The 238,071-nt window shown below is 39.2% G+C and overlaps 1 protein-coding gene across 2 annotated transcripts; it reads right to left on the bottom strand.

Annotated features, from left to right (window-relative positions):
• Positions 1-31,259: 31,259 nt before the first annotated feature.
• On the bottom strand, positions 31,260-233,214 carry LOC122830339 (voltage-dependent T-type calcium channel subunit alpha-1I-like). Of its 2 annotated transcripts, XM_044115612.1 has the most exons (38): positions 232,288-233,214; positions 183,310-183,712; positions 159,141-159,252; positions 153,136-153,269; positions 134,597-134,694; positions 124,892-125,051; positions 118,953-119,295; positions 117,257-117,349; positions 111,116-111,455; positions 110,625-111,031; positions 105,241-105,392; positions 103,731-103,916; positions 102,134-102,251; positions 100,700-100,855; positions 98,200-98,287; positions 95,867-96,033; positions 94,190-94,260; positions 93,471-93,963; positions 92,825-92,925; positions 87,769-87,892; positions 86,515-86,583; positions 74,681-74,859; positions 72,762-72,888; positions 71,984-72,109; positions 71,445-71,534; positions 65,363-65,555; positions 64,302-64,453; positions 62,459-62,568; positions 59,484-59,617; positions 55,532-55,602; positions 50,376-50,454; positions 50,107-50,228; positions 48,990-49,409; positions 41,976-42,116; positions 39,181-39,315; positions 36,656-36,806; positions 35,097-35,311; positions 31,260-34,027 (listed from the first exon to the last, which is right to left on the bottom strand). In XM_044115612.1, the coding sequence occupies exons 2-38, from the start codon at positions 183,696-183,698 to the stop codon at positions 33,389-33,391; spliced, it is 6,885 nt and encodes a 2,294-aa protein (XP_043971547.1). In that variant the 5' UTR covers positions 183,699-183,712; positions 232,288-233,214; the 3' UTR covers positions 31,260-33,388. The 2 variants fall into 2 exon arrangements, with proteins under 2 accessions (XP_043971547.1, XP_043971548.1); XM_044115613.1 differs by lacking the exons at positions 124,892-125,051; positions 134,597-134,694; positions 153,136-153,269; ... (1 more) ...; positions 183,310-183,712; positions 232,288-233,214 and adding an exon at positions 118,836-118,846 and having other exon boundaries at positions 118,953-119,017.
• Positions 233,215-238,071: the final 4,857 nt, after the last annotated feature.

The following is a 238,071-nucleotide window of genomic DNA, read 5'->3' as shown; positions in this document are numbered from 1 at the left end:
GTCAGTGACTAGGCTAAATGTGCCCCGGTCATCGCATCACACTTAATATTTAATCAAAGAAAGACGACTATAGGCAGATTTGTTCAATTATCCTGATGTTAGACGATCAAACAGCACATGGTATTTCTGTTCTGTCTCTTCATCTGATGATTTATGTGCACGCAGTTTGAGCCTCGGCAGGAATGACAGGGACTAAATGGCAGCTGGTGGAGGCCATTATTATGTGTCTTGCTGGGTGCTTCTGACATATCATTCCTTGTATTTGGTCCTGCCTTTGAGGTTGGGCTCTTTGTCCGTTCTGTGACAGATAGCTGTAAACGAAGCAACAACAGCTCTCCAGCAATGTTTAAATCAACCCTGTAGGCTGGACACAAGAGGCATACGAAATTTCTCCATTAAAGCATTTCATGAGCTTAAAAAGACTTTACAGCGATGAAATCCAACACTGACAGACTTTATTGGCAGGCCAGGCGTTAAGAGTAAAAGCACATTCCAGGGTTTCTGAGAGTCACACACTATGACTGTCGTTTCACTGAGTCAGTAAATCCTAACCACATATTACCAGGAAGTGAAACATAGGTTTGTATTTTCTGTGTTTATCTTTTTGTTTTTTTACTTTCAAATATTAGACGATGCTTGATTTTTCTGGGTCCAACAACGCAGAATCCTTAATGTCATTAGATTACCACAAAACTACTCTAAAAGGGTTGAGTGAGGACTTTTTATATGGGTCAATATGGCTCACCACGCAGGGCACCATTTTGTGGGGGTGGTGGCACAAACATATGCCAAATACCTACATATAAACAAAAAGAAGAATTAAAATGTGTGCAAAACATCAGCGATCAGCTAGCTTAAATTTTAACTTGCTGCACTGGTCATAGATCAACTGACCTCACTAAATTATTGACCTTGCAGCATTTATAATTAGTTAAAAACATGGTTCAAAGTAGGTGTGAGTCATGCATATGGACTTAAATTTCATCAAGGTATTTTGTGGCGCTATTGTGATAAAGATAAAAGTGATGATAAGAACTATTTATCACGTCTTTTGTAGCGAACCGTGACTGTGTGTCACAGCAATTATGGCCCCACAAACACAATTAATGCTCTTGAAAAACGTTCCCATTTGTAGCACACCTCTTTAGGAAAACCAGTCACACAAAGAAGTGTGATTTGTATGACTAAACTGCACATAGTAAATGTATTTTTAAAAATTGATTGGTATTTATTAATGCTTCCACAATTAATCCAATTAATCCATCAGTGCTTCCACTGAAAATAGTAAAATTAATAATTGCAACAGTACAGACAGTTTTGTGAGTATTTAAGCATCATTATTCTTTATCATGAGAGGAAATTTATCATGGTATATGATAAACTGTGAATCCCTGCTCCTAGTTCAAAGTATTGATTTCTACAGAGTTCATATTAAATAATTATACTTGTGAGAACCAGTGTGCAGAAGTCAAAGATAGAATATGAAAAATCTCATTAAATGTACTTTTATGTGTCTTTGTTGACATCTAATATTCTCCATGTCTCTCCACACAGATAAATAATAATACCTCACATTACATACACTGCAATCTGCTCAAATGGTCATGAAAACAACTAAGATTTAGTTCGTCGTAGCATGCACATGGTAATATAAGTGCACTTTAAAAATGTAAGAAATAAATTGTATTTACAGACAGAGGACAGAATAAGTTAACAAAAAAAAAAAAACTTCAGCAGAAATCAGATTGGAAAATATTAAAGAGGTAAGGTAGACTCTGGAGAAAAAGAAGAGAAACATAAATGGGGGAGATAAAGGCTAAAAAAAAAAATAAAAAAAAAAATTCAGAAGAAAAACAGCTATGGACGAATAAAACGATCCCAAGGAAAAGAGTGGAATGCGAAGGAGGAGTGAGGGATGATGGGAGGCCACTAAGTGACAAACACCCAAAGCAGGAAAAAGAAAGAAACAAAAAGACAAGAAAAAGGGGAAATAAAGCTTACTACTTGTGGCAGACTCTGTCAAGGAGTTAATGGGGTTTTGCCACTTTCTTTCGTCTCACTGCCTCCTGAACCATGAACCCTGCATGCAGAAAGATCATTAACTCCCCGCTCTGCCTCCCTCCAGGGGCCTCATCTTCTTTTCCTTCTGCAGGACAACTCGTCAGCCAGAGCCTGGTCCCTGTCTCCTTTCTTCTGCCTAAATATGCATTCCATGTAATCTAATCTAAAATATCACCTTCTTTACCTTAGCTGAAATGTTGTTGTTACATATTGAATAAATAACCTGAGAATAAAGAACAAAAGGCAAAAAAGCAAAATACTTTGTTTTCCGTGACAGAAAAAAAAAAAAGAACAAACATGTCATTTCACAAGCAAAATTGCATGTTGGTGTTAATATTTTCATATAAACAAATGTGACTAACTAGTTCTCAGTTGATTTGAATTATTATTTTACATTTGTAAAAGAGCATAGTGTTGGATCATTTATTTTTCTGCTAAGTATAGACGATGAGAATGATGCTAATTTTCTTTGTCGACATATCTGCAAGGAAATTTGCAAAAGTGAGTGCATTTATTTTTCTTCCATTTTTTATAATGGGGCCACATTTCTTTTTTAAAGTAGTAAAAACTGGGTTAATTTCTCATAATAGTCACAGAACAATGTGTAATTTTTTAAAAAGCTTTTTCACTATTAAGTTAACAAAATTAGAAGCAAAAAACATGAATGAAAATGAGCTCCAAGAGCCACAAACAAACCTTTTTGTAACTGTGTAAACCAGAGCATATCAGTTTCTTTAGATAATTCTGTATTTTGAAATTGCTCAAACCTCCTACTTAATTTAATGGTATAAAATGTTCTTTAATTTTAGCATTTTAGTCCCTTCTTGAGAAGAAGTGTGTCTTGCTGGGGTTTTTTTTTTGTTTATTTATTTTGTTCTCTGACGCTGAAAATAAATTGCAACTTATTTCTCTCACAACTTAAATTTTTGTTTTGTCATTTCCAAAACAATACGTTAAGCTTGTAACAAACTAAAGTGGGGGTTTGTCCGGGAAATTACTTTTCTGACATGTTGTTCTAGTGCTCTGTTTTGTGACTCATTTCGGTGCTGGGTGTGGTCTGGAGAATGAGCCAATCAGCAACCAGATCTGTATTAACAGATAGGAAAAAAAAAAACCTCAGAAACAAAATAAAAACTACAAGAGGAAGACAGCACAGGCCAGAAACCACAACACTTGTCAAACCGAAATAACTGAACGACCTCGTGACGGCAGATAACATTTACTGAACTCGCAGAGCAATGTTTCCTGATGGCAGACAAAAAGTTGTTTTTAGGAAATAACTCAAATTACCAGTTGTAAATCTAGTTTGAAGCTCGATGCCAAAGCGCAGCTTTATTTCTCTTTTTTTTGAGAAGGTTATTCATGCTTTTATCACCTGTCTGCTGGACAGATGTAATTCTTTGTGTCGGGCTCGATCAATCATCCCCGTGCCATTTATAAATAGTACATCTCATGTTTTAACTGAGACAAAAAAGCATGAACACATAACTCCAGTCTTAAAATCTCTTTATTGGCTTCTTGTCTGTCATTGTATTGGTTTTATTACATTTTATTGCTCACTCTTAAAGTTTTAAAGTGCTCTGGTACCGTCCTATCCACATGATCTCCTCAATATTAATACACTGTGAAGAGCAAGCTTCTTTCTTCTTGATGTGCCGAGATCAAAGTTATTAATGACAAGAATATACTAGACTGATTATATCCTCTAAAAATATATTTTTTTAAATCTAGCTCAAGTCATATTCAATAAGTCCATATTTCTGTATCACAAATGTTTTTAAAAAAATTAGTCTGATGTAATATTCTGATCTCAAACGTTGCATTAATGAGCCGTAAGCCCAACATTTTCCTAGTTAACTCAAATAAAGTCTTTTAAAAATAATGTGTTTCCCTTAGTGAACCAAGTTACCACAATAAATGAGCTTTTCAATAATATTCTAATTGACTGGATATGGTTGTGTAGTTGTAACCAGATGTGTGTATGAAAGACAACAAATTCAGACTATTGGAGGTCAGTTAGCAGGTTATTTCTAGTTGCTAAATGCCAAAAGTGGGAAAGTTTGAGTGAGGGGTAAAACGTAACATGGTGAGTGAAAAAAATCTGGCTTCAGCTGATTTTCCAGACACGCTGACAAATAAATACCTTTAGATATATATTTTTTTTCAGTTGCATCTAGATCACATCAAGCATTTTCTGACACTTTTAATCTGAAATTAAAAATTAATGAATTGTATCAATTTCACACTGTGGTGAGTTAATGGCATTAAATGCACAGGGCATATTCCTGCAGAGATAACAAAAGTCAAGGTTACATTGTGACAGGTAGTCATGAGATAAATAGTGGATGAATAGATTCATTCCTCTACAACCAAACACTGAATGTCAAAGTTATTTTTATACGTTACACAAGAGGAACAGAGGTCGCTACTGGAAGGGGTGAACTGGTCAGGGCCTTTTTTTGCACCCACTCACAGTCAGAGATTCTCACAACAATAAATTCTTCAGAGGTTCCTGGGTGGAACTCACAGAAGAGAGGAAGTGATGCAACAAGGATACTGAAGATGCTGCAATGTTTCCTTAGCAGCATTTTGAGAATGGTGGATGTGACTACATTCATAATACATGTGTGTGTGTGTGTGTGTGTGTGTGTGTGTGTTGATAACAGGAGAACATTTCTATATGTAGTTCTTTCTGCCAGTTAAGCCTTTCCTTCACACAGAAATTATTTCTGGTCATTTTTGGAATTATGGTCTACAGCTGATAAAAACCCAAACTTCTGTTTTTGTGTTTTTCTTTCTCTCCAGAAAATGTGAATATTCAGAAACGGCTATGTTCACATAATGATCTGCACAGTCCTGGGAAAACCGCTGACATGAAACCCAGGCGTAAATTCAAACCGGAAGACTCTCCAGCCTCACCTGCATCATCCAGTCGCCGTCAGCCTGTCAGCATCAGACCATGGCCCGTCTTCACCAATCACCCATCTCCTGCTTACGAGGACCTTCATCCACGGCGGCACCCAATCTTCAGCCGTGCTCTCCTCCACTTCTCCACCTCCACGGTCTCCGATCTCCAGGCCTCCATCTTTCTCCCCCAACCTCCACCAGCGGTGAAGGGTGGCAGTATTCACCCTTCAGCATTTCCGATGCCCCAAGTTCTTTGGGGTCCGAGCACCAAAGAACTTTAATTCATTCATGTCAAGAAACCTTTTTAATCGTGGCTTTTTCTCCGTCTGAGTCTCTCCAGATTGAATTGACAAATGATCATCAGATAATCATTGACATCCTCTGCAAGGCAAGTCAACTTTACTCACCTCGCACCATTCAGCAAACTTCCAGAAATCCAAAAAACAGCCAAAACACTGACTTCCTATAAATCAGGGCCAAAACCCCACCGGCCTAGAGTTGTCTTTGATTAATAACTGGAACATTGATTAATATGTTAGGTGATGAATATTCTTGATGATTTTGATGACAGCATTTGACAAAACGTAACGCCACTGCTAGTTTCATAAACTGGTACTTTGAACTGCCTCTTTGTTGGGATGTGCTATACAAATAAAGTTGACTTCATACACAAAGTTACCCAAAGTTTTCACAGGAGATCCAAGGCAAGCCAGAAAGAAAAGGCTAAATGTTAAAATACAGATATTTAAGACATAAAACAAATGTTTCATACAGTTCCTTGAGCAAAAGCCGTAAACAAAAATGTTTTCAGTCCTGATTTGAAGGAACCAGCCGTTTGTCCAGATCTCGATTATTTAGAGTTTGTTCCATATCCAAGGAGCATGGGAACTAAAATCTGTCTCTGTGTTTAGTTCTTTAGTCCTGGACAAAAAAAATCACTGACCACACAAAGTGTTTCTTGGGGATTTTTAGGTTTACACACAGAAAATGAGTTTGAACGACGTAAACAAATCTTTTCGACACACCTCTACCTGCGACCCGCCTGGAGCGTCTTTACATTATGGCTGCCAGCGCAGTTTCAACTCAGAGCCAGATCAGTATGATGGATGAACATTACAGAAATAATTCAGAATGAGACGGGATGTTTCCCAGCTAATGTTTACTCCACCATAACAAATTTTGCTGTGCGATAAATCATTCCAGAAGTTATTGCGATATACGATATATACACTGTTTTGAGACCGTTTTGTAAGTAATGTCATGGTAATGATAGAATAATAATGCAAGAACACATTCTCAAAGATCAGCAAACTTTAAATTCTAATGAACATTTAACACTGGAAGACATTTTAAATGTCCCAAATAAATAAATAAATAAAATGACAAATAAAATGAATTTTTGAAGTCTTTGTAAACAAAATTGCCCTTCAACAAAAGGGATAGTTGAGATCAAACCACCACACTGACAACTTTTATCATCTAATTTTTGGTAGAAAGAGAGAAAAAAAGAGGTAAGTGATAAATCAGGCCAATGGAAATTACTGAGTTTGTTTCAATTTATCATGTGATTAATTGATTTATTGCGACCGCCCTAGATATGATTTCAATAAACACTTGATCATCAGTTAGACATGTAACTGGATAATATAACAATGTTCAGGTTTGGACTAATTGCTAGGAATATGAAATGACAGATTCTGAAATTTTGTTAAATTTGTTAGATGAAGATAATATGTAAATTATTTTTTGTAATAAACACAAAGTAAATGAAAAAAGAAAAATACACGTTTTGCCTCCAGTTGAATTTATGGAAATGTTTTTTCATTAAACCTAAGAAATAATTGAAAAAAGAAAATACTTACATACCTTTTTTTGAAATGGGATTCTCTCTTACGGTCTCATGTCGTGGTCTGGCTGGTGACGTGTGTAGTCCAGATTATTTGTATCTTCCCATTACGCTGACCACTGGTGACCCCCGCCTTCCTGCAACTGTGTGGGAACTATAGAAACAGTGGGATGGATTACATGTTGTGTATATAAAAAAAACATAACAACCAAAAACAAATCACAGCCGTGTAAAACGGGAGAAATGTAATTTACCTCGCTCTATATAGAGAGTTTTTCCAGGCTATTTAGTATCACTTCTACCGGACAGCCAGAGGTCTTAAGGTCAGCAAAGAGTGTCTCTGTCTCACAGTGTGCATGTATTTGTATTCAGATATGAATCTATTTAAAGCAAAATAAATAAATATATCGTTTTGGCCATGAATAGGAGAGAAGAATACGATATCTTGTTGCTAAGCAATTTGTAACAATTTCTTCTCACCTTTCCTGCAGAAGGCTCTTATTTATATCATGGCTATAATACACTGCTCTGCGCACGAGTAATCATGGATGTCATTGTTACATGTTGTTGATATATTCTACGAATTTACCAGATAAATCCCTGCAGACTTACGCTACTGAGATCTGTTATTTATTTTTTTTTAATACCAAGGGATAAAGTGTTGCATTCAGAAGATTCTCTGGATAAGAACAAAAATGTTTAAATGGTTAACGTAGGGATGCTACAGCACATTTTAAACATTGAAAACCAGATATGGATGTTATCTAAGTTCATTGTTTAGTTGGAGAAATTTAATGGCACTATCCCATACAAAATAAGTTAAACATTAAATGGGAGTTATAGCTTTCTTTCAACAACAGTTTTACAGTTTTCTAGAGAACTCTGGCACAGTCTGAATCCCAAATGCTTCCCCTGAAAGCAGGACGTAGACTACAGAGCAGGGCATTCTGGGTAAATACAACCAAAACTGAAAGGGAAGTCTAACGCTAGCTTGAGAAATTTTCTACAACTGCTAAAATCTGATCCTACTCCATATTTGTTTGCATTTTATGAAGAAGGAAGTTTTCCTCAGTATCTTTTGAGAGGTTTTTGTGTCGTTTCCTTCAGTGGTTCTTTGTGCAGCGCCCCCACAGGCGAGGAGGGGGAAATACGTTTTTCAAACGGTTTGGATCGTTTGACGAGACAGTGTGAAAGAGAACCACATCAGCTGAAAATGCAACAAGTGTTGCAATCTTGGTCCCCAGTCAAACCGAGTCTACCGGACTACTAGGAGTGAAAACTCCTCGAAAGTACGAGAGGGAGAAATAGGTTGTGATCTTTTTACAAATACAAAAGAGAAATCCTGACACAGCTAAAATCTGTCACCAGTCCTTCAATGTCTATATTTCGTGAAGAAGAAAGTTGCACTCAATGTCTTCTTCAGAGGGTTTTATGTCGTTTCCTTAAGTGGTTCTTGGTGTAGCACCACCACACATTAAAGGGTAAATAAGTTTTTCAAAGGGTTTGGTTTTGATTTGTTTGACACAGTGGCAGTGTGAAAGCGAACCACACCAGTTGAAAATGTAACAAATGTTGCAAACTTTACGGAAACTAGACCAGTAGGTGTGAGAACACCCTAAAGCTCACATGAATACCACACCAACACATATGCAGTATAGGTTTGCTTGGATTCCTTTTTGTAGATTGTTACTATAATACATCAGAGAGCTTCATTTGAAAATGACAAGAGTTTAAAACACATAATCAGCCGTAGCAGTATATTCAGCCGTAGAATATCGTACAGGATGTGAGTTGTGTCCTTGCACATAAGAGCAACCAAAGACTGCCAACAGACATTAATGGGTTTCAGATCAAAGATGAACTAAAGATTAAGTCAACAGCCTGGGTCCTGACTATTTTCTTTGAGTTATTACTGAGGAGTTCAGAAGCGATGTGAGGTAATGCCGCGGAGGAACGCTTGTTGACTTGGAGAACATCCATACGGCCAGGCTCGGCAGCAAGACGTCGCCTTTATCTGAGGAGCAGCATAATTTACTTCACCTATTAGCCGTTTTAATGTGGTGCCTCATCAGTGAAGTTTACAAGAGCATAAATGATTAAGAGGATTTAAGAAGGATTTGATAATTGGGCTCAGTATCCCATTCAGGGAAGGGTTACTGAGCTGCGGCTCATTACCCTAATAGCGACCAAGAGATTTTGCGTCGTCAGGTTGCTGAAACTGAATCGACATTTCTTCTACAGTTCACGTGGTTCAGTATCAGGATTTTTAATTGAGCTTGAATTCTCCCAGCCCTCTCCATGTTTCTTGCTTTTTGATAATACAGTCCCACTGGAGTCCTTGGAGATGCATCTCTTCTCATCAGCTAAATGATTGCGTCGCCCTTACCTGACCCGTTTATCATCGCTAGGACCTCGCTTTCTTCCATCTTGCTCTTCATTGACAAGCCTTTCATTGTGGCTGCGATGGCGTTCATTATTAATGACAGAAAAGATCGCCGGCCGAGCGATGGCAAACTAAATCATCAGGCACTCATCTGTTTGTATGGAAGCGTGTAATGACATGCGGACAATGTGCATCCTGAGGCTGCCGCTAAAAAGATCAGACCAAACTGACCTGGTGTGATTACTTACTGAGAAAATGCTGGTTGTCAATTATCAGCCTTTCACTTACAGCGGAAAGGACTGGAAATGCCGTTCGAGGAATCTGATTTGCTTTTACTGTTATTTACTTATTGTTCATTAACATGAAGGTCACATCACCAAAATGTGTGTACAGTTTTCATATCCTTGGAACATTTTTGCGTTTCGTCTGTCATATTGCCATGATATGATATTAAACTCATATTGTTAGTTTAATATGAGAAAATGTGGAAACGTTTGCTGGTTATGAATATACAAAGCTGGGCATGTTTGTGAACTGGTGGGTTAAAAATAAGAGATTTTTAGATTTAAAAAAAAAAAAAAAAAAGTGGGGTTACCCTGCATCAATACTCCCCAGAAAGTCTTTCAGTATTTGTCTGTACTGGCTATGCATGTCTACAGACTGAAATATTTGCCCATTCTTCGACACAATACAGCTTAAAGAGGGTATTTTACATCTTTCAGGCACATAGGGCCATATTATAGCACAATAAAGTAACTCTGTTATCTTCAGCTGTCTCTTTAAGAAGACAAAGGCCTAATTTCAAGGCGTCAAATTGCAAAGTTAAATTTCTTTTCAGTCCCGTTAAAAATATGTAGCATTTTTTTCTCAAGGTAACAATTACTTGATTGTGTCACAAAATGACACTTTGTGCCTGGATAAAAGGGTAATACTTACCCTTTTAGTATATTTGTTCAAAATGTTTTCATTACCACATATTTGTCTTTACTACTTCACGTGAATGCTTTGTGTTGGTGCGTCGCATGAAATGTCAAAGCAGTAAACTTTGCGTTGCAATTTTACCCTTTCATACAGTTTCAGTAACTTTCTACTGGTATAACACTGATGGAAATAGATAACCATAACAACTCTGGATAATAAGACAAAAAAAAATCGAAACCGTCAGTGACGAGTATGTTAGACTTTTTAAAAACGCTTCATCAACATAAATTGTCACCAGGTAGCGACACGCGCGAGCTAACCTCGTCCGAAGTTGGGCAAAAGACGGCAGTCATGGTGCCGCTGTGTGAAGCGCGAGGCCAGGCAGGAAAAAACCCGCATTATGAATGCGGCACTCAGAGGCACAGCGGGGATCCGAGCGTCCGCAGCAAGTTTAACGCTCAAACGTGAACAGTTACTGAAAAAAAAAAAAAACAAAAAAAAGAGAAACGGCCAACGTCAGACCGAGCAGCCATCTGCGGTTTTCACATTGAGAACCATGGCGACGTTAAAAGGTTTATCTGACTTGTATAAAGTGGAGGAAAAGTTATTGCCCGTCAACCCGACTGGATGAGACACGGAGACGACCAGCATCTTTTTTCTTTTTCTTTCCCCCCCAGACAGAAGCTGTCATTTACACCAATGTGGGTTTTCTAAGATGAGGACTAGAGTTGAATGTGAAGTTTGGCTCGGCTTTAAGCTCTCTGCATGATACGCTGAATATTACGCAGAAGGGGAAAAAAAGAAATAGCTACGGCCGACTGGCGTGTGTGTGATCTACGGTAGCTGTGTGCGTACTGTACATGTGGGCGTCCTTGAATTTCTGCCATTGCAATTATAATCCTACTCTAAAAGTATGGAAGCATGAGTCTTGGAAAACTGCATATTCAAAAATAAGTAAATAAATTGCTGTTAAAAAAAAAAGCAAGTAAGGGAAGAAAACAAATACACAGCTAAGTGTACTCTAAGCTAAGAACATATTTTAAGATAAATAGGTAAATGAATAACAGTAAAAATGCAATTAAGATGATTAAACATGATGGACTGTCTGATAAGTGACAATCCACATGCAGCACAAAATCTTTAAAAAAGGAGCACAAGGAGGTAAATAACCGAAAAGTAAATAATAAAACAATATGAAGAATAAATTTGTCAGTAGGACAGTAAATAAAGAGTAAATAAATAACTAAATTAAAAAAAGAGGTAAGTAAGTAGGCAAGTAAATGTCTAAAAAGTAAACAAACAAGTTTATTAATGAGTCATAAGACAAGTGAAAGGGAGAACTAACATTTAGGAGAGTTAATAATAGGTAAATTAGAAATGAATAAGAAAAAAAATTATTTAGATGAGTAAATATCTATGCTAAGTCACACGAAAGTTAATTACTTAGTAAATATGTATGAAAAAAAAGTTTATAATAAGCAGGTGAAAAGGTAATTTAACCAATATATGAAATGGTAAGCTTAATAAATTGATTTATTAATTTAAACTGATGATTGATGACATAATTCTGTAACTAACAACCTTTAGAAAAATAAGTAAAACGCAAATTTTTAACCTTCTAAATAAGTGAACATAAGCAAGTACATTCACAGCATGAGAGGAGAAACGTCTAAAAGAAATAAGAAAATAAGTCCTGTTGCCGACTACTGGAGTATTTCAGATTGTCATGTCCTGATTGGCTGAGGATCTGCACCAGAATATTGTATTTTATTTCATATTAAAGACAAAAGAGGCCAAAATAAAGTGATGTCCACGTTTAAAAGACTGTGAAAATCCACTGCAAGGTATTTTAACACATAAAACTAAACATACAGCAAAAGTTGTTGTCCTGAATCCAACATTTCAGCAAAAAAAAAAAAAAAAAAAAATCCTTTGTTTGAAAAAAATGCAAAAATGAAAGCAAGGAAGCACAAATGGCCAGAGCAGCGAGTTACAGTCGGTCCTAAAATGGTTTAAAATTGCTTAAAGGAAATATTGAACGTGTTTGAGTTCGGTGCCAGTTGCTGGGCAACCAAAAAAAGATGGAGCAGGAACTTAGCTCGTTTTTCCAGTGGCAGATTTAGATGCAGAATGTTTCTGTCAACTGTCAGAGCGAAACTGTAGCAACACTTTTACTGTTGAGTGGGAGGAGGAAAGAATCCAGCAGCAGCCGGTGCAGGTTTGAATATTTTCAGTTTGGAGTTTAGCCTTCTTGGGAAGTTCCAGCCATACAAGGCAAATTCCACATCTGCGTCCGTCTGCAGGGACAGACGTGATAGCAAAAGTCACTATATATATATATATATATATATATATATATATATATATATATATATATATATATATATATATATATATATATATATATATATATATATATATATATATATATATATATATATATATATATATATATATATATATATATATATATATATATATGTATAGTTATGGAGTTCAGAATTATGTCCATGTAAATTACATAAATGAATGCTAATGCAAGAATTTGCATTAAATATTATTATTAAGCAGTGCAGCTAATGCTCTCACTGTTGGACTGAAATATAAATAAACAGTTCTTACATAATCTCTTTGTATCAATGGATAACATGAACAGATGACTGGTCATATGTTTTAAAAAGTGTGTTTTTTTGTTTGTTTTGTTTTTACTGTGAAATCATTAAAGAACTTTTCTAAAGAAAAAAAATGTAAACATTTAAAGAACAAATAATATTTGGTCATCTTCAAGATGTATTTTCATTAAACCAAAGAAGAAGTAATGAAGACCTTGTGGAGTCGAACAGGAACAGACTGTCTCATTTCCTCCCAGTGTTTTGTGCTAAAGCGCAGTTCTGACCTCATTATTTCCTAATTGTCTGCACTGATTGTCACAATTGTACAAAAATTACCAGCTCAAATTTTATTAAAAGGCGCAGGGAGAAAGAAAAGTGGAGCCGCGTTTATGTAAATCACCTTTGTTTGAGCTCCGAGAGAGGGCAGGCGACTTGCTCCGAGTTCACCCTGTGAGTGCTCTCCTAATGCCGCCGGTTCTTCCACGCCGTCTCCATCAGGTCTCTAATCAGGATTTCTCTCTCTCCGTTCAGGAAGGTGACAGGCGTTTTAATTGGAGCAGCACCAACCCATTAACATTCATTAAGTATATTTTCCTCAAGCTCGGATTCACAACAACAGACACGACAGCTGAGAAAAGTAAAATATGCAAACTTAAAATGAAAAACAAAAAAATATTTAAAAATCAATTGAATTGAGAGAGAAGAACGTTAAAAAAAACGCAGCAATGGATTTAGGGTGTTTTCACACCTGATAGTCCAGCAGACTCTGTTTGATTGGGGACGAAAATTGTAACATTTGTTACATTTTCAGCTGGTGCAGTTTGTTTTCCCACTCCGCTGTATCAAGAGACCCAAACTAATTGAAAAACCTGTTCCCCTCATCGCCTGTGGTGGCGCTGCAACAACAAGGACTGAAAAACCTCATCAGACATTGAGCAAACCTTCCTTCTTCGCAAAACGTAAACAAAAATAGAGTAGCATCAGATTTTAGCAGATTTTGTCTTTGGTAAAAAAAAAAAAAATATATATATATATATATATATAAAATAAAAACACAAGTAATTTGTGTAAGCCTTAGACTCGAGTGTTTAAAATCAATTGATCCTGCCGTCAGGATCGAGACCATGCTGTTATTTATTACTCATTCTGCTGCATAATGACACGCAAGACGTAACCGACAGCTTCAGGTTTGGTATTTTCAAAATAAAAGCTCTTCCAGACTCAATACATAGAGCGGACATATTTAATTATTTCTTGCGCGGCCCGGTACCAATTGGTCCACGGACTGGTGGTTGGGGTCCACTGACCTAAAGGACATTCCCAAAGGAACTGAAACCACAAACCCACAGTTTCGTGGTTCGTCAACAAACTAAACGATCTTACCTGCAAATCAAGTAAGATCAGTCTAATTTCTCTGAAGTCTCTGTTTACTGATTTTCCCCAAACTCACCGTCTTCCTTTGCTGCTCTTCAGTGTGCCGACGATCCCGTGTGCCCTCCCATGGACCAGACCCTTTCACCAACCTTTCCATTTTGTTCAGTAAACTTTATCTGATTTTCTGTTCTCCTAGTGTTCTGCATGTGGGTTAAGGAACTGGAACCCATCATGACATTGAGCTTGAAACACAATATAGAGTGTATGTAATTATGAAGGTCTGATCCAATTAAGCATGAGAACATCATGGTAGTTTTTTCTAGAGAAAATGGGCACATTTTCCTCAAAATAGATTCAAACATTTACAACAAGGCCCTTAAAACAAACCAAACTGAGCCAAGCCACTTTTATTCTTGGCTCTCTGACTTTAACATCAGTAATACCTAATTTGTGTTGACGGGTTTCATTGCGTCCGTCTTCATGTAGTGTTTTATAAATAAAGTTGGTGAGTTATTCTAAATATGCACAGACCAAATTAAATGGGGAAAAACATATTCAACATTGTTTCTGCATTCAATAGGAAGAACATTTTTCTAGAATCCCTGTAAACCACATTTCATGTTTTCCTATTTGCCAAGTGAGTCTATGAAATGACAGGAGTTGTGAAAGAAGAAAACTGACAAAATCTGATTGGCTGTTGGCAGCCAGTGACAGAAACAAGTTCAGCCTCTGTCAGAGTGATGAGCTCATTCAGCGTCAGAGCATCATCTGAAACACTATTGATGTCACCACCACTTGTATGACTTGGTAGAAACTGATGGTTAGTTTTCATCGTGACACTGAGACAAGAAAAGCATTTTTTATAACAGCTGCAAAACAAGATAAAAATAGATAAAAACAAAAGCTCCAAGTAAGGAAAAAGGACAATGTAAGAAAAACATGTACAAATATCCAGGCGTTTCTTTTGCTTTTAAAAACTTTTCCCCACTCCCCTGAGGTTACTTTGATAATCTGTCCACTAAGGAAACAACATGGTAGATTTCAAGAAGGTGGAATCTGACATCCTCAGACAACTCGAGTTTCTGCTTCAGCCTAATGTTTTGAACAACATATCTGTCCCAACGCCAACAGATACAGACTTTAATAAAATGAGGGACAAGGTTATAACATTAGCATGTTATAACTTGTTAATTCAAAGCTTGAAGCGTGTGAGATTCCATTTCAAGCACATGCAGGGAAAACGTCAAATAAATGTGTTTTTAGCTTCATGGACACAGGGCTTTGTGTTCAACGTGGTTACATTTTCAGCTGAATTACAACCTTTATAGTTTAAACTACATGTCCTGCAGTTTTCTTTTGCCTAGCTTTGTCTCCATCGACCATAACGTCGTGCAAATTGGAATTACAAAAACTGCGTTTGCTTAAGGCCAATTTTCAAAAAAGCCAATATTTTTCGATTAATTTTTCAGCTGTATTGAAATTTTGCAAAACTTGCAATGGAAGCAATTTTTTTCACTCCACGCCAGTTAGCATACAGCAGCAATGCGCTTATTTGCAGCCATCGGCATTCTTGGGAGATGCAGCTGGTTCTACCATCGAATCCACAGCTGTTCTGTAAAACAACACTACCGCCCCCTGGGGGGCGTTCAGAGGAGAGCAGGGGGCGCTGGCGGATATTTTTACAAACGGGGGGGAGGGAGGGGGGACTCTGGGATTCCTTTGGGGGGCGTTTGCTCGAAGGTAAACTTTACACCTTAAATGCACAACAATACCAGTTTAGACTTTGAGCAACTTGCTAATACAGTTTATTGTGCAACATTAAAACATGCCTGGCTGCAACTGTATCGATGGCAGTTCTTCTCTTCAGTGTTTGTTAGCTTCTCCTGCTAATGGTAGCGTCACCGCATCAGTTCAGCGTTACACCGGCTGATGACGGTGCTCTGATTCACTTGTCTGGTGTCTGATTTCCAAATATTTTATTGAGGATTTTTGTACATATGTTTTGGCAGTGCTGTGATCATATCAAAGCAGAAACTTATATTAAAACGTGTTTTATTGTCTGGATGCTGTACGCTTCCGTACATGGACAACGAAATATCGCTCTTATGCAACTAAAATCACGATACACTCACTGTGTATCCCTCAGAAAAATTAACTACAATTTCCCCAAAACGCAGCGTACGTAGCCACTCCCAAGTAGGCGGGGCTTGTTGCTCCAGCGCCTGAATAAGACGCCAACGTTTCCTCTGATGGGCTGATGGATGTTTAGCATAGCACCATGGCTGAATTCAAATATGTCTCATGTAACTGTTTACATCCATAATATTTAATGACTTATTGACATTTGATTATAATTGCGTTTCTTATTTAATGGAAACACCGCAATTGGGAAAATCTGTTTTTCCGATTTTAGAAGAATATAGATTAAAATTTGCACACATTTGTGATAGAAGCATAGCTACTGACACGAAAGGAAAAGGAGTATTTTAATGTTGGACCTGTTTTCAGATGGCGTTCCTTAGACAAAGTTACAATCGAAAAAGATATGTGATGTTTGGATTCCGCAAACAAAGTGACAAAGCATCGGGGTTGAGTTTCTGCACCAGATTTGGTTGCAGCACCGCACAGTGAGAAACTTTTGGCCTACCCATCGGTCTGCAGGTTGTGGGGGGCGGTCAGAGAATGGGGGGGGCCGAGTTCTGGGTCAGTTTCCTCATTCTTTGGCTGAGCAGCTCCACAGCCTTCTCTCTGCTACACCAGCAGATGCTCTCTGTTAATTAACAAGCTGACACAGCATATGTAGAGGTTGAAATTTGGATGTCACAAAACTCTCTGCCGTCTCCGGGTCTGTGGAAGTAGTACGTCTCTGAGGTGTTGGGCCTTAGGGGATAGAGCAAAGGAAATTCACCTGTTAGTTTGCTGCCAGAAACAGCGACGTTCTGGCAAATTATTACGTCCAATTAGAGCCTTAACAAGAGTCACAAAGCTATGCCTGCTACGCTGACTTCAGAACGCTTGACAAAGAGCTAAAATGTATTTATTTTTAATCCGCAAATGAAATGAGAAGCTGGACTGTTTTTCCAAAGTTTTAAAAGAGAAATTGAGAGACAGGGATTCAGTTCTAACGAGCACCTCATGCTCTTGCTGCTAACATTTGTCCAATTAATGAGGACAAGGCTGTTGTCACCAACTCAGCATAGGCTCTGAACGAGGCAGTGTCACTGCTGCTGCTGCTCACCCTGCACAGCCATGTTAGGTTGCAGGGTTCAAAGTCCTTCAAATGTCCAAGGGATTGTTCTGTTCCCTTTAAATTTCATATATTTTGATCTGTTAATAAGTAATCTGGCTGCAGCTGCCTGTTTCCATTACAAATCTGCGCAAAACTTTATTGGCGGTCCGCTAATGTCGAAAAAAAAATCCACAATTCTGCAACTGCTGTTTCCATTAAATAAGAAATGCAATTAAACTCACACAGTCATAGTTTGCTTGACGAGACAGATCAGACAAAGAACACAGGTGGGATTAAATACACAGTGGGTAATCAGAGAAACGAGACACAGCTGGGAACAATCAAGGGGAGACAGGACAACACAGAGACTCAAAAGACACAGAAACCTAAATGAATACACAGAAAAAAAACGAAGATCCTTACAGATGTCTATCAAAGGCTCAGCCGTACGCAAGTTGCTGGTAAAACTCAATGCACATTTGGCATTTTAGGATGTTTTCACTCCTGGCCGTCTGGTAGACTCTGTTCTATTGGAGACCAAGATTGCAACATTTGGTGCATTTTCACTTGGTGTGGTTTGCTTTCAAAGTGCACTGTGTAAAACGATCCAAACTAATCCAAAAGCCTGTTCTCTTCCTCTCCTGTGGTGGCGCTGCAACAAGAACCACTGAAGGAAATGACACATAAACCTTCGAAGTAGACATGAGCACAACTTCCTTCTTCATAAAATGTCAGCAAAAATGCAGTAGCATCAGATTTGAGCAGTTTCTGTCTTTGGTAAATGACCGCGAATCATTTTTCTTGCTAGTGTTAGACTTGTGTGTTTGTTCCGGCTGTTTTTTCCCCAGAATCTAGAGTCTGCTTCCTGCTTCTGAAGCAGTCTCTGCACATATCCTCTAATATGTTCACTTCATCCGAACCGAAACTTGGATTTTTATCCGGACCAAGTTCCTTCTTTAGGTCTGCACCGGAGTTTGATTGTGAACCTCATGTCTCCGCAAAGGACCGAACTTTCTAGACAAACGAAAAAGAGTTGCATTGAAGCAAAAATAAACTGGACTGGTGTGAATGCAAAAAATTACCAACAAAAGTGGACAACAGTTCCCAAAGTCATGAAATGAATTGTCTAGTTCTCTTTGCTGGTGAAACTTTTAGTTCACAACTTGTGACACAGTTGGGTTATTCATTTGCACTCTTTTCCATTCAGTTTCTATAACTGGTCTAAATTCTCAGTTTGTGTGGTTAAATGGTTCCACACAAGCTGTACTCCCATAAATACACCAGTCACTGCACCAAACCCTGCCAGCCCTGATTCAGAGGCTGCTACTCGCCCATTGTCCCTCCAACCATTTTGGCTGAAAAAGGATGAAACTGCACATGCTTGGCACTGCGCAGCTAATTATCCACAACCTTAAACCATTGTCACTTGTTTTGCTTGGGCTGAGTGTAGTAGTCTGAGATTTTACATGTTTTGTATATCGTAGAGATATTAAGGTAACGATTTGTAATTGTCGATAATTTTTTTTCACACCTTGGACTATTTTCCCTCTAGATACAGGAACTTAGCAAATATAAAGGCATCACTGATTTCATGTGTTTGGAATAAATATCTCAGTAGGCTGTTTTTAAACATCAATGTGCCATAAGGCTGAGTGGCAATACAGTACTGAGGTATGGGTCCTGTTCTTATAGTATGTATTACTGTATATATTTGTGTAAAACTGGATATTCCTTCCTTTTTTCAATCTACTTGAAGGTATAATATGGCTTTTTTTCCATTTATATGGCTCAAAATAATATTTTGTTTGTGACATAACTGCAATATACAAAACCTTTTGACTTTACTGCTTATCTTTTTACAATGTAGTCACCCCCATGGATGTTTTTCTCCTTTCGTTGCTTTTACAAATAAGCCATGATAAACAAAAATTGGCTTTTTCAACAAAATAAAATTACAAAATGAATCCCTTCAATCACAAAGTGAATAATGATGCCCACAAAAATATGACATATACAGCTATTTAACATAAATAAGTAATTTTCTAAATACTTTTATTTTGCCGAGTTTACCACATAACAAAAACCTTTTGCACTCAATCAATTTAGCAAAATTTCTGTTTTTTTTTTTTTTCTTAACTAATTATCTCTGTCCAGACAAGATCTTACTTGAACTGCTTTTATGAATAGGAAACTGTCCAAAATTTAACTTATAATTATATAAGTTTAACTTAATAGTTACATAATACTTTTAACTGTTTGAGTGGTATTTCATGTTCTTCTGCAATAGTAAATTCAAAACGTTAAAATTGCAACAAATAGACGGTCCCATCTCAAACTGAAGATCCATTTTTACCACAAACAATATACAAAAAAAAAAAAGAAACAAGTCTACACACCTTCTGCTCTGCAGCCTCTTCACTTGATCCAGTCCTCATTACAGGTTGCTAAATTAGGCTGGATTACCTGTGAGCCAGCTGTTCGTTTACATACCAGCTTTGATGAAGCATCGACACCACCAGAGATAACCAGGTGTCGGCACAAGAGGGGGCCTCAGCTGTGAAATTTGCTTAGTGCCAGTTCTGTGCAGGAATGTAGCTCTGAGAAGTGAGACGATTTGGAGGAAACCCAAACGGGACGCGTGTGAATCTGGGAAAAGTTTGCTTTCCACGTGAATGGAGGTAGAGCAGTGAACAGTTTATCAAAATTAGCTCTTAGGTTTTAGCCTGTTCTACATCCGCAGCGATGATTTTTGCAGAGATGTTGTCACCTGCCTGAATGAAAGAAGAAAGGGAAAAGTAAAAACAAAAAGCTTTATGAACAGCTAGGATTAAAAAGGGTTAGAATTAAAAACTGTTATTTATAACTCTGAATAATCATTCCACTGGAATAATAGTGCATTTTCCTTGAACTCGAAGGTCAGATTTTTCAAGTTCCTTATTGGAAATGGAAACACTCTCTGAAGTCAGAATTCCATCTGGAAAAGTTGGAGAAGCACCAAATTTAGTATGTGTATGCTATCTATTACCTCTTCTAACATTTTGCATCACAATTCAACAGTGGCACGCACAGTGCTGTAAAACATCCATTTGTGAAGATATTCCTTTTTAATTGAACGCATAAAGTGAACATTATGGGGGAAATTTTCTGCCATAATTTGTTCTGTTTTGTTCCTTTGCTTTTTTAGGAAGTCATTATGAGACAACACAAACTCAATGCACTGCGGAGGGAAGAGGAACCTATAGAGCTGACCACGATATATGGAAAACATATGTTGATATACGATTTCCATTTATAACACACGCAGTTTTCATATGATCCTTGTGAAATTCATTCTATTATATTGTATGAAATAAATGACAAAGTGTCCACTTTAAAGAGTAAATCATATATGCCTTATATGTTGTACAATATACAAAACACATATGTTAGATCAGCGGTGCCCAAAGCGGGCCCTTGAGGGCCGGCATCCTGAATTTTTTAGCTCCCTTCCTGGTTTTAACACACCTGGATACAATGATGGCTCATTAGAAATCCAAAGAAGAACATTGACCTGCTGAAAAGGTTGTTACTACCACAAGGGACCAGGGGCACAACTACATATTTTTGAGGTGGATGCGAACACATCATCCATGTCAGAGTTTTAACATTTATGACATTTAAAACTCTTACATCAAGTGACTTTGCACTTGCCCATTTGTCAAGTATAGCTTCAAATGAAACACTGTTTTCAATAGAGATCAATGCTAACTGGAACAAGCGACCATTGCTCATATTTGAGCGACGGTATGTTTTGATGAGCGTCAGCTTGCGAAATGATCTCTCTGCAGATGCAATTGTCAGAGGCATGGTTAAAAATACTTTGAGGGCTACTGTCAAATTTAGAAATACCAAATCAAGGTTCTCTTGAATGAGGAAACTGAACTTTTCTAGAGCCTTGTCACCCTTCAGTAGACGGCTTGCTGGGTCTATTTCTTGAACGATATCTCTTGAAACATCACAGGTGCTCAGGGCATATATGGTCACTGATTCCTCCAGCTCATTTTTTGTCATGAGCTCCATTTTAGTGATGAATTTCAATCTCACAACCACAAGTTGAAAATTGGGGCGTGCTGTGGTGGCGTAGGGAATATCGTGACCCATGTTTGGAGGCTTTGAGTCCTCAACGCAGCCGCCACGGGTTCGATTCCCGGACACTTGCCGCATGTCTTCCCCACTTTCCTGTCAGCCTACTTTCATATAAGGGACACTAGAGTCCACAAAAGACCCCCTGGAGGGGGAAAAAAAAAAAGTTGAAAATTGGAAAACCTTTCAAATAGCTCCTGCGGGAGTGTGTCAACAATAACATTGAAAACCATCCACCTGACGTGCCTTGCTGGTTCCTTTTCATGATGACCAGTGCATTATTGTCATCTGGGAACTTCTTTTGCGTCCTAAGTCGTTTCTCTTTGAATTCAGGAGAAGCATCCATTTTGATGGCTGTCTTGCCTGCAATGTCAAGTGGCTTCTGGAAGCTCTCTTCTCTATATTAGAGCAAAAACTCTTTCAGAGACTCGATTAGCCTTATGGCTGTGTCCATTGACACATCTGCTGCTTGTAGTGCCTTGCTTGCAAAGTTGATCTCACATAATAAGTCATACCAAACTATGAGGCACACAAGGAACTCCATACTAGCAATCTCATCAGATAGTGACTTTGCCTCTGAGACAGTTTTGCTGTCTCCTGCCACTTCTCCAAGCTTTTGTAGTGCATCTAAAATCCCCCCCCCATCTGGAAACGTACAGCTTTGACAGCTTTGCTTCCCACTGGGTGTCACTCAGAGGCTTCAGTGTGATGTCAACAAACTCTGTGAGAATGTCCCACCTCTTCGCAGAAGACGAAAAGATTGTGCACAATCTTTGAACAGTGCCAAAGAAAGCTAGACACTCTCTAGCTGCATCACGAGGCTGCATCACATAACAAAAGGTTCAGGCTGTGGCTACAGCAGGCGATGAATAGAGCCTCTGGGCATCTCTGTTGTATTAAAGCTTGAATACTCTTGTTTATTCCCCTCATGTTAGAGCCATTGTCGTAACTTTGCCCTCTACCATTATCCAAATCCGACCCCACGTTCTCCCGTTGGTGTATGTGTGAGGCCTTTCCCAGTTGTGTCCTTCACAGCAGCGAAACCCACAGAAGACTTTTTTCTTCTGATCTGTATCAAGACATCGAATGATGACTGAGGCCTGCTCTGGCTTTGAAATATCAAGTGTGAAGTCCAGTTCCACCGCAAAGTACTTAGAGGCTTTGATCTGGGCGGATATTTTACCCAAAACACATTCTGATGTTGAATCTAAAAATTCATTGAATGCACCATGTCAGATATCCAGTGGTTTGTTTGGAGGCAGCCTTTCTAATTTGTTCTGCCGGTGTGACATCATATCGTGCTATGAGCTCAAGGATTCCCAGAAAATTTCCATTTTTAGGATTTCCTAACTGAGAATTTTTTCCCCCTTTAGTGGCAAGTTTCTCTCTGCAAGGAAGAGTATGCAGTCAATAACTCGAGTCAACACACTTCTCCAGTGTGCTTTTTCAGCTGCCGTGGTTCTCTGCAGTTCACTATCAACAGTCTTACCCAGGCGTAAGCGACAGGCCATTTCTTTCCACATCAGATAAGCGTTTATGTGAGAACTACTTGTTTCATGGCGCTTCAGTGTTTTTGAAAGACAGGTATTATACCCCGCCACAAGGCATGTGTCAGGAACTTCAGCTTCACCAAAAAGCTTACATGCAAAACAATAGACTCTGTTAGTATTTTTGGAATACAGTAACCAATCTCGTTCAACTTTCTCTCCACAAGGCAGAAAACGAAAACGGTACGCTTTGGAAAAACACCTCTTACTCTTCTCTGATCTTGGACAGGGGCCATCAGAAACTTTCTGTGGGCCATTTTCAACCATGCACTGCCTAAATGTGTCCCCTGCTTTGTGTGGTAAAGGCCATTCAGATGGATCTTCTGAATAAAGCCTTGCCTCAGCACTCTCCCTCTCCCTCATCTGCACCTTTCTGTCCCACATTCTCCTTTGTGGTGATTGACTCATCATGTCTGCATGCACTAATTTTCCCAAAAAAGAACACAATGGCAGATGGTCATCAGCAATTCAAACCATCATGGTATGTAGGTTTTTGTTGCCTCCATAATGTAATTATTCCTACCTGATGTCACCACTGTGTCTTCTATCACTGACCTCATGTCTGCCTCTTTCACCTCTTGTCTGTGGCATTCTCCACTAAGTCATATGGTAAAAAAAAAAGCATTATATTTTCGTTGTAAAAATTACAGATCTTAATACAATTTAAAAAAATAATGTTTAAACATTATTGCCTGGGATTAAGTAGCTGTTCCCCTCACTTCTACCTAATACTAGACCAGTGTTTCTCAATTCCAGTCCTCACGCCCCCCTGCCCTGCATGTTTTAGGTGTTTCCCTTCTGCCACACACCTGGATTGAATATGTGGGTGATTAACAGGCTTCTGCAGCACTTGATGGTCATGCAATCATTTGAATCAGCTGCTCTGGAGTAGAGGTACATCTAAAACATGCAGAGCAGGGGGGGCCTGAGGACTTGAATTGAGAAGCGCTGCACTAGACCAACCTGTCGCCTTCCCCTGTCTGTCCTGATTCTTCCTCTGTCATCTTCTCTTCTTTCTCTCCATCCTCACAGCTGAGTGACATCAATTTTGTGTTAACTAGGTTTTTAAAAAATACAGCAGTCAAACCACAATAAAAATGAATCTTTAAATTGAAATGATCTCCTTGTTGGATAACAGTTACTGACTGGACATTGCGTCTGATCTGACTGATCAGATGCATCACAACACCACTGTAGTGATACTGAATAAGACATTTAAACTCAAGTGTCCCACTGCCAACAACCTTTTTGAGTCTAAGGGCCATAGTGACACTGAGGACTGATTTGTCTGATACACATAAATTTGTACAACTCATCTTTAATTAAAAAAATCAATAATAATAAATGTACATATGAGTGAATAAACTGCAGCTTAGAGGGTTGGCCCATAGCTGCCGCCACGACAATTTAGCTTTCCTGTGTTTTATTTCGGTCATTCTTACACTTAGTGAGTGGATATGTGTGTGTGACAGGCATATGTATCAGATCCCTTACGAAAAAATCCCATGACTTTCACATGTGGGATCACATGTGGAAGCACATGTGGGATCACATGTGGAAGCACATGTGGGATCACATGTGGAAGCACATGTGGGATCACATGTGGGATCACATGTGGAAGCACATGTGGGATCACATGTGGGATCACATGTGGGATCACATGTGGGATCACATGTGGGATCACATGTGGAAGCACATGTGGGATCACCTGTGGAAGCACATGTGGGATCACATGTGGAAGCACATGTGGGATCACATGTGGAAGCACATGTGGGATCACATGTGGAAGCACATGTGGGATCACATGTGGAAGCACATGTGGGATCACATGTGGAAGCACATGTGGGATCACATGTGGAAGCACATGGGGGATCACAAGTGGAAGCACATGGGATCACATGTGGAAGCACATGTGGGATCACATGTGGAAGCACATGTGGGATCACATGTGGAAGCACATGTGGGATCACATGTGGAAGCACATGTGGGATCACATGTGGAAGCACATGTGGGATCACATGTGGAAGCACATGTGGGATCACATGTGGAAGCACATGTGGGATCACATGTGGAAGCACAGGTGGGATCACATGTGGAAGCACAGGTGGGATCACATGTGAAGCACATGTGGATCACATGTGGAAGCACATGTGGGATCACATGTGGAAGCACATGTGGGATCACATGTGGAAGCATATGGGATCACATGTGAAGCACATGTGGGATCACATGTGGAAGCACATGTGGATCACATGTGGAAGCACATGTGGATCACATGTGGAAGCACATGTGGGATCACATGTGGAAGCACATGGGATCACATGTGGAAGCACATGTGGGATCACATGTGGAAGCACATGTGGGATCACATGTGGAAGCACATGTGGGATCACATGTGGAAGCACATGTGGGATCACATGTGGAAGCACATGTGTGATTTTGGAACGTTTCATGGTAAAATCACGTGTGAATCATGGGATTTTTTTTGTAAGGGATATTCCTAGAAATACAGATCAAATCGCGTCCCTTAACGGTTCAATAGGTGAGGCAACATTTAACAGCCAGCTATGGGCCGATTCCATGTTAGGCTAGCTTGAGCTAACCTGAATATTCACAACCCTCCTGTCCTGTTGTCGATACACTGATGGTACTTACCTGCTATCCTTCAACCACATTGAAAGGCATTTTTTTTTTTATCCAGCCAACATCTTTGTCCTTCTCCCATTTTCTTTTTCTGTGTTGCTCCCCGGATAGCTTTTTTTTCTGCCGCTCCATCTTGTTGTCAAGTGCAGTATGAGTGGTAGCCTAAGACTTCAAAAAAAAAAGAAAAGAAAAGAAACACGCCTGAGTGCGTTCCCTTAGGGGAGTGTGCCCAAGCCACCTGGTGAAGTGAAGGGAGAGCATTTGAAATGCTGGTTTTGATCATTTTATGCTGCTGAATTTAGAAAATGCCAACTAGAAAAACATTTTTTCTAGAGGGGGTTTTGACGCCTCCTCTAGTGCAGCGCCCCTGTGCGTTGCATACAGTGCATACCCACTTTTTGCGCCACTGCCAGAGAGAAAACTAAAACGTGCAAAATGCCGGCCATCGAGGATCGACCTTGTGCACCAGTCTGAGGCAGCTTCGGAGAAAACTGTTCAGAAATATTCTTTGGAGACTGATTTCTAAGTCTAGTTAAAGATCTTTCTATGGCCGTTACAAAAAGAAAGACACTGAACTTGTCTTCAAAAGGCTTCATCCAATACTCTGGGAAGAAGTAAAAGAGGCAAGTTTTGTCATTTTTGACGGGATGGAAAGAAAACTCAGCCGAGACAATGAGGATGCGATTAGAGGAAGCTTGTTTTAAACGATAATCCAATAGTTGATTACAAGCTTGCACAGTGTTTCTGAAGAACCCTGGCACATCCTAGGACAACTAATGTTCAAAAGAACTATCTTATAAAGGCATGAAACTAGATTCAAAACGCTGTCTGTTGTGGAGGCGATTCAAACGTTGCTCAGAGCCCAGAACTAACCTCTACGACTCCAGCAAACCTTGAGCCTGGCTCATCCTCTGAGTAAGAACCAACCTGAGTTAGGACCAACACAATCTGAAAGCCAGGACACAAGTGAAGCCCCTACAGATGTGGTTCCTTGTAATCCTGTTTTGGAGTCAGTCATCCCTGAAGACCAGGACAAAACTCAACCTCCTAACAGTCAAGATGAAGCCCAGAGTCATTACAGAAAGATTTCCCAGCACCTGAGAACTCAGCCTATGACACCAGTGGAGTGTCCTGGACAATCGCCTGTAGAAAGTACAGAGAACATTTGTTGGACTTTCTACAAAGTGAGTTCTGACCGTATTCCATTAAGAGATGAGTGTTGTCCAATCTTCATACAGGAGGGTCCTTGTAATTCTATTGTGGGAAAGCCTGGAGGTCAAAAGAACACCAATGAAGATCCTACTCATGTGAACTCCTGTGAAATCGTTGGAAGATCCTGAATTAGTAGACTTTGAGGACCAGGACATAAACAAAGACTATTCATGAGTGAACATCTATGATTTAGTTCCATTTAGAAGATCGATGATCTCCAGGCTGTGCTTCTGTGACAGACTTTCCAGCGCCGTCTCCTCATGCTGGCTCTCTCAGACTTCGTCTGCTTGTTGCTGCAGGTAAATGTTTTTCCCCAGATTTTTTTTGTGGCTTGTGCTGAAGAGGAACACCTAGGAGGTGCGCTGCCAGCTCCTCCTGGAAACTCTGTTGGGTCTTTTGCTTTCTCCTCATTGTGACACATTGATCCTTGTGAATCACAAACAAGTCTGTAACATCAATATCAACTAAACGCTGGAACATAGACGTTGACCACCTCTTTGTTTTGAGGTGGAGTGAATGTGTTCCAATCATTTGGTCTGATGTGTCCACCCCTCCCATGTATTTATTGTACTCTGTCACCACAGTGGGCCTGGGGACAGCAACCTTTTTAACTTTCCCATCAGCGGACTTCTGCCAGCGCTGAACAGAGTCTCTGGTGTACACTGGGTGGAATGGTGGAGCACATCGAGACCTCCCTGGAGTCCATCCACTTGACAAAGAGAAGAATTTTAGATTTTCCAGTGTACAGCTGGAAGTGTAACCATTTACATCAGCCAATACAAAAACATTCCGGCCCCACTTTGTTGGCTTGTCTTTCATGTACTATTTTATGCCAAGCCTGGCCTTGGTTGGAACCATCCGCTCGTCCTTGCCCCAATCATTTCCATCAGCGGCCTGACCCGGTGGAGGGGGTCATGTGCGTCTGTGCATCATTTCGCTGATCCTCCTCTGGGATGTTGGCCACAATGACTAAGAACCGGTTCCTGGACTCGATGGCAGCTGGTGTTTGATGACTGAAAATATTTCCAGTACGCCAAAACTGATTTTTGGCTGTCATTCTATGCTCCTCCCGTCTGTACACCACCAATAAAATGGTTAAAAAACATTTAATGTATGAACTGATTTTCCATAATCTAGCTTATTTATATAATCTACAATGTTTTTTGTCACCAACTGTGTGTGTAACGTGTTTACAGAAAGTTATACAGGCATACATGAAGAGTGTGGTACTGTACTGGCAGGTGTGATATATAGTGCGCTAAAGTGCACTTTTACACATACAAAGTACAACTTGATGAATATTATAATAACTTATAGACTTAATAAACTATTCCAAAAACCAATATATATGCACACAAAAAACACCTAGAGTAATAAGCCAAAAATATTAATTATATTAATTGTGATTTCTTTAGGACTTTGTTTAAGAACTGAGTTCGTCCTACAATGATTTTTAATCTCTTGTGGAGGCCGGCTGCCAATGCAATATATGATAATTTACAAATGTTAAAGTGATATTTTGAGGTATCATATCCCTAAACTTGCCAAATTATTCTTTTGGTTAAAAGTCCTTTCACTTGGTGAAGGTACAAATTTTTCTTTAATATTTTCATCCCTTTTAGGCTTATGAAAAAATGAATTGTCACATGCCACATGAGTGACATAACTACTTCCATAACTGGCCCTTTTTTGAATGGACATATCTGGCTCAGGTGTGGCATGCCTCATGTGAACCATTGCCATCGTTGCCAGACCTGGCCTGGGTCTGGTTGACATCCAATTTGCCGTGCCAGAGATTTTTCCAGATGTGCCAGCAGAATGCCAGACCCAGTCCAGGTCAGTCTGCTATGTGGGCCCGACCCACCTACCAATCCTGTAGCTGGGTGTGCTTAGTAATTTCCTCAGAGCGTCCGTCCAGGATGGAGGCAGATGATATTTCCTTTTGAAAGGAAAAAAGCATAACATGCAGCCGCAGTAGAGAGACTACTGGATGTTCTCAACATGACAAAATGTTTAGCTGAAATTAGGGAGGTACTAAAATAAAAGAGCTTGCATCACACTTATTACGGTTAACCAGCAGGTACAGTATATACAATAGCATTATTTGGCAACTTTGCCTAAATTTAAATAAGCTAGTCTAAGAAAATCATACCAACATCATAAAACATAGGCAGCCCTGCAACATATTCTACAGTAAATACTCATAAATAAGCTAGCAAAGTAGATGTTTGTGCCAAACATGTAGAGTACCTCTGTGCCTCACCAGCCTTAAACACATGAATCAAAAATTTAACTGGCAACTATTTTCTTTAAAAAATTTTAAATAGGATAAAAGATGTTGCACACTATGTATATAAATAATGAATATACTTGACAGCTGTTTCAAGTAGAAAGCACTACAACAGTGATTTTAATTTTTGCTTTCAGAAGCTATGTTTTTTAAGCTAACTTGAGCTAACAACAACATAGCTCACCTGCTAAGTTAAGCTGTAACTTAAAGAACATTTTAGGAAGGTTGGTAACAATTTTATTTTACTGCATCACTGAAGTTATGCAAGCTAGCAGCTAGCATGATGTACACCATGTGCTTTTGAAATGCTAGCATTTTTAAACAGTGAAAACAGAACGTGTCTATCAGTGAGATACCACTCTATGTTAGTGGATAACATTCTACAGTTTCACAACACACTATTGATAAGTGCTGTTGTCTTCAGCTAACCATTGTCCGTGTTCCTTTGCAGAGTTACCTTGGTTGAGTATCTGTACCAATCTTCCTGATCAGCTGTTTTTCTCCAGTCTGTTGCAGCTCCTTTAAAACCAGAGTAAACCTTTAGTTTTTGTTGTGGAGCAGTGTCAGAGCTGCTTTAGTGCTTTCCAGGTCTCGGATTTTTATTTGAAGCATTCCAGCAGAATTACAATTAGATGATAGGGCCCATTGTTGCTTTTGCTCTGCTGTCATCTCTTTTAAGGATATGTATGTTATGCTGTTGGTATCCGGTTGTATATTCCTCGTCTTCCTAATGAGGTTTCAAAACAGCACATTTTAGTAAAATGTCACGCTTTCAACTAAAAGCCAACACATCTCTTCAGGTAAGTAGAGAAAAAAAACTATTAAATTTGTTTGCACCACAAAAAAAACAAAACAAACTAAAGCTAAAGGAGATCCTTAGACTTCTTGGCGTTTTTAGCTAAATCTACTGTTAGAAACCTTGAGATAACCTTTGACTAAAGTTTTATGCTTTGAAATTTATATCAATTATCTGGTTTGATCCAGTTTGTATGATTTGAGCAATAATGCCAAATTGAGCTCCATTGATTCTTTTCCTAAAATAGAATATTTTCTTCAAGCTTTTTTGTCTGATTTGTATTACTATAATGCACTCTACACGCATCTGCGCAAAACTTTCGTGGACCAGTTGCAGTCTGTACAAAATGTTGCTGCCATGATCCTGACCAAATAGTCATTTTTGGTTTTCTATGTGACTCTACTGCTAAACCAACTCCACTGGCTCCCAGTAGATCAGGGGTGTCAAACGCCAGTCCTGGAGGGCCGCTGTCCTGCAGTTTTTAGATGTGCCACAGGTACAAAACGCTGGAATGAAATGGCTTAATTACCTCCTCCTTGTGTAGATCAGTTCTCCAGAGCCTTGCTAATGACCTAATTACTCTATTCAGGTGTGGTGCAGCGGAGGCACATCTAAAAGTTGCAGGACAGCGGCCCTCGAGGACTGGAGTTTGACACCCCTGCAGTAGATCTTCCATTGAATATCCAGTTTGTGGTTCAGAGCAGACAGGACTAACGCATCCTTACGCCCCACATGAGGTATCCCACACAACTAAGTTTATCTCGAAAGATTTACTTACTGACTTACTAAAACAACATTACGAAAGAACGTCAAGAGTCAAACACGGTTGAAAAGCTATTCCATTTTTTTATGACACAAGTTTGACATTTAAGAACACTAAAAGAAAAGGAAAGAAAGAAAAAAAACCCCATGCATTTTGGTAAACTAATATTGGGTTGAGATGACGGCGAAAGGCAACACAATTCAGAGTACATGAATACACAATCCTCCTTTTGGTGACCTTTTTGAATGATGGTGACATTTTATTCCAATACATAAATTACAATCTCCTCTCTTTAGATTGCCTGTCTCTATGAGTCTCACACATCTGGCTGTGCATCATCACATCACAGCATATATTGCATATCTCAAATAGAGGTGGGGTAGTCATTTAATACGCAGACGTCCTCGCAGAAGGGAGGGAATGCAATTGGGTTAGTTTAACGAAGGGGATGAAGACAAAGCAGCGATCATTAACACCGAGGTTTCCTCTCTCTTGTCTGAAACAAGCACAAAGAAATCCTGCATAGTGTTGACATCAACATCTTGGTATGAAGGTGTTTGTATGATATTTGTGATGGTATGTATGATTTTTTTTTTTTCGTGTGTGTGTGCATTTGTCCACCTGAGGTCTATCTGGTTGGATATTTATGGACTGTGACATGTATGAAACGATTTGTAATCACTTTTAGTCAACACAAGTGCACAAAGATAAACATACAACACCAATTTAACCAACATTGCTTGCTATGCTGTTTTCTAAAGTCGTGCTACACTCAAGCAGACCTGGGTCAAATAAGTTTTGGGCTCACTTTTAAAAAACTGACTCGACCACATAGATTTTAAAGGAAATCTATGTGGTCGATGGCGTAAAGAAGCTGCGGTTTTTGATCCTTTTAAGAACCGTTACCGTTTGAAGAGATGTGCTGCTCTGGGTCAAAAACAACCAATCAGAGTGAAGGGAAGGGTCTTAGTGCTGTCAGCCATCCTCATTCACGTGCTGTTAAATGTGCTAATGGCGGAGAAACAAGTTACCGTTCTATTCAGAAATTTGTTAGATATGTGTCTTTGCAACTCAAAGAATCAATAGTGTTTCCAAGGCAATAAGCTAGATATTAGCCCTGCTAAAAAACAAAAAGACAAACAACAAAAAACACTTTGGATCAGTTTGCCTCTATGGCAATTCGTTCTCTCAGTTGAAATCACAACTTCTTTCCTTTGTGGTAGACTATGAATAGATGTTAACAAAAATTATTTGGACTCCCTTCTTACCAATGCGGGTATGAAAATTCCCTACGGCTGCTATGAACTGACGGACAGTCGGGTACCAACAACGTGTCCAAAGCGACGTATGAAACAAACTGAACTGCAGAAGTGCGAAAGAGCAAAGGCGCAAACTGTGGAGCACCCTGCCAATTAAGACGCTCAAGAAAACCCACTAAGAAAATCCCCAAAAGCAAAGAAAACTGTGTTAATGAAGGCTGTGCTTTAGCTAAACTGGTCAGACTGGCTTAAACCAGATCCCTCTAAGCCCATCCAAAGACTCGCCCCAACAGCTAACAAGGACCTGCTGTCTTCTCGCAGAGACTGCAAAAGTATTCATTATTCTGATATAAAAGTGATTATCTCACCTCTAAGGTTGCTTACTCTTTTGAAATATATTTTGGAGGTTTAAAATATTTAGTATGGAAACAACTATTGCCTACATTTTCCATGTCTAAAGTCGTGAGGTCTTTCAGGTCAATGGAGGTGCCCTGATACTATTTTCTAATAAAACTGAATAATAGCCATAGTATTTAGCCCAGGTTTGCCCTCAGTACATTATAGCCCTTCATATGCACTTGAAAAGTAAAAATGGTTCCCTTTGTTAAAGTGAACAATGCTCCGACCTACTCCTCACTTTAATTCTCAGCAGCATTCATGGATTCTTTTCAACAAGAGTCCCTTTGTCAAGTCAGAGACTCCTTGATATTTCTGTCCTCTCCCTGGTTCCCACAAACGGAGGCTGATGGGTGAGTCTTCCAAATTAACAAATGAACTAATGATAATAATAATAATAATAATAATAATAATAATAATAATAATAATAATAATAATAGTCTAAAAAATAAAAATACAAAGTCTGTTTTAATCTATGAAATTCACCAAAGATTGGAAAAAAAGGGGATGCTACTGTTATCCATGGATATATAAAAAAAACAAAAAACTAAAGGACTAGCTGTACAAAGTTCAGTGTTTCTTCAAAAAGGAGCTTCAGAGGTCGTCTGCAGTCACGTAAGACTGTTTTGTTTTTGCACAAAGGCTGTGGGCACACAGGGTCAGTGGGTCCCCGTCTCCTGTAATTGAACGTCATCAGAGTAATCACTGCAAACTTCAGACCTGTGCTCTCTAAATGCTTCTTCCATAAAAACCCCAAGACTGGCAAAGTTCAAAGCCAAATCATGGTTATGACAAAAAAAAAGACAAAGTGAGTCAACTTGTAATTACTGCTAAAACCTGTCACAAAGTAACCATCTCCTGTGCAAAAAGGAAAGAATTAAGCATCTTTTAAAGAAATGACTGATCCCAACAGAGTACAACAGAGCACTGAACAAAGGACACGTGTTGAGAAGTCTCCTCCTGCTACGTTCAAACACCACAAACGCAGAGGATTTCACTGTTCGGCGACAGAAGACCAACATGCGTTTCATCTTGTTTTCCTGCTGCTTGTGTTGACGTGCCGAGCGCTGCTCTCCATCGCGTTACTGTCCTCCAGCGGCGCTTTTCCCCTCCCCTCCATCCAAGGACTGGACGAGAACCCGGGTGGATCTACGGCGCACGTGTGCCGGCCGTCTTTGCCTCGGGCGGACGGGTTTGAGCGGACTATCGATCCCGTGCTGTTGCATTTCTTCATCGCCGTGGGCGCCAGAGAGCCCGGGGCGAGCAGCGACGTGAGGGACAGACTGTTGAGCGTTTCTGAGAAGTGTTTGCTGCAGAGGGCCTGGTGGCAGCCGTCCCTTCCAGTCCCTGTGCCCGCCTCTTCATCTGAAGGGTCCATGCAGTCCTGTTGGGGGCAGCCGGGGCCGCTGCTTCCACCGCCGCTGCTGTGGCTTCTCTGTTTCCTCCGAGTGGCAGAACTCCGTCCGCTCTGCGGTGGCTGCTCCCGGTCCGCCGTGGGATGTTCTTTAGGGGGCAACGCAACGGCGGGGACCGGGCGGAGGACGGGCACGGGGAGATGCAGATGTCGAGGTGGGCACACGTCAAAGCCGAGCCCTTCATCCGGCGCGGCCTGCAGGCTGCCATCTGAACTGCCCGTGGCCAAGGACGAGTCGCTATGCGATGGATGCTGCACAAAGAGAATGATTACTGAGTTTTTGAAAAGCTAATGCGTTTCATTGCACAGAGTGATATTTTTCTTTTCCTGTTGATAATTGTGCAGCCACTGAAAACCCAAAGTTATGGTGGTCTGGATGCTGCAAAAACAGAAAAATAAAGAGTTTTATAAAACCGAATGTTGGTAGACCTGTCACAATTGTCCCAGAAATGATTGCTATAAATGATAATATTGTCATTTTGGGTCTGTTTTCAACAACTACAATAATATTGGCATATTAAAGAACGTACACTCAAAGATTAAAAATCAGTCCATCCAGCCAGCTATCCATCTACCTTTCTACCCATCTCTCATGTATGCATCTTGAACCAAAGTGAGACTGACATGAGTGTATCCAAAAGACTAATAAGGCTCATAAGGGACACGCCAAGAGAAAGAGCACCAGGGAAGGAGAAATGCAAGAAACAGAATAAAAAGGCAACATGGGAGACAGTAAGGGACCTGAGCCAGGGGGGAAAACAGTCTGCAGCGCGTCAGTATCAGGCTCAGGGCTGGCTAGGCTAATTAGCCGAGCGCCCCAGAGCATTACTGTAGCAGCTGAGGATCACAGAGCCACTCAGGCACGAGGTAAACAAACCGAGCAGGTACACAAGCAGAGGGGTGGGGGAGAATCTGTTTCCATGGTTACAAAAAGAGCAAGAACTAAAAAAAGCTCCTTTTTTTTTTTTATTCTGAGTTTTTTCATGCAGAAGCCAACAAAAGGCGGTGTGTTAGTTTCACTGTGGAGTTGGATTCTCATTAAACAGGGATACGAAATGTTCAGCTTGCAGAAAACAAAAAAACACAGTTACTGTCTGAAAGAAAGGCCAGGCTGTTTGAAAACTCTCACTTCACTCAGTTAAGTGTTGATTTAAAGGCAAAACCAACAGATTTATGTTACTGGGAGTCCAAAAAAACCTGGGATTTAAGATCCTTGGATTCAAGGACATTAAAGCGTCAAGACTCTCTCTAAAGTAGGCATGTGGAAAACATAACTAGATGGGTTTTCCATGTTTAAAAGAGAAAAGCGTTGCGTTTTTACCTGAGAGCTCAGAGGCCTGCCGTTGGCTCCGGGGGAGCGTAGAGAGGCCCAGGAGGCGGGGGACGCCAGCCGGGACGGGTCCACGTCCCTCGGCTTCATGCTGTCCCCGTGACCGTCTGAATGCGCTGCGGCGGCTGGGTGGAAAAAGTCTGCTGGGAGCTGAAACACGGGCGAAGCCACATCAGCAGCTGCGCTGTGTGTGTTTTCAACGCCTCCTGAGGAAGGAAGACGACAATTTAGTAAAGATTGGCTTTTATAAATACATCAGAATGAATCGGGCGATCTGTATTCTGGATGCAGTGAAGGGTCTAAAGTGCAAAGAGGTAAAATATATATATATAACGTAAAAAGAGATCGACGTTGATGCGTTCCAAAATCGCAGTGAGAGATAATCTACTCATGAGCTTCCTGAGCACTGCAGGGCACGGGGGAACAAAAACATCCACAAACAGATGGCTAGCATTACTGCATGTGGCACGTCGAGTTGTAGCCTCCTACCATTAATGTACGCCGGATAAAGTTTCTGCGTGCTGCTTCCTGTGCGCCGCCGTCGCCACAGATGGGCCGTTTACGAAAGGCTTTAAAAAGAGCTATTTTCAAACAACTTGAGCACTCAGCCGAATTTCCTGATCAGCATCATACCGTGTGCATGCATCATACTGTACTGCCTACAAGTGTCACCAGATGGGTCATCGTTTATGTAAAGTAAGCATTTAACCTCACGTTGAGACAAGGAGAAATCAGGAAGTATCTGATTCTTACCTGCCTCACTTCTAACAATCATATTTGTTCTCATTTTTGGCATTTTTCTTAAAGCTGCACTACAGAACTTTTATAAAATAAAAATGTTTTTTCTTTTTACATATTTATTAAAATTATCATTATTTTGTGACATATGAGACAGAAAATCGGTCTGCTACCTTCTCCCACTGCTCCCAGTAGAGACTGCAGAAATACATCACTCAGAAACGACCAATCAGAGCCAGGAGGAGGGTCCTAGCGCTGTCAATTACTCTAGTTTACGCACCACTCTCCCTCCCCCCTCCAACAATAACTCCCCTCCTCTTCCTCCGTGCTACGCTACAGCTAGTTCACCACAACACAGCTAGCCACAAATGCTAAGGCCAGCTAGCATGGCCACCGTTAACAGCGGATAAATGTTTCTCCAGAAAAAGTTACATAAGGAAATGTTGTGGCAAAATGATTATAAGTTCACATCTGCTAATCATGTTATGTTAAACGCTTGTGAACTCTCACCAAAGGAACCTGCTTGAGCTACACACACACACACACACCCCACACACACACAAGGTTGTAAGTTGTTTTCCTTCAGCTGTCTCCCATGTTTTGGATTCTTATCCTTGGTATACAACTCGTGTTGTCTTCTTCATCATTCACTGTCTTACAAGCCCTCTGTATTGTGCACAATATACAAATAAACCTGATTGAGTGATTACATCCAACAGTGTTTGGAAATGATTTTTTTTCCACAACAGGGCAAAAGGACATTTAAAAAAGAAGCTTTTTTTTTTTTCTTTTTAATAAATCCTCTGCAGTACCTTTTTCATGTGCTGAGGTTTGCTGCTCCAGAGAAGAAGGATTAAGAGGTGGATGGAGGAACTCTTCGCTTCGTGAACTAGAGGGGTAAGGTCTCCTCCAGCCTCCCTGCATGAGCAACTCCTCTGAGCTGTGGGAGTCACTGCTGCCCCTCTGGAAGAAATCCCCCCCAGCCCCCCAAAAAACAACAAAAAAACAGGAGAAATTCTTAAAAAGCTGGGTCAGTCAATAAGGAAAACTATGCAGAGAGTTGGCGCTACGCCCAAAAGACACTGAAGTTTCACTGAAGCTTCACTGAAGCCTTTCATTTTCTCGCGCCGTGTTGGAAACCAATTTGTTTCCACTTTCAGAACGCTTGCTCATCATCCCCCCACCTTTGTGCACTCATGCAAGTCTGATTTGAAATTTCTAGCGCTAGCAGGTGTATAACAACAACCGCCTTCAAAGCATCAAATTGCTTAGTTGTTGTCGTCGTGGTCGCTGCTGTTGTCGTCGACTGCACCGCGGGATCAAATGAACTGAGCAGAGATGAAACAGGCCAGGTGGGCTGCGAGCGAAAGGGCAAGACTGAGGATGGAAATATGAAAGACACATTCGGTGTTACACCGCGCACACACACACACACACGCACACACACGCACCCACACACACACACACACTACAGCTCAGCCAAGTCCAAACACAATGGGAGACATGTTTTAGTCACTCGCTGAAGCATAAATGGTAATTAAAGGTGATTAGCAAGTTAGCCTGTCAGGATGATTTGTAACTGTGTAAAGCCCAAATGACAGTATCTTTTGAAGTAATACCAAAGTATTCACACCACTTGAATTTTTCAAATTTTTTTTATTAAAATTTTTTTTTGTCTCATTACGTCAGCAAATCTACAAATGTTTTGTTGGGAATTGGTGTGGAACAACAGTACAAAATGGTGCATGACTGTAAAGTGGTAGGAAAGCACACATAGGAAAAACTCTGAAGAGTGTGGCATGGATTTGTATTCAATACCTTTTATACCGAAACCTGTAAATGAAGAGCGGACAGTCGCTGTTAGAAGAAGCAACCAGTCAATCTGTGTGTAATTAAATGTGAGCAAAATGCAGATTTTCAGTGAAGGACTACAGAAAACAAACGGATGAAAACCAAACTACACCAGACCAGCTGGGGATGAAGCTACAAAGATATTTAAAGCTGCAGTATGTAACTTTAACAAAAAAATTTATTTTTACACGTTTAGTGAAACTATCAATATGTCGTGACAGTATACAATATGACAGATAATCTATGAAGAATTTGAGCTCCTCTGCCTTCTGCCCCGAAAACAACCAATCAGAGCCAGGAGGCGGGTCTTAGGGCTGCCAATCACAATCCTGTGAGGCTCAACCTCACTCTGTCTCATTCTCCGATAAGCTGCAGCTAGCATAGCATGTCTGCGACAGACTGGCGACCTGTCCAGGGTGAACCCCGCCTCTCGCCCGGAACGCAGCTGGAGATAGGCACCAGCAACCCTCCTGACCCCATTTAGGGAAGAAGGGTGTAAAGAAAATGGATGGATGGATGGATAGCATAGCATGTTGTGGTAGCTCAGGCTAGTTAGCATGAACACAGATGATAGCTGAGAATCAGTTTTCCTGTAACATCAAGTTGTTTCTCCACCATCAGGACTTTGAGCAGCCTTGATTGACAGCATTAAGACCCTCCTCCTAGCTCTGATTGGTTGTTTTTGGTGCATTCCTTCAAATGGAAATAGCAGGGGAAAGGTGGAGGATTTGACTGATTACCTGTCTCACATTATACTGTCATGACAACATAGTGACAGTTTTAGCGAATAAGTGAAAACATATTTCTGTAGAAGTTACGTACTGCACCTTTACTGTAGCGTTACAGTTTAAACCAAACCTTCTTAACCACACTATCTGAAAATGGAAAGAATATGGGATATGCAAAGTCCACGCTTAAAATTTGAATTCAGAGACACGATCCGTACAATCAGACTGAGTTCAACCTATTTCACAAAGTAGAATGGACATTAGTTTCAGTGCCTAAATCACAAAGCTTGTAAGAGAATGTTCCTAAATATTTGGAGTGGTCTACAATGTGGTTCTCCAGAGTATTGACCCAGGGAGATTGAACAAATACAAGACTCACTTTTTAGATTTTTCTTTTGTCTGAAACATAAAAATTATAAACCATATTCCTCCCCATTCACAATCACGCACCACACTGTGTTGGTCTATCATATAAAAACCTCCTAAAATACTCTCAACTTTGCTTTCTAGAATGAAAAAGTGGAAATATTCCAGAGGTATGAATGGTTTTTCAATTATTACTCTGTTCCTTAAAGTTTGACGTCAAAAAAAAAGTCCCTTAGATGCTATAAATTGTTTTTTTTAAAAAGCGTGAAATTCCATATAACAATATCTCGTCCATGGAGAGAATTATGGGTAACCAGTGTGAAACAACGCAAGTGTGACAAGCGAGTTGGGAAGGTCTTGTTAAGCATGAGCGAGCGAGTCGAGACACACACCTGACTGTCTCTGACAAGCAGCTGGTAGCTGCTGTGTTCATCCAGGCTGAGGTCATCGGGTAACGCTGGAGATGAGGATTTGTCTGACAGCTGTTCTGACATCAGCGATGCCTGCTCCACCTCTGCCAGTCGGATCTGCATCGCAAACACGCAACAGTCAGTCAGAAATCAGGAAACAAAATGTGACACACAGGTTAGGAACACCAACTGATTTAAAGTGAAGGAGTATTTTTCTAACTAAAACAGGACAAGATTTTGACTTGTTTCTTAGTGTAAACAGTTAATCTTTAAAATCCTGTAGTTTACAGCATTAAAACACATGTTGGGTGTTTATAAACTCTCAGTAACAGTTTGGAAAGACATTTCCTAGTCTGATACGTCTCTGTTTCGGCTGTGCCGTTCAGATGGTAGAGACAGAATTTAATGCAAACATGACAGTATGAATTCACCAGTTCATGCTGGTGGGTAGAGTGATGTGTGCTGAGGGTATTCCCTTGAAAAACTTTGGTTCTAAAGTTTTACATAAATGTCCCTTGAAAATAACTACATAATAATCCTTTAGGATATTTAAAACTGGTACAAAGTTGGTACAAAGTTGGTACAAGCCACTTTGTACCAACATAGCTGATTGGTCCTTGGAATAGAACAAACTTTATTGTCCCATAGTGGAATTTTGTAATGGACTCAAAAGTGTATATTGCATAGAAACAGCCACCCAGACAAAGAATAAATACAAATACAATTCATAGAAATAGCTAGAAATGTAGTTTCAGTAAAGAAACATCAACTTCAAAACCCTAAAGGTACTGCGCGCCTTCCGGCCTCAACGTTTTGTCTATTTACAAGACAATGAGTTCAATGGATTCATTGACCACCAACTCTACATCCAATGCAGTCTCTTTGGGATATGAAGGAACATGGATGGATCATGAATACAGAGCCAACTTTATGGCATAAAGTACTAAAATCTGTAATGCTTCACTTCCACTGAGCGGTTGGTGTAGTTCAGTATGCAGTTTTGTCTGTTTCCATTGTAAAAGCAGACCATACACTCGATGTGTACCGCAACATTCCTGGGCACCCTTCAGTCCATAGGACAATGGTATGGTGCAGTTTCTGGGATCACAAAACAAAGCCCATTGATTGAGAAACAGGTCGACTTTACTGCTCACAACAAACACAAGATATGAGTTCTGTTCTGATACTAGTTAACTCATGAAACCCCAAAGCAGTTTTGATGGGGGTTTTTTAAGCATCTGTTGTCAGACATGTTATTGTTATTGTAAAGAGAAAATAAACCTGACTGAGTTGCGTTAGAAAGGTTGGCTGTATTAACTGTAAATGACTCTTTATAGCAGTCCAAGGTAACTTTGCCAGATTATGCGTAGAAGACACGTTAGTTCAAAACTGTTGAATACAATCTCTCATGTAAAGCCCTTTTACAGCAAATGTACTTGACTCATAAAATAAAACACGTTTCCACACAAATGTTTCAGTAATTATGTAGATAGCATAAGCAAAATGGGGATATTGAACTTTCAATTGCAAGGAAGCTAGTTTACTGAAGCAACACATTAGCTCATGACACTAGCATAAGTCAAACCTTTGTCACTGAAAAACTGGACATTTCATGATTGTATTAGACAGAAAATGTCACAAAACTCCCACAGGTGACTGAATAAATCAGCTATGAGGTCTGTCCTCCAGGATGTGAGAAGGAAAATCTTTTGAAAGAAAAAAGGAAAAATTTGACGAATAATGGATGGAAGTCTATACATCATGTGACCGTAATGAACATAAAAACTGATTTTTTATGGTGGAAATGAACATATTTAACAAAAAGAGCTTAAATTATTAACCTAAGAAAGACAACATTACCATGGAAAACTATCTTAAGAGTATTTTTGACTGGATTACAAGGTGGTTTCTTTATTTCTTAAATGAATGAAAGTAAGATTATTGAACATAAAAATACCTCATAATGAACTAAATGTTTACTATACTGTAAAAATTACTACTTGATATTAGGTTATAGAGTTTCATTGAATATATTTGTCTCCACAGATGAAAAAAAAAAAAAAGAATTACATAAATATTCAACACTTTTGTTGCTTTTTGTGTAAACCGTCTGTCTTGATTCGTCTATTCATGAATCACTGATATTTCTTTAGAGAATAGACGCACTTGGACACGGCCTTTAGAAGTTGAGCATGTGGTGGATCAACAGTGATGCTTGGTCTTGTGTTGACCTGCAGGTACAGATGTATCTCAGGGGGACGAGATGCACTAATACGCCTGACACTCAAAGTGTCTCTAATGCTTTGGTGGTTTACGTCTGGCTTGAAAAGATCCACGTTATTCAAATGAGAATGTTGATGGAGCTAGGATTAGCATTCATGAAGCAAAGACACACATTTTGCAGTGCGCAGGCGTCAAACTGGCAAGTAAAACTGGAAACATTAATAGGTTATATTTATACGCAGCTTAGAAAATGTACATTGAACAGGTCACCGTCTTTCTCAGTAAATATGTTTCTTTTAGGGTAATTGACATGAAATGTGCAACAAATGTTCACAACGACCAACGCAAAGAACTCAGAAGCTGCAAAAATGTCAATATTATCAATGTATATTTTCAATGCTGTACTTCACAGCGTTAAAAAAAAGCAACAACACATTGACATGTAATTCATAAGACAATAAATCTATCGTCCCCGTCTTCCTCAGGGTCAGCTAAATGAATTGGTTTGTAACAGGCAGGGAGAGATTGTGTGTGTTTGCGTTTCCCACACTCACCTCTTGCGGGTGACTCTTGCAGTCCTTGCAGACGGGAGAAGAGCAGTAGTGGTGAAAAACGGACCCAGAGAGGTTGTCGATCATGTCCCCTTCCAAAGAGTCCTTAATCAGCAGAGACACACTGTCCAGCCACTGGCTCTCCTGCAGCACACATCAACAAACACGCCGTTTACCTCACTGGGAACATGAACAAAAACATGCTATCTTGGTGCTACTGTAACCTCATAAGATGAAGAGTGAATATAGCTTTCATTTTCAGAAGCAACAAAAAGAAAATCAAATCCCTATTCTCTAGATGTCAATAAAAGTCAACTTAGCCAACATCTGATCACCCGTGTCGGGTTTCTCCGATGCCGTTTGCAACTCAGACTAAACTAAAGCGTCAGCTATTCTTTTCCGCCGCTCTCCTTTCATTCCTTCGTGGTTTCTCTTTCATTATTGCCTCCTCTGTAGAACATGCCGAGTGCATCGTGGGAAGTGCTGTTTAATTAAGTGCAATACGTTGGAGCCGATGTTATTTTCAGCTCCGACTGGCAGCTGCAAGACGGTTACCACTGACTTTTGCACTTGTACCTCCTTCCGACGGGGCCGGAGTCGGAGACAAATGTCAACCCCGCAAGTTTAATTGCAATTTTTTTTTTCCATCTTGTCTCTGTCACCTAGTCAAAATCTATTCATCTCCTAAGAGTTTGCCTCCTGGTATCTTGTTATTTTTATGGAGCAGTTTGGTTACAAAGCTCTTTCAAAACCACTGCACACTTAATTAACAGGTAATTATTTTTTGTCTTACTTGCTCTTTTCTCTCTCTTCATCTCCTGCTAAAGTTTTTATGCTTGTTCCTCCAGTGGTTAGCCTTTCCTCTTATTTTTTTTTCCTTTCCCATCCAGATGCCATTAAAAAAGACTTGCTAAAGGGTGGAAGGTGAAGAGGGCAACAGACAATAGCAAGTCCTTGGCAGCGCCCAAGTATTCACTGAGCGTACACATCGCTTCACATGCTGGCAGGGCACGCAGTGGGGGCCGAGGCAGCTTGATTGATTGATTGTGTCAGGCAGTGAGTGTGGTAAACTTTGCCCATGACCCCGTTTGATTCACTGCTACCTGGGTCCTTCACACTCTGAAGCCCCTATTGTGCAATACGCCCATCTTCCTCAAAATACGCTTTATATTCCTTCAAAACATTCAGACGGTGCCACAGAGAGATGTGCCGTGTGGCTCAACTACTTATGAAGACTTGCGCTTCTTTGGTGAAGCTGTCACAATGAAGGTAGTGCTTGGCTGTATTTAGGGAAAACGGCACGCAGGGACTTTAGTTTCAGACGTTACGAGCTCGTCTTCCGTCCGTTTCCGTCGATGTGTCCTTGGGCGAGACACTTGACCGGCCTTGACGGATGGTGTTGGTCAAAGGGTCCGGCGGCGCAGATTGATTGAATGGCAGCCTCATTTCTGTCAATCTGCCCCAGAGCACTTGTGGCTACAATGTAGCTTAGCATAATCAGTGTGTGAATATGTTTATGAATGATTGATAGTAGTTCAAAGCAGGGGTTCCCGAACTTTTCCATGCCATGACCCCCTGTAGAGCATTGACCTCTGGTTGTGGTCCCCTCTTCAAGCTAACAGACAATGCTAAAAAAAAAAAAATATGTAAAGAAACATGAACTTTTAATGTTTTTTTTTATTTAATATTGCATAATTATTACATTTATTTAGCATAAATGCTTCCTCATGCCTCCTGATTTCAGATGGTCAGGAGTTCTGTTGTGGAACGATTTTACCTTCAGAAAATATGACTTTATTACCACATAATACAAATTTTCAACACAATCCTCTCTTTTGATAAGAAAATATGTAATGTTTTATATTAATAGAATCAAATTTTATTTTCTCACAGTTCTTGTGGTTTTTTAAAAAAAAACAACACCTCCAATCTTTCTCTTGTCAGAAACGTTTCCATTTCTTCTTGCTACGATAGTTCGTATAGCAAAGCAGCTTCAGAAATTTAACTGAGCTTCAGAAATGACATTTAATTCAATTATGTTAAATTATATTTTGTTAAAATTAATTGGAAAGCCAAAGTTATGAGGAAAAACCTTAAGAAATCAATTAAGTTTGTCATTGGTTTTCATTGCACCTTAATAATCTACATTATTAGAAATAAGTGCTTAAAACACATCACTGTGTGTAACAAAACTACATAACAGCAGTTCTGAAAATAATTTTTTCTTTTCAAAAACATTCTTTTTTTTGAAAAGAATTGCTGAAACGCCCCATTAATCTGCTTACCATTTCCTTGGCCAATAAACTACTATTGATAGGATATACTCATAATATTTTTTGGACTAGCCCTTTATGAGTTTCACTTTTTCCCTCCATTTCTGTTTCTCTTAGTGTACAAGAAAGAGAGAAACAAGAGGAGAGAGACTGGAAAACATTTTAATTACACAAATAAAGGTGGCAAGGCAGTTCTTATTAACATATTAATGCGTCACTGTTGCTCGTTTTCACTTTTCAAGGTCTTACAAATCTTAATTCACACTGTGTCTACTTAGTGGTAATTGGTCACTGTTCTTTTGTTTGTTTTCTTTTTTTTGAAACAACCCTGTCACAGATTCCTCATGCTGGAGTCATTAGTAAGTGAAATTATTCAGACAACATGAATTATTTAACAGGCACAATGTTAAAATAATATCGTTCTGGCTTCTGTATGCGTTTGCTTGGAAATAAGCTATATCAAATGGTGGACTATGATGTTATTTTAAGGCCAGATTTAGATGGAGAGCTGGGATTCCACATGTCAAGATCTCAAGTCTTTAATCTGACACAGCAAAGACGAAAGGTGGGAATTCTTATTTTGATAATGTAATTGATAGTCCGGTAGATCCGGTTCGTTTGAGGACCAATCCAACTTCCATTTTCTTCTGGTGAGGTTCGCTTCCAGACTGCACTATCAAACAAGCCAAGCACTTTGAAAAACTTGTGCACCTCCTCACCTGTGGTGGCGCTGCAGCAAGAACTATTGACAGGGACATCAGAAGAAATCACTGAGCTCAACTTCCTTGTACACAAAATGTAAAGAAAACTGACTTAGCGTCAGATTTTTGCGGTTGCAGCATTTCTCTTTTATCTTTAATTAAAGACGACAAGCCATTTCTCCCGCTAACGCTAGACCTATGCATTTGTGTTTGAAGTATTTACCCAGAATGCACTGCACCAGAATACGCTTGGGATTCACATACACATTCGAAATGCACCATAGTTCACTTCAAACCGAACTTAGACCTAGGTTTTTCAGCCGGCCAGAGTTAGCTTGTGCATTCATGCCTCCCCAAACAGAATTAACTTTCTAGACAAATGAACTAGAGTTCACTTGAAGCAGACTAATCAGAGCTTGTGTGAATGTCCCCTAAAACTAAATTTCAACTTTTTTTTTTGACAAAAGCTATATCATCTTCTTAAATTTACCAGACGCAGACCATTAACAGTCCATGAATTTTTGGTATGAGCCGCAAGGTAAAAAAACCCCCAAAAAACAATAAAGAATAATTTGTAATTTCCTAGCGCCAATAAGCCTATCAGGACACAACACAACTTCACCCTTCTCTTTGTTATGGACAACGTTCAGTCAAGTCTACCCCTTGTTCTGAAAAACCTCTTACTGTCAGCATAAAGACATATGCAAGCTGTATATCTGAAATGGCTGTTTGCTGACCAATCATAATATTACTTGAAATAAACAAATTCTAAAGAAAAAGGTGCACAAAGAGAGGTCTTTCCTTCCCTCTCCTTTTCCATTACCATTCTCTTTTCAATCTTGCAAAGTTAAAGATATCAGTGAGCTGACAAAGAGCTCTAAACACAATGAGCCTGCCACCCACTCACAGTTCGCTGTTTTCCCTCCTCTGAGAGCATCTATTGCTGTTTTCTCTTCCCTTCCCGCTCCGCCATTGATTCAATGCTATTCCATCTGATGGGTGACAAAGGTAATTTCTTGCTAGTGATCTATGCTATGAAAGGTTACAGAGCATTTTTGCTGATAGGGTTTCCATAAAGAGTCTAAATCAGAGTTGCTGTGAAGACGACTAATAAGAGGACATCGCGTCTTTTCAAGTTGGGAACAAAACAAGTGCTTAAAAAAAAAAAAGAAGAAAGAAAAGCATTATAGATAGTAAACGGAGCAATACAGCAAAACAGAACAATATGCTGGGCAGTAACTTTGTACAATTCAGTAGGTTAAAACGTCTGATCCGGGATTACTTAAAGCAGGAAGGACGAGCATTTCAATTTAAATAAGCAGATAAAGTCAAACTCTGTTGTAAAGCCACAAAACGAATCCCAACCTCTGCAGATGATGTCACAGATCTCAACTCTGATTTTGTTCATTAATATTTTTTTTCATTATCTTTCATTCACGTTGACAGCTCTCATTAAAATGATCTTCACCTGCTGGTTTTAACAACAAAAAAAACAAAAAAACAACAACTCCAGAGTCATTGTTCTGGTCCTGTCCATCATCAAACAAGACAATCAAACAAAAGATAGGAGCAGCTAGCAGTTAAAGCGTTTCATCCAGACAATGTGCTGACGAAATTAAAGTTCCTGTGAGATTAACAAAAGTACTTTTGAAAAAGAAGATACGTTTTTTTTTTATTATCATTTTCAGTGTGAGTTTAAGCCACTTAAATAACAAGATGCACAAAGATATCGGTCCATATTTCAATGTCAGGTCAAATGATTGGTTACTTAATACAACTATGAAATAATTGGATCCCTGTTGCTTACAGAAGAACTGAGTGGAATCAGACAACTTTCCCCTTCCCAGACAACTTTGATCTGAACAGCTGACAAAAATGTGAATGTAGGAATTACAGGCGGAGTCTGATTCCTATTTCTTTTTTAGAAATGTGGGAGGAAATTAGTCAGGAATTGAAAGCTGACAGTTCACAGCTTGGTGTCTGAGCAATCCCAGAATCAAAATCTAACCTCCCTTCAGCCAGCGAACGCACCTTAAATGAGAACTATCAGTTTGAGGTCTCAACACTTTCCAGTGTTGACGCTGTTAGTAAGTGGAGAAACGTAATCTTCACAATTATCTATTCTTATTATCAGGACGGTGTCCAAAAATTCATCGCCACTTACTTGACTTTCAGCACACACCAACATTGTCTCTTTATAACAAAAACACAGTTTTCTCTCACACATAGCCAGAAACCACCTCCATTTCTAACATGAATAATTAATTATGATCTGTCACAGAAGTAAGGTCTGGGAAAAAAAATCAATCATTACTTTATATCTTCCTATAATAAAGCTCTTAAAGAGACATTATATTAAACAAAAACTGAAATAGACGGTTTTATCCAGGGATAAAAAATCTACCACAAAATTCAGATAATTTAATCTCTGATTTAAACACAGATCTCTTTCGGTACATTCTGAACCTTTATGCACCCTTTTCTTTTCCTACTCATCTACTTCAACAATCCCTTCATCCCCCTTTTTTTTCCTCCGCGAATGCAAAGCATTGCTTCCTTCCCAATGTTGCTTCTTTCTTTCTCCAGTTTTCACTCCTTCCCATTTATTTCCACACTGACTTTTTCAGTTCATTTATTTCCTTTATTTTGAATTTGCTCACAACCTTCTCAAAGCGCCTCTTCCCATTTTCCAGAGAGCTTATAATTTTATACCACTGCGATTATGATAGCATGAATCAGGCGGCTGAGGAATGAAAGTCAACATAGGCGGAGCGTCCGCTGGTGGTATTTTTAGAACAACGGAGACAGCCGCTATTTAATATCATGGTAAATCTGTGAGCTGGGGTCCTCTGTGTGGCTTCCAGCATCGCCTTGTGTCTTCATATCGTATTTGCCCAAGTAGGTCATATGCGTTTCATATCAATAAAAGCAACTCCGGCTGCATTATTATCAAAAAGCCTGTCAGGTTGGACAACAACTTGTGTTGTGGGAGAAGTTAATAAAGTCTAGAAATGATCAGAACAGAATAATCCAATCAGAAATTGCACAGTTAATAACCTATATAAAGTTGCAGTATGTAACTTTTACAAAACATGTTTATTTTATATATTTGTCCAAACTGTGACCGTGTCGTGACAGTACGCTTTGAGTCGGATAATCTGTGAGAAGCTCAATCCTCCTCCCTGTGTTGGTATTGCCATCTGAAGAACTACAGCGCTCCCCACCAAACACGACCAATCACAGCCAGGAGGAGTGGCTTAACGCTGCCAATCATGGTCGTATACGGGCTGCTAAATGCTAAATGTGCAAATGGGGCAAATTACCAACCTGGAAAGACTGTTTATCCACTGTCAGCAGTAGACATGCTAACTAGGGTTAGCACTCATGTCAGACTTTGCTGTGGCGAACCAGCTGTAGCGTAGGGAAAGGTTGTGAGCAGTGCAGGCACTAGGATGATTGACAGCGCTATGACCCTCCTCCTGGCTCTTATTGGTTGTTTCTATTTAGCACTGGGAGAAGGCAGAGGAGCTTGAATATGTTCACAGACCATCTGTCTCATATTTTACTGTCATGACTTTGTAACAAGTCTAACAAATGTGTAAATATATATACTTTTATGAAAAAACTTGTTATTTTTTCATAAAAGTAACGCATGGCAGGTTTAAGCACTACTTCACCAACCAAAAACACCATTTTCTACTGTTTTACTCGATTGCATCCTATGAAGTATTTATTCTATTAAAATTGAACAAAAATGCAACTTTACTACTATCATGACCAAGGAATTCCATAAAAACAGAACACAAACACATCCGGACGGATTCTATGAGCCACATGTTGAAGACAAACTGAAAAAGTTCCATATGTTTTCCTCTGATCATCTGAATGCAGATGTTAAGTAGAGATGTTAATGTAAGTTAATGTATTCTGAACTGCATGATTGCAAAGTGATTAAGCTGAGCTTCTCCTTAAAGAGCTCCAATCAGCATGCTTAAAGTAAAAGTGTAGCCATCGTTTTCTTGATTGCCTGATATTCCACTTACTTGGGACGGCGAGTAGAGCCGACATCGCGGGTGGGCGTGTCCGTCGTGAGCCGAGCCGCCTCCTCCTCCTCCTGCTCCGTCTTGAAGTGGCGCCGTTATTCCGCCGCCTTGACTCCCGACAGCCACCCCCATGCCTGCCCCGCCTGTTGCCCCGGCGATGGCGCCGATGTTTCCCATCATGCAGCAGAGGCCCCCCTGAGCCAGCTCCAGTTCAATTTCCGCGTCCATCTCCGCGTCCTCCTGCGCCTCCTTGTTGGAGTCGTCCAAGTGCTTCATGAGCACGGCGACGACCACGTTTATCAGGACGAACTGAGCCGTGAGCACGAACGACACGAAGTACAGCGGGGAGATGAACTGCAGCCCGGCGTGGCAGCCGTAGTCGGTGCCGGGGAGATGTTGTGGGCACTCCCTCAGAGTGTCCTAACAGCGAGAGAGAAATGAAGAAACCATCAGGACATGAGGAACATTGCTTTGGACACCTAATCATTTACAAAGAATGATGGCAGAACTGGAAATACTTAAAACTTAGAATACAATTTTATGATTTTATGTAAATTTTAAGTACTTGCGTGGATTGGCAATTTTAGTTCTACTTGCTTCTGCCTTACTAAATGCTTCTTAAAGGAGCAGTATTATATACATTCCAAGCACATAGAGCCATTTTCATCACAATTAAGTAACCATGCTACCTTCACTTATAATAAAAATGCCATATGTGTCTAATACAATATTTAAAAAATTTACTTTGCAACTTAAGGCTGTGAAACTGGGCCTCTGTCTCTTCAAGAAGCTTTTGCTCTTTCTGATACTTCAGTACCTCATCATAATATTCCTCTATTACGTGTTTAACTTCTATTTTTTACCAGTGTTTCATTGAGAAGTAGCTCATATAACAAGCTCAGTTCCACCAGGTGTTTGCTAATTGCTGCTGACTAGTCTGAAGGAACTGAGAGGAGGAGATTAAGAGATTCCCCATAAATGGATGTAACAATCAAAGCAATACACCAGGTATGTTTTTGTTCACATAAAACTGCCACTTTAAGAAAATATTCAGAATTTCACTCATCTTTTCCTTAAAATTTTGAGGTTTTAACTAAACTTTTAACAAAACTCATACCTTCATGATGCCATTCCAGTTGTCACCTGTTGATACTTGGAAGAGTGTAAGAAAAGCCATTCCAAAGTTTTCAAATGTGGCGTGGCGGCTCATTCCCTCACAAGGGTAGTCGGCGTTACACACTAGAAGAGAGACATGATGAGAAGAAAAGACAAAAAGAAAAGATCAATGCTAGGTTTGGGCTCTCATAAGATCAATAATAACAAGAACTCCAACATAAAAAGTACTTTTTTTGCATTTTGTGCATAAATATTAACTCAAACACATACCGAGCTCGCCAAAAAGCTCCACTCCAAGAGCAGCGTAGATGAAAAACAGCAACATGAAGAGCAAGCCTAGATTTCCCACCTGAAGCACAAAACGTATCACATTTCATATTGTCATCTCAGCTAAGCCAGGCTGAACTTTAAATAATAGACTGAGTGCCAAAGTTTGATATAAGTATTTTCTTACCAGTCATACAGAAACATCTTACTTTATTTCAGTGTTTGCTTAAACATTTTATGCTAAAAGGGCTGCATTTTCCAGTCACATGCTATCATTTTATAGTACAATCAAGTAACTATGTTACCTTCAGAATACTACATATGTCAGACATGACTAAAAACAAATTAGACTTTGCAATTTAATGCCTAGAAATTGGGCCCTGTCTCTTTAAGAAACTCCTGCTCTTTCTGAAACTGCGCCTTCAGGAAGTCATCACAACATTGTTGCTCTATTAGCCCTTTAATATTGTTTTTCGCAGCAATGCACTGAGACGTAGCTCATATAACGAGCTCAGCTGATGCGCTCTTCCACCTGGTGTTTGCTGTTTACTGCTGGCTAGTCTGAAGGAGCAGGGTGGGGGAGGGCTGCTCTGTGAGGCAGAAGCTTAGAAGCTTGGAAACTGCAGCTCTGAGGAGGAGCTTTCTCTTTAAGGCGGGGCTAGGTCCACCCACGTGTTTTGCACCGCTGAATTGTTGCCATGGAGATTAAAGGATTTCTCAAACATGCATGAAAGAATGAGGACAACAATCCAGGTATGTTTTTGATGAGGGAATGGCATTATAACACAACGTGAAGTTTTAAAAAAGTCATTTTTACATAATACTGCCACTTTAACACTCTTTACATGTTTTTAAGTCATTGTTATAATTACTATAATCATAATTATTTTTTTATCCGCATGGGTAAAGCACCGCCACTGGATATATAGACAAACTAAACTTTATTTGCTTCAATTTATTCACTATTAAGCTTATTATTATACTCCTAAATAATAATAAAAAAATAAGCATGTTTCATAAGATCCAAAGTAAATGCTAACAATCTAAGTACAGGCTTATTATGTAGGCAGTCACACACTGGTGTGTCAAGGCAAATCACTTTACTTCACAGAGAAATAAATTGCCTAGAAATTCATCTTTGTAAGGTTACTTAGCATTTCCAAGGGGAGATATGCAAAGCAAATGGATAAAGAAACCCCCTGGAGTGCGATAGCAGGCGCTAGCAGCACACCATTAGCTAAGTCGCTTCACAGAGAAGCCGGTGGGGTGCTTCTGAATAATATGTAACTGTGCTAATCTTTGAGGCAGGAATATAAAGTGATTGTCAATGAGGAAACAATAACATCTACAGTCGTCACTCAAGGAAAGGATGAAAGAGAACCGTGGCAGGAAGTGAAGATGAAAGTAGCGCTAAGCTACTGGGAGAGGTAAACACGGAAAGCCCTTAGCAGTTTGAGGCAAGTACGTAACTCAAACCAATGTGATCCCTTTTGTTCCTTTGGGAAGAGAATGAAAATAAACCACAGTGCTGTAAAACTGCTTAACACCGATAATGCATAAAAGCTAGTGAGTGAGTAGCTTAAGGTACAAAAGCAAACAGCTGGTTTCTGTTGCTAGCATGCCTACACTGGTCAGCTTTTTCTTTGAGCATACTTTTTTAATTGTGTGGTTACAGTGTCCCAACTGCTCAGATATCTAAGCAAAACAAAAATAAGACTCTTGCATTTATAATGGCAACATGGTTTAACACATTATTATAATGTTTTCAACTAAAATTTACTTTAAAATTGGGGAAGAAAATGTAGTAACAGCTACAAAGTAGTTGATTTTCTATGGCTCACAGTTAAAAGTTTACGTCTGTTTGATATTTATTACTAAAATATCACATAATCTGGCATCTCACAAATCAAGATGATACTTTACTATATGTGCCTGGAAAATACATGGTACCGCCTCTTTAAAAACTACAAGTAAAGTTAGTGTGTGTTTCTGATTAGGTCTATCAAAATACAGGTAATAGATTTCAGAACTGATAATTATTGTTGATTTCTGCTGCAATTGATGCTTTTTGATAAGAAATACAAACAACAAGGTCATGTTACATAAACACAATTAATACATTTGAACGTTGATGCTTGTTTATTTCAGCAACTCAATTTACTGAGTTAAACATTATGTAGATTAATTACACACAGATTGAGGTTTTCCAGCCTTTATTTCTGTTAAATATTATATCTGTATGTTGTGATGTTTTTAAGGAAAATAACAATGGGAACATGTAATTTATCCTTTTTGAAGAATACTGTGTTAACTGACTTTAAGTGAATATTGGAGATATGGCTTCTGTTATTATACTTAATTTCAGTTGGTAGGTCAGCTAAATAAAAGGTAAATCTCAGTGATTTATTTTTTTTACCTTAATTTTTAATTTTTGCAATGCCCTGTGTTTGTAATTCCTTATGGTTCAATCTTCTGTCACACAAAATGAGGTACATAATGACAGGAGAGCAAGCTAACACGTTGGACAAAAAGTATTTTTGTGGAAATTTACCTTAATCCATTAGAGAAAGGCTGCTGTTAAAATGATATACTAACAAGAAGAAAAAAAAAAACTTTGAAAGAGAAAATTTGGTGAATACCTGAGTACATTAGTGGCATCTTCCACAAAGAGCTGTTTCAATGAGAAACAACTCCAGTTCCATTAAGCATTTTTAATGCATTCAAAAACAACAAAAAAGCACAAACACATGGCTCCACAATGTTTGAGAGAGGAGACAAAGGACCAAATGTAAGTTTTATGTTCTCTGCAGAAAAGCTGATCACACTTCAGAGAGACACAGAGGAAGAATAATGACATGTCCTCCAATTTTGCCACTATTAGAAGAAAAGAAGTCATTATTTTAAACATTTGGTTTTGGGAGTTTATATTCCCATTTTGAAAATTTGATGTAATTTATCTCTGCAGGCATCTTTTTTAACATCACTAGTCCCTCATTACCACGAAGAAAAAGAAAACCATTTTGATCGGCAGCTATGATGGAGCACCTGCTGTTTTTTGTCTTCATCACCTTCTACACTCCAAGGGTATCAGTGGCACCTCTTGGGAAGCAATTTTAATAAATAGACATCTGTTTTTCCTAATTATCACAACAGTGTTGTATCCAGGCAAGATCTCATTACAAAACTACTTGGATTAAAAAAAAACCATAGTGCCAGTTTGAAAGGCAAGGAATAACTATGAATCACTTATTTTCTACTAATAATCCAAACTCTTGATATCTATCAGTTTGTTCGATTGTAAAGTGGAGAAGCATAGTGTCACATATTGACAATTACCCATCTGCTATACTATTGTTGTGTTTCTTTATTTTTTTTTTATTTGCAGATGATAGCAAATATAGGTTTAAAATAAACTTAACTTCATTGTACCAACATGTATTGTATTGTGTTGTATTATGAACGTTTAGGGATTCCAAACCTCCCGAGTTACGTTGATTATCTTTTGAGAGATACATACTTATATAATTTCCTATCAGAAACACATCTCTAGGTCTTTGCAAATTCTGGGAAGGACTTGGAATTTCTAAAATATACATGATGTATGTTCAGATCCCTTCCCCTAAAACACTGACATATTAACCAGGGCGTTAGACCACTGAGGCTCCATTCAGGAGTCAGTTCTTCAGACGCACCATCCACCTTTTCATATAGGACTCACATTTCTGTACGCACTGTTACATTTGAAGATACTCGACAAACACACAGCTGAATCCAGGGTGATTTCTCACTATTAGATGTAAAGTGAGACCAAGCACATCACTCTGTTATTAGTCAATCTGTTGTGAAAGACGATGATGCTAAGAGCGCTTGATAAATTGATGACTTGGAAACGGAATGAAGCTTTTCCCGATACACAGAGAAACGCCCTAGAGACAGCAGAGAACACAGATGGTGTGAAGGATTAATGCAAATGAAAAAGATTAAATGATTCAAATAAATAAAAAAGGAAGATCTGTTGAAAAAGACTTTATATATATATATTTTTTTTAAAAATAACCTATTTAAAGGGGCAGCATTATGTGTTTTCAGCTACACAGAATCACTTTATAGCACAAATAAGTAACTATGTTGTCTTAAGTTGTTATAAAAATGCTATATTTAAATCAGACATTACTTCAAAGAAATTTGACTTTGTAATTTAACGCATTGAAATTAGGCCTCTATTAGCCTTAGTGTGCATCACTGAGGATGTTTCTTTAAGAAAGTCCTGCTCTTTCCAACACTCCACCTTCACAACTTGGCTCCTCTATTAACCCTTTAACAACGTTCTTACCAGTGTTGCACAGAATAGCAGCTTGTATATTGAGTTCAGTAGATGCACAGTGTTTCCTAATTGCTGCTGGCTAGTCTGAAGGAGCTGGAGCTGCATTTTCAAGATGACAGCAATGAAATAAAGGTCAATTTAGCATAACAGTGCCCCTTTAAACAGGCATGTTTGCTCTTTCGCCAGCTGTGGTTCTGTGATTCTTCCACCTTTTTTCATATTTTATGTGAAACCAACCAACCAACCAACCATCCATCCATCCATTTTCTGTTCACCCCTTGTCCCTAATGGGGTCAGGAGGGTTGCTGGTTCCTCTCCAGCTACGTTCCGGGCGAGAAGCGGGGTCATCCTGGACAGGTCGCCAGTCTGACGCAGGGCGCACTGGTAACCAAAGTTCAATAAAATTCTAACCTTACACGTCTCAGTGACGCCAACAGGACTAAAATCCAGCTATTGTTCACATACTTTCATACTTAACAGCACATGAAAATGAAGGAAATGCTTGAGTGCAGAGTCTTTGTGTATTGAAGGAGCACAAAATCTTCAGCTGCTCTTGTCTTATTAATAGCTGTGGGAATAAAACCCTTAACTTTGTGCGACTCGAGTTCCTTTATTTCCCCAAAAATTCAGATAAAAAGGCCTGAGACAGATTTTCATGGCATTAGGGAGAAGAACTTTTCCATAACCTGACTTCCTGAAAGTCAGTAATTCTCTGGGACCAGTCACAGTTTCTGGTCGTTTATCATTTAGCAAATGTTAATTAACTCCTAGGTGTCCTCGCAATAAGCTAAGGGAAGATACAGTGAGTGGTGTGTGTGTGTGTGATGAGACATACCTGAGGAAGAGCCTGGACCACTGTGTCCAGCAGGGCCCTCATGCCGGTTGCCATTTTCAGTAATTTCAGCACTGGGAAGAAATGGCAGACGATAAGAGAAGTTTGGCCGCAGGACAAATCATCCAATTTTAACAGATATTCGATATTCGCTTGAAAGCTTTCCGTAGCGGACAAACTCCATCCAACGAAGGAGTTCAGGTATTGAAAGAAAAAAAAACAGAAAACTAGGAAAAAAAATGTCCTGCCTGAGATAGAGGTGAGTAATCAAGATACAGTAGGGATAGACATGATCAATAGAGGGGGAATGTGCAGGAGACCCTCCGCTGCTCCCAGGCGTCCAGTTTCTGAAGAAACACGAACGCTGGCGGGGAGAAATCCACATGTGCATCACTGGGGATGTGTACTGGTTCACAGGTAGCAGGAACATGGATGCATGTTTACAAAGATAGATATTCTATTGCTAAAGTTTTTATAGAAATGGAAATTGTTTTATGATTCTGATTCAAACATAAAGAGATTTTTTTTATTTTTGAAAAATGCATATCTTTTTACAAAGGCTGTAGTCATGAAGTGCAGTATTCTAAAATATTTTACTTTTACAAAAGATTTCATGCTGCTCTTTGGAACTAACGAACGAAAATAATAGATGTACACGGTAGCACTTTACTTTATATCCATTAAACAGCCGCTGTATAGCATAAGCATTCATTAAACACAAATTACTCAATAATAAACTCATTTTTTAAATTAATTACTTCAAAGTGAAACGTATTAGCACTAGATGTCAATAAGATATCACTTGTTATCACGCTTACATTAGTGGTTTTATATTACTAGTTTGTTTTTCATTTAAAGGTTTTAGTTCTCAACCTAGAGAGAAAGAACTTGATAAACTGAGTGTAAAGACATAACTAGCCTTTCCCTTAACCTGGAGCATGTTTTTGCAGGTGGGGTCTTATCTTCTTGGAATTCTCCTTAGTTGTTGTAAAACTGTGTGCAGAATTTAGTTTCTGTGTTCCCCCTTCTTCGCTGTCAAGATAAAATGTTGCTTTCACTCTCCCACATTCCATTCATTCCCTTCCTTGCTGATAAAAGACAAGCTTCTGCAGAAGGATGGCAGAACGCACGGCGGACGGCTGTCAGAAGCCAGTCTGGCAGAAATGCCAGGTTTACTGTGCCTTCTCCTTTTGCAAAAGCTTGGTTGAAAAACTATAACGTTGTCTGTGGTTCTTATTATAAAAGTTGAGAAAATACCTATCATTAGGATTCGGAAAAGCTAAGCTATGTGGATTGATGCTAGCCTGGTGAAACACAGCTCCCTTGTTCTACGTCCCCTTGGACCCTCCAACATTGAGAAACTTTGGCTTCCTGCTGGCGTGGACTCTGTTGAAGTTTTAAATTTTACCCAGTCGCTAAAGTTTTGGACGTGTTGGCGGTATGCTAGTTTGACGCGGATATAGCCTGCGTTGTAAACAACCGTCCTCCACAGCGAAGAGAGAAATGGTGAGCCGAACCAAGCAGCTGCTAATATTAATTCTTCTGGAGAAATCCAGCTCAATGGCAGACCTGTCGACATTCAAAGACCTTTTCCAAATGCTAGCAGACCCAAACGCACTTAGAAAAATGTTCTATGGGGCAACATGTGTGTGGTAAATATGTGGAGACTCAATACAAACTGTTCTTTGGATAAATATTAACACGCAGCACCGTCAATTTGTGACACTAAAATAGACTGCTCCTATAAAAGGTATTTAACAGGAGCTCATTCTGATCAGATTTAATATGTAATAACATCCACGCTTACAGTTTATTTAAAGTACGTACAGTAGTTGGGTACTGAAAAATATTCATGGCAGAATTCGGTCATTAAAAAAACCCAATTGTTTCTTAATAATAAGGTTAATATGCCACTAGATAACAGTAAATAACAACTAAAGGCAGTTTAGTTGTTATTGGCGTGCAGTAATATACATTTTATTTTGTTGTTGCCCCACAGTAATCTTCAGTTAAAAGCCCTGAAGGAGAGATTCAACTTTAGTCTAAATAATGTGCAAATTAAAACGTTTACATCTCAGACAGAGGAGAAACTACAAAGGTATCATCACATTTATGTTTACATAAAATATCTGGTTGCTTTCCCTCTTTCCTTGGCTCGTATTGTTGCGATCAGATTAAAAATGCCGCTGACAGTCCATGTAAGACCTTAATGTAAGCAGCTCAAATCCTAAAATCCAAACATCACTGCTTCTATTCCAGAGAAGGGATTCCAAATCTGAAGTTTTGTGTTTGCTCTCAGATTGGTGAAGCCTGTGTGAACGGCTTGCTGCAGAGGATTTCAATATTAGGTCTGTAAATGATGACTTCAATATTAGTCTTAGTTCCCTGGCAGGGGCAGCTGGGTTTGGCAGAGCTATAATGTCAAGGCTCTGTATTTGCTTGGCTGTGTGCTCGACGGCCGGAAATATGGGAGCTTTAGTCAGCTGTGCTCTGCTTACATAAGACAAAACTGTGTGAGATGATTGTGATGTTTGATGAGTCCAGAGATAGAAAAAAAAAAAAATCTAACTGAATCACCGTAGCAAAAACTACACGGAAAAATAATGCCAGAATTAATAATTCACAGAAAGAAAAAATATTTTGCAGAACAGGTTTTTTAAAATTGTTACAGGGTGTTTCCACATCCAGTAGACTCAATGTGATTGAAGACCAAACATGTTTTGTTGCATTTTCACTTTCTGCTGTGGTTCGCTTTCACACCACAATGCATCCAACGAACCGAGTCCTATGAGCAACCTGTTCCCCTCCTTGCCTGTGGTGGCGCTGCATCAAGAACCACTGAAGAAAACAACATGGAGAGGACATGAGCGCATCTTTCTGCTTCACAAAATGTAGACAAAAGTCGAGTGGCATCATATTTTAGCGGTTGTAGGAGTTTACTTCTGTCAAAAGACATTCCTCCCACTAGCGCTAGTCTAGCACGTTCGTTTTGGTTGTATTTACCTAGAATACCTTGTGCTACAGTCCACTTCCTGCTTTTGGAGCGATCTCTGGTCACATATGGATTCGAAATGCACAGGAGTTCATCTTACCCGAACAGAGTCGGACAAGAGTTCAATCTCTTGTCCGTATCGAAGTTTGATTGCGCATTCTCACCTCCTCTAACAAACTCGACTTTCCAAGCAAACAACCTAGAATTTGATTAAAGCAGATTACACTGGGCTGGTATGAATACGTCCGTAAAGTTCAAAAGGCACCAAGGTATCAATTTATAATAGTTCTTATAGATTTTTTACATTGCGGAGTGCATTTTCAAACCCTTCAACCATTCCCTTCAACAAAATGTGTAATATTTACACTTTCTATAAACAGGCAGAAACACAAAGAGGTGGTAAATGACAGAATAATAATAGTTTAGTCATTATACATAAAATACATCAACATCAACTTTAAATATTTTCTGTGTTGTTTTCAGAAGTCAAGGAAAGTTTTTCCAGGGGTCAAACAATGTGGCAAGTATAACGAGATTATAAAAAACCCCGACTGAAAGTGACTTGTAGTCCTCGCACGGTCAAATGCCCCTCATGCTTCCAAATTACAGCTAGCTGTTGCAAAGTAATTAGCATAGCACCCGTGGGTCCTCTCAGCAGTCCCTCAGCAACCCAGCGGAGGGCAAAGGGTGAACGTAAACGGGTGAGGATTATACAAGATTGATGTAATTAGACTTTATCCTCTTCAGTGTGAAGTTAAAGTACACTGTAAGCCCCGACGGGGGTCTGCTTTAATTTCCTCTAAATATGAGGAAGCAAAGTGCCAAACGGGAGACATTTAAAACCGCTAATCAATTGGCTTTATTTAGCAGCAATAAAGGCAGCTACACAAGTGATGCAGCTGCTTGAGGCATGAAGTGTTTGTTGTCTCTGCGCTTCTTTTTTTGTTGTTTAGGGGGAATTACCTCGCGCTATCCGGAGCACCCTCATGATCCTGATGATGGTGGGGTTGATGGGAAGGGAGGCATTGATCTCGATCTCCTCCAGAGTGATGCCCATCACCGACAGCAGAACAATAGCCAAGTCCAGCTGATTCCACCTGCACACACACACACAGGTTGGTGTGGCTATCTTTGTGGGGACTTCCCATGGACTTCCATTAATTTCTACAGCCTAAACCTAACCCTAACCCTTACATAACTATCCCTGAGCAAAACTCAATTCACACTTTAGTCCTAAATCTGACCCCTGACCCAAAAACAGTGTTTCCCCTTGTGGGGACCCACTGCTCCTTGTGGGGACCGACCAGACTTTGGTCCCTGCAAGGAGTAGTGGGTCTCCACAACATTGTATGTGTCAGCAATACAACGTTGTGGAGACGTTGTAATACCTTGTCCACACAAGGTATTACAAACAAACGCATGCACACACACACAACGAAATCTCTAATATCTGAGATGTTAAATTAAACATTAATTAGGCAAAAAAGGAGCAGAGATTTGTCTAATTAAGTGTGTAGCTCTGAAATTTAGGAATTTACATACAAAAAGCCTAAATTATACTAATTTTGCAATGAATATTAATGCTTTGTATAAACTGAGTGCGCAATTTGCTTGACTTTCCAACCTGGCAGATGAATTGCTACCATTTGACCATAACTTGAAAGGCTGGTGCTGTCATTAATATTAATAACAATAATGGAATGGAGATGCTAACAGCTAATTGAAAGTATAGTCTCAAATAATTTGGCCCCAAATTTACTTCACTTTATTTGCATTTTCTTAAGATGAGTAACTAATGTAAGCAATGCTAGTTATAACATATTTACATACACTAACTAAAAAGACACAAACCCATTTTCTTTCTAATCATCTGACGTTAAACCAGACTAAACTTTTCTTGTTTGCTCAGTTATAATGACCAAACTTATTTACTCAGTGGTTTCAACTGTGCATAAAGATTCCCAACTTCTGAGTGCAAAGAAACCAGGGTACAGATGGGAGCAGTATTTAAAAAAAAAAAATGTTACTGATAAACTGAATCCGTAATATTTGCTACAGAGAAATATAAAATATAAAATGGCACTTGGTTCGTCATGCAAGGGTAAAATGCCAGATTAAAATGGACAAATCCTCTCAGGGACAAAGATCTCAGAGCTGGGAAATATTTCCTAATGACCGTTTGTACATTTGGAGAAGAAACGGAGAAGCTTGGACAAGCCCAAGAATATTATTCCAACTGTGAAGGCTGGCAGCATTGTAACTATTCTGCTGCTGGACGTCTACAGACAAGAAATGAAATTTAGGATTTAGCATCAGGCTGCTTGTCAAAACGAGACAAAAATCAACACATTAAGAAGCTGCCCACCAGTTTATGATCACATCAGTGATGCTTTCAGGCATTCAAACGCAGAGTTGGATAGTAACTAGTTACATTTACTTGAGTAACAATTTGGAAAAAATTTAATTTAAGGAGCATTTTTACTAAGCTGTACTTTGAGTCATTTTATTATGAAGTATTTCAACTCTTGAGTAATATTTCTGGATTCTCTGCCCACTGAATGAACAACAAACATGTTTTAACCAAAAACTCATCAGACACAAACACACACCTGCAGTTTTTGTTAACGTTTCATCAGTTTTTTTATTGAAAGAAACTGATTTGGAAAAACTTTCTTTTCCCAAATTTGGTTATTTTTTGTTACGTACAAGGATTATTGTCATTTTGATTCTTAAAATACCAAAATTTCCACTTAACTTTTTATTTTGGTCCATCTGATTACATAATTTTTAACCCTCCTGTTTATGTTTGTTTCTGAGGCGCAGCAATAATGTTCGTGGGTCAATTTGTCCCAGGGAGTGTTTAATCATGCAATAGTGTCAGCAACCAAGAAATTCCTCCAAAACATTTTTTTATCTGATTATTAACTCCAATACTAACCAGTTCAATCAATGTTTGTGCCTTGATGGTTTTTTTTATTTCTCACAAATAAATAATCAATGATGACAACCTGCTTATTTAATCATTTACTAAAAAAACCTAGACACAAAAAAAACTATAATTATTCTGGAATTTGCTCTTTTGTAAAAAATGTTATATTACATTTTTAATTTTTTTTTTCAATGGGTGATCTTTATAACTGAACTTGACACACGTATTCTGTTGCGGGTCAAATTGACCCGCTGATTAAAATCAAGATAAATGAGTCATGCAGAGAGTATTTATGTTTCCCTCCACTTCTGCTGAGTGTCACTCAGTGTGGGTGAAGTTTGTCCACGGGAACAGAAAAGGTTCCCTTCAAAAGTTGCTTTCTCGCAGTTTCCTAGTGAAGTAAAGAGAGTAGCGAGGAAGTGGGATTGTGAGTGTCCAGGTGTGCATGTATGTGTGTGGCGAAATATGGTTCATAGTTTAAAGGAAACAAATACAATTGGACATTTTTTGACCCTTTTGAACCTTCAACTTGACTGCCGAGTCAAATTGACCAGAACAGTGTCTAGTGTGGGTTGCAAATGTGTAAAATGAACCATTTTCAATTTATACGTAGAGTGCACCTCTTAAGACAAATAGAAAAGGTTTCATGAAGAACTAATTTTTTTAAACATTTAAACTTTAAAACGCGTCAATTTGACCTGCAACATAACAGGAGGGTTAAATATTACTCAGTACTTCAGTAGACTTTTTACCAAATACTTTTTTACTCTTAAGTAATTTCTTGGCTGGAGACTTTTTACTTTTACTTTTAGATAGAAAGGAGTAGAAATATGTTGAAGTAGTGCTACTCCTACTTGAGTATCATTTTTGGCTACTGGCTGATAAATGCAAAAATTTTAGCATGCTAATTCACATATTTCAAAGCAGAATGCCATTAAAAAGAAGCACATCAATGAACAATAAAGTTGAAATGAGAAAGTAGGCATCTGTTAAAAAGCCAGAGGTCTACCTGTCCTTGAAGAAGCGGCGGAAGCCGAAGGCCACTAGCTTGAGAGACGCCTCGATGACAAAGGTGGAGGTGAAGAAGTAGTTGCAATACTTCAGAGCGGTCTCAAGCGACTGAAAGCAGACAAGTTCAAAGAGAAAAAAAAAATTAAAGTTTGAAAGCAAAAACGGCAGCAGGAATGCAAACTTTAACATGCCTTCTGTCTGGACGTTTTTTATTTGTTCGTTTCATTTGATTCTGCTGCTCATTTATCGATCGCTTCAATTTGAGAACTCAGAAGAACATAATCTCAACTGGTTATGAGGATTGTTGCTCTGTGAGTGTGTTTTGACAGAAGGAGCAAATGATCTCGCCAACAAATCTCTCTTAACAGAGGCTAGTTTAATTGAGACAGACAAGTAAATTATATGTGACTCTGGAGAGGAAATGCGCAGCATTTGTTTTTGTTTGTTCGTAGCTACTACTCTGCAATTAATGAGGTATTGAAAATATATGATGATTAAATCTTATTTGCATGTAGATGGAGAGGAGAAGCACAAGCTAAAGAAGCTTTGGTAATTTATATCACATACTACAAACAATTTCAGTTTCGTGATGCTTCATAATAAAGGAGCAGTGAACTCCTCGCAAGTCACCATGTAAACTAATAGAAACGCCATGCAGTGAACTGCTGCCTCTTTGTAGTTCAGCATTTGTGAATTCACATGCTTGCTGATTTTCCTGTGATGCTTACCAGCATATTAACTAATTTATATGCTAGTAATAAATCAGTTACTAGCCAATACAACTTGGGATCATAAAAATACAAATGTGCATTACTGCTTGGCACGCTATTGGCTGCGGTTTACAAAGCAGCCAATCCAGAAGCACCATTTGCTTTCCTTGCTGCTGATTGGCTGTACGCCTAATAAGGACAGATATGAAGATAATCTTGGATGTTAGCTACTGTGGTAATAAACACGGATGGTATCCACTGTCCATGTTTATTAATGAATATTAAAATCTATGCTTACGTAAATTTTTTAGTTTAAGCTATTAATATAGTTCTAAGTATTTTCAGATTTCAGGTTTTCACGAGGGGTTTCGGGCTCTAACCTCCATGAGTACCCCAGGTCTACTGCTAGTACTATTTTCCATCACTTTGGCAGAAATATGATTTTTATTGTTTGTTTTAAGTAAAAGTAATGTCCTGATTCTATCTAGGACTGTGACATTTTGGTGTGTTTGTTCAAGATTACTATAAGTATTGCCCTGATCCGATCTTGATACTGGATATCGGTTGGATATTAGCCAAGAAAATAAAAAGAGTATGAGATTATATTAGCCCCCGTCTAACATCTCCGATATTAGAAGGCCAACAGAAGCAGTCCTCTCCAGCATTTAGTCCAACCCAGCATTTCTATTCAGCAGCAGTTGTAATCTGCATGCAAACCCACTGGATAATAACACACGGGTCGGTTGTTCTCATAACTATTGCTATTGACTATTGTTCTCTCTCAGATATCTTCTAACGTTCTCTATAAATAATCAAAGTCTGCATTATTTGTGCTGGTATCGTATCGGTATCAGCCAATACTCAAAGCTGCAATATCGGTATCGTACTGGATGTGAAAAACTTCTAATTACTGCGCAGTGAAAATTTCATACGGATTTACGTGTAGTCTGCTTTGTTTGGTATGGAAGAGCAGAAAACTCTATTGAGATAACAAAAAATTAAGGAAAAACAAACAGCAGTCAGAAATCAGCAGCAGGCGTTTGCAAGAGACAACAACAGCCAATCATCACCAGACGTCCTGACGCCCTAAACGAGTCCAGAAAATCCCTCTGAATCAAGACGTGTGTTCACCTGTGGCTGGCTGTAGTGCTCCAGGGACATGGTGATGACGTTAATGCATATGATGAAGGTGATCACGAGGTCCAGGTAGTGGCTAGTACACAGAGCATGGATGGCCAGCCTGGTACGGCCGTAGGAAGAATAGTAAGGCAGTTTCTGGGCTTCTGCACCACAAGATGGCAAAAAGTCAGATTAAGGATTTAAAAAAAAAAAAAAATGGAAAGATCAAAATAAACAGGACGAGGTTTTGAGACATTAAAAAAAATAAAAGAACACCAATTATACAATGTGAAGGAGGTTGGCTAGTAAAAACACATGTGAAAACCCCACCCAAAAAACAAAGGAGAAACTGTGTGTTTTTTTAAAACAAGGCAAATAGAAAATGTCGATGTCAAATTTGTTTGTATAGCGCATTTAAGACAATTTACACCAACGATTAAAACAATTAAGTCAAACAGAGATATTAAACAAACAGAAAACAAAAAGAGAATAATGTAGAAATACGAAGCACAAACAAGGTTTAACAACTGTTTAAGTAAAAATGAGGAGCAGAGGAAATTATGCAAAGAAAGATACTGTAGACATAAAAATAAGAGCTCATATTAAGGAAGAAGTTTCATAATTGTGAGCCGAAGGTAAAATAGTTTTAAAGGAGTTCAAATAAAGACTCATTCTCATTTATGTTACAGGAAGAGTTTAGCATGTTATCCATCTTCTTTAAAAGTAGGAGCTTATTTTAAAGTTTTCAGCCCAATATAACTGTATGTTACATAACTTTCTTCTTACACTACATTTTGTTCTCAAACACTCCCAAGATTTAAGAGTAGACATCAGTCTTCTACGTTATCAATTCTTCAACTGATGTTTGTCTGGTTTTAGCTTCTTCTGTGCTCCATTTCATGCCATTTTAATTTTGTTACCTTAGAAGATTATAATTTCTAGTTCAGTCCCCATGCCATCTATTTCCCCCCGCTCAGATCTTCACCTTCCCCGATTCATAAACTCATCACTTCTTAAAAATCGTACCTAATTTACTACCTCTACACGTCAATCCACAACTTTCTCTTTCTTACTTCTCCTCTTCTTTTCCATGCGACGCTGGCGCTTCTCCTCCCTGCGCCTCGCCTCCTCCACTTCCTGGTGCTGCCGACACTTGTGGAAGTTCTCCACCACCACGCCCACGAACATATTGAGGACGAAGAAGCTGACGATCAGGAGGAACGAGATGAAGTAGAGCAGCATCCACGGATTGTTGTTGGTCAACGGCTGGAGAGAGGACAGGGAGAGAAACAAATGAGATGATAAATGACTGGGAGGGAAAGAAAGTGATTCTTATGGAATAAGAAACTACAAGCATGGACAGATTGGAATTTAAAAACAAGACAAAAAACAGACGCAGTGTAGCTGAAGTGTAACTGAAAATAAAATAATCTGTAATAAATGAAAAGTAGTGAACTGTGAAATAAGAAAACAAGGTTTTCAGTTATTTCAAAAATAACAAGATAACAGTTCTACACCCCAAAAAACAGAGGATCATCTGCATATAAATGTCAATATCAAAACCTCATATATACTGGAAAAACACAAAATCTTTCCAAGTATTTTTGTCTATTTATTTTTAATTAATATTAAGGAATTATTGACTTAAACAACCTTCTGTATGCAGCTAAAAAGTAACTTATAAGCTGGTTTTGTTCTACTTCGAGTGTATGAAGATATTTCCACAAGAAACTAAAACCAAAACACTTGGTAAGATTTTGTGTTTTTGCAAAGTAACAGGTGTTCGTATTTAGATGTCATTGGGACAAGTTAGGAATCTGAATTTGAAAAACAAAATAGAGAGAAAGGAAACAAAAGAAAAAACAGTTGACAAAATGTTTTAGAGTTAAAGATGCTAATTTATTGATAAAAGTGCAAAAAAAAAAAAAAATGGAACTAAAAAAAAAAAACAGGCTCAGAAGTGAGTAGCTCCACTATTTGTGTTGATAACTTATATATATACAAATATCTCCATTCTGGATGTGTTTTCATGAGGCTTGTGAGAATGTTGCTCCATGTGGTAAAGAATGACAACAAAGTGAACGAACCTTTAGAGCTGTGGTGCCCAAAGTTGGTCCATGAGGGCCGACATCCTGCATGTTCTAGTTCTCTCCCTCTTTTAACGCACCTGGATCACATGATGGCTCATTAGAAGGCCTAAGAAGAACATTGACTGGATGAAAAGGTTGTTGGTGCCACCAGGGAGAGAAATAAAACGTGCTGGATGCCGACCCTCCAGGACCCACTTTGGGCACCCGTGTTGTTTTTCAGTAACAGTGTAACATTGAAGAAGGCCTTAAATGACTTTATGCTCCAGGAAGAAGTCCTTTCTGCCATTGTTAACCGTTGCATTGATTGTCCTGTTGACAGTGTAAAGACGGATGACAATTGCAATGTTTCTGTTGAAGGGAAAAACTCATTTAGTTGGATATCCTTGTGATGCTAATGACATGGAAGCCATCGTGTTCAGAGTAAACATTTTTTCATTAAAAGAAACAACTTTCCTCTATATATTTGTTTTCTATCTCTAGTGCTGCTTGCAAAGTCAAAACAGAGCTGATATTTTATTTTTTTGCCTTTGAAGATATAGTTTTGTAACTTAGGCTGTTCTCTGATTCTGACTGAAGTATCACTTTTTTTTTATAAAAGGAAAAAAAAATCGAATTTAATTTAAAATGTCTCACTGTCTTCAACCTTGACAGTGATGGAGAAAGGTCTTTGCTAGTGAAGCTCAGAGATGTTCAAAGACGTAAAGTGTCTTTGCCTTTGACGGTGACATGTAAACACCTAACTGAAAACAACATGAAAGCCAGTTTTACTGGCATATTGACTTTTTTGAGACTGCAGTGTTTAAAGTTTTGAGCAGCTGATTTAGTATTTTGAAGTGATTTACAACACGGTCACCATCACACTGAAAAGCACAAAATCTTTACCAAGTATTTTGGTCTTGAGCTTTCTATAGAAACCTGAGACTCAAAATTGATCTGTCAATAGAACAAGTACTTTTTCATGGATATTAAGGAATTACGTACTTAAAACAAGCTACTATGTCTTGCTGAAACATTAACTGTAAGTTAATTTGTATCATGTTAAGTGTAACAAGATATTTGCACTAGAAACTAGACCAAAAATACTTGGAAAGATTTTGGTAATCATTTCTTTTCCCCTCCGGTCTTAAGAGTTTGTTCAGGATTGTAGAGGAATCATCACACCACCATCATCATAAACGTGAAGTTGTTGAATTTCTTGTTTATCCAACATGATTGTATCACGTTTTTGTTTGAAACATGAAATTATTTAGTTAAGTACTGCATGTGTGTGTGTGTTTGAGTGTGGTCACTACCATTTGCCAGGGGTTTTGAAGTGGTGTGCAAAAAAAAAAAACCCCAAAAAAAGCCATCTGCCATTGGACGTTTTTGTGCTTACCGTGTATCAATTGCGATCTCTTTGGCAACAAAATGATGCAATTTTCATCAGTAAGAGCCGAGTTCAGCAGTTCAGACGATTTTAGTGTCTTTCTAAGTCCTGCCCTCACTTTGTCTCAGGTTTACACCTTTGCTAGCTTACAAATCCATCATTTGGCATTGTGCTTAAAGAAAATATTGAGTTTCTTTCAACCCTCAGTAGACTTTGATCAGGTCCGAACCCAAAACTGTGCTCCAGTGAGAGATGTTAAGAAGTTTCCTTAAAATATTTGCACTTGTTAATGTTTAGAAGGCTTGGGCTAAATCTAGAAGAATCAAGCTGTGCCTGTGTTTAATTACAGCCTTCTGAATCTCCACAGGTCAGCATGTTTGTGACTCAGAGTTTCTATAGGTGACTCCTGACAGATAAAACAAGCTCTTGTTTGTTTAAGTCGGCGACGTTACCGAGCCTCCGCCACATAAACGGCCACTCCCATTGGTCGTCAAGCCTCTAAACACAAAAGAGAGACAAAAATCGAAGCACAGGGTAGAATCAGGGAGACAATGTGGGAAGGAGGAAGTAAAAAAAACAAAAAAACTGGAGTGATTTAGAGAAGAGGAGATAATCATCAGGAAAAAAAAATCTATTTCAGGTGCATTAAAGTCAGAGATGAGAGAGACACATTTTCAATCTAAGTGCTGAAAGCTCAGCATGAAGTGTAAATGAAATTAGTCAGGCTGTGCAAAGTTGGAGAGCGGTGAGGTATTCCCTGACGTGCAGACTGACTCATCCAGCATGACGCCCGCTCTTAGCGATGGAGATGTTTCTTTGAAGAGATGATTCATTTGCATTGTATCCTCTAGCTTTATGGTCACTCCTGTGGAAAACACTGCATTGTAAACACTTCTAACCCAAAGCTGAGGTGGAAAGGACAACAGCTCTGATGCCACGGTTACTAAAGAGAGCTCCAGCAGTGAGAGAGGAGTCAGACCGCAGAGGCGACCGTGGGCGGTGTTTGCAGAGATGAAGTTTCTCAGAGAAGAGAATGCTTTCTTTTACTTTCTTCTTCACTTTTTAAAGAGGCAGAACGAGGTAAAAATCAACTTCTTTGAGATTCACATCATGTTGTAATGTTATTCTCTCATCAAAAACATACCTGGAGTGTTGATTTAATTCTTTCATGCATGTTTGAGAAATCCTTCAGTCTCCCATGGCAAACACACAGCTGTGCAAAACGCCTGTGTAGACATTGCCCCGCCTTTAAGGACGAAGCTCCTCCTCAAAGCTTCCACCTCACAGAGAAACCCTTCCCCACTCTGCTCCTTCAGACTAGCCAGCATCAATTAGAAACAGCTGGTGGATCTGTGGATCTGCTGAGCTCATTATAGGAGCTTCTTCTCTGCTAAAAACATCGTTAAAGGATTAATAGAGGAGCCATCTTGCGATTGCTTGCCGAAAGAGAAGTTTCAGAAAGAAAAATCGTCTCTTTTAAAGAGACGGACGCCCAATTTCAAGGTGTTAAATTAAAGTAAAACTTATTTTAAGTCCAATTTGGGATTTGCAGCAATCTGAAGGTCACAAAGTTATTTAATCATGCTATAAATTGGGACTATGTGCCTGGGAAACACAATACTGCCCATTTAAGTGTCCTATGTTTATATACATACTGATGTCATTGGATCTGTCTAATAACACAATAACCACGTTCTCCAAACGTTCCTCCTGCATGTCTACCTGCAATAATTACCTGCAGCTGCATTGTTATTTTCTTGAAGCTGAATAACAGAGAGAACATTTTGTCTGAAGACGCCGTGTGAGTTATTTTAACTTCCCCTCCGCCCACCGGATGTGCTCTGTTAAGGCCCCATTTATGCTCCGTTTATGTATATAAATAGGGCCGTTGTCAAGTGTCACTCCCCTCGACTTTAAAAGCTGTTTATTAAGTTGCCATGGTTGATGGGCAACCGAGTCACTAGAGGGCGTTTTTCAATTAGCTTCCAAATTTAGAGGAGCGTCTCAGACGACAACAAACATGGCGACAGCGAAGGGGATCTTGATGGTGTGTAGTCTCAGTCTCAGAGAAATGAAAAGAGGCACCGCAGTAGTTCATTAAATGAGTTGCAGAATGTGAACTGAGAAGTTCTGGCAGGACCAGAATCTTCGTCTTTTTCTTCTTTCTTTTTGCTGATCTTGCATGAGCTACGCTACCCAACACTGCCTCTAGGGGAAGTGGTGGGATTGTTCAGTTGATGATGGACTAAAACAAACATGAAACATCCATCCATCCATTTTCTGTTCATCCTTGTCCCCTAGAGGGGTCAGGAGGGTTGCTGGTTCCTCTCCAGCTACGTCCCGGGCGAGAGGCGGGTTCACCCTGGACAGGTCGCAAGTCTGTCGCAGGGCAACACAGAGACACACAGGACACACAACAATTCACACATTCACTCACACCTAGGGAGAATTTAGGGAGACCAATTAACCTGACAGTCATGTTTTTGGACTGTGGGAGGAAGCCGGAGAACCCGGAGAGAACCCACCATGCACAGGGAGAACATGCAAACTCCATGCAGAAAGACCCCGGGCCGGGAATCGAACCCAGGACCTTCTTGCTGCAAGGCAACAGCTCTACCAACTGCGCCACTGTGCAGCCCACACATGAAACAATTCAGGTCAATTCAGTTTACAAGACTGACGTCGTCAACTTTCGAAGAGAATGGCCTCAGTCACTTTTTGCCAAAAGAGATTTTGGCAATAAATAAATAATAAAAAATCAAAGCCTCTTTTGTTCCAAAAGACATTTTAGGCATTAAAAACAAGTCACTTTTGGCAAAAAATGACTAAGGTCATTATATTAGGAAGGTGACCAAGAGTAATGTTGTGCTTTTCCAGACCAAAAATAACTGTAGATAAACCTATATATACGTGGAATGGCGTTAAAAAGGGCATCTTTGAAACAAAGTTTTAATAACTATGTTACTGCAATGTGACCAAACGGTTACAAGCAAAACATAAAGTCCTCATGTTAAGAAACGTGTTGGAAGCCTCATATTGACTGTATTAGAAATAAAACTGCAAAAACTACTGGAACATTGTTTAAAATAAATGACTTAATAAATGTAAAAGGCTTGCGTATTATATAATTCCTCCTCGGTTATTTGTCATATCGGCTCAGAAAAATGGGGGAATGATTAGGAGTACATCGTTGTTTTCCCATCAGCTTTGTTGATTTTCTTTTCTCTTTTTTTTTTTACCACAAAGGCAAACATAAAATAATTCCACAAAGAAAGATTAGCGTAGCTGTATTATCGACAACATAAAGCTGGAGTCAATTAGCGAGTGACTGTAGACGACTGGAACTCATCCTCCTCCAGCTCAGCACCAAAGATCATTCGGAAAAGTTTTTTAAAAGCTGGAGTTTTAAAAACATTCAGATTAACAGGAGCTGTTTGACGTTTGGTAGCAGTTTTTATAACGATGCCTCCACGTGTGCCTCGATGTTGTAGAACATTAGGGAATATTAAGGAGCTCCAACTGGCTGAGGAATCACAGGACCAGAAGGATTGCATTCATACCGTCCAACTAAAAAGACAGTATGCCACAAAAATCTGATGACGCACTCTGTGCATAAACCCAATGGACTGCAACACCGAGGGGTTAAGAACGGTTAGACTGAGCGTGAAAAATGGGTCACTGAAGGCCGCGTGTGTTTACCTGCTGGTCAATCCCCACTGCGTCCAGTCCGTGGTACATGATGTTAACCCAGCCGTCTTTTGATGCTAGAACAAACAGCGACATGAGAGCCTACGGGAACACAGACAAAACACACGCTTAGGTAAAAATCTTACCTGTCTATTAGGGAATTTGTACTTTTACTTCATTTGTTATCTACGGTGGCCCCTAGGGGACATGGGTGACTTTTTTTATTTATTTAGTTTTTTTAACTTTGGCATTCCCTCACAATAATATACTAGTTGATTCATGCTGCATCTTCCGTAATTATCTAAACTCAATAATTAATTCTTAATGCTTTCTTCTTAAAAACAGGAGCTATAAAAAAAAAACATATTTTATTATGCCAAACCATGAGAAACATTTTCATTATTAAAAAGAATTTTCTAGCAAAATACCTTCTGAATTATCTCCCACGTTTTGAGAACGACCTTCTGTGGACAGCTCTCCGCTTACAGGTTCAAAAATAATACAGACGTGACAAAAAGGAATATCGTTTTGGTAATGTTTTTGTCCCGTACCTGTCCAAGGTTGTCAAAGTTGTACTTGTGGTGAACCCATCGGTAACTGGCTCTGATGCAGTCCGTTTTATTCGTGATGTTCTTCACGTCTGAACCCACGCAGTAGTAAAACTTGCCTTTGAAGAGCTTTTGAGGCAAAACACGCAAACGGAGAGGGAGAGATGAGCGAACGAGGCGAACAAAGACACATTCTGACGACGGCATGACGACACTCGTAAGCGCAGCCAGACGCCGCCTTTTACGCAGCTTTTGAAGCAATCTCATATTTAGCGGCTGTAAATATTTTCCTTGGTTCTCAAATAAAGCTTCAAAATGCAACATGATGGCAACGGTCAGGTGGTCTTCTGCCTCGTTCCTATCAAACAGGTCATAGACGGAGAGTGTGGAAAGCAACGTATGCAGACGGGGGATATTGAAATGAACACCAGTTGAGCTTTGGGGAGGAACGGGCCTGCAGGTTCTCATTCATTCAAGTTTCCGCCATTAGTTCAGATGATTGTCTTTGTCTACAGAGGCTGTCACTACTTGACACAATCAACAAATAGAATAATAATCCTCAGCTCCGATTTTCTACATTTTGGAAGCTCGACCATCGGCCAATACTTAAAACTGTACTTATCCATCGGTCAAAATTTGTCACCCCACTGTTGCCAACTTAATCAGCAGGTCAGGCTTTTACAAAGATCGATCAGCGGCCAGAAAACTGCAATCGGTGCAACCCTTGCAAATTTTCATTGGGCAAGAGGGAAGGTACTCTTCTGAAGATGCTTTCATGTACCTGAACTCCGAGAATGCCAAAGATGATGAAAAAGGCACAGCAGATGAGAACAATGTTTCCGATGGGTTTGAGGGAAGTAATTAGCGTCTCCACCACCAGCTTCAGCCCTGGAGCCCTGCTGATAACCCTGTGGCCCCCACGAAGGCAGACAGAGAGAAAACAAGTGAGACAAAGACTCACATATAGAGAGAAAGACAGAAAGCAAGAAAGCTGATTTTCAATGTAAAGCTGTTAAATAGGAACTGAGTTTGAACTGAGTCATTATCATCAAAGTAGCAAATGAAAAATATGTGTTTTTACTGTCATATGCGAAGAACAGATGTATACTAAATTGGTCATAGATGGATTGACTAGGATCTTTTTAATTGGTGTTTATGACAAAATAAAGCATCCGATACACTTGGTGGCTTTTCTCATAAGGATGGAGAAAAGAAAAAAGCTGCAGTGACATTTTATAAGTAGAAAAATTCAACATTTTACCTAAAATTATTTCTCTAAAGGTAAAAAAAACAACTTTCTGCTATGAAATATTTTGTTTTTGTGCACTAAACGCATTGAATGTAAACTGAAGTCAACAAAAACCTTTAAGATGCATATCTTGAGGTTGATTAAAGTGTCTTAAAACCTTCAAATAGGAACCCAGGATGTCTTGTTTCTATGGAGTACAACTGTAGCGTGACAAAAAGGAGCTTTCTGCTTCAAAATTTCAAAGAAATAAATAAGGTATGTTTGTAAGACGAATGTGTGTTGGTCTTCAATCATCAGCAAATTGCTCCAAGAAAATGGACGCTAGTCTGAAGAGTTAGAGCAGTAATTAAAACAAACAAACAAAAAAGAACGACTGGAATTTGGGGAACAAGCCTGAGTGACGAACCAAGTTTATTTTTCCACCGTGGACGATGAGAAGGAGAGTAAAGACAGTAAGATAAGCTCCAGGGTCATTATTAGAGAGGTCAAAACAAAGAGTGGGATCTCGAGAGTCACAAAGTCTCCAAGATTTAGGTTTTTTATTCTTAGATAGAGCAATATTTCTATTTCATTAGTCTGTTTGTTAGATCGTTAGTTGTAGCTCATGAGTTGAAACAAGCGCTGTGATGGCATTTTCTTTTTTATTTACATGACTGCACACAGAATAAGAGCGTGACAGACCTAGAAATAAAATAAAATAAAAAAACTTGCACTACTAAGGAGACTTTGAGCTCAGTAACAAAGAGGCAGTGAAGGGGAGGAGGAAGCAGTTAACTCACTGACTTTTACCCGCTCCGAGTCAGACCGCTCTCTCTGTGTTGGACCTGTGATGGACTGTCCAGATTGAACCCTGACTCTTGTCTAGTGTCAGCCCGTCAGACTCCAGGCCCTGCATGACCCCGGAGAGGATTAACCGAGTAAAGATAATAGATGGACGGACAGATAGCGCCATGTCTGGCAGACGAGTCGGGTCCCAGACTATTTTTTGCATGGCTGGGAACAGTAGTTGGAGGTGGTGGTGGGCAGGAGAGGGAGGAGGGGGGGTTCCCGCATGTTGCCTGGCAACTATTCAGAGATGTGTTGCTATTTTTCTATGTAAGACTTTCGACAGACTTTGTAGTATTTAGGTAACAACGAGCTTATATTGGACAGTTGAAGTGCTACACTGCAAAAACGCCAAATGTCAGCATTCTTAGTCGTTTTTTTTTCTAATGCAAATGTCTTATTACACTCGAAATAAGATGAAACTATCACTATCGGAGCTTGTTTTAAATAAACAATTCCTTAATATTGCTGAAAAAGTATTGGCAGATAAACCTACTTACAACAAGACATTTTCCCGATGTCACAGGGGAAATAATATTTTTTCATCAATATCAGTTTAACAAAAAAAAAAAAAAGAAAGGATCTGATTATGGTGACGGGTTAAATTCTGTCCGTTTGTCACTAACCTGAGAGGCCGTAACGTCCTGAGCAACCGGAGAACGCGCAGGACTCCCAGGATCTTAGCGCCTCCTGCCATTGACACGACAATATCAATGAGAGACACAAAGACCAGGAAACCGTCCAGGATGTTCCAGCTGCTCCTCAGATACGCCGTCTCTCCCAGGTACAGGCCCATGGACACAACCTGGGGGAAATCCAACGGAGACATGACCCACATGAATAGACGACTCATCAGATTCATGTGATCTTGTCGTGTTTAATGTGCTGTAAAAATGTATGAGCTAATTTACAGATTTCTTCTGTTTTTGGTTTTGGCACACTTCAATGTCACACAGAGATAACCAAAGCAAATGCATAGAGATGGTCTAAAAATACTACCTTAAGTGTTTTCACAACAATTAAAGTAGTGTTTCTGTCTAATAATTTGTGTTAGCCAGAAACTGTTAGCCAACGTCTGGCTAACATGGTAAAATGACATTGTTCTTAAAAACATTAACTAACTATAATTAACTGATGAAAATAAGTTATTTATACCAAGTTGGGCCTGTGATAAAAAGTAATTTAGGTTGTGAAATCTTAAATTAACTGTAATCTAGTTTTTTTTTTTGTAAAGCTCAGTTAAATTTAAGCCATTTTTTTTGCTCGACTGCCAAGAGGACACTACTCAGCTTTTGTTTACAAAAGCTTCTGTTACGGAGTGAAGCTTCTTCTCAAACAACACGGAGTCTCGTATTTCTTTTACTGAACCTTTCTGTTCAGTGTTTATTGAAGAGAAAAAGAACGGCTTCAGCAGAAAAGCGATAAAACAACAAACGGACAACCAACCGTTCGTAACCAATAGCAATCAGAAGTCAACAAAACAAGATAGTGACAAAACAGTAACAGATCCTTAAGCATTTTTCAAATTAAAGGACTTCCTCTATTCAAATAAATCATGTCTTGCACTTAAATATATTTCACTTCACCTTTGTAATTATATACAATCATGTTCAAAACAATTAATAATAATCATCATGTAAATTATGCTTAACATATAAGTGTAAAAAAGTCACATCTTCTTTAAAAGGGGCAACATTATGTGTTTTTCTGTCACAGTGTCATTTTATACTGCAGTCAAGTAACTATGGTAACCTTCAGTCGTTATACAAATGCTGTTCATATGAAATATAACTTAAATGATATCTAATTTCATAATTTAACGCCTTGAAATTGGGCCTCTGTCTCTTTAAGAAAATCTTACACTTTCTGAAACTACGCTTTCAGGAAGTCGTCACAACACGCCTCCTCTATTGACCCTTTAACAACACTGTTTTCAGCATTTCAATGAGAAGTAGCTCCAACAATTAGGTCAGCAGATGACGTTCCAACTAGGGGTTGAACCAATTAGTCGACTAGTCGACTAGTCGACTCTAGGACGTCTCGCGAGTTTTTACATTTCATGTCGACTAGTCGCAGTCATGTGATTGCCGGTGGTGACAGCCTGTGCTGATCTGACAGCACAGTAGGCTATACGTCACAAGACACAAGAAAAATAAGTTAATACATTAGTTTAAATGATATGTAGATGGATGCATATTTGTGGTTTTACAGTGTTTTTAAAAGGAGATGGAGTTGCAGCTGCAGTCAACTACAAAACACCAGCCGTCTAAAACTCGCCCCCTTCCCGCTAAGGATGTCACTTAGCCGGCTCGCGAGTGTCTTTGTCACTACGATCTAACTAATACATTATTATGTTATGTTGCTGATTAAATAAAGATCTGTGGTAATGCCATCTAAAAGATGTGCGTTTCCTTTTGAATGTTGGTTTCCCAGCAACTTATTATTTATCATAAACTATCCCGATGTTTTGTTGTTTCACTTGTTGCTGTTCTGTGTAAATGCCGTATTTTTCCGTGAAAACGGGTAATAAAGCCTGTACGTTACTCCAAAGCTTTGCGTCTTGCGTTGCTATGACGTCACAACGACTAGTAAACTCGACATCGACTTGACTTTTATCATGTTGACGTTGACTAGAAAATATGTTAAATCGTTCAATCTGCTGAGTCAGCAGAGCTTCCTGCCGCGCATCGGGCGGAGGAGAAGCAGGTGGTTTCGTTGAATTCAGCTGTAACCAAACGGGATCCGTTCATAACAAGTTTGGCTTGTGATGTTCCAAAAGCACCATGTAGTCAGTGTGATAATTTGACTCCTATAGTAACTATCCAGAGATCATCAGCATCAGCCGGTGTTTAGAAAAAAAAAGTCAGACCCGACTTTGTGCAACAAACTTTTCCCCGCTGCTCACGAAGAATGATCTGTTTATTGCTCTTTTAATTCTCCATAATAGACTTAGTAAAAGCAGGAGAAGGGGAGTGTGTGTGTGTGGGGGAGGAGGGGGGTCAATATTTGCCGTGAAAATAGCTAATAAAGCCTCCAAGTAGTTGTGAAGGGTTTTTGCGCTTACGTCACTATGACGTCACCGCGACTAGTCGACATCGACTCGACTATTATCATGATGTAGTCGACCTTAAAAAATATGTAGTCGTTCAACCCCTAGTTCCAACAGGTGTTTGCTAATTGCTGCTGGCTAGTCTGAAGGAGCTGAGTGGGGAAGTCCTGAGGAAGGACTGCTGCAATGTTCTATAGTGTACCATAATAACATTATAACATGAAGTAAGACTCAAAAAAGTAGATTTTACATAATACTGCCCCTTTAATCAAACTCCTCGATACTCAAAGGCAATAATATCAAAGATGTGGCTGAACTGCTAAATGTTGCATATTATCTCATTGCTCTGATTTAATATAACAAACTCTTGTTCCAGCAGGAACTGAAAGAAAACAAAAACATTTCAGTGCAGAGTCTTCAGAGAAAAACAGAAAGACGCTACGTTGAGGAACGTGTGAGACAGCTATCAGTCAGTGAATTGAAAGGCAGAAGTCAGGTATGGTGAAGAAAGGTACAGAGAATCAGTGGCGCAAAAGGTGGCTATGCAGCGTATGCAACGCATAGGGGCGCTGCACTATATGGGGCGCAAAACGATGAGGGGGATTTTTTTCTAGTCAGCATTTTAAGTACTTAACAGCTGTTTGTGTATGAAATGATCAATAACAGAGGAACAGCACTGATTAGTCGCCCCTCTCCTCCTGTCACCTGCTCTCCCCTCCCATACAGGTAGCTTGGGCAGCGTCCCTTCGAGAACACGCTGAGGCGCGTTTTTTTCTTTTAAATTTGTAGCAGTGCCTTGACAACAGGGAGCTAAAGATGAGGCGCAGAAAAACCTCCGGGGCACAAAACAGAAAACGGAAGAGGGGGAAAGATAAAGATGTAGGAGAGACGAAGAAAAGATTTTCAAAGTGGTTGAAAGACAGAAGGTAAGTAATGTCAGTGTATCAACAAGAGAGTGGTAAATATTCACGTTAGCTTAAGCTAGCCTAAAATAACAGTTGGTTGTTGTTTCCACCCAATACTGGACGTGATTTATTCCGTATTGCTATAAATGTCTGACAGACACACCGATCACACACATCTCAACAATAAGTGTAATAATAATGACCAAAACAAAACACGGGAAATATTAGGGTCAGCTAAATTGTCGTTGCGGGACCTAAATAGGACTCCACTAACTGACGCTGTTGTCATGGTTACCTAGCGGACACTACACAGCCGCAGTGAGCTGCTATCAACCAGTGTCTTTTTAAAATGTCCACCCGATATTACACCGTCCTTAAAGTAAAACCTCTGGCAAAAATACAGATGGTAGTGGGAAAACACGGGCTAAACAATCACAGTGAAGTTTAATAGGGGCATTAAAATAAACATGTCGGCGATATTCAGTGGCACCCAGTGGGTTTGATATCAGACAGAATGGATCAGGAGAGGAACCGCATACCCGTCAGAACCTAAAGAACCAGACATCAGACGCTTCATCCCTCAGTCATTTCCTGAGACCAAAAAATAATATAGATGGCAATTTAATGAACAAATTATACAAATAGATTAATAGTAAATAAATAAATATTGTGAAGACAACATCAATAACGTTTGTTAGGATTGTGTAAAAAAAAAGGTTGATATCTTTTGTGGTCAATATTATTTCACCATTTTATTAATGTGGGTTGCCAGTTTGGATCAGGCTTCCTATCAAGCTATAAGAATGATAGAAAACATGCTAACAAAAAGCCTCAGACCTGCAGCTCATAGGAGGTTCTAGACACAGGATAACAGGCTCTTTGGCTCACTTCTACAAGTTTATGTCCTGGGAGGGTGGGGGGGCGCCGGTGAGATGTTTGTATCCACCTAAAAAATATGTAGTTGTGCCCCTGGCTGTGGTAACAGAAGAAAACTATAAATATATGGCTACACTTAACTTTACTGGATGGCTAGCTCGCTGTTACTGTCTCTTACTCTGCGCCCCCTAGAGACCGTTGTTGGAAATGTTGGTTTTTGGAAGGCTGCGACAAAACTTATGCATCCCATTTAAAGAGTGTATCGTAGAAAGAAACAATGTTCAGTACAGGTAAGGATGCAAGTTATTAATTAATGAGTTAATCTAAAGTTGATTAGATTAAAACACAAAATTATGGCTAGTGCAAGAATAAATACACTGAAAAAAATACCTCTTTGGATGAGCATAAAAAAATCATGGAAAGGTTTTCCACCTGATTACTTTGCTTTATTTCAGCACCATGTAATTCTGTTACTCCTATTTACAGCAAATCTGTTAGGTCAACTTAATTTATTAAGGTTATTCTCATTTTATTTAAATTAGAATAACCTTAATAAATTAAGTTGACCTAATTTATTAAGGTTATTCTAATTTAAATAAAATGTGTTGGCTCAATTTAATTTATTAAGGTTGAGTTGAATCAACCTGTCAATAAAAGAGCCAGCCCAACTAATTTGCAATGCTTTGGATGAAATAATTTACTTAACCAAGATTAACGGCGATTTAGTTGAGACCAACTTTTTTTTTCTCCGAAGTGTTTTTGTGGCGCTAGTGGCTTGTATTTTTTTGAGACAGTAGGCTGACAGGGTGAGGACATGGCAAAGGTCGCCAGGACCTGGAGTCGAACCAGCAACGTCTGTGTCGAGGACTAAGGCCTCCAAACGTGCAATGTGCTAAACCCCTGCGCCACCACAACACGCTGGAGAAACCAGCTTATGTTACAGTGATTCCTTCACACTAATTATTAAGTTGATCCAACTCATGAAAATTAAATTAGCTCAACAAACATGCTTCATGTTGAAAGAAAACTATTTAATCGTGTGAAAATCCTTTCCATGATTTAATTACGTTAATTCAAAGACTATTTTTTTTTAAAAAAGTCCAAAACATTTTTGACTTTTTAAAAAAAAATGTCTTTGAGAACTTTTTTTACAGTCTTAAATTTTTACAGTTCTTAAATGCACTGTATCAGTGCATTTAATCCATCCATCCATCCATCCATCTTCTTTTGCTTCAGATCACATAAGTTAATAAATTCATATTCTTTCTCTCTGTAACAGTCAGTGAGCGAGAAACCAAGATAAATTTAAAAGACACCAATTAGCCTAATCACTTTTTTCCCGAAGGTAGGAAAAACCGGAGCACCCAGAGAAAACCTATGAATTGAGTTTAATGAGTATTTTGCATTCCTCCCTGTCTGGGACAGGGAGGAATGCAAATACAAATTATTAATTAATGAGTTAATCTAAAGATGATTAGATTAACACAGAAAATTATGGCTATGGCCAAACTGCAAGAATAAATAAAAGTCTAAACGTTATTAGTTAATACAAGAGGCGTATACGAACTGTCCATCCATCCATCCATCATCCACTTCAGATCACAGGGGTAGCAGCCTATGTAAGGAGGTCCAGATTCCCTCTCCAAAGCCACTTGGTCCAGGAGTTCCCAGATCAGCTGAGAAACCTCCATAGTGTCCTGGGTCTTCCCCTTGGCCTTCTCCCGGTGGGATGTGCCTGAAACACCTCACCAGGGAGGCGTCCAGGAGGCATCCTGACCATGGCCTCGGATTTGGAGGCACTGATCCTCATCCCGGCTGCTTCACACTCGGCTGCGAATCGTTCCAGTGAAAGCTGCAGATCACGACCTGATGAAGGCAGTAGGACCACATCTTCTGCAAAAAGCAGAGATGCGATCCTAAGGCCACCAGATCGGATCCCCTCAATGCCTTGGCTGTGCCTACAAATTCTGTCAATAAAAGTATTGAATAGAATTAGTGACAAACAGCCTTGGCGGAGTCCAGCTCTCACTGGAAACGAGCCCGAGTTGCTGCCAGCAATGAGGACCAGACTCTGGAAGTACAGGGAGCATCTGTAGCCCAGGATCAGATCACCAAGGTCTCCACCTTCTGCCGCCCCAAGGTGTATACGCCTCTTGTATGCGATGTTCACAAACATCATATTATGTTGCCTTCAACCTCTGACTTTACCGTTCTCCTCAGATTTTTTTCTCCCCTCAGATTTTCCAGGGCTTCCTGTCTTCCACTACAACTGGAGGTCTTCCAGGCTTTCTTTGGCTTGGGGGCTGTGGCTTAAACTGTGATGTTAAATTGCCTTTAAAATCTGGCATTAACTTTCCCTCACCCAAACTCAAAGTTCTTTGATTGGAAGACAACTTTGGTTTGGGTGGCTGGGGGTTTGAAACAATTGATGGTAGACATCTAATTTTTTGATTTTTAGGTAGTGGCTTTATATTGCTTTCATCATCTGGCCTCACCACAGCAATGTCATGTTTATTATTTAGGGATTCCTTCGAATCCTCTTGGTCAACTCTCTCAATGAGCACCTCTCTTTTGATCTTTAACAATTGCTTGGTTAGTTCTTTTATTTGATTCTGGTCTTTCCGTCTGAGCTCCGTTAGTACTTCTATCTCAGCATTTAAAGCCATATTGTTTATTTTAAGCTGTTTCCAATCCGGCGCAGTAGGATTTTTCCCTTTCCCAGCCTCTCTCTTTACTTTTGACGGCGAGGGTCGCCTCTTTGCCTGCTCATATAGGAGTTCATTAAGCTGCCGATCTTTTATCATTAGGCATTCTTGCAAAACCCTGCTTCTGTGTTTTTCCTGAGCCAGTGCATCAACATCTAGCTTGGCTTCAAACGCGATCCTTGTCTCTTCGACGGCTTCCTCCGTTGGCATTCTTGAAAGTTTCTTGATCAGATCTTTGTTTACATTTTCTGCCTCCATGAGCTTCTTTTCCAGATCTTTTACAGTGCTCTCCAGAAGTTTGGTCTTCTCTTTCTCTTGCAGAATTTCCTTGTCTTTCAAGCTGATGTCATTCAACAATTCAATCTCAAGTTTTTTTATTTCATGTTCTTTCTTTTCAGTCTTCAGTATGTATGCTGCAAATTCTGATGTCACTTGCCTTTTTTCCTCTACGGTCCTTTCAATCCGAAGTTTGTATTCCCTCTCCAGGATTTTGAAAGAGTTGTGCAGGTCTTTAAGTTTACTTTCGTGTGACTTCACTTCAGCCAGCAGCTGATTTCTGTGTGAACTCCCGGTCTCTATCTCTAATTTTAGCTTCGGTATTTTTTCACAGTTCAGATATTTGTTGTCCTTGAGTGAAGTCTTCAGCTCTTGGTTTAATGAGTCAATTTTCTAATTTAAAGCTCAATTTGCTCATGAGCTTTCACCAGGTCCTGCTCCAGTGTTTTGTCCTTTATCAGCATTGCAGATCTCCAGATAATAGAACATATGGTTCAACAAGATAAGAACCATCCAAAGTATTCTAAAAATTATTTTCCAAAAAAAAAAACCCTCAATCTTTCCACACTGATCCAAACTGTACAGCAGTGGGCCTAAGCCACATGCCATAAATCAGGTTTTTACTTATGTTTTGACAGCGTACATATGGAGCTATAACATGTCTGTTCTGTTATTAATAGCAGCCTGGTTATCCTGAGGTTCCTCTGCTACTACTGGAATGCCTCTGGATATAAATAAAGCAGATTAAACATCACCCTGGTAACATGATTCATTGGACGTCTGGCGCTTCAATGCCAACAGTGACAAAGGTTACCTCGCGCTTTTCTTACTCTGTCAGCGGTGTGACACGCAGACTGTGTCACAATGAATTCACTTTTAAACTGCAGTCAAACTCCATTTACAGTCTGATATTTCAGTCATCCCTGCTATTATTGGACTTGCTCTTCAAGTGGTTTTTCAGTTTAAAATGGGATTACTTGCGCCGGCGATGCTAAACGGTGACTTCAAAGTGATTCTACTAGACTGATGAGAACGGCATATAATTTCACAGATTGCCTATTGATATTTCAGAGGTGGTTTGAATATAAAACAAACCTTATATCATAAGTACTGTCAACACACACCCTCCATAGAGCCAGAGCCCCCCCACAACACCATCATCATTTGTCACCCGATAAGAATAATCAGCTTTTGACAATGGATGGATGAATAGCTCAAGTCGGAACTGGAGACTTTCTCGCTATCACGATGAACTTATTCATTTGAACCTGGCTGAACTGAATTTAAAACCAATACTTGTTAAGGGTGAACTGGAACGACATTGAAACGAAGTTTCTGAAGAGCTCTTTGGGAAATAGCAATCATTGTGTTCGCCGTATCCGGCTCAGTGACTGTAGCACGGCTGAAAAGCAAGACACCAGGCCGTCTTTTTGATCTAATTTCTTTCAGCCTAATTTATTCAGCTTCTAAGGAAATCTAATGATGCAGATCTGAAGGAAACCCAGACACGAAATGGCATTCATCAGAAATCACAGCCTTAGCCCTGGAACTCAAAGAAATAGTTGGAAGGAAGCTGAAGTTACTCACGATGCCTTTAAATGGAGTCTAATGCCCGACACCAGCAAACATATTCTAAACAGCGAGGGTCTTTAAAGATCCTAAGACAGTTACATTTGCTTTAGTAATGAAGGAGACAAATATATATCTTGGAGTTTTAATAAATAATCACTTGAAACAGGGAATTTAGAAAACCGATATGCTCAAAAAAAGAAGAAGAGAGAGACACTTTGTCCCACTGCTACACTGGGCATTGAAATTCTCCTTTATTAACATCTCTCTTCATATCTCCATCTGGGTTTTCTGCCATTTACCTATATTCCTCTGGTAGAATTTCAACAGTGCCGATTAGTGAACAGAAGAAATTGTGCCTGAAGATGTCTATTTTCTGCACTGGATTAGAGTTGTAGTCTGCCTGTAGTTTTGGGAAAGGCAGCAGAGGAAGTGAGCAGAGCTGTTCAGTCCGTGTTGGCCACGCCTCCAAATGCTGAATTACCATCAACAATCATCTTGTTCGGCGCGGCGCTAGAAGACAGTTATTTACAGCACAGGTAGCTTCCGGTAAGCTTCATAGCATCAATCTGGTGCATTGCATAAGTCACAGCCAAATGTTAACAATTAGGTAAAATTTGAAACTTCAAATGGAGTTCATGCCTCCAGAAAGCAATTATTCCCAATAGTTGAGGGGCCAGACCATAGCAAAGCACAAAACAAAGGGCAGGTTTTTACCAGCCTACCTCACTGACACGTTCATAAATCTTTTTTACAAGCTTCTTCCAATAGGTTGCTAGAATTTTTGCCCATTCCTCCTTATTGATCTGGCAGAATTAGGACCTATTTGTGGGCACTAATATAAAATACCTTTCTAGCTCTGCCCACCAATTTTCAATGACAGACTTTTTTATGGTCACTCCAAGAAACTGGCTTTGTTGTCCAACAGCCACTTTTCAACTCAAGTAGTGAGCTCAGGGTCACAGGTTTGCTTGTTCCCACCTTTTGTTCCCCTGCAAACGTAGCAAATGGTCGTTATGGTGAAACACCTTACAAATTCAATTTCAACAGATCACACCACATGTCTCAGAAGTTATTTTTCTCCAAGTTCATTTGTAAACTGCAAATGAAAACAAGTAATATGAGCATTTTACGTTGTTTTAATATATTTTGAGAGACGACTCAGTAGTTATTTCTGCTAACAACTTCACGTTTTATCAGTGTTTTTTTCCACAGAGGATACAGTTACCACAATAACTATTTCTCTATCCTGGTTTAATAATAATAATGTTTCTTAGACCGAGCCACTAAGTGAGCAGCTGATGACTTTAACTCTACATACTCAGATTTTCTATGCCATGCAGAGCGATTCAGGACCATTATTGTTTTCTCATACTTTTAATCAAGTGTCGCACTAAACCTGGTAAAGCTGGAGGGTTTTTGATTTCTTTGAACTGTCACCACCTGCTTGGCCCACCAGAGGTATTGCTGTGAAATCAATAATGTAATGCTACTAACTGGACTTTTTTACATAGAGCAATTTTCATAGTAAATGAAATCTGTCTGGCTTGTATTAAAGCTTTGACTTTGTGTCATTGTGTCAGTGTGATTTTTATTTTTTGTGCATTTCTGTATAATCCAGGGGTGTCAAACTCCAGTCCTCAAGGGCCGGTGTCCTGCAACCTTTAGATGTGCCTCTGCTGCACCACACCTGACTAGAATAATTAGGTCATTAGCAAGACTCTGGAGAACTGATCTATACAAGGAGGAGGTAATTAAGCCATTTCATTCCAGTGTTTTGTACCTGTGGCACATCTAAAAACTGCAGGACACCGGCCCTCGAGGACTGGACTTTGTCACCTGTGGTATAATCCATCGGATTGGACCAGTTTTCTGAGTTGGTGCTTTAAGACAAAACTAAACTGAATTAAACTGAATCTGAAGAAGGTCACAAGTTAGACGGATGGCACAGCAACGTAAATGTATGATGCAAGAAAGGTAGTAGAAAGAGACTCGAAACCAGATCTGAGAGTGCAAATGGAGCAGCAAATTGAAAGATAATAATGGAGCTACTTTCATTAAATTACAAACTGGGAAAAATAAAAAAAGGGATACAACCAGCTACATCCAGCAATACCAGTGAACCATACACCGTCACATTGTAGATAACAATCTGCTACACATGCCTTCATTATCCACAATCATAAAAAATAAATTGTAGGATTTCTACTGGTGCAGAGAAGGCCTGAAGACTGAAAGATCTTAATAATGGACGGTTTAATGTCTTCTACAAGGCAAAATGGATAAAGCAGAAAGCATCTGAGTTTTTGATGGGAGGTTCAGGAGTGCCTGAAGGCCAGCTGAAGAATGATAGTCTTCTAATTAAATTCATTATCTAGATGCCCATCAGTAATGATACAAGTGCAACTGATTAAAACACCAAGACGGAGCGTTATCAGTAAAACCGACATGAGGAGCTAAATAGGAAGCTAAATAGGAAGCTAGAGGATAAACAGTTAGGAAAGGATCCACCTTTTCCGATGGATAGGTGACTGGACAGATGGAAGAAAAAAAAGTGTTGGCAATCAGATGATACAGTAAAAGAATGCCCAGAAAATCCAAGTTCCAGAGCAAAATTAAAAGGGTAACGCTAGCTAAGTTTCCAGTGTGAGTGAGTATTTGTCTATATTCTACCAATGTGGAAAAAACACAATTTTGCAATTGCGGTGTTTCCATGAAATTAAAATCACATGTGAATAAGTTTGTTAATGCGATAAGTCAATGAAGGTCATGGCAGCGTTAGATGCAAACAGTTACATGAGACATATTCATAACTCAGCCGTGGCGCTCATCACCTATCAGCCAATCAGAGAAGATGTCAGCATCTTATTCAGGCGTTGGGGCGACAAGGCCTCCAAACGTGGGGCGCGCTAACCTCTACGCCACCGGAGCATGCCCCAACTATTGTTTTTTTTAAGACAAAAGGAAATGTCTAATGGATTTAAGATAATGTGTTAAGAAAGAGACGACTACAATGACAGCAAACCAGGCAGAACTACAGCAAAAACAAAGTAAGAAAAAAAGAGCTGGAAGCATTTTACCTTGAGCGTCATCTCTGCGACAAAGATGGCCGTAAAGATGTAGTTTGAAAGGGTGAGTAACAGTCTTTCCTACAGTGCAAACAGACAATAGAAATAGTTTGATGGATATATTAAAAAAATGGAAAATCATTTTTATTCTAATTGTTTGATACAGTTTAATAATTGTTTGACCCACCTAGAAGGTTCAAAGCAAAAAATATTGTACACACTGTAAATGTTACCCCTCTGCTGTGCTCTGAAGCCTCACTGACAGCAGATGTCAGAGAATTGGATCTTAAACTTGCCAGAAGTGTTCAGATTCAATTTAATTGCATCACTTGCTTGAACGAACTGCTTAGCATCAAATCAAAATACACCCAGATGTCAGAACATAGTGAACTGCTGAAAACCGTAGGATTGTTGAGGAACTCTCTTAAATAAGAGAATTTGTGAATTAGATTATTGTTTACATTAATAAGGTCAATTAAACTGGATTACATCAGGATCAGGACCGAAAACACGACTCCAGTTAAGGCCTGAAATCAATGGTAATTAAAAAATACTAAAATAAAAGCATAAATAGTCCGTGCTTTGGATATATGTTGTGCTAAATGATTGAAACAATAATTTTGTCTTTTTTAGAGTTATTTTATGTACAAGTCAATAGTTGGGTTGACTTTCCTTCTTCCAACTTTTACTATTGAAACTTTTACTGAGTTTGAACTTCAAAATCACATGTATTTTAAAAACTTTAAAATACAAGTAACTATTTGTAGCTAGAAGCTCCCGTTGCTAACAGCTACTGTATCTAGTAGCTTCTGTTGTAGCTAATGTATCTAGTAGCTACCTGTATTTAAAAGCTTTTAAAATAGAAGTGATTTTAAAGTTCAATCGAACGTATCAATAGCAATGCTATTTTGTAGAATGAAAGTCTACCCAACTTTCCTTCTAAATTTGTGCACAGCTAACTAGTGCATAAACTAGCAGGCTAGCTAGTTTAGCTAGCTAATTTGTGCATTAGTCGTGCTAGTTTGTGAAGAATGAGTTAATAGCTAGTTTTTGCTTAAAAAGTCAATCAGTTAAACACTTAAAGAGTTAATTTTATCATGAGTCTATTTTGTCTTTATCAAATTGGTATCAATTTAATGCTTTTATTTTACTCAATCTGTTGTTCAGCTCTGAAAGAGTCAATAAAATATGGCACTGCATATTTAACACTGCAAAATGTACTGCGTGTAGAGAATAATAAGTAACGGAGACAATTATTGTTCTTACCAGGCTTCCTTGAAGTATCTTAGGCCTCTCCAGAGCCACTGTGATGCAGTTGAGGAAGATAAAAACCAGGACCACGTAATCAAAGAGCTTATGAGCAATGATGGACTGACAGAGAATCCTGAATCTGAGAGGACAGAGATACAACAATAGTATATTAGTGCTTCACATAGATTTTCAAAAATACTCTTCAGTTTCCAAATTCCAACACATGGCTATGTTTCAGTCTAAATATTTCCAAAACATCTCATCATGATATATTGTATTATATGTTCTGTACTTATGTTTCAGGTGACAAACTGGTGTTTAGTCTTCTGTTGTTGACGTTCTCACCATTGCCCGGAGGTTTTATTTTGAAAAATAAGATTTCTTCTACTCTGTTCACTTCCCGTTTTCTCTGTCTCCTATTGTTTTTGGGTCACTCGTGTTGAGTTGTGTTCTGTTTTCTGTGTGTGTGCGTAGTTTCTGATCAAACTTTCATTCCATTACATCAGCGGTCTGTACCTCCAGTAGCTGAATTACCTCCCTGGTATTGTCAGCAGTTTTCGGAAAAGCCTGGTTATCACCTATTTATCTGATTCAGGCGTGTTGGAGCAGGTTTGCAAACAAAAGTTGCAGAACAGTGACACTCAGACAACTGGAGTTGCTGACCCCTGCATTGGATTTTTGCTCTCAGATTTCTGACTCAGCTGCTTCTGCACCACCATTCAGTCTCTTGTCTGTGCCTCGTCACAACAATCATCTTTCCTGGTTTTTTTTTTTTTGTCATTTGTTGGATTCATGTTCCAACTTCCAGCTCTAGTTTTACTAAAAGTTAAGTCTATCATTAAATTTATTCATTTTGGATCTATTCCTCATCTTGCCTGCATTTTACATCGAAAACGCATTGAGACCTATGAGGCCTTCGCAGAGTGGTTGAGGTTAAGTTACGCACACGAGAATAATTATTCCAATCAGGTGACTATCAAAGTTGACTGCATAGCATTTTTATCAGAAATATAGGAATGATGTAGGTTAAATACCAGTAAAACCTTTCAAATCATATTTGTAGAAAATTAAAGAAAAACATTTACTTCTTAATTATGTAGTTTTGTTCTACTCCATTCATTTCATAGCTCTTAAACAGTAAATATCTTATTTTTCTTTCTTTTTCTTCAGAATCCATGAACAGCTCAAGAGTATAGGAAATTACCAAGCATCTGTCCAATTACTGTACAAAGTATTGCTTTGGCAAGCTTGGCTTCATTTTACTCTGAGCAATTAATTTGATCTTTTGGGTAAAACAAATAATAAAATAAAATAAAATAAAAGGCAAAAGTTTTTGAAAGGAAGGGAAAATCTTAGGATGATATAAACAAAAAACAAAGCACTGCACTCAGAGTTGTGCTTCTCTCTTTCTAGAAAATTAGACACGGATCGTGTCCACCGTAAGTATAAGCTGAGAACTATATTAACTTTATGCACCACGAGAAAGCCAGGAGGCGCTGCTTTGTGGACGTAAACGGCAAACGACTTGAGGAACCTCGTGATACCTGCTGCTGCACTTCGGCTGAGGAAATCAATTAGCTAATCTGACTGCCTTTCATGCAGACCAGGATACGCTGTCTGTTCATCTATCGACCTGAAAGAAGCTACCCTGTCCACAACGGCACTGATAACAACCATCCAACCCACCTGGGTGGCTCATTCCTCCATTAGGATGGATTCACACCAGCCCTGTTTAGTCTGTTTAACCAAACTTTAGCAGGTTTGCCTGGGAAGTCCGGTTTACTTGGCGAGGCGTAACAGAACTCTTTTTTTTTTTTTTTTGTAAATATGTTTATTAATTTTTTTCTTTACTATTATCAGAACTCTTGTTTCGGACCAAAAAAGCGAGCTCTGGTCCGCCTACAAGCCTCGGTTCAGCTGAAGTGAACTCCTCTTCTTTTTATTATGGCGGTTGGAAGGCAAGGTATTGGTGTACATTACCGCCATCTACTGGAGTGGAGTGTGGACCGGGATGCTAAATGTATATTACCCCCTGCCCAAAACAAACAAGCAAACAACACAAACAAACAAAAACGAAGTGAATAAGTTTTGAATGGATACGACAGGAGACCTCTCCATAAACAGGAAGTGAGCTATAGTGCAGGGCATTCTGGGTAAATACAACCAAAGCAAATCGTTGAGTCTAATGCTAAAGGGAAAAATGGGTTGCTGTGTTTTGTCAAAAATAAAGAACACATTCTACAGTCGCCAAAATCCAACGCCACGGCATTTTGTTTTTTACATATTGCAAAGAAGAAAGTGGGCGGAGGTTTTCATGTCGTTTTCTTCAGTGGTTTTTGAAGCAGGGCCACCACAGGTGAGAAGGTGGAAAAGTTTTCCAAAGAGTTTGGTTTGTTTGACAGTGCAGTGTGAAAGCAAACCGCAGCAGCTGAAAATCTAAGCGAATGTCACAGGGTCAGTCCCCAATCGAACCGAGTCTACCGGACTATCCGATGTGAAATCGCCACAAGTTTGTCTTCATTCCCTGTTTCTAGCTTCACCCGGGTCGACTTTTAACACAAACATACGCAAATGCCTACACACACAAACCCAAGCGTGCAAAGTGGAATGAGGCAGAAACAAGGCAAAGACGTACATATGCTCACACACTCCCACACGCGCATATGTGGAGCCCTTCTGAACAAATGTACCAACAGGCAGCAAGAGATGCGGCTGAACACGAGCGCAGAACACAAAATGGATGCTTGACAGATGGCACCTGTCGGCGTGCCAACACACCGTCCTGGGGCCTGGCTTCCCTTAAGTGGTCATCAGCACGCTGGGAGTCGGGTGAGTGAGTGGAGGACAGTGATTTTTCGTTCTTGCAGTGTTCGTGGGGAGTTTTCTGTGGCCTCTGGAAAAGCAACAGCTCAGCCACTGAAGAAACATGCTGCATTACTTTTTTCTTTATTAAGCCATTTGTGGAACCAGAGAGCCTTTTTCTCCTTTGGAACTGAAATTTATTTGAAAATTGGCTGCTTGCTCTTTCCTCAATATTCCAGGAAGGCCTTAAACATTTCCAAACCTCAGTGTTTTTTGAAGGCGTCTGTAACTTATAAAAGGATATACGTTTTTATACATTTATTGAAAATGTCACTATGTCGTCCCAGTACGGCATGAGACAGAAAATCTGTGAAAAAATTAAGTTCCTCTGTGTTTTTCCAGTGCTAACTTGAAACAACCAATCAGAGCCAGGAGGCGGGTCTTACTGCTGTTAATCACCTCTTGTAAATTCTCAGGCTAGTTAGCATAGCCGCCATAAAAGAAATATAAAGGGTTTTGAGCTTAACTGAGAGCGCTTAGCCCCTCCCCCTGGCTCTGATAGGTTGTTTTTGGTCAGGAGGAGTTTCCTCAGATGGCAATTGTAGCTCAGGCTGTTGCCATTATAACAAACAGTCACAACATGGTGACAGTTTTAAGAAATATTTTAGAAATAAAACATTATTTCTAAAAGTTTCACACTGCAGCTTTCAGGCTCTTTAAGTCGTACTGAGAAAGTCGTACTAGATTAGCCTAATCTAGAACGTCTCCGTTCTAGATTAGGCTAATTCTGTTTATCTGGCACTAAACAGAATTAGCCGAACCGTTTTGCCAAAGCGCATCTCAACACAATGAGGACACGTGGCCGCCACATTGTTCTCCCCTCTGACAAGTTACATCTGTGGCATTTACATCCCAAGCTCAAGCCACTGCCAATCCTGCACTGGCTTGAATAAAGGTCAGCGGATGTTTTTTGTTTTAATCACAATTATTGGAGAAATATCCCAATCGATTAGAATTTGGGACTGAAAAAATGATGTCCTGGCAGCAGACTACTTTATCGAAACACTCCATAAGGCTGCAGAAACCACTGGATGCGTTCAACGTTTTATTTTTATTCTACTTTCTTTGTCCCTCAGTCGTTTGCCTACCTACAGACTGAAATTTGCCCAGTCATCTTCTGAAAACGGGTTAAGGTGAGTCAGAATGGAGTTTTTTTTTTTTGACAGTTTCTCTGGTGTCTTTGAGTGAAGACTGAAACTCTGCCAGCTTAGAGCTTCCAGTGTAGCTTTGCTGAGGCGTAACTTCAGTTATGTTTCTTGAGATTTTTTATTGGAGATCATGTCTAGTGTTATTCATACAGTTCTGAAGTGCATAACTAATAGTTGCTCTGCCAACAACTTCACCCACCTGTGCAGCACGTTTGTCATAATTTATTTTCATTTCCCAAACCCCCATCACTGATGACTACGTCTCCGTTCTAGATTAGGTTTTTAATTAAGCCCTGCCTACGAAGATTGCTTTGCAGATTGATTTGCTGTGTTTGTTTCTGCTCTGTCAATAAACAGTTTTCCTCTCAGTCTCACTTGGCATTTCTGTGTTTAAGCTTTGTTTAATAATAAATTAACACAATTGACTACAAAACTAAATATTTAATATATATTCATATAAGTATATACACAACAGTGTATTGGGGTCATTGTAGATAGAAAAAAAAGAAGTAATTTTCTCTGAAAATAAATCTCAGAAATTTTTTGATTCCTTCTAGAAATTTTCTTAAAAAAAAAAAAAAAAACGTGAACATTTTCTGAGTTTTTAAAGTAAAATATTTTTGACTTTGGAAACTCAGAAAATGTCCACATTTCTAAAAGTTGAAAATTTATGATGTTTGGGAAATTTCAGAAGCTTTTTTCTGAGATTAATCTCAAAATTTCAAAGTTCTTTGCACATTTTCAACTTTTATAGAAAGTGTATGGGATTCATTTAAAATGGGTTTTTTTGTAGTGGAAATTACTTTTTTTTCTCTTTTTTTTTTTTTTTTTTTGGTCTGAATTGGGCCTAATACTTTGCCATACATGTACTTTTACGAAAAGCCAAAATATTTTTTCTTAACCTTTACATTAGTATCTCACAGTTGATTTACATGTTGTGGATTTGTAAAACTTTTTGATAACTTTTTGTGTTTGACTTAAACATCAACCTCTTAAAGAAATTTGGTATTTTACCCAAATTATCTTTGATTTTTATAAGTTAAAAGCTTGTTTGTACTCACTTGTTTTGAGGAGAGAACATGTAGACAGACCAGTCCTCTCTAGTCTCACACCAGTCTGGCTTGTAAACCTCCATCATCTTCTGGATACGGAAGCACCAACTCTTTAATGAAAACAGAGAAAGGAGTTAATAAAAATATTGGTATAATGGTGGAAATAAAGGGTGTGCAAAGTTTTGAGTTTCCTGACAGCAAATAAATAAAAAATGACAACATTGTATTGTTTTATATACTGTTTAGTTATTTACACATAGACAATGTACAACATTTCTTTAACCTTTTCAGAAAAGAGAGATTACGGGAAGAAAATGCTAACTTCCACCTGCAGTTTTTGGACAGGTTGATGTAATCAAGTATGATTTAACAGATTATGAACCGGTGAAAATCCATCTAGTAATCACTTACAGACATGTCATTATTCAGATCTCACTAAAAACCAGGCAAACCAAATAACAAACCAACAGAAAAAAACCCAAACAATTTCTTTGCCTTTGTCAATAACGAGAACAAATCTGCTTATTTAACAGCTATATTATTGTCAAACGTGCAAACATGAACAACTAGAAATGTAAAATTCAAATTTAGGTAGCAATGTAAAAGGGTATTTATTGAACTGTTCAGAATGTAATAATGGAGCTTGTCCACTCACATAGTCTATTTCTTCGTCTAGATCTGCTCTGTCCTTGCGCGCATTGACTTGAGGGAAGACATCGGTCATCAGATGGTTGTGGTGACCCGAAGCCTTGCCGTTGCAGTCACGGTGGTCCGCTCCCAGACCGCTGCCGGGTCCCGAGCCCCCGGTGAGCGAGCCCGCCGTCCCGGACCCATTCTTTCTCCCGTGGTCGGGGATGTGAACGGGCGGCGGTGCCGGAGCTTGTCCGCCCGTCCGGAGCAGTTCCGGGAGTTCCAGGGAAAGAGCCCGCCGATCCCGTCTTCCTCCGAAATGTCTGGAGAGGAACATCGGGGGCGGCAGGGGATGATGGGAGTGATGCGAGTGGAGAGGGTGCGAGAGAAGGGACTCCTGCTCCGAAGAGTGGTGGTAGGAGTAGGGGGAACGGGTGCTGTGCACACGCAGGCTCCCGCCAACAGGGGGCGCCCCACTGAAACCATATGTCCGCCTACCAAGGCTGTTGGAGCTGGACCTGAAGAGCAGAAGATGAAAAGCAGAAATAAAAACCAACAAGTATTCATGGCCAACTTATGAAATGTTAATGTAAAAGAAATCGACAATCTTCTGTGCATTTGCTGCAGTAATGGCTAACTGCAAACACGACGGCAGAGACATGAATCACGTTTATGGACAGTTCAGGTTTCATATTAAGAATTTATTAAGACAAAATGTTAAATAAACAGCTAAGAATTGTCTACCTGCGACTCCATCCAGACTGTGGAGGAAAAGGTCGCCCCCAGTTGTGGTAGTTGGAACTGCGACCATGGCGCTGAAACATAAACACAAATAGTAAAACGTAGTTATCTAAACAGAGTCAAGACTAAGCACTTGATTTAAGTAGGTTATGGGCATTTTAAAAATTACATTACTTCAAAAAAATTAACTAAGTTAATAAAGAAAGAAGCTTTCGTTTTTTTTTTTACAAGGATTTGGGATTTATTCACATATGCTACAAAATTAAGCTTTCGGTGCCTTTAAAGTAATTACAGCACATAATTGATACTCAGATTTATTAAGTTAGCTTAATGAGTTAGTGCAGTAAAACTAACAACTTAATGTTATGTTTTAACACTGCATTAACGGAGCCTATTTTATCCACTACATACTATTCAGTATATGGCACGATGTGCTTCCATCATCCATCATTTAATAAATAACAGTTATTTTACACATAAGACCAGGTTGGATTTTTTTCACCTATCTAAATAAAATGACAAATTAAAAACTGCTTTTTTAATTTACTTGTGCTATGTTTAAATAATTTTACCATTTGTTCGATGATCTAAAATAAGAGCAACAGAAAAAAGAAAAATGAAGCTGAAACATTTCTGTAATCTTGAATAGTAAGTCAAGGTATCTCCACCTCTAATTTGCACCAGATTTCAGTTTCCTATCAACAAAAACAAAAAAAAACAAAAACATTTTGATTCAGAATCCATCAAACACAGAAGCAACCCGTTAAAAAGAGTGACACCGATCGTATCACAGCGCCGCATCAAAACCAGACCTATCAACACCCAAACTGATAAGCAGCGCAACAACAACAACAAAGCAGAGCAGAGCAGAGCAGCACTAAATGGATCTGATTCACACACCCCGGAGTGTGTTATCATCAAAGTACTGACTAAATGAGCGCTGACAAAACCAGAACAAGAAATAAAAGTTCTTCATGAACACCTCTCTTGAATGCCTGTCATCCAATTGTTATCAGCACCAGGTTCTACAAATGGTCCCCTGTTAGAGAAAGAAACTCAAACGTATCAAAGTGAGGAGCACCTCATGCACACATTGAGTTTAGCATCATAACCTCTGAGGTACGAGCGCCACCGCACTCCATTATCTCACAGATTACTTTGTTTTCACTTCTCTACATCTCCCTCCTGGAGTTGCCATCATATATTTATATGTGTGTATATATTTTATAAGGCTTCAGTTCAGTTTACAAAAGGAAACAAAATAAAGAATGTATTTTGTGCATGTACATTAAGCACTGGGTGCGTGTGGCTTCCCTGAGGCAATTATGTGATTTTAATGAGGAGACAGAAACCGTACCAGAGCTGTAATGAATAGAATATACATCAAAGCGCATCAAACTCGATTCACTTGATCAAATCCAAAATCCCTCCCACACAGACATAGATGGCAGTGTTAGAAAACTAATCATACAACAATGTGCACCTGTTACAAAATCAGGGATTTCTTGTGCGCTGATATAGCAACAAATTCCTCCTCCTGTATTCCATCGTCGCAGCGGTGTCATAGCAACAGCAAACACACGCCTCAGTGAAGTTATGACACGGAGTTTAAAAACAGCTAATGTGACATAAACTGCATGTTCAGTCTGACTCTGTGGGGATGACAGGGCGATGAAGTACCAGAGAAAGGGAGCGTCTCTCCAGGCTGCTCCGCCCGAGGCTCATCAAGCTGCTCTTCCTCGACTCGTTGGTGAAGCTGCGCTTCTCCGAGGAGTAGGACCCCCTGGAGCCCAACAGGGCCCCGAGCTCCAGGTGACCGTTTGGCGTCAGAGTACAAATCCTTGGATCTAGAGATGAGTGAGGAGAGACAAAAATGAATAAAAGTAAACCTTTTTGTGCTGCAGTTTTTGATTAAGGGTGTTTTCCATGCCTGATGGTCAAGTAGATTACGTTCGATCAGGGATCAAAGTCTAAACATTTGCTATGGGGTGCACCGATTTATCGGCGGCAATTTTCTTAATTCTGGGAGATTGTTGACTGGTTGATACTTAAATGTTAAGCTGATCTTTTCTACTGCAGCCTCCTCCGGCTGGTCATGTCTGCAAACATTTTGGTTAGCCAAAGTCACCTCACTATTGCCAAATCAGCAACTTTCTTGCTACATTTAGCAACATTTCAGGCAAAAGAAATTTGGACAGGCCAAAATCAGAATTTTTTTAATATCGGTGATCAGCTATCGGCCAGAAAGCTGCTATTGAAGCGCCCGCAAATTGTTGCATTTTCATCTGGTGTGGTTTGTTTTCACACTGAAGAGAATAATAAAAAAACAAAAACCTGTTCCCCTCCTCGCCTGTGGTGGCGCTGCACCCAGAACCACTGAGGCAAACGACAAAATCCTCTGAAGAAAACGCAACTTCCTTCTTTGCAAAATGTAAACAGAAATGGAGTATGGTCAGATTTCAGTGGTGGTAGGATTTATCTTTGGTAGAAGACCAAGAGCCATTTCTGCTGCTCGACTCGCACATTTGTTTTGGTTGGATTTACCCAAAATGCCCTGCGCTATAGTCCGCTTCCTGTTTTCGGAGCGCATCGGAGTTCACTTTAACCGAACTGGGACCTAGGATTTTATGCAGACCAGAGTTTGCTTTCTTTGTCAGAGTTTGACTACAAATACACAAACAAACTGGACTTTCCAGGTCAGTTTGATTCAAACGGACTAAACAGGGGTGCTAAGCATGCATCCTACATCACAATAAATAAATAATTAAATCAATGCATTTCTTATTGGAAAATAAGACTAGGCAAGTAGAAATTTACATTTTGTCTTGTCTGTTCTTAGTGTAGAATTTTTCTTTGGAGTTCAACTCTTTGTGAAGATATAGAATTTATAAAAAAGTCAAATATAGTTTTGGGATAAAAACATGTCTTAAATATCCTCAATACAGAAACCGAGTTCAGTTAGTCACAGAAAAAAATCACACTTCACATAAACAGACCTGTCAGGAAGAAAAAAGTGAAAACAATAGCTGTGTGTTTTGCTTACGTAAGTGGAAAGTGTGGACTCTTGTTGTTTTGGTTGTTAAGAACTAAGCCGAAGCTTTTTACACTGCAAAGATTACATGTGAAGTGATGCTGGCATTCCCTTGGCTGCAGGCTGAAACGGTTTGCTGTGAGATCAAATCAAAGATAAAAATGTATTTCATCTTGTAAAAACTGCTGAATAAACCCTCTGAGCAACAAACTTCTGTAATGTATTCAATCTGGACTCAAAGCGAGAGAGCGAAACAAAAGATTGTGAACTGGAAGGACAATAATGTGTCCTTTTCAAGATTTGTTATGAATTGAAAACTGGAAAGTGTGGCATGACTTAGGCGTTTTATTTTTAACTGTCTTTTTTTTTTTTTTGCACCAATCCAGTAATAATATCGGATGTCCCGATATTAAAAAAACAATGCTAGATCGGGTATCATGACAATGTGCCTGATCCATAAGGTCAGATCTATTCAGTCTAATTCTATGCTTTGTGCTCTGAATGATGTCATGATTTATTTTTTATTTTACATCATATTTAGAATTTCTGATTGCATTTGCAAAGGTTTGTTGCTTTTACTTAATTTTTTTTTTTTTTTACATGTTTTGACCAAGATTGTGAAGCTATTAGTGTATTCAGGTGTGCTGTATTGGTGCAAAGTTAAGAAATAAATATGTTATTCAGTACAAATGTTTTAAAAAAACAAAAAAAACATTTTAAGTCAATCTAGCTCTGTTTTTCTGTATCAGACCAGAATAAGCTGATACTAAACCTCAGGTATCGGTATAGGACCTGAAAAAAAAATTGTGAAACATCTCGAAATATTTCAAAATCCATCCACTTTATTTGATTTTGTCTTAGATATTTAAATAATTTTTTTTTTTGGCTTAAAGCTGAGATTACTCACCCAAAGAGTAACAAGGAACAAAATATCTGCGGCAGAAACGAACCGGCGCCTGAGTTGCGAGGCGAGTGAACTCACCAGACAGCTTAATGGAGTCTCGTTTCTCACTCTCATCATAGTTGGAGGACGAGCGGTCGTCGTCGGAGTAGGAGCGATTCGCATCGCCCTGCAGGCGGAGAAACAAATCAGGAGCGTGAAACATTAGCCTCACAGGGCGCTCTTCAACGACACCAACACACTTTTCTTTTTAAAAATGTCCTTTTTAAAAGTTCTTGTTTCACATTTTAGTGTTTTAAAAGCACAAAAAAAAAACAAAAAAAAAACCTTCACATTTTTTATGTTTCCGAATGTCATCTCTATTTAAATCAATGCAGAGTTACTACAAAAGCTGAAAAATCACTGCGGGGAAAGGGCAATGATCTAAGAGACTCAATATCAAGCTCTTTCTGGAGAGCAAATCAGTAAATGCTTAAAACCACTTACACACCATTCAAGAGACCCTCACAGGTTTGTTTAAGACCTACAGGGATTTTCCTACAGCTGTTACGACAGTAAATTGGCTCAATAGTCCCCGGTGTGTGTGTGTGCGTGTGTGTACGTGTGTGAAGCGGATGAAGGCGATAAAGGTGAGAGAGTCTGGGGGGGAGCGGTGAGTGGGGTGCAGGCTGGATGTGAAAAAAAGAAGAGGAACATCCTGGAAGACTGACGGCTGCTGTTGACGTTGTTTCAGGACGTTCACAGTGCTGACACACTGTTAGCACTGTTTGAGTTAGCCAAGTTAACTAAAACATTTTTCTTTACTGGAATAATTAACAGAGAGAAATTATAACTAACTGGAAGTAAATTGTGAGTTTACAAAACTAACTAAAACCTACCGAAATGATAGACATGGGGTTATTATGCCATCACTGTTAAATTACTTGAAAATTGTCTCAAAACAAGAATATATTGTTAATCACTATGACTTCTGGGACAGTTTGGTACAATGACACTAAATTGAACAAGTATGCAAAGATGTTTTTTTTCCTGTAATTGGTGAAATGAATACGTTCTATTTTCTGAAGAATGATATTTTTGGTTTTCATAAGACACGTACTTTGATCATCAACATTAATAGAAACTACACTGTGTATAATGAGTCGACATAAGGCTTGACTTAAATGTTTAAGTGGATTACCGATGTGAATTGTTCAAGTTTTGATGTTCTGATGAATGAAGACGCACCTGAATTTGCAAAATACAAGTGACATTAAAATCATGTCATTTAGTGTGTTGATTTCCCTTTTTCATTTTATTTATTTAGTTATTTATTATATATATTAATTATGCCAGAGGCTGCTGTGTGTTGTCTGTTTCCACTTTTGGAACTGAAAGCTGGATATACCACACATCTTAGAGGCACCCAGAAAAATGACACATTGTCCACACAGTTTTCATTTTTGCCCCAAAGCAGAAAACAACCTGCAGATTAAAAAGTGCTGAGCTGTATTTCAGATGCAGCCGTGACAATGTAAACGCGTTAGTAACCGATGTAAGACGTACGCAGCCCGTTTGGACAGCTGCATCGATTGCGTTTGAATTGGATCTGCCTCCTCAAATGTGGCGTCATGGAAATCACAAATGCTGAGCTTAATTTAGCTCTAAATGCCAAAGGTCACAGTGCAAACGCCCTCGACCCGCACAGACAGACGGACGTCGGCGAGAGGAGAGCATGCTGAGGATGCAAGGATGGAGGGGCTGAAACATGGACAAACAATTTACTGCTCTGCAGTAAATTGCTTTGGGATGTCACATTTTGTAAAGGGTTATATCTTTATCCACATATTTATTAATTCATGTTGTTTTGTACATGTACTGCAAGATGGGCAAAAAGACTTGCAGTGTGTTATGCGATCGCAAAACAGAGATTATAACAAAACAGTTGAGACAAGCAAAAATAAATAACTCCAGAAGTTTTTTATGCATGTTATTAGTTGCCTGGTTTCTTTTTTTCATCATTTTTCATTTCTTATGGTTATTTTTTGCCTTGAAAATGTTAAACAAATAATATTACAAGCTTAGTCCAGATAACCCAGCCTAGAAAGGAATCATTCTAGTGTCTACATTTCTAGACACAAGTTTGCAAATGTCAGGAATGTCTTAATTTTTTCAATTATTTATTTGGACTCTTCTGCTTTGGGTGGAATAAAACACAATATTTGAATTTTTAATTTTTTTTTACTGTTTTAAAGAAACTTCTGACATTTCTGGTTATATTTTGGTTCAGTATTTATTTTGACCACATTTGAAGTTGGGGACAACTGGCTCGCTTTTTGTTAGGCAGCATCATTCGTTCCCACTTTCAGTCTATGTTCATATTCATTGTCCTGCTGTTATTGTGTCCATGTTTCACACACCTAGCTGCTGATTTGGTAAATTTGGAGGCATTAATATTTCCCCCCAATTTGTGCAGTGCATGAATACAGTTACAAAATACGGAGAATACAAAATACAGTTCAAATAAATAGAAGCCCCAAAATAATATTTTCTGTGTTTTGTTTTTTTTTTCCCTTTAAAACAGCTTATGATCATGACTTACCTCCGCCTGAAACCCTTCGACCAGAATGGCCACCAGCAGATTGAAGAGGACGTAGTTTCCAAAGGTCATGAGCGCCACGAAGTAAAGAGCGGCGAGCGGTGAGGTGGCTGCCATGCCGTTGTACAAGACGGCGTTCCAATCCTCCTGGGTCAGAATCTTAGAGAAAAGCAAAGGAAACCAAAAAGAAGCTTTTTTTTTTTTTTTTTTTTTTAAACTTTATCAATTTTCACAGCATATTCTTTACAGCATTCAGGTTTTATACAGCGCTGTCTTTCTTAACTTATATAACCCTTACACAAAACACACAAAAAATAAAAAAAATAAAGTTTTTCTTTTAAAATGAAGTAAAAGCTTAAAAAACACACACATACACAAAAAATAAAGACAAATGAAAACACAAAAATCTGTTCATAGCTGACTAAAAGAATATAGCAGTAGTTTGGTTATGATAAGACACTCATCTTGAATGTTTCCATGTATTGTAAAAATGGCTGCCATGTTTTGATAAATGTAGCAGTTGAACCTGCGAGTGTACACCTCATCTTTTCTAAATGCAAAAACCTCATGAGCTCTGAAAGCCACTGTTCATGTGTGGGTGGGGCCTTCTGTTTCCACCTCAAAAGTATCAGACGTCTCGCAATCAATGTAGCAAAAGCTGTATTTGAATTATACATGGAGAGGAAAATATTCGGGGGTAACCAAAAAGAAGCATAACGGAAGCTTTGCACACACACTTTAGCACAAGTTGGTTGTTGTTCACCATGAGTAAGATTAGACATTAATCAGCACAATAACTCCCACCAGTGGCGCCCCACCCAGACATGAAACTGTTGAACTCTAAGATCTCCTTCACTGACAGGCTGCTGCATCCTCGGCGCACAAAGCAGCATTACAGCCGCTCCTTTCTCCCAGCAGCTGTCAACAAGTGTTTTCATCCCTTCTGGTATTTTGGTTATTTTCACAGTGTTACTCATTTTTAAATAACATTTCTGCTGGTATTGCACATGTTTGTTCTGCGTTGTTTTGAATTCTCATGTGCTGCCAACATTCTCTTTTGTCTTTTTTTTATTGAACAAATAGGTCCATATTTCAAAAAAAAAAAAAAAAAAACTTCATTCTACTCACCTGCACATTCCTTGGATCGCTATTTTTGATAACTGCAGAGTATTTCTATGTTATAATCTTATCCATAAAGTAGAGAAAATTATTCTCATTTTTATTTATTTTTTACATAGTTTCAAGACTTCTTGATCTTTGTGTGAACCTACCCTGATCCTGATGCTACACCTGAATTTCCCCACTGTGGGAAGATAAAAGATAAGTCTATTCTACTCTACCAATAACTGAAGCTAAACGTACTTCCATGAAAATGTGTAGATCGTCATCAAAAAACACATTGGCTCTTGTTTTCAGAGACTTTGACACGTCGACTACCTGGAAAACGGTGACGATAGCCCAGAGCAGGGAGTCAAAGTTCTTCCTGTCTGGGACTGTATCCCCAGTTTCTGTCTTCAGACTGAATTTACAGCCAAAGATGTGCATCCCGAGGATACTGCAACACAAAAAGAGTCACACAGGCAATGAAAACACATCGGCTAAAGAATATAATCGCAATCTTCTTTATTTACAGTACGCAGAGAATGTCATTCTCTCATTTCTTTAATACATATTGTTGTTTTTGTCTTTGTTAACATTAGACATTGATTAGAAGGTTGAATCCAAAAACATGGATAGCATTAATTCCTAAAAAGCTTCTTTTTTCCCCCAAGCAAACTCACTGAGTGGTTAAAAAGAATCAAGTGGGTCGCTTAATGTGCAAAACTATTTAAACACTGCTTTTTATTGTATCACAAATATTTGAAAATGCAAGCATTCACCTGGTAATCAAGACCAGACAGCACCAGAAACATTTTTAATTAATATAGAATATGTTACACTTTGTGGACTCCTAAGTATAGATATATGGGTTAGCTTTAGATTTTATTTTTTCACCTATCATTTAAAGGAAATTGCCCATTGGAGGATAACAAAGTTCATCTGATCTGATTTAAAAGAAAACTGACTTGAGTTGAATGATTCAAGCCCAGAGCTAGACGATGACTATTACCTTTTACTCCGCAGTGCTTAAACATTATTTTATGAATTCCAACAAATTGATAAATATGTATATGAATGGAGTTTTACAACTTCCCTCTAAATCGTTAAGGCTCTGTGTATGGAGCTCTATGAAGACTGTAAATTGTATTTATTTGGTATTTTGAACCATAGGTTAATTGCTGCTGAACAGTTTTGGGATTCAGTAAACGTCAATTGAAATTTTAAAAATAAAGAACTAATAAAAAAGACATAAAATGCACTTTAAATCCCTAACAGAGCAGACAAGAACCAGGAAAGATATACGGATATACAGATGTTACCATTAAATATTTATAACCAAGAACATACATTTCTTGACTAAAACCCATGTTTAAGGAAAAGGAAAAACAATATATATATATATATACAATTCTACTTTTCTTATTAATTATGTCAGCTTTGGTCCTCCATATTCTGATGCCTGTGATGTAATTATTAATCCAGTCAATACAACTACAACAAGAAACACGAGCAAAAAACAGTAACTACCGGTATATAACATAGATGGGCATATTAGGGTTTTTTTTTTTTCCCCCACCAGGGGGTCTTTTGTGGGTTCTAGTGTCTCTTATATGACAGTAGGCTGACAGGAAAGGGGGATGTAGAGGGAGGAAGACATGCGGCAAACGTCGGCCGGGTCCGGGAATCGAACCTGCGACGGACGCGTCGAGGACTGAAGACCTCCAAATGTGGGTCGTGCTATCCCCTACGCCACCACAGCACGCCCGCATATTAGCGCTTTTAACACAATGACAAGTATTGCATATTTAATTCAAAGTCTTCTGAAACAGCAGATATTTTTATGATGATGATGTGTTTCAAGTTTGTGACATGAAAACCTCAAAAAAGAAAAGAAAAAAAAGAATCAGCTCTGTGCTGCAGAGCATCGCCTTACCTAAAGATGAAGATAAAGAGCATGAGCAGCATGCAGAAGGTGGCCACGTTGTCCATGGTCTTCATGAGGACAACCAGCTGTCTCCTGAGAGCCGGCATAAACCTGACCAGCTTCAGCACGCGCAGCAGCCGGAACGTCCTGAGCACCGACAGGCCGCCGTCCGACTGGCCGACAATCTCACAAACGCTGCAGCGAGACGCAGGAGGGAGGAGGACGACCGACAAGCCAGAGAAACAAAACGCAAAAAGGCTCATGTTTCAATTTGAAACAGAGAGTTTGTTTTATACCCCTTAACAGTCACCCTCAAAACGCTTACATGTAGGACAATGAGTCCAGGAGGACACTGGTGGTACCATGGCAGCTAAGGGGTTAATTACAAAAAAAACTAATATATTCACCAAAGTGTATTTGATTTATTTTCTTCCAGTATGCATTAAATTTTTATATGTTTCAAACACTGGATGTGTTATGTAACTTGGACTTGTGGTGTTTCTGCATCTTTGGATGTTCTTTATGTTGACTGAGAGTTTTTCTCTCTGACTGAACCAACCAGCTATCAAAGGATCCGCTAAGCACATCAAAAATACTCTTTCCCCTGAACCGGTGAGGACTGAATGGAGGCACTTCCATAGAGTGGCCTTTGCCTCAACGGCCGAGGACATTCAGGAAGATGAAGACGGGGAGAAAAACCCCCCCAAAAACGAGCAGAGAAGCAATGGATTAGAAGACAGACGTTCAATCAACCTGCATCTTTCTGTGATGAGTTGCACATTTGATCTTTTTTCAGTTTTATGTGCTTTGATGTGTATTTGATCTGAGGTTTCTAATGGGGATCACAGACAAAGACTTCTAACCATATGAACTAGGGGGGGTGGGAAACAAAAAACCAAAAAACGCACAAGCAGATCAAAGCCACAGCCATTCACAGAAAGCTCCAGGCACACACAACAAAAGACAAAACGTGTTCCTGTTGCTGCCGGACACGTTGGCATCGCGATCCGTACAGGTGGCGCATTTGTACCGGGCAGCGTGTGTTTGACACTTTGACAAAACTGGGGTAATTTAACAGAACCGCCTCTACTGAGCAACCAGAACACAGAGGCAGAGAGACAGGAACAAAGACAGACATAGAGGAAGACAGAAAGAAAAAAACAATGAAAAATAGGCAGAAATAAAGACAGAAAGAACAAAAGACAAGTTCAGAGAGAAAGAGAAAGAGAAAAAGGAAGGAAAGAAAGAAAAATAAACAAAGACAGAAAGATGAAACGAAAGACAAAGACAGAAGGAAAGGACAGATGGACATAATGACAAAAAGAAAGACAGAAATCTAAAGAAAAAAGAAAGAAAGAAAAAATGAAAAAGACAGAAGAGAGAAAGAGAAAAATTTTATTCGAATTAAACTCACACATTGTGAGCCTAATGCACCAGGTTATGACACGTCCGCCCTTTAAGAACCTCAGCCTGTCGTTGGTGAACGTAAGTGTGAGGTCTAAGGTGGTTCTGTTTGTACCTTATGATGACGATGATGCCATCAAACACGTTGTAGGGGTTCCTCAAGTAGCTGAAGGAGCCAAAAGCAGTGAGCTTCAGGATCATCTCCATGGAGAACATGCTGGTGAAGACGATGTTGCAGATCTCCAGCACGTTGGTGAGCTGCTCCGGCTGACCGCCAGAGGACGCAAAATCAGAAATTCAAAAAAAAAAATGAATAAATAAAAACAGAGAGAAAGGAGGATTAAAACTAAACACAGATAAAAGAAGTAGAGACAGTAGCAGGGAAGTGTCTCGCAGCAAGTCGCAACATATGAAACTGTAATCAAATGTGTTCAATGAAGCTCTTGCAGCTGCAGGAATGTTAGACTGAATATATGTGAGACTGTTTTTCATAATTCATTCTTTTATCTCATCAGCAGTTTGGTTACAGCTGGCATAACATTTAAAATTCTTTATTGTGTCAAACTCACCATATTTTATTCTTTATTCTGTTTTTAGACATCCTATGCTTGTGAGTCTATTTGCTGTTATGGCCTGTCACTTTGCTGCTGTTGCACAGACAATAAAGGACATTTTTACTCCTTTCTTGTAGGAACATCCTTGACTGTACATGTGCCAATCTGTTTGTAATATCATGCAGCATGTGTGTAGGCATGGGCGTGTGTGTGTGTGTTTTTGCTGGCTGGTCTGAGTTTCTCAGCAACTGGTGATTTCCTGCAAATTTTATGCAAAACCATCTCTTGGTTTGCAGAGCAGTAGGAAGCGACTCCAGGTGCCACTTCTGTGGGCTGAGAAAAAAAATAAGAGCAGCAACTCTGTGGATGAAAAAACTACGTTAACGACAGAGGTCAGAGGAATATATGAAAAGTGGCTTTAAATTATAGAAAGGCAAAAGTAGGTCAAATAATCACTTTTTGCAGTCAAAGTTTGCAGAATACCATCTATGAATTCACACCTGGTGCCACTCCTGGGTATGGGCAAAAACTTGCCGGGTTCACCCTGGACAGGTCGCCAGTCTGTCGCAGGGTAACACAGAGACATACAGGATACACAACCATTCACACACACACTCACACCTGGGGAGAATTTAGAGAGACCAATTAACCTAACAGTCATGTTTTTGGACTGTGGGAGGAAGCCGGAGAACCCGGAGAGAACCCACCATGCACAGGGAGAACATGCAAACTCCATGCCGGGAATCGAACCCAGGACCTTCTTGCTGCAAGGCAACAGCTCTACCAACTGCGCCACCATGCAGCCCCTCAATTAAATCCAATTTAATGTATTTATATAGTGCCGATTCACAACTTATGTCATCTTGGGACAAAAAAAAGAAAAGTACATTCAGTCTGTTTATATATATTCACGTTCAGTTTCTCACTTAAATTGGTAAAACAAAGAAGAAGTTTCCCATCCAAGGAAATCCAGCAGATTGCTTAAAGTCACTCACACTCAGCAATCACTCCTCCTGGACGAGCGCATACAGACAGTCCATTATTTTGAGTCTCTAACGCTGCAGCAAAACTTCAAACTGAGGACGTGTCATTGAATTTAATTCAGTTTGGTTTGGAGACTGCTGCGACAGCAGGAAGTGGACTACAGTGCAAAGCATTGTGGGTGTGTTTAGCGCTAGCAAGAGAAATGGCTCTTGGTCTTATGCCAAAGACAAAAGGGAAATTCTAGAACCCTTGAGATCTGGTTCTAGGTACAGCGCCCCCACAGGCGAGGGGGGGTACAGGTTTTTCAAAAGATTTGGTTTGTTTGACAAAAAAATGTAACAAATGTTGTGATTTTTTATCCCAATCAAACCAAGTCTACTGGACCATCAGGTGTGAAAACACCCTTGGATTCAACAAATGGTATTTAGTGAGTTTGTTATATTTCTTGATGCAATTCACAAAATATGTTTAATGTTGGCTGCACAGATTTAACTGCAATCATGTTTATGTTTCTTTAAGCTTTATTAATGCTGTTACTACAACATGTACTTACTGTGAGTCACAGTTCGTTTCTCTGTTACTTGGTGGTTTATGATGAATTGTCATCAGAAAACGCTTTTTTCTCAACAGGCTATAACACATGTACGCATAAATCTAAGAACAAGAAGTTTGTGGCAGTTAATTTTCATTACTTAACTAATTCCAACTAAAATTAGGAAACATAACATAGATGTTCTTCATAATGACGCTAACTAGAACAACAGAACCTTTAACACAGAGAGGATGTTAAGAGAACGTGCTATGCCTGGTGGTTGGGCTCTGGGCCAGTCGTTCACCCAGCGGCCCGTCGTGTTTTTGAGTTACAAAATGTTTAAAGTTCGTTTATATTTGATAGTTTCACTTGATGATCATGTGTAATTGAAAGATTGGAAGATTAATACCTCAACACCAACTATAAAGTCTTAAAAATCACTGTCTTTGCTTCTGTTACTTCTACTGCTACCGTCTTCACTCTGTCTCTCTCACTCTACTTCAGCTCACTGTGGAGCGTCTGTGGCTGCAGACACCAGAGCTACATTAGATAAATGTAATTCTTGCAGATTTGGCAGCGTTTTCCTTCAGGTTTTTCACTCTTTGTTTTTTTTTTGCAATACCTTCCTGCACTACCTTTTCTCCCTTGGCATTCCATTCGTCATCAATCATCTTAGTGTTTTTGCATAGCAGTTGAGATGACAGCACTTCATCAAATCAGCTTGGATTCAACAGTTGGCAGCAGAAGAAGAACGTAAGAAAAAAGGTCATTCCTAAAGCAACTCTAACTGCAAAGTCTGGGCTCATACGTGTAATTCCTCAGCTTTTTTTTTTTTTTTTTTTACAAGTTTTAGCAAGATTTAGCAGTGATTGTGTCTCAGTGATTATATTGAACTGTGCACATGCTTGGAAAAAAAAACAAAAAAACGGAAAAGCTGCCAGACTATTCCTCGCCAATAGAGCTCCGCAAAAACTGTCGGGGGGGAAAAAATGGAGAAATACAAAGCCATCCGAAGTGATAAACAGCGTACAATCATTCGCTTACACCCAATAACAATGTATTATCTCAAGTTATTGCATCTTGAATGTATTCAAACTGAGGAACTAACCAGCATACTTGGAGAAACCCTAGAATACACAAAAAAACCCCAGCTCTGTATCAGAACCTGTTAAAGCCTGGATTTAAACTCGGCAACTTGTTGCTGTTGGGCAACCGCTCTAAGCCCTTCCACCGCGGTGTCTCATAAATAATAAAGTGCAACCAGAAATACCTCGTCTAATGGTATACGTGCTGTAAATTATGCAACCTTTCTTTCCCAAGCGGCTGTGGACTTTGAAGAACCACGTGTGGGTTTTTCCCCCCCCCCAGAACAGAAGAGAACAGGTGAGAACGAGATCACAGTCACAACAACAGACACCGTCTGTGATTCTGGTGTTTAACCATGTCGCGAAGGAACACTCCAGTTTCCTTCCCAGGCAGCTAGACAGGCAAACCCAGCTTTGTGTTTCCTCCCCATTAACACAGCAAAGTCTCTCTGTCACTTCCCTTCTGTCTCGCTATTTTTAGCAGCAGCTAGGATGAGAGACGACCTACCACTGCGGCGGTGGCAGGCATGAGTGGGCGATGGTGTAGCGAGAGAGAGAGAGACACAGAGAGAAATATTGATAGAAATACAAAGAGTTCGAAAAAGTTGAGCGACAGTAAAACATAGAAACCAGAGGGGGAAGAAAAAACTAGAAAACATGCCACTGCATTGCTTTTATTACTGTGGGGCTTGGTGAACATAAACATTTTTATTTTTTTATTAATCTTGGTAAAATCATGTCCTTTAGGTTTTGGAAATAATCAGTAAGTCACATTCTACATTTCACCTGGATCCATAATAATTTACTTCCTTCTCAGAACTTCTACAAATATTACTCCAGGCTGACAAAGTGACAACACACCAGTTTATTCCCATATTCATGTCTTAACCCTATATTACAGTAGGGGTGGGAAGGTTTTCTTCTCTTTACTCCAAGTTGGGGAAATTTTAATTGGCATTGGAAAATGTTTCCTAAACCCACACTGAAAACATTTGTTCTCTATTCTAAATAGCAAAAATGTGCAGGTAAAAAAACAAAACAAAACTTTGCAACAGCAAATAGTTTATTTGAACATTTTCAGCAGGAAGAGCTCTTGTAATAACACAACTGGCTTGGAAGTGAATCCGAAGTAAGATCATTTATTTCAACTTAACTTCAATATAAGGTTCAATGTAAAGCTTGTTACTATATTTTTTGTGATAAATTATAGTAGTGAGAAAAAAGGGGATTAATATAACCTGATTTCATCATCACAATATTCAGTCATATCACTTTGATTTATCCTGAAAATGTAACACAGCGAATATAACTTTAGCTTGGTTTTTACTTTTTGATGAATAAGGAAAAAAACCGTCAAACATTTCAAATAGAATTACACACACGCACACACCCACACACACACATATATACAGTATATATAATACATTTATTTTGTAATAAACCAAATATAGAACAAGCGAACATTTCGATTTCAATGTATTTTGTTGTATATCCCTTGAGATTCAAAATTATTTTTTAAATGAATTTGAATAAAATATTAATTACTTTCTGATCATAATTTTCAGGCTCAAAAAGTAGGACCAAGATTTTTTCTCTCTAAATTAAACCAAAGTTTCACATTCTGCCATTGCAATGTATGCAAATAAAACTTCTGAAATTCTGTTGTCCTTTTTAGTTTTTAGTTTGCAGTTTGTAGTTTAGTAAACATTTTATGTGCCAACGGAAGATAATTTTAGGCTTTGGGAACCTGGCAACATTTTCTGGAGATAGCTCAATTTGGAAGTCAATCCCCCAAAAAATGCTAAAAATGTAAATAGTTCATCACAATTCCTTGCACTAAGTTCATTTATCAGCTTTGGAGAGGCTCTGTATTCAATGAGACGAGTGCGGTATATTTTTGCAAATGATCAAGAAAAAATGTGCAGCGTCGCAGAAAATGATGTAGTAACTAATCTGGGCCGAAAGGCGGCGCTGTAACACTGCGAGGCGACAACACAAATAACAGAGAATGGCCCCATATTTGCTATATGTCAGAGTGAGCCACATGCAGAAGAGACATTCGACGGCCTCATTTTTTTAAATGATGGCGTCTTGCCACATGATAACATTAAACGGCCATTTTGCATCCACTCTGGAACTTGGTTTCAAAAATAATTTTTTCTGGTCTCCCGAGATACTGAATCTGTAAGGATGCACAGTCTAAGTGACACAAAACTTTTACAGACACACCTGGACATGACCTTAAAATGTCCTTGGAGTATTAACAACTATAATAAAGTTCCAAGGAAAACCAGATGGTCAAATATGCTAACTTAAATGTGTTATCAATTAACGGTTGTATTACCTGCTCATGGTGCTCAATCCCCATGCTGATGGTGTTGATAAGGATGGCCATCATGATGCCTCGGTTAAAGTACTTGCTCTCTACGATGCCCCACAGCTTCTTCCTCGTGTCCTGCCAAAGTTCTTTGCATCGTTTCTTTGGACTACATCCTATATGGTTCTCGGCACTTTTCGGGTGTTTTTTGTCCTCGTCTTTGGTTCCTTGTTTTTGTTTATCCTCATTGTCGGTTTTGTCCACGGCTTCCTCCTCTGTTTCATCGCCAGCGACACAGACGGCTCCCACTCCGTCTCTACGTTCCAGTGCTGCAGCACACTGAGGACAACCGTCTCCCTTCGAGGCAGCGGTCAGGGCTACAGGCTCAGCTGATGAGGCGTGGACTGGTTTATTATGATGAGGGCACAGATGACCTGGGAACAGAAAACAACTGGAGGTCAGTATATATCGTGTGCATTATAACTACTGCTGTCTGTATCATGCTCACAGCCGCCTACCAGGCCTGGACACACGTCTCCTCTCAAGTTCTCGCCTTCCATTGGCCTTCTTCTCCCTCTCATCCCCTACTCGTCTTCCTCGCCCAACGCCCCGAAACCCACGGGGTTTACCCCGCAAACTGTTAAAAAAGGCAACAGCTTGCCTCCTGGCCTTGCGGAGGCAGTGGCAGACCAGCTGGAAGAGTTCTTCGTAGCAATCTCCCGGCTCGCTGGCCAACGTGGAAGAGGACGAGCACCGAGCTCGCTGCTCCTGCATTAGCTGGTGCTCCCGCTGCTTGGTCTCTGAAAACTGGGTTGCGATGACCACAAGGCACAGGTTGATCATGAAGAAGGAACCGACCTGAGAGGGTGATAGGTGTGCAGAAAGTTTGGTTGAACAAATAAGTTTCCAAAGAGAGGCCTAAGATCAAACGAGAAGAAGCAGCATTCAGCTTCTATGCACCACAATTGTGGAGCAAACGTCTAGAAAACTGCAAAACTGCCGTAACATTGAGTTCCTTTAAATCTCGACTAAAAACCCTCCTGTTTAGAGTCGCCTTTGAAGCATAATTGATTAAGAAATTAAGGATGGCACCTGTCTAAATGTAATGTGTCGATTGTTGGTTCTATGTTGCATTACTTTGGTTTTTGTGTTTTTATGAAGTAAAGCACTTTGAAATGCCTTGTTGCTGGAATGTGCTACACAAATAAAATTTGACTGACTGAGTGAAGCAAGTGACAGCTAGCGAAGCCACCAAGATCAGAAATCAAATCTGATTGGCTGCTTCGAGGACCAATTAAGGAAAAGAGCAAAAATGATTCTTGGGCTTTACAACCTCATCAAAGCTAACTTTCACACATTAAAGCTACAATTTCTAAATATATATTTTTTAAAAGACTATTGGAATTTATTTAATTTACTTATTTGTCAGAAAAAAAGACTATAATTTTTAGAGTTGTATACACTGAACTTAAACATCTAGTATTGGCGTAGAAAGAGAGTGGGAGGATAAAAAAAACAACATCAAGGTCATCCCAACCTGTAGGGGTCATTTTGAAAACCAGTGCGAGAAGAAATGCATCAAGCCAGGGAAACAATATACATCTCTGAAGGTAGTGATCAATAACCCTGATCAGCCGATTCTGTTCTCTCCCTTTGCTGCGTCAACACGTGCAGGTGAGAGCAGACGTATGAGCGTGTCTATATAGGGCGCTGTGAACAGTGCTCCATGGGTAAAGCTCCTCTTCATCGATTCAAAGTATTGAGTTTTCGTCAGACTCGCTGCTTTTTCACATGATTTTACAAGACTTGTGGACAGAAAGCGCGATAATGGATCCCAGAACCCATTCAGCACATTCACTTCCCCCTTGAAATATTTATACTCACACTCTCTTGGTACACTGGCAGGACAGACATAGATTTGTCTTACTATAGTCCTCTCTGACAAAATAAATAAATAAAAGCTAGCACAGCACAGCTGCTCCAAAAAGCTGCTACCGTGAGTGTTACAAGTCAGCAGCTAACCGACTTCCGCTACGGCAGAGAGGCAAATAATGATATGTAGATATCAGAAAGTTGTTCCAGTGGACAAGCAAAGAGGAGAAACGCTCAACGTCCTCTTCTCTGCCTGAAGAGGACGTTTTCTCCTTGTGTGAAAACAAAGACTGCATCGTGGGTACTAACAAGCTAGCCCACCACGATAGCTTAGAGGCTACGAAAGCTAGCATCATCACCAAGATAAAGGAGGTGTGTAGAAATGTCAAAAGACAAGCTAGCAAAGCTCTTACACTGATTAAGAAAGAACTTTACACTCCAGGGAAAGAGATAAGTCAACAGCTAAACTTTCTAATTCACTACAACGAACTTCAGGTTTTAACTCCAGAAGACAAAGTTCTGAAAAAGAGTCAAAAAAGTTCAACATAGTGTTAGTTGAGGAAATTGCAGACATACTGTATAAAACCAGGATTTTGAAACTTTTCCTGCTTCATGCATCTTTATTTCTGACAGATTTGTCCATTTTTCAGCTGATTTAGACATTACATTAGTGTAAAGGATTTATCATGGCTACAATTTTTTTTACATCAACAAAACATTGAAATGTGGTTGTAGAGACTTTGGAGAGACACTCTATGCATGATGTGCAAACTGATGCATGCAATAAAATCCTACGTTTGCAGTTAAACCGAGCCGACAAGCATGATTAGTCATTTATGTTGGTTTAATTAGGGTGACCAGACGTCCTCTTTTTCCCGGACATGTCCGACTTTTCAGACCTAAAAAAAATGTCCGGGGGGAATTTAAAAATTGTCCGGGATTTTGGTCAACTGCCTCAAAACACATTACATATCTTACAGTGCATCGTGATTACATTGCCACTCCGTTCCACTACTCCATTCCGCCGATTCCCCGTTGGCGCATGTTTGTTCGCAGATTCTACCCCCCGCCAACAAAAAAAGAAGTGTCCTACTTTTCAGAAACCCAAATCTGGTCACCCTAGTTTAATGGCATGTGCTTAGAGATTTCTGTCACTGATTAACACTGTCAAATTGTTGAGACGCGTTCAACTGTTTGAGTCACAGTCGCATGTCAGAGCAGAAGGCTTTATCAGACAGACTTTGAAACCAAATAATGTTGAGGATGTTGTTTGAGGATGTTAAATCTTAATTAAACGGTCGAGCTGTTTTCCAAACAATGCTCCGACTCTGCTGGGTTTCTTGTTCAAATGATAATCACGCTGAGGAATTCGTCAGCTTGATCCGACTCGTTTCATCTGTCTCTCCATCTGATGGTATCTCTTGTCATCTAGTTCCCCTCAAGCCATATCTCCTGTCATCTTCTCCGTATCCCACACCATCTCTCAGTTTGATTTACCTCATTTTATCTGCATCAGAGCGAAACCGCCGAACCGTTTAAACCCCTCTCCCTCCCTCTCCCTTCATACTTCTTTTTCTCTCCATACGTTCAGTCCGCTGTTGCTCGCTGGCTTAGTGCTCCGTGTTGGAAAGTCTGTTGAACATTAATAAAAGCCTCTCCGTCTGTCCGCCGGTTTGACGATGACACCGGGAGAAATTTGTCAAATTGGAATATAGAAAGTGAAAGAGAAATAAATATCTTGCTTAATTTTTTGGTTTTAATGTACAAATTTCAACAACAAAACAACTTGACTACTTGTGGAAAAGCAGGGGCGATAAAGTTGTTGAAAATGCCCCATAGTAAAAAAAAAAAAAGAAAAACAAAAAGTATTTTATTGCTGAAGCACAATTGTATGCTTGGATTTTTAGTTATTTTTTGTGTCTTTTAATTCGGAATGTCCATGTTGACAAATTCTGCACAATGTTGTCAATCCTTTGGCCACTAAAATAGTAACTTGGGCTTTTATAACATCTGACAAACGTCACAATGACAGGTGAAAATCGCAAGTCTGCGCAAAAAGTTGTGAATGATGACTAAATTAGCCTGCGACAGACTGGCGACCTGTCCAGGGTGAACCCCGCCTCTCGCCCGGAACGCAGCTGGGGATAGGCACCAGCAACCCTCCCGACCCCATTAGGGACAAAGGGTGTATAGACAATGGATGGATGGATGGATGGATGGACTAAATTTGCGTCAACAGTTGCGACCCCATTTAGGGACAAGGGTGACTGCCTAATGTGGCTTTTTCATTAACGTTTAAGTGCGGTGAATTTACGTTTGTGAGTTGCACTATGCGGGTTGGAAACAAAGCTAACTCCAGATTTATAATGGTGGCGCTCAATGTTTAGATGTTTGGTCTCAGTTAGCCTGCAGCCACAAAAGCCGTTCCGTCCTCTGGTCCGGCTCAGGTTTGGTGCTACATAAGAACCCCTTTATTGATTCTGGAGTCAGAAGAAGTAGTGAAACCAATGGGAATTGGTGCAAAGTAAGCACTGGCACCAGTTTAACAGTGGAGCTGGTTTGCTGGAAGAGGGGCTTGTGAGAGGTGGCGAGGTAAAAGTGGGTCCTGCTCCAGCCCAGTGGGCCTTGGCTGATCAGATGTGTTGAATGCTGCAGTATTGCTCAGTCTGGGATTCAAATTATGCCAGGCTTTTGATGTTTTATGCTGTATGGCACATACTGTATATGTACCTGCCTTAATGTAGCATTACATTGGCTTAATTTGAAGGGTTTGGCATGTATCTTATTGTGTGACACGCTTGTTACCCCGATCCTGTGATCAGGGTGTCTGCCCTGCGCATGTGAGCCGTAAGGGGACACGCTGAGACTCACTCTAATTAAGGACATTTCACTTGACATCAAAGACAGCGCTCGCATCGCCTCGCCTCGCTCGCCCTCCAATCCTCTCCCGGATTCATGCCGACGCTCCGGTCCGTCACCATCACCTCCCAGTTTTTCCTTTTCACGTCTGTCAGTCATTCCCGTTTTATCTCCGTTCATCACAGGCTCTCTTAAGCCCACTCGGTATCTTACGATTCTCCCTCATGTATTCCTCGCTGCATATCTGGCCATTCTTCCCCCTATCTATATTTTTTCACACACATTTCATCATCTTTCTTTTAATTTCCACAAATCCTCACTCCTGCCTTTGGTTATTACTCTTCTCTCCTTCCTCCTCTCTTCATCCTTTGGTAAACGACGCATCCACATCAAAAGGAGGCCATTATTTCACAAATCGGCAGTAGGAAGCCAATGTCGGCGGTTTGATGTGTTGGATAGTGTCCAAAAGCAATTCAGGGGCAGACCGTGAGAATTTGTCTTCGTGCCTCTGTGTGTGTGTGAGAAAATGGTGTTTTATTGTTTGTGACAATATGTGTGGATAGATTGTAGACATACTGTAGCAGCATTTCCAATGACCATATAGTTGCGCAATTTGGAATTTTGAAAATAAATGTGCTTAATGGAAATATGCCAATTCTTTTTGATGAAATGCTTTGGCGCTAGGATGAGGTGGTTTTTTTTCTCTGACCGTGTCAAAACTGGTTTATTTCGCAAAACTGCAATGGAAACGCTTTTGTCAAATCACAGGAGTCACACTGTCAACAACCAGAGCTAACCAATGAAGAAGTCGACAGGAAATAGTTGGATGTTTTTGACTTGTCGCGTGAACAAATGTACTCATGCACAATTTTAATTGAGCTTCTTAATTAAACAAAACACCAAAATTGTGTTTTTTCGATGTTAGCAAAATATCAACAAAGTTTTTTGCGCACATTTGTAATGGAATCGCATCCAGTTACATGAGTGAAGACTGCTTACACAGCCAACTGAGAACGCAGAGATGAAAAAGATGGCAGCAGAAGAGAGACATAAGGCTGCAAGAAAACACAAAATAGTGGAAGGGGAATGGGGTGTGGCGAAGATGGACTTGGGGAGAGAGGAAGAGAAAGTAGAGACGGAGGGGAATGTGTTGCGGGTGTGAAAGTGCAGGGAACAGAGATTGACACATTCAAGGAGATAGAGTGATACTAGGAGAAGTGACACATTAACGAATGAAGAGAGTATCGGCGGGGAAAGGGAAGAGCGCGAAAAAGCTTGTGTCTGCCTCAGAAGGCGAGGCAATTAAAAGTCTAATAAAAAAGACGAGACAGCCCCTGGGTAGCAGGGTAGCTGGAGCTAGCAGTCACGCTGCATTATGATAACACTTCCACACACACTTCTAAGTACTCCCCGACAAGCTAAAATAGAAATATACCGAGGAAGCCACGCGTCGACGCTCACACACAAAAGCGTACTGTGGCACACATAGAGAAGCTAAAGGACTGGAATTAAAAAGTGTTTTATGGGAACAAAAGGAAGGATTCTTTAGGGATTTGTGCAGCAGCTCTCAGCATGCGTGGGTGTGTGTGTGTATGTGTGCGTGTGTGTGCGTGTGTGTGTGTGCGTGTGTGTGCGTGTGTGTGTGTAGGGATTTGTGAGAGTGCACGCCTAGCTATGCGTACAGGTAAGACACAGAGGACAGAAACAATACATGTCTACTGACAAATTGAACTCAAGCAACCTAACATGATTATAAACTGTTATAATGTCATATTTGTCCAGATTAGCAATGTTACCAAAATGTCTCATAAAACCTCTACTAAACCGTACATGTGATTTTTTTTAACCTATTCAGATTCACCATGTTTATATTAAGCATTTACTCAATCAGTGCAATGTGTTCAACATTTCTGACAGTCAAGACTTACTATTATTAAGAGGATGAAGTAGATAAAGTTGTAGAAAGAGTGAGCATCCATGACATAGTACATGATCTCCACCCAGCCCTCCAGAGTGATCACCTAAAGTAAAGAAGACACAATAAATTCAGGGCCACAGAGTTTCCATTCAGTAAAAGGCTCAATCAAGGATTAGAGCTTTTTGTTGATATGCTTGTTCAGTTTTCTAGGCAAGCTAAAGATAACAGTCGTTTAGTTTTGCTAGCAGAAGTATGAAACCAGGTAAAACATCAGGTGTGGCACTGAGTAACAAAACCTGTTCCAAATTATGTATATTAAACTATGGATCAAATCCATCTATCTGGACAGTCATTGAAGCAAATCCAGCTGAAACATCATATTACAGCCAAAATGGCATACGTGTCCCATTAACCAACGAGTGATTAGAAGCATAGGCATAAACCCAACCGTGGTCGAGTTTAAGTCTAGTTACACCGAATTTCTCTAATTTGAGTACTATATGCCTAAATCTATCTCTGCTGTATGCACAATATTTAAATTATTATTAAACATTTCAGCTTATTGACAGCAAAAACAACATTTATTTTTATGTAAATTAAGACACTGCGTTGAATTTTATTCTTCGGGTTAATATTTTCTAGATACATACAGTCTGCATGTGTCTGGATTCAGTGAATGTCCAGACACTGAACAGTTGGCCAGTCAGTCATTGTCTGTCAAAAACAATATGCCGTCCCCGAAACATCCACGCGGTTTTTAGGATATTATCAAACTGAAAGTTAATTTTCCAGTGTAATTTTGCTAACTTTTATCGTTTTGCACATGGTTGTGCTAAATGGAATCAGAACAAAGAATCCACGATTTGCTCATGTATTCTCTGTAATATTAAGTAACAGATGGATACACAGTCTTTCGACTCTGTGTGTCCCAAAAACATGTTATAAAAAAAAAACTGACAGCAAAACGTGCTGAGAGGAAAACGTCTATCGCCCGGGGAGATCATTGACAACTTAAGATGACAGAGAAACAAAATGATTTCATTTTTAATGAAAGTTATTGCATTAAAAAAAAGATTCTATGTTGAATGGAGCAAAATCAAAAGGAAATCATTGTTTATTGATCATAGGCTATTAGTCCCAAATAGAAAGTAGACATTTGGAAATTTGAACAGGCTGAAGAGAAAAACTGTGCAGAAACTAAAAGCAGCTATACTTGAGGTTTCATAGATCAGTAAAACAAAGGGCACTTTTTATTTATCATTGGTAGAAAAAGAGGCAAAAAGAGAGCAGCATATTGAACACTGTAAATAACCCTCAATAGTGAATGCCAATTCAAAACATTTCAGGCTGCACAACTTAATTGGAATAAACTATGTTTTCTAACAGTCTGTTCTGCATTCATAACATGAAGTTGATTTTCTGTGGATGCTTAAGGTAAATGCTGCTGGCACAGTTTTTATCCTGACCCGCTCTTGTTTTCTGTTGCTGGTGATTCACAGGTTTTGTCTTAATCCATGAAGCTACCTGAAGTGCTTGAATTGGCTTGTCAAATCCTTGAGCCCCCTTAAATATTCAACCCGGAATAATACCTTGTCATGAACTTTGGGAGGGACAGGACGTAATCCATTAGGCTAGACACGATTTCAAACCAAAGCCATAGAAAACAAAACAAAACAATCAAAACTCTGATGGAACTTTTCACCCACCTGAAAGATGACAATCCAGGCATAGGCAATGTTATCAAAATTGATGGCACCTTTGTGTGGGTTGCTGCTTCCAGTATGACATCTGGTGTAGTACTGGTTCCAGTTGACGCACAGGCCAGCTACACTGACGCTGTTATTGGTCAAAGGTTCAGGGCTCAGTCCAATGGACTGACGGTAGACAACGTCCTCTTTGTCCAAACAACAGGCCCGGCCTCCTTCACGGCGGGCCGGGACATCTGAGCAGGACATGATGCCGTTGTCGACGGGTAAGGAGCAAATGAAGGGCCGCTCGTCATCTTCGTCGGCCATGTAGTAAGGTCGGGGGAGACCGATACCCGTAGTCCTGGAAGTGTTGAAAGGACATTATGTTATAAACGTGAACAGATATTGTTGGCGGACCAATTAAGAAGCCAAAATCATGCATTGGGTTAAATCAGGTCAACCAAAAACAGATGTATGCACAGCCTGTCAATAGAAGGTTTTCACACCCGATAGTCTGGTGGACAAAAAGTTGTTCCATTTTTACTTGGTGTGGAAACTAAACCCACTGAAAACCCTGTTTACCAAACTATTTAGATCTTCCAGATAGCAGTTGTGTGGTTGAATATTATTTTAACATTCACATCATAGATTAACAAGCAGACGATTCATGATCTTAACGTGACCCTAAGCAATGAAGACGTTTTAAATACATTAGAGCAGCTTTCTAGTATATTGAGGCTAAGCTTCCGAAAACTCCAGAAATAATATATGTTGCTGTCAGGAAAAGGGGATTGGAGAGACTGCTGTATCTGGAAACGTCCTGGCAGAGCGAGTCAAGTGCTCCTCTGTCACAATGCTAATGTAGCTCATGCAACACTGACTGAGTAGATTGCACTATTTTGCTGGCCTTGGGTATTGTTTATGTTTTCTAAGCGAGCAAAACTGCATGTCCTTCATGGTCATCTCAAACTGCAGAGCTGCGTGAGAAAATAGAGCAGTATTTTCTCTGAGATGGAGATGAGTGGATGAAAGGATGGGGAGACACAGAGGGACTTTATTATATGTGTAATGGTAAAATTGAACAAAATGAGATCAGACGAGGACAGGCAGAGAGACGGCACTGTACAGAAACACGCACATACTTCAAACTCGGTGCCATCAGCGCCGTCTGTCCCCACCACGGTTGACCGTTTTATGTAGTTTCTCTGTGTGCCGACCCTTGCATGTTGTACTTTGCACTTTTCACACTGGTGCCAGATCAGCCTCACACAGGGCTGTCTGATCAACTGCTCAACCCAAGGAATCACTAATTTCACCTTTTTTTTTCTGGTTTCTTTCCCTCTAATCTGCAAATCACAGTAAGAGCTTAAATATGCCTGTTAAGTTTTATAGTTGAGTCTATTTCCTGAGAATGAAACAAAGTGATTTATATCTTTCCCCCACCCCCCATTGAAAATAAGAGGCTGCCTCCTCAAAACCAGCCAAACGCCATAATCCTCTCTGCAATGGCTTTTACACTCGACACAATGCATCCAGGGAAGTGCTGTTGTCCTGGCAACTACAAAACTCAAACTCTTCCATCGAAAGAGGCATATATTCTTCATTACAGAGGACACACGTCTACCGCCACAGAGTACAAGTGCAGTGTGCTTTACAGCGCTGCATTCACTGCTTTACATTACACTCGCTGAAATCTGGCTTGGATGAAAACCCGTTCCATGAAAGTCTGTTCTATATTCACGGTTTTTGAGCTGATTCTGAAGGACTCGTGAAGTCTGGAGGTCTGAAGCTACTGATTTGGCCTGAATCTGCCGTTTGTTTTCATGTGCCCTACCTATTTATGTCCAGGTTGCCGTCAAATCGTCAGTTGCTTCCACTTTTTGAATAATTCCTGTCTGGTTTGAGATCCTAGCATTGTTCTGAATCTGCTTTATTAAACAATAAAATGGTGAATGGCTTTGTACTCGTATAACACCTTAACAAGTCCAGAGGACTCCGAAGTGCTTCACAGTTTTTAAGACTTAAAAATATTCTGACCTTTTATTCCAATTTATCTTTTTACAATCATGGTCAACTGCTAGAAGTCAGAGTTAGTCAAAAATGCTTTTAAAGCTGTAGTGTAATATCTTTTTTAGGCAAAGAAATAAGATGTCAGAAAGAAAATGATAGAATTATGAGCTAACTGAACTGCATGTAAAGATTGAAAGTCACGAATACTAAAAACAACGAAAAAAAGATACATTTTTACATAATTTGTTACGTCATTATACATTACCTCTGTGAAATATTAAAACTAAAACTTGTCATTTACAGCAACAATATATGTGTCCCTAAATAATTTATTTACAAGATTCACAACTTTTTATTTATTCAATTTTGTAACTTTTTGTAAAAAATAAAATAAAAAAATTCAATTGAGCCAAACCAAGTCAATTGTCAGCTGGATCATGTTCCTGGTTTTACATTTAAGATGTATATGAAGCACTTCTACTGATGCTCTACCCATTTCTACAATTACAAAGTTTTTTTTATTTGAATAAAACACACACACACAAAAAGGAAAATTTGAAAACTCAATGTGTCAAGCTGCTCCCCTATTTTCAGAAGTAGAGGTCCAAACCTATGTTTCTGATTTCTCGTTTCTTTGACCCACAAAAATATAATTACTGTCCGCAGTCCACCAAATTTAGGAAGTGCCAACACATTTTTCTATTACCAATAAAAAAAATAAGTATTAGAATTTATTGCCAGATTTTATTCCCACTCTCACCTCTACCCACATTTGACTCAACTTACATAAAAGTTTGTTTTCTGTCCGTTTGCCAAAGCGGAGTGAAAATTTTAATCCTTTCATTTCTCCTTTCTTTCTCATAGAAACAATATTCTGGCAATGTTTTTTTTTTTTTTAGGTTATTTAAATGTAACCCTGGCTGTAAACTGTTTAAATTACATTATTAATCAGTACATAACCTACATAAAAAATAAATAAATAAAAACTCCACCTCTGTCACAAAAGAAGTGTCTTAGACCTCCATCAGGTTCAGACCTCCTACTTTTTGTTGGAGGGTTGTGGACTGTATTCTTTTTATTTGATGGCATTTTTATGGATCCTATGTAAGATCCATGTGACATAGATGTTGCATAACTTAAGTCTACCACAAATCTTATCAAATATTTTTATTAAAAATGAGTAAAAACCTTTATTTCTTCCACCCATCCAGCGGCTGAACCCCCTTATCCTTGCAGGATTGTTTGCCTGTCTCCAGCGGTCATTGTTAGAGAGGCGGGGAGCACAGCTGACCCTATACTGGGTTCTTTAACCTTCTCATAGCTAAATAAATGAATAAATAAATCTTACTATTCTTAGGCAACTACTTAGCACCTTCATTTCATGGATCTGCACAGCGAAGTTCTCGTTTCTATGGCAATATACATATGCACTCACATTCACACGTGCGTTAAGAAAGCATGGGCTTTCCAGCCGCGGGTCTGTCCAGAAATGATTTCCTGTGGGCCACCTGCGACTTCTACCGTTTGTGTTTTTTGCCTCCGTTGCCGACCACAGGCTCTGGCAGCGGCGAGAAACCACCAGAAATAAACGAGGTAACCCAGCCACCCACCTTCTCTGCTTTACTTTTCCGCCACTGCTGTGTGTGACTAAGCCCGCATGCAGTGGCAGCAGCCCGTCTCATTATTACACCGACTACTGGAGATGTGTCTCTGTGTATGAAGATGATTAACTTCACCGGATGACAGGCCTTTTATCATTTTGTACCTGAGGAAATGACTGACACCTGAGCAAAGATTTAAAGTTGCTTTTTTTTTTTTCTTGTCCTTCAGCAATTAGGAAAAAAAATAATAAAATAAATAAACATGAAACGGTCAACAAGACAAAAATAATTTACTGTCTTTAGACGACATTATTACCAAAATGAACTCGCCGTCGGTTCAGTTTAGGAGTAGGACATCCCATTATTGTGTTCCCTTTAAAAGTCTGCATTTCATTTATGACATGGTTGTCATGGTGATGACCTACCCCAAAGCTTCTTATCAGATCATTATTTTCTCACTGGGCTTGGCTGTGCTAACTCCTGTCAAACCCACTCCTCCATGCCGCTAAAGCAGGCTAATCAAGCGCTTGGCTGAGAGTCGGGTCTCCCCAGGCAGTCACACGCCGCGATTACAGTCGCCTTGGCTTTACTCTTAATGGACCGCTTGGAAAAACAAACAACACCTGTTAAATATCCCGGCCTCGAACTTTGATTTGCTCCTGATGCTGCAGGGGAACATTAAGATGATTGTTTTAATTTCTGACTGGTGGACGGATAAACACACTACAATTAGAGTTCTTTATTTTTTAAATCACATTTAAAAGTCATAAACACAAATACGCACCTGCTTCTTATTTAAGTGAACGAATAATAAATAAAACCCGAAATACAGTTATGACTTGGGATCACCAACATGCCGCTTCATTTAAACTCTTTCACAAAAGACTTCATATAAACTAGCAAAGTAGATATCTAGTTTTCTTTTAAGAACACTATTAGTAACTAAATATTGTGCAAAATTTGACTTTTTTGAGTTTTTACATTATGTAAATAATGAGCATCTACTGAGCTCATTATAGGAGCTACTTCTGATAAAAGTGTTGGTAAACGGTTCATAGAGGAGCCCTGATGTGATGACTTCCTGAAGGTGGAGTTTCAGAAGGAGCAGGAGTTTCTTAAAGAGACAGAGGCCAAATTTCAAGGAGTTATACTACAAAGTAAAATTTCTTTTAAGTCAGAATTGATATATAGCATTACTGCAACAACTGAAGGTAACATAGTCACTTGATTGTGCTGTAAAATGGCATTTTAGAGAAATGCACTTAACTTCACAAACTTGCACACAAGAAATACATTTTTAAAAAAGCTTTGGCTCAAGGAAGTCCCTTTGCCTGTAGACATTCTGTCAAAGAGAGGTTAAAAAATATTATTCATTTTGTGATGTTTCTGACAGAAATTTAGATGATTTTTTAAAAAATCGGTGCTGACAGTAAAGGTGAATTAAATTGAAAACGGTTGCACATTTTATGTTCTCAGAGCAGCCAATCGCAGACAGACAGTTTAAAATATTTCCGATTAGCAATCAGTTGATAGAATGCGACTAGTTATAGATTAAGTAATTTTGGTTATCTCTAGCAGTAAACTGCTTTTTTTAATTTTCATTTTCAAATTTATTAACAAGTACTCCCCTTCACATTAAATTGGTGGTAAAAGAGAGGAATTAAACTCAGAATCTTTTTGCCATGAGGGGAAATCGGTAAAAACTTGCAGCATCACAACCTTCAGTGTTTAAAATCATTTTTCTATTGATCCAGACATGATTAAAATTACCTTTACGTTTCGCCAATGGCTTGGTGCATCTCCACTGGACTAATAATGAATTATCATCCGATACCGTGAGCAGAGGTTTCACATGATGTAAAAGAAGAAAAAGACAACAAAAAAAACCACACACACACACGTTTCAACTTTTAATGAAGTGCCAAACTTGATTCCGAAATAATGATATTTGCTTTGCGCACATTTTGCTGTGCACAATGAGGTTAGCCTCATTACGTTAGGACTCGAGAGGCTGAGAGCCGGAGGGGCTCTTCATCTCTCTTCTTTTTTCTGCTGTGATAACAGTAAATTGAGTAGATGATGTAATTATTCTTCTCACCGGTTCAGATCAGGTGGAGAGAGGAGAGCTGGGAGACACTCACACTGCAAACTTCACTCACATGCAGAGCCACAATGTGTTTTCTAATTCATGCAAACTTTTTACTTTTTTATTTTTTATTTTTTGTGTGCACAAAATAAAAGTAGGGCATGTTGTTACAGTCACGTTTCCATGGAGACAGAAGTGCGCTAGGGGGCTGCTCGCGCCCGTTTTCACAAGTTAACACACGAAACCAGACTTGGACTCACAGTGTGAAGTTCTCCTCTGGGTAGCAGCGGTTCCTGAGCAGCCCCGCCCACAGCTGCACCCCGATGATGCCGAAGATGAAGAAAACGAAGAAGCAGAGGAGGAGCACGTTACCCAGCATGGGCAGCGTGTCGAGCAGCAGGTTCACCAGGATACGCATGCCTGCAGTGACACACAAGACGAGTGAAAGCACAGTGTGAACATGCTAAGTGCCGTTTTTAAAAGCAGGCAGATTGGCCTTTATACAGATAGGTGGTCAGTACACTAACACGTAGCACAGTATACATGTGCAGAAAGTATCCCGCAGGGCTTTACAAGCCTGGCTGAGAATTGTTTCATTCAGATGATTAAGTTTTTATATTTATTAGTCTCCCTTTCATACGACTTTACAGTTGATGATTAGGAATCGCAAATAATGTCTTCCAATAACACATAGTCACCAAGTCATATTTTCACGTTTCCAGTTAACTTTAAACATTTTTAACTGGAAAACATGGTGGGCCGCTGGACGACTGGCCCAGCGCACCAAACTTAGCAAGTTTTCCTGCGAGACACCCTGCAGTATTATATCCATTTATTGTCAAACGTTTTTTCCCCAAGCAGGTTACTCTATCAGTTGATCAGATTGTGTACGAACATTTAATCAGTGGTGGATAGCAACAGTAGATTTTCTTGAGTACTGCACTATTTTTTGAGTATCTCTACTTGAGTATTTCTTTTTGGGGCAACGTAAGACTTTCTCCCCACTACATTTCAAAGACAGATATTGGATCGCATCGTCATCCTCCTTAAGGGTCATGAGCTGAGCTTCCACTTTCATTCAAACAGAGACGGTTGAAGAAACCAGTGCCGCCATGGCCAGATGTTAGCGCCATGTTTGATGTTTGTAAGCTTCCATGTCAAATATGGCATTACTTATAGTTACCAGTGTTGCTGTTGGGAGAAATAAAAGAAAAAGTCTCTCCTGTTTTTTTGCTCTTATTAGGAGTTAGGAATTTTAATTATTTAAATAATGACATTAGCTGACATATTTTAATTGCGGTTTTATGCTTAAGTTTTCACACGTGGTGTAGACATTTTGTAGCAGAGTGGTTCAACGTGTCAATGCATCATCAGCTGGTTTCAGCAAGCTAAACGGTTCGGTAAAAATAATACTGCAATGTACTGATATTAGAAAATACAATTTGTACTTCTGAATAGTTAAGTATTTTCAAAAGTACTTTAAGGTGAGTAAGTGTGAGTAAACGTTTGACCAATCAACTTTTACTCAAATGCAGTTCTGATATTAAGTAGAACTGTTTGGTCCTGGAACGGTGGGTCGGTTTGGGCCTCAGGGCTCTAAAGTTCGACCTGTGTGGATCACACTTTAATAAAGTTGGGAGGTAAGTGCTTTGGAGGCCATGTCATTGGTGTCTGCGATGCCTCTTCAGGTCCTCACTCTGCGACGGCCGGGTGGTGAATATCAAAACTAACATCAACAAAACGTTGATCAACAATGTCCTGCTCACCAGAGACAGATTTTAAAGATGACCTACTTAACACTGAACAATACATTTGAGAGTTTTATGATTGTGTCTCATAATTAAAGGGCAACTGTAGATTAGAAGGGAGAAAAAAAGGAGTATATTTCCACCAACAAAACTTAGAAATTTTTAGAAAAAAACTCAAATCAATTCCTGAGCTCCAAATGTAAGAATTTGGAAGGAAAAAAAACAAAATAAAAATTGTTTTCTGAAAATTTTCAGAGATTTATATGAACATTTTTGAAGTTATTATTACAAATACATGACTTTTCAAACTCAGAAATGTCCGTGTTTTTCTAGAAGTTTAATAAAAAAAACAAAGTTGTGGTACTTTAGTGGAAATGTACTCCTTTTTCATTTTTGTTTTTATCTAGAATGACCACAATATGACGTTTTAAGTCATACTTAATGTTTTAAATAAAAACTGTCTGTGAGTTCTAGATGAACGTATACATGAGAAAAAAGGAACAAAGTCTTTTAACCGACTCCTGTGGTTTTAACTTGAACACAAATATCCATTATTCCACATCAACACTTTCATTCTCTTGCTCACCCTGAAATTATTAGTGTTGTGAAATTTCCATTCCATTAATTGCAATATTATAATTAATAAATCATCAAACTCCACAGTCATAATAGTCAAACAGCCTTTACTTCAGCAAAGATCTCCAGAAGAAAATATAACCAGTGGTTAACGCTGCATGTAAAGTAGACTGAAGATGGATGGAGTATTTAGCTAATTGGGACCAAGAGGGATTGCAGTTATTTAAAAAATATAAAGAAAGTAAAACATTTTATTTTTTTTTTTATAAAACTGACATTAAAACCTGTTTTTAAAGGAGTGAATGCAGTAATTTTTTTTGTTAAATGTTACGCAACCTTTTACAGAAATCAGTTTTCACTTTGCCATTAAAGGTTTTATTTGTACATTTTTCTGTAATGAAAACCTAATTTTATTGATCATGTTTGACTTGCAGAAGCAATAAAAAAAGGGGGGTAAAACATCAAGTGTGAGAACATGTTGTACAGGCAAAATGTTCTCTAGTGAAACACCAGATCATCTGAGAGCAGCAGTGAAATTAAATCGTCTGACGATTGTAACTGGATTTCTTTCAGGTGAAAATGCAGCGAAGGTGTAGTTTAACCTTGACTTTGTTTCTGTCGGGTAATAAATATCACAGGCCGGGATTTCCTTTGAGAAAGATGAAACGGACGTCTCCCATTGATTAGGTCCGTTTGAAGTCTGCAGCAGCTTAAAGCGCAGCACTATCAAACTAGTCTTTAATTCAAACAAAGATTGAAATATGCAGCCAGTTACGGGCAATTCATAAAGGAAAGACGATCAGTTATTCAAGTTATAATGTGCAGTGCAAAGGGATTCCTCCAGCTTAGGATTTAATATCTCCAATGCTTCCGTCTTCAGGGTGTCAAATCTTTTATTAGCAGCAATAGAACATAAAACAAGTATTCGATTAGCTCGTTCAATTGATTTAATAATACCAAATATAATAGATAATGTCTTTAACTCTGGCCGGCTGAAATTGCCTGCGCCAGCGCGTGGAAACGGTGAGCAGATGGAAACGCTACAGCCGAGGCGAGAACCAGGGTGAGACGGGCTTAAACCAGATTAAAGGCGAGGCGCACTGGGAGCAGATGGACACAAACCAACAGAGTGGGAATACGCTGATGGCCGTTACCGTGGTTGCTAACACGGCGCCTCCCGTGGGGACTGCGGGTAATGCAGACAGCAGACCGAGGCTTTTAAGCTGCGGCCGCTGGGAGCCAGACATGGAGAACTTCCATTAGTGCAATTAATTGACTCGCACCACACAGATCCTGCACCGAGAGTACGAGCGCAATCATCCAGTCATCTTCTGCCAACAGGTGTTAGTGTATGCATGCATGCGTGTGTGTTTGATGCTGTACTGGCACTGCACTCTGAGATGAGCTCTGTGGTAAATAGTTTTTGTTAAAGCTAAGATTGGCTTCCCTATCCATGCTACATGGCGCTAAATAACTGAAGGTACGGCTGTAGGTATAATAATAATAATAATAATAATAATAATAATAATACCGTGTCATATGTGACACTTCCAATCTATGTTTGATCACTTTCTTGTCAATAGCTGATAAATCATAAAAGTGACATTCATTTAAAAATCAAGAAAGATGGCAGGAGCCCCTGAGGGACGCGGCTTTAAACAGATAATCACTTACATGCGGCGCTGATGGAGGATGATGAGGGTAATTCACAGTAATAATCTTTACAAATCAGCAGTTGTGATTTTCTACTTTTCTGCGTGTTTCGAGCCCGACAGCGTCGTCCCAGAGTTGGATTTCCATGGAAGGACTCCAGGTATTGATTTCTCCAGAAGGCGTTTTGACATGTCAGAGCAGCTAATGGCTGAACTCCATCCAGCCACTTCATTTCCTGGCCAATCACACAAACTTCACCGAACAATGGAGAGAGTCGATAAAATGAACTCTCTGATGAGCTAGTTGTTGGCAAAATAAAAGCAGATTTCCATGAGGGGAAAAAAAAGAAAGTCATTTCAGATCACAAAACAAGCTTTTCAAACTCAGATTCAGTTGGTATTTTATAGTTATATAAATATATATTTTATTAAATTTATTTTAATTAACGTCTGCTTAACCTTCTGAAAATTTGCTTTACATTTTAAGGTGACCCTCAGAAACATGACTGAAAATAATTTCGTTTTTGGTCAAATTTATGTTTTAAAAATATAAATGTATGTTCTGACTTCAGCTTAAGTTATTTAGTATGCTTGTGTTTAATGAATTTTAAAAATATGTGATATTAGCTTAGTTTGAAAGAATATTCTAATGCAGACGACTGTGGCTGTGTGGGTAGAGTAGTTGTCTTGCTCCCGGAAGGTTGTTGGTTTGATTCCAGTTTCCTCCTGCCACCTGTCGATGTGCCTCTGGGCAAGGCACTTAACCCCGCATTGCCTACCAATCGGTGTAGAAATGTTCTGCTTCTGGCTGTATTTTGTGTCTTTCATCAGTTCGAGATCTGACAGAAACTGTAAACACTCAAACTTGAAAATTAATCAGCAGTTACTCCGTTTACACCTGAATTACAATTCTCTTTCCTGTTTCACAGAACACGGCGACCGCAACGCTAACAAACCCACCGAAATAAAAATGGGCTTTGCTCTGATCACGCGTTCTCTTTTTATCATTCATAATCGCCGCTTCCTTCATTCCCCTCACGCCGCTCCTCTCGTCCTTTTTGTCCCTCGCTTGCTTTATCTCTATTCAACAGATGACTCAGTCCCCTGCACTTCCTCGCGTCTATCTATCATTGTAATGGCCTGTTCATGTGGGTTCCCCAGCATCTCTCCTCTCGTCATCGCTCCCTCCCTCCGCTCCATCTCCACCCGTCCCTCGTAAGGCTGGATAATCCCATCTTCCCAACTCCATTTATCTCATTCGCTTAACCCCCACAATCCCGTCACCTTCTAATTTTTCTTTTGTGCAAAAGTTTCACCAACCCAAATTCCATGTCCTTATTGGAAATTCTGGATTCTGCATAACTCTAATGGAAACAAGTTCAGGAATATTTTCATATTTGCCAGCTCACCTTTAATGCTAATCAACATCTTATTGATTTATTTTATGTAAAATAATGATATGATGCTGACCAATATTTACTTTCAGAGAAGACATTTTTAATCAACTATGCTGCAGCGTTCTACTCAGGCTTTTACCAATTACTCTTCCATCCATTAGGTGCTGATCATGCGTTTGTTTCTTAATTGCCTTTGTCAAAAGAGGAAGTTCTGCATTATCATTAATTGTTTTGTTATGAATTTGACGACAGATGCATGTCTTTGCAGTTCATTACATGAGAGCATCCTAATTCAGCAGCATAAACCCACCACCTGGAAACTGGCTTAAAACCAAGCCAATTCCTAAACATGTTTCCATTAGAGTTATTCATAAAACAGAAATATCTGGTGAGGATGTCGGGTTACGGTCCTGCTGTCCCTGCTGATCAGCTCAGCCTTCCTGACTCCACAATTCACAATTTAAAGGACAAGATCATATGTTTTTCTCCTCTTCCTCTCCTTCTCTATCCCTGTGGAACAAATTACTCCCAGAGGATGACTAGTGTCTTTACCGTGGAGATAGATGAGAAGAAATGATGTAAATGATATAGAAGACAGTTGAAGAAAGCTAGAGGCAGACCAAGTGGAAGGAGACTGACGTTATGACTAACATTACCAACCAAGAGAGGTGAAGTCAAGTGCATAACGCTGATTATCTCTTCTTTAGGACGCCATGACGCTCTTGGGGTTTAGGAGACACCAAATTAATATTTTGCCCTCGATGTCTCGGAAGCAAAACAAATCAGCAAGTGAACAAGTCAGGAAAAAATAAATAAATCAAGGTGTGAAAGCTATGCCAAACCAAAACATTTAGAAACCATTTTCTACTTACAATGATTCTCCTAAAGGGGCAGTATTATGCATTTTACAACCACATAGAGACATTTTTATAGCACAATCGAGTCACTATGTCACCTTCCAGTTGTCATAAAAAAAATGTCATATATCAAATATGACTGAACAGAAATTTGGCTTTGGAACTTGATAGCTTGAAATTGGATCTTTGTCTCTTTAAGAAGCTCCTGCTTTTTCTGCAGCTCTGCCTTCAGGAAGTCATCACAACATCAATACTCTATTGACCTTTAGCAAAGTTTTTACCTCTGGCAAGTAGGCCTGTCATGACGACAAATTTTGCTGGGTGATACGAAGTTATTGCGATAAATGATATTATTGTTGTTTTGAGACAATTTTCAAAACAACATTATTCTTGTATGGTAATAATACAAGAACACATTCTCAAATATCAAACTTTAAATCCTAATGAACATTTAACACTGGAACAGGGGGACATTTCAAATATCCAAAATAAACAAACAACAAACAAAATTAATTATGAAGTCTCTGTAAACAAAATAGCCAGTTGAGACTAAAAAAAATTCGACTGACGACTTTTGTTGTCCAGTTTTTGGTAGAAAGAGAGAAAAGAGAAAACTTTTAAATCACGCAAATGGAAATGATTGAGCCCATTTATGACCTGAATTTATCATGTGAATAACTGATTTATTGTGTATTTTGACAGGCCAACTGACAAGTAGTTCATATGAGTTTAGCAGATGTGCTGTTCCACCAGGTATTTGCTAATTGCATCTGGCTAGTCTGAAGGAGCCGAGGGTTTTGTCTGATTTCCCTGACATGGTACGTTGTCAAGGTCCAACCAGGCGTTTCACACGCCTGAATGGTTGCCATGGAAATGAAAGGATTTCTTAAACATGCATGAAAGAATCAAGGCAGCACTCCAGTTTTGACGAGATAATAACATGACGTAAGCTCAAAGTCAAATTTACATAATACTGCCCCTTTAAACGCCAGTATGAATTTCATGAATGATGTTGTGCATTTACAGCATGAGTGCAGTTCGCTTTGAGTGACAATCATCACTGTTTTCAATTTACCTCTCGGCAGAGCTGGACAGAATATTCTGGGCCATTATCAATTATGTTAACCAACCCGGCCGGTCTCGTTCGATCCCATCTGGTCTGACCCGATCGCATCTCTCAACTCTCCCTCCGCACCGTCACATGCTTTTCGAACACTTCGTGTGAACAAAACTGGCTCATACACACCGTTTCTCAAATCATGCCAGAAACTCACATTAGCGGTAAAAAAAGTGGACCAATACCCTATCAGACAGGCCATCAGAATGTTATACCTAGCTGGTGTCAATATTGCTAAAGAAAAAAAAAAGAATTGCTGTGGTAAAGCAAGGATGTAAGAATGACATAAAAAAAAGCACATGGAAATTTGGTAAAATAAATTTTAAATTAAAAAGAATTTGAATAATGATAAAAAGAAGGGATCAATTGACGTTTCACAACATAATTTGTGACAAAAAAAATACGAATAAATCCGCATTTCTTTTTCACATCCCGTATTGGCTTCCCTCGCTTTTATAGAGGCAGGAAGACAAAGAGCTTCGTTTGCGCTGCAGATGTATGAGCAGTGGGTGGTGCGCAGCAAGCAATTACAAAGGAAGCAAAACATTAACTTCAAGCACCAGCCTCCAACTTAGAGAGTACTCATAGCCACTTAGAGTGATTGCCTGCTAAGCACAATTTAGTCATATCAACACAGAAAAAAAAAAAGAAGGAAAAAATGTGGTGAGCAAAAATGCTCAGACAGTTCTCATCAAAAGGACATCAACTTCAGCAAAACACTCGTGGAATTGATGTGACCGGCTTCAAAGGCGCGTTTTAATCCTTTCATTGACGCTTTTGACTGTTGGAAGCTATTTTTTCCCCCTCTGGATTGACAGTTTTCTTCGTAGGCCGTTCATTTTCAAGATTTCAATTAGTCCTCAATATCTTGAAGCACTGAACCAACAGAGTGGTTGGTTCAGTTGTAGGTAATAGCTCAAAAAGGTAACAGCTACACATCCAAAATAACTTGACAGAAAGGCTTTTGGAATGTATTTTGGAGAATGTTCTCCTGCAATGGTGCTTGTAGTATAAATTTTATTTAAGTACATGTATGTACTATATAATAATCAGTGAAGTGCGATCAGGGGAGGCAAGTGAGACAGAGCCTCACCTGTCGTAATGGAAAAATATAATGATAAAATAATTTATATTGCTATTTTCACCCTGTGGTTTGTGTTCTAAAGTATTTATTTTTTTTATTTAGCTTAACTAATTCTGATTTTCTTTTTCTTCAAAATCGCTAAATCTTAGCATTTTCCCATTCAAATGCTCGAAAGTGAAGCTGGTGAGGCAGCAGCAAGTTGAGCCTCACCTTGGATTGATCAACCTCTCACTAACTGCACTGGCTGCCACTGGATGAGAGCATGTTCATCCTGTCTGCACGTCGCCAATAAAATGGTTAAAAAACATTTAATGTATGAACTGATTTTCCATAATTTAGCTTATTTATATAATGTACAGTATTGTTCGTCACCAACTGTGTGTGTAACGTGTTTCTTGTGCTGAGGAGCGATCAGAAACGGCAGAGAACAGATTCGAGGTGAGGCAGGCAGTTCTCTTGCCTCATGGCAGGGGGCGCTCATGATCCCAGACATTGTGACTCCACAACTGCAGAGTAAGAGACAGTAATAACGAGCTAGCCACGGAGCTAGCCATATAGTAAAGTGCAGCGATATATTTATAGTTTTCTCCTCTTGCCACAGCAATCACTTATTAATAATAGCAAAATAAACATTAAGCCTAAAACCATACTACTGCAACAGACTGAATGTTCTGCTCTTTGTGTGGGAAATAATTGAGTGTTGTTTTAGGGGCGTTGTTGTCAGTTGCTATGGCAACGAGTCTACGCGCAGCTACGCTGATACAGAGAGCGAGAAAAACGTGGTTTTAAGTTGTACTTGAGTTGTTTTTCCCTTCACTGTGGAGGACAGCACGAAATTAATAATATCTACATGTCCAGGTTTCATTGAGGTAACGGAATTATTCTACGGCGGCAGCGCGGCTATGCACGACATGTAAAAGAATAGTGTTTTTGCCCTCCAGCTTTGCCCGCATGCGCAAAATTTAATTATGTAAACAATAACATGCAGGTGGTCTATATTTGTATATCTGATTATGATTAAGTCAGTGCCTCACCAGCTTTGCATCTCACCGAACTAAATTCTTATTATTTCAACCCAACCTGCTAAACCTGGAATCAAACCATTTCTAATAAATGATGGAGATGAAGAATCATGAAAATGTTCGCATGTATACATTTTTAATGAATATTATTATATGTAGACTATATATCATGCCTTTATACCCGGCCAGTCGACTCAATACAACTGAAACCAGAAATAAAAACAGATATTTTCTAATAAACTTTCTAAATTAAAGTTAGAAAGTGGTAAAGTCACATAAATAAAGAAAAAAAATATCAAAAACAAAAAGGTTTGGATCGACAAACTGTTCTTACAAAATGTCCAGCAGCAGACACGACCTTTCAGTAACCCAGATAAGTCGGGTACGGAACAACTAAACTGCCAAAGAACAGAGTGGCAACATGTTAAATAAAGAGCAATTGAAATAATAAAAAATTTTTTTTAACTCGGAACATTAAAGAACATGAAGTCTGAAGAGATTTGGCAACTTACTTGGCACCCTGTTGATGGCCTTGAGAGGCCGCAGCACCCTCACCGTCCTGATGGCTGTGAAGTTGATGTTCTGCAAATCCAGGGAATATTCAACCATCCTGGAAAACACACACACACACACACACACACACACACACACACACACACGCACAACAAAAAGCAGAGGATAATAATTAACATTGCGTTACGATTTAGTAATAATTTCATATTTAGTTGCACCCTCAGATGATTCATTATCCATTTCATCCATTCAGATTTGTTCTCATTAGAAAGCAGAGACAGAAACACACACCCTTGCACACCCATTCCCACACAGCTTGGGTCCTGCCGTGCTGGGAGTAATATGAATAATGTGCTTGAATAAACTGACTTTTTAATTCAACTTATACAAATAAAGTTTGAGGAATATCTCTGCTAACAAGCTGATTTTGTATCGCTTTTTAAAATAATTTTTATCGTTAGCTGATCATGAGGCATCTCATTTGGATCAAGAATAAGGAGGCATCTGCGAGCGAGAGAGAGCCAGAGAGATTCAGAGAGAGAGAGAGAGAGGCCCCGAGATTGAATGTGCAGCCGTCTGAGATGAAAGCGGAGAGTTACGAAAGGCGGCGAAAACAGGAGGCAGAGGAGAAACCCCGGCATCAGGTAAAACCCGGGAACAGCGTGCGATAATGGAAAACGAGAGGGGAAGGCAAAGAGAACGCGTTTTGCTATTTGACCCATTTTTGACAATTCATTACACTGACAATATACTTCGCCCGCGGTGCGGAAGACAGCTGGAGAAATAAAACGAGGCGAGGCTGCCGTGAAATCAGAGGAGAAAACAAATACTACAGGAGATGGAGAAGAAGCACAAGATGGAGGGGGAGGAGGGAAGAGATCAGAAACAGAGCTGAAAAAGCGCCGAGCGTTGATTAAGTGCAATATAATGAAGGCAATAAAGTCAGATTGAGAGGGAGAGTCGGAGAGAGCCTGAGGCTTTTATCAAGTGTTGGAGATAATTACAACTTTAGGAACAGACAGAGAGAAGAGAGAAATAGGCATATATATACCTGCCTGAACAGAAATAAAAAAGCTGCTTGAAGATTTCAATGCTAAAAAAAAAAAAGAAAAAACCCAGCGCTGGGGAAGTGAGAGGGCAGACTGTTGTCAAGAGGTGCAAAAGAAAAGTATGAGAAACGGAGGAAAGTTTCAGGTATTTGACACAAATGTTCTACTTTTACTAAAATATTCCAACTCTTCGCATTAAGTAGATTTCCATGAAAGAATGTGCGATTTTTTTTTCTCTCCAGGTGAATAAAAAGCCCTGGAGAATTATTCACTTTCAAAAACTTGACCTATGACCCGGAGGAATCGTCTTTTAGGAATTGTCAGAATATTAACGATGACTTGGAAAGAAACGGAGTTGATTTTAGAGGCAGTTCAAGAGTAGAAAAAAAAAACCCCTTATAAACGTAATTCTTACGACTATTAAATTAAATGGTAGAGTGGAAAAGGAAAAAGGCTTCCTAAAGTTTGAGAAATGTTTAAAAAAAAAAGAAAGAATAAAAATCTGCCATGTTCTGTGGCGTTTGTGTTTGTTAGAAGGAGCATATCATGTTCACAATTAGCAGGAAGGTGATGAAGAGCAGTGGAGACTGGAGGGATTGAGAAGGAATACATTATTTTCAACCTTATTTAGGCTTTAATGGATATTGTAACTGATGAGCTGGAATGTAAAAACAAAATAATAATTACAACTTCCTTTTCTGTGGACTTTTGAAGGTAAACAGTCATTTAATGCTGAAAAAATCCAAATAAGAAAAATAAACGATAAAAACCGAAAAAGCTCACGTTTTTCCAACCCAAGAAAGATAAAAAAATCACACACCAGGTTCACATGATTTAAAATCCTTTACTCAGCACGTGGAAACAGATTTTCCCTGTTTAAAAGTGAAACAATTCACTTTCTGTGCTTTCAACAACACGGAAAGATGCATTAGCATTTGTGTTTCTTAAAGCCAACACTACTGAACCACTGGACACATTTCTTCTGTTACAAGGTAAATCATTTCTGTTTGTTTGAAACTCACCACCACTGATTGTCCGTTTGGATCCCACAGCCGGAGCAGGTGTGTGGGAGCGGCCCGCCCACCACTTCCTGTCTGATGTCACGGATTCCATCAATGGGCCCAACCAAATGGACGGTTCTCTTTTTTGTATTTTATCGTTTATCCTCTTTAAAGTAACATTTTGAGTCAATTGTTTTAGCTTGCAAAACATTTCATTGTGTAGATGAGTTTGTAAATTAGATTCACAAACTTATTCCTGTTTCTTTAGGGGTTCTTTTCGTTTGTTTGGGTTGATTCTTTTCTTAATCATGCGGGCGAAAGCAATGCAGGTGTTTCCAATTCTGTAGAAAGACGTGTTAGCAATATCATTAGCACTTCAGTGGGTAGAAGAAATGAAACTATTAAGAACAACAATGTGTTTAGATTCTACAGTTCAGCACTTATCAGTGCACCGCATAGCATTCAGAAAGCCAGACGGGCATTTTATTAGATATTAAACAGTGGTTGTTCAGAATTCAAATGATGGGATTTTATTTTTATAGGTACCTGCACATATTGGGGTTGAGGGAAATGAAAAATGAAAAAGCGGATGGAGAGGCAGAAATAGGTAACAATAAGAGGAGGCAACTTTAGAGTAACCACACGTAGATCAGGGGCAAGAATCACCGGTAAACAAGAACTAAAGGAAAAAATGACAGGAAGAATGGAATAAAGGGAAGAAAGGACGATGATATAATAACATTCAAAAAAAGAGTGGGAGAGATGAGAACAGGAAGCAGAAACAGAAGATTACTAACAAGATGGAGATTTGGTTACACTGGACTCAGTTGTACACTATTTACAAAAGCTAAACATGATACTGAGGAGAATTTGAAACAATGGAGCAGGACTTTTAAGATGTTGGAGACATGAGGTAGAAAGGAGGTTAAAGAGGAATTTAGGAAAAATGAGGAAACATTTAATAGATTTGCAAGGAGATTGAGAAAGTTGTGAGTATTCAACTTTTGATAAGGTTTTATGGAAAAACAAAGCTGATTAACAAAATGAGATCATCAATAAAACATCTACAATAAAACAGACGTTTTGGGCCACACTCCATACCAACAGGTGGCAGTAATGCATACCTAATGTTCTGGAGGTTTTTTGCCAGCGCCAAAATAAATGAAGAAAAATAATTCTGTAGTAAGCCAGTAAAATTAAAAAGTTTGATGTAAGAAAACAAACATGGTAAAGAATAAATTCCACCACATTGGACAGTCTGCTCATGCTCATTTCTTATATTTCCTTTGCTTTCAGTTCTGTTGCTTTGACAGACCTCAATAAGATCTTCAAAAAAAGAGCCACTAAGAGGGCAAAAAAATCAATCATGAAAGACTCTCCGCATTCGTTGTTCACAGAGTTCAGACTTCTTCATTAAGGAGGTTTACTGATGCCTAAAGGGTAAGATCAAACCTGTCCTTGAGCTCTTCTATTTCCGTAGCATTTGGAGCTTTAAATTATTCATGGTGCCAAGAGTCCCGATAAATGTTTAGATTCTGTTTAGAGGCTTTCAGACTTGGTAGACTCTGCTGCAAACAAAGTTGCCCTTCAAGGAAAATAAAATAAAGTACTTCATGTCAATTATTCAAGGTTGTTCTGATCTTTCTTGAGAAAAAATGATTCGCCATTGTATCATGATAGTAAGTGTGGGAAGTGTGAGTGATAAGGACATCAACATCTATGACGTATACAAAGACGTTTTTTTAATACTTTTGTTCACAAAACGAAATCCAAATAGAAAAAAAAGAATTCACCAGCTGGGCTTCTGTTACAAATTCACGCAAAACTTTGTCAGTACTCCAGTAACGTTGAAAAAACACAATTTCACAAATGCAGTGTTTTTATTAATAGGAAACGCAAATAAAATCACACGTGAATAAGTTTGCTCATGCGATAAGTCATTAAAAACTATCGTCCAACTACTTCCTGTCATCTTCTTCATGGTTTCTGCCAGTAGTGACATCCGGTTGTTGATCGTGTGGCTCGTGTGATGCGAAACAAGTGTTTCCATTGCAGTTTTGTGAAGTAAACCAATTTAGATTAGAAAAAAAAAGAACACATCATCCTAGTGCCAAAACTTTATCGAAAAATTAGAGTTGTTTTTTTTTTTAAACTGTCATATTTTCATTAAGCAAATTAATTTTTAAATGACCATTTGCTCAATTAAATGGTCAATGGAAATGCAGCTGCTGTTACTGGTAATAGAGAATGAGTCATTTGCCTTTCAGTCCAACCAACCTACCTGAACATCTTTGGTGTAGGGAGGTTCTGGGTCTTGCTGACCCAGGCTTCAATAGGGAGGCCTGTGAGCAGCTGTGTGGATCCAGCTGCTGACCTGGGAAGTAAGTCTTCAGGATTATGTCTCAACCCCGATCATGACAGGACGCAGCCAGCCTCTCTTTCTACAGCTTCCTCCTCAGACAAAAATGTGCTAATAGCACACACAGACAGAAGGCCAGGCCAGAGTTCACGACATTTTCCTTTAATGACACAAAGTTGGTCTGCAGTGTGTAGCTGAGTTCTGTTTTTTTCTGTTAAATTTAGAGGAAACGCACTGCATATAGCCACCAAACTGTAAAAACTATATATATTGTCATAGCAATAGCAAATCAAATACAAATGTATTGTCATGAATACAAGTATGAGTAAAAAAAAAAAGGGGAACTAAAGAAAACATTCTCCGAACAGGATCCAGGTCAAAACCAACTAAATTTGCTCAAAAATGTTTGTTTTGTCACAAAAAATTTATCTTTTATCGATCAGACATAGTTGATTATCTGTTAGTATATTTTCAACAGTCGTAAAACATGTATGCTTGAAAGATTTAGGAGAAATATTATGTTAGGATTTTAACAATTAAACATATTCAGTGTAGTCTGTTGTCCCATATATGAGTTTATAAAAATGTTATGGTTTGATAAAGACTCTTAAATGTCTTTAAATAAGAAAATGCAGGAGGACATCTCTTGAATGTTGACGGTCTGTTGAGCAACATCTGTTGCCAAGAAAAGGTCTGATCTAGATCTTGCTCAATTAATATATTTAAGTGTTAATTAAATATAGAATACTGTTAGTATTCATTGAAACTAACAATAACGAAATGCAACTGTGTGAGTTCTATAAGACTATTAACAAATTGTCTTATAGATTAAAAGATCATTCTCTTTTTGTTGGATGGAGGATTAATCAATTTGGATACAAAAGAACGGACTCTTGGGTGTCATCGGGTTTTATTTTCCTGTTGTGTTTAGGAAAACATTATTATTATTTATTACTATTATTGAATATCTTTCTAAATATATGCAAATATATAAATTTGAATACAATAACTTAAACTTACTTCCTGTCTGATGGTGTTTTATTCACACACACGCACACACACACACGGGCTCCTCAGCCGAACCTTTCTGACTGCCTATCACCATACTTGGCAGTAGTCAGGCGCCTAGCCATTCTTAGGCGTCCACATACAGTCTGAAAAAGTTTAATTGGTTTCTGTAAATTGCTCTCAGTGGAGTTTGTGCATGAATGAGGTCTTTTTGTCCTGTGTGTGTGTGTGTGTTGCCCAGTGATGGACTAGCAACCTGTACAATGGGCGCCTCTCGCTCAATGACTGCCAAAGATAATATTTCTATTCTGTGTCATAATTTCTACAACAGTTTTTTGTTGTTGGTGTTGTTTTTGATTCTTTGACTTTTTGACTTTGAACACAAAAGTTTGGCAAGTAGTCAGTCTTTATCAGTGTTGTAGAAAGTACTAAAAAATGTACTTAAGTAAAAGTACAAATACATGGACAAAAATGTACTCTAGTAAAAGTAAAAGTACCACATTAACATTTTTACTTGAGTAAAAGTAAAAAAGTACTGGCTTTTAAAAATACTTAAGTATCAAAAGTAAAAGTACTTCCTGAATGCATTACCTAATCACTAATGCAATATCATTAAGCGTACCTATCATATTTAATTTTAATACATGAAATATGTGCCATTTTAATGAACAATGTCACAGATAAAGCATGTTTTTAGTGTGTTTACTCTCTGTGACAGTTTAGATTTAGATTTGTGATTCTATGCATCATAATTTCAGGGATGGAAACATCTTGTCTCCTGTCCTAACATAGCATGAACTTCACTTTTTTGCCACTAATGGCATTTATTTTGGAAGAAATCCAACAGAAAGGGGAAGGAAAGAAGGTGGATGAGGGAGAACATGCAACCAAGGAACCACTTAGTGTTGTAGTTAAGACAAAGACCAGCACCCTGCGCTACATGACACAATAAAATGAAGTGCACCTTTCAAAACTGCTTCTCAAATTGATTTGAAAAATCCACATTCCCATAAAAACACCTAGATATTAAATACTGAGAGCTGAAATAAATTTAACCAGTATCATTATCAATTCAAACTCTTCTTCATTCTGCTTTGCTTCCATCTCTGTGGCACAATCCGAGGAGGTCTCCTACCATCCCTAAAAGATACCGCCCTGGACGTTCGCCCATATCACCCATGTCAGAAACCACAACTGTCTGCTCCATTAAACATAGAAATTAAGGCAATGCCCCAATGGTAAACAACACTCAACTATGAATACTGTCCAAGGTGCAAGAAGCAAGAAGTAACCAGGCAGAAGGACAGTGACGGTTCTGACCCTGTCTGCCACCATGACAGGTTACCAACACAATCAAAGAGCAATGAGCAGCTCTGCGTTACACGTTCTTGTTTTGTTTATTGGCCAATTAAATAAATCTATATATTTTTTAATTAAATAAAATAATAATAGCTACTGCAGTGTATGCAGAGCGTCACAAGAACAAAGAACGGCTCTCAGTGAGGCTTCAGTCCTGTAGGACTTAGTAAAAATCCGTCCAGAAGAATCGGATCGTTCATCACTATCACTATATAGCAGATTTTGGTCACAGCGTTGTCCCATATATGCGACACCTAAAACAACACTTCCACACAATAATTAAACGCACGACTGACAACGTTTTTTCATCGCAGATGCACCATATGTGTCTCTGTACAGCTAGCTTTGCTAACATCACGTCCACATAGCTTACCTTCCTTTAAGCTTCCTTTCCAAGTGACGCTAAAAGTTGGACGAAGTTTCCACCGTCTGTGAAAGTGAAGCGCTGCTGATTTTACATGTCGCCAAATCTTATGATTTATGTAGCGAAATTCTATTACTGACGATTAGACACAATCATCTCCCGCTTAGTGGAAACCACTGCGCATGTCTGGGAGCCCCGCGTGAGACTGAAAGGAGGAGGCGATGGGTGACGACAGTAATTAGTAGGTCAAGTTATTGCTTGGATTTACAGCGCCTTGTTAAGTCCCTGAACTTCATATTTTAACGGGAAAAAAAGCGCAATGCGACTTGGATGTAACGAGTAACGGGACGGTTTTGTAGAAATGTAGTAAGTAGAAAGTACAGATACTTACTGTAAAATGTAGTGGAGTAAAAGTCGAAAGTATCCATTATTAAATATACTTAAGTAAAGTACAGATACACGAAGATTGTACTTAAGTACAGTAACGAAGTACATGTACTTCGTTACTTTACAACACTGGTCTTTATCAGGGTTACAATATTTTGGGGTTTTTCATTATTTCATTATGTAACGCTAATTATGGTTCTGTATGGAGAAAATAGAATAAAAGACGGCTAAAGAAGTTCAGTGCTGTTCTAATCTGGGTTGCAACACCACGGTTAGGATTTTATTTAAGAGTAAGACCTTTGAAAGCAGTTGCTAATGTTAATTAGTGGCCAAAAAGAGCTGTTCTCCAATGGCCTAAACATGCATTACCACAGCTGTCTAATTAGAAACGCGGCCAGTCGATGGGTTTGGTCAGAAAAATATTACAGCTAAATAAATATTGTAAGAACCGACCGTACACCGGCCTAATGGAGAGGAATATACTATCATGGCAATTACCGCAGAGCTCTACACGTCTCGTTTTATGCTTGCAGTCCAGACTAAACTCCTCCTGGAGAAGACAGCATCAATTATTAAAATGAGATTAATGAGCGCGGTACATTTTTGTCTCCCAGAAGTCAGAGAGAAGCTACAGGAGTGAGGTGGAGCGCACAGACGCGAGGCCATCATCCCGGGCCTCGTATTTTATCCACCAACTTTTCACCTCAAAATCTTTCAGTAGTCTCCTGCTCTCCTGCTCTCCAACTCTCTCGTTTGTTTGCTCTAATTCTTCAAACCTGCTCTGTGTTTTTCCTGTTTTGTATTATTTCCAACCTAACAGTACAACACATCTAGTAGACCAGAGGGAGCGAACCGGAGGGCTCAGAAAGCTGTGGGGAAGATGAGGAAAAAAATTACATTAAATCATAATCTGCTTTTCAATCACTATGATTAGGTCTGTCACGATAGCAAATTTTGCTGCGCGATAAATTGTTCCAGACGTTATTGCGATAAACGCTAATGTTGTTTTCAGACAATTTTTTTTGAAGTAATGTAATGGTAATGACAAAATAATACTGCAAGAACGTTTAACAGTGGAAATGAAAGACATTTTAAATACCCAAAATATTCAGGAATACACTATTTGTCTTTTTCATCTTTCTGATTGGCTGCCACTCACATTTATCAACTTGCTTTGTTCCTCAAGTTAAGTAAGGTAATTAGTATGAATGCTGTGAGCTATTTTCACCATTCAGCTTGCTCTCCTAATGCCGGCTATATCTCTTTATGTTCTTTATATTTTTTATAACATTCAGCTTTTTATGATTTTTCACATGCAAGTGGAAGCCTAGATGCAACCTTTAGTCTTTTAGCTACTTTTAGCATTTTACATAATTTGACCTTATAAACTGCAGTAACCCTACGGTTTAGGTTAGGTTCCACTGTTTCCAGTCATTTCTAACACTGTTTAGGTGGAATTTTTCCATTATTCAATAGCTTTTACTCCTCTTTAACAGTTTTTCTGTTATAATAATCCAATGTAGCCACTTTGCAGGATTCTAATTTGTTCTGGTGCATCTGCCTATTTCTTGCATTTCTGCAAGTCTTCATGCAGTTGACTTCAAACGTTTTGGCATCTTCAACAAAAACACTAAACATTCACACTCACATTTTTGCAGGAAATGCACACTTTCTAGTTTTATTTATATTGAACATTTTCAGCAACAAGGCAATTAAATGTGCTTTACAGGAGTTAAAAAGAAATACAACAAAACAACAAACTAAAGAGCAAAAAAGAAGAAAAAAAGACTAAATTACTTCCTCATGTTTAAGAATAAGTAGTCTGTAATTTATAAACTAGTAGGGGTTTCTCTGGATTCTTGTTCAGATAAAATTAGTTTCTCCAGGTTGTGATCTAAGGTAATGACTAGTTTCTTTAGACAAACTAATAGCAGTTTCTCTGGATTCCAAGTTTGCTCTAATTCCTGCTCTGGGTTGAGTGACGAATCCTCTGGATCTTTTTGTTCACGTTTGAATCCTGTTCTGGAAGCTAGCTTAGCAAGCAAGCGCAAAATGGAAAACATTTCGAACCGTCCAGCAAAGTGTGGAGGTTAAATAAAATTTGATAGGATTAATATAAAAATATTTTGTATTCTCTTATTCTCTCATATATTATATATTCTCTGGCCAAAAGACGCCAAGCCTGTTTGGGGGCCGCGGTAAAAGTTTAGCAACTCCTGTAATAAACCACTAACATATCAAGCAGGTTGGTTACGGATGATTTAATTCTGTCTTCTCTCTTCTCATTTCATCATGTTTTATTTCTTTCCTTAGCCTTCATGGTGCATTCAGGGTAAAATACAAATGTTGAGCAGCCAGAAAAATCTTTGCTACAAATGACACGGTCTCCACGGCGCCTGGCTATCGACGTCAAAAAGTCATTTTACTATAAAAAGGAAAATAAATAAGCTGCTAAAATAACTGTTGTTAATTCACCAGGTTGTCTCTCGACTTATGCGGCTCACTCAACATGGATCCGTCATCAAAGACACAAGCGACAGTCGGCGCATTTAAGTAGACATAAGAGAAAACTAACTCGGGGAGACAGCGCGTAATCCCCAACGTTTTCACAAAAATACATTTTAACAAGAGCTGATTATTCATGTAGGACATGGGTCTTAAGAACTCACATCTGCTTTTTCAGCAAGCACGAGGCAACAGTTTGTCTCTTTACTGAAAAGACACTAAAGCCTTTTTATTTCCCTCCGTAACTCCTGAGAGAAGATTGACTTAAGAAGCATAAACCGTGTCAAGTGGAAAAAAGAAAACAAGAAATCCTAAAGAAATCCTGAGTACATTTCCATAAATACATGTTCAAAACTTCATAGTAATGATATTCTTCCTTCTAACTAGAAAAACATTCACTCTTAAACACATACATACCCAGTAATGTAGGTGAAATCAAGACAAACAATCGATGTAATTTTTGTTCTGGACATCTTGTATCGGCCAATAAACGTCAGACAGAATCCAGGCGCTAAAATTGATTCAAACTCTATTTTCAGTTTACAGGACGCATAAAAAATTCTGCTTTTAACCAGGTTCTAAAACTGTTTAAATCTAACCTTAAGGGTCTAATAGCATGCAACCCGTTTGCACATTTTGTTTATCTAATAAAAAAAATAATAATAATAAATAAAACCCTAAAAACACCTAGGATTGAAAGAAAGAGGCAAGTGATAAAAACACTTATTTGATCGATCATCAGAGTGTGAGCTCCTCTGTGAAAACAGATCTGGAACAAATAGATGCGTCTTAATATAACGACACAAAAGAAGGCAAGTCATGACTTTGGTGAAGTGACTGAACTTGAAACCCGACATTCTACAGCGAGAAAGATTAAAACATCTGTTTACATGCAGTCGGTTTTTAGGGAAACCGTGACATTTTTTGTCGCTGTCCAGCCGATCGTTTACTCGTCACCAGAGATCGGCGTCTCTGACTCTGACATTTTTTCTTAAACCAAGTCTGGGAGTGAAACACCCTGCCGAGGTGTGAAAATCCACGCGGGCAGAATACGCAACTGAAAGGCTTTGTTCTGCGCATGTACAGGCAGTAAAAATAAAAATAATAATAAATGTTGGATAGAATTGTGCTGCGTGTGCGCGCCCTACTTATCCAATTCAGTTTAGCACAAGACCTAGACCTCTCAGGTCTACTGGTTCTGTTCTGCTTCTCCAGAACCAGAACCAAGCATGAAGAAGCAGCATTCAGATTCTATGCACCACAAATTTGGAACAAATGTCCAGAAAACTGCATAACAGGTGAAACACTGAGTGCCTTTAAATCAGCTGGGATTTTAGTCAACAAATTGATTATTTGAAACAGAATCAATAAAATATTAATCAACAATCTGATGTGTAATGGTGGAAAAACGTAAAGCTTCAGTTGTTGACTCTCTGTTTTATGAGTTTGTAATTTTGTGTTTTGATGATATAAGGCAGATGCCGTGTTGCTGACATGTACTGTACAAATAAAATTTGATTTGATGCATTATTTCAATCTACTATGTCCATTAGTTTGAACCATGTAATGAGGCTAAGCAAGAAGCTCTTCTCAAATTTTACTACATTTGTTTCGACCAACAGAAAATGTCATACATCTTACATTCTGCATTTATACTAGAAAGTATTTTCTACTACTTTATAGTAGGGATGCACAATATTATCGGCATGGTATTGGTATAGGCCAATATTAGCTGTAAAGTTTAAAATCGGACATCGGCCGTTCCGTCAAAATAACTCACCGATATAAAATGTGTTGTTTTTATCTGACAAACCAGAGACAATGATGCCTGCAGCACAAAGTCAAATTTGCAAGTTTCAGCGTCGTCATTGTCTAAAAGAGAGCAAATGTCATGAATAAATTTAAACATAATGCAAGTTGAGAGTGTTAAAACATTTTCGACCTCCTAGAAAATGTTTTAACACTTTCTAGCATTTGCATTTGGTTGCAGGCTAAACTGACGGACATAATGCAGTATTTTAAATCCACAGTAGAGAAAGCCATACAGCTTCAGTAAGTAGGTCTAGGCGAAAAAATATTGGTAATGGAATCGGTTATCAGCCAAATAAGTTTTAGTGTATCTGCATATCAGATATCGACAAAAAATCCAATATCGTGAATCCCTACTTGATAGTCTTCACTTAAAGGGGCACGGTTGGGGCATGCAGTACCGCTCTGGGATGAATATTAATCTGTTGCTGTATACATGTGAATTGTCTTTTCACATTTTGGACTTGTCAGAGCAATAATATACAACAGCAAACAGCTGAGTTGTCACTGGAGCTGTTTTACTCACGAATAAGCAATGTGTACGGTGCTGGAAGGCCTGGTGTGTGTTCGGGGAAGGTCACTTTATTATTATTTAAATGGCAAACGTCTCTCTTATTGTGTTGCGATGCTCTCTTAATCTGCCCTTTCACAAGATGACACCAGAGTTCCATCAGTGTGAGTAATGGTTCAGAAAACCCACTGTAGTAAACAGGCACACACACACACACACACGCACACGCAGAAACACAGCTGCCATTTGATGGGGTTCACTTGCTGCAGTTTAATCTAAACAGCAACCTTGCAAGAAGTCCCACCTTCATAAAAGCTGTGATGTTCAGTCGGTGCAGATCTGCATCAGGGATGCCCTTCTGTCTGCCGTCCTTAACAGTGAAAGGTTTGACAGTTCACAATGTGAGTGAAGCTGTTAAAACGTGTAATCCTCCCAGCATCTGTCTGATTCATGGATATGACATTTACGCAGCGCAAATGTTCTACAGGAACAAGCTGGTGTTCACAAGCAGGTAGGGTAGCGTGGATGTGTGGACAGACGGAAAGTTAAACGTCCTGACAAACGGACGGCACCACTGCTAGATTCTGTTAGTGTTCGCTCATTAACTTAGGGTTTTAGATGGATTTTTTATTAGGCACACTAAAAAAAAAAGAATTCTGACTTATCTTAGTTCTTTATTATTATCGTTTCTGTTTATTCTGTCCAGTTTATTTGTTGTTTTTTTTGGGGCCTTTATTCGAAAGTGCTCAGACAGGAAAGTAGGTAAAAAGACAGACTTAGGTCACCAGGCCGGGAATCGAACCTGCGACGGCCGTGTTGAGGACTGAGACCTCCTTATATGGGATGTGCTTAACCCCTGCGCCACCACAGCACCCCTGTCCTGAGTTTTATTGAAATATTTTAAAGAAAAACAAAAAACAACAAACACAACAAAAGGTCAGAAGTTTGACGATGTATCAAACTGGAATAAAAAATGTATCGGTATCGCAATCTACTGTATTTACTTGGTATGAGATCGATCAAATCATCGCCAGGAATGACTGAAAAACAAACTCCAAAGCTTCTTTGTTGTGAACATTTATTATTGTCAATAAACACCTATAACAAGACAGTTTTCCCATGCTATAAGTGAAATAACCTGCCAATGGAAGTAGTATTTTTTCATCAATATTAAGGAACTAGTTAATATTAAAGCAAGCTCCTATATCTTGCTGAAATGTTACTTGTAAGTTAGTTTTGTCTTATGTCAAGTGCATTAAGATATTTGCACTAGACAAAAATATTTGGTAAGATTTTGTGTTTTTGCAGTTGTTGTTGTGTAACTAGAACCTCCTTGTACGACGCCTTATTATCTTTTGGTAAAAGCCATTTTGAGTCATAAATCAAACACAGTACTGTTCTTGGTTTCAGAAAAACAACAATAAATCCATGTTAAGCTCATTTGGAGCTTTACTGCACACCTATGTAAGGTTCAATTTCCCTTTAATTAACCTCATCAAGAGCTGGTAGCCAAAGTAACAGAAAAGTTTACACCTCGTGTTTGTATTAGAACCCAGTCCAAGTGATCAAAAACATAAACTGTGATGTTACAGATACATCAGCAGACGGTTATGTCTTGTTGTCTGCTTAGCTGACAGCCCACTGTTTCAACACCTACATGTTTATTTGCATATAAGGCGGCAAACTGAGATTCAGTTCCCTCAGAGCACTTGTTTTTTCTTCTTTTTTTTTTTAATGCCAAGTGAAAATGTAATTGCTTTGTGAGAGTAAGTTTTAGCAGAATTAGCCCGGAGTCGTGGCAGATATGAACTGGTAGAATGACTCGGCTGATGTTGCGTGTGGGCTTGCATAAAGTGCACAGCGAGTATCTCAGTTTGGCAGGCTTACATGGAAACAGCTAAATCTTTAATATAAACAAGTGGCTTCATGTTCGATGGATAATTCTTGGTTCCGATTCATGTTAGGGTTGCAAAAACAAAAGGAGAAATTCTCAAAATTACAAACTCTAGCATTATACTTTGACACTTTTTTTTTTGGAGAGGAAGGGACTAAATTACACAAATCCTCCACTCGCAGTGTGATCAAATGGAATATTTTCTCTGCTATGCTGAGTGCTGCAGACAGATAGAGCAGGTCAGAAGGAGCTCTGAGGCCTCAGGAGCTTCTTCTGCACACGCCGATAGCCGAACCCAAGCACATCCCACCAGACAGCCTGACAAAAGAATACACACACCTCTGAATATAGAGAATACACGCATTTCAGCTGCTACATATAAACACAGGAAGTGTGTCAGGGACACAGGACTGCTTGCCTCCATGTTGCTTTGTAGAAAATGTACAAATTAATCTCTTTAAAGGCGAATCGGAGTCACTTAGGGGAAAACAATGCTGACAACGAGCAGAGGTGGAAGGCATGCTAATTATGGCTAACTGAAGCAGACTGCTTTCATTCTGCTTTTTCCACAGTCTTGTGCTCTTTGTTTTTTATGTCCAGTGTGCTTTTTGTGACAAGAAAACAAATGTGTTTTTCTTGCAGCCTGCCACAGGCAAACTTTGGTGCAGAGGTTTGATCGCTAGCAGATTAGCACGGTGTCTCTAACAGGATGTAGCCTTATCACTTCATCTCCATCTGGCCGTGCTTGAACTGGGCTAATTTGGTTCATTTTCAGCCAGTTTTCCATCACTGCGACAGTTTTTTGCGATAGGGCCGAGTCTCAGACTAGTAGTGTGTGAAGCATGGTGCAGTACGCGGGGCGTAACGAGAAGCGATTAGCACCGGGGTGTTCAAAGTGCGGTCCGGGGGCAGTTTGTGCCCCTCTGAAGGATTCTGGGTGGCGAAATCTGGCATGTTGGTTGACGCAGATGGACGTTTTTCTGTATTTTAGGGAGAAATTTGTTACAGATAAATAACATCTAGATATAGCTATGTCCTATTTTGGAAAGAAAAAAAAGTGAATTTTACGTTAGCCATTTAAACTGATCATTTTGCGTATAAATAATTCATACAAACAGATTCACTTTGAAGATATTACGCAGCAACTTACTTCAAATTACTTAAATGAAATCATTTTTGAATGATAATTTAATCTACACAATAGGCCTGAAATGAATAATCGGATTAATCAGATTAATTGTGATTAATCAATTATAGAAATAATTGTCAACTAAGTTAGTGATCAATTAATCACCAACTGGACGATATGAACTCCAAAAAAGACCATTCACTTAAAATATACAACATATTCAGAGCAGTAACTAAGCCAAAACTGTTCAGAAATACACATATAGTTTGGATTTACGATAAACACATCATTAGTGGCATTGATAACTTCACCTGGTTCACATTCACTAGATTAATGTCGTGCTGTTGCATTTTAGGCTATATAATGTTTAGATTTCCCTGTTTAACAAAAGAACTGAATCATTTCTTCATTTGGATATTTTAATGAATTTCTAATAGCACATGGAAACACTTAAGTGGTTGAATGAAAGATTTGCTGAATGGGGCAGAATTCAAATAACAGATAGAATAATCTAATTAGCTGCAGCCCTACTACACAACAACAACCAAGTATTTCCGTGTTCACCCTTTGGAAACATGTCAGTCATGATGAATCTTGTATAACGCAGTTGTCAGAAAGATGTCGTACGACAGGAAGCGTTTGATTTCATGTTGGCCAGCCGCCTCCTCCACTCTCAGCTAAGTTCTGAAAATCCTCAGATTTCGTTTTTAACTACACGTGGCTTCAATCTGAGCAATCCAAGCCAAACTCCCGCTGCTCGTCGACTCCTTCCTGCAGATTGCTTGTGGTTCGCTTTGTGTTTTTGCAACACGCGTTTCCCCGGGGGGGCGCAGCGTTTTCCCACGTCGCTACACACTCTGCATGCGGCCGCTGTGATATTAGAGCGTAATCGGGGAATGGCAGTGAAATCCCTCTGCCATGCACGCTGTAAGCATCGGGATTTGGCCCAAAGATGAGGGAAAAGGTCTCCACTTAGCGCCTAATACTTAAGAGATGATGACTGAGGGAGAGAGAGAGAGAAGGAGCAGGAGGATGAGGAAAGATATTGGAGCTGAACATTTTTTGGAATCAGAGGGAAAAGGGGATTAGATCAAACATTATGCAAAAGCCCCTCGGGTCTTAGGGCTGAAACTTTGTGCCACTGAGAGATAAAAGCTAGAAAGTCAAGAGAAAAGCATATTAATGACAGTGGGAGAAAAAGCTACCTCCATTTTGAATGAAAAAGAGGAGGTGGGGGAATAGAAAGGAGGATTTAGAGGAAAAAGGAAAACCAGGAAAAATGTAATAAACACATCCTGGATGTCTCGTTACAGCCACAAACTTCAATGTAGTTTTTTTTGTACATTTTATGTTAAGAAGACATTTTTTATAGCATTTTTGTTAAAAAAAAAAAAAATCATCTTCCTCTGCAGAGACGGCTGAAGGTCTGAGTTTTTGTCTCTACAGAGACAGAAGGTTGCCCATTCATCTTTACAAACGAGCTCTCAAGTTCAGATTAGAAAAGCGTTAGAAATGAAATTGATCTTAAAACCAGTTTAGTCACCTCTTTGTCAGTGTGTCTACCTCTGTTTGCAATCTTTTAATCAAGCCTTCACAAAAAAAAATAAAAAAACTTTTATTCCAGGATGAAGGATCTGCTGCAGCAGTTGTAGCGTAAAGTGTCATGATTTTTTCCAACTTCAGAGAATCTTTTGACTCTTTGTCAAAATCATTTTTTGCATCTCTCCAGACTCATGCCATTTCCACATGTTTTGACATTTTTAAACAAGATGTTTCTGCTTCAGAATGTGAGTTTGTCACCTGATAACTTGTCAAAATAGATCCTGGTAAGGAGCAAATACATGTTCCTGCAGAAACATAAATTATGAAAGAACACGTTAAACTTCAGGTTTTAGGAATGAATTTTAGCATTCCACAGGACTGAGATTAGAAGCCTTTTTTCTTTCTTTGAAATTATTCTATGAATATATTAACGGAAATAAACCCGAGAAGGACAAAGGCTGTCTGCGGTGTCCACCAATGGAACAAACGTTTGACACCAAATCACAGAGTTTTTTTGACAGAACATGTGACCTGAGCAGGAGTCAAGAGGATTTAATGACCTGTAGCTGGACAGCCTCTGGGTTTCCACACCCTGATGTTCTCCCTCCTCACAAGACAGGATAGAAACGATCCCGTGGTTAAACAGACTGGACAAATGCCTTTGGCAGAAGCTCACAGGTAACTTCCTATATATTTGAACAAAAATTATTGGGATTCATAGAGACGTAAAGAAGCCTGATGAGGTTAGAGTAAACTACTGAGGATGATAGACGCTCTAAGCCTTATTACAGGCAGCGAGAAAGAAGAAACTACAAGATATGGCTCTGATGCACAGAAGCTCAGATAAAATGAAGAAAACTGAAGCTCTCAAAGGTTCAATCACCGGTGAAATAATATTCGCTCCCTCAGAGGTTTCTTCTGCTTCTCCAGTAACTGTTTTAGAGCTTTAAACAAACGTCATTATCAAACAAAAAGGACCCGATATATAGAAAACATTTGCCTGTGAAGTGTTTAAAAACTCCTCATAAAAACATCATTCCAGCAGTAAGAGACGTGTCCGAGATTCCCTCCATAAGCAGCAGCAGGAATCCGATGCAGGATTTATGACAGGCGCATTCCAGCTGATTCATTGAATTATTTCACGATGATTAGCCGCATCATCACCGCGTTATTAGAGGCGCGGTGAGAGCCGGCGACTATCAACATATTAATATTTAACGCTGCCATATATATTTAACAATGGGATGATCAGCCATGCATGAGAGCGCAAAGGAGCGTGTCAGGAAGACAAAGCAGTTTGAGACGCAGTTTGAGAGCCAAGTCTTTAAATAGAGCCGCCATAAGTCATGGTTACATTTGAACTTCGAACGATGTAAACGTGTTGCACTGGCAAGCTGTGGTGACGATTCTGTACGTTTGCAGTACGGCGTAAAGGTCAATGCTTAAGATACACAACTTTAAATTATTCAGCTACATTTTGGTCTATATGTTCCTACATTCTGCATCTTATCTGCATATGGTGAATATGTTTCTATGCCACATTGTAAATTTTCACTACACCCGTTAGGGTGTGTCACCCCACCTAGAGGAGGATCGAACAACGGGAACAAGAAGTTCTGACCCTGCCATGACGATGAAGAAATCCAGCCGGTTCCACGTGTCTCCAAGGTAACAGCGCCGTCCGAAGATTCCCAGAGCGACCATCTTTATGACCATCTCCATGGCAAAGAAGATGTAGATGAACGCATCAAACGCCTGACGGAAAACACAAATAACGTTAATGGGTTCAAACTATAGCAGAAGGGAAAGTGTTTGTTTTTCATAAAAGGGAAATAAATACTTTGTTTTTACCTTAAAGCTGCAGTACGCAACTTTTATAAAAAAAATATTTTTTGACATATTTGTTGAAACTGTCACTATGTCGTGACAGTGTGGCGTGAGACGGATAATCAGTGAAAAAAAGTGCTTCCAATGCTGACTAGAAACAGCCAATCGCAGCCAGGGGCGGGTCTTAGCGCTGTCAATCAGACTCCATTTGGCCCGTTTTCATCTCTCTCCCTGTTCTCTGCATGCAGCAGAACCCGTTGCGAATGCTCAAGATAGTTAGCATAGCCACTGATGCTGGATTTCCTGTACTAGTAAGTTGTTTCTCTGCCATTAGCACATTTAGCAACATGTACAACAGGTTGATTGACAGCACTTAGACCCTCCTCCTCCTCTTGGCTCTGACTGGTTGTTTTTGGTCTGGAGCACTGCATTTATTCAGACGTCTGCAACAGCTCAGGGAGGAGGTGGAGCAGAATTATCTTTTCACAGATAGAACTGTCACCATATCATGACAGTATGTATGTGAGACAGATTAACAGATATACAAAAAGAACATTTTCTGATAAAAGCAGCTTTGAGGAAAGAAGACAAAATGTGTTTGATCTCTGTTAGAAGGTAATAAAGAGAAATAAACTGACTGTGCTCTGTAATGATGGTAGCAGTTGTTTTGTCTCCCACATGACTGAACAAAATCTTTAGCTTTTATACATCACTTGATGGTGACAATGACATTTTAAAGACAGAAAACATGTTATTTTTCCAACTCGATGGGTCCATATCGCCTACTGTCAAGAAAACACAGTAATATGAGGAAGTTATTATGTTTGTCTGCTCCTCTTTTATCAAGTGGATATGACTTACATCATGCACTTTCAAAGTTTGACCATACAAATTCAAAAACACAGCTGGATACGTCACTGCTGCTAAAGATGTGAAAAATCTTGAGAATTAACATTTTCATTTATTTATTTTGGACTAAAGATGAAATGCATATAATTTTTTTTTTTTTTTAATTGCGGTTGCATAGTTGCTCACTGATGAAATTTAGCTCAATGCTTAAATATCCCATGGCAACCATTCAGGTGGTGCCTCACTGCCTGATCTTGAGATGCCCCGCCTATTTCCCCAAAGCTCCGCCTTGGAGCTGCAGTCCCCAGACGAGCCCCCACTCCACAGGGCGACCCTCCCCTGCAAATGTCACTTAAGTTTTTAGTTAAGCTGATCAGATTAAAACCTAAAAACTTTTTTGTTTTCCTGGTTTGAAAATATGGTCTGACACAGAAGTTAATTCCTCTTAGCCTTTTCCACCAGGCCTTAACATTCTGTTCATGCTCGGTGAACAGAATGGTTAGTGAGGAAAACTCATAAGATAAATAGCTAACATCAAAGTTCATACCACCTTCTTCTCTAAAATTGCTCTGTCTTGTTCTTCAAAGTTAATATTTCATCTTTTCTTTAATTTCTTATCTCCATCTCAAAGCCCCATTCGTCTTCTCTCTATTAAATATGAATTTTATTTTTTTTTCTTGCCCAAAGGCTGCTATTTTTTCCCGGAGAAATGGAGCATTTTGCCCCTAAATGGTAGGATAATAGAAAATAATTTGTTTGAAAAGTAATCAAAGATGAGCCTTGCATGGCCAGCCCTCATATCACACCCAGCTTTAATCAAGCATCTAATTAAATGGAGAGAGCGAGAAGGGGGAGAAAATAACAAAACAAATCAGAACGATTTCAGCTTGTAATGGGGTATTGCTGTTTTGAGCACAAAGCTTTGATTAACTGTTCTCTTCTGTGTAAACGGGGGATTAGAGACGAACTGACACGCTCGGCGTTGCTTGTAATTTGATTTTCAGGGGGCCAGGACTGCAAGCGGCACGATTTCAAGCCGAACCGTCTTTGTTTGGTGATGAGCTCGCAGCTGAAGAGCAGCGCACCCCGCTGCCGACGGATTTCTGGGGAATTTCAGAGACAAGAAGGAGGAAAAACTAAAGTTTGCAACCTTCCTGGATAAAATGGACAGAGCTCAATAAATGATGAAGCGTACAAGCTCTCTTCTCTTGTACGCTGGGTAATCCCCGTGGATAGAACAGGGTAAACGTAAATACAATTTGACCTACGACCCCAACAACAAAAACTGTTGCAAAGACTACAATGAGATCCTCAATATTCTTTATCGACGTCCTGATGAACTGCGGATAAAATTAATCCATTCTACCACATTTATTGTTGACTTAGATATGTAATTACTTTAATTATTACTTATAAATAATATTAGTAACTGAATAACCTCTCTACATAAGCATTGTTAATAGCAGACCAACCCAGATACTTAAAAATCGTACTTGAAGCTTTCCTGCATCTTAAAAGTATGTAAGGCTGCACCTGCAGACATAGTTAGCTTTGATGTAGTTTTATTTGTTTTTGACTCAATAGGTTATATTTCAAAATCACATAAGTGTTAGGATTACAGAAGTGAACCAAAATATTACAGTCAATGCATCCTAAAAAATGCTGAGTTATTTTCATAAACCGTCTGTTGGCTACAAGTCGTTGGGTCATAGGTTGGGTAAGTTTGACCAAACATTGGGTCAAAAATCATAACTTCGGAGTTGAGTCATCAATTTATTGGACGTCTGCAGCTTAACTAATTCTGTTAGGTCACAGGTTGGGTAGATTTGAACAAATATTGGGTTAAAAAGGTTTCGGGGATCAAAATTGTTTACCCAATGGTTTGGGCTGTTTCATCCTCATATAAAATTAACATAAAATTTGATTTTAAAAAATAGTACCTGTACTGTTACAAGACCCTTTAGGACAAGCAAAGAGGAACCTCCATCTACAGAACTTGCTTGTTTTGCATACTTCATAAATAAATATTGTGATTCTCATACAACTCGTGACTTTTTTGGGTTTTATTGCACAATTTGAAACATGATTTTTATGATCGGTGAATTGTCAACTTCACATGTATGCATTTTTATGAGGTCAGCCGTTCCTGAATTTCAGTTTAGGGATATGAAGATCATTGCTGACCACATGATCAAATCTTTAATCTTTGCAGAAAGACTAAAGGGTTCACCGGAGTTTGGCTGTCTGATCTACATTTATTGGACATGGTGAAGCTTTATGGGGAGCTGAGATGATCATAAGGACGATCTAGTCAAAAACCAATGAAAGAGCTGAGATGCGACTCATTACACATCATAATAAGCGCATGCAGACATGGCTGCATGGTGACACAGCTGCTGCCTTTTACAGAAGGTTTCAGCTCTTACTGCAGTTATTAATGTGAATATTTGGGATGAAAAAGCCTTCTGACTGCATGGATCTACATAACACCCACAGAGCTGTTGCACTTTAACCATCATGTTGTAAAGTCTTAATATTCAGTAAAGGCTTTGACGAATGATTTTTAATAAACAATCAGGATTTATGCAGCACACAGTCTGAAACACTCAAGAGGACAAGTTGCTGCTGTTGTCGGATTTCTGCAACAACTTCTCTTGGGTTCATGTTTTACAACCTTTCTGACTGACGACTTCAATAGAGTGTGATATTACCCTGGGCCACTCAAAGTATACAGAAGTCAATTTATGGTCATATTGAGGGCCAGTGGAGAAGCTGCAGCAGTTGATACTGCAACAACTTTGTGACTTTGTTCTCTGGTACTGAACTAAAGGGCTTGGTGATTTGTATCTGAAAAAACTGCAGGCTTCCGATCAAAGATGTGGCGTCCTTTAATTATCACTCAACTTACAATTCTTGATGCAGCAAAACAAAATAATCAGCAAATATCAAACTTAGAACTCCTTTCTGATAATACAGTTGTTGAAACTACTGAACTACTGCAAGCTACTACAAAAAAACCTGTTCTGCCACACGCTAGAAAATTCCAAGGCTCTGATAGGTTGTCGTCAACCATGACTGACCAGCCAATCACAGTTCAGACAAGCCTACAAGGCGAAGTCCAGCAAAGCTGTGATATTTTCCACAGGTACTTTGTGCGAAGCTGCAACGATTGTTTTCCGATTCCGTTTTCACAGGTATAATTAGAAATATGTGTACACCAGAGTTATAATAGTTTTCCGTTTTTCTATAGTTTAGTTTATTTTAGACGACTTTTTAGTTGTCTAATTTGGTTAGATTTAGTTTTTAGAGTATGCTAGTTTTTATTAGATATATATTGTTTCGTTCAGCTTATATTTCCAATAATACTTTTAGTTTTTTCATAGGCTGACTAATTTTTAGGTGTAGAATTCAGAAAGGTCAAAGAATTGTATTGTGATTACATGAAGTGGGTGATGAATACTCAACAGAAGATAGTATTTTCAAAAGATTGATTCCATTATCGTTAAACAACCAACTGACTGATGTTTTCTCCCAACTTTCGCTGTCGCTATTTTGCAGACTAGCGTAGCCAACAGGAGGAGCATGGAGTAGATGACACCTGACTGAAACTGTATGTGGGGGGCAAAATGAATAAACAAATAAATCAACTTCACATCAGTTCAAAAGCCTAACAGATACATAAACATGAAAATGAAGAGTATTAAGTCCATAATTTCAATATGTTTTAGCTAGTTCTACTTAGGTACAGTTTTTCACTATGAAATGGCTTTTTTTTATTTCAGTTACTGAAAATGTTTTCTCAGTTTCACTTTTTGTTAATTTGCTAGTTTTAGCTAACCACTCATCTTGGAGCACAATGATGTAAAATCTACTAAGAACTACTGAACCACCAATCATCTATTACAAGTTAAGACAAAGCCTCATCTGAGGATCCACATGTGTTAGCGTTCACAGATGTGGCTGAATGTTCAGCATTAAATAATAATTGAACCACAAATGTTCTGAAAGAAATCCATTGATTCTGGTGAAGCTGCTCACTAAATCCATTTTGCTATTAAACAGAGTCCATAGATACTTGGAGGGGAAACTCTATTAGGTCCAACTCAACAATCGGCCCCCCTTAGAGAGTTAAATCAATCTACTGCCAGTGTTTCCAAGATGTGCCTTTCTGCGCGTAGGGGTGTGTGGGTGTGTGTGTAAGGAATGTAAGGAAAAGGAGAGTAAGTTGATTTAAGAAGTGGCTTCCAAAGACTAAAGCTATGTATTCACACACTTGAGTGCAGATGTTGCACCCACTAAAGACACTTCTGGCATTAAAGAAAGGCTATTCTGTGTTTAGCAGCTTGATACCAAAGCTATTTGAGACTCAGGCTAATTCAAAAATACCAGAACCACCCCTTAATAATGAATGGTGACCCTTTATTAAAACATGACAGAATATGAAATATCATATTGCTCCTGCAGTAAGTTAAAAATAAGAGGAGGAATGCATGTTCACACAAAAGGTAAAATATGAATAAGAGACTTCACAGTACGGGAAAATGTACGACATTAGAAAACAGTACTAGACAGTTGTTTTGCATACTCAAATTACAAGAAATGAGTTGGGTAATTTAAGAAAAAATTTACAAAATGTGCATTTATATGTCTGTGTAAGAAAACAAATAAATATTAGCACCAGTTTTACGGGGAAAAAGACTTACAAGGTGAAATGATGGTGGTAATAATCACATAATAACTACAATCACAATTTTCAATAAATCTTAGCCTTAAAATGATTAGAAAATTTAAAATTTTACTATGACCCTTATTAAAATTATATCCATATACAACTGTTCAAATATTGACATCGATCCTATAGTTGTCACTTTTTATTGGATTACTGATCATTTAGGTGTATGCAGACCATTTCTAATCAGTTTCTGTGAAAATGATGTGCGGTTTGTGTACCTGTAATATCTGGCAGCGGTCTGAGGAGCAGTCGATGTTCTCGCAGGGCTGGTACATCCCCAGGGTCACGCAGTTCAGCAGGATCACCATCATGCTCACACGCTCAAACCACGTGGAAACAGGCAGTTAAAGAAAATTATTGGTCCATAGTTTTACCACATCAAAAAAAAAAACATAAAATCTGCTAAGAATAATAGGGAAAAAAATAGAATATAAAGCTGTGGAACAAATGAAGAGCCCACTGCTCTGAACCCCACTGAAAACCTCTTGGTTATTCCACCTAATATTGATTTCTGAACTCTTCCTGAGTTAAAACATTTGTGTTGTTGTTTCTAAATCAATATGAACTTGTTTTCTTTGCGTTATTTAAATTTTTTTTTGTTTTGTTATTTTGACCATTTCTTATTTTCTGCAAATAAGTACTACATTTTTGCTTGGAATTTCAGAGACATGTTGTCAGTGATTCATAAAATAACAGAACAATCTTCATTTTACACAAACATAAACTTATAATAAGTAAAATCTGAGAAACTGGTCATTTTGCTGTGGTTTCTTTAATTTTTTCAACGGTGCAGATTAAAACTTATTTGTAAACTTTCTTGCTATAAATAGTGCAGCACTATAGTTTCTTCTTCGTGTACAGACACTTTCAATAAAATCTAAATATTAGTTTCAGAACTAAATTGTTTTTTCACTACCAGTAAGAGAAACATTGTATGACTTACACAAAGAAGTTTGAAAGCTTATATAGTTCAGTAAACTATGGCAACTTTCCACTCTGAGGTTATGAAAATGTGACATTTAAAATTTTAATAAAGCATCAGACCAATAAAAAAATAATAACAAAAAAACCCTGAAATTTGGGTTTAAAAGGTGTTATTTTCAAAACACACTTGTAATCCGACAAGCGGGCCTCATCTGAACACATACTCTAATTTAAAGAAAAGAAAAACATGTTTTTCTCCAATGTAAAAGAACACATTGTTTTCACAAGTTTTTTAAATTTGTTGTTAGTGTTCTCTGACGTGAACACTAACAACAAAAATAAAAAAAATTTCCATTTAACTTAATCATTCCACTAGCACTCACACATAAACCTCAAATTTGAAAAAAAAAAAAAGAAGCTATTAGTGAGCCATTAGCGACGCTAACTTAGAACGACGCAGAACTTAGCTGCAGCAGCATCTTCTGTCTTTTTTCTTTGAGCGAGGCCATTAATTCATGTTGATTCAGCGATTCCTTCTGGGATCTGAAAAAGCCCTACGAAGCAAAAGTTTAGGAATGTGTGACGATGCCAAAAATTCACACAACAGAATGAATAAGCCCAGTTTAGAGGAAAGGAAAAAAAACAAAAAACAAAAAGAGTTCAAACAGGATGGAGAGAGAAAGTGCAGTACAAGGTGTTTTTGCCAGAGAAAAATCGAGGAGTCACACACAGTAACATAAGAGGAGTCACTGTAACATAAGCTGGTTTCTCCAGCGTGCTGCACAGAAGTTTAGCACACTGCACGTTTGGAGGCCTTAGTCCTCAACCCTGACGTTGCAGGTTCGACTCCCGGTCCTGGCGACCTTTGCCGCATGTCCTCACCCGATCAGCCTACTGTCTCAAAAAAATACGAGCCACTAGCACCGCAAAAACACTTCAGAGAAAAAAAAACCCCCGTTGGTTTCAACTAAATTGCCATTAATCTTAGTCAAGTAAATTATTTGGTCCAAAGCATTGCAAATTAGTTGGACTGGCTCTTTTAAATTACATCGGGTCCAACTATAGTAAATGAGTGGAATCAACCTTAATAAATTAAGTTGAGCCAACACTAAATAGAATAACCATAATAAAATAAGTTGAGCCAACTCATTTTATTTAAATTAGAATAACCATAATATATTAAGTTGATCCAACACGTTTGATTTCGAATCAACCATAGAATAACCATAATAACATAAGTTGAGACAACACAATTGCTTTACATTGGAATAACGTTGGGTTACTTGACGTAATCCCTGGTTCTTTGATAACAGAGTGAGGTGTTTCACTATGGGAATTGCCTCAGCATGACCCAACTACGGAAGCTCCAATGACATTACGTCTGTCCGTGACAGACAGGTTGAGCCGTGACCGTGGCTCCACCCACCATCCAATATCACGGCCAACCTACCCCTCTCAACTCATTCTAAGCAGGTTTCTTTCCGTGCCCATGCAAGAAGGGATGTGTTGGTGAAACACCTCACTCTGTTATCAAAGAACCAGGGATTACGTCAAGTAACCCAACGTTCTTTTTCTAACTTCGTTCGGTGTTTCACTGTGGGAGATATGGCCAACTCCCGAATTGCATGCTGACCCCGAAGCAATGCTTGGCAGCAATTAATACAATCCAGGACTCAGGCGGAGCCTGATGAGTCAACCCCAAGCACCGTGTGCACTAATGATGACTGGGCCACATCCAGCCTGTAAAACCTCACAAACGTGTGCGGTGTAGCCCAACTAGCTGCAGCACTGATGTCCTGGACGGACACACCACGGAACAAAGCCCACGAGGTAGCCATGCTCCTGGTAGAATGGGCCCTCACCCCTTCTGGTGGCTCTGACCCTGAGCATCTATATGCCAGAGAGATAGTCTCCACAATCCAGTGTGCTAACCTTTGGCGAGAGATAGGTTTGCCCTTATGAGAAGTGGCCTAAGACACGAACAGGTTATCAGCTCTTCTAAAGTCAGCTGTCCTGTCAACATAAGCCCTCAAAGTCCTCACCGGACATAAACAATTAAGCCTTTTCTCTTCTGCTGAAGAGAAAGGCGGTGGATGGAATGCCAACAGTTCCACCATCGAACACCTGTATGATGTTTCCATCACCTTGGGCACAAAAGCAGGATTGGGTCTCAAGCACACTTTGGAGACCCCCGGTGCCCACTGTAGGCAAGAAGGACTGACAGACAGTGCATGTAAAGATTTAAGTCCTCTCTTAGCAGTAGTTAAAAAGAACTTTCATACCAATACCCTCCAAAGGTTCAAAGGGATGATGGCAAAGGGCCTCCAGTACCAGAGTGAGGTCCCATAATGGCATGAAATGCCTAGAGGTGGGCAGCTTACGTCGTGCCCCCCTCATGAAACGGCACACCAAGGGGTGCTGGCCCACAGGTTTATCACTAAATCCCACATGACAAGCTGAGATTGCAGCTAATTATATAAGCTTATTATAGCTCGTCGTAACACGTTAGCTATAAAACTGAAGATAAAGTCTGCTCGCCGCGACACGTTAGCCGAACTTTACCAACTGTTTATGCTAGCGATGTACCGCTATGCAACCACCAAGCCCGCCTTTATGCATTAGCTTAGCCAACACAAACGTTAGTTACTCTGTTAATTAAAACAAAGTAGCTATAAAAGCCGCCCGCCTTTACGCGATAGCTGCTTCAAACGCTTGTACAACTGAAAAAAGGCTTCTTTCGAAGCACTTACCCAGCACAGTCCAGGCCTGTCCTGGTACTGCGTTCAGCGGCGTTTTCCTTTACGGAACGCCTACGAACGGTTAAGGAGAGCCAAGCTAGCCTGAATGTGCTGAGGGAGCTTTGTTGAAGTTCTTCACACGGGAAGAAAGCGAGAATGAGTTGAGAGGGGTATGTTGGCCGTGATATTGGATGGTGGGTGGAGCCACCGTCACGGCTCAACCTGTCTGTCATGGACAGACGTGATGTCATTGGAGCTTCCGTAGTTGGGTTACGCTGAGGCAATTCCCATAGTGAAACACCGAACGAAGTTAGAAAAAGAACCTTAATAAATTAAGTTGACCTAACACATTTGCTTTAAATAGGAGTAACAGAATTACATGGTGCTGAAATATAGCAATCAGGTGGAAAAGCTTTCCATTATTTTTTTATGTTCATCCAAATAATAATTTTTTTCAGTGTGGGTTCTTATGAGAATGTCTATGCTGATAAACGTTCCTACTTCCTAGTCCTTCTTTCTATCTTTTTTTCCCGAACAAACACACCTGCACCGCGGGCTTTAGAAGACAAAAACGCAACAGAGCGGAGTCAGTGAAATACAGGTGAATCACTTTGTCCAACTGCACTTCGTATTTTTTTGTTCTAATCCAATGACTCGGGTCGCGGTGGGGCGGTGCTGATCTCCACCATTTGAAGCCTTCACTTCGTATTGATGATTAAAATTATTATTTTTCAGTATAGTAGTTATTTGTAAAAAAAAAAAATTGAGGAAGGCTCAAGATGAATTTACGTGAACTAAGAGCACTAATAGGCTACTTAAGTTTACTAAAAAGATATTTGCAAATTCTTGAAGCAAGAGTGGTGAATCCGGATGCTTTACAATTTACTAGCGATACGATAAAAAACTAGAATAAACACTTATTGTAAAACTCACTAGAACACTGTACTAACCAAAAAAGTAACCCTGTTTACTTCTGTTGAAGTTTTCCTGTTTAAGTTTCCAAGCCGACCACAAAGTCACAAGGCTGTTGTAACCTTGCATTGTTCAAAGTTAAAACTTAGTTGACTTGCAGCAGTCATAAAATCAGTCTCAATCGAGGAAGGTCAAGATGAACTTACATGACTTAAACGCAGTCATAGACTACTTAAGTTTACTAAGAAGATATTTGGCTGTTGTAACCTTGCATTGTTCAAAGTTTAAACTTAGTTGACTTCCAGCATAAAATAAAATCAGTTTCGCTGCACAGCTTGATCTGCCCAGGAAGTCCAGGTCCTACCTCAGGCTGCTGCATGCCTGCTGATAACAGAAGGAAAGCAGCCTTAACAAGAAACAAGTCATAAAAAAGTGTACTTAGAAAACTGATCCCATACAGAGGAAACTGCAGAGAATTCTCTGGGCCCTTCAACAAAGAAAACAGGTTACTGTAGACATCACAGCGTGGATAAAGATAGGTTATGAGTGGGCAAAAAAACACATGCATACACACGCACAACACACACGCATACACATCGAGGCTTGCACACAAACACCCACGTCCCAGTGCTTACATGAGCAGAAAACGTGCACAAGAAACCCAGCAGGTTCAAATACATAAACGCTAACATTCACCCACCTACATTTAAACTCACACTTTCTTTCATGAACACACACACACACACTTAATATTCAGTCTGAGGCTGGATTGAGTGAATGCCAGCTGATAGGCATCATTGTCTTTCACAAATATGTAGATCTGCAAGAAAACATGTTTAAAGTCAATGGTTCACATGCTTAAGGAGATTCTACTTGAATTTATCAGTGTTGTAAAAAAAAAAAAAACTTTATTAAACATCTATCTTTCAAAATCAGCTTGAGATATATACTACAGTGGCCCTGAAGTGCAAAGCACTACAACATTAACGAGGCACAATTACAAATTACAAAAACACTCCAACATTAACAAAAACAGTACAACATTAACGAAGCACAATTACAAATTCAAAAACACAACATTAACGAAAACGGAATGTCGCAGTAGGAGACTTGAGAAATCGCTGATAGGACAATAGGCATGAATACGTTTACGCTGGGTCCTACTTACGTCACCGCCATCTTGAAAGTGGCAGTGGAGAAAATCTGCTGCTTGGACTAGTTTCAACGGTTTTACTGTGCAAAGTTGACCCACTGCCTTTACGTTACGTTTTTTTAATTCATATCTTGAAATAGCAAATGCACATTGAATTATGGAATTGTGTTAATATGTCCATGAATACATCACTGTAAAGGTATCAGAATCAGCTGTATCAAATGTAATTACTGTGCCACAAAACAATTAAATAATCACATCAGAAAGTTCGAAACGTTGTCCTTTTTTTCCATTCCTATATAATAATGTGTGAGAGATTGTGTCAGTGGCATTCATTGCCAACACTTGTTTAGAGTTGTATTTGAAACGTAATCAATTGCAAATTTATTGACGGAATCTGACTTGATGTTCTGTTTTTATTGTTGATTCTATGTTGCATTGTATTTTTGTGTTTGATTTGATGTAAAGCACTTTGAAATGCCTTGCTGCTGAAATGTGCTATACAAATAAAGTTTGATTGATTCATTAACTTTGCAGAACGACACTTTACGAAGTTCAGTCAATTTACTTGTATCAGCTTACTGGTACATAAGTCACTTTCAATATGGCGGACGGTATAACGCATCGCAACAACGAGCGATAACTTCCGGTTAAAAAGCACTGTCTGTCATGATTTGGTTTGGTGTAGGTGGTGAGATAGACGCTAGAGACCCAGGTACAGTCAAATGATGGTTTAATAGTCCAAAATGTCCACGAACACAGGCAGCACGGCTGAGCCGTCTCCAGGGCTCAACACCGGTAGCAACAGGTTATACGAGTGGACTAGCAACAGACTGCGACAATAACAGACGTGAAGAGACGTTATGACCCGAGGAAGACACAGACACACAGGTGATACTAAATACACGTGAGGTAATCAGGGAACGAGACACACCTGGAAACTAATCAAGGGGAGACAGGACAACACGGAGACTCAGACACACCAGAAACTCAAAATAAACACAGAAAAACACAGAACATGACAGTCATGCAATCAGTGATCTCTCAGGTCTCCAACTGGGACATACCCTTTCCGTTTTCGTTAATGTTGTGTTTTTGAATTTGTAATTGTGCTTCATTAATGTCGTGTTTTTGAATTTGTAATTGTGCTTCGTTAATTATGTAGTGCTTTGCACCTCAGGGCCACCGTAACATACAGCGTTTGTGTGTCAAACTACTGCGATAACTAAACAAATGTGTGTTAACTAACTCACGTATTGTGTCCACTCTGTGTCCACTAAGCCGTTAAACATTATAATAAACTTTTAAAGAATGCCATTATCTTGAATGAAATGCCATTGAGGTTTTATCGACCTATGTTTTACTTGGGTATATTCTGTTTACTATGTCAGGTAACATTTTAAATTATCTTTGACACATTTGGAATTCTTGAACGTGTTGAAGTTTAAGTGAAAATGGGTTTTAAGGGTTTAGCGTAGTATTCATTGCTTTGTCGCTGTTGTTTTATTCGTTGTAGCTTTAGTAACTATATAGTGTTTTTTTCAGATGATATTGAATATTTAAAAACAAAATATGCTAAAAATGAAGGAACAACTCGCCTACAATTAAATGCTGATCATTTTTGCAATCGACATTTGATAACACAATTACAGTGTTGATAAACAAGTCTGACACTGTTTTGTTTTTTTGCTACTTTCATGGATGGAGGACTTTTTCTAAATAGCAAAGCCTTAACAGGAAAAATACATATTTTAATGGGAAGCAAGGCTGAAGAAAAAAAAATACTTTGGGTCCGCTTTTTCTTATTTCTAAACTCTAAGTAGGTATGACAGCCTTAAGGCTACGAGGATTATCTGGAGGCTATTATCCTACCGCAAGTGAAGTCGACACAAACAGAGTCCAAGTGTTGCTAAAGTGAGGAAGACGTTCAAGCTCGCTCCTGGGGAAACGCTGCTGATGCAAACGCAACCATTAACACCGTGTCAGTCCGTCTCCTGGTTCTTCTGAAAAATGAGTCAATTAGTGTGGGTACCTTGGAGAAAGCTCCATCTATTTTTATTTTTTTTTCTCTGTAACAATCACAGGCTACTCATCAACTCTCCAATAGTGGATTTCAAAGCACACAGCTCTAATACGGCAGGGATATTGGAGGGAGATTACCTCCAAAATAGTTTCAGGTAGCTCAAGCTCACTTTATGTTTTAAGCATTTATTAAACATCTATATTTCAAAATATAGATGTTTCCAAAGTGTCTGTCATCTGCAAACACCTTTAAAGAAGTGTTTGCAGCACATGTTTTATATTCTGATGTCACTTACTTCTGGACGTCCATTGAAAATGGTTTTGTGTACCGCGCACTTTACTATAAGCCGCACCTACAATTTTTTTTTTCTTTTTTAAACTGGAAACGTACATATATGAGCCGACGGGGCTATAAGCCGTTGGTATCTCCGCCGCTCTCGGTTTTTCTTAATAAATCTACAATTAAGGACGCAGTCCTCCGAACCATGCCATCCTCCAGATCGATACTCCTCAACTTCATATGAACCTCTTCCTGTGGTTTCCATGATGAGGAGGTACAAGTTTGAAAGCATTTCTCCATCGTGCCTGCTGCCAGCATGTCCTTGTTCTAAATGAAAACTAGCACTTCTTTGATTTCCAATTTTGACTTCCAATGATTCACGTTCTGCTGAAGAGCCCCCTGGTGGTTGAAGAAATATCCACAGAAAAGCCGCACTGGGCTATGAGAGGCACGGTTCAAAGAGTGGGGGGAAAAAAAGTAGCATCACAAAAAATTGACATTTTCTTTTAAGTTTTACTTATTCTACTTTAATTTGTCAGTGTTGTAAACTTTATTAAACATCTATCTTTCAAAATCAGTTTGATTTTGAAAGATAGATTCTTTCAAAAGTACCGTCCGACACATACGGTATTTAGTTTGTAAAAACAAACTAAACATACAAAATCCTTACCTGATGTACTGATGTTTACACAAAGAATCTGTAAATTATCCCGGAAGTATTCCAGGCTACAACAATATGAAAGGGGTTCTATTTATTTTTGTTTTTTTGCTTATTTTTAATATATTTTAATAATTTATCTGTGAAAAATTCACTTTAGGTTGTTTTAAGCACGTCTTGATCAACAGTCTGGCAAAAAAAATCTCTGCTACTATTGAATTGTGAACAAAGGCTGCACACAATTTTGGACATTCCTGCAGTAGGTCACGACAGACTTTCAACTTATTTAAATGTGTGGCTATAAGATGGTTTGCTTACAGAAATGAAAAGCAAGCAAGAAATCAAAGCCAGCAAATTGAAAACAACATCAGTAAAATAAGCCACACTACTTGACAATCACAGTCTGTCCACCTATTTTTAGTTTGAATACAGTTTTTGAGACCATTGTGTATTATAATTTAATTGGGAGTAACTCAACAATAAAGAAGTGTGATTTAAAACTCTTGGAAAAATATTCAGTGAGTGCATCACAGACCTGTCAAAAAGAAAAATAAGACTCAAAAGCTCCATAATTCAGCGGCAAATGGTGGACTGTTACCAAAACGACGCACACGAGCCGGGAGCCTCAGTGTGACAGAGCCGCAAAGACATGGGAAGCTGAAAGCACGCGACAGCAGGTGCTGGATAAGTTCTTAACACCTCACTGCATGGCGTTACGTTTTCTAACCCTTACCCCATCACCTCTCCCTTTCTCTCTTTCGCCTCTCCTCTACAATCTTTCATTGTTTCCAAACAGACGTCCAGGAGGCAAAGTGCCTCGCGTTTCTTTGGCAACCCGTCGACCGTCAAAAAGGGGATCCACACAAACGCTTACTTCATTTCCCACGTGAACATTTCAGCATCACGTTTCTGCATATGGAATAAAAATTTGTCCCAAATGTCAATTTACAGCAGCCGTTCAATTCTGAATGGAATGGTGTTTAATAATGCGACAGTGAGACAAGCTTGGTGCAAATATCCCAGAGTAAATAATGCCTCCTTCGGGGCGAGTGGAGGCCTAGCAGATAGAGTAGGGGCCTTGCAATTGGAAGGTTGAAGGTTTGATTCCAGCTTCCTCCTGTCGCACTCTACTTCTGTGGCTACCAAAAGTTGTATTTTTTTGTAAATAAAACTAATGACCATTCTTGACACGTCCCAGTATGGAAACCCTAGAATCAAAAGGGAGTGTACTTCATTTCTGCTGCCATCACTGTAGCTTCAAATGGACATTATAGACATTTAATTTTATTTATTTGCCATTGTTTTCAGTACCAGCATTTCATATTAATGTGTTTCATTCATCCACGACTCTAAGCTGTCCAAATGGATACAACAAATGCCAAGCTTGACTAGTTACTAATTAAATCAGTGGTTGCAGAATGGAATATGTGAATCTTTACGGGTCTTTGAAAATTACACTTTTCTGATCAATACATCAATAGATGGATATGTTAGTCATTAGGAACGTTAGGAACATGCCAACTCTCCACCTCGCCAAATCAATGAGACTTCCGTCTAAATCAGGCTTCTTCTCCGTTTCTTTCCCAGGTGGCCGGCGCACAGCTGCCATACAGTAAAATTCATCAAGACAATCTCTGCCCTGTTGCCGTGGCAACCAGCGCTCCTCAAAATATTAAAGAATCCTTTGGTGTGTTATCATTAGTCTTGCATGCCCTCCTTTAGCACCAGAGGGGAGTCTTGCTGTGACCTTGATGATTACCTGAAAAAAACAAAACAAAAAGAAAAAACCCCAAAACGAATTGGAGTTTAACGTCTCATTTTATTTCCCCCGTCGGAAAGATTTCCAAAAGTCCATGGAGAAAGGATAACAAGGTACCAGATGCCAATGATTAGGAAGGTTTGCATTAATGGTATGCTATAAATCTTTGATCAAATGTTTCTTTGTTTCCAGGTTTTGAGCACCAAAAGGTGAGCAGGATGTAAAAAATGAGAAATCCGGCATTAAATAAAGACAATTACATCCCCAGGCAGACATGTCAGTGTTAACTGGACTGTGCTTCCACACGTGTGTTTTGTGTTTGTGTGTGTAGTTTTAGTGTAAGTTTCAGTGAACAAATCCCTATTCTGTCCTGAATTGTGATCATTTCATTTTATTAAGATTTTAACTAAGGAAAAAAGAAACCAAACTTTTACTGGTCTCTGGTGACAACCACTGATCCACCAAGACACCAGAGTAATAATGTTATTACACAAAGATACTCCTCAGTATTTGAGTCGGTTTGATACCATCAATTCAACTGGTGATAAAAGACTAAAGGAATGAAATAAAATTGTACATATAGAAATATATTATCATCTTTTAGCATAATACTGATGTTTACACTGAGGAGTTTTACAAAAACTTCTTTTTTTTTAGCAACAAAATTTAGAGGCAATTGTGAAATTATGCGTTTTTACATTAGTGACATATTGACAAAGTTTTGCACACATTTGTAATGGAAACTGTAGTTATTGTCAAAATTTTTTGAGATATGTAATAGGCTATGAAATTAATGACACTTGTTTGGTTTTGAATTTAGTTATTCCTCTAGAGTTTTCAGATCTCTGCATTTCCTTTTTGTGGTCTGTCTCCTTTCCTTTTTTTCAAACTTAGTTCTCAGACTTTAATTTAGGGCTGAAAGATTTTTGAAAATATTCTATTTGTGATTTTTTTTTTTTTTTACCTCAGTATTGCGATTATTTTCTCAATGTTGGGGTGCATCGATAAATTGGACCCGATTTCCTTAACTTTGGGAGATCGGTGATTAACTACTGCCCTCTTCTGCTCTGCTGGGAGAGAGTCTGACTGACCAGTCCACAGGATCATGTCTGTACATCTGCAGTTAACAACAGTCATCCCAAAGTTAGCAACTCAGCAACTTTCTTGCTACATTTAGCAACATTTGAGACAAAAAATAAAAAATTGGTATCGGCCAAAATCGGAATCGACAGGTCAGGTTTTTTTAAAGATCGGTAATTAGCGATCAGCCAGAAAACTACGTGATAAAGTCCCTTAACATATTCATTTCTGCTTTCAAAGAAATGTACAACATGTCTCAAAACAGACACTAAAAACCAATGGCTTAGGCAGTAAAACCTTTACTTAATTTGACAATTACTCACGTTTCAGTTGAGGAGAGTCAGTACACACAGTGGGACCTGTGAAGATTGGTGGGTCACATTAAAAGGATTCTGCTGGTTTACTAACAGCTGTACCTCTGTGTCTCAGTTGTGGTGAGAGGAAATTGAAAAAACAAGAGAGAGCCTTGAATCGCAAGCAGCATTCTGCTTTTATTAAAAGATGAGCAAGCTCAGCAAATCTTCCAGTTCACGCCATCTGGTATTATATCAGATTTGTTTCCCGCTTTACAATCTGTTCTCTTCGTCTATGCTTTTCAGTTTCTCTCTCACTGTCCGCTTTTTATAGACAGGTGCTAGATAAAATAAGGATAAAGTCCAGACTTTCTCTATAACCTCATCAATTTGGTGACGCAGAATTTTTGTCGTTCTTCACTGAAATTATTTCGTAACTGAAAGTAATATCGAAGTGTACAGAGTGACCACCACCTCGCAATGCGATACTCGGACAAATTTACTCCAGCAGAGATAAGAAGCCTCAGCGCAAGATAAGGAAAACTGCCGAGACGGCGCCGCATCGAAATTCTGATTATTTTTCCCACGTGGGGACATTTTCATCTTGTCAGCACAACACAAGAGTGGGAATAAGTCTCTGCTGGATTCCACTTTTAGGAAACGCTCTGATTTTATTTATTCGATTTCTTCATCTGTAGCTTTTTTTCTTTATAGAATAACATTCTGGAATAATCCGTCGCTTCCTCGTCCAGAACTGTAGCTTCTCATTTTGTCTTTACAAACGCATACGGATTTGTGTGTACGCATAGATGCTATGGATATATGTTTGGTATGTATATGATTTTATAGATGAGTATGTGTGTATATTGGTGCAATTTGAGGAATAATGCCAAGAAGGGCAACTTTTATGGGGATCTAGTGGACAATAAAGCATGTTATATTATATCAAGGGAGCATTTTTTTCTTAGCGCTATTGTTCAAATTTATTTTAATAAATAAAATAATAGAAGAGGAAAAATGTCAGGAGTATTTTTGATAGAGCAAAAAAAAAAACCCCAGAAAATACTATTTTGGATTTAATTACTATTAAATTGGATTGTAGCCACAAAATATTTAGCTGATTTTGCAATTTGGAATCAGTTTCTTAAATGCTTCACTGCATTCACTCATCAACATTTAACAGGAAATAGACCCAGTAGATCTTAAAGTATTATTTGAAAGTAGAGGTTAGTGTAAAAAAGTGTTAAGTATCGTTTTACTTAATTAACTTATTTATAACAGTACATAAATTGTAGGATAAACAGGGAAGAACAAACCCTCGTTTGTCACAATACGTCCTAAAAATGTTTCCTGTCGTCTGCCGTCACTGTAGTGTGACCTGAAAAAGGTGACATTAATATTCATTATCTTGATGAGAGGAACATCGTGTTGTATCCTTAGGGACGAGGATCACTTTCAGTGGCAACAAGAGGGTTCCTAAATTGAGTTGCTTGTGTCAGAAAAACACTGTCGTACACCAACTCACACACACACATACGCAAGCTCGCGAACGACACGTCAACACACGCCGCTCAGCAGCTCCCAAGATAGTACGGTGCAGGCAGCAATCACTGGAGGCGAGTGTTAATGACAGACTAATGACTGCCACTTACCAAATTTTGGGGAATGTCTTCATTTATCTGGTGGTTTATAAATATGTCATCTAAAAACGTTCATATATGAACAGAGTATGACACGTGTCCTCATAGAAAAAGCTCCTCTTGAATGTGTTTTCTTTAAAAGGGCAGCATTATGTAAAGATCAACTGTTTTTGAGTTTTACCTCATGTTATAATGTTATTCAAAAGCATACCTGGAGTGTTGCTTTGATACTTTCCCGCATGTTTGAGAAATCTTTTAATCTCCCACGGCAACCACTCAGCTGTGTAAAACGCCTGGTTGGACCTAGCTCCGCCTTCGAGACAGCCCTCCCCACAGATTTACCCCGCCCCCACTCAGCTCCTTCAGACTAGCCAGCAGCAATTAGCAAACACCTGATGGAACTGAACATCAGCTGAGCTCAATATAGGAGCTACTTCTCAGTGCAATGCTGGTAAAAATGTTAAAGGGTTAATAGAGTAGTGATGCTGTGATGATTTCCTGAAGGCCGAGTTTCAGAAAGAGCAGGAGCTTCTTAAACTTACATGCTTTAAATTATGAAGTCAACTTTTTTTTCAGTCATATATGAGATGTATAGCAGTTTTATAACAACCAAAGGCGATGTAGTTGGTTGATTGTGCAATAAAATGGCACTGTGTGCCTGGAATATTCACAATACTGCCGTTTTAAACTCTTCCATTACATTACACCACGTGCACTTTCTCATGTACACACCGCATACAATTCACTTCCTTTTGTTCTGCAAAGAACAGTTCAGAAATGCGTGCCAGCTGATGCACAAAGGAAGACAGAAGCCTGAATCATTTCTCATTATAATAAACAAAGCAAAATTTGTCACAACACCTGAATTCTGTTTTTTGGCTCCACTCTTTGGTTGCCTCAGCTCCGTATACTCCTACTTCTATTACCTAGATGTGCAAAGTGTTTGTCAAAAGTATGCTGCACATAAAAGCTACGAGGGTTCACATTTATACGTTACTGTTTAAAACTTACAATTCATTTCCCGATAAGTACAGAGGCTGCTGTTCCAGTTACTGTGAACCAACATCTTTTGACTGGTTGGGCACGTTCAGGATGACCTCTCACCTACTCGCGCACCCACACATGGAAACACACACACACACACACACTCCTTAGCCATCTCTCCACAGGACGCAGTGTGTTATTTCAGCACCTGCAGGCCCGGTGGGCGATGCCACGATGACAGTAATGCGTATTGGCAGCAAGCAGCAGGAAGGCAAAGTAGCAATGGGCGGCTCCAGCTGCACAAGGCTGTGTGGAGCAGAGAAAGTTAATGCAAAGTGGATCAACATGCAAGTAAGAGTTCAAAATTAAATCTCCGCGGCCAATATCTCTGCATGAGATGACTGCTCCAAGACAGTAACTTTAGCTTCTTTTTTTTTTTTCGCCTGCCACAAAATGTTTGCACCAGTCATGTCAAATGAAGTAAATATTGGTATAATTAAATCCAGGCTTTGTGAGAAGCCTTATGAATTTCATAAAATGTTAATTCACTTGGTCTCGTTTTGTTCATTTAAAATATTTGGAGGATTTATTGTTTCAGATCCAGCTTTCATTTTGACTAGATGGCGCCAAACACGTTTTTAATATGCTGCGGCTCAATGCTGTCACACAGTAGTTTAAATAAAAATGTGTGCCATGGTCTGTTTTCATCCCAGCCCAAAATTATTAATATCTCTGAAAGATTTTTAATTCTAAGTTACTTTCCATACTAACTTTTTTCAGTCCGCAAATTGTCTGACTCAAGTGAAGGACGGTAGCTGGGCCACTCCAAAATGGTAACATTATCTCCAACCAGAAGAGACATTTTGGTAAAATTGGAAGAAAACCTACTTCAAACTTCCATAACACCAACTGGTATTTTTTTAGCAACACAAACTAAAACTAAAACATTACCTATTTTATTTATTACTGCTTCTTAAGTTCTTACCGCAGTGGATTTATCTTTTTTCCATCTAGCTGGCTAAGTTGTCATGATTTTTGGAGATGGTTGAATCCAAGGTGAGGTCAGAGAGAGGCAGTGAGTAGATGATAAAATATTTTAACAAAGTAGCAATTAAAAAGGAACAAATGAGGAAATCTCAGGGAGTCGGGGAACGAGAGCAGCTGGAACTAAAAAAGGAACAGGTAACATTGAAGTAACGGGAGAAACCAGTGAGGAGAGGTGGCTAAATGCTGGGAGCTTCATGACTAGACAAATAGCCGGAGTTAACTACAAACAGGGTGCAGCTGTGAAGGAAGAGCGCAAGGCAGGCTGAGGGAGAGAGTAACGGCAAGAGAAGTGGTACAGACAAACCAGTAGGACATAAATATTGAGTAAATGAATAAACAACTAAGTAAACACTGATTGAAAGTAAAACACACATCTCAGGCCGACCACAGTCGAACAAGAAAGTAAGAAGCAAATGCAGAAAAACCAAAACATCCTGACACACACAGCTCAGTCTGCTCAGGTTTGGCCTTAACTTCTATGACAAAAGCTCAACTTTTTAGGTTCATTAAAAAAAAAAAATCCAATATGCAAATAAGCTTAATGTACAAATTACTCTTGTGTATAATAAGCAGATTGTTTACACGCTCCATCCTTGTTTACTCCTTATCTCCTGTCACCTCACTTGATTCAGTGCGTGTTCTTCAAAGGACTGACTCACAGTAAACACTGACGAACGTCGTTATCTTGGAACCGAGGGAATTTAGCAGGCACGCTCTGGTTTCTTTTATCTTTTCTTTTCGTTTTATTTTTGCTGAGATGTGGTAAAATAGCAACAAAAGAAAAAGACATTTTAACATACATTACGGATAAAAAAGGAAACAAAACCCTACAGAGCATTTACATGCCGAGATTGCATTAATCCTCATGATGTAAGACAATGGCAAAAAAAAAAAGTAAAAAGAAAAAGGGAGATTATAATCTAATCCACATGTATTCTTCTTCTCACGCGAAGAGGTCCGCCAACAACACGCATCAGCGCCGGGATTTCCTGGCGGGCGTCTTGTCCCCGTCAGCATTACACCAATCTATTCATTGGTGAACACTTCAGAGGGAAGAGGACAGGGATTAAACAACCAGGATGCTGCGGGGCGTTAGAAAACAAAACTGTTTTGTCCTGATGAGTAGCTTTGACTGCAATGGAGATCCACCTTTTAAAGGAAAACCTTGTAAAAAAAAAGTCAATCAATGATCAGGATTTCAGAGGGAATAATTCTACTAAACAACAACTAAATAAACACATTTTTTTTAAAAAGCACATTGCTTAAGAAACTGAGGAAAAAATTTAAGAATTTGAGGCGTAAACCTGAGTGATACTCAGGTAAACAGACAACTGTTCTCACCAACTCAATTCAGAGGAAAAACAAAAAAAGAAACCCAACAACAACAAAAAATCAGAGTTGGGGCTGTTTTTGCTCCTTAGCAACATTAGCTTCTGACTTTGAGTTTATGAGGCTTCCCCACTGCCATCCTGACTGCCCTGCTCTGGGTCAGGCAGCCTCCATCGCTTTGACATAAAGAAAGCGCAGTGCGACTGTCACCTCTTTAGCACACCTCGTGGTGCAGCTACAATCTACTTTGTTTGCTCTCCAGATCCACTTCCACCCTCCAGGACAACGGGGGCTTCACTGCTGAACACGGGATCTGGGCTGGAGGTTAGCGGCCACGAACAGAACAAAGTTACTGTCAGAGACAGGAAAGGCTCGGTCCGTAGCGTTCAAAGCTTCAATCTAAAAATGTCACGTTGCCCCCGTGAGCCGTTATGATCTTTAAATCAGTCTGCTGCTGAGCCTCTGCGGAGGTTAACCAGTCAGATACCATTAGGGCTTACTTCGTAAGACACTGAAGCAATTGGAGTTATTTCATAATGTGCTTCACACCCTTTGTTTAATCAGCTCTAATCTCTCCCCTGGACTTTTTAATGTCTGCAGTCTAAAGATCAATACAGTCCAGCCCTGCAGCACCATCAGCAGCTGCAGCAGGAGCAGCAACCTTTTGTCTCTGTTCTGCTAATGTCCCAAAACAACAACAGCACAATTTTGCAATTTGCAGCGATTCCATTAAGTAAGAAATTAAAATCACACGTGAATAAGCTTGCCCACGCGACGGACATAAATAGCTACATGGGATGTAGTCATAATTCAGCCACGGTGATTTTGTGAACCTCATGCAAACGTTTAAGTAAGGCACCGCTGGGAAATTGGCTGGTGAGAGAAATCAGACATTTTTGGTCAATTGCCCCTAATTCGTGACCAGCTAATCAGAAACTCATGCTGACGATGGTGGTCTGCAGTTTGCACGATGTTACTTACAGAAAGAAAAGACTCAAAGCTGGTTATTTTCAGTATCGGTGGATTCCTTAAATTTACTGGCTCTGCGGAGGGAAAGAGATCTGACTTGAAACTAAACTGCACATCTGGGATTCATTAAAGCTGCAAAAGAGTGAGAGAGAGTGAGTCTTTCAACAGGTAACAGGAAGCCTGCAGGTATTACTACAGAGTTTCACGTGAGAAACTTTGTATTATTTCGTTTTCTTTGGTCCAAAGCAGCTGATGGGTTTGTTAACTTGTAACATTTTCATCCGGTTCAGTTTCATTTCACACTGCGAAAAACAAACCAAAATAAAATAGAAGAAAAGCCTGTCGCTTCAAAAAACGCAAGAATGTTCCCTCAGTTTAATATTCAGATGAGTCCAGAGTAGCAAACATCAAGACAGGAAGAAGATGGTGAGTTTAAATGTCATCTTTATCGTTAAGTTTGCTTAATGCAAAATCACCTGAGAAGTTTCCTGAACGATTTGGAGAAGACGTCTTGAAAGTTGAACATCTATCGACTATTAGCGAAGCAACCATCAATCATTAGTGAAGCATCTCGCTTTAGAGTGAGAAATAACATCCGACCGAATAAGCACAGCATTTTAACAGATACTTTAAAACAAAATGTAATACATTATGAAAGCGCCTCTGTGCAAATCAAGTTTGCAACTAACGCGCAGGCTGTTGTTTAATTCTATAAACCACAGGATCTACAGAGCAGCTCATTGAGAGAGGTTACTGCTAAGACGTACACCAGGCACAGCTTTTAAACTAAAAAACTAATTAATGGCTCTTGCTTAAAGCAGAGCATGAGTAGCAGAAGACTCATGGTCACCTATAGCATACGTCAGCAAAAATCTGCTGTTGTACATCATTTAAAACGAAACCTGCAGCCAACGGGATGAAAGTAATTCAGTGGTTAGATTCAGACAAACTTGCACAGATAGTCCAGCTTAGCAGCATTACTGTAATAATCCTATTATTATACTGACCGGAGGATGTTTCACTCACTGTAAAATGAGTCGTCACTTTGCATTTAGTGTAACTGAATTCGCATTTTGGAGGGAAAAGAAAAAATTATCACACAAGATTGTGGTCCGGTTATAACCACTCATCCACACAGACAGCCTTTGACTTACTCCAGTGTCTGCATGCTGTATGAAGGATTCCTCATGCAACATGCATGACTCTTGTCCACAAGGGTTATTACATGTAACGGCCCATTAAACATCTGCTAATTATGGAGCCATTCAGCAGACCTTCATCACGTCACATGACCCCGCTACTAGAAGCACAGCCATAAAGCCAACATGATTATTACTTTAAACAAATAACAATGGGAGAAGTGTCAGCCGACAACAACCACATCTGTATAATTCAACCCAGAAAAAAAAAAAAAACAATAAGCTCACTGGTCCGCTTGAGCTATATTTTTGATGCGATACTTATGGTATTGAAGAACAAAATAAAAATGCAGCTTTGAAAAACATTCGGGCAGACAACGCGCAGCGTTTCCACACGAGTGTCTATAAATCAGCAGACATTAACAAATATGAGATTTCTTGAGCGACGGAGTGCGGTGATGCTGGAGGCAGAGAAGGCCACATGTGTTAGTCCAGAGGCAAATGAAAGCAAATTGAAAACTATTAATCTGCCCTTCCCTTCCTGTCAGACTCGCTTTAGAGCCCAATCTCTTTTGACTGCATAAACTCGTCTTTCTCCCTCTCTCTCTCTTTCTCCTCCCTCGCTCCCTTACACTTCCTTCCCTACACTCATAAGTAGAGATTAAGACATGGAGAGCAGCATTTTTTTTTTCCTCAGAATCCTTCCCTATCAGAGTGAAGTGGACTGTGTCTTCGGCTGAGAGCTGCTAAATACGACGAGGCGACACGCTCAACCCAACTCCCAACCTGAGTCACAGAGAAATGGACAAAGTGACAAGAGTCCCTGATGGAAACGGCTTTGTTGTACAATGTAGGGTGAAAAAATAAAATAAAATAAATACATACTCCATGACGTACAAGGTCTGACATTCCCTTTCTTGGGCGACTCTGCCGATGATTCAGCATGGGAATATTAGTTTTTGGCACAAACAAACAGCAGTTTCATACAGACAGCGACACTGCCGGCTGCGCCTTCATCTGAATGTGTTGCAGCGTATGAAAACAGAAAACCTATTTCCAGGCAAAATGGGCCAAATAAATGCATTTGTTCTGTTGGATATGTGTACAAATGCCCTGAAGAAAAAGATCTTAAACAGGAAGGTTGAATGTCTTTTAGTATTTTTAGATTAAAGAAGAAAATACGTTTGTTGCTTGTTGTTGTTGTTGTTTTATTCAAAGATGTCACACAAATGTTAGGGGTGGTGTCTATTTTTATCTTATTTTGTTAATTGAAAAAAAATGCTTAGTTTTCTCAAAACGTACCAATGAAAAAACACCTTCAAGAAAGAACTTTACATCATGTTACAGTAAATATCAATAATATTCTGACTGAATGTAAGCAGCACTGTAACAGGACTCCTTTGAGAGAAGGGTAATCTAGTCAGTCGCTATTTCAGTGTTTCCCTTTTCTTAAACTGAAACCCAGAATTTTAAATCAAAGCTTACAATTTTGCAAACTCTCTGTCTTTTCAAAAGGAAAAAAAAAACAAAAAAACACACGTCGACTCGGATCACAACACACATGCAGTGAAGTTCCCGGAGTGGGTTTGGCCACAAAGAACACTTTTTGTGCAGATCAATTCTCCGCAGCCACTCAGTCTGGTCACACAAAGCCAGAAAGTGGCTTTGGTCAATAGCAGCCCTTTTATTTTGGGGAAAGTAAAACAGACACACACACACACTCACACACACACACACACACACTTTTTAGCGCAACCATGAGCACTCACACACGGTCGCTGCCACGCATGTTTCCACCCATTCAGCCTCTTTGATTATATTTAGTGTTGTGAGATTGACAACAGAATCCATGTGCAGCAGATTGTTCTCACTCTGCATGAGAACAAATTCACCGAGGCAAAAGACCTTTCAGGATTTCATGGAGTAAAAAGAAAAAATTTCAAAAATGCTAACCAGCATAACTGGGCTTTCCAGCACAAGTATAAAATGTGTTAAAAACCAATTTCCACGAGTTTTTACCAAAAGCAACATTAACTTAAATTGCTTGTTTTAGCTCTACTTTATTTCAGTTTTTTTTAATCGGTATTAAGGATCATCATGGCTGACCTTCCCTCCTTCTTAGACTTGTACAGGTCTAGAGTTGGGGGCTTGGGGGGAGGCAGCTACCATAGCATCTCTGCAGACCCCACACATCCTGGACATCAGCCGTTTTACCTGCAGATCAGCGCCGCAGAGTCCTGTCTGTAAAAATCCGCCACCACACAGACAGTTTCCTCCCCTCCAGGCCGTCGCTCTAATGAACACTTCACAGCCTGAGCAATCACCTGCTCTGCTGCTGATCAAAAGATGCATATGTTCACTACAACGATCTGCTCATGTTTCTCTCTTTTCCTCATGTAAACAAAGTAACAAATTGTCAGAAGTATTTTTTTTTTCTTTACCAAAATCAAAATTATGACTTGGGCTCCTATTTGAGATCTACATTTGTTTCTTTCAAAAGGAAACAAACCTAGATATCAGACTGCCTTTCATTCCTCATCATATTTTGTTTCTTCTCCTCTGTCTCCATCCTCCTCTTCGTCTCTTCATTTTCCCTCCCCCGTTTTCTCTGCCGTTTCCCTTTTCCATACGTCTCTCTCTCTATCTTTTTCTCTCTCTGTCTCAGTGACTTTCTACCAGTTGGCTGTATCTCGCCCGCTCTCATTCTTCACTCGACTGTGCCGCTCCTGATAGCCCATATATTAACTCCCACCGTGAGTCACGCATTATTGCACTGTAAATGTTGCTCTTAAGACTCCTGATAAGCACCCTGAGCCGATCTGAGGGGGCAGCATGCTCTGCACGTCCTGTAATCTGACACACCTGTCATTACTCGCACAGGCAGAGAGCTAAGACATGAGTCTGTTTGTGGAAACACTACAAGAATTTAAAAGAAATAAAAAAATCTAACTAATAAAAACAAAAACAAAACACAAGTATGTGAATTCCGAATGGCAAGAACCTGAGATTAATTCAAAAAAGAGAAGTGAAGATGAAACACTCGCATAAGATAAAATCACGTCACACGTTGCAAACGCCATCTGATACGATTGTCAGCTTTGTGTTTTGCAAAAGCAGCACAACTCCAGAGCTGAATGTGTTGGATCTTCAATCTAAAAAATTGATTTTTGGATCTTCCTAATCTATCTATAATTCATTTCAATCTGACTTAAATTTTACTCTGATGCCCACTGACAAAATCCAGCTCAAACATCACCCTTCTGAAAAGTTCTGAATAGTAAACCACTGTGAGCATAAGTACAGTTATTCTCTGAATATTGGTAAACATTTGTAAAGGTGTTTGTCTGTGGAGTTAAAGCAACATTAAACAAAACATTAAACAATCCAAACTTCTTCATAAGGATCTACTCGACACTGAACACCAGGAACAATATCCACATATAATGTTGTTGTTATGCTATTATAGCAGTACTAGAATTATTCTAATCGTTATTATTGTTGTTAAAACTATGATCGATACTATTAGTAATAGTTTTACTGACATGGGAACGCTGTAAGCACATCACTGAATCTTCTGATTTCATAAAGAATCAGTAGAATTGAGGGATTTTGCTAGAATACTTAGAAATAGTTAGAGGTCATAACTCCACCCTTTTTTAAGAAAAAATAAAAAAATTATACTTCTGCCCACTACTTTGAGAATTTATAATTTATTCCATTACAGTCATTTTATTTGTAAATTGTAACGTCCAACAACAAACATCAAAAATAGCATCAGGAGGACCAAGGAGTACACCAGACAGGTCAAAGGTCAGGATATCTGTGACCTCACGCTGAGAACAACTAGGTCTCCTATCTGAACCTGGGATGAATAACTTCTCCAGACATGGCCGCCCACCTGACCTGACAGGCCAGAGGTCAATACCGACATCAAGAGGTCAATGGAAACTCTAGAGGAGCCACCTGCTGCTCAGGTCACCACGGCAACCACTAGTTGTGCTTTCCACAAGTTGAGTGTGACATGTAGAGAACTGAAAGAACGTTACAACAAAATGTGTTTTATTTTTTTTTACAATAATACTTGAAAGAACAAATTATTTGTGCTTTCGATGTCCAAAGCATTAAAAATTACAAACAGGTTGTTAATGTGAACACTGAACGGCTTAATGCCAAAACACATTAAAGGTCTGCTGTTGCTGCATCAGCCTTCCAGACCTCTCAGGTCTTCTGGTTCTGATCTGCATCCCAGAACCAGAACCAGAACCAAACACGGAGAAGCAGCTTTCAACGCTCTTGGAATCTGGAACCGGCTTCCAGAAAACTGCAAAACAGCCAAAACACTGATTTTACAGTGAGTAAAAACAACACTGAAACATTTCCTCAGTATAAATACTTGTAATGAAAGACATTTGCCAAAAGAGTTTCACCAGTTGGTAACAAGTCAAGTAATCCTCACACAAAGACTAAAAAGCAAAGCAGTCCACAAATAAAAGATGTGGGTAAAATTTTGGAACAACAAGGAAGAAGTTTGAGTTCCTAAAGAAAATGATGAGTAAAAAGAGACTGAAAGCCAACAAGGCTCTTAAAATCTGTCGGTATTTGGAAAATGAATGTCAGCTGGTTTATTATTGTCCTCCAGGTTGCAGAAACTGTTTGACTGCCTATCTATGGTACAAAACACAATTGGCAAAAGCAAAGAAACTTTCACAAAAACGTCTTGCTGCTGCACAACATGCTCACGTCAATCATTACAGCTGAGCTCTTAAGCTCTGGATCTTCCAGTGGATGCAATCAGAGTCATAATCTGGACATCTTTTCACCATAAACCAGCCACATTAGAGGTCACCTTCATTCTGACACAGCAGTCAACCTGACATCAAAGCAATCTGTCCAAGATCCGTTAAGCAACAAGGAAGACACTTCAGAAAGACCTAAAAACAAAAGCGAGAAAAGTGACCAACGAGTCGGATAAGGTCTGGTCCGATGAGGTCCAGTCTGGATGTAATTGCCATGTCGTGCTTGGAGAAGAAATTATTCTGCAAGTTAAAGTTGTGGATGTCAAGAAACTGGAGTTTGGAGCAAAACACGGGGAAGAAAACCTGCAAGAGACTCCAGGCTGGGTGAAGGTTTCCTAAAACATGCGGTCAGAGCTACAGTGGAAAAATTTCGACCAAACCTGTTGGAAAAGTACATACCTAAATCTCACTGAGAATGTTTGGTTAGACTTAGAAATTCTTCTTCTTTTTTTTTTTTCCCCAAAAAATTCTCTTCACCCAGTAAGGTTGAAAGAGAAATGAAAAGGCAGATGTTTTTGCCCCGACACTGGTTACGTTGATAGAGGCGTAATGTGATTCTCTTCATTGTACGGACTAAAGAGGTACTGAACTGAAACATGACGAATACAGATACTGAAAGATGAGATTTTTTTTCCAGACTTCCCACACTCGGATTAAAGGATATGGGCTGCAGACCATGCGGATGCACAGACTGCGTGGGCAGGTTGTCTGCTTCAGACAGAAGAAGACCACAGGAACCAGCTCAGGATGGGGCACGACTAGCACACTGGTGTCGCTGCTGCCGTCGTCAGCATCGTCGTCGGCGTCATCACGCTCCTCCACCACCTTCAGCTCCTTTTCTTCTTCTTCGAGCCTCTCTTCCTGAATGATGCCCTTCCCTTCCTCTTTTTCCTCGGGATAGACGCGGTAGCGAGGAGAGGGCCTGCGGGGGGGCGAGGACGAAACGACACCATCTCTGCCTTTGGTTGCGGCTGGTGCTGTCCTGGCGGCTGTCGCTGCTGACTGCGTGGATGCTGATGCTGCAACACCAGGGCCCTCCTCCTCCTCACTCATGGCAACCTAAGAGTCTTGGACGAGAGAGAGACGGAGAGAAAAACTTTTAAACCAAACTTATTTTAGAGGCGGCGGACAAGAGGGGCTTGTGGACAAAGGATAAAACAACAAAAAAGAAAAACAGAAATGAGAAACGACAACAATGTAGGTAGTAAGACCTGCAAATTATACTCCAAGATCACACTGATAAAGGACTGGTGACATATCTTATGGTTAAGCCAGTAAAAGCAGAGACATATTTAGTAGTACGAGGTGTCACTTGTAAAGTTACAGAGTCAGAATTTTTATAGAAAAATTGGGTTATAAGAGAGAGAGAGAGAGAGAGAGAAAATATAGGGGTAAATTTTTTTTAAATACGTTTTTTTCTTTTTTTACCGTGATATCAATTCACCTATACATCATTTCAAAGTAAATGATGTAAAGTTAAATACTTAGCATGTTAACTATTTAGTTTACAAATAGAACATTGAGTTAGCACAATAAATTAGCTAAATATTTTTCCCCTAGCTAAATGTTTAATTAGCAAGCCACGTATTTTTGCTTCAAAATAAACATTTTCTTAGCAAGCTAAATATTTTGTTCTAAATTTTAACATTTAGCTTAGAGCTAAATATTTAGCTCCCGCGCAAATTCAATTGCCAAACAGTGGAAGTGTGCTATCAAAGCGAGGTAAGCTAGGTCTCTATAACCTCTTGCTGGTAAGAGGGGGCAGCCATCGTTGTTGCTCAATGTCTATTTGTAAACGTTGCCATTAAAAAGGGCTGATCTGACATTTTAATCTGAAATGTTGCTCATGTTGAAAAGAAAAATTATTTTGAAGAGGTGGCATCAGGAACAGCAGTTCTGAGTTTACTCTGGCTCAACGGTCTGACCGTCACAATGTGGCGCCGATAAAAGTTGCTTGAACTTTACGGTTGCCCGTTTGGTTCTGCTTGTTCCACCTCAGCTTTGAGGACAAAATGATCACTTGCTCCTTAACATATTCAAAGTGTCAAAGTACATAATGCCATTGCTACTATATATTTAGACTTCCTTTCTTACCATGTTCTCTTATGAGTGACATGGCATGGTAAGCTACTTTTAAGGCAAAGACAAATAGAACCACAAGCACACAAATTAGTCCAAAAGAACAATACGATCAATTCAAAAATATTTTAGAAATGTGATATTTTAGGTGTTCTGATTTCGGGGATAAGTTATCAAAAGCAAAAGATCACCAAAGAGAGGGGAGGGGAGAAAAGCGAGTAAGCAGAGAGTCAGGGTGGAGAGTTTAGTGGTTCAGTCAGAATCTTAGACGGCTGAGAGGATTTTTAGATAGTTGAATGGAATCGATGGTGTGCGGCTGGAACAGGAACAGAGGGAGAGAAGATCCCGTGTTGCAGCAGCGAAGCGAGGGAACAGAACACACTGTTCTTACTATAAGCTACTGAGTAAGAACAGCATTAAGACCAACTTTACACTTTGGTTGTTTTAGTCGTTTAATCTGCTCTGACCAATTTCTAATTGCTTAAAAGGATCACAGATGTTTTGCGTCAGCTGCGAATTATCAGCACAGTTTCCCATTCAGGGCAAAGCAAATTGTGATCAGGCTTAAAGAACAGGTGCAAAATAAAAAGCAAGGGAAGTCGAAATTCATCTATTTTTGTTGATGTGTGACTGCAGAGGGCACAACATCACAAACTTAAAGCAACACAGACGGTCAAGGATTTCCTCGAGAAACTGCGGAAGGTGTTACTTTTTAATATCAAAAGGTAAGAGGTCAGTAAATTATAACTATTAGTAAAACAATAGGAGAAATCTCCAAAGACGAACCAGGAGAAATGCTTTTATCGACGCGGTTGGTGAGTGCGAGGCATATCGAGCCACACTTAGGATCCATGTACATAAGCTGCAGCCATTTACTGCCACATAATCAGGTTTATTTTATGTTTTTGAGCAGCTGTCAGATTTCTGTTCTCATGTCTGTTGGACATAAAAAATTCCTTCCTCCTCAGATGGATGTTTCTGAGGAGATTTAACACCAAGGTGACAGAAAAGAAAATCCCATCTGGTCTGCTGTGACTTTCCTTCCCTCCCCACGTGTTTAAGGCCTTCAGCCAACCAGTCGGTGTTGATAAAGGTTGTCTTAAAATGTCAGATAAGGCAACTTCATGTAGATCATTAGGACCAAATGGATGGCCTCTGCATCCTGTTTATTGTCCACATCGACGTGCCGTTTGGCTTTCCCGTGTGTAAAGCTGATTTTAATTGGGGTTATTTTTACAGTGTGGCGCTTGCTAACTAAAGGTTTCAAGCTTTGCTTTCTGCTGAAGCACATATTGTGCCAACTCTCAGCAGCCATACACTGAATGATTGTCAGAACATTACGAGTTAGATTTGCATGATTATTTTCCTTCCATAACTACAAATTATTTGGAGTACACTGAGATACAATTTAAGAATGTTTTTTCTGCTATTAGCATGTCACACAACGGCAAAGCTCAATGAGAAAGTTTGGATGTTTATTGTTCGACCCTCTTGGTGGTGATGGGTATTATTTAAAGAGGCGGTATAATGTAAATTCTACTTTTTAGCTTTACGTCATGTTTTCATGTTACTGAGTCATCAAAAACACACCTGGAGTGTTGCTTTCATTCTTTCATGAAAGTTTAAGAAATCATTGAATCGCACATAGCGACCATTTGCTATGGGAACGCCAGTTTTTATAAACTGTCGCCTATTTCCACAAAACTCTTCCTCAGAGCTGCAGTCCCAGAGTCGAGGTTCTGCCACAGAGCGTCGCGCCCCCTACCTCTTTCAACTCCTCCAGACTAGCCAGAGGCAATTAGCAAACACCTGGTGGAAATTTGAGTCGAGGTTTTTATACAAACTACTTCTCCTAAGATCGGTTGTAAATGGAGTAGAACTGTTGTGACGATGTGTGCAAAGGGCAGGAGCTTCTTAAAGAGACAGTGGCCAGTTTCAAGACGTCAAGTTGTGTGAAGTAACATTTCTTTTAAGTTATGTTTGACATATTCTGCTTTTTTTTTTCCCCACTTTTTTCTCCAAAGACGTTTTGCGGCGCTAGTGGCTCGTATTTTCTTTCCTGTCGCAGACATACTAACCATTACTTGACAGTTATAAAATGGTACTAGGTACCTGGAAAATATGGAAAATATAAAATACCGCCTCTTTGAAGCTGCAGTAACTTTTATTAAAAAATATTTCTACATATTTGATAGCTTGTTGAAGCTATCATTCAACAAATATGTAAATAAATATAAAAATCGAGCTCTTCTGCCAGAACTGTTACAACATGGTCAGAGTTTTAACAAATGTGTAAAAAAAAAAAAACAACAACACTTTTTACCTCCTGTAGCTTTAAGCAAATGCTAAGAACAGCAAAAATAAATAGACAATTTCAAAGACCTTGAGCCACTCAATATTTATACTTAAAAAAAAGGAAGTTTCAGGAATTATTCAGGCTGTAATTAATCATTTTGTCCGAATAACATTAAAAAGCCAATATCAGAGTTATTAACCTCAACAGAATGTTAACCAAACACTGAATCCGGGGGCCAGGGCATCTGTTCATCTGTCTGAAACGACTTAAGCATCTCGACTTTAATCACCCTCAAATAATGGAAAGATATTGCAGTCTCTGGTCTTTTTTTTTTTTTTTTAACAAATGGCAACAGATTTCTGAAAAGACAATAAACAACCCCCATGAATTTAAATGGCTAAGCAGAGAAGATGACTGTCTGACAGTCCTATGACGACTGCTACCTGTGACCTGGAAACCTAATGACTGATTCTTATGGACGTCTGTGTCCGCACAGCTGGAAGTGAACTAATGCTTCATGTTACTGAATTACAATTTTGAATATTTGCTTCCGTTCTACTGGGACGAAAACAGCTTATTTAAACAGAAGCTGTTTAAATAATGTTCGTCCCTCATTGTGCAAGAACAAAGACGTCTCCTTTTGTGTTCCATATACGGGGAAAAATAAACGGCAAAACTATGTAAGGTTACAATATCTAGGTAGAAGCAGTGGCACATAATGTTTTTCTAGTGAACTGTTGATGTACTCTTCTCTGTGTCCTGCAGAGTGTAGATAATTGTTGCAGTATGTTAAAATAAAAAAAAAGAAAAGACATTCTTGTTTCATTGTAAAAAGCAGAAAGTATGCAGAAGTATCAAAAAGTCAGCTTTGATTCCGTTTGTTCTTTCTTGTACTTTATTGATATGATGTATTTATTCTATTTTCAGAACACGTCATGCATGTGGAGGTTGGCCTAATCACTAAAATAAGGGTCAGAATACAAATGCCTCAAATGCTTTATACATTTTCACGAGTGGAACAACATGAAGACAATACATTTTCTTTCTACTTCTGTAATACAATTATACGACATATAATACCAATAAAATTTGTTGATAATGGTATTGATTGACCAAGTCAGACAACCATTTTTTTTCAGTCTCAGTTTCTTTATTTTAGGGTGACCAAACGTCCGTATTTCCCGGGAAATGTCCGTATTTCACGTCCTGTCCCGGGCGTCCCGGGATATTTTTAGAAAGTGAGGAAATGTCCTGTTTTTTGCAGGACCCGGTCCAACGTGTCATGGATTCTCTCAACCCCTCCCCCGTCCCCCACGGTCCAACGTGTCGTGGAAACGGTCTCTCCCCCCCCAAATTTTGGCACTTTTGATGGATCAGATAGATTCGAGGAATTGTAGCAGCAGCTGTGTCGGGGGGCCCAATTGAATTTTTTGTCAGGGGGGCCAAGATTCCTGGCGGAGCCTCTGGTGGCAGGTATCAATGACCATGAAATGCATTGACCACAGAAGTCAAACACAGTGATACACCCACACAGCTTAAACCATCAAAACAACAGTCAGAGGCTAACAGTTGGCTGTTTTGATGCATCCTCATTAGTAGACGTGCTGGAGGCTTGTTGGCCTGCAGCCTCACTTCCACACAATTACACACAAATGACAAACTCAAAGGTACTGCTTTTCTGTACAGTCCCAAATTATTTTTCCCTTGTATCGCCTTAAAGATAAAACTGAAATAAGCCAAACGTATATATTGAATATGATGGACACTCGTTAGGACTGAATCACGTCGGCGCCCCCTCTGGTCAGGCGTATTTACATCCAAGCACAGGGCGCTAAAAAAGCAAACAGCAGTCTAATAATGGCGTAGGCAGCCCTAGATGAAAAGCTTTCAGTAGGCCCCCCACTTCCTGACATTTTCTTCAGCCTTTGGTTCGTTGCGCCTCAGATATAAAACAAGCCAACAAATGAGCGAGGATCCCAAATGGCGCTAAGTCATCTGGTGTGGAAACGAAACTTTGAAGGCGCTCAGAAACGAGATAATAAAGGCAGATGCGTCACCATTCGGAGATTCTGTTTGCTATAGACTTTTGGATGAAGAAAAACCTAAACATTACTTATTTTATTTTATTTTTTTTGAGTAGGTTTAGTCTAACATCATTTGCACTTGTGCAAATAGAAGCAGCACCAACGGTTCTGATATTGTGAAACTGATGTCGAGTCAAATCCTAGAACCGCTTTGTAATCAAACATGTAGCACCCTAAAGAAGTTACCACTTGCTTACAAACACGATTTATTTTTTTTTTTACAACCAGTTTTCAATCTAATTATGTTTTGTTGCAGGAGAGTAAAACGAGAGCGATGCGGTACAGAGGCCTCACTGTTGTACTCCTTCAGGAAGCAAGAACAAATCCGATCATCGACTCATTCAGAAGGAAATGGGTTTCCTTTTTCTTTGTTTGGGAAGAGGCTAAACTCAACAACTACTCTACAAATTCATTCAAATGTGGCACACCTAATTATGGCTGAGGACCGCTCCCCGGTAGTGTTACCATGACAACAACAGAAAAATATATTTGTGCTATTTTTGTCACTTAAATACTAATCTCATTGAGAGTCACAAGGTGAACTGATGTGGCAAGCTAACAGGCAGAGACTGGCAAAAAAAAAAATAATAATAATTTTGGTAACATTTTATTTGAAGGGGTTTTCATAAGACTGACACGACACTGTCATAAACAGGATATAACATCTGTTGTGACAGTAAAGGAGACTGTTGTCATGAAGTGTCATTCGGTAAATAATGACCCCTTTTAGTGCAAAGTTGGCACATTTAATTGATTTTTAATGCAGCTTTGCTTTGAACGTGTCATTATTTACCAAATGACACTTCATGCCAAAAGTCATAAACATTCATATTCATAACAGGTGTTATGTCATATTTATGATCTTGTCAGTTTTACACACCCCTTCAAATAAAATGGTACCAAAGTTTCAAGTGCATTATGGTCTAAAAACATAATAGATTTTTATTGTAAGAAAAAAAAAAACATAGTATGTTTTCAAGAAGCATATCCTTTTGTCTTCCACTATAAATACAGATAGATTTTACATCTGTAGATTTGGTCTAGACACTTTAAATCAGTGCTTTACAGAGGAGTTTTTATATGATAAGAATGTTTTTTTTAAATATATTTCTGAAATCTTTCTACTAGATTCATTAATATAATTGCATGATATATAGATATATATATTTTTATTCTGAGTGGAAAGTTTGATAACCACTAGCAAAAGAGCATTAGAGCAATGATTCAGTTCCATGGTAGTGAGTGGTTAAAAAGGTGTTTACGTTTCTGTGGTTGCCTGGACAGCAACGTTCCCAGTTTTTACTTCCTGTTCGTGTTAGCCTGAAGCTAAAGCTGTCATGGTGTGGTGTGGCGGTGGACCCAAACGCAGCAGGCAGTAGACATAGGTAGAAATAGGTGAATGGTTTAATGAAGAAAATCCACCAACAAAAAAATCCAAAATCCAGGGGTAAAAGAAAATCCCCAAGAAAACGAAACAAACTGGAAACACAAGGGAACAACAGGGAATCCAATGAGAGAAACATGAGTAGTAACGATCTGGGACACGACACAGACTGGAGACTTGTGACGGGGATAGAGGAGCTTAAATACTGGGAGGTAGTAAATGGAACAATGGGACCACTGGTTACAGGTGTGAGTCGTTGGCACAGGCGATTTCTGAGGATGGCACAGGGAAGCTAAGGAGATATACTGGAGAAAAACAGAGAGGAAACACCAGGGAGCTGCAAATACCCCTAAAACAAAAGAAAACACTAATACTAAAGAAAACCTGATAAACTAGAAGACAAAAAGACATGAGGGAAAAAAACATGAACAAACCTAAACAGAAAGAAGGCTGATCTATCAATAATAAATACTAGGGGACACAGAGCTAGAGCAACTAGATCTGAACAAAGAGCTAACCTAACTAGAACTACTAAAGATAGACTAATTGAACCTGAAGTGACAAATTAAGATCTAGAAACTCAACAGTGGGGAACTAGAAGGATTAAATAAAAATAAACTATAATCACCAGTGAAGCTGGACAGAGTCAGACATACAAGAACAACAGAACCTAAGTTAACTAAAGAATAAACCTGAAGAGAAACACTATGGAGGGCTGCAGATAAGGAAAACAACAAGGCAATACTAATCACATTAAGTAAATAAGATAAATAAGATCAAAACCAAACCCAAAAACCCAGAGTCTTGACAAAAGCTTTACCCAGCAAAGCCCAACGGAGGAGTTGGTGGAAGCCGCGCGGATCGCTGCAGTGCTGTCACTGAAGGACACGACACCAAACCGTTTTCACACTGACACCGCAAGGCCTGAAATACTGTAGAGATGATTTGGTTTGGACGGCGCGCGAGATCGCAAATGTCAGCCGGATTTGTTCTGCACTGGTGGAAATTTATACACCTAGCCCTCAGGTGAAAAAAAAAAATTAATAAATAAAATTCTGGGAGACTGGCTGGAGAGACGGTGTGCAAATGAAGCAGCAGCATTTACTTGAAGTGACGAGAGAGAGAGAGAGGCAGTGGGTGCTGATAACACAGAGATGTTTCTTCAGTCATATGCGAATACAGAAATCTTCCTCTGACATTATTTACCTGCTATATGGGGAAATGAGCAACATCCTCAAGATAAATGCTAACCTACAACTCCTTCCTTGTATTTCACCCTTGAACTGCACATTTTCAGAAAACTTTGCTTCTGCAAAAGCTCTCAATGTTCTCCAGAAAATCTCCGGCTACATCCACACAGCAGGCCTTCATGCAAAGAAATAATTTTTTTTTGTTTTTGTTTGGTTGCTGGTACTACTAAGTGAACCCAAACACAATGAGACTTTAGTGTGAACGGTTTACGTCCCACGCACAGAAGAGGAACCTAGACAGTCCATCGGTCACAAACCGATGGACTGTTTAGGCACGGAGCCATTTATGGATTCATTTTAAAGTTTATCCAGCGTTGGGAGCAGACTGCATCATAAAAAAAAAATCATAACACCACAGAGGAATTAACTAATGAAAAGAAAGCCCAGCTAAAAGCGGCGGCCTTTTAGCGGAGTGACGCATCACTCAAAGCTAAGAGTTGTGGGATCGTGGTTTGAAGCTCTTCAGTGACACAAACCTCTTTCGTAAACTCATAATCAGAATTTTCAGCCTTTGCTTGCATTCAAATTTACCGCGTTCGGCTTTTTCTGGGGTAAACCTAAGATGCATGTCTCACCTCGATGACGTAAAAGTTGGATAAAATACGACGCGACAGTTCAGAGTGCAGAGGGTTTGAAAACAACCGGATACGTGTCTGAAACAGTACCACATGGAAGTGGGAAAAACTGGAAATTAGTTTTTTGTTTTTTTTGGGGTGGGGGGGCGATGAAAAGATCAGAATGGGGTCGTTCAGAGAAACCAGTCAGACTTGGGTCACATGTGGGCAAAACAAAGAAGCAAATTTGAGTCACACTTGAGTGACCCAAATGAGCTTCAGATATTCATGCTTGTAAATCTCACCATTCAAGAAGTTAAACTTTTCACAGAAACCTTAGCGAAAGCAGGAGGTCTCCTAATGTTTTCCAGAATAAGTTCTAAAAAACAAAAGGCGATTTTAATCGTTTTCACACAGCGTTTTGTACTGTATAAAGATTGACCTAACTAATTCTTCATGCCCAAACGGAACAAACTGTTTCTGTTTTCATCCAGATGCAGTTGTCAAACAGTTAGCGGAGACGGCTAGCGGCAGATTTATTCATCTAAAAGCTCCGTCAGTAAACCACCCAGCATCTCCGGTCTCGGTTTCTCTTCCTCTGGGCTTCAAACCATAAACAACAATTAGCTGGGCTCCCCGTCAGACCCAGGCAGGAGGAACGCTGCTGAGCAACAAGAGGCGTTTGGCTGCAGAGGCAGTTAAGGGAATAAAGGACTGCTACACTTTTCTGCAATCTGAACTGCAGCAGGTGTTTTACAGCTGCTGCAGTTCAGATTAGCCACGTTGGCTTCGTGTGGATTCGTCCTATTCAGTCATAGCCAGCGCTTAGAGCTTTAGTGATACTTTACAAAACATTCAGACTTTGTTGTTGGCACGAGGAATGCTCTGTGTGCATGGTGAACCTGTGTGTGTGTGTGTGTGTAGGTGTGCCAACTCTGTTGCTGAGAAGTTGGCGGCGTTTAAAGCAGCTACAAGTGGCTTGTGTGTGTTCATGGGGGTGAGATCTTGCCTTTGTAAATTTAAATATGAGCAAGTCTGTCTGCATCTGTTTGCTAAGTCTGACTAATACAGGACCGCCAACTTCATTTCCATTCCAAATGTGAGCAAGATGTTATAGATATTCTCCTAACGTTGAAAACAAACACACACACACACACACACAATTCTGCAAATGCAGCATTTACATTAAATAAAAAACACAATTGGTAGATCCTCCAGCTACGTCCTAACGCCTTCTTTGTGGTTTGTGCCAACAGCAACTTCCGCTTGTTGATCATGTGACGTAAATAAAATGTTTTAATTGCAAATTTGCAAAAATAAACCAATTTTGATATGGCCAAACAAACCACCTCATTCTAGCCTCGATGGATGAGGTGGTGCTACCTTTTACACAACCTCATCCACTGCAGATTTAACAGACTAAAAATACATAAATCGCCATGCCAGACTGCAAAGTCATGTTTTTTTTCTTTAAAATACCACTTGATCAAGTAAAACTGTATACATTATAAAATAATGAACCAAAAACCAAGATTTTTATTTATTTATTCACTTTTAATTTAAATGTCAAACTCCACAGTTATGGTCAATGGAAACACAGTTATTGATTTTGTCTATTTTTGTCACTCCTGTTTTTTACTGGATTCTTTTATGTAACTTTAGACAATGCTGACATGGAAAATGGCACGCTGCTTTTCCTCCCTCAGCGTTTAATGTTGACATTTTTTGATTTGTGACATTTACGAATCAAATGTTACGACTTGATCTTAAACCTGTAAAGCTCATACTTCATAGTTTGAAACAGATTTGAGTTGTTCAGAGGATATATTTTCACAGAACACCTCAAAAAGCGTCGCATCCTCCTGTGAAGGTAAACCAAAGTAAAACTAGTGAAAATATCTGGAATGGAATCATTTAATATTTGCACAGCTTGAGCAATTTTAATGTTAGAAAACCTGACAAGACACTTGTGAAAATAGTTGTCAAAATAACAAAGCTAAAAAGATGGTCAGCATTTACAAAAATGAGTTAATCTGATACCAAAATATCATTTTAATGATTTATTATTATTTCTTATCAACAGATAGTAAATAATGTAGAAATAAACTGAACTTTATTGAATTAACATTACATTTTTATTGAGTATTTCTTCCATGCTGTGTTTCAGTTGTGTGGGTGTGTGTGTGTGTGTGTGAGTGTAATTGGAGCTGACACCTCCTTACAGTGATCTGCTGTTCCACAAACAGAGGAAATACCCGTTGTGCTCCTAACATTTAGCTGATTGGAAAGTGAACCTGGTGGAGACGATGAACAAGGGCAATGAGGTGGTGGAGGAAATTAATTTGACAAGAATTTTTTATTTGCTAGGAATATACAGGCTAGGAATATAAGAGGATCAAGGGAGGGAGACAACTGAGTGGAGTTAAGTAATATTTTTCTTCCTGAAGAGTCGATTTGGAAGTACGGGAATCAGGTTACATTTCCATCTTACTCAAACATTTATTGTTGCTGGGTTATGTCCAAAGTATATTTTAATGAGGAAGCATTTTAGGTCAGAACTCTGTCTTGCTTGTGTATACGTTACCATAAATTTCCTAAATATAGTGTAAGCCACTTTATTCTTGACAAAATCCGGTTTCATTGTCTCCGTTTAGTTTTTGTTATATACCTGAAAAACATTCCTCCAAATCGAAGCAAAGAAAATGGCGTTGGGACTCATCCAGGTGCACTTTGATGAATCTTGTCAAACTTTGCACTTCACAAGAGCTGGTTCAAAGGTCAGGTCACACAGAATAAAAATGAACGGATGTCAAAGTTCTTTAGAAATTCTAACCTCAAGTCACTTGTGGTCCAAAAAAAAGAAAAAAAGAATTTCTTCATAGTCTTTCAAAGGATTGTCCCAGAAGCTTCAATGGTTCAAACTAAAGTAAAATGTTGATACATTTGTATATTTATTACGTGTCGCATGTGCACTTTGTCATAATCTGATGTGTCGTTCTTCCTCTTTTGCTGCATTCAGAAAGCAGTTTTATAAAACTCCCATATTGGTGAAAAACAAAAAAAAAATTATGATTCTAGTTACTCTATTGTCCTGGATCTCCAATAATAAAAAACAGATTATAAAAGGCTGTTGTGAACTATTGATTCAACGTTCACTCTGGATCCAGCAATGGGAAGTAAAAGCGTTTCAGGAAGATTACTCTAACGTCATGGGGTCCTTCAAAATCTCACCACTAGGATAAAATTTTGTTTCCCATCATTAGGAGAAAATCTCCTCCAGCGCCTGAGGACAAAACGGTTCTGCTACAGGCAGAGAGAAGACCTGTTTCTGAAACTCGAGGAGCTTTGGATCCAAAAATTCAAGTCACTGCTGGCACATCGAGTATCAAATCTGGCCGAAAGGAGTGAACCTTGACCCTGGTTTGTTCTGAACTCTGCAGAAAGAACCTTGGAACTGCAGGTTCCCCAAGATTCAAAGTGGATCCATCCAGATGCGAATGTCGTTGTGAAAACCAGAAGACCCCAGTTGAGAAGCAGACTCTGGGTGCAACAGAACCACCAAACCTCCAGGGGTTTGATGGTTTTGTTTTCACCAAACCCCTGACTGAGATCTCCAACCTTTAAAGAGAAACATTTGTTTTACACATATTTCCTCCATTTTGGTTCTCTCCCGAATTCCACGTGACTCGTTACGCTTCAGAACAAAATCGTGGTCACTTTGAAAACAAAAAGATGATTGAACTTGTTAGAAATGTATGTGTAAACTGATCAAAGTAGTGTAAAAAACAAAAAACAAAACGTCAAATTGGGGTGAGGTCCCAGCCTGCTTCATCTACTACAGCTTCTAACAAACTGCTGCATGAACAAGGCAAGAGTTGACACGACTGGTAGAGATCCTGTTGAATAACAGAGAAATTCAACCTGCTAGGAGTAAACCTTTGGTTGCCTTTGACCTGCTCTGGCTCGCCCATGAGCTGGAGTGTGCAACAAGCTAACGTGGCGCGATGCGCTACATGCCGGAGCTTTAATTTTATTCAAGAAAACGTCAGCTCACTCTGCGTTTTAAATTTAGTGCTTCAAATAAACCTTTTCAGCCCAGCAGAAACCTGCCACACACACACACGAGAATAGAGTGCTTTTCTCAAGGACGGGTTTTAACCTCAAAACTGTGGCTTCACACAAGCGACTACTTTCACTGATGTAGTCCCCCTCGTGATGAAATGCACCAGCAGCTCAAAGAAAGACTCATCTGAGCGCACGGAGACTATAAAACGAGAAAGCCTGACACATACGCAGAGTTAAAGTGGATTAGACCGAGGAGAGAAGTATGTATCAGAAAAAATAAACGTGTGTGATGCTGTGGAAAAAGTATTTGTCGCCTCACAGATTTCTTCTGTTGATTTTTTTTCTGTCACAATTGTTTCTGATCATTAGAACAACAGACCAAGAAAAGAGGCGTTTTTTACTTCACTAGACCTTTTCAAAAGTGATGGTAAGTAATATTACCACCCTTTATTGGTGGCAATAAACATTTGTGATAACAGCCAATGAGTCTTGTTCAGACTTACAGTAGTAATCCAGACACTATAGTATTATTTTTTTTACGTATCAGCGATCGGTAGAAAATCGCACAAGATTTCAAATGTCTTAACATCCAGGTTTTGAGAAGATTACTCCAAACTCTTTATCATGTTGAGCCATTAAAAGGAGAACTTTCTGGTGTGTTCTGGACCATAGTCTTGCCAAATAACCAAAGTGTATTAAATCTCGATGTGGTCGGACGTTCTGCTTCAGAGTTTGATGTAAAGAATCAAGGTTCTGTCAATTTCAGCAAGTCGTCCTGGTTCGAAAACAGCTCTATGTCTTCCCATAAAAATATTGGAATCATCATTCTGGAAATGTCAAAAAAAAAAAAAATAAAAACACAACTTCACAATTCCAGTGTGACCCATTGAATAAGAAGTTAAAATAAAATCTCACGCGATAAGTCATTAAAAATAATGGCAGAGACAGATGTGAGCAGTTACCAGAGAAATAATAATAATTCAACCATGACGCTGGCGTTCATCATCTATCAGCTATCATGGAGGCGTTGGGGCAACAAGCCCCTTTTGGTTGGGAGCAGCTACATCTGAGGGAAATTGTATTTGGCGATTTAACAGAAGAGCTGTGGGTTCAACATGTTCAAAATGACACACAACTTTTAATGTGATGCAGTGAGAGTGCAGTGACTAAGTATCACCACAAGGGGGCGCCTATTCCATTTTCTTTTGTTGTAATCCTGTACAGAGTAAGAACTCGCATTCATATTGTAGAGAGGAGAAACATCTGCTGAGGTGCAGAGAGGTGCAGCTTTTGTTACTTTTCTCATGTATAAGAAGATAATAAAATAATAATAATCTGGATTCACATGGACAAAGTGAAATAAAGTAAAAGTATGAAATACTTCAACCCTGGGTTCTGCTGAACCGGGTTAGTGTGGCTAACCACTGCTGCTAACTCCTTCTCCACCCTCTCACCGCACCATCACAACAGGTGTTGATCGGTGATAATCTACATTTTCAAATGCATTCATTTTTTGCTTAACCAACTGTATTTAAGTCTGCGGACCAGAAAGCAGAATTGTCTTAGATTTTTACATGTAGACGAGGGAAAAACCTACAAAACCGTGAGGCTATAGGTGAACAGGATGACCTGGAGGAAAAAACTGCAGCGCAAAAGAAGGAACCAGTGGAGAATAATGAAACCAGGGAGCTTAAATATACTGACGAGAAATCACAGAAAGACCAGAAGAGCTAATTACAGATGAATGGACGCAGTTGGGGAAGGAGCAGGTAGGGATGAATGAGGAAATGATGAGCAGCTGGGAGCGCAGGGAGAAGAACGGTGGAAATACTAAACTACTAGAAAAAAGATCTAAACACAAACAATGAAAACAACTGAAGGAGTAAACTAAAAAAGCAAGAAATCAGAAAAACAAACAATTAAGAAATGATCAAAACTGACAATCACCTGAAGCGAATTGTCCAAACAACAAGGGATTGCAGCAGAACATTGAAACTGAAGTTCTGATATTAAGTCAGCAAAACGATGAAAACTTAAAATACCAACTGGGGTCTATGAATCTTCTTTTTGCTGTCAGAAGTCCACTGGAGAAGCTATTCTGGTTTCTTTGGCATCTCACTCAATGCTTTTGATCAAATTTTAACCGCAGCTGCACGACGGTTCACATCGGGTTTGTCAAGAGAATTTTTCTGCAGCTCTTTTTCTAAAATAGATAAATAAATAACAACTTTTGAAAAAAAAAATGCATCTTCACCGCTGGATTAAATTCTGTGCTGCTGTGATTCCTGGTGTAAACATCAATACCAGCTAGTCCCTAACAGCATTCAGCTCTGTGGAAATGCCAATGCTACAAGTACGATACATCTTCAATTCAATCGCACTCTGGATGTTTTTCTTTTATTATTTAAAGGCCTTTAAATTTGCTCACTTATTGGGTTCCTTTTCTTCATTCACAATGCAACAAAAATAATTGCTGTGTAGAGATTAATAATCAATCTTCTGATTAAATTCAACATGTGCTAGCTTCTTTGTGACTCTCTGTATACCCACAGGTGTTTTTGTTGTTGTTGTTGTTACTGTGTGAGTGAATAACTGCTGTGTTTTTCTAAGCCTGTTCTCCATTAGTCTGGATGTGAGGCTCTGACAGTATCAGACCACTAGGATCTATGGCTGGTAAAAATAGATTGCGATGCAGCTGTAGCCCTCTGCTGCTAACACAATCTGTCTATCTACGGCCCTGAGAGATACAGGATGTGGCCGTTTATCAGTCTCTCACTTCCTGAGATAAATAAAATTATTGACACGCGCATGAGGAGTAAGTATTTGGAGGAGTGGAAATATACACACTCATGTTTACTGGAAGCAGCCTGTCACAGTGATTGACCAGAAGTTTGGGAATGTGTAGTGCATCATGGGTAAAGTTTAATGGGTTTAATATATTTCTGTCTTTCTTTTTTCTTTGTTATGAACTATGTCTCTCAAGATGTTCTATTTATTTCAACAACCTTTTTGAGAGGTTATGTGAAAAAATACCGATGCATTGAAAGGTATTCGTGGTGCATTGTTCATTGATCTCTACAGCCCAACTTATTGACCCCTACCCATTTATACCAGTGCATGTCGTCTGAAGTATCTGGTGAATTCAAACACAGTGCAGAGGCACCAGAGTCTTTCTGAGTTTGGCGAGTTTGATCACCTACTCCACGTTCAGTGCGCGATGTGGTTTGCTTTCCGCATAAATTTGATCTCACCCGAGCCCACTTTGCTGACTTTCAGTCAAAAGTCCCGTGGCATAATGAGCGGCACCTTGAGCTTTGATATTTAACCAGCATGCATCGCTCTTTATGCATCCCGTCGAGTCGAGCCGCCGCAGTCCAATCTGATGTGTCTGTGACGCATCGGCAGAACGACCTGCAGAAACCGCACTAACCTAATAGCTGATCATGAGGCATAGCCGTTTCTTGCATAATTTTTTATATTCAAAAACGTCTAAAAGCCTTCTACTCCCGTAATGGGATCAGTGATCAGTGACTCGCTGATCCCAGCAAGGTGGGATCCATCAGGGCTGGCGTTGCTTTGGTTCTGTTCCTGTCACACATTCGTTAGTGACATCGACGGGCTTTTGATTTCGAAAAAGGGAGGAAGCTGCTCACCCCCTTCTACATCCACGCTGATGAATTCCCCCCCGTGACTGAACGCGGACGGACAGACGCACGCGCGAGTGCGTACGATGGAAGGAAACTACGTTCCACAGCGGAAGACGGCCTGAAACGGTGAAACATTTGGAGAACGCCGTTTGGCGGTTAGAAGCTGGGAGCAGGAGAATTAGGAGTCAGAGGGATATAATAAAACAAGATGAAATTTGTATGCATATGAGAGACGGAAAGGGAGCCGAGAGTGGAGGGAGGCATGAGCATGGGGATGATGTATGAGTGAGAAAACGGGGAGGGTGCGTGGGGTGGTTGATTTGACAGATACCCCGCGAGAAAGATCAGCCCCGAGGCAAAATAACTCATCACTGGAATTACACAGGAGCACCCTTGAGTTCTGTGCAAGTGAGCATGTGTTGCACAAGGAGCCGGGATATATAGGTTTATACGCTTGGATTCCCGTGTGTGTTTTACTTGGAAGATGTGTGAGAAACCGTAGAGAGACGATAAGAAAGGATGGCATTCTTAAGCGACAGCATCCATTGTACGGCAGTGGAGAGAGAGAGAGAGAAAGAGTTGGACACAAAGAGGGAAAAAAGCAGAGATAAGTGGGTTTTGAAAAAGAAAAAAATATATATATATATAAAGAGAGACCTAAGGTGGATTAGACAGATGACAAGGGTAAGGGGGAGGAAGAAGCAACTGCAAAGAGACAAAAATGAGGAAAAGTTGTGCTAGGGTGTGAGATTAGAATGTGAGGAACAAACAAAAACACTTCCATCAACAAACTCGCTAACCGAAGATGACAGCTGGGTTGTCGATATCTGAACCGCTGTAACTCTCTAAGCATCTGAACTGCTGACTGAGCACTGGAACGGGAAGAAAATCATTATGCTGCATCTCTGAGCTTCAAAGGAGTTTTATTAGTGATAAAGCAAAAAAAGGTAGGAGGTTAAAAGGAAAAATAAGGAAAAAATTTTATGTTTTTTACTGGTTTTTTTTTGTTTTTTTTTACTTTTAATACTCCCCGTATTGTATAGATGAATGGTGTGGAATTAAAAATGCTCTCTGATGGGCTAGGCTACTTTTGACAAAATATTGTGTGAAGTGGAAATTTTTGCTATATTTCAAGATCAACTGATTTTCTTGTTTGTCCTAAAACATTTCTGAGATTAACCTCAGAGTTCTTTTAGGGGGTGAAAATATACTAATTTTCTGTCTCTACAATGGGGCTAATAATATCCTGTCAGAGCTAAACGTCTTCTTAAGGAGGGTGAACAATTATTTTCCTAACAGTTCTTTACCAATGTGCAAGGCTTGAGCTATCTGAGAGGGAACCTCTACGTTCCTCCACTAAATGTGCAAAAAAATAAATAAAAAAAACCCATCAGCTGTGAGAACCTTGAGTTGTCACATGCAGATAATCAAAAACTCCACATCCATTTTAAATATCATACAGAGAACAAAGTGGAAGTGGATAGAAACACATAATGAATGGGAGCTGTGCTTCTTTTCTGGAAGGAAAGCCTTTCTCTCTAGGCTCACACACACACACACACACACACACACACACACACCCAGGACAAATATACACAGCACTGCACAGCAACAAAAAACCCACGCACTCACATGCAGTGATATCATTAGTCGTTTCCTTTTATATTAGACTCTGTCAAGACTTTTAGCCCCACTAGTCCACATGCAGGGGAACATGCATGCGCACATATATGGGTAGAGGGAGCATTTAAATTGTGTAACCTGCTGGTTTTATGTAAGTGTGAAGCACACCCACTCCATGGGAGCTCAGAGTTCGCAGAGCACTGAGGTGAGAAGAAGACGGAGGCAGAGACAGACAGTAAGGAAGAGCTGTAAGGAAGCCATGACAGGGGGAGGCACAGAGAAGTACCACGCTTGTTCAACTTATTATATATATTGTTTTCTTATCATCTGTTTACAAGATGGATACTGTCATTTGTTAAGTTTGCACAGTTTTCTGTTGGCTTTATAAAAGGATTCTGACATGCTTTGGTTTTACGCAGCAGGGTTTAAAGTGCTGCAATTTCCTACTTAACTGAGTTGAAACGGATGTTTTTAGAGCAGCTAGCTTCAGAGGTCGTGTACGTCTTAATCTTCATAAACGGCTCCCTAAATTACATATTTTTGTTACAAGGGTTTAGCGCTGTTTGGGACTATGGACAGTTGCATCCACCCTCTGAAAAAATGTTAAAAGCTATTTTGGCAGAAATAAATTATGTGATTTCACTGACAGATGCACCTGTGCAAATTTCTAAGAATATAATTCACACACTTGTGATGGAGAGGCAAAGTGAGTGAATGATTACAAAATGAGGCAACAATGATACTATAATTAACACTATAGGTATTTTCTTATGAAGAGCGTAGAGATGCACCAATTCACTTTTTTCATTTCCGATATCAATATCTGAGGTTTAGTATCAACCGATATGGATACGATACAGAAAATCAGTGCTGTATTGACTGAAAATGTTTATTTTTTTGTTTGTTTTTTTGTTTTTAAACAGACATGAATTTACTGACTTACAAAATTTGAGAGCGTGTGTGTGTGTGTGTGTGAACATAATTGCCTTTTTTAGAAATAAAAATAAACAAATAACTGCAATAAACTAGTTGTACTGTAAATGATTATTCTGGATTTCTATTCCAATATGAGGACAGTGATGGCAGCATGCCATGGCAAGTGAAAAACGAAGAAGGTTTGCAGCATCATCGCCGTCCGCTGCAGCTGAATAAGTTGGTCTGCTGAGTTATTCACTGCATAATTTTCACTGGTAATATCTTTGAGAACAGATGGAGCTTTATTAATTACCGCGACCCACTAATATGCGAAGCTGCAGCTTCATCAAGCTAAAGTTACAGTATGTACGAAGCTGTAGCAACTGGGACTAACATTGATAGTTTTATTGTTGGAGAGCATTAAAGATCCTTTTTTTTCCACATTTAAAAACCAAGTGTCACTTCACTGAACACTTGAGGGGCGCTAACAGGAAGTGGCTACAAACATCGGGCCAGCGCTAGGATGAGTTTTATAATGAGAGCTATCTGTTTAGCATAAGGCTAACCTGAATTAGCCATTGTACATACTTGCTAATGGTCAAAGGGACACACAAGCCAAATTAGTTAAACTAAATTATTTACCAGAAATAAATCCTAAAAGTTTCAAGATTGGTTAGACAATTTTACTTTTTTTTTTTTTAACTAAGCATACTAAGGCATGTATGAATATAAGAGCACAATAACTCTTCCTGTCCGGCTCGTCTGAACGCGCTCAGTCACACAAACAAATATGCTGGCGACCCGTGCCAGCGTTATCCACACCTCCCGGGATAAAGTGTTACTCTCTCCTTTTGTTATCACAACACATAAAACCAAACAGAGCGCATGTGTTGAGATCCTTCTCGCACCAGCAGGCGCGTTCAAGCGCTCGCCTTCGGTTTTGATGGAGCAGAAAACGTGGAGCGATTGCATCAGCCACTCACCACTGAGCGGGGTGTTGCATTTCCTCCCATCTGCTCCCAGCGAAACGGGCAGCGCTCTCGCATCTATCACGGCAGATTCTCGTTTAGTTGACGCTATCGTTGTCGCTCTGGCGGTGAGACAACGTGTTCGTGGAAGGTACCGCAGCAGGTGTCAACAGAAGTAACACATGCTCACTAGTTTGTTTGTTTTTTTGTGTTTTTTTTTTTTGGTAAATTCACTAACATAAATGCAAATTCCATACACCAATCTGACTGTCTTTCTTCACATTGTCTTTCTGTAGCAACTTTTAAACCTTTGACAGTGAATACTGCTGCCGCATGACTGCAAATCAGCCTTTAAAGGGGCACTGTAATGGAAAATTGACTCTTTTGAGCTTTACATTATGTTATAATGCGATTCCCTCATAAAAAAAAACCCTTCCTTTCATATGTTTAAGAAATCCTTTAATTTCCATGGCAACCATTCAGCTGTGCAAAACACCTGGATGGACCTAGCTCCGCCTACAAGGACGAAGCTCCTCCTGTGAGCTGCAGTTTCAAGGTTTCCGTGAGCAGCCCTCCCTCTCTAACGCCAACACTCAGCTCCTTCAGACTAGCCAGCAGCAACTAGCAAACACCTGATCAAACTGCATATCAGTTGAGCTCATTATATGAGCTACTTCTCAGTGTAACGCTGGTAAAAATGTTAAGAGAGGAGCCATGCTGTGACGACTTCCTGAAGGCGGAGCTTCAGAAAGAGCAGGAGTTTTTAAAGAGACAGAAGCCCAAATTCAAGGTCAAATGTATGACACATACAACATTTTTATAATAACTGAACGTAACATGGTTAGTCAATAGTGCTATAAAACGGCACTTTGTGCCTGGAAAAACACATAATACTGCCCCTTTAAAACAGATGCATTCATCTTTGAAACTCAGACCTGATGGCACTAAAGAATAGTCTAGATAAATACTTCTGGAAACATGAGAGAAACTAATTTAACTTCTCTTAAATTTGTTTGGGTGTTTTCAAAAGTCATCTAGCACAGTCGGTAAGCTGCCACACAACGCCTGCGCATGTTTGAGTACCTAATACCAATAGTTTTCTCTTTTCTCCAAAGAACATTTGCATATCAAGCAAACCAGCGATAACACTTTCAAAGTGTTATCACACTAAAAGCAAAAACGATGGTGAAAACAAGGACACTCTGAGGGTACTTGAAAAACATCTGTGAAGTGTTTTTTGTGCGCTTCTGGCTCAATTAAAATGCCGCAGCAGCATTAAAGAGTGTGACACGTTCACCTGGTGTCTTTCAAAAGCCTCGGCTCATTACTGCTCTTGTTCCAGCTGTTTCCCTCCCCTGATTGTCTCTGTGCTTCCCGCTTCCACTCTTCTGCATCACCTCTGCTGATCCGCAAGAGCCGGAGCACAATGGCTCCTTGATCCGCTTCCAGTTGTCCTTCCCCACCTCTCACATGTCTTTTAGAACAAATGTTTGTTGTTTCGGTGTATTGTTAAACTTTTATTCCCCTCTTTCTGTTTTGCTCAGTTTTTTGGATTGCTTTTTATGAAATTCTTATTTAGTCATCTCGCTCGCTTCAGGTTGTGTTGACTTGAATGCACTCAACCAGATTCAGCATGAGACTGTTTACATTTGCATGTTTCCTAAGCGGCTAACTGATGCTTGTCTACATGGACCTAAATGTGAAGCAGTAAAGTCTGAGAGCATGCATTGGACTAAACCATCAATTCTGCTTCCTGATTTCCTGTAAAGACTGTAAACTTCTCTTTACAGTCTCTTATTTTTATAATTCTTTTTTATCTTTGTGTCAACATGCATGCTCCCACTTACCTTAACGCACTGTTGTGATATCTGGATTCCCACAGTGTGGGGCAGTAAAGGACATTTCTATTCTATTTTATTCTGCTCTACTCTAATCTAAGATTAATCAGAAATTATAACCAATTGGCAAAGCTGGAGGGATGGGAAATTATCATTTTGTTAGACGTCAATAAATTGAGAATGTTTGCGAAACCCCCTCCACCCTCCAAAAAAAAAAAAGTGCTAAGAATTCATTTAGCTATTGTTTTCCTCTGCTCGTTCCCTAAAAGCATCAATAAACACCATTCAATTTAGAAAATGTTGACTGAAAGCAATTATTGTGCGACATTTGGTTTACTTAATGGAGCTGGTGCACTGAAGTCTCCGGGTTTTGGATTTTTTAAAATATATTAGCTTTGTAATTTGCTCGAACTCTCGTATTTTGCTTTGCTTAGTCATCGCTGCTCTGTTCACTTATTGGAACATTTTTTTAAAAATCCTCTTTCCTGGTCCTTTGCAATCATTTTGTGTTTCCTCTACTCCACCACTCATGCTTCTTATGTAGCTTTATTCAGTTAATCACACACCTGTTCTTCGCTCCACAATCAGCCTCCTCTGTGTTAGTAGCTGCGGCTCCTTTGTGCGATTCTAATAACTTGCAGAGCTTTTGCTCCTCATCGGTTTCACTCCGTTCCAGTCAGAGTCTCTTTTCCCTCTGGTCTGTTTGCTACACACATTCCCATAAGAAAATGATCTCGTAAACCTTTGCCGATATGTCGAACAGACATGTGAATAGGTTTGCTTGTGTAACAAGTCCATTAAAAAAGACACACTTTGCACCATCATCCTCCTGCCTCTTCCTGTCGTCGTCTTCTTTTTGCTCACTTTTTTCGCACGTGACGCAAAAAACAGTTTTACATTGCAGTTTTGTGAAGTACACAAATTTCCGCTGAAAAGCTGAAAAACCACCAAGGCTTTTTTTCTAACTTGCTGTGTTTCTATTAAGGACGTTAATTTTCATTATTCCAATTTGCGCACCAGTGGTTGATTGAAACACGACTACATAACGTCTCAAACACTTTAATTGTCTTTTTTTTTTTTTTTTACCACTCTCTCAATAATAACCACAAAAGGTTGTGATACAATTTCAAGTACATCATCCCTCAACTTCAAACATTAGTGAAATCCAGGTCCAATAACACATTAGATACTAACGATTATAGATTTTATTGAGGAGGTTTTAAAACCACCGTCCTGGTAACTCCTCCATCAAAAGAGTTGACAGAATAATTACAGGACTTAAACAGAGGAAAAACGTGCTCTCTGGCTTTCTCTTTAAAGTTTATCAACATACAACAAGCTCATGAATTGCATCGCATTCCTTTATTTTGCTACCTGTTGTTGCTTTATATTAATTAGAAGCCTTGGGAAAGTGGACAATGAATGGGCTAGTCACAGCTCAATGAGGAAGAAATAATTAACTTGCATTCATGTTTGAAACACATCAAAAGGGAAAAATCAAACAAATAAGGTAGATTGTATAATTATAACAGTATAGTCTAGACTGGTGAAAGACCTTTTGATCTGTTTTCCAAGTCTGAACAGAGACTTTGAAACTTTGAAAGGCCCAAGAGACAATTTAAAAGCGATGGTAGAGTAAACTTGTTGTTACAAACAGATCAGATTTGTAGGCGACAATTTCAGTGTGAGCGGATAAATCGTTTTGCGAATGTGTCGGTAAGGGCCGGCTTCACATCGTCACATCATTCTCTGCTATTCAACAGGAGCTGACAGACAACAGATGGAAGGTTTTCGAACTGTGTGCGCTGAAACACGGTCTGTAACATTCAGCTGTAGATTACGTTGATTGACACTTGAGAAAAGGGGGCATGGTGAATTTCCAATAGCCGATGATCTACACAGTTAGATGTCACAGAGTATTCTCACGGGCAATGGCTGTTACACTGTCCTGCTCACAGCTACCCTCCCAGGATCCTAGCTCGACATGTTAAATTTCACATTCTCTCGCCAATGAATTGTTGGCTTTTTAAACCTCGTGACCTTTCACTAATAAACAGTTCATCAAAGCATCATCTGCTGTTTATGAACATTTTGAACACAAGCAGGGTAGGGTTAGGGTTTAAATGTCTCCTTTTTCCAGCAGTACCATAATGTCGGCTATAGTCTTTTAGTTGACCATTGAACATTCTCTAATCCAGCTTTAGGCAGCTCGACTGATGATCTCAGATATATTAATTCAGTTGATAGCAATGTTGCTGGAGTTCATGGCTATGTTAGTCGCACGGTCCAACAGTATGACTGTGGGTTAACTGACCACATTGACCGTGCACACTGTCTTTATGTCTCTGTGTTGCCCTGTGATGGACATGCAACCTTTCCAGGCTGTACTCCACCTTTTGGTAGTTGCCTATTGCCAAAGACCACTGGCAATAGGCCACTGTCCCATCACCCCTTAGCCACTCCTACCCCCTGTGACCCTGTCAGAATAAGTCAGTATAGTCAATAACTGGATAAATGATTTTGACATTGTGCGTATAAAAATGTACTTTAAATCACTGGCTCTCAAAATAAGTAAGACATTCTTCAGATACGGCTACAAATAGAATATTTTGTAACAGTGGTTGTTAGAAAATGTACAGTTGCAGATGAATCCCAAATCCTAAACCAAAAAATGCAAGTGCAAAATGATCAAAACTACTGCAGTGCAAAATGGTGAACGAGCAAAATGACCAGCAACCTTAACCCCAGATTTGCACTGCATGCGTCTCCGCTCCGCTCCACTCCACCACTATGCGCACTTCGGTGGGGGATCGTTCCTGATCACCCTAATTTACATTCTATGCGGTCCTTCTCTGCTCAGAAGTGATTCTAACAATGCAAAGGAAATGAGAGTTTATTCAATAAAATCAGTCATAAAAAGAATGAGAAGTGTCGTCTAAAATACGGCTGCTCTCAACTTCCAAAATCATAATTTTTTTCCCTCAAGGTGTTTCAGAATAAAATCAGCGTTTAACTGACAGCATTTATGGATAAATATACCCACATTTTCATGAATATAGCTAGGATTTTGAGCAAATGTAGTCATGGGTGCGTATTTACTGCGGAGTCTGTTCCGTTGCAGGGCGCAGCGAAGCGGAGACGCAAGAAGTGTGAACTGGGGATTAGAGGATCATGGCAGCAGTGGGAATTCATAATGCTTCATTTTGTTTGGATGTACTCTGACAAACCCAGTTACAATATTTATTATTTTCACAACATTCTCTGTGACTTCTGTCAAAATCTTGGTGTGAATAAGAAGAAAAAAAAAGTGGTCTTACTGACTGAAATTCTACCTCTAAAACATTTATGTTTATCTTGATGGCAATCTGAGAAAAAATTTGATACAAGATTATTAACAAATGTACCTCATTTTATTAGCTCTCCTCTGAATGTACGACTTTTGACATACTTCAACCCCTCAATATAAGTTTTAACGTTTTGTTAATTCTTCCCTTGCACTGACTATTTGTCTGTAATTAATAACCTGCTTATTCGGGAGCTGTGTGAAGACGGTCGATGTCACTAGTGAGAGAGGCATGTCCTGCACACACACACTGTCTGACTCAGCTCATCACTTTACTACCTGGTTGAACTTTGCTGTGGCAGACACAGTTACCTCGCATGTTTTGCGCATTCTGCAACAATTGAAAGTCCAACAGTGGACAAACGTCCTCACGATTAAATACTAATTCCAAAATGTTCTGCAAAAGCAAATAGCATAAAAATATAGAGTTCAGTTCTGGTTCATCCAAAAATACAACTCACTGTGAGTACAAACAAACAAAGACATAGTTTAGGTACTAATGCATAAAAACATGTTTTTTCAGCTTTTATCCTCAGTTAGTGGTTATCCTCACCATTGTGGTTATTTGCAAAATATACAAGCTCAATTATGCCAGGGGTTCTTTCATCTTGCATAGTCTTGTGTTGTAAAAACGCCTTCTGGCATTGTTTAGGGTTATTAGACCGGACTACCGATAAAACAGAGCTGAGCATGCCAAAAAAATAAAAATAAAAAGAAACTACATAGCTAGGCAGTAGGTATGAGGGAGGGAACAAACAGATGGAGATTACACACGCTGAACAACAAAATAATAATCACATGAAAAGAAAAGGGGTGGATTTGATAAACAAAGAAAAGAAAATACCTCACACAAGTGATTACATTTCCAAAGGTTTTTGCATAAGCCTCACCCTTACTTTGGACGTGGAACAAAACAAATGTCTGAGCATCAAACACAAGCCTGTTAATGAGGTGCACTTGTTGTGTTGTGAAGTTTGTAGCTCCTTTTTCAGGTTAATCAACTGACCAGGTCACACAAGAGCTTTTTTTTATTATTATTATTTTAAATAAACATTTTTGGGATGGTTCTAAGGGGGGGAAAAATAAACCTTTTTTCCCCTTTATTTCATGTAAATTTTATTTCAACTTTTGTTGAAATAAAATTAAAGGAAACATAAGTATACACAAAAACATCAAGATCCATTAACTCACCCATTACTTCCCATTCAGAAAATCCTCCAAGGGAAGATTTCCAGGAAGCCTTAGAGCAGAGAGTCAAAGTCATGTTTTGCTTCGGGTGAAATCAGGATCTTGAATGCTCTTAAAGGGCCGGTTGAATGGCTGCACCTTGAGATTCTGTGCATGAGCAATACAAACAGAATCGGTAACACGGAGTCCAAGCAAGACTGACTTTCTGCCGAGAATGCAGACCTTCTTGCTTTTCTAATGCAAGAAAAGTCATTGAAAGCAACTGCATGTTCCCACAGCAGTCCTCTGAAAATACCTTAAAGGATACAGTTTAGATTTTTCCAGAATAACTGGAATACGTTCTCAAGTATTCCAGTTATTGGAATTCCACCTTCTCGAAATCAAGCAAAACTGGTGTCAAATGTTTGTGCTGCTATCATTTTAAGATATTAGTAAAAGTTTGTGGAGGTCACAGAAGGTCAACCAGCCCGTCCAACATTTGCAAAATCAATTTGCAAATACCTTATTTGTTTTATTTTTCCCTTTTGAAACGTGAATGCAAGTTAATTATTTCTTTCTCATTGAGCTGTGACTAGCCCATTCATTGTCCAAAACCAATTTGTTGTCGGTCAACTACGTTTAACATTTTCCTGCACATACGTAGCACCGAAGTTTGAAGTAGAACAAACTTCGGACACTGATTTTGTTTGATTTGGGTAAAGTGGAGGGGCAGGTTGAACTTTTGACCTTTCAACTTTCATGAATATCTTCAAAACAAAAGAAGCACAAATGAAAATCTTAGCAGCACAAACTTTGATTGACACCAACATTGTTTGATTTCATAAATCCGGGCGAGACGTTTCTGTGGCTGACCTCCAGAAACGTTTAGCAAAAACTTAAAAGTGACAGCAGCACAAATGGAAAGTTTTACCTCACTAACATTTGGCGCAGATTTAGTTTGAATTGAAGATGGCAAATGTTCTACAAATCAAACTAATTTCAAGTAAGGACACTTGAAAAAGGATCTCAAGTCCCTTTAATAGAAGCCGAGACCACCAACCTGGCTTGGCGCTTCACAGGTGTTTTCCAAGTCCTATAATATTAAAGACACGTCTACCACAACAATCCAGTCATTTTCAGACTCTTTGGCATCTTGGGCAAATCTCATCTACCCCGGTTATCTTCAGTCCACATATACTCCATGGAATCCATGGTGACTAGATCCCATTTCTGAGCAAACTTTAAGTCCTCTTCCATAGCCTTTCCATACTCCTAAGCCAGGCTTTTTGCTTGGTACATGTCTGCTTTTTCAGAGAGAAATCCTCTCAAAGACAGCAAAGCTCTAAAGTTTCCCTTTAGCTTTACAACTTCCATCCTAGCAACATCAACCTTACCTACGTTTTGTAAGTTAAACATGATAAATGTAATTAAAAGCGTCTTAGGCTAAAGCGTTTCGTTTTCTACCACTAATAGGCAAAGTGCTGCATATTTGCCGGTTGTTTTCCCTCAATAAAATATCCATATCCAGGAATGAAGATTGTTTGACAGTCCTGATGAGCCATTTGCAAGTTCTTGCACCAGACTAAATTGAATCATATTTGACATTCAAACGCCTCTGCCAGGGCTTGCTGCATCAGTATTTGTGGGAGTGGAACTACGCAAAAGCCATTGATTATTATGTGGGTGTGCATAAAATTTCATATTCTGCTTTACATAAAACAAGACACTCTTTTTACCTCATGACAGACAAATGGGAGTTTCTCTGTACTGATTGGGAAAATTCTCAAAGAAAGGAAAACAAATCATGAGGCCAATTTAACTTGTGACTGCTGTACTATATTTATCTGGAACTTTACAACAAACGTAACCAAACTAATAACGCTGTAAGGCCATTCTCCTGTTCATTTCCTTTTCTTTTTGCTTCACCAATTTTTAAATGTCAAAAATTAAAAGAAATGAAAGAAGAAAAGGCAAAAACAAAACAAAACCCTGTTATGTTTGGTCATCACACTAACAAAATTCAATGTCCCTGTTGTCTGAAAGATTACCTTAATTCCAATCAGGTACAAAACATCAAGTAGGATCTGACAAGAATAGCACAAAACGTCCAACAACAGACGGCTTCTTTTAAATGCTTCTGAAAATGTTAGGTGCAAAACGGCCAAAAGTGCAAAATGGCAAAAGAGCGAAATGACCAGAGAATGATATGAACGTTACCTGTTTGACTTTTTTCCTAACTAGTTGGAAGCAGTCGATCAAAGCATGAAAAGAGGAACTTTTTGACATTTTGAGAGACATTCGGTAACTCTACAACCATCTGGTGTTTTAAGACAATTTTTTGAAAGTGTACGCAATAATTTTCTATTTCATGGACCAGTGCTGCTCAGAGATCTGTGGGCTGAATTTATGGATTCAGATCCTTTTCAAACACTCAAACTATGAAGCGGTCTGTATGTTCACTGTCAAACGCTTTCCATCATGACAGGGTACGCCTCACTGATCAACAACCAAAAGAAAAACCAAACACAACAAGACAAACTCTTTCTACAAATGCAGGAAAACTTGTTGTGTCAGTAATGACAAGTACTGAAGGCTTTTTGGACAAAAAGTAAAACAAAAATGCATTTGCATTGTGTCAAGGAGAAACAGTTGATTGTTATGTTGCTTTTACTTGGTCTAACTAACTTGGAGTGATTGGATGAAGTTTCCTTCATCCAATCACTCCAAATATGAGGTCAAATGGCCAAACAACCACAGGAGCAGTACATATTAGAAACTGACCAAAGCACAAGGGGAGATGTGAATTCGAGTGGATGAGAGAAACGTCCCACAAGTATTCTGTGAGTTATGTGAAGTAAAACTCCGTGAACAAAGCAAGCAGTAAAAATTCAAAGATTGTTCTTACAAGCACATGTTCATGGATACGTGTACACATGAACTCCTAAAAACATTAAGCAAGCTTTGTGCTGGGGACACGCTTCACTACTTTCACAGTCTTCGCAGATCAAGACAAAGTGTTCACACTGAACACACTGGATTCAGCCTGCTGAGGGATCACAGACCACAGGATTTATCAAACCAACTAAAGTTAGTCGAACAATTCAACAAAATTCTCTTGACTGGATGGTTCAAATAAACCTTAAGAATCTATGATAAACATATTAAGTTTGCTTGGAAAATTTTTATGTAAATGTCTCTAAATCAAGTCCCATTAACTTTAAATTAAATATGCGAGTTGTTTGGTCCTTCCTCAATACTTTAACCTCTTTTTTTGCTATCAGCCAATCTTCTTATGACATATTTAAGGATGCTCTGATTATTGTGATGACTCTAAAGATACTCCTGCTGTGTGTGGCGGGTAAAGATCGGTCTCGTCCACTAGGGAGGACGTTGGGACGCTGCCAACTTCTAATTTGGGATATTCAACTTGTTGAATTGTCTTGACATGATATCCCAGCCTGTGTGGTGTTCTCCAAGGCCAGGCGAGCATGCAGCCTGTTGAATCTGACGCGTAGCCAATCGGAAAGCAAGGTGACGGAAATCCAAAATACAGGAAGCCCCTTTTTGATGGAGGAGATATTTTTTGTGTGTGTTAGTCCACAAACTTGTCGCCATTGCTTCTTCTCCTTAGTCGACCATGTTTACTCTGAATTCATGTTTGGTCTTCCTGTCCAATACTGGATCTTTGTGGGTGAAATCTGTTTGTGTGTGTGTTGCACAGTATTTTGCTGTGTGGCCGTGCAGCACACGCTGCAGGACCAAACCCACATTTTTATCATCATGTGTGCGCTCTCTCAGGTTTCGAAAGACAACCTACAACTTTGAAATCTTACTGTGTGAACCAGGCGAAACACAAAACAACGGCTTCCAGCCGACGTCGTGTCGCAATACGCAATTTGCTGTGGGGTCCGTAGTCAGTTCACACCTTATGCGCAAATTTGACTCGAAAAACTCAAACCATGTTTGGAACCTGCAACTTTGAGATCGGGTCAGATCGATTCTCCTCTCACTCCAGCAGAGTTTTGGTCCTACATGCTCTGTCAACCTGTGGCAACAACTGCAGACCGACGTAGACTTTTCCCTTCTGATCAGGCAAAAATAATAAAATCAGACAGTGTGTCCCCAGTTTTATTTCTCAAAGTGAGCATCTGAATCCAAATCCTGGCGTCCAAGTTGTGCGTCCATGACTGCCTGTGAATGTCAGAGAGGTAGAGAAGGTCAAACTTCTCCATCTGGACTATGATATTTACCTCCATCCCTGAATCTCACTACCTTTTCTTGTTGATGACTCATTCTACTCAGCCTTAGCACTGAGTTAAAGAGTCTCTCATGTCTTTGGTGTCTAGCTGTCTGCCAGCAGGACACCTTGGGACCACAGAGACTGCTGGCAGACTTTGCAGAAACGTTCGTCTAGGGATTTTTATTTGCTTTACTACACTGTGCTGCCATTCTAAGTTTTCTTGGGCAGCGCCAGAAGTCACGTAGGATAATGTTCAGAGTTTGACAGGCTGACAATACCACAAGCTTTACTAAAAGGATATTCCAAGCATTTCTCATGACTAGGGGTGGAAGCAGAGGTTATATGTAACTCACTTGTTTTTCCAGATATCTATAGGTTAGAACTGGATCTGCTTGATAAATTGTGACTTGTTGTGATATTTGTAGTGTTTTGGTACAACATGAGTGAAGTGAACTGACTTGAATAGAATTGAGCATTGTGGCATTTGAAGAATCATTAGCGAAAAAAAAAATCAAATAATGTGAAAACTACCCACCGAAATACTTTATTAAAATATGTTTTTTTTTTTTTTACCTCTAGGTCAACTGATGGTCTGCTGAACGATCAATTAAAGAGTGATGAACCCTGTGGCAAAAGTAGACTTGACTTCTGAAGATGTAACCTTATTATTAAAAATACTGTCATAATGACAGGATTATGTGATTTTAAAATTAAACCGCCCGGTAGCACCAAGGTCGAGGTTTACTATGGTAAACACGAAATTACCGACGTCAAACCGAAGATATTAATAGCAGAAACACAATGCAGCTTTCAAGTCTCGTAATCGCTGGTTTAAGCAAAGGAAGCCAAAACAGACATTCCCACTTTACTCTAAGCTGCAAAGGTCTGCATGATGGGAATTTTATCAGCTGCACTTGTCCACCAAGAATCTGCTCAGACTTCAGCATGAACCCTAGTTTTGTATGACTGCACTGTGTGTGTGTGTGTGTGTGTGCTGAAAGCAACAGGTAAAACTCCCAATTAAGATGTCCTGTCTGACCAGAAGCGGTGCTTCCCGCAGTGCGCTCAGGAACCTCTTTGTTATTATTCCATGCACTGTGAAACATTGGTTTTGTGAGGCACCGCAGAAGAGCGTGACGCCTTGCACTGCGCCTTCGACGCGAACCGACCTATTCAGTAACTGGAACTGTTATTAAAAAGTTAATTTATTTCAGTGACTCATTTCACCGAGTGAAACACATTATGTAGATCAACTACACATTATGCTGATATCTTCGAGCCTTTATTTGCGCTAATTATGATGATTTTTCCACTTACAGCAGACGAAAACATGACATTTATGATTACAATGTTGCATCAGACCGACAAAAACACATTTTTAATGCATAAACGTGGGCTTAATCAAACAGTATGTTATATACCTTTTTAAAGGTTGTCATTCGTTATCCAACAAACAAGCCTCATCGCCATGCATTTCTTAGTTTATTGGATATGAGGCTTATTACCATTAAACTGCTACAGACAAACCTACACAACTTCTCTCAGCGGTGTTTTTCTTTTTGTCACAAGTTATTCCTGCCATTGCGATATGGCGGTTAGCACTGTTAGCTTACTGCATGGCAGCAGTAAATTTAAAGTACTGAAAAACAAAAAGTCTATAGCTACCCATCAGTCTGTCTAGATATCTAGCTATACGTCTTAGTAATTGTCTTGCTATACGTCTCACTAGCTACCTACCAATTCGTCCATTATTCTTCATTTACCCGGATAAAAAAATAAAAATAAATAAATCCAGGTCTCACTGAGAGAAAAGTCTTTGTTTCAAAACAAAACCAGATGTAAAAGCAGCAACACGCTCTACAACAAACCTCAGCTCACATTTGAACAACCAAAACTAACACTTGTGAGTTTTGCTGCTGCTGCTGCTGCTGTTTTCAGAAATATCGTCGAGCCGTTTCCAATTCCTACGAGCTCCGGTGCAGATAAACCGGTGCACGGTCCTGTTTCCTCCTAACTTGGCTGCTGTGAAGATCTTCTCATCGGAATCCTAGAAAAACATGTTCAGAAACTACAAAACGTGGCAGAACTCAGACACATGAGTTTCATTCTTGCACCTCTTGCTTCCCATCACAATACCTCGCTTCTCACCAGCCGGTGTGTCCACCGGTATCCCTTCTCCTATCTAAATGAAATTCTAACCCCACAAACTTCAATATGTTCCCTCCACATCATATTATCACACCTGGAAAAAGGAGGGGGTTTTTTCCCTGCCTTTTCTATTAGAGTATGGAATCCTGACTTGGTCCACAATGTGCAGGTAAAAGTGTGACAGCGGCTCCACAAACACAAAAGTAAAAATAAAAAGATAATGTGAGCCAACAGAGGTGGGCGGACTAGCAGAGGGGAGGGGAGAGACACCGCATCTAAATTAGACGGTTCTGCAAAAACTGAGCAAAATCAGGAGCGAAGGCGCTTTAACTCAAGCGCGCGAAGCCTCGCTCCCTCAGAAGACACTGTACTTCTTTTGTTTTGATGCTCACGTGTTTCCTTTCATTGTGCGTCCCTCTCATCTGTCTATCTAGCTCTGCTTTAATTATCAGCTGCCTGCCACAGACACTGAGTAACCACTTCTGACAACCAGGTGTGGAATGACAGTGATGCACACACACACACACACACGCACACACACGCCCACACGCACACAGAACGAGACAGAGAGAAGGAATAACACTTCAACAGGATGCATGAAACGATGAGCCTTCATAAACATAAACAAAGGGAGACACCAGCAGATATGAAATCAGGACTGCCTCTCCAAAACGGAACGGGGGCCAAACAACGGCGCAGACATTTTAGATTCAATCAGGGATTCGTTACAGGTGTGGAGAAATGGAAAAAGAAGAATGAGGACAAAACACACAAAGAAGGAAATCTGAATTAACTGAAGGTGGACGGGAGCAAATTTTGCGAAGTGAACATTTGTGGGAGTAAAATAGTTAAGTTTCAATTGAATTGACTTCATTTGAAGTCAGTCGTGTTATCGTGAGAAACCTGCACATCGTTCCAGTGACTGTGTGTTGTTTCGATCCTTCAGAGAGGTTGACGGTCCAGAAGAACTGGAGTCGTCACACCGGCTTGCAGTCCTGCCAGTGGATTCTTAAGTAGGAGAAAATTCAGTAGTTTGCAGTGAACCGGACTTCAGGTCGGCCTTCAATGAAATTTAGAAATTTCAGCGTTTAGAAAAAAAATAAAATAAATCTTCAACTTTTGAAACTCAGAAAATTTCCAAAAGTCAAATATTTTTAACATTTGAAATTCCCAAATTCCTTCTAGAAAATGTCTGAGATTAACCTCCAAATTTCTTAGTTTTTTTGACATTTGCTCTTTTCATACTAAGTTCTGCTTGATTTTGTCTTTTCATTATCTTCCTGAGTTCATATCATCCTTCACTTTATTATTACTCGCCAGCGGAAACAATGTGTGTCGTTCTCGTTCTGCACTCTGTACAGACGTCGACTGGCCTGAGGTTCCTAAATTGGGACATGTCTGTACAGTAACCCTACTACTACCTCCATTATTATTTGTTCATGTTCCAGCTTTTCCCTCTGGGACGGTAGCGTGAGGACTGAGCAGGGATCTGATTAGCTGTAGATTGGTTCAGGATGAGCAGCTCTGATCATGTTAGCCTTGTTCAGTTCTCCAGATATAATAACAGGAGCCTCTGGGGATAATGTTTGTCTACCGGACGACAATAATGTGAAATTCCTTTAGTGACCACTTAGTGTAAGGAATGGAAGGTGAATTTAAAACAGCGGCGCAAAGTACTGCTCTTTGTGTAGTCCTGGGATTTTAGCGTCACATGAGCAACAGCCGCCTTTGGTAGAAAGGATCCAGTCATAATGTAAAATGTCTCCCATACAATTCAAATGAGAAACAGAAATATCAAAGGGAAAGACGTGCAAACTAGCAAAACCTCGTTTCGATCAGAATAGAGATGTCCTTTATTGTCCTTCATCAGGAGGAACTTTCTGTGAAATCACATCTTCAAACTAATACTTGGTTGAAAAACATTTTGATTCAATTTCAGCATTCAGCCTCTTTGGCAAATAGAAAAAAATAAAACGTCTCTGCATGGCGTTAGTACCACCATGCGGGGAGAGAGTTCATCCGCTGAAAACCCTTTGCAGTCGAGGCCGAAACATCGACCACTCAACGTCGAGGTGAGCTTCAATCAAAGAAAAGGCTGCTGTAATAAAACCCTAATGTTTTCTTACTCCAGACATATTGAGTCAACAACATACAAATGCAGCTGGTGCTTGGAGAGAATTCCTGACTTTCTGTGCTGCTGTGACCCTCTTGACGGCATTTCTGATGCATCTTCACAAATTAAAAAGACAGAAACGAACACAGAGCTTTTGGAATGGTCGCGTATTTCCTCCAAATATTTAATAACGCCTTAAATATGCGCCGTATGTAATGCCACTGAATTATGAATTATTCGGTAACTTTAGCCAAAGCATCCAGACAAAACGGCTTCAAAAGACAATCCCACAAAATCCCAAAAGGTGAGCTGATTGCAAGTTAGGAATTAGAGAGAGTGACAGCTGAAATTGAATCAAAAGTTACTTTAAAAAAATGAAATGAGGTTTGTGCACACATGCAAACAGGCAAACTGAGCTAATATGTTGTTTTTACAGCTTAGCTTATTTCTTAGTTGTTTTGTCCAGGATATTTGTCGCATCTAAGGTGGAAAAATGACACTTTTTTTTTTTCAAATTATTGTTCACATTTCTAATCTAAAAGATTACAGACTTCCAAAAAGTGTTTAGAAAATGAGCATTATCTGATTCCACCCACAGTTCACTTAACATTGAACCATGACATCATCACATCCCGCAGGTGCTAGTCTGCAGGAGCGTTTCCCTGCATAACTGTCTTGACCTGAGCTTTGACCCGACGAGGCCCTGAACCAACAGGAACCTCCAGATCCTCGTCTTTCATCCCGAAATGATCAGTTTTATTAGAAGGTTTCCGGTTTCGTTTACTTGCATCGATGTGAAGCTGCTGCTTTCACGAAGCAGAGACCGTCAACAAGCTCTTGCTAAGTCTGAGTGTACAGGAGGAAGGATGAGCTCTTCAAAGTCTGGGCTAATGATTCTCAGAAACCTGGTTTGCTGCTTCAAAATTGAGAGCAGTAATTGGCAAAAAGGGGATGTGAGTCTTCAAGTCGTGTTCATGGGTACCAGAGGAAACGTATAGACTGTATGTTCAGAACACGGATGCATTCGCGTGGATTTAACAAGAACTTTGTATCTTGATGATAATCCACATTTACATGTGTCTTGCATACAGCGGTTTTGCTGCGGTACAAGACCGGCGCCTCCGAGTTGCACTGCTTTCTCCCCGCGTTGCATCACAGGGGAAGCGTCAAACTTCAAAGATAATCTCTGGCATCTCTTATTTTCATACGCCACAACGAAATAAGCGTCGGCAAAGAACACGTTAGTGTCTCTCCTGGGTCATTTCAGCGTTATTACCTAAGCAGCAGCTGTAGATGCCAATGTTTCCTAATGAAATTCTATCATTTTTATATCTATGTTTCAATGCAGCAAAGAGAAAACCATAGTTGTGTCTTTTTAAAAAAATACGGTGCGTAACATCTGCAAAATTATAAAGTCGGGATCTATGCTTTTTTTTTTTTTTTTTTGCTTTGTTTTGTTTTGAAGAAAGTTGCTGACATCTTGTCTTATTGTTTCATTTTATAATTGTTGGCAAATAAATTCAAAATGTTTTTATCCAGAGGTGTATGTCTGCATTATGTGCATGATATTGCTAGCATATGACTGCTTAAATGTGGCAAAAAAATATATAACTTTTATGAATATTAATGAAGTATGAATTGATGCGCTCCTTCCCCAACCCGCTACAGTGTTCTACTTTCCCAAAAAAGCAATCCTCTGTAGAAAGGGGGGAGTCTTCGTTCCAAACTGTATTTTAAAATGGATAATGGTAATGAAAAAAACAAATAATAATGATAATATAATAACTAAATGACAGCAAACAAGTGGATCTGATTCAAAAGACAGACAGAGACTGAGAAAAATAGATGCTTCTGTTAGCTGCGTTGTGTGGCTAACAATCTCATTGCTTTGGTGTTTTCAATCAATTAGTTTGCAGGAGCCCTCAAGAGACCTACACACACATGCACACACACACCCACACACACACACACCCACACACACACACACACACACACACACACACACACACACACATTAACAGCTCCAATCAGTGCAGGTGATTAAGGATCAAATCAGAGACAAATATTCAATTTTGTAAACGATTTCTCCTTTGGCTTTGGAGCATAAATGTCAGAGTTTTCCTTCTTTAATCACATTTGCATAAAAGTCGTTTTTGATCCCAATTTCTGTGGAATATACTAATTTCCCATCCTGCGCGCCACCTGACCTGTTGACAAACACAACACACACTGCTGGATTACCATTTGTGGGGTTTGCAAAAAAAAAAAAAAAAAAAAAAACACCTGGGATATGAATATTTATCAAACAGTGTTGAAAATAAAATGTAGTTTTTACCTTTGCATTTATTTATTTCTTCTCGTGTCACCACCTGTTGCAATGATACTAATGATACAGATAATAATCTCTGGGCCTCACTAATAACTGGGTAAGTATCTTGTGGCTGTAATTGTACAGAATCATGTGTTTATCAAATCTATTATGCAGATATGTGGTAGTCAATGAGACAATAACAAGGTAATAACCTTAGAGTAAAATCAACCTTATATGCTAATATTAGCATATAACCTAAATGTTGGTATCTTAATTATGGTTGTATGTTACAGTAACAAATCAAAAATGGCTAATTGCAGACTTATTGTGTTCATGGGTACAGAAACATAGACTTCATATGTTCAGAACACGGTATGCGATTGTAAATTGTTAAAAAGAAAGTTTGTATTTAATGTCCTTTATCTGAGACTTTATCATGTCACAGTTAAATAAAGGAAGAAAAGAAGGCAGCTCCATTGGTAGCTTCTTTGCTTTTCATGGTTTTACGTAAAAACAACAAATTAATGGCGCAACTACAATGCTAATATATATATATATCTATATCTATCTATATATATATATATATATATATATATATATATATATATTATATATATATATATATATATATATATATATGTGCATATTTTTTGCACATTTGTTTCTATTTAAACTAATACAAACACGTATGAAGAGACAACAGAACTTTACTGATTTTGATCATTTGAATGGCAACTCATACATTTCTATCATCAGCCTAAAAACCCTATTGTCATCATCTTATTGAACAGAACATGGTCTTGATTTTTTTTTTTTTTTTTATATTGATCTTTATCTCCACCGTTTGTAGAGATTCTCTTTAAGTAATTTAAATCACATATGCTTATGAAGTGCATAATCACAAAATTACGTCATAGGCATAAAAATAAGTTGAATAGTTTTCTTTAATTATTATTATTATTATTATTTGTTCAGGCAATATCTCTTTAAATAATACTGAAGGCTTTTGATATAGCTCACAAACAGTACAGAAAATAGCTTCGCGTGTGGAAGGATGCCTGCATGCGTGCGTGCGTGTGTGTGTGTGTGTGTGTGTGTGTGTGTGTACCACGTCTCCAGAGGCCAATAATAATCTGTGGTCAGGGTCAGGGGCCCTGAGTTATGAGAACATATTGATTCCAGTGAGTCTGGCAATGATTGAGGGCTGTTTGTGACCAGAGTCGCTCTTCGCCGTCGTGCTCGGAGTTTCTCCATTGTGCACCAGAAAGCCCCGACAATTTGTCATCCAAAATTGACGCTGAACATATTCTTCCCTTAGGTTTGTTGACTGCAGCAGCGCAGGATTTTACTGGGCCACCAAGCTGACCCATAAAACCAGCATCCTGGCCTCACCTCATGAGTGTGTGTGTGCGTGTGTCACCAAGGTCTCTAAAAATTGGTTATCACGCTTGTGGTGAGTTATAAGTTCCTTCAATTTATTGCTTCCAAGCCATCAGGTGATGTGATTGACTCATGAATCACCCGATCTGAAAAGCAACAACTAAACTGAGACTGAAGCCGATGTGGAAGTCACTTAAGTTCAATATCAGTGAAAATAGCCTGGAGGTGCCTATAAAGAAATAAAGGAAACAGTTTCCTCCTCCTCAGCCCGGCGTCCAAATATGATTCCAGTGCACGTTTATTTGACGGTTCACTGAAAACTTGAGTAAATGTAGATTATATGTTTAAAAATATCAAACCCGAGAAGCTATATTCACTGTGTTTTTACTTCTATAGTTTACTTCAAGAAGCAATACCCACAATATTTTTCTTCCCAGAATTTTAAAACAACTGACAACAAGAACCTAGCAGCCAGAATAGAGAGGAATTAAAACCATTTCAGGGTTTGTTTTTTTTTCTATCTCAAATCCTGGTGATGTTTTCAAAGTGTGGTCTAAGGTAATTAGTTCACTGGAAGGAAAACCTCCTCTATTATTGCCCCATGATAACAAACACAAGTCCACACTCTCAACAAAGTCCAACTAAATATGAACGATTATGAATCAGAAATGGTGAAAGGCAGAAACCTCTTAGACCACAACAAAATGCTCCTTTCATCTAGCACCACATCATTAAAGGGGCAGTATTTTTTGTTTTCCCGGCACAAAGTGCCATTTAATAGAATAATCAATTTAACTATGTCAATTTAAGTTGTTATAAAGAAATGCTACATGCATCAAACATGACTTGAAAGAAATTGTACTTCCTGATTTAATGCCATGAAATTGGGCCTCTGTATCTTTAAGAAACTTCTGCTCTCTCTGAAACGCCGCCTTCAGGAAATCATCACAGCACGGCTCATACTCACTTAGTGTTTGCTAATTCCTGCTGGCTAGTCTGAAGGAGCTGAGTGGGGGAGTCGTGGGGGACGGCCGCTCCATGAGGCAGAAGCTCTGAAGCTTGGAAAATGCAGCTGTTCAGACAGAAATGCGACCCTTTGCATTTAACGTGATTACTGAAATTTCAAATTCAACAAGAAAGCATCAATTTTAATATTCTTACATACAAAGTTTTAGTCTTCCCATTGCTTTGCAAATGAGGTGATCCAAAAATATCTGAAAAATAAATTTGAAAAAAACCCCAAGGTTCAGCAAACACCCCATTGGCCACTTTACCTCAACTTGTTTGACATCTTTATTATAGATTTAACAGTTTGGCTGCAGAACGCCGCAACCAAATGCGACATCACTTTACCTTCGACCTTTCAACCATACCACACTTTTCCTTTTCGGAGACACTCCCCCTCAAACAGTGTCAATGTTTCTCATCGAATCTGCAACAAGTTAATGTTGATTTTATTTTTATTTTTTTCTGAGCTACTTTGACGGTTGCTTTGAAAGACTGATGAACAAGTGGTTATTAACTATAAAACGGAGGCATGTCTGTGGGTGTTACTGGCGTGACTGGCATGTCTGACGAGTGGTGGGAGGAAATGACCAGCTGTTTGGACGAGGCTGCCCAAATGGTCGACTCGCCGCTGAAGCAGTTGCATGTGCAGTGTTTTGACTCAGCTGTGGCGTGATGACTGTCATTTTGAGGCGATTCCAGTCGACCAATAGGCAAGTAGATACTCTCTTTGTTTTCATTGGACTCTATTGTTGTTGCGGCAATGATTGTGTTACTTTAGATAATCACAACTAGAAACTCTGAAGGAGTTTTTATTTCCAGTTGCTATGTGATAGGGCAAATGTTGACGCACAGATATTTCTGGATTTCGTCTTTTTTTTCTTCTTTTTTTTTTACACCAATCAGTAAATAACTAAAAGCTAAATTTTATTTTTCATGGACATTTGAGCAGTACTTATGATACAAAGGAGCTTGGAAGGCCATGAACAAAAAAAAGCAAAAATATACACCTTAAGATTATTTTTGTTACTCTTTGTCACACTTAGACGTTTTGATCATGTGAGAAAAATTGGTCAAAAATAACCTGACTAAATACAAAAAATATTTAAAAATGTAATTGCCCACTAAGCCGTGCACTTAAAGGCCAACAACAACAACAAGAAAATTAATTAAATTTTAAAAAGTAGCTGGCACTCAAACTGAAGGTGCATTTGTCACAGAAACTGCTAGTTTATTTAACAAAGTGGCCCTTTTACGGAGAGAAAACTAGAGCTGCGAGTCAAAAGACACTGACGGGAACAGATGGAGGTTTCACATGCACACACACACACACACACACACACAAAGAAAGAAATAAAGTACAACTCACTGGCTCAAAAAGGGAATTAATGAAGTAAATTATCACTTTGGTGACAGACTCTATGACAAATTTGTCAAGGTTCTTCCAAAGAGCCTGTTCATCCCAGGACCTTCAGTCAGAGGCAAAATGACACACCGCCCTTCACTCTATAAAAAGTAATGAGACTCTCTTTTATCTTTACACCCAGATCTTCCCAAATTTACTTCTATAAACAGCCAGAGGGTCTTTTCAACTCACAGCGAACTCTTACTGCCACCCAGCTCTCTCCAGTCACCAGGCCGGGAAGATGTGGCAAGGTCGCTTTATATATAATTTAAGACGTAGGAGGTTAACACGGCTCCCTGATCCCACTTTACGGCTTAATGCCCAGAGCGCACGCTCTATAAGAAATGTTGTTGTTTCATGACCGCCATGATGGGGTTAAACACCAAGCTTGACCTCGCCAAATCTAAACATCATAAAATCTTTATGTGCGTGCTGGTGGCCCAGGGACTCAAAGCAAATTTCCTTCTCCCGTAATACCTCACAGAGCTCCAGGCGTTAATATGGAGAGAGATCAAATATGTTCTGACAAACTACAGCAAGAGCATAAAGGGCCTCCAGAATAAAAGCTGTTCTAGAGACGGCAGCCACTTGAGAGAATATTGAATGTATATCTACAGCGAGGTAAAGTAAATCTGGGCAAAGTCCTAGAATGATAACTTATTGGTGTAATTTGCAATAAAAATCTGCTGATGAATTCAAATGTATGTCCTTTCACTTTGTTTTTATTCCAGTATTTCTTTGTTTATGTGAGGAAAAAAAAAAACTTAAGGGGAACAACCTGACTTTAACTGAGTTCGGCAAAGAAGTCTCGAAAGGTTTGTGAAGCAAAACCCTTTACAGAGTTTAGAGGAAATATGTAAGTGTTGCTACAGTTGGGGGTGTATCGTTTATCATTTATCATGATAATAATTCTGATTTATTGTTGTCGCAATGAATTGGTATCGATGTTTAACCCAACCCCAAAATTCTCTAGATTATTAAAATGGTTATTTTTACCATTTTCTCCACTATTTGCATCAATAAGTTTGAAAATATAGTTAAATTTCAGCTCTTATGTGCAGTTCAGTGATAGAAATCAGACCTCATTATATGATTAGTGTCCTAAAGAAGCATATTTAAAATGTTTACGTTTTTTTAAGAGAGTTATATGGTTTCGTGGGGCTATGATTGCTGTGTTATGCAGTCAGTCAAGCAATACACAGTTCCTATTGTCACTTTTGTCGTTATCACAATAGTACTACCAAATATCGCCACAGAAAACTGGAGTCCATGGTTTAAGATGGGCTGCTTATGTTAGGACACTACTGAACTTTAAGCAACTTCAGAAGAGTTTGACCTGGGCTAAAGAAGTGTAGCTCAGTGACCCAAAGTTCACTTTTTAAACTATATACAAGTTAATTGATGTTCAGTAAGATGTTAGTTTCCATAATCAGGGATGACTTAGGAAGTCATATGATCAACTAATGTAGGAAAAATCTTTTCTTCTCATGTCCAAAGTTCGGGCTGAAAGTCCAAGCTTCAGGTGCAAAGTCATGTTAGACTTCATATCTACAATACAACTTATTCCCTCCTGATACGATACCGATATTGCAGCTTTGGGTATTAGTTTAATATTATGGTATTGGGTCAACCGGCATTGACCCAATACCATATCAGCACAAATCAGACAAACTTTTATTACTTTTTTGGGGGGGCAGAATGTTAGAAAAGACTTGATCAAGAGGAATTACTCAAAAAGAAAACAATAGTCAACAGCAATTGGTATGAGAACAACTCACCCATCTATTATTAACCAATGTGTGAGTGTGCGATACAAGTGCTGCTGGGTAGAAATGCTGGGGCGGAGTAATTGACGGAACGGACTGCTTCGATCAGAATTTCGTCATTGGAGATTTTAGATGCAGGTTTGATATAATCCAATATTTTTTGGGCTGATATCGGACTGATTTTTGATATCAACATTGGATCGGGACAATCCTTGCACCTACCCACATTCCCAAAAACACCAACAACCGATGTAATGACCACAGTGTCACTGTTTTTGATTGGCCAACAAACTAAACTCACCTGATCACCTTAGAGAACCTGCAGGGGATGATAAAGAGGAATATGAAAAACACCAGATTCAGCAGTGCAGACAACCTGAAGGTTCCTTCTAAAGCAACATGGGGTTCGTCAACGCCTCAACAGCGTTTCAGGCTGATCACCTCCATGCCACTGTGATGCAGTAATTCAGACCAAAGGATCCCTGAACAAGCATTGAGTTTGTATTAGTTTTAAAACATTCCTGTATTTAAAAAAAAAAATCATTGCTTTGTTTTTGTTTTAATTGGTTTTAAACGGGCAGCATTGTGTATTTTTCAAGCACACAGTGCCATTTCATTGCACAATCAAGTAACTATGTTATCTTCAGTTATAAAAATGTTTTATATATCTAATACGATTTAATAGAAATTTGACTGCGATCTTTAACACCTTGAAATTTGGCCACTGTTCCTTTAAGACACTCTTGCTATCTCTGACACTGACCTTCAGAAAGTCATCACAACATGGCTCCTCTATTAACCCTTTAACAACATTTCTCAGTCCATTCTCATTGGACTGAGAAGGAGCTCGTTCAATAACCTCAGTAGATGTGTAGTTCCATCAGGTGTTTGCTAATTGCTGCTGGCTAGTCTGAAGGAGCTGAGTGAGAAAGTCGCTGGGGACGGCTGCTCTGTAATTCAAAAGCTCAGAAGCTTAGAGAGGAGGAGAGGTGCCTCAAAGGCAGAGTTAGGTCCACCCAGGTGTTTTGCACAGCTAAATGGTTTCCATGGAGATTTAAGGATATTTTTTTAAACATGCATGAAAGAATCAAGGCTACACTCCAGGTGTGGTTTTGATGAAGGAATAAGATTATCACATAACATAAACCTATAAAAAGTCAGTTTTGCATAATGCTGCAAGTACCTTTAAGCAATATTTTCTCAGAAACCGAATGTTGAATTTTTATTACTTCGAAGCCACAATCATTAAAACTAAACACTTATGCTACATTTTTAGCATGTAATGACTCTAGACAATATCTGCCAGTTTATTACAAGGCAACCCAGAGACCCACAGGGAGAAACAACAATGCACTCCTCTGGGTCGGTTTACAGGAGCCAATTAAATCTACATTTTTGGACTATTGGGACGAAGCTGCTGTAGCTGGAAGGAATCCCTGCATTCAGAAGAAGAATATACAAACTCCATGCAGCAGGAGTCGGAATCCAGGACTGTCATGCTGCAGGGCAACTCCGCAGCACCAAGTCCACCTAAATCGATACAGAATATTAACAGCTGTCAAGGCCACATGGACCACTTTATTATTATTAAATCTGAAAAAAGAAAACGAAGTCTGGAAGACGGACTTCCTTCAAGAAATGGATGAGATGGACACCAGAGGTCGCTCTCTGAATGTGATTATCTCATGGCCAGAGGCGTGAGACCCACACCATCCTCTGGAGACCAACTTGGCAAAGTTCATCCTGTGGAGAATTGGATTCTTCTCCAACAGAATGCGTGTGTGTGTGTGTGTTGGTGTGTGAGGAGACCTGACCTTGAAGAATTGTTTATTCTCACAATTTCTCTACTGCTTTCCCAAATGCTTATTCTCCGTCAGCAAAGCAATATCATAACCTATTATCATCTGTGTGTTGCTGCGTGTGGACTGCGCTCCTCCATTCGCAGAAGTTTTTGAAACTTTGTTGTTCTTCTGCAGGATGGCGTCAAAGTAAGCATGTGAGGAAGTAAGAGTGCTAAATACTTTTGATTTTTCACAAGTTTTTTTTTTTTAAATCATGTTTAGTTTTATCCTCTCTGTAATGATAATTGCTGTAATCACTGTTTAACTGCTGTGAGACTTGCACTTGAATCACATTTTAATCCATATTTTCCTGATCTAAATCTGTAGATAGGCAACAGCAAAACATTTGATGAACAGATATTAACCAGAGCCATACAGAGTTCAACCATAAAAGCGTGTAAAGACATTTCTTGGCCACATTTTTATCCATCAGGTTTAACAGTAGCCTGGTAAAAAGCAGACCCTTGTTCTGCGCTTCTCTTTGTACAGGGGGTCTGGAAATAGCTTCCTTTAGCATAGCTTCCTTTGTAGGAAGCTATGCTAATTAGCTTACAGAAAATTGCGTGCACTGTAAACAATCATCCCATACTGTAGTGCTGAGTCTAAACGTTTAACAGCAGTAAAATGTCTTACACGTTTCTCTTGCTCCGACTTTGCTCAATATTTGGAGGCGTGGCCAAGATGGACTGAATGTCTTTGTTTACTTCCTCCACTGCTGTTGTCAAACTGCAACCAAAGTCCAACAGCAGTTCTAAACCAGAGCAGCAAATCAACATCATTGTTCGCTGATTGACCAAGAAAAATTTCCTCCTGAAAAATCAAGCTCCATGGGAGAAATCCCAGATGGAGAACTGAAGGGAGATGAGAATCGACTGGGATTACTTTGGAAAGCAATAACCATTCTGGTTTAGCAGTGTCACGCGTTTGGTAACATTAGCCAGTAGTTCCATAATTTATTTTAAATTGGAGTGGAGCAATGTAAAAATTTGGGCCGATATTGATATCTAATATTAATGCTGCTATTATATTTGATAACCAATATTTACCAATATTATATATATATATATATATATATATATATATATATATATATATATATATATATATATATATATATATATATATATATATATATATATACACCTTGTGACACACTGCTACATTGCTTTTCTGCTTTTGTTGAGCACCCCAATAATCCTCTGATGCACCACTTGTTCATTCATGTCATCACATGATGGTACAAGTTCCACATAGCCGACCCCTTTACCCCCAATTCCTGAAATACAAGCAGCAAAAAATGAAAATAAACATCTATTGTTAACATCAGTGCAGTTTTACTTATTGAACGAAGACCGATATGCTAAATTACCAACATCAACCGATACCGATATCCTAATATATTGTGCATTCTTAGAGTCAGGAAAGAGGAATGGATGTTTTCCTGCGTTCATATCTCATAAGAAGCATCGAGATAAAAACGAATCTACAACCAGAATTACAATCTCCCAACACCAAAATAATCCCCACGAGAACCAACTATGATACAATTACAGTTGTTTCGATTTTGTGTTGCTATACATTGACAGACTGAACCGCTGGCCTCATCAGTCAAGACGCTGCTGATTTCCTGTACAATGAAAGTCTGGATGATTGGGGTAATTATCTCGACACCCAGAGAAGTGCTTTCAGCAAAAGTGCAATCAGAGAAACCTCATCCAGTGAGGTGCGATCTGGCTTGAAATGATCCCAGACATAAACTCAAAAAAATAAACTGCCTGGTTTTTGCACACTGGTTTTGCTCAGTGGCATTCTCCATCGCAGTTCAGAGACTCATCTTGTGAACTGTGGCAGTATTCATGTTGATGTCAAGATTTGGACATACTGGACAAAACCGGGGGGGTTTTAGTTACCTGACAGTGATGCTCAGTATCATGCAAGCTCAGTGAAAAATCACAAAATACTGTTTTACACCTAGCCTTTTCTTCACTGTAGAAGGCAGACACAGCAACAACAACAACAAAAAAATAAAAAATGGAGGAAAAAACAGCAACCAACTAGGAAGTGACTTATCCTCTCCGTCAAAATATTAGTTTAGTTTTATGAAGCAGAAAAGATTTTACCTACTGTTCTCCATAAAAAAGTATTTGGCACAACACAGAGAGAGCATATGAACAATTTTAGGAAACATAAACTAGGACAAAATCATTTGGCTTTCCAGCAAATAATTATTAAGCTTTGTCTAAGTCATAACTAAAATGCTAATAAATATAACAAATTTCTTTAAGTTTTCAAAGGGGGAGTATTATGTATTTTCTAGCAGGATGTTGTCCTTCTACAGCAGAATCAAGCAGCTATGTTGTCTTCAGTTGTCCTGTGTATATGAAATATAACTTTAAAAAAGTTGACTTCTTAATTTAACACCTTCAAATTGGACCTCTGTCTCTTTAAGAAAATCCTGCTCTTTCCTTCAGGAAGTCGTTGAAACATGGCTCCTCGATTAATCCTTAATGTTTTTACCAGCGTTACACTGAGAAGCTGCTCGTACAGTGAGCTCAGGCGTTCAGTTCCACCAGGTGTTTGCAATTTGCTGCTGGCTAGTCTGAAGGAGCCGAGTGGGGACTTGTAGAGGAGCGCTGCTCTGTGAGGCCGAAGCTTAGAAACTGCAGCTCTGAGGAGGAGCTTTGTTGTTGAAGGCGGAGCTGGGTCCACCCAGGCGATTTGCACAACTGAATGGTTGCCAAGGGAGATTAAAGGATTTCTCAAACATGCATGAAAGAATTAAAGCAACAGTCCAGATATGTTTTTGATGAGAGACTAATATTATGATGTAAAGCTCAGAAAAGTCAATTTTAAATATTGTCAGGTGATTGATACGCCTTCTGCCTTGCAAACAGAGGTTGAAGGCCCTCAGAGGTGACTTGAATATGACATCACTTATCACAAAGGAAATATGGCTAAATATGGCCTCTAAAAGTGCCTGAGAAGTGAAAGACAGAAGAGATGTCTTTCAAACCCAGAACCAGAGCCAAACATTAAGAAGCAGCATTTAGCTTCTATACACCACAAATCAGGAAAAAATAAAAATAAAAACGCCCAGAAAACTGCAGAACAGCTGAAACACTGAGTTCCTTTAAATCGAGACTAAAAACCCACCTGTTAAGAAATGCACTAGAACCACAATAAATGGAACATAAACATATTGAACCTAAAATACTTATTTATATTCTGATATAGAAATGCCTTGCAGCTAAGGGATCTTATTTCTTACCTTTCATAAACTTGAGGTTTTTTTTTACTAGATAACAAAACAGATATCAGCCGAAAGAGCGCCCCCTTGTGCCTGGATTTATTTATATATATATATATATATTTATATATTTATATATATATATATATATATATATATATATATATATATATATATATATATATATATATATATATATATATATATATATATATATATATATATATTTTTTTTTTTTTTTTTTTTTGCCATAAGTTAACCCAGACAGAGGTCCTCACAGGTATTTTCCTTCAGCACAACCAGTTGACAACCGGTTCACATAGGAGGAATAAACGAACTGAATGTATTCGTGCACGTAGTTAAATGATGCTCGTTTCTCAGATAATTCAGACATCGAACCGTCTGAACCGGAACATCGGCGACAACAAAAAAAAAAGCACAAATTGCGCTTGTTGAGCGAGATTTCTGTATATTTTAAAATCGAGGCTGAAGTAGTGACATAATTTGCCATTCTGTTTGATCTGCGGCTCTAAACGTGAACACCACGTCCTGCATGTACTTTATACTCAAAGAAAAAGGGAGAAACACGGGTCCATTAATTAGATACATTGTTCATTATTCTTATTAGGTTTGAGTTTTAATGTCCAAACTCAAATTCAATATCTGTAATGAAGCAGTTCATTCAGCTAAAATTTTAAATAAATAAATAAATAAATAAATAAACAAATAAATAAATAAATAAATGTCACGCTGATGTTAAAAAGTGATGTAATGTCCCCAAAATTTACAAGGCCTCTGAGATACAGGCAACAGACTCATATGAATCGGAAGTATTTTTTTTATTTTTTTTTTTTAATTATTATTAATATCGACAGGATTTGATTTCAGTAGTGTTTGACAAGCTAAACTCTTGTTCCATTGCAATCCGAATAAGCAACAGGGAACGACAGACAGAAGCGTTGGTTTCTCTTACCTTTTCGGACATCAAACTGGACGTCTGTGTTGTTCAGGAGAAGGAAAACAGTTTTTGTGTTTTTAAAGAAACGCCTGGTAATCCTCAAACGTGAGCGGCACTTTCCAAATTCTTCCCTGTAACTCCAGAACCCGAACACTGTGTCTCCCCCATGATCAGGCTCGACATTCCAAACGCTTTCTTCTCGAAACCAAAACACAAAACACAATCACAACCGAAGTCGTCCTCAGCGTTTAAAAAGTCCCGAATATTGATTTCCTTATCGTTTTAAGTCATTCGGTGGTGAAATTTGTTGCATAACCGTGAAAGAAGGAAGGGGTAAATAATTGGACCCCGACGCGCCTTGAAGCCATGAACATTGGTTGCCGCGTTTCCTCCTTCCCTTCTCCATCGGCTTTCAGTTCACGCAATCGCTACAAACTTAAGTGATGAGACCGAAGGAGAGAAGCGCATCCAAGTTGAACAGAGGCAGCTCCATCAGCCAGCGCAGGCTGACGCGCTGCGCCCCCGGAGATTGGGGAGCTCAAACACGCGTCTCGGGGTGGCAGATCGGCGCCGTTGCAAAAATACAATAAAAATACAATTTTTTTAAAAAGGAGGGGGAAAAAAAGGAAATAACAAAATCAAAATGTCAGAAAAAGGCTCCTCATCGCGTGCCTCTGGCCGTTCGCTCCATCCCCAACTTCAATCCCGCGATGCGAGCGGAACGCAGCTTTCTTGCCCGTCACTTGGTTTTGAACGTGCATCTCTGCGGGACTCGCCTCTGCAAAGTCGGGGAATTCCTCAGTAGACGCGTCAACAACAATAATATATATTTAAAAAAAAAGAGAGAGAGAGAGAAGGGAGCTATATTTCCATTTAAACACAGAGCAGAACGCAGCTTTTGGCTGGCTATCTCACCCGCCTGTTGCGACGATTATAATATATTTGTTTATTTATTTACTGTGGGATCCCCGCGCACGTTTCAGAGCGCACAGACTTCACCGGCAACGGTTAAAGAGTGCGCAGTACGAAGCAGGGACGCGCTCTGTGGGTGATTCCATCCCAGCTGGAAGACCGTCTGAACCATTTCACTATTCTCTCCTGTCGGATGTTTTATTGGCAAAGGGTCCACGTGAAAGATCTCAAACACACGCGGAGCTCAAATGTTGGACGTATGAGGTGCCTGGTGATGTCTTTTTGCGGACATTTGCTTCCACCATGTAGAGGGTAGAGGCGCTGGTGTGTCTGCCGATGGGTACAGGTGGAGTGGGAAGTAAAAGGGCCTTTGAGGTGCAGCGAATGAATATTTAAACGGCAGCAGCCATGAACGCAAAGAGAGAGACGCGGAACAGAGCAATGTATATGTGCGCGAGCGATGGTGCGCGCGAGCTCGGCCCCGTGTCGCGCGCAAGTGAGGAAAGCACGGAAACACAAACTTACAACACAAAGATGGGGATTTTCTCTACAGAAAGCCAACCTAAGATCAGCACCAAGGACAGTGACCTTTTTAGCAAAATTTAGCTTAAAAAAAAAGAAAGAAAACACCGTTATTTTTAACAGCTCATGAAGTTTTTATGTTTAGCTCAGTACAGCAAGGAGGCAGTTCAAAATGCTTCACATCATGAAAAAACACATTAAAAAAAGTCATAAAAACATAATAAAGCCATCAATCGAGAAACCAGACCTAACATTTTGTCAAATGCCATTATAAAAATCATTCATATACAACAAATATGTTTATCAATATTCCAGTAATTATCGGAACTCAACGTTTCGGCTGTTTTACAGTTTTCTGGGGGGTTTTTTTTTTGTTTTGTTTTTTTGGTTTCCAGAAACCTTGAGTCTCTGTGCACCAGATTTGTGGCGAATAGAAGCTGGATGGTTCTAATGTTTGCGTGAGCAATATTTTGTTCATTTTGAGAAGTTTTACAGTACACACAGGTGGACAAAATAAATCTGGTAACATCTAAGGAAAACTCACAAATTGAAATAACCAACAATAAAAGCTAAGGATGGACCACAAACCTGCAACATCTCAAATAGTTGTTTTTTTTCATTCTTCATTTATCATTTATCATTCTTCTGGATCTTTTGGTGGATTGATGGGGGCTTGATAAAACATATTGATCTGAGTCAGTGGGGTTTTACATCAAGGCCGTGGCAGAGGATTCGTGTTGCTTTGGATGCGACTCGCGTTTGATCCAAATGTTCAAACTTTTTTGTTTTTCCTTCAGCAAACTTCATCACCGCTACGAAAGCCGAACTCCTTACCTGCGGTCATAGGACGTTCAAATATTTTAAAAAAATGTTAGAGTTACCACCTTCTGCCACTCCGCTATAGCAGAGACAGTATTGCAATCGTGTGGATTTTGACAGAATTCATTTTCCTTTCAATCGTCTGCTATAAAAAAGGGAGAACTAACTATAACAGATCAACAATATACCAAAGTTACCAGAAAGGCTCAGATTTCTGTCATCTGTTCTCTTTGTGAAGACAGGCCCTTTACATTTTGACAAGGAGAAAAAAATGTTTGCAAGAGTCATAATTTACCAGAGTAATCCAAATATTGACATAAGCAACAAAAAAAAACTGAACTCTTTGAAGCCAGTTTTGTTGGAATGAAGGATTTCTTATTTCTTCGATAGAGTGAATCCACATTTTTGGGGAGTTTGATCTGCTTTTAGTTCATCGACAAAGAAACCACAACTACTCCCTGCAACTAATACAACATAAAATTAATGTCTAGTTTTACTTTTAGAAACAATAAAGCAAAATATGTTTTCACCCAAACATTTTGGTTTCACATAGATTTGATATTTTAAAATAGTCTGACATGGACAAAGCCTGTTTTGACTGAGCGTTGATCAGCTGCATTTCCTTCCCCAGTCTCTGTATCATCAGCTCAATTGTCTCTTTTCATGTCAGGTTCTCATACCACTGATGGACCACAGGGAATAGGACAGGGTGGACGCAGTCATATATTGCGAGCAGCAATAGTTTCCTATATGGATTCTTGTCTTGGGACAAACTTACTCGGCAAGGAAAGGTAAAACAGGCAAAATACAGCCTTAAGAAGTAGATGTCATTTTTCAGGTGACAAAGTCAAACAAAGAGATGCAACAGCATGGAGAGGAAGATTTTTGGATTGGATATAGAGCATTTTATTTGTAGATGTAAAAACCAGTTTACGGGTTAAGGGGTAATTTTACACAATAAGACAAAAATAACCTGATTCAAAGTCCCAACAAGTTGATGACTTTCAGACTGATGACTTTTCTAAACTCTTAAGTTTAGAAAAGTTAAGAGTTCTTAAGTGTTTTCTAAACAAGAGTTTAGAAAACATTGTAAGGCCAATGGTAGGAACGCTAAGGCTTTGCACCAGCAACCCACTGTGTTTTTATGTTGAAAAATGTCAAAAGTTAAAAAAATTTGGAGGTGCACAATTATAATTTGGAAATAATAGTATATGGCAGGTACAGGGACGGCCCAATTGGGACGCAAGCCGTCTTGCCCAGTTCTAAGTAAGTAGTACTTTTTTAACATACACGTAGGCTACATGTCCATCTTAGCTTACAGACAGAAGCTACATTAGCTAAGCTAATTTTGTTAGTTTGATAGTAAAGTACTACTGTAAATATCACAGATATTTATAGTAGTATTATACTGATGTAAGTACTCAAAAGTTGTTCTAGACTAATAATTGTAATGCACTCATACAGTTTATAAGTTAGATAGGAAAGAGGCGAGAGCTAGCTCTAAGCTTGTGTCTTAGTTACTGTCATAGCAACTGCCTGCCAAGATGGCTGTCAGTTACCAAGCTCACAAAAGGGTGACGTCACATGAGAACTATGTATTGACCCGTTGCAGCTACGTCACTTTGTCACTGGAGGCGCCATGACAGACATTGGAAGTGAGGGACTGTAGTATTGAACAGAGCGACTGAAATTGTTTCCCCCAACAGTTGTTTTTGCCAATTTAGCTGTGGGTTCTACTTTTGTAAATCGAGCTAATTTGTCTGAACATAACACACCTGGTTTGGGCTCTCAAATGCCGATATTTATAGAAGTTAACAGCTAGCTTAGAAACCGACCCAAACCTCCTCCCTCCTGGTGTTTTGGTCAAATTACAGACTTTGCCTGAATTCACACAACATGATTTATGTCACCGTTTCAGAAGCAGCATTCCCCTTAAAAACGTACAAAAGACCAGATGCTAGCTAGTTTTTTTTTTCATACATGCTAGGCTACATGACCATGAGGCATCATAATGCAATATTTGGTATCTTTTTAATCATACTTACTAATAAAGTATATGAACGTTAATCTTCTTACCTGGTAAAATGTGTTTGCTGCATAGGCACGATTACATCGAGACAGTCATTATTATTGATGGCTGCTGTTTTTTGCCACCATATTTTTCCTCATTAAAAGTTATGCAATAAAATGACAAGTTTAGTTTGCGTCCTTGTTTGTGCAGCCAACTGCAGAGCATCTTATGATCATTTTTAAAGTGAAATTGACTAAGTAAAATTGATATTAGGCTCCCAGACATCTGTTTGTTGTTGTTTTTTTGACAAGCTTCATAGGAGCGCACAGGTTGCTTTGAAATCCGTCACGGGCAGCTTTCTGGAGAGCATGACGTCACGAACCCAATGGTTGATATCAATCTCTTCAGGTTAACACAGACAATGGTGTATATTTTTTCTTTTTTTTTTTTACACTGAAAATATATTGCATAAAAATCGTTGTGTGCTATGAATCATTCTCTTTAATTCAATCCCGCCGTGTTTACGTGAACAGTATGCCGGTCATATCCTCCGAGGAGCTGATCACACATTGAGAAAAGCCTCCTGAAGAGATTTCCTCATTAAAATAAATGACGGGCTGCGGCTTGTCCTCCAGAAAGTCACCTCCTCACCCCGTGACAATGTGTTGACGACACTCCGGCGGTCTTAGACCCGACAAGGCTTTCATCACCAAAGCGGCCAGTTACTCAGGGAGCCACTGAAGCAAAGGCCTAATCAAGTGTCCTTGTTTATGGATATTTTGTCACGTTGCTGGCAAATGGTTTGTTTAACTCATCTGCAAATTTTGTCCCTGGGATGATCAGCGGTGCGTCTGCCTAATAGACCATTAAAATGTCCCAGCAGGGTGGGGGGCATCTTTGGTGATTACTCTTGATTTGCCCCTTTTCAACCAACTTGTCATTGTGGTCATTTTCAGTGACCTTGAGGGTTAAATACTCTCGCTGAATGCTTTATTGTTTTATGGTATGTTAGCAGTGGCGCCCCTAGAAAATTTCCATTGGGGTGGCCAGACGAGGCCAATAAAAATTTAAGAAGAGTGGAGGATGTATGTATATATATATGGAGAGAGAGAGAGATGACAATCGATTAAGATGTTTTATTTAAATTTATTAATCACACTCTAGCACTGTGGTTAACCACAAATAATCACTATGTCTACCTATGTAAGCTTGTGCATGTTTTCAAACAGAATATTTTATTATCTCGAACCAAACATGTCTGAAAAGTGATCCATTTTACAGGTTTTTATATTTAGGAAGGCTTAAAGGAAGTCATTTTGCTTTAAATGTTAATTTAGAAATGTCCCTCTGGGAGTTGTGTGCCGAGGCGACGGTTGCTTGTCCTTGTCCAGCCGAGTGACCGGCGTAATTCACGCATGTGAAATTTTGACCTTGTGCAGGCAGCTGTGCACATGCGACTGAAGAGGAGATGAGAATTGAGCAGAATAGTGTAGGAAGGTAAAGGCCAGGGTGACCCGCTGTCATCATATCATATG

The sequence above is a fragment of the Gambusia affinis genome, linkage group LG04 (genome assembly GCF_019740435.1).
Source record: "Gambusia affinis linkage group LG04, SWU_Gaff_1.0, whole genome shotgun sequence".
Taxonomy (NCBI): domain Eukaryota; kingdom Metazoa; phylum Chordata; class Actinopteri; order Cyprinodontiformes; family Poeciliidae; genus Gambusia; species Gambusia affinis.
The sequence above is the reverse complement of the archived record's forward strand: the minus strand, read 5'-3'. Positions and strand labels throughout refer to the sequence as shown.

What these genes read in the sequence shown, in the direction of transcription:
- LOC122830339 (XM_044115612.1), bottom strand. Translation starts at nt 183,698, where the DNA reads ATGAGTGAGGAGGAGGAGGGCCCTGGTGTTGCAGCATCAGCATCCACG. An exon ending in ATCCGCATGGTCTGCAGCCC is followed by an intron (nt 159,253 to 183,309) that starts ATATCCTTTAAT and finishes GCCTGTTTCCAC; the next exon opens with GTGGTTTGAGCGTGTGAGCA. An exon ending in ATGTTCTCTCCTCAAAACAA is followed by an intron (nt 87,893 to 92,824) that starts GTGAGTACAAAC and finishes CTGTCCTCTCAG; the next exon opens with ATTCAGGATTCTCTGTCAGT.